The 288,358-nt window shown below is 42.8% G+C and overlaps 2 protein-coding genes across 5 annotated transcripts; both read right to left on the bottom strand.

Annotated features, from left to right (window-relative positions):
• Positions 1–58,666: 58,666 nt before the first annotated feature.
• LOC127567960 (regulator of G-protein signaling protein-like) lies at positions 58,667–104,328 on the bottom strand. The gene is made up of 13 exons (XM_052011203.1): positions 104,316–104,328; positions 98,102–98,175; positions 96,264–96,338; positions 94,090–94,219; positions 92,292–92,432; positions 88,533–88,694; positions 85,017–85,981; positions 83,930–83,992; positions 80,434–80,677; positions 69,078–69,185; positions 66,182–66,287; positions 65,264–65,457; positions 58,667–58,701 (listed from the first exon to the last, which is right to left on the bottom strand). The coding sequence occupies exons 1-13, from the start codon at positions 104,326–104,328 to the stop codon at positions 58,667–58,669; spliced, it is 2,310 nt and encodes a 769-aa protein (XP_051867163.1).
• A 9,602-nt stretch (positions 104,329–113,930) lies between these two features.
• cep350 (centrosomal protein 350) lies at positions 113,931–287,412 on the bottom strand. 4 transcript variants are annotated; one of them, XM_052011681.1, is made up of 38 exons: positions 287,233–287,412; positions 262,171–262,256; positions 260,160–260,203; positions 256,027–256,141; positions 253,909–254,080; positions 252,071–252,693; positions 250,298–250,411; positions 236,634–236,747; positions 226,625–226,765; positions 217,861–218,486; positions 214,889–215,010; positions 198,302–199,335; positions 197,433–197,583; positions 193,672–193,826; positions 193,292–193,481; positions 189,540–189,772; positions 188,755–188,918; positions 188,285–188,395; positions 185,822–185,953; positions 182,636–182,802; positions 176,515–176,640; positions 173,885–174,057; positions 172,894–173,090; positions 172,110–172,297; positions 170,001–170,088; positions 168,182–168,328; positions 164,188–164,363; positions 146,886–147,082; positions 145,310–145,518; positions 141,852–141,999; positions 132,517–132,677; positions 131,668–131,801; positions 130,732–130,811; positions 127,200–129,511; positions 124,298–124,690; positions 121,282–121,428; positions 118,735–118,857; positions 113,931–117,276 (listed from the first exon to the last, which is right to left on the bottom strand). In XM_052011681.1, the coding sequence occupies exons 2-38, from the start codon at positions 262,241–262,243 to the stop codon at positions 117,112–117,114; spliced, it is 9,645 nt and encodes a 3,214-aa protein (XP_051867641.1). In that variant the 5' UTR covers positions 262,244–262,256; positions 287,233–287,412; the 3' UTR covers positions 113,931–117,111. The 4 variants fall into 4 exon arrangements, with proteins under 4 accessions (XP_051867641.1, XP_051867640.1, XP_051867642.1 ...); XM_052011680.1 differs by having other exon boundaries at positions 193,672–193,829; positions 287,233–287,410; XM_052011682.1 differs by having other exon boundaries at positions 173,885–174,054; positions 193,672–193,829; positions 287,233–287,372.
• Positions 287,413–288,358: the final 946 nt, after the last annotated feature.

The following is a 288,358-nucleotide window of genomic DNA, read 5'->3' as shown; positions in this document are numbered from 1 at the left end:
TGGTTAATTAGTGAGAGTGAGTACTTGAGGTAATTGAAAGGGACAAATATCAGGAGGGGTAACTAAGAGGAGCGGCCAGCGTGTCAGTGGCTCAGGGTAGGAGTGGAGCCTTGAGGCTTTGGCTCAAGAGACTTCAGCGAGCAGAGGCTGAAGAAGAGCTAGCACCCTGAGAGGTAAGGCCGGTAAGTTCCTTTAAGTAAATTAAAGTCGGATTGGGTAATGAAGGCAGCAGCTCGTGCAGTTGTGTGCTCCGAATGCAGTATGTGGGAAGTCAGGGACAGTACGCTTGTCCCTGATGGCTACATCTGTAAAAGGTGCATCCAGCTGCAGCTCCTGGCAAACCGTGTTAGGGAACTGGAGCTGGAGCTTGATGAACTTCAGATCATTCGGGAGGTAGAGGCAGACATAGATAGGAGTTTCAGGGAGATCCCATAAAATACCTTGCTCAGTCGTCATCGGGGATTCTCCATCACCACGGAAGCCATAGTCAGGGTGCCTGTTATTGCGCGGATGTTGCTCATTGTTTTCCTGACCATTTCTTCCAATTCCCTTAGCTCAGTTTTTCTGTATTTTGCCTGTATTTTTGAGTTACACCTAAAAGTCAGGAGGCAGGTAGCTGGGTGACTGTTAGGAAAGGGAAGGGGATTAGACAGAAGGAGCAGTGCACCCCTGTGGCCGTTCCCATCAACAATAAGTATACCGTTCTGGATACTGCTGGTGGGGACGACCTACCAGGGACAAGTTGTAGTAGTTGAGTCTGTGGCACCGAGGCGGGACCCTCATCTCAGATAGGAGGGAGGGTAAAGAGGAGAGCAGTAGTGATAGGGGATTCAATAGTTAGGGGGACAGATAGGAGGTTCTGTGGGAGAGATCGAGAATCCCGGATGGTCTGTTGCCTCCCTAGTGCCAGGGTCCGTGATATCTCAGATCAAGTTCTTGATATTCTCAGGAGGGAGGGTGAGCAGCCAGATGTCGTGGTCCATGTTGGGACCAATGACGTGGATAGGAAGAAGGAGCAGGTCCTGTAAAGAGAGTTTAGGGAATTCGGTGCAAAGTTAAAGGACAGGACCTCCAACGTTGCAATCTCAGGATTGCTACCAGTGCCGCGTGCTAGTGAGGCTAGAAATAGGAGGATCATGCAGCTAAATATGCGGCTAAGGAGTTGGTGCAGGAGGGAGGGCTTCAGGTTTCTGGATAATTGGACTTTGTTCCAGGGAAGGTGGGATCTGTTCCGAAGGGACGGTTTACACCTGAACTGGAAGGGGACTAACATACTTGTGGGTAGGTTTGCTAGTGCTGCTCCAGTGGATTTAAACGAGATTTGCAAGGGGAGGGGAACCAGAGTGTTAGAGAAGAAAGTGAGGAGGAAAATGATCATGTGAGGTCTGCAGGTATGGACAGAAATCAAAGGTTTGTACGTGATAGTAATGTTCTCAGGTGCATCTATTTCAATGCAAGGAGTATTGTAGGTAAGGCGGATGAGTTTAGGGCGTGGATTGGCACGTGGGATTACGATGTTATTGCTATTAGTGAGACATGGTTGAAGGAGGGGCAGGACTAGCAGCTTAATGTTCCAGGCTTCCGTTGTTTCAGACATGATAGAGGGGGAGGGATGAAAGGGGGAGGAGTGGCATTACTGGTCAGGGAACAGATCACGGCTGTGCGTAGACAGGACAACCCGGAGGGCTCGTCTACAGAGGCTATATGGGTGGAGCTGAGGAACAGGAAAGGTGTGGCCACACTAATAGGGTTGTATTATAGACTGCCCAAAAGGCAGAGAGAATTGGAGGAACAAATCTGTATGGAGATAGCAGGCTGATGTAAGAAACAGAAAGTTGTAATAGTTGGGGATTTTAACTTTCCACATATTGACTGGGACTCCCACACTGCGAAAGGGTTGGATGGCTTGGAATTTGTCAAATGTGTTCAGGAAAGTTTTCTAAATCAATATATAGAGGTACCAACGAGAGAGAAGGCAATACTTGATCTCCTATTAGGGAACCAGGTAGGTCAGGTGACAGAAGTATGTGTAGGTGAGCATTTTGGGTCCAGTGACCATAATGCAATTAGTTTCAAGATAATTATGGATAAGGATAGGTCTGGTCCTCGAGTGGAGGTTCTAAATTGGAGAAAGGCCAATTTTGTGGAAATGAGAAGGGATCTAGGTAGGGTGGATTGGGATAAGTTATTTTCTGGCAAGGATGTGCTCAGTTAAATGGAAAGCCTTCAAAGACGAAATTTTGAGAATGCAGAGTTTGTATGTTCCTGTCAGGATTAAAGGCAAAGGTAACAAGCATAGGGAACCTTGGTTTTCAAGGGGTATTGGTGAGCTGGTTAAGGAAAAGAGAGAAGGTATTGGTAACTAGGAACAGATGAGGTACTTGAAGGGTATAGGACATGTAAGAAAATACTAAAAAATGAAATCAGGAAGGCAAAAAGAAGACATGAGGCTGCTTTGGCAGATAATGTGAAGGTAAACCCAAAGGGTTTCTACAGGTATATTAAGAGCAAAAGGATAGTAAGAGACAGAATTGGTCCCCTAGAAGATCAGAGTGGTCGTATATGTGTGGAGCCTCAGGAGATGGGGGAGGTCTTAAACAGTTTTTTTGCATCAGTATTTACTCAGCAAACTGGCATCGTGGATATGGAAGGAAGGGAAACAAGCACTAGTGTCATGGAACATATAGAGATTAAAAAGGAGGAGGTACTTGATGCTTTACAGCGAATAAAGGTAGATAAATCCCCAGGGCCTGACAAGATATTTCCTCGGACCTTGAGAGAGACGAGTGTAGAAATTGCAGTGGCCCTGGCAGATATATTTAAAATGTCCTTTGTGGGTGCGCTGCCAGAGGACTGGAGGATAGCTCATGTTGTTCCATTGTTTAAGAAAGGCTCGAAGAGTAAACCGGGTAATTACAGGCCAGTGAGCCTGACATTAGTAGTGGGTAAATTATTGGAAGGTGTTGTGAGAGATAGGACATATAAGTATTTGGACAGCCAAGGGTTGATTAAGGATAGTCAGCATGGCTTTGTGCGTGGTAGATCGTGTTTAACGAATCTTGTGGAGTTTTTTGAGGAGGTCACTAAGAAAGTAGATGAAGGCAAGGCTGTGGATGTTGTCTACATGGACTTTAGTAAGGCCTTTGACAAGGTCCCACATGGGAGATTAGTTCAGAAGGTTCAGTCAATGGGTATCCATGGAAAGGTTGTAAACTGGATTCGAAATTGGCTGAGTGGGAGAAGACAGAGTGGTTGTGGATGGTTGTTTCTCAGATTGGAGGCCTGTGACTAGTGGTGTGCCTCAGGGATCTGTGTTGGGGCCATTGTTGTTTGTTGTATGTATCAATGATCTAGAAGATAATGTGGTAAACTGGATTAGTAAATTTGCAGATGACACTAAGATTGGAGGTGTAGTGGACAGTGAGGAAGGCTTTCAAAGCTTGCAGAGAGGTCTGGACCAAATGGAAAAATGGTCCAGAAAATGGCAGATGGAATTTAATGCAGACAAGTGTGAGGTGTTGCATTTTGGAAGGACAAATCAAGGGAGGACATACACAGTAAATGGTAGGCCACTGAGGAACAAAGGGATCTGGGAGTTCAGATACATAATTCCCTGAAAGTAGAGTCACAGGTAGACAGGGTTGTAAAAAAGGCTTTTGGAATCCTGGCATTAATAAATCGAAGTATTGAGTATAGGAGTTGGAATGTTTTGGTGCGGTTGTATAAGTCATTGGTGAGACCAAATTCAGAATATTGTGTGCAGTTCTGGTCGCCGAACTACAGGAAGGATGTCAGTAAGATTGAAAGAGTTCAGAGGAGATTTACAAGAATGTTACCGGGTCTTCAGGAGTTGAGTTACAGGGAAAGATTGAGCATGTTAGGACTTTATTCCTTGGAGTGGAGAAGAATGAGGGGAGATATGATAGAGGTTTACAAAATGATGAGGGGCATAGACAGAGTTAATGCAAGTAGGCTCTTTCCACCTAGATTAGGAGAGATAAGCACAAGAGTACATGGCTTTAGGGTGAAAGGGGAAAGGTTTAGGGGGAACATTAGAGGGAACGTCTTCACTCAAAGAGTGGTGGGAATGCGGAATGGGTTGCCATCTGATGTGGTAAATGTGGGCTTGCTCTTAACTTTTAAGAGTAAATTGGATAGATACATGGATGAGAGAGGTCTGGAGGGGTATGGGCTGGGGGCAGGTAAATGGGACTAGCAGAATAATGTTTTGGCACAGACTAGAAGGGCCAAATGGCCTGTTTTCTGTGCTGTAGTTTTCTATGGTTCTATGGTTCTATGGGCGGTGGTGGGCCTGGAATGTACTTAGAGCCCTGTAGGGAAAAAAGAGTGGATCCATTGACCTTTTCCCCAATTAGACGGTCACACCCATTTGTCAAATGTCTCAGTGTTGGAAAGGTCAAATAAATACCAGCTGCAGTTTGGAGGGTGGCAAGGAAGACCCTACCTTGTGTGGTCCCTCTGTCCCTCCGGGAGCTGGCCCTTAAGGTCACAGTAGCTGCTGCTGGAATCCCTTCCAGTTTATCTCCCCACCCCCAAGTTCAGTAACGTGGGGCTCTGTGTACACAGGCTGGTACCTTGGCCAGAGAGGTATCAAAGGTTGCTGGAAAACTGTCAGCTCAGTGACCCTGTAGTCTGCCCGATGCCTGCTGATCTCCCAGCAGAAAGAGCAATCCATGCCTGAGCAACGTTAACCAGCCCCCTCGAAGCTCCAGCAGGACATGGTGTGACTGTGTAAAGACCCCATGGGGAAAGGATACTGAATGCTGCCACTCTCCACCACTATGCTATTGAAAACTAGCCATGAGATATTCTGTGTCAAGATTAACATTGATTACTGTGCCACTGTCACAATTCTGGTATGTATGAGTGGTACCTATGTGGAATGAGCTGCCAGAGGAAGTGGTTGAGGCAGATGCTACAACAACAACTTTTAAAAGACAGTTGAACAGGTACATGCATAGGAGAGGTTTAGAAGATTATGGGCCAAATGGGACTAGCTTGGATGGGGATCTTAGTTGGCATGGACCAGTTGGGCCAAAGGACCTCTTTCCATGAAGTATGACCCTACTACTCTAATTCTTGATGGTCCTGGGAGATTGAGGGCATGCTCCCCTTTTTATAAAGCCTACGGTAGAACAGTACAAATTGTCCAGCACCTCATGATGATTGTCACCAACTCATCACCACTCTTGTTGGCCAAATCATGGGTGGTGATGAGTAACCATACACGAGTGAGGTTGAACATCTGGTTGAGTGGTTCTGCAATAACAACCTTGTGCTCAGTGTCAACAAAACCTTGGAAATAATCATTGACTTCAGAAAGGGGAAGTCGGGAACAGCTACTTTCCTACAACCAACAAGTTCTTGAAATGACCTGCACAACCCTAATCCTACCTCAGAAATGGAACACTACAGACCACCTCTTGCACTACAATAGACTTGTCTCTAATTATGTTTCTTTTGCACTAATGTCCTGATTTGCACACTTTTTATTTCTGCTCAAGGTCTTGTATAATTTATGTTTTGTATGTTGTCTGAACCTATGTTCCTGTGATGCTGCTGCAAGCAAGTTTTTCATTGTACCTGTACCTCACCGTACTTGTGCACATGACAATGAACTCCTCTTGACTTGACGGGAATCATGGACAATTTACTCAACAGTAGCATTGACTTAAATTCAGCAAAGTCTGGTGCATGATCATTTAATGTATTCAAAGTGCAAAAACGTGTGTAGCAATGTTTTTGAAAATAATTTGGTGATGGGGTGGGGGAAGAGTAAAAATCCCAAAGGATACCTCTTAATTCTTAACCTTTTCTTTCTTTTGGAACTTACCTTTTACCTGATTCTGGGATGGAAAACTTTTAAAATAAAAAAAACAACCAAAAGAATATGAAAATGTCTTTATTGTAACAGAAGCAGCTTAATCTTTCCCCTCCTTCACAATGTTCCCAGTTCTCTCTCCCTCTCCAGCTGTTCTTCTCTCGTGCTTTTCACATAGCACCTTGGTTCATTTATGGTCAAGGCTGACTTTGTTCATTTTGAATGATTCTGTCTTTTCTTCCTTTCTTTCTGGTTTTCTGACTGCTTTCCACCCAGAGCACTTATCCCAAACACAAACATCATTAGTGAAGTATCACAAAGAACATTGCACATAACTACCCGATTGTCAGCAAGAAGTTATTGGGTAAAACAGTCCAAAAAGAAAACCCAGCCATAATCCAAATGAAGGTAAAGGGGTGTAGCCCAAGGTATAAGGAAAAATATTATTGTCCAAGAACTATGGCCAAAAGAGTCTTAATTCAATATAGGGATTTTGTCCAAGGAGAAAAGGACAAGGTCAAATGGGCATGAGTGTAGTCTAAGGAAGGATGTTGTAGACGGTAGAAGATAATGATGTGGACTGGAGGTAAAAGTTCATCATGGGAAACGTACTTGGGCCACAGGAAGGAAATTGCCCACAGGAGATCAGAGTGAGGGGAAAAGGAAGGAGCATCGGCAAAAGGAACATGGTGTCCTTCTCAGGGCACCAATGCTCAAGACGAGAGGGCATTGCTTTAAGGTTATGGGTGGGAGGTTCAGGGGAGATGTCAGGGGGAGGTTTTTCACCCAGAGAGTGGTTGGTGCATGGAATGCACTACCTGGGGTGGTGGTGGAGGCAGATACATTGGACAGGTTCAAGAGTTTGTTGGATTGGCACATGGAGGAATGTGAGATAGAGGGATATGCGGGAGGAAAGGTTTAGATAGTGTGAGGGTGGTCTGATGGACGGCACAACATGGTGGACCGAAGGGCCTGTTTTGTGCTGTATGGTTCTATGGTTCTATGGTATAAGGTAATAGGGCAAGGCCACAAGTTGCTGGAAGATTGCCTTTGGGACAGGGATGTGCCTGGCAGAAAAGAGGCCCAGGCAACAAGGTGAGGGTCTGTGGAGACAAGGATGTGGGCTCAAGGGAAAAGGGGTGAAAGCCTTGTGTGACAGGATGGAGAGTCTATGGGGAAAAGGGAGAGGGTCTGTAAGGACAGAAGGGAGGGTCTTTGGGGAAACATAGAACATAGAAACATAGAAAACCTACAGCACAATTCAGGCCCTTCAGCCCACAAAGCTTGCCGAACATGTCCCTATCTTAGAAATTACTAGGCTTACCCATAGCCCTCTATTTTTCTCAGCCCCATGTACCTATCCAAAAGTCTCTTAAAAGACCCTATTGCATCCGCTTCCACCACCGTTTCCGGCAGCCCATTCCACGCACTCACCACTCTCTGAGTAAAAAACTTACCCCTGACATCTCCTCTATACCTACTCCCCAGCACCTTAAACCTATGTCCTCTTGTGGCCACCACTTCAGCCCTGGGGAAAAGCCTCTGACTATCTACCCAATCAATGCCTCTCATCATCTTATATACCTCTATCAGGTCCCCCCGCATCCTCCGTCACTCCAAGGAGAAAAGGCCGAGTTCCCTCAACCTGCTTTCATAAGGCATGCTCCACATTCCAGGCAGCATCTTTGTAAATCTCCTCTGCACCCTTTCTATGGCTTCCACATCTTTCCTGTAGTGAGGTGACCAGAACTGAGCTCAGTACCCCAAGTGGGGTCTGACCAGGGTCCTTTATAGCTGCAACAATGAGTTGGCATGGACAAAGGGGAAGAGAACCTATGGGGAGTTTGTGGGGAGAGGGTCTGTAGGGGCAGAAGAGAGGGTCTTTGGGGAAAGGGGGAGTGGGGCTGTGGGGACAGAAGGGAGGGTTTTGGGGACAAGGTAAGGGTTTGTGAGACAGGGACATGTCAGTGGATATATTTTCCATTCTTAAAAAGCACTGCAGATGCTTGAAATTTGAAATAAGAACAGAAGGTGCTGGAAACACAGAGGTCAGGCAGCATCTGTGGAAAGAGGTTGAAGACTTTTCAGCAAAACCATTCTCATGAAAGGTCAAAGATCACAAACCTGACTTTCTGTCTCCACAGATGGTTCCTGACCTAACAACATTTTTTTGTTTGTTAATATTTAGCTTGAGCAATGAAATAACTAATCCATTGCACAGGTTTGCCCAGTGAAGTATTGAAATGCCCACTCACCCATTGACAGGGTTCTGGCTTGAGGTGACGTTTCTGTGATCTGCAGCACCATTTTCCACTGTACTTTGAAAGAGCAGAGTATTGTGGTTAGCAGAGTCTTACCATGACACCTTGGTCTGGAAATTCTTCTGATCCAAGTAGGAGCATTGCACTGTTTTTGGATAAAGAGCTGTACGGCAGACACTACAGGACTGCAGTCATTAAAAGTGACTGGCACCCTTTCCACTTCTTTATTACAAGTGATAATTATTCACATAATGGCTGAAGGAGAAGGCTAGTGGAGAAGGAGCGAGCTCCTTGCATCACCACCTGCCTGCGGATGCAGAGGTTGGACAGGTGTCTCTCTTACTTATGAACAGCCAAATGACTCCTTTCCCATTCACAGACAGTCGGACAGAGGTTTTGCCACTCACAGTCAGACGGACACCTCTCCTACTCTCAGACAGCTGAACAAGTGGCAGCAAACTAGACAAAATAAAGATCAGTCAGTGATCAGTTCTGCTGCTTTAAGCAAACCATTTAAGTCCTAATGTTTATGTGGAAGCTGGAAGGTAACAAAAAAAGATGCAAAGTATTTGAGACTTTGCTTGGACCTCTTCTCACCTGCCATCATCTGGCTGTTGCAATGCTTGCAGGGAAGTCGTCAGTTAATGGGCTGGAAACTGGTGTTCTGTATATGACCTGAGATTCAGAGATCCATTAGTCGGACCCTGACAGCACTTATTATTCTGGCACAGAAGGGGACCACTTAGCCCATCTTGTCCATGCCAGCTCCCAAAAGAGTACATACATTAAAAACAAGAGGGTAGCTAGGGAGAGGGTAGGACCACTCAAGGACAAAGGAGGGAATTTATGCATGGAGCCAGAGGAAGTGTACAAGGCACTAAATGAGTACTTTGCATTGGTATTCACCAAGGAGGAGGACAAAGAGGATAGTGAGATCAGGGAGGGGTATGCTGATACTCTAGGGCATGTTGATATCAAGGAGGAGGAGATATTGGGTCTCTTGAAGTGCATTAACACAGATAAGTCCTCAGGGCCTGATGGGGTCTATCCCAGGTTATCAAGAGAGGTGATTGTTGGGGCTTTGATGGAGATCTTTGTATCCTCTTTAGCTACAGGTGAGGTCCCAGAGGACTGAAGAAAGCCAATGTTGTTCCTTTGTTTAAGAAGGGCAATGGGGACAAACCAGGAAACAATAGACCGGTGAGCCTTACTTGAGTGGTAGGTAAATTATTGGAGAAGATTCTTGTGATAGGATTTACTCACATGTGGAAAAACATGGATTTACTGGGGACAGTCAGCATGCCTTTCTGCGGGGGAAGTCATGTCTTACAATCTTGATTGAGTGTTTTTAGGAGGTGATGAAGATGATTGATAAGGGTAGGACAGTGGATGTTGTCTACATGGATTTTAGTAAAACAATCGACAAAGTCCTTCACAGTAGGCTGATCCAGAAAATTCATGCATATTGGACCATGGAGACTTTGCCATAGAAGACAGAGGGTAGTGGTAAAGGGGTAATATTCTGACTGGAAGTCTGTGACCAGTGATGTTCTGCAGAGATCAGTGCTGGGACCTCTCTGTTGTTTGTAATATATATGTGATTTGGATGAAAATGTAGGTGGGCTGATTAGTAAGTTTGCAGACAAAACAAAAATTGGCAGAGTTGTGTATAGTGAGAAAGATTGTCAAATGATACCGCAGGATATGGATCAGTTGGAAATATAGGTGAAGAAATGGCAGATGGAGTTTAATCTGGACAAGTGTGAGGTGTTCTATACTTTGGGAGGTTAAATGTAAGGGGTGGAACCCTTGGGAGCATTGATGTACAGAGGGATCTTGGGGTGGAAGTCCATAGCTACCATAAAATAGCAACACAAATAGATAGGGTGGTAAAGAAGGCGTATGGCATACTTACCTTTATCAGTCAAGCATTGAGTATAAAGGTTGGCAAGTCATCTTACAGCTGTATAAAACTTTGGTGAGGCCACATTTGGAATATTGTGTGCAATTCTGGTTGCCACATTACAGGAAGGATGTGGAGGCTTTGGAGAGGGTGCAAAAGAGTCTCACCAGGATGTTGCCTGGATTAGAGAATATTAGCTATAAGGAGAGGTTGGACAAACTTGGATTGTATCAGAGGCCAAGGGGCGACCTGATAGAAGTATGTAAAATTATGAGAGGCATTGATAGGGTAGACAAGGAGTCTACTTTCCAGGGTAGAAATATCAAATACTAGAGGGCATAGCTTTAAGGTGAGAGGGGGAAAGTTTAAAGGTGATTTACGACGCAAGTTTTATTTACACAGAGCATGGTAGGTACCTGGAACACACTGCCAGGGAACGTGGTGGAAGCAGATATGATAGCAATGTTTAAGATGCATTTGGACAGGCACATGAATATTCAGAAGATGGAGGGAAATGGATCATGGGATTAGTTTAAATTGACATCATGGTCAGAGCAGACATCATAGGCCAAAGTGACTGTTTCTGTGCTGTACTGTTCTTTGTTCCACCCTGTATCTCTGCGACTTAATCTTTCTCAATGCCCATCAATTCCCCTTTGATTCACTTTGCAACAAACCTACACAACAGACAATGTACAACTGTAGAATTAACTGACCAGCGTGTCTTTTGAGGAAACTGGAGAACATGAAGAAGCCCACAAGGTCACAGGGAGAATGTACAAACCCCACACGGACAACACCAGAGGTCAGGATTGAACCTGAGTCACTGGAGCAGTGAGATGCCACAGTGCTGCCCAACAAAAGCATCCCTTCTGTGTTGACTGACTGTTGGTACCTGCTGTAGGGGAGAGAATATGGTGGCCGCATAGCCCTCTGTCCTCTCCTTTCTGCTCTGGCTGCCACACCGCTAACTGGAAGCCGTCAGGCATAATTGGTGCTCGTCTGTTGGCTAAGCTGTGCAAAGTAGCAAAGACATGCCTGCTGCCTATGGAATTGCTGGAGTGGGTGGAGATACCCCTAAAGTGGTGAAATTTCATTTTGAAGAGGCCAGTGATAGACTCAGCCAAGCTCCTTGGGCTGTGTGGCTTTCATAGAGTAGCACTCAGCCTCAGTGGCTGGAAACTGCGCAGATGCCCTGTTGAGTGGAGATGGCCCTTATTCCCCAACATGCTTCCATCGGGTAACATGGCCACTGCAAGATGTTCAGCAGCTAGAAACTGTCATAGAACATAGGAACCGTGTGAGCTTCTGGATACCTAGCACTGTCCACGGCAAAGATCCTCTGGTCGACCATGAGCTGAGGGAGTGGCAGCCCCTGCATTTCAGCCCGAGCTCCAGATTCTGAAGGGGACACTGAGATGTGATGTGTGCAGTCCCATGGGCCTGCTCTGTGCTGAAGAAAACGTTGAGGAAGTTGCTTGTCCGTGAATATACATCACTAGTGACCTCAGTAATGCACAAAGTACAAACAGCAGCGTTAAGCACGTACAATGGATCAATTATAATCTGCGAACCCTATGTGTGACAAAATGAAGTTAATCAAAGGGGTCCAGTTTTGCAGTGAATCTCACCTGTGCCTGCATCTGTGTCCTGCCCTTGAGGGATCAGTATCTGTATTCCTTTGGCTAGTGTGAATCTGAGAATTGGGAACTCCTCTACAAAACATGTGAGGGAACAATTACTCTACTGACTTCAATCAATAAATCTAGCAAACATATAAGAAATACATTGCATCTCTGAGAATAATAATGTTTCACTTAAAATTATGAAATATTGAATCCCTATTGTAAGATTTCATTTTAAGTGAGGATCATTAACTCAATATGACAAAACTATGGTTAGGACCAATTAGAATTAGCTGCACATGCAAAGTTAACATATATTAGTGTTAATATGACAGTTATCTACCCTGAAGTTGATATTAGACCAGATGATTGTGTTTGGTGTTGGGTAGATTGCAAGCTTGCTAGTGATCTTTATCAGGATTTAATCCTACAAATGCATTTCAACCAGGGCTTTCCAGTGAAAGTAAAGAGAGAGGGTAATCTCCGATCAGCATCAACCTCTCCCTGATTTGAAGTCAAGTCTGCAGTAACATCCCTTTCTCAGGTCCCAGAGAGATGTTTCATTTCCAATTCCAAAAAACAATGTTTTTACCAAAAAATTATGCTAAAATTTTAGCTTGAAATTAAACCATGATAAGCAAAAAACATGTTTTTCCTCTTAAATTGACCAGACCAATCTGACTATGTTTCCATGTATTTTGGCAATAATATCATTCTTATGTGCCTTGTAAGGCTACAATGCTCTCTGCAGCTGGCCTGCTGTATTGGAGACAATTCCTTATCTGTTGATTGCTAGGCAGCAAACATATTCCCACATTTACATTTTAGCTATGTCTCTTTTGGTCTTTTTCCAGCATTTCTTGCAGCTATCTCCATTTTATGGCTTCAGGATTTTACCTCACATACTAATGTGGTGCCTGGCTGCACAAAAGAAAAGAAAGGATAGATACAACAGAACCCCTCCCTCCCAATAGCCCAAACTAAGTGGATCAACCTCCACAATTTCCAGCACATCAATGCAATCCCGCCAGCAGACACACCCTCCCCACCATGTTCAGCATTTTGTGGACAACATGTCATCTGTGTCCACTCTTCAATCACCCCCATCACACCTTCTCCATAGATATAAAGGAGGTCAAGCACAGCTCTTTCGGGCAAAAGATACAAAAGCCTGAAGCTTCTATTCCACTGTTATAAGACTATTTAACAGTCCCCTAGTACAATAAGATGGCCTCATGACCTCACAATCTACTTCGTTATGGCCTTGCATCTTATTGTCTGCCTGCGCTGTACTTTCTCTGTAACTGTAACACTTTATTCTGCATTCTGTTATTACTTTCCCTTGTACTACCTCAATGCACTGATACGATGAAATGATCTGTATGAATGGCATGCAAAAGAAAGTTTTTCACTGTACCTTGGTACAAGTGACAATAATAAACCAATTTACCAATCTTCGCATCATCGAAGTCTCCAAACATACAGGTCGCCTGTATTTTTTTTGCTATTGCTGGCAGGTCAGTATTTATTGCCATCCCTAATTGCATTGAGAAGGTGTGGTTAGCACCTTCTTAAACAAACCAGTCCTTGTGGTGCTGTTGAGTAGGGAAGTCCAGATCTAGCAGCAATGAAGAAAAAGTGAAATATTTCCAATTTAAGATACTGTTGGACTTGAGGGGAACCTCTTAATCAGATAGATCTATGTTTCCATGTATTTTGGCAATAATATTTTTATGTGCCTTGTAAGAATACTTTACTCATTGTAGCTGGACTGCTGTATGTAGACAATTCTCTTTCTTTTGATTGCTAAGCAGGCAGTAGAATTTCCATGCATCTGAAACCCTTGATCTTCTTGGTGGGAGAGAATGCAGGTTTGGGAGGTGGTGGGAGAGGTGTCAGAGGAGCCTAGGTGAGCAACAATGGTACATTTTGTAGACATAGTTTTAAATTGGTGGAGGGAGGGAACACTAGCAGTGGTGGATAGGATCCTAATCCAAATGGGCTGCTTTGTCCAGTAATAACCACTATGCTACCTTACCACAATATTCCGTAGCCACATATTTATGTGACTGCACGAGTTGAGATTCTGGTCAGTATTTCCCTCCAGGATGTTGATGGCTGGGGAATTCAGTAAGTGCCACTGAATATCAAGGGAAGATGGTTTGAGTTTCTCTTGTTGAGGATGATCATTGCCTTGCACTTTTTTGGATGGAATGTTACTTGCCACTTATCATCCCATGCCTGAATGTTTCATGTAGGCATGAACTGATTCATTTGCTGAGGATTTGCAAAAGGAATTAGGTAATGTGCGATTGTCATCAGTGAACCATTTCTGACCTTATGAAGAAAAGATGGTAAATTGGTTTATTATTGTCACATGTACTGAGGTGTAGTGAAAAACTTTGTTTTGCATGCCATTTAAACAGATCACATTAATACATCGAGATAGAACATGGGTAAAGTAATAACAGAATGCAGAATACAGTGTTACAGTTACAGAGAAAGTGCAGTGCAGGCAGATAATAAGGTGCAAGGTCACGATGAGGAAGATTGTGAGGTCAAGTCTCCATCTTATCGTACAAGAGGTCCATTTAATAGTCTTATAACAGCGGAATAGAAGCTTTCCTTGAGTCTGACTGTATGTGCCTTCACACTTTTGTATCTTCTGCCCAATGGGATGGGGGAGAAGAGAGAATGTCCAAGGTGGGAGGGGTCTTTGATTATGTTGGCTGCTTTACCAAGGCAACGAGAGGCCATCGAGGGAAGGCTGGTTTTTGTAATGTGCTAAGCTGTGTCCACAACCCTCTGCAGTTTGGTAACATGTTTGCTGCCTTAAATAGGATGACTGGTAGTTTAGCCTTGGTCTACCACACTGATTAGCAACACGTTTCTCTCTTCGGCAGAGCAGTTACTGTACCAAGCCATGGTGCATCTGGATAGGATGCTTTCTATGGTGCATCTATAAAAATTGGTGAGGGTCAACGGGCACATGCGAAATTTCTTCAGCCTCCTGAGGAAGCAGAGATGCTGGTGCACCTTCTTGGCCATGGCATCAATGTGGTTGGACCAGAACAGGCTATTGGTGATGTTTACACCTAGGAACTTGAAGCTCTCAACCATCTCCACCTCAGCACCATTGATGCAGACAGGGCTGTGTGCTCCACTCCACTACCTGAAATCAATGACCAGTTCTTATGTTTTGCTGACATTGAAGGCGAGGTTGTTTTCTTGACATCATGCCACCTGGCTCTCTATCTCCTTCCTGCACCCTGACTCATTGTTATTTGAGATCTGGCCCACTATGATGGTGTCATCTGCAAATTTGTAGATGGAGTTAGAGCAGAATCTGGCCATGCAATTGTAAGTGTGTAGGAAGTAAAGAAGGGGGCTGAGGACGCAGCCTTATGGGGCACCAGTGTTGAGGATAATTGTGGTGGAGGTGTTGCTGTCTATCCTTACTAATAAAGCAGCTGAAGATGTTGGGCCAAGGACACTGTCCAGAGGGCCTCCTGCAGCAATGTCCTGGGGCTGAGATGATTGCTGTCCAACAACTACCACCACCTTCCTTTTTGCAAAGTTTGACTCCAGTCATTATAGTGTTTTCATTTTGATTCTCATTGACTTCAGTTTTACCATATTTTGTTAAATGCTGCTTGATGCCAAGGGCAGTCACTCTTACCTCCCTCTGGAATTCAGCTCTTTTTGTTTGTGTGTGGACTGAGGGAGTGTAAAGGTCTGAGGTGGAGTGGTCCTGGCAAAACCCAAACTGGGTGTGGGTGAGCAGGTGACAAGAAAATGAACTGCACATGCTGGAAATCTAAAATAAAAAAAATAAAAGCTGAAAATACTCAACTGGTCAGGGTACATCTTGTGGGGAGAGAAACAGAGTTAACATTTCAGGTCGTGGACCCTTCGTCACAACTGACTGCTCACTCAGTTGGTGAGCAGGTTATTGATGAGTGCCTGACATGCAATAGCAGTGTCGATGACATCTTCCTTCACTTGCCAAGGATTGAGAGTAGACTGATTGGGTTGTAATTAGCCAGATCGGATTTGTTTCTGCTTTTTGTGAATAGGACATACATGGGCAACTTTACACATAGTTGGGTAGATACTAGTGTTGTAACTGTACCGGAAGGCGCAGCTCATTTTGGAGTGCAGGGTTTCAGTTCTACAGCTGGGATGTCGTCCGGTCCAATGGCCAGTGCTCTCAGCTGGTTCTCAATATCACTTGGAGTGAATTGAATTGGCTGGAGACTTTCTTCTGTGATGGTGGGGATCCAGGAGGCAGCTGAGATGGATTGTTCACATGACACTTCTGACTGAACGTGGTTGTGAATGCTTCAACCTTGTCTTTAGCACTCATGTGCTGAGCACCACTGTCACTAAGAATGGGGACATTCTTGGAGCCTCCTCCTCCAGTTAGCTGTTTAATTGTCTACAACCATTCATGACAGAATGAGACAGAATGCAGAACTTTGATTTCATCTTTGTTGTGGGGTCACTTAGTTCAGTCCATGGCATGCTGCCTTTCTGTGCATGTTTCTTGTGTTGCAGCTTTAACAGGTAATTGCTCATTTTTGATACGCCAGCATCTGTTCCCAGAAAACCCTTCAGTACTCATTGAATCAGGATTAATCCCTTGGCTTGACTATAACAGTGCGTCACGTGGTGAGGTTTCAGACTGTAGCAGTGTACATTTCTGCTACTGTTCTCATGGTGTTTGCACAGTGTCTCACAGACATGCTCATTGCCACCAATGCTGTCATGGACAAATAGATCTGCTACAGGTGGATCAGTGAGGACACGATCGGATACGTTTACCTCTCACATTGGTTTACTCACTACCTACCAGAGACCCACTGAGGCAGCTGTGAGCTTCAGAGGCACTGATTCAGCAGCAGAGGGCGGGTGATAGGCAGTGATCACTTTGCACCTGTTCTCGGTCCACAGGGGTGACTCTGAGCTTACTGTTTCATGCCCCTCTAATTCTTAATCCCACTCCTATTCTGACCTGCCTGTCTGAGGCCTTCTCCACTACCATGGCGAAGCCCAACATGAGTTAATCTTATCTTCTGAATAGGCACCATGCAGCCTTCATGTACCTCAGTACATGTGACAATAATAAATCATCATCATGGTTATGTCCCTTTCTCACCTCGTTTCTAAAAAATGCCTCGCTAACAGTCAGTCCTCATGTTCCTTATCATCTGGTCTGTGTTAACCAATCTCCATTTAGTCTTCTGATTTACACCTCACTCCTTCCATAGAACCATAGAACCATACAGCACAAAACAGGCCCTTCGGCCCACCATGTTGTGCCATCCATCAGACCACCCTCACACTACCTAACCCCTTCCTCCCGCATATCCCTCTATCTCACACTCCTCCATACGCCTATCCAACAAGCTCTTGAACCTGTTCAATGTATCTGCCTCCACCACCACCCCAGGCAGTGCATTCCATGCACCAACCACTCTCTGGGTGAAAAACCTCCCCCTGACTTCTCCCCTGAACCTCCCACCCATAACCTTAAAGCCATGACCTCTCGTCTTGAGCATTGGTGCCCTGGGAAGGAGGCGCTGGCTGTCTACTCTATCTATTCCTCTCAATATTTTATATACCTCTATCATGTCTCCTCTCATCCTCCTCCTTTCCAGTGAATAAAGCCCTAGCACCTTAAGCCTCTCCTCATATTCAATAATCTCCAATCCAGGCAGCATCCCGGTAAATCTCCTCTGCACCCTCTCCAATGCCTCCACATCCTTCCTGTAATGAGGCGACCAGAACTGAACACAGTACTCTAAGTGTGGCCTGACTAGAGTTTTGTAAAGCTGCGTCATCACCTCGTGGCTCTTAAACTCAATCCTGCGATTTATGAAAGCCAACATCCCATTGGCCTTCTTAACTGTTCTTTCCACCTGTGAGGCAACTTTCAATGAACTGTGAATATGAACCCCCAGATCCCTCTGCTCCTCCACACTGCCAAGTACCTTGCCATTCACCCAGTACTCTGCCCTGGAGTTTGTCCTTCCAAAGTGTACCACCTCACACTTCTCCAGATTGAACTCCATCTGCCACTTGTCAGCCCAGCTCTGCATCCTATCAATATCCCTCTGTAAGCTCGACAGCCCTCCACATTATCCACAACACCGCCTACCTTAGTGTCATCCACAAACTTACTAACCCAGCCCTCCACCCCCTCATCTAAGTCATCTATAAATATCACAAAAAGTAGAGGTCCCAGAACCGATCCCTGCGGGACACCACTAGTCACTGCCTTCCAATCCGAGGGCACTCCTTCCACCACAACCCTCTGCTTTCTACATGCAAGCCAATTCCTAATCCACACAGCCAAGCTTCCTTGGATCCCTTGGCCTCTGACCTTCTGAAGAAGCCTACCATGAGGAACCTTATCAAATGCCTTACTAAAATCCATGTAAACCATATCCACCGCACTGCCCTCATCAATCTTCCTGGTCACCTCCTCAAAGAACTCTATCAGGCTTGTGAGGCAAGATCTTCCCTTCACAAAGCCATGCTGGCTGTCCCTAATCAGTCCATGATTCTCAAGGTGTTCATAAATCCTATCCCTTAGAATCCTTTCTAACAGCTTACCCACTACAGACGTGAGACTCACCGGTCTATAATTCCCTGGCCTATCCCTATTACCTTTTTTGAACAAGGGGACAACATTCGCAACCCTCCAATCCTCCGGCACCACCCCCGTAGACAACGAGGACTCAAAGATCCTTACCAGCGGTTCAGCAATCTCCTCCCTAGCCTCTCGAAGCAGCCTGGGGAAAATCCCGTCAGGCCCTGGAGATTTATCTGTCTTAATATTATTTAACAACTTCAACACATCCTCTCTCTTGATATCAACAACCTCGAGAACATTACCCCTACCAGCACTCCCCTTCGCATCATGCTTTCCTCAGCTCTGCTTTCAAAACTGTAAACCCTCCACTCTCCCCACTGTTCTGAGGAAAGGTCCTTGACCCAAAATGTTGACTGGTTTCTCCCTCCACAGATGCTGCTTGACTGGCTGAGTTCTTCCAGCATTTCTGTTTTTGTTTCATAGCTCTCAAAATCTGTGTTCACAATGACATTTGCATTTTTACATGCTATGCCAAGTTAATTATCTACAGTCCCGTGAATTTTGCAAATTTGCTTCAGTCACCAAATGTTAAATTTACTTTGTCTTTTAAGATTTCCCTTTGATGAAAGTAGTTCCTAATTAGTTTGGATCTGAGCTCATCTCAGTGTGGCCCTCGGCCAACACTCCAACACATGCCCAGTCCTGCAATCTTAAATTGGATTCCTGGACAATTCTCCCATTCCCCGTGTGAAAGATGATGATGCACCATTGCAGCCACCTTTCTGGGGACCTTTCCGACCTGTATGAAATGTGACTCAGCAACAGCGACTATTGGACCACAAGCTAACCTGAAGATTAAATGAATGGAAGTAACTTAGGCAGTATTTGGTGTTAAAATGAGCAGAACTGTGAGCTGGGCAGGAAAGTTACAGCTCCAGCACACTAAAAGTGGACCACACTGAAAGTGCAGAGAGGGCCAGATTCACTAACAGCTTTGACCTGCACAGTTTTTACACGTCTCTTCTCTTTATAACGGCCCTCATTATTCTATCAACCAGACTGCTCTGAAAACAGTGGAATCACATCAGCAACAGTGGCCTCACATTATTAGCAATATTTCCTTTGTCCTATCCATCCATCCCTCCCTGCAACAAAACTAACTTGCTCTTTCACTTTTCCAGTTCTGATGAAGGTTCTTCAAACTGGAATTTTAATTCTGCTTCTCCCTCCACAGATGCTGCCTGAACTGCTGAGTATTTTCAGGATTCTTTTTTTAATTTCAGATTTCCAGCAGCTCCCATTTTGTTTGATTTCTTTAACTTTTTTTTGAGGTTGAGCCAGATTAACAATACAAATTGTTTCAGAGAGCCAGTTACCCCAAAGAGTAGGCTTGTAACCTAAAGAAACAACATAGTTGCACATTGCTGTCAAACAAGAAGCAGCCAATGATGGCTTCCTTAATTAAAATTCATGGAATTTTCCTTGTCGTATGATGTGTTTGACAGCACCATCCTTTTGCAATCATTTTAAGCCTTTTTCAGGCCAGGACCCACAATAGAAGTGTGGTCCTGGATCCAGAATACCTCAAATAACAAGTGCTTTACAAATAGACTAATTATTAAAGCAATCCAAAGCTCTCACCCACTGCCTATCCTGTACTCAACATTAGAACCATAGAACCATAGAAAAACTACAGCACAGAAAACAGGCCATTCGGCCCTTCTAGTCTGTGCCGAAACATTATTCGGCTAGTCCCATTTACCTGCCCCCAGCCCATACCCCTCCAGACCTCTCTCGTTCATGTATCTATCTGATTTACTCTTAAAAGTTAAGAGCAAGCCTGCATTTACCACATCAGATGACAGCCCATTCCACACTCCCACCACTCTTTGAGTGAAGAAGTTTCCTCTAATGTTCCCCCTAAACCTTTCCCCTTTCACCCTAAAGCCACGTCCTCTCGTACTTATCTCTCCTAATCTAGGTGGAAAGAGCCTACTTGCATTAACCCTGTCTATGCCCCTCCTCATTTTATAAACCTCTATCATATCTCCCCTCATTCTTCTCCACTCCAAGGAATAAAGTCCTAACATGCTCAATCTTCCGTTATAACTCAAATCCTGAAGACCCGGCAACATTCTTGTAAATCTCCTCTGCACTCTTTCAATCTTACTGACATCCTTCCTGTAGTTTCGCGACCAGAACTGCACACAATATTCTAAATTTGGTCTCACCAATGACTTACACAACCTCACCAAAACATTCCAACTCCTACACTCAATACTTTGATTTATAAATGCCAGGATTCCAAAAGCCTTCTTTACAATCCTGTCTACCTGTGACACCACTTTCAAGGAATTATGCATCTGAACTCCCAGATCCCTTTGTTCTTCCGCACTCCTCAGTGCCCTCCCATTTACTGTGTATGTCCTCCCTTGATTTGTCCTTCCAAAATGCAACACTTCACGCTTGTCTGCATTAAATTCCATCTGCCATTTTCTGGACCATTTTTCCATTTGGTCCAGACCTCTCTGCAAGCTTTGAAAGCCTTCCTCACTGTCCACTACACCTCCAATCTTAGTGTCATCCGCAAATTTACTAATCCAATTTACCACATTATCGTCTAGATCATTGATATATACAACAAACAACAATGGCCCCAACACAGATCCCTGAGGCACACCATTAGTCACAGGCCTCCAATCTGAGAAACAACCATCCACAACCACTCTCTGTCTTCTCCCACTCAACCAATTTCGAATCCAGTTTACGACCTTTCCATGAATACCCATTGACTGAACCTTCAGAACTAATCTCCCATGTGGGACCTTGTCAAAGGCCTTACTAAAGTCCATGTAGACAACATCCACAGCCTTGCCTTCATCTACTTTCTTAGTGACCTCCTCAAAAAACTCCACAAGATTCGTTAAACACGATCTACCACGCACAAAGCCATGCTGACTATCCTTAATCAACCCTTGGCTGTCCAAATACTTATATGTCCTATCTCTCACAACACCTTCCAATAATTTACTCACTAATGATGTCAGGCTCACTGGCCTGTAATTACCCGGTTTACTCTTCGAGCCTTTCTTAAACAATGGAACAACATGAGCTATCCTCCAGTCCTCTGGCAGCGCACCCGTGGCTAAGGACATTTTAAATATATCTGCCAGGGCCACTGCAATTTCTACACTCGTCTCTCTCAAGGTCCGAGGAAATATCTTGTCAGGCCCTGGGGATTTATCTACCTTTATTCGCTGTAAAGCATCAAGTACCTCCTCCTTTTTAATCTCTATATGTTCCATGACACTAGTGCTTGTTTCCTTTCCTTCCATATCCACGATGCCAGTTTGCTGAGTAAATACTGATGCAAAAAAACTGTTTAAGACCTCCCCGATCTCCTGAGGCTCCACACATATACGACCACTCTGATCTTCTAGGGGACCAATTCTGTCTCTTACTATCCTTTTGCTCTTAATATACCTATAGAAACCCTTTGGGTTTACCTTCACATTATCTGCCAAAGCAGCCTCATGTCTTCATTTTGCCTTCCTGATTTCATTTTTTAGTATTTTCTTACATTTCCTATACTCTTCAAGTACCTCATCCGTTCCTAGTTGCCTATACCTGCTATACACTTCTCTCTTTTTCTTAACCAGCTCACCAATATCCCTTGAAAACCAAGGTTCCCTATGCTTGTTACCTTTGCCTTTAATCCTGACAGGAACATACAAACTCTGCATTCTCAAAATTTCGTCTTTGAAGGCTTTCCATTTCCTGAGCACATCCTTGCCAGAAAATAACTTATCCCAATCCACCCTACCTAGATCCTTTCTCATTTCCACAAAATTGGCCTTTCTCCAATTTAGAACCTCCACTCGAGGACCAGACCTATCCTTATCCATAATTATCTTGAAACTAATTGCATTATGGTCACTGGACCCAAAATGCTCACCTACACATACTTCTGTCACCTGACCTGCCTAGGTCCCTAATAGGAGATCAAGTATTGCCTTCTCTCTCGTTGGTACCTCTATATATTGATTTAGAAAACTTTCCTGAACACATTTGACAAATTCTAAGCCATCCAACCCTTTCGCAGTGTGGGAGTCCCAGTCAATATGTGGGAAGTTAAAATCCCCAACTATTACAACTTTCTGTTTCTTACATCGGTCTGCTATCTCCCTACAGATTTGTTCCTCCAATTCTCTCTGACTATTGGGCGGTCTATAATACAACCCTATTAGCGTGGCCACACCTTTCCTGTTCCTCAGCTCCACTTATATGGCCTCTGTAGACGAGCCCTCCGGGTTGTCCTGTCTACGCACAGCCGTGATCTGTTCCCTGACCAGTAATGCCACTCCTCCCCCTTTCATCCCTCCCCCTCTGTCACGTCTGAAACAACAGAAGCCCGGAACGTTAAGCTGCCAGTCCTGCCCCTCCTGCAACCATGTCTCACTAATAGCAATAACATCGTAATCCCACATGCCAATCCACGCCCTAAGCTCATCCGCCTTACCTACAATACTCCTTGCATTGAAATAGATGCACCTGAGAACATTACTATCATGTATAAACCTTTGATTTCTGTCCATACCTGCAGACCTCGCACAATCATTTTCCTCCTCACTTTCTTCTCTAACACTCTGGTTCCCCTCCCCCTGCAAATCTAGTTTAAATCCATCGGAGCAGCACTAGCAAACCTACCCACAAGTATGTTAGTCCCCTTCCAGTTCAGGTGCAAACCATCTCTTCGGAACAGATCCCACCTTCCCTGGAACAAAGCCCAATTATCCAATTATTACTTTTGTTTTTCTTTTGGCCACTTAACTCCAAAAAGCATCACCTTTAATTGTTTCCAGATCAAGTGACTGAAAAGTCCAAATTTTCAGAATTTTTTCCTGCTTGAACAAACCACCATCAAGCACATCAAAGGAGGTACAGTACAATTTAGACAAAATACATTTCCTCTACACAGCCCCAACAGACACTGCAAACGCATGAATGGCATGAGTTACATACAGATTTTTACATTATATTCTCATGACGCAGGAGACCATTCAGCATAACAAATCTCTGCCAGCTCCAGAGCAATCCCATTCTCCCCAATTCTCTGTAAATATTCTCTCATTGCATGTCCTTAAACAACACCCCTCCCCACCTCCTGATTCTCCCACCAGCCACCTACCCTAGAGGCAATTTACAGTGGCCAATTAACCTAGCAACCCACATGCTTTGGGATGTGGGAGGAAACCGGAGCACTCAGAGGAAACTCACAAAGTCACAAGGAAAATATGCAAACTCTACAGAGACAGCACCTGAGGTCAGAATCGAACCTGGGTTGCCGGAGCTGAAAGACGGCTGAACTACTGAGCTGCCCATACCATTAAGAACTGGCAAGATACACAGTAAAGCTCCCTCCACACTCTCCCTATAACATTCCCCAGACAGGCACAGCATCAGTTTGATAAAAAGTAAATCTCCCTTTACATTGTCCCAACAAGGTCTCGAACATAGATGCAGCAGACAAAGTATAAAATCTCCCTCTGGTGTCCCAGCAAACAGTCCAATGACAGGCTTTGCACAGGCTATGCAGAAACAAAGTACTGCAGTTTCTGGAAATCTGATATAAAAACAGACAAAATTAGAGTCTTCAGCAGGTCAGGCAGCATCTGTGGAAAGAGTTAAAGTATCAGATCAATAACTCTTCATCAAGGACTGCAAAAAGTACTTTGTGCCAAAAAACACAGCATAGGAGTTACTCTCAACACTGTATCATTAAACAGATATAGCATTCTAGATGGAGACTTAAGGCTTCTTTTCTCTATCCCAACAAATATATAGATCAGTTGCAGCTATGGGTAGAGAAGTGGCAGGTGGAAATTAATCCGGGCAAGTGTGAGCTAAATGACCTGTCCAGTGCTGTACTATTCTATATTCTGTAAACAAGCCCAGGTGAATTACAGTGCACAAGGTACACAGCAAAGCTTCTGCTGTGCTGTCCCATCAATTACTGGGCTGGTACAGGAGAGCTCAGTTGCAGGACAAATGTTCCCTCTGAATTGTCTCATCAAATTCTTCCAAGGCACTGTAGTAGCTGTTAGATGCAAAGTAAAGCTCACTCCGCAGTGTCCCTTTCAAATACTCCCAGGAAAAGTTCATACTGGTTAGTGACAGAGTAAAGCTCCCACTATACTGTCTCAGCAAATACATCAAGCACAGGTGAGATATGGAATTAAGCACCATCTACACTGTCTAACTAAACACACCCAGGACAAGGACAGCATAAATGGTATCCAGAGTAAAGCTTTCTTATACACTGTCTCAAAGTACATTCCCACAGCCATGTTAGAAACAGAAAGATATTCCGTCTGCACATTCTCAGCAAACTTCCCCAAGGCAGGTACAATGTGTGCTAAATGCCCTCACTTCATTACACTAACACACAAGTCCAGGGCTGATAAAGTCTGGGTCATCTGTAGAGCTAAGCTCCCTCTAAACCTTCCCCACTAATCATTCCCTGTTGGAAGTACAGCATGTACATGTACAAAGTACAAAGGAAAGCTCTCTACACTTTCTGAGGAAACACTATTCCAATAAATACCTTCAACATGGGTGTAAAGTTCCCACAAAACTTCCCTATCAAATATTGACAGAGCAACTGCAACACTGGTTAGGCACAAAACAAAGCTCCTTCCATACCATCCCATCCAACGTTCCCAGGCTGGATATGGCAAATATTATGACAGAGTAAAGGAGTGAATACCCTGTCCCACTAAGCATTCCCAAGGCAAAATGGCATGTGTTAATCTTGAACGTTGGAGACTCCCTCCCTGTGACAACAAACAATTATTTCAGGAGGAAATCCCTTTGTAGAATAACTGAAGCCTAACTTGGAAACATCATTTGGTTTAAATAACCTTGATCCTTTCCCACTGGCACTTCACCCATTCCTTACCTCCTGAAAACAGAGGGATCATCTCATAAAAGCGAAATTCAAGAGACGGCTTCAGGTAATTTGGTGGAATGTACTCCTTTCTCCATTGACGTATGGGTTGGCCCAATATTTTTAGGGCATTCATGAAACAGAATCTGTGGGAAAGGCAAGGAACAAGAGAGAAGTCATTGTGATTGGGATCTGATACTTTTAAAAGCAACACTCCCACTCTCATTTATAATAAAAAACAGAAAATACTGGTAACACTCAGCAGCATCTTCAGGTCATCGACCTGAAACATTAAATATGACCATGGATGCTATTTGACCTGCTGGGTATTTCCAGCATTTTCTATTTGTTTCAGATTTCCAGCATCTGCAGTTCTTTTTTATTTTCAACTTCCATTTTCATTACTGTGCTGGTCTCCCACTAAACAAGACACTGATCACTAGGGACCATGTTCTGAGTCAGGCCACAATCCCATTCCAGAGACCAGCATGTAACCCAAGCTGACCATTCCGTGCAGGAACAGTTACATGGAGGGCTAGTGCTGGCAAGACTGCTGCATTGTCAGAGGGGCAGTACTGGTGGAGTGATGCACTGTTGGACAGGCAGTACTGAGGGAATGCAGCACTGTCAGAGGGGTAGTACTGAGTGAGTGCCGCACTGTGGGGGGGGCAGGAATGAGGGGGTACCGCACTGTGGGAGGAGCAGTACTGAGGGGGTACCACGCTGTGGGATGGGCAGTACTGAGGGGGTACTGCACTGTGGGAGGGGCGGTACTGAGGGGGTACCATACTGTGGGAGGGGCAGTACTGAGGGAGAGCTGCACTGTCAGAGGGGCAGTACAGATCTATGTCTCCTTGGAAAGGAGAGAAGGTGGCCCGGGTTCAAGAGATAATCAGAATCACTTTCCAAAATGGCACTACCAGCTTGTTGTGTAAGCTCTAATTTGACTAAAAACAACAGTGACTAACCTTCAAAAGTGCTGAGTGAGTTGTGAAGGAATGTCCCCAAGTTTCATCCCAGTGCCTCACACCAATGGATCACAAACAGCTTTGCTGAGGCCTCACTTCAGAAATGTGCTCTTTCCACCCTTCCCCTCCCCATTTCATTCTCCACACTCACTATAACCATGAATGAAATACCATTCCTTTCTCAAAGAAGTATAATTTAAGTTAAAGTACTACCAAGTTTTTGGGAAGGCACCGGAGTCCTTGATGATAGAGCACATGGAGGCCTCACATAAATGGTGAAAGGAGTACACAAGATTCCCAACTACCCATCCACCTGCCTCATCAGCCACCTCCTGTCCCACCCCTGGCAATCTGTGGGTCCAACAGTGGCCTCATCAACCTCAGAACCTACAAAACCAGAGTTGAAGCAAGTCATCCTCACTCCCAAGGGACTGCCCAAGGAGAAGCAGTAGTATGAGAAGCTGATTTTAGCGCTACCAGGATTCCGGTGTGACAGCCATCTGCTCCTTGACCAAAACCTTTCACAGTGACAGGTGGACTTTTTTTTACAAAATAAACTTTATTCATAATAAAGGACAAACTATATACAATTACAAAACAGTGCAAACCTTTACATTCTTGTACAGATCATTCATTAGTGTTACCTTTTTATATAGAAAACAGCACCAATGCCACACATGTGGCTCCCTGGAAACTACTGGTCCTGTATTTGCAATATTTAGGGGCTTTCTCGCCTGTCCCCGCCCCTCCCTCTCCAGTGGCAGAAGAACCCTAAACTGTAGTCCTTCCCCACCGAGCCTTTGCGTTGGTAGCGCCCAGCTTCAGTGCGTCCCTCAGCTTGTACTCCTGCAGCCTGAAATGTGCTAGCCGGCAGCATTCCCCTACGGACATCTCACAGTGCTGGAAGACCAACAAGTTTCGGGCAGACCAAAGGGCGTCTTTCACCGAGTTGATGACCTTCCAGCAGCAGTTGATGTCCGTCTCTGTGTGTGTCCCCGGGAACAGCCCGTAGATCAGAGAATCCTCTGTTACGCTGCTGCTGGGGATGAACCGTGACAAGGACCCTTGCATCTTTCGCCACACCCTCCTCGCAAACCCCCAGCCCGCAAAGAGGTGGGCGACTGTCTCGTCCCCAGCGCAGTCCTCCTGGACTGGGGATCATGTGGGAAATGAACCTCAGGAATGGCAGAGGTCTGAACAATGGAAGCAGAACACCCAGCTTTGTCCATATCACCTTTCAGTGAGCTGGATATCATTACAAGGAAACATAGGCAACGTTCATGAATTATTGTGAAGACCAATGATTTTACTCCTATTCCTTCATTGGAAGTAAGGCGCTTCATGGTGTCAAAGAACTTAACCAGGTGCTCTGCATATCCTGCCAATGTTACCTGGTGTTTCTTCTGTTGTTACTGCATCCCCAGTTTGATACCAATACCCTACATATGCATGAATTTTCTGGATCAGCCTACTATGAAAGACCTTGTCAATTGTTTTACTAAAATCCATGTAGACAACATCTGCTGTCCTACCCTCTTCAATCATCTTCATCAGCTCCTAAAAATACTCAATCAAGATTGTAAGACATGACCTCTCCCGCACAAAGGCATACTGACTCTCCCCAATAAATCTACGTTTTTCCACATGTGAATAAATCCTATCACTTAGAATCTTCTCCAATAATTTCCCTACCACCGGTCTACTGTTTCCTGGTTTGTCCCCATTGCCCTTCTTAAACAAAGGAACAACACTGGTTTTATTTACACAGAGTGTGATAGGTACCTGGAACATGCTGCCAGGGGAAGTGGTAGAAGCAGATATGATAGCAATGTTTAAGATGCATTTGGACAGGCAGAGGATGGAGGGAAATGGATCATGGGATTAGTTTAAATTGACAACATGGTCAGAGCAGACATCATGGGCCAAAGGGACTGTTTCTGTGCTGTACTGTTTTTTGTTCCACCCTACATCTCTCCAAATTATTCTTTCTCAATGTCCATCAATTCACACATTGCCTCCAGTTACCCCTCAGTATTCTTACAAATGGATATATCCTTAATGGTGCAGGTGCCCTGTAAAGTCCTGCAGAATTTGAGAAATTTACAGCACAGAAGGAGGCCATTCACCCTGTCGAGTCCATGCCAGCCAGAGGTGGACAAGGTTAATCCTATCTTCTAGCTCTTGGTCACTAGTGCTGTAGGTCACAGCTCTTCAAGTTCATCTGGGTACCATTTACATGTGGGGAGAGTCTCCACTCCCACCACTCTATCAGGCAGAATTCCAGGCATTGTTCCACCACTCATGAGTGAAATTATACATTCTCATCTCTCCTCAGTCCTATCAATTGAGCCTATGGCTCCTGATCCCTCTGCTAAGGGAAATAGAACCAATATTATATATCTTATCTTTACCTCTCTCAATTTTGTACACCTCAATTAAATCTCTCATCTGTCAAAAGGAAACCCAACCTAGACAGTCTCTCCTCATAATGATAATTCTCTAGTGCTCCCATTCTTGTAAGTATTTTCTGCACCCACTCTAGTGCTGATGCATTCTACCTGCAGGGTGGTGCTCTGACTAGAAATGTGCAAAGCAGAGGGGGAAGAAAACAGCAGTGACCTGTAGCAGAAGGCACTAAATAGGACGATGTTGACCGGCAACAATCACCAGCTCAAGGATGACCTTCTCCACTGAACCCAGGCTTGCCAACCTGCCATTTACTTTTGGGCCCAAGGCACCCACTGACCCCACCACTGCACCCCTGGCTGTCCAGGTCAGGTGCCAAGTATCCTTGGTCATCGGTGTCATCAGTCTGGCTAGGCAAGGTGATGATGCTCTATGTGATCTGGGGGCTGACCTTCTCCAGAAGTATAAGAGAGGAAAGATCACAGCCATGCGCGCGTTGTGAAACAAGCAGGGTTCCAGCGTTCCGTACCGCATCCCCATAAGGATCCGATCTTTCTCATGCTCTGAAATATTCACCTGTCCAGGGAGAGAAGCGAGAATGAGTATGTCAGAGAATTAGATTTCTGGTGCTTTCTACTTCAAGGAGTTCAAAGTGGATTCACCCTCTAGTCCAGCAGCAAGCAGTCAGGTTTCTCAATGAGTGGCACTCTCACCCCTCAGGTAGTCAATCATGTGTTTCAGGTCCCATTCCAGAGGCTTGAGCACATGACCCATCCTGAGCTGTCTCTCAGATGAGTCATTATATTAAGGCCCTATCTGCATTATAATGACACAGAAGTAGGCCATTTGGCTCATCGGTTTCATGCCGGCTCAGGGAAAGCAATCCCATTAGCCATTCTCCCTCTCCCTATTTCCCTGTACATCTGAAACATATTCTTTCTGATGCATCTCCATTAACTCTCCTTTGTTTTTTCTTTGCCTACACTACAGGTAATTTACAATGGCCAATTAATTTACCAATTAACTTGTCTTTGGGATTTGGGAGGAAGCCAGAGCACCCTATGGAAGAACATGCAGTCATGGGAGAATGTGCAAACTCCAGACAGACAACAACCAACATCAGGACTAAACCTGGGCCCCTTGAGCTGTGAGGCAGTGGCACTAAATGCTGTGCCACCATGTTGCTATAGCATGATCTCTAAAAGGAATATGGGAGTTTTCCCCAGGATCCTGGCCCAAATATTTATCCTTCAACCAATGCCACCAAATAATCCAGCCATTTATGTTATTGGAGTTTGTAGCATCTTTCTGTATGCAACTTGGTGATGCACTTTCTGTATTGCAAATGTGACCACACTTCCAGATGCACATTTTGAAGAACTTTGGATTGTCTGGAATTCAAGATGGATGCCAGAGAAAGGTGAGACATTCTTTCCAATGATGTGTTTAGTGTGATTCTGGGAACAAACTCAGACCCATTCCCATTGTATTCTGCATTTAGCAGGAAAAACAGAAAGGCAATCTATTACTTAAATGGTGACAGATTGGGAAATGATGATGTAAAAAGGGACCTGGGTGTTCTTGTACACCAGTCACAAAGCAAACATTCAGGTGCAGCAAGCAGTTAAGAAGGCAAGTGGCATGTTGGCCTTTATTGCAAGAGGTTTTGAGTGAAAGGATGCTTTCCTACAAATTCCTACATACTTCTTGGATCATATGCATATTATGAAGAAGGAGGTATTTGCAGCCTTGAAGTGCATTAAGGTGGGCAAATCCGCAGGGCCTGACCAAGTGCACCCCTGGACTTTATGAGAGGCCAGGGAAGAAATCGCAGAGGCCCTTGTAGAGACATTTGCTTCATCGTTAGCCACTGGTGAAGTTCCAGAAGACTGGAGGGTGGTTCATGTTCCATTGTTCAAGAAGGGTAGCAAGGACAGACCAGAGAACTACAGGCCGGTGAGCCTGGCACCAGTTGTAGGGAAGTAACTGGAGGGAATTCTGAGGGACAAGATCTACCATCACTTGGATAGTCAAGGCCTGATCAGGAATAGTCAGCATGGTTTTGTGCATGGGAGGTCATGTTGGACGAATCTTGGAGTTTTTCAAAGAGGTAACTGAGGGGATAGATGAAGGTAGGGCAGTGGATATTGTCTACATAAACTTTAGCAAGGCCTTTGACAAGGTCCCTCATGGCAGGCTGATCTCGAAGGTTAGGTCACATGGGACTAAGGGGAAACTAGCAAGGTGAATTCAGAATTGTCTTGATGATAGGAAGCAAAGGGTGATGGTTGAAGGTTGATTCTCCGTCTGGAGGCCCGTGACTAGTGGGGTGCCCCAGGGGTCAGTGTTGGGACCTCTGTTATTCATTATGTACGTAAATGATTTGGATTGAATGTGCATGGCATGATTAGCAAGTTTGCTGATGATGCTAAATTAGGGGGTCTTGTTGATAGTGAAGCAGTTTACAGTGAATTACAAAGAGATCATGATCAGTTAGGGAGATGGGCTGAGGAATGGTAAATGGTTTTCAACTTAGATAAGTGTGAGGTGATGCACTTTGGACATTCAAACCAGGGTAGGACCTGTACAATGAATGGCAGGGCACTGACGAGTGTTGTGGAACAGAGGGACTGGGAGTACAAGTGCACTGTTCGTTGAAAGTGGCCGCGCAAGTAGACAGGGTGGTGAAGAAGACATTTAGCACGCTGGCCTTCTTCAGTCAGGGCATTGAGTTTAGGAGTAGGGACATTATGTTGCAGTTATATAAGTTGTTGGTGAGGCTGCACTTGGAGTATTGTGTACAGTTTTGGTCACCCAGTTATATGAAAGACATTGTCAAGCTGGAGAAGGTGCAGAAGAGATTTGCGAGAATGCTGCCTGGACTGGAAGGCCTGAGTTATAGGGAGAGGTTGGCCACGCTGGATCTTTACTCCTTGGGAGCGTAGGAGAATGAGGGGTGACCTCATAGAAGTTTATAAAATCATGAAGGGTGTGGATAAGGGGGATGGTCATAATCTTTTCCCCAGGGCTGGGGAGTCCAAAACTAAAGAGCACAAATACAAGAAGGGAGAGATTTAAAATGACCCAAGAGGTAACTTCTTTACACAGAGGGTAGTGAGTGCTGGAATGAGCTGCCAGAGGAAGTGGTCAAGGCGGGTACAATTAAAACATTTAAGGGGCATTTGGATAGATACATGGAGGGGAGGGGCTTGGAGGGTTATGGGCCAAATGCAGGCAACTGGGACTAGCAGGGAGGATGCTGTGGTTGGCATGGACTAGTTGGGCCGAAGGGCCTGTTTCCATGCTGTATTACCCTGTGACGCTATATATATATATCTCTATATATCTATATCTATCTATCTATCTATCTATCTATCTATATATATATATATATATATATATATATATATATATATATATATATATATATTTATATATATATATATATATATATATATATAGGGCCTTGGTGAGACTACACTTGGAGTATTGCATACGGTTTTCTTCCCCTGACCTATAAAAGGAGACACACTTGCTATAGTGAGTGTACAGGAAAGGTTCATCAGACTGATTCTGGGAATGGTGGGACTGTTGAATGAGGAGAGGTTAGGTTGACTTGGCACGTATTTACTAAAGTTTAGAAGAATGGGAGGAGATCTCTGAAAAATTCTGATTGAGCTCGACGGAGGTTGTTTCCCCTTGCTGGGTTGTCTAGAACCAGGAATCGCAATCTCAGGATACATTTAGGACTGAGCTGAGGTGAAATTTCTTCACTCAGGATGGTGAACCTGCCACATTCTCTGCCAGAAAAGGCTGCAGAAGCCAGGTTGCTGAATGTATTTAAGAAAGAATGTAGATTGTAGTGTAGGTGGGCAAAACAGGTCAGCATGGATGTGCTGTATGAATCTATGACTCCAATGAGGTGGATAGATTTCTATACGGAAAAAGCATCGAGACTTATGGGGAGACAGTGGTATGGTATTGAGAATCAGCCATGATTGTACTGAATGCTGGAAGAGGCTGCAAGGGCTGAATGGCTTACTTGTGTTCCTATATTTTTTATGTTTCTCTGGGGTGTGTCATATGTTGTCAACAGGGTTTCTGACTAACTGAGTGAGTTTGGAGGTCATTAATATGGTGGACAGGAGTGTCCATGCTGGCAGATTTGAATGTCAGGAAAACATTTGGTATATTCCACAAAGTAAATTACTGACAGAAAATGAAATACACAAAATGTAGTTGGAAGTAACTGTGGGGCATGCGTCAGAGATTGTTTGGGAGGGAGGAGAGGGTTTTCGTCTCTGATTGGTGGGATATGACAAGCGATGCTTTCCAGTTCCCCAGTGCTGGATTTTACTGGATGAAAAAATTGAATGATATCTGCAAGTTTATAGTCCGGACAGTAAGTTGGCCTGAGAGGAGCAGGAAGAAGGGAATGGGCAAAACTCTGACGAATAGAGTTTGTAGTGTAGGATTAGCTACTTCAAAGCAAGGAAAAACAAATCCAAGTATTTTCTAAACGACAAGAAGTAAATGAGCAGATTTAAGTCCCCACCCCCCCAGGTACACAGACCTTTAGAAGCAAGTGGACAGTTACAGAAGATCATAAAATGGAACATTGTTTCCTTATCCAGGGGGCTAAAGGTGCACAGACACCTTCTTAGACACTGAGTCTGGGCACTACATCTCAGGATGAGTACACAGGCATTGAGGGGAGTGCAGTACAGATCACCATCTCGCAAACAGGGATAAAATGGCTAATGAGTGATGACAAGCTGCACAGGTCCAGTTTGTTTCCTCAAAAAAACAATCAGAGTGATCAAATTGGACTGTTCAAAATGGTTAAAAGAGATGTTGGGTAACCTGAGGAAAAGCTAATTCTGGTGAGAAACAAGAGAGCATGACCTTAGAACTAAAACCCTTGTATTCAACGCTGATACATAAAAAGCAATGCCCTGTACCAGGAAGTTGAGAATGATCTCAAGACCACAACTGACTGATTTTTGTTAGTTTAAAGGAGCAAGGGAAATGGAGCAAAGGTCCATTCAAAATGTTCTATTTTTCACCGATTTGTATTACTGACACAGTCCCCTCACCTCCTGGTGCCAATTCTCACTAGGGCTGAGTCCCCTTGATGCCAACTGTCAGAGGGCTTCAGGTCCACAGTGAGGAATGTACTATAATTGCAGTCGACAAATGTGCAGTTTCATTAAGACCGCCCTGGGCACTCAACTTTGATGACTGGTGATTGTGCCAAACACATGTACTCAAATTTCCAGTGTCTCGCCTGGTTATGTACATAATCAAAGCTTTTATAGCTCATGAAGCAGTGCAGACTAGAGATAGAACAGCACAACTCACTGTGCCAAAGTTACAAATCTACTGAAACCTTTCTGTGGGCTGGATCCTTTCTCAGGCGTTTAAAGGTGGGTGATGCCAAGAAAAAGTAGTCAAGCGCAGAGTGACCCCTGGGAGTCCCTGAGCTGTGTAACAGGAGTGCACACTCCAAGGTGCTCCCTGACCAGGGTATTTTTGAGGAGGAAGGAAAGTTAGGACAGAGTGTACTGCTCACCCGGAGACGTGGAGGATTGTCTGCCTGCAGGAACAATTTGCAGATCATCTCCACTTTGGCCCGAAGCAATCCCTCATAAATGTCATCGTGCATCCCCATACGGGCCATGATGATCGCCGCTTCTGATCGCCTTATATAACTGGAAAGGCACAAAAATTATCGCCAGACACACCTGTGAACTGGACGCCACAATCACTCGCGGTCTCAACATGCTTTCATTCCTGGGACCGCTGAAGAGCCTTTGTAGTTGGAACTTTTTACCTAAAGTTTGGTTTACTGGCCCTTGGAGTGATTAATGGCAGTGTTTTGGGGGAGGCTTAATTTTTCTTTTACTACTGTCTTAAACTGGACTCAATCTGGACCTTTTGGATAGATTTTTCTCTTGTCCACCATTGTATACCTGTCTTGGCATGTTGTATCTTGGCATGTGAAGGATTTTACCCAACCATGCACAGTTTGTTCCCTTCCCAGTCTCTACCTGCTTACCAACTTCTGATGGGAACTTCTGACAGTATTACACTGTTCTGTCCTCTTTTTGTTTTGGTCTTTATGACCAAACCACTTTTTATGTGGTGTATATTTTGGGGGTTTGCTTTAAAATAACTTTAATAAAACAACAAAGAAACAAAGTTTGAATTAAAATCTTGTCCTCGATGTCTAGGATGCACCCTGCCCCAGTAACCCTCATCATTTGTGTGAGGCCTAAAGTGAGCCAGCAGACACCGCATGCTCCCTCTCCAGGGATACCCAGCCAGGAATGTAATCTTGACAGAGGGGCATCCCTGGATCCCAGGAGCAGACCAATTAATAAGGTCTCTCGACCAATCTGCCTCTCTCTACACTGGGTGCCTAAAGATCAGGAGTGTGGGGCTTTGGTACAGCTGGGATTTGAGAAGCAGCCTGCTTAAATATTGAAATGGGTGGCAACCTCAAACACTTCATATATAGCTGTCTATGTATTAGAGTAAATTATAGTGTTGCCTGGGAGTCCTTGAACCAGCTTATATCCCAGCCTTATTAAATCCTCCTGAAATGCATGACCTCACAGTTTTCACAAAATTCTATCTGCCATAGTTCTGCTCATCTTTCTAACTCGCAATATCTTACTGTAACCTGAGACTGCCCTCCTGACTGCCAACACCACCACCAATTTTCATGTCACTGAGTTATACAGCACGTAAACAAGCCCTTCAGCCTACTGAGTCTGCTCTGCCCATCAAGCACCCATGGACATTAATCCCTTTTTATTCTCCTCCCAGATTCTACCGTTCACCTCACCAATTAATCTACTAATCTTTGGGATATTGGAGGAAACTCACACTGAAACTGGGAGAATAGACAGCACCAGCAGTCAGCATTGAACCTGGTTTACTGGAGCTATGAGGCAGCGGCTGTACTAATTGTCCCACGTACTGCCCCAATCTTACTCATCCTACCTCCACGTTCACATCCAGATCATAAAGTAAGGATCCCAGCACTGATCTCTGAGGTACAATGTAGACACAAGAAACTGCAGATACTGGAATCTGGAGCAAAACCAAACTGCTGGAGGAACTCAACGTGTCAGGCAGCATCTATAGAGGGGAATGGACAAGCGGGTCAAGCAGATGAAGGGTCTCAACCTGAAACATCACCTGTTCACTTTCCTCTATGGATACTGCCTGACCTGCTGGGTTCCTCGAGTAGCTTGTTTTTTGCTCTGAGGTATACCATCTGTCACAGGCTTCCAATTGCAATAACAACCCTCAATTATCACCCTGTGCCTCCTATTACCTAACCAGTTTTAGATTAAATTGCCCTGGATCCCATAAGGTAGCAATAGAGAGAGTGCTGTGGAGATTCACCAGGATGTTGCCTGGAATGGAGGGCTGTAGTTATAAGGAGAGATCGGATGTCAGGGTTATTCTCGCTGAAATGTGGGAGGCTAAAGGATGACGTTATAGAGGTTTGTAAAATTATGAGGGGCATATTTAGATAGTCAGAGTCTTTTTTCCAGGGCATGGGAGTCTAGAACTGTACCACACAGGTTTAAGGTGAGAGGGGAGAAATTTTGAGGAGATCTGAGGGGTAAGTCTTTCACACAGAGGGTGGTGACTATCTGGAATGAGCTACCTGAGGAGGTACTAGAGGCAGATACAATTACAACATTTAAATGGCATTTGAACAAATACTTAGATAGGAAAGATGTAGAGAGATACAGGCCTAATGCAGGCAAATGGGGTTAGCATAAGTGGGCATCATGGTCGATGTGGACAAGGTGGGTCAAAAAGGCCCATTCCTGTATGATTCTGTGATATCTGCCATAAACTAAATGTTCTCTTTATCCAACCCTGGACATTCAGGATACTTTTGACTTGCTGGCCTTACTTTTCAACCTTTTAGCTACACATTGGCCTGAACTCTCACTATTCTGCTTTTGAAAGTCAATCCCATAGGTCACCTAAATACCTACCTGCAAGTAGCTGCTCCTGGTCTACTTTTACTAAATCATGTCTTATCATATCGAAATAGAGCTTCTCCCAGTTTAGGACCTTTATTTCCAGCCTATTCTTGTCCTTCTCCATAACTACTACCTCAAACAGTTATGGTCATTATCTCTGAAATGTTCTTTCACTGGCACTCCCACCACTTGCTTGGCTGCATTCCCAAAGCTTAGATTCAATACTTGAGGGTGTTGTTGAATTGCCCCCAACTCCCGAGGGGAGATTGAAGGCACTCAGGAGTGGACAGTTCTTTAAAGAAATGCGCTCACAACATTCTGGGCCTAAGGTCGTACACATTCACATAAGTGTAATAGCACGTCACTCAGGGAAACAGCAATGCGGCCTGTGACCCCCAAAATTTCTGGCGGAAAACTCAGGATTAATAAGGCACGCACCCCTCCAGAAATAGAGCTGAAATGACTGCTGTAGACCACCTTCTCCCACCAAACTTTGCCAACCCAGAGTCATCTTGCAAAATGTTGTGGTTTCTGTAGGAAATTCACTGCATGTTTTCCTTCCCAGGAGACAAGAGATTGTTAAACCTGGGGAGAGACCAGAGGCTACCTTTGGTATGGTTACCTTTGTCTCAAACGTCCTTTAAACCCTTAAGTCCCTGCTGCCTTCTTAAATGCATCACGGAGTTGTCCAATGAGCAATACCAGTTCTGACCGACAGTCAGCGGCCAGCTAGACTTTATTCCACCATCCCTAGTCTTAGCAAGGAAATCCCATAGTTCCCAGCGGGAATGAGGGGAGACCTGGTTAGGAGCACAAGGATCTCCACCGTCTTGCTGAAGATAGATTCTAAATCCTTCCCAGTTTTCCACACTCTCACCCTCTTCTGGGATGTCACCACTAATGGATTATACATCCACTCCACATTATGTCACGAGCATCTCAGCCACGTCGGCTGGCTCCACCTCCATTAGAATCCCACCCCAACATCAATGGCAACAGATTCCTCCCTGGGTTACTCCAGGAAACCTTGGTGGTGGGTTTGCTAGGATCTCTCCTCACTCATGCATCAGGTGAATGGGGGGGGGGGGGGGGGCGGGGTGTGGCGGCTTAGGAAAACCACTGTTCCCATCACTGGAAGTTCAGTTAGAGAGAGAGAGAGACAGAGAGAGGGAGAGAGGGAGAGAGAGAGAGAGAGAGAGAGAGAGAGAGAGAGAGAGAGTGTGTGTGTGTGTGTGTGTGTGTGTGTGTGTATGTGTGGTCGTGTTCTGACCCACTTTACCACTGCCCACAGCCCCACATGATGCAGAATTATTAATGATATTTTTAGTATTTGCGAGGAGGTCGAACAGGTACTGGGCAGTAATGGGCTTGTGTTGAGCCACCTTTGCTGGTCATGTCCTCCTCCTCCTCCTCAACCTAGATGCCAAAGGGAGACACAGCATCTGGGAGGTCCACATCCTTACCCACCATAAACACACCTGTCTATTTCACTGAGAATTTCCTGTTCCCCATTCCCATGGGATTGAGGGACTCTGTGAAGGTGGGGGATGTTGGGGACCTGTGCTATGAATCAGCTCATTACAAGATGGGTCCCACAGTTTAGGGCCCGAGGAGGAATGGCTCCTCCTCTTTTACCCTGAGGGCACAGAGAGCTCCTCATCATTGAAGAGGTCACAATCTCTGCCTCCACTCCGTCCTTCTGCCCAACCTTCTCAGGCTCTGGCTCAGCCACAGGGAACATGGGTTAACCAGACTGAGGTCCTGGGGACTTAGGCTGTCCCTCAGTTTCTAGGAGACATGCTCAAGTTGTTTAATTTTCTCTTTGTGCTTTCAGCCTGTTCCTTCCCCTCACTGCAATTCCACCCCACTACCCCCACCCAACTACCCGCCCCCCTCCCCCCACCCCCCAGTAAGGGCAGAACTGCTAAAGTAGAATTGTTAGTCTGGAAGTTGGAAAATGTGCCCCACCCACTTACAGGCATGGAGCGAAGCTCTACCTGAGGTTCAGAAGACACAATAGGTTGTTCCCTGGAACTGGGCTTATCAAACATGGTCTGATTGGTGGAAAGTAGCATTGGCGCCACAGATGTGTCAGGCAATGTCCATCTCCAACAAGAGAGAGTCTAACCACATACCCATGCTATTCAATGGGATTACCATCACCAAGTCCCCCGTTGTCTACATCCTGGGAGATACCATTAACCAGAAATTCAACTAAATTAGTAATATGAATACCCAGACTGCAAGAGCTGATCCAAGGCTGGGAAGCTTTTGTCAAGTGACTCTTCTCCTGATCCCCCATCTACAAGGCACAAATCAGAAATGTGCACTTGCTCCATAGCCAACCAGGCTTTGGTGATTCAGGTGCTTGTCGAGATGCTTGGTAAATATGAGAGTACCATTTCCTCCACCCCCTCAGACAGTGTGTTCCAGATTACAACCACCCATTGGGTGAAAAAGTTCTTCCTCAGACCCCCCTCTAAACCTCTTATGCTTTCCCCTAAACGCATGCCTTCTTGCTTTTGACAACTCTATTATGGTGCAAGGTTTCCTACTAATGACCCTTTCTGTGTTCCTCATACCTCTCTCAGTCTTCTCTGCACCAAGGATAACAAACCTGGCCAATCCAGTCTCTCCTTATTGGTGAAACACTCCATCCCAAGCAACATCCTGGTGAATTTTCTCTGCACCCTCTCTGATGCAATCATGTCTTACCTATAATCTGGAATTTCACACAGTACTCCAGCTGCTGTATGCCTTAACTAGTGTTTCACAAGGTTGTACCATAACATCCCTGTTCTTATATTCGATACCCCGACTCATGAAAGTAAGTACCCTGTATGTCTCCTTCACCACTTTATTTGCCTGTGCTGCCAACCTCAGGGATCCTTGGACTTGTACCTCAAGGTCCCTCCATTCCTCAATACTCTCTTATGTCCTACCCTTACTAATCCTTCCAAAGAGTATCACCTCACAATTATCAGGATTAAATTTCATCTGCCATTGCTCTTCCCATTTTACCAATTTACTCCTCACTATCAACAACACCAATTTTCATGTCATTAGCAAGCTTACATACCTCTCACATTCATATCTAACTTGCCCATTCTTTGTTCTGACTTCGTTGTAAAGCTAGGAAAGAAATAAAATCTTGTTTTTCACTCTCTTTTTCACTTGTTCCCATTTCCACAGCCTACAACACACGTCTGCTGGTCTGGCTGGCTTCAGATGTAAACAGAGCTCTACTTAACCAACCAACTAACTCATCCTCTGCCTGCCCTGGGAGTGTGTGATGGGACAGTGCAGAGGGAGCTTTACTATGCATCTAACCCATGCTGTCCCTGCCCCGGGACTGTGTAATGGGACAGTGTAGAGGGAGCTTTACTTTGTGCCCAATCTGTGGGAGTGCATAATGGAAGAAAGTCAAGAGAGTTTTACGATGTAACGCAATCCACTTGTTCATGGACAATTTGATATAGCCAGTCAATAAATAACTTACATTCTCATTCTCTCTCTCTCTTTCTCTCTCTCTCTCTCTCCATCCCTCCCCCCTCTCTCCCTCCCTTCCTCTCTCCCTCTCAACCACTCACAGGCATGCACACTCTCACCACAACCACTCACACACCATCACTATAACCACTCACAGAAGTGCTCTCTCTCACTCTAACCACTCACACCCGCACACTCTCACTACAATTACTCATACACACTCTGACTACAGCCACTCAAACATTCACACGACAACCACTCATGCATTCACTATAACCATTCACAGGAATGGAATCATTGCGCACACTCTCATTACACCCATAGAACCATAGAACAATACAGCACAACACAGGCCCTTCGGCCCACCATATTGTGCCACCCTTCAAACCACACCTAAGACTATCTAACCCCTTCCTCCCACATATCCCTCTAACTTAAATTCCTCCATATGCTTGTCTAACACTCTCTTGAACTTGTCCAATGTATCAGCCTCCACCACCACCCCAGGCAGCGCATTCCATGCACTAACCACTCTCTGGGTGAAAAACCTCCCTCTGACATCTCCCTTGAACTTCCCACCCAATACATTAAAGCCATGCCCTCTTGTTTTGAAAATTGGCACCCGGGGAAAGAGGCGCTGGCAGTCCTCTCTATTTATTCCTCTCAATATCTTGTATACCTCTATCAAATCTCCCCTCATCCTCCTTCTCTCCAATGAGAAGAGCCCTAGCTCCTTTAGTCTCTCCTCATAATCCATACTCTCTAATCCAGGCAGCATCCTGGTAAATCTCCTCTGCACCCTTTCCAACGCCTCCACATCCTTCCTATAATGAGGCAACCAGAACTGGACACAGTACTCTAAGTGTGGCCTAACCAGGGTTTTGTAAAGCTGCATCATCACTTCACGGCTCTTAAACTCGATATCCCGATTTATGAAAGCTAACATCCCATAAGCTTTCTTAACTACCCTATCCACCTGCGAGGCAACTTTCAGTGATCTGTGGATATGAACCCCCAGATCCCTCTGCTCCTCTACACTGCCCAGAATCCTGCCATTTACCTTGTACTCTGCCTTGGAGTTTGTCCTTCCAAAGTGTACTACCTCACACTTCTCTGGATTCTTTTACTCCACCTGCCAGTTGTCAGCCCAGCTCTGCATCCTATCAATATCCCTCTGTAAGCTTCGACAGCCCTCCACACTATCCACAACACCATCAATCTTTGTGTCATCTGCAAACTTGCTAACCCACCCTTCCACCCCCTCATCTAAGTCATTAATAAATATCACAAGAAGTAGAGGTCCCAGAACCGATCCCTGCGGGACACCACTAGTCACAGCCCTCCAATCCGAATGCACTCCCTCTACCACAACCCTCTGCTTTCTACAGGCAAGCCAATTTTGAATCCACACGGCCAAGCTTCCCCGGATCCCTTGGCCTCTGACCTTCTGAAGAAGCCTACCATGCAGAACCTTGTCAAATGCCTTACTAAAATCCATGTAGACCACATCCACTGCACTACCCTCATCAATCAATAGCGCAACGCTATTACAGCGCCTGCGATCTGGGTTTGATTCCCGTCACTGTCTGTAAGGAGTTTGTACGTTCTCCCGTGTCTGCGTGGGTTTCCTCTGGGTGCTCTGGTTTCCTCCCACATTGCAAAGACATACGGGTAGGTTAATTTGGGTTTAAAATGGGCGGCGCAGACTTGTTGGGCTGGAAGGGCCTGTTACCGTGCTGTAAGTAAAATTTTAAAAAAAATTTAATCTTCCTGGTCACCTCCTCAAAGAACCCTATCAGGCTTGTGAGGCAAGATCTTCCCTTCACAAAGCTGTGCTGGCTGTCCCTCATCAGTCCATGTTTCTCCAAATGCTCATAGATCCTATCTCTTAGAATCCTTTCTAGCAGCTTACCCACCACAGACATAAGGCTCACCGGTCTGTAATTCCCTGGACTATCCCTACTACCTTTTTTGAATAAGGGGATGTAGCGGTTGCTACCGCGGAATAAAACAAGACTCTACTCGGAGGATTGCCAAACAGAACTGGTTTATTTTCCCGCCTTGCGCGGACCCTTTAAGGGAGAATGTTCCCGCCCAAAACAACCGGCAATGACGTAAGTCCTACGTCATCAGGACTTTCCCGCGCGCGGGTTCTCCCTGTCACTCGGAAAGACGAGGCCCGCCGCCATCTTGGGCCTCGTCGCTCCGACGCCGCGCGACCCGACTGCCGAGCCGGTTCGCCCGACTAGACGGTGAGTCGCCACAGGGACAACATTAGCCACCGTCCAATCCTTTAGCCGGTACTATCCCCGTTGACAACGAAGACTCTAAGATCCTAACCAATAGTTCAGCAATCTCCTCCCTCGCCTCATGAAGCAGCCTGGGGGATATTCCATCAGGCCCCGGAGACTTATCTGTCCTAATATTTTCTAACAACTCCAACACATCCTCTCTCTTAATATCTACATACTCTAGAACATTACCCTCACCTACACTGTTCTCAGCATCATCAAGGCCCCTCTCCTTGGTGAATACTGAAGAGAAGTATTCATTGAGAACCTCACCCACTTCCACAGCTTCCAGGCACATCCTCCCACCTTTGTCTTTAATCGGACCTACCTTTACCCGAGCCATCCTTCTGCTCTTTACGTACGAGAAAAAAGTCTTGGGATTCTCCTTAATCCTACTCGCCAAAGCCTTTTCATGTCCCCTTCTCGCTCTCCTCAGCCCTTCCTTGCTACTCTATATTCCTCATGAGCCCTGTCTGATCCTTGCTGCTTACACCTTGTGTATGCTGCCCTCTTCTTCCTAACTAGTTGTTCCACCTCTCTCGTCACCCACGGTTCCTTCACCCTACCATTCCTTCTCCGCCTCACCGGGATAAATTTATCCCTAACATCCTGCAAAACATCCCTGACCATCGACCACATCTCCATAGTGCATTTCCCTTCAAAAATGTCATCCCAATTTACACTCCCAAGTCTTTGCCTTATAGCCTCATAATTCCCCAATTAAATATCTTCCCGTGCTCTTTGCTCCTATCCCTGTCCATGACAATTTTAAAGGTTATGGAGCAATGGTTACTGACCCCCAAATGCTCACCCACCGATAGATCTGTCACCTGACCTGGTTCATTACCTAAAACTAGATCTAATATGGCATTCCCTCTAGTCGGCCTGTCAACATATACTGTGTCAGGAATCCGTCCTGGACACACGTAACAAACTGCGCCCCGTCTAAACCTTTGGCACTAAGTAGGTCCCAATCAATATTTGGATAGTTGAGGTCTCCCATTATAATAACCCTGTTATTTTCACATCTCTCCAAAAACTGCCTCCCAATCTGCTCCTCAGTATCCCTACTGCTACCAGGGGGCCTATAGAATACTCCCAGGAGGGTAACTGCCCCTTTCTTGTTCCTAACTTCCACCCATATTGACTCTGGAGAGGATCCTTCTACATTATTTACCCTTTCTGCAGCTGTAACAGTGTCCCTGACCAGTATCGCCACCCTCCTCCTCTTCTCCCCCCCTCCCTATCCCTTTTAGAACACTGAAAACCAGGAATATTCAATATCCATTCCTGCCCTGATGTGAGCCATGTCTCTGTAATAGCCACAATATCATAGTCCCATGTACTTATCCAAGCTCTCAGTTCATCTCCCTTATTCCTGATGCTTCTCGCATTCAAGTAAATGCACTTTAGCCCATCCACCTTACTACTTTTGTAGCCTGTACTCTGCTTCTCCTTCCTCAAAGCCTCTCTACCTGTCAGATCTGACTTTTTCCCATCCCCTTCTTCCTCTGACCTACTCCTCCGGTTCCCTTCCCCCTCGCAATCTAGTTTAAACCCTCCTGAACCACCCTAGCAAACTTGGCTGCAAGGATATTGCCCCCCCCCCCCCCACACAAACATACACTCTCATTACAACCTTTCATAGGCATGTCCACTCTCACTACAACTACTCACACACTGTCTCTTTCACTCAACCCACATAGACACCTTTAGTACAACCACATAGAGGTATCCATGTTCTCACTATAACCACACACTGAAATTTTAATGACACACACACACACACACACACACACACACACACACACACACACTCACACACATACACTCTCACTACAACCATTCACAGGCATGCACATTCTCACTACAACCACTCACACACTATCTCTGCCACTACAACCACTCACATGCGCACACACTCACGACAACCATGCACGCTCTCTCACTGCAACCACTCAGGTACGTTTTCTCACAATGACCACTTACAGGTGCCCATGGTCTCTCTACAACCCATTCACATAAGTGCACACTCTCACTACAATTACTCACATGCATGCACTGTCACTACAACTCACACATTCATTCACCACAATCACAGATGTGTGCACACACACCTTAGAACCACAAAGATGCATTCACACATTTCAAAAAAATGCACACTCACACTAAAGCCACACAGACTCACAACAGTACTGCCATACGGATGCACTGCAACCAGTGAACACCATAGGTCCTCCCCAGGTTACAACAGGATTCCGTTCTTGTGAAGTGTTCGTAACCTGGACAGTTCGCAAGTTGGAAATGCAGCCGCAAACCAAGCTCCCACCCGGCGGACGATGCCTGCAGCTCCACAGCAGCCAGCAAATTCATCCTGCCTGTCTCCCAAATGTTTGTTTGTGTACACAGGCTGTACATAAGTCAGGCATTTGTAACCTGGGGAGCTCCTGTACATTACGCCATACAGACACATACACACTCACTATAATCACTCACACATTCTACTGATGGGATTACACTATAGGCCCCTCAACAGCCACTGAGAGGTGGAGGAACATATGTGTAGGTAGATTATGGAAAGGTGCAGAAACAACAGGGTTGTCATAATGGGGGACTTTAACTTCCCCAGTATTGATTGGAACTTCCTTAATACAAGAAACTTAGATGGGGCAGGATTTCTTCAGTGCATCCAAGAGGGGTTCTTGAAACAGTATGTGGAGAGTCCAACTACAGCAGAGAACATACTGGACCTAGTTTTGGGAAATGAGCCAGGCCAGGTGACAGACCTGACAGTGGGTGAACATTTTGGGAATAGTGACCACAACTCATTATGTTTTAAAATAGTTATAAGGATAAAATTGGACCTTGCAGGAAGGTACTAAACTGGGGGAGGGCAAATTAAGACAGGATAAGACAGGAGCTAAGGGGCGTTGATTGGGAGCAGCTGTTGTCGGACAAGTCCACATCTGACATGTGGGAGTTGTTTAAAGATCAGCTGAGTAGAGCTCAGGATCGGCATGTTTCAGTAAGGAGTAAGGACAAGGATGGGAAGGAAAGGGAACCTTGGATGACCTGAGAGGTCCTAAATTTAGTCAAGAAGGAAAAGGAAGCATATATAAGATCTAGGAAGCTAAAATCAAACTGGGTCCTTGTGGAATATAAAGATGACAGGAAAATGCTCAAGCAGGCGATTAGGAAGGCCAAAAGGGGCCATGAAATGTCCTTAGCAAGCAGGGTCAAGGAGAGTCCCAAGGCATTTTATACTTATATTAAGAAAAAGAGGATAACTTAGGAAAAGGTAGGTCCACTCAAGGATAAAGATCAGAGCAAGTGGCTGAGGTACTAAATTAGTACTCTGCGTCGGTATTTACCAAGGGGAAGGAATTGGAGGATAGTGAAAACAGAGTGGGGCATGCTAATGTGCTGGGACATCTTGAGATTTAGGAGGAGGAAGAGCTGGGTCTTCTAAGAAGCATTAAGTTGGATATGTCCCCAGGGCCTGATGGCATATATCCCAGAATATTGAAAGAAGTGTGAGGAGATTGCTGGGGCTTTGACAAAGATCTTTGTATCCTCACTAGCAAAAGGCGAGGTCCAGGAGGACTGGAGAGTAGCAGATGTTGTGCCTTTGTTCAAGAAAGGAAATAGGGATAATCCAGGTAATTATAGGCCAGTGAGCCTCACATCAGTGGTAGGGGAGCTTTGGAGAGGATACTGAGGGATAGGATTTATGCACATTTGGAAAGGCATGACCTGCTTAGGGACAGTCAGCAAGGCTTTGTGCAGGGCAGGTCGTGTCTTAAAAGCTTGATCGAGTTTTTTGAGGATGTGACAAAGCTGCCTGATGAGGGTAAGGCAGTGGACATCATCTACATGGACTTTAGTAAGGCATTTGATAAGGACCCTCATGGTAGTTTGATTAAGAAGACAAAGATGCATGGGATCCAGTAGGAATTGCAAGTTTTGTATTCGGAACTGGCTTGCCCATAGAGTAAGGATGAGAGGCTGTTATTCTGGCTGGAGGTCCATGACCAGTGACGTTCCACAAGGATCGATTCTGGGACCTCTGTTGTTTGTGATACATATCAATGACTTGGATGAAAATTTAGATGGGTGGATTCGCAAGTTTGCAGATGAGACCAAGACTGGTGGAGATGTGGACAGTGCAAGGGACTATCAAAGAATACTGCGGGATATAGATCACTTACAGATATGGGTAGAGAAGTGGCAGATGGAGTTTAATCTGGGCAAGTGTAAGGTGTTGCACTTTGGTAGGTCAAATAAAACAAAGAACAGTACAGCACAGGAACAGGGCTTTTGCCCCACAATGTTGTGCTGAACTAACTAAATTAATAATCAAATGTCCAACTAAACTGATCCTTTCTGCCTACTCAATGTCCATAGCCCTCCACTTCCATTACATTCATGTGCCTATCTAAAAGACTCTTGAACGCCTCTATTGTACTTAACTCCACTACCACCCCTGGCAGTGCATTCCAGGCACCCACCACTCTCTGTGTAAAAAACATGTCTTGCACATCTCCTCTGAAGTTACAGCCTCTCACCTTAAATGCATGCCCTCTGGTATTAGACATTTCAACCCTGGGAAAAAGATACCAGCTGTCTATCTATGCCTATCATGGTCTTATAAACCTCTATCAGATCTCCCCTCAAGTCTCTGCTGCTCAAGAGAAAACAACCCAAGTTTGTCCAACCTCTCCTTATAGCACATGCCCTCTAATCCAGGCAGCGTCCTGGTAAACCACTTTTGCATCCTCTCCAAAGCCTCCACATTCTTCCAGTTAATGGTAGGTCCCTTAATAGCATTGAGGTACAGAGGGATCTTGGGGTCCAGGTCCATAGTTCACTGAAAGTAGCTACGCAAGTGGATAAAGTTGTAAAGAAGGCATATGGAATGCTTGTGTTCATTGGTAGGGGTGTTGAGTATAAGAGAAGGGAGGCCATGCTGCAGCTATATAAAGCTTTCGTCAAACCACAGTTGGAGTATTGTGTGCAGTTCTGGTTGCCCCTTTATAGGAAGGATGTGGAGACTGTGGAAAGGGTGCAGAAGAGGTTTACCAGGATGCTGCCTGGATAAGAGGGTATGAGCTATAAGGACAGGTTGGACAAGTTTTGCTTGTTCTCCCTGGAGTGTCGGAGGCTGAGGGGAGACATGGTAGAGGTTTTTAAAATGATGAGAGGCATAGATTGGGTAGACAGTCAGAATCTGTTCCCCAGCGTTGAAGTGTCAAACACCAGTGGACGTGCTTTTAAGGTTAGAGGGGTGAAGTATAAGGGCGATGTCAAAGGCAAGATTTTTTATGCAGAAAGTGGTAGGTGCTTGGAATGGGTTACCAGGGGTAGTAGTGGAAGCAGACAGTTTGGTGGAGTTTAAGAGGCTTTTAGATAGACACATGAATATGAAGGGAATGGAGGGATATGGATGATAATTGGAGCATGACATTTAATATAAATTGGCATCAAGATTGGTACAATGTCATGGGCCAAATGGCCTGTCCAGTGCTGTACTGTTCTATGTTCATTCCCATACACTAAGCTCTAATTGACTGGCTCAAGACACACGCGTAAACTGTAAGTTTACACCAACACACACGCAGATGATAACTGCTACATTCACTGGATAAATTCACGCAGTTCAGTGTGATCATTGGCTCCCATCTCACTCATCCAGATATCACATGACATTGCTACCTCGGCAGAGACTAGGTACCCAGTCCTAGCCCAACTTACTGCTGGATTTCCATGCAGAAGTGCAGGTCATTCACTAAGTAGTTGACAATAATAGGCCGGCCGCATACAACTCGTTTTCTGATGTAGGGCACCTCAACATCCTCTCCATAATCAGACACTCGAAACATGAATGAGTTGGCCAGGGAAGGTACCGTGGACATAATGCGAGATGCGGTCATATCTGGAAACAACAGAGAAACACTTAGTTGGTGGCAGGTCATTCGGGGAGGGACATTCCCTCTGCACTTGCAGGGATCCCAAGCTGTTCCAGCTCGAGCACTCACCCTTCTATCTGACAACCCAGATTTTGCTTTACCATAGAACCATAAAAAAAACTTACACTGCAGAAGAGGATCATTTGGCTCATCATGTCCGTGACTGTGTGTACTCATATACCCAGCCTAATCCTATCTGAGCCTATAGCCCTGCAGGACACAGCTTTCCAAGGGTACAAACTCTCTTTAACCAACTAACCTTGGAATCAATCTCAAGGCCTTGGACAGGATGCAGAGCAGATTCACTGGAGTGACCCACAGAGAATGCAAACACACAAAAAACATGGAAGTTGTGTCTTTTCTCACCAGACCAGAGGCAGTGGAGGAACCAGGAGCAGTAGGGAGAGCTCAGTCCACCACTGAATATGGCCACAGCTGATCTGATTGTAACCTCAGCTCCACATTCCACCTACTCTGATATTCGTCCTTCTGCTTGCTTATCAAAAACCTATCTGCCCTTGCATTAAAAATGTTCAAAGACTCGCCATCACTGTCCTTTGAAAAATATTTGACTGAAAAATTGAAAGAGGAAAAATATTCCAAAGACACCAGAGTTGGAGAGAGAAATTTTCACCTTGACACCTTATTTTCAAACACTGTAGATTCTCCTACAAGAGAAAGTCCTCTCCACATTCACTATGTCAAGACCCCTCTGCATTTTATATGTTTCAATCGTAGTCTGCTTGCACTCTTCTAAACTCCAACAGATACAAGTGTAGCCTGTTAAGTCTTTCCTCACAGCACAAACTGTCAATTAGCCTAATAAACTTCTAGCAGGTTAATCTAGTAAACAGCTTCCAACGCGTTAACATCATTCCTTAAATAAGGAAATCAATAGAATCTTACAGCACAGAAGTTGGCCCTTCAGCCCACCATGTCCATGCTGACCATCAAGCTTCTATCCCACTGTTATCAGACTATTGAACAGACTTCTTGGTGGACTCTTGACCTTTCAATCTACCTCGTCGTGACCCTTGCACCTTATTGTCTAGCTGCACTGCATTTTCTCTGTAACTGTAAAACTATATTCTGCATTCTGTTATTGCTTTTCCCTTGTACTACCTCGATGCACTAATGTGATGAAATGATCTTTTTAGAATAGAATAGAATCAGGTTTATTATCACCGACATATGTCATGAAATTTGTTGTTTTTCGGCGGTACAGTGCAAGACAAAAATTACTATAAGTTACAAAAATAAATAAAATAGTGCAAAAGAGGAATAACGAGATAGCTTTCATGGGTCATGGACCATTCAGAAATCCAATGGTGGAGGGGAAGAAGCTGTTCCTGAAATGTTGAGTGTGGGGCTTCAGGATCCTGTACCTCCTCCCCGATGGTAGTAACGTAAATAGGGCATGTCTTGGATGGTGATGGTCCTTAATGATGGGTGCTGCCTTCTTGAGGCACTGCCTCTTGAAGATGTCCTTGATGGTGGGGAGGGTGGTGCCCGTGATGGAGCTGGCTGAGTCTACAACCCTCTGCAGCCTCTTGCGATCCTGTGCATTGGAGCCTCCTTACCAGGCGGTGATGCAACCGATCAGCATGCTCTCCACTGTACATCTGTAGAAATTTGCAAGAGTCTTTGGTGACATACCAAATCTCCTGAAACTCCTAACAAAGTCTGGGGTGCCTGCTTCATGATTTCATCAATGTATTGGGCCCAGGATAGGTCCTCTGAGATGTTGACGCCTGGGAACCAGCACTTGGTCCATAGCCCAGAATGCCTTGGCGATTCAAGTGCTCATCTAGAATACTGTACACAGTACTCCAGACGTAGACTCACCAATGCCTTATATAACTGAATCAGAGTCTACCTATTTTTGTATTCATTTTCCCCAGCAATAAACTATAACATAATGTAAGCTTTCATAAATACTTACAGTACCTGCATCCAAACCTTTTGCAAATCATAGACTAGGACTCCCAGATCTCTCTTCATATCAGAGTTCTGATTCTCTCACCATTTAGATACAGGTAACATGCTTTTTCTTTAGTTTTCATATCAAAATGAACAATTTCACATTTTCCACATTATACTTCATTCAACAGACCTTTCCCCAGTTGATGGAGGTCAGCAAGATCATGGCTGGAAGAATGTGGAGGCATTGGAGAGGGTGCAGAAGAGGTCCACCAGGAGGCTGCCTGGTTTAGAGGGTATTAGTTAAAAGGAGAGGTTGGACAAACTTGGGTTGTTTTCTCTGGAGTATCAGAGGCTGAGGGGAGACCTGATAGAAGTTTATAAAATTATAAGAGGCACAGATAGAGTAGACAGCCAGAGTCTTTTTCCCAGGGTAGAAATGTCAAATATTAGATGGCACAGCTTTAAGGTGAGAAGGGGTAAGTTTAAAGGAGGTGTGCGGGACAATTTTTATACACAGAAAGTGGTGAGTGCCTGCCACGCATTGCCAGGGGAAGTGATGGAAGCAGACACAGTTGTAACACTTAAGAGGCATTTAGATAGGCACATGAACAGGCAGGGAATGGAGGGATACAGGGTACATGCAGGCAGATGGGATTAGCTTAATTTGGCATCATGGTTGGCACAGACATTGTGGGCCATAGGGCCTGTTCCTGTGCTGTACTGTTCTATGTTCTTTGCTTTTGGGAGTTGTTTAGGAGAAACTCTTCCAGGGGGACAAAGGGTGAATGATCAGAGGCCACAGTGTGTGGCAAAAAAGCGAGTGGAAAGTGTTGTCACAAGAGGGGATTGGGAGTAATTGGATAGTTCTCTCAGAGAGCATGCAGATGGGTCCGTGCCCAATGATTCCTGAGCTGCACGATACCATCATTCATTCACACAGGCCGTGTATGCAGAACACTGGGAAGATACAGCTTTGTCACACCTCTGACCAAACTAGTGGGGATGGAAATCAGGACAGAGGGTCAAAACCCTAAACACCTCAAGACCGACAAATTGCCCCCACAGTTTGGTGAACCCATTACAAGGAAACAGAATCCTGGCAGTTTGTACTAGGAGAATGAAATGGGCAAGTTGGGCTGAAGGGCCTGTTTCTGTGTTGTACAACTCTATAACTATAACAGGAGAGGTTTACTGGAACAGGGAAGATTTTACCTGGGGCTGCTATTATTGCAGAAATTACAGCTGAATCAAAGAAGGGGAAGAAGGAACATTGCAAGGGGAAATGAGATGGCTGCAGTGGAGAGGCTAGCACAAGGTGATGGGTGAAGATCCTCACCCTCTACCATCCTCAGCATGTTGAGCCCTGCTGGTGTAGCAATCCCACTCCCTGTGAGGGTCCAGCTCCCCATGAACTTACTTTCCCTGTCATTGTAGACTTCATCATGCAGGTAGCTTTCAAAGAGTATGCGGATTTGTGGAGTCCTCAGCATATGCAGGAACAGCTTCACCATTCGGATCACCTTCTGCAGCTCCTTCCATGCTCGGTTCTAGGAACACCAGAGAGGGCAGCACAGGTCATCACCACTCTCACACACACCCACAGTCCCACCACTTCCTCACAAGCCTACAAGTCTCACCACTCTCACACGTCATAGTCTAACTCACTCCCACACACACCGCTCTCTCAATATCCACGCAGCCTCACTCTCTCACACCCTCAGTCTTTCTCTCTCACATACACTCCCCCTGTCTCACTCTGTCCCTTGCACTTTTATACACATCCTCACAGTCTGATTCACTCTCCCTCACACACACACCTAGTATCCCTCTTTCTCACACATCCCACACTCACTCTCTCACACACACTGCCCACAATTTCACACTCTCACATGTACCCAGTCTGGCTCCTTCTCTCTCTTGCTCTCTCACACACACACCAACAGACTCTCTCCTCTTTTTGCTTTTCATGTACACACCCACAGTCTCACTACTTTCTCTTGCGCTGTCGCATTCACACCAACAGTTTGACTAATGCACTCCCACAGTCTCTCTTGAACTCTTATTCTCACCTTCCCCCCACCACCCCCCCCCCCATCTGACTTTCTCTCAGATTCACAAACACACACTGTTTCACCTGTATACACTCCCACAGTCCCTCTCTCTCTCTCTGGCACTCACACACATCCATGGAGTTGTTTGTGAAGTCTTGTATGCTCCAGCTGACTTCCAGGGTGTCAGTAAGACAAACATTAAGAGGGGAAACAGGGATGAGCGGGTACTATAAAGGAAAGGCACTGAAGATTGTGAATCTATTGTTTCAATGATGTAACTCAGTGAAAGCATGGAAAACAGATGGGTAAAACCATTGAGATTGTTGCAGGATTTGGAACTCCTAATTGAAGGCATCTGGGTGGGCATCTCTTCCACAATTAAAGTTTCACAGCCTTAATCAGCTTACCCACACTTCTCAATACCAGTGTTGTCCCACCCTGGTTTTCATTATCACCCTTCTGCAGCAGCACATGGTGCATTCACTTCCCAACAACTGTGTGATAATGGCTTGTTTGTGAAGCAACACTAACATCAAGGCTCCAGCTCTGGAGGCTCCTGACCCCTGAGCACACCACTGCCAGAAGACAGCCTGAATATGGGAAGTGAGTGGGCTTGTGGAGTGTGCGCCAGGCAGACACGGGACACCGCTCCACAGATACTGCTGTCATTCAGCCTAGTGACAGTCTGTGCACCACCCAGCAGGCTGATCCAAACAGCACTGCGGACTTCACCTTGGAGATCAGGGTCTCAAGTTAAGTTCCACCAGATCTGGGAGCTATTTCCAATGAAATTCCAATTGTGTAGTCAAGGTTTATATTGTAACCCACCAACCAGCAGACGGGTACAGTTCTGAAGCACATGCACACCCACACAAAAATACACATGCACAGGAATAACATGCACACATGTGCACACACCACAAGAACATGCACAAGCACACATACACACAGTCAGAACACATGCACATATACAAAGCACATATGCTCAACAGCAACATAGGCACACTTGTGTGTTTGCAGAGCTATTTCCTGTTAACATATTTTCAGTTATTTCTCCCCTTTTCCTATTGGATAAGATGGCAGGAAATAGAAGGCAGTTTCAGTAGAATGAAGGAAGATCTTCCAGGCACGGGGACTCAGAAGGAATGCATGCTGCAGATCATAGGGTTAGGAACTGTTGAGGATGCAGAAACCAAGAATATAACAAATTGCAGGTCACACCTTTCAGACACCTTCTCCCCTCAGTGCTCCTGTCCTTGAACATGTCTGTGGAACCTTCCCTCCCATGCCTGCACCCTCTTGGCTTTATCGTTGGAAACTCATAAGATGTCCCATCAGCCCAACATCCTGGTGCCATTCCTGAGTAAGGCAGGCATTGGGAGGGGTGCACAGTGCCAATTCTACCAGAAAGGAGGGAACACTGGCACACTGTATGATACCTGCAAGCAGCAGCCCAGCTCTTGGCACCGGGTGGACATGAAGCTGAGTTGGAAGAATGTGCTACACCTTGTGAGACACCAGGCACAAATGGACTGTAGTTAGGGCAGAGAGTGGGTGCTAGAGTGACAGCTCCATGGGGGATGAGTTTGTACACACCCTCTGCTCAGGCTCAGGAGTACTTGTCTAAGGACTGCCATCAGGCAATCTGGTTGTACATGGATGTGCATTGCACATTGACATGGTCTTGGCTAAGCAAGTGTAGGTTATGTCTACAGAGCTGGGAGGTTGACATTTTCTCAAACGTATCAGATACATTACCAGACTTAGCACTGAACCCAGTCTTTCTACAACCCACCAATCAAATGCCCAGGACACATTACTGTGCAGTATATGGCTGCAGCCTCCGGCCTCAGTGATCCAGAGTATCCATGGTGACAGGCCATGGACCAGTCCCACAATTCCTTCAGACAGCCCACTGCATCATAACAGCTAAGGGCAATCCTTCACCTCACTTTCCAGCAGAAGTCTGGATTGCAACCTGACAGGGATGCTCAGCTGAGGTTTGGAGAGGGACTAGAGATTCCCAGACAAAACACTCACTGATCTCAAACATTAACCCTGTTTCTCTTTCCCCCTAGATACTTGCTGACCTGCTGAGTATTCCAGCACATACTATTTGTAATTTCTGCTATGTTCAATCAGAATTGTGCTTTAGTGTTTGGAAAGGCCTGAGTTGTGAGGAGTACTGAATAAACCATGAAATGCGGTTATGGGAACTCTCACCGCTCGACTGAGGACGTGGATCGACCGGAGGATGTGCACAGAGGAGTCCATGTAATATTCAGATTCTGCTGGGTACGTTTTCAGATAGAGCTGAAACCTGCGCCAACAGAAAGAGGAAGTCATACCCCCATCCTGGGCGTCCTCTGACAGTACAAATCCCTCTCCTCAAGGGTTGACACAGTCAGTTCAATTGGAGTTTTCACACACCCGCAGCAGCAAGGACACCAGCTGTTTTGGGTCCCCATTGGAGAGTTACATGTTAGAGGTTTCCAAGACATTGCTGACACTTCTGGTCTCTTCCCTCTACTGGATGATCTGTCATATCGTTCATTACCCGTTGAATTCTGTCTTGCAACTTGTCACCCCTGTTACCCATGCATGGTGGCTGCCTTTGGTAGCACCGAAAGAATTCCCTGCAGCAACTCATCTGTCACCCTGCCCCACTCGGCAGGACAGCAGCAGCGATGCTGTGGAGAATTCCTCACCTTCCCCTCCAGCCCAGACACCATTCCAACCAGATGCCCTTCACTTCTAGATTCTCAGTGCTGTCTCCCTACCCAACTCCTTCCTCATGGACAAGCTGATAAAACCAAATCTGAATGTGCATCTTGAATGGACCTTGTGATCTCTCTACCACTCAAAATGAGCTGTCCACTCTCTAAGGTTCCTCTGTTCTAATCTGCAAATTGCATCCTTCTCTCCTCTCTCTCCAGGAGCCCTCTCCATATTAACCATGTCCATGAGACATACTCCCTTGATTGTATCCTTGCTAAATTCCTGACAGCCCAGCATCCCTCCTGCACCTTGTTTAGCTGGGATGGGTAAATATTCCCCATCCTGGGGTTTTGGCCCACAACCAGTCAGGTCTCCCTTTCATCTCACTCCTGAAGAACCTCATACTTGACAGAGGTCTGTTCTTGCAAGCAACTTCACTATTGCCGAAAGCCTATACCTCTCCAAAGTACTCCAGCTTGATGTCACCTCCAATCTTTCGCTGCACCATTTCCACTTATACCCCAGCAGCTCTGACTAAAAGCACAAACAGCACTGTGTGATTACGACGAAGATGAAATCTCTCTCCTCAATTTTATCAACTTGCCAAAATGTTTGCTGCAGCTCCTCCAACAGCCCCCACCACCCCTTACCCACACTGCTGTCCAGGCAGCTGGGACTCCCTGGTTCCAGGTTCCATCTTCAGCTACCTAGAGTATCAGTTGTAATTGCTTTTCTTCATACCCACACCTGCATTTCCATGGAACCACACTTGAAGCACTCGTTTCCTAACAACATAATAAGTTTATTCCCAAAGTAAAAGTTAATGGGACTAAATGGACATTATGGATAGACCACCGACAAAGGAGAGAAATCCCAGAGAAATTGGACAGCTGTTCTTCAGCCAGGAACAAGTTTGGAGCAGGGAGTTCTGGGGGAAGGCGGGAGGTGAAGTTAGGGCAGTGACTGGTGGTGAGATGTTTAGCATAGTCAATACTGGGGATGATTTTGGTCATCGGCAGTGGTAGCTCTGCCCCTGCTGTTCTATAATGACTGAAACTTGGGAATACCTGGTGTGATTTCAATATTTGCAAATGACTGAAAACAGGAAGCTGTATTTTTCTCACCAAGACAGAAGTAGACTTCAAAGAATGGAAAAATGGGCAGGCACAAGCTGTTGAATCCTAATGCATGGAACTGTGAGTGAGCCATTGGGAAGGAAGAACAAGAGGCACGGTAAACTAAATGGTACGAGTTTAATATGGGTGTGGGAGCAGCGAGGCCTTTGGGTGTACCTCTTCCTCAGATCTTGTGCTGATCAGCTGGCAGAAGTATTTGTGGACATATTTAACCTCTCCCTGCTTCAATCTAAGGTTCCCACCTGTTTTAAGAAGACCACTATCATCCCAGTACCGAAGAAAAGCAAGGTAACATGCCTCAATGACCACCGACCAGTGGCTCTAACATCCACCGTCATGAAGTGCTTTGAGAAGTTGGTCATGGCACACATCAACTCCAGCCTCCCAGACAACCTGGACCCATTGCAATTCACCTATCGCCGAAACAGGTCTACAGTGGATGCCATCTCCCTGGCCCTACACTCAGCTCTGGAGCATCTGGACGGTAAAGACACCTATGTTAGACTATTGTTTATTGACTACAGCTCTGCCTTCAATACAATAATCCAAGTAAGCTTGTCACCAAACTCCGAGACCTAGGGCTCAACACCTCCCTCTGTGACTGGATCCTTGACTTTCTAACAAACAGGCCGCAGTCAGTAAGGATAGGCAGCAATACCTCTGGCACGATTATTCTCAACACTGGTGCCCCACAAGGCTGAGTCCTCAGCCCTCTACTCTACTCCCTATACACTCGTGACTGTGTGGCCAGATTCTGCTCTAACTCCATCTACAAGTTTGCAGATGATACCACTGTTGTAGCGATGAGTCGGAGTACAGGAAGGAGATAGAGAGCTTAGTGGAATGGTGTCATAACAACAACCTTTCCCTCAATGTCAACAAAACTAAAGAGCTGGTCATTGACTTCAGGAAAAGGGGCGGTGTACATGCACCTGTCTACATCAACAGTGTTGAGGTCGAGAGGGTTGAGAGCCTCAAGTTCCTGGGAGTGAACATCACCGACAGCTTGTCCTAGTCAAATCACATAGAAACCACAGCCAAGAAAGATCACCAGCGCCTCTACTTCCTCAGGAGGCTAAAGAAATTTGGTTTGTCCCCTTTGACTCTCACCAACGATGCACCATAGAAAGCATCCTACCTGGATGCATCACGGCTTGGTACAGCAACTGCTCTGCCCAGGACCACAAGAAACTGCAGAGAGTTGTGGACATAGCCCAGCGCATCACGGACACCAGCCTCCCCTCCTTGGACTCTGTCTTTACCTCTCATTGTCTTGGTGTAGCCGCCAGCATAATCAAAGACCCCACCCACCCAGGACATTCTCTCTTCTCCCATCGGGTAGAAAATACAGGAGCCTGAAGGCATGTACCACCAGACTTAAGGACAGCTTCTACCCCACTGAGATAAGACTATTGAACAGTTCCCTTATACAATGAGATGGACTATGACCTCACGATCATAGTTGTTGTGACTTCACACCTTATTGCACTGCACTTTCTCTGTAGCTGTGATACTTTACTCTGTACTGTTATTGTTTTTACCTGTACTACATCAATGCACTCTGTACTAACTCAATGTAACTGCACTGTGTAATGTATTGACCTGTACAATTGGTTTGTAAGACAAGCTTTTCACTGTACCTCAGTACAAGTGACACTAATAAACCAATACCAATACAAACCTGCAATGGCTTTAGGAAAACTTAAGGAGCTATAACTAAAGCAGATACAGTCCTATGTAGATAGAGGCTCAGTCCTGATGCAGGGTTTCAACCCAAAATATTGACAATTCCTTTCTTCCCACAGATGCTGCTCAACCCGCTGAGTTCCTCCAGCAGATTATTTGTTCCTCCAGATTATAACAGTCTCTTGTGTCTCCAATGTCTTCCTCAGATCCCTTCTTATGCCATTTACTCCTCAGCTGGTCTTAGACACCTTGACCATGGGGAGAAGTTTCTTACCATCTATCTCATTTATTATGAGATAAATTTTGTACATCTCTGCTCAGCCTCCTCTACTGCAAGGAAAAGAAGTCCAGCCTATACAGTTTCTCATCATACCTAAAAACATTCCATCATAGGCAACATCCTGATGAAAAAAATGCAGGGTCTCAGTCCAACACGACGACCATCCCTTTGCCTCCACAGATGCTGCATGATCCACTGAGTTATTCCAGCAGTTAATTTTTTGCTCCAGATTCCAGCATCTGCAGTCTCTTGTGTCTCCAACATCCCAATGAATCTCCTCTGCATTTTCTCCAGTGCAAGCAAGTCCTTCTTATAGGGTGACAATCAGAACTGCACACAGTATTCCAGCTGTGGCCCAATGTTTTATAAACTTATACCCAGACCTTCCTGCACTTATATTCTATGCCCTGGCTAATGAAGGCAAATACCAGTATGCCTTCTTCAGTCAGTGAGCACATTGGCTCTAGTGACCACAATTCTATTAGTTTTAAGGTGATGATGGAAAAGCATAGGACAGGTCCACAGGTCAGGGTCCTAAACTGGAGCAGGGCTAACTTTGGGGGAGCTAGACAGGATCTAGCGGAGGTCGCTTGGGTGAGCCTGTTGAAGGGAAAGGAACGAACAGCAAGTGGGAAACTTTTAAGAGAGTGATATCAAGAGTCCAGGGGCAGCATGTTCCTGTTAGGGTGAAGGGTAAACCTGGCAAGTTGAAGGAGGCCTGGCTGATGAGAGATATTGAGGGTCTGAGGAAGCATACATTGTGTTTAAGAGGCCGGGGATGAGTGAACTCCTTGATGACTATTCCTTGATGATTAAGAATACACTTAAGAGGGAAATCAGGAGGGCAAAGAGAGGGTATGAGGTGGATCTGGCAGGTCAGGTTAACGAAAATCCAAAGAGGTTCTATCACTATATTAAGAGTAAAAGGGTGGCCAGGGAAAGAGTAGGTCCCCTTGGAAATCAGCAGGACGCCTATGTCTCGAGCCACAGGAGATGGGTGGGATATTTAATGAATATTTCACCTACTGAGGAGAAAATCATGGTTGCTCAAGAGATAAGGGAAACAAGTGGTGATGTTTTGGAGGACATTCATATTACCAGGGGGTAGGGATTTGCAGCCTTACAGTGCATTAAAGTGGATAAGTCCCCAGGGCCTGACCAATTGCAACCTCAGAATTTGTGGGAAGCTAGAGAAGAAATTGCAGAGGCCCTTACGGAGATATTTGTTTCATCGTTAGCCACTTCGGGTGAAGTTCCCAAAGACTGGAAGGTGGCTAATGTCGTTCCATTGTTTAAGAAGGGTAGCGAGGGATCTACAGGCCGGTCAGCTTGATGTCAGTGGTGATTCTGAGGGACAGGATCTTATCTACCAGCAATTGGATAGACAGAGTCTGCTTAGGAGGAGTCAGCATGGCTTTGTGCGTGGAAAGTCATGCTTGACCAATCTTTTAGAGTTCTTTGAAGGAGTAACCAAAAGGGTAGATGAAGGTAGGGCAGTGGATATTGTCTATTTGGACTTTAGCAAGGCCTTCGACAAGGTCCCTCATGGTAGGCTGGTCTGGAAGGTTAGGTCCCATGGAATCCAGGGAGAGCTTGTTAGGTGGATTCTGGCGCAGAGGTAGGAGGCAGAGGGTGGTGGTTGAAGGTTGTTTCTCAGAATGGAGGCTGGTGACTAGTGGTGTGCTGCAGGGGTCAGTGCTGGGACTCTTGTTATTTGGTATTTATATAAATGATCTGGATGCGAATGCACAAGGTTTGATCAGTAAGTTTGCGGATGACATGAAATTAGGAGGTGTTGTTGATAGTGAAGAATGTTATTGCAGATTACAGGGGGATCTTGATCATTTAGGAAAGTGGGCCGAGGAGTGGCAAATGGATTTCAGTACCAATAAATGTCAGGTGGTGAATTTTGAAAAGTCAAACCAACTTATACTATGAATGGTAGGGCACTAGGGAGTGTAATGGAACAGAGAAACCTCGGAGTACAAGTGCATAGTTCATTGAAAGCAGCATCACAGGTAGACAGGGTGGTGAAAAAGGCATTTAGTATGCTGGCCTTCAGTCGGGGCACTTGGAGTACTGTGTGCAGCTTTGGTCACCCTGTTAAAGGAAAGATGTGGTTGAGAATGAGGAGTCACCTTATAGAAGTATTTAAAATTATGAGAGGCAGAGATAAGGTGGATGATAAAAGTCTTTTCTCCAGGGTAGGGGAGTCCAAAACTAGGGGGCGTAGGTTTAGGGTGAGAGGAAAGATTTGAAAGGGACTTGAGGGACAACTTTTTCACGCAGAAGGTGGTGAGTATATGAAACAAGCTGCCAGAGGAAGTGGTTGAGGCAGGTACAATAGTATCATTTGAGAAGCACTTGGATAGGTACATGAAGGGGTGGGGCTTAAAGGGATTTGGGCCGAATGCAGGAAATTGGGACTAGCTAGGTGAGCACTGTGGTTAGCACAGACTGGTTGGGCTGAAGGACCTGTATGCATGCCGTATTGCACTATGACTCTATGATCTTATCTACCTCTACTGTCACCTGCAGTCTTGCAGGCATCTTTGGACTTGTACACCAAGGTCCCTTTTATCTACAGAACTCCCTACCATTTATGTCCTATCCTTTCTTGACCCCCCACCAAAATGCATTACGTATCTCAATGTACCAGAAACGTTTCTTTTTACTCTGTCAGACATTCCATTAGTTCTCTCCACCCCTCCCTTTTTTCTGCAGCTTAAAACATTTTGTCTTCTACATTTCACAGTTCTGATGAAGCGTCTTCAACCTGAAATGTTGTCTCTGCTTCTCTGGTGAGCGTTCCCAGCATTCTCGGTTGAATGGTTCAGGATGAGGGCCTGTGGTGTAACTGTGAAGTGGAGTAATTCACTGCTGGGGTTAGTGGTTGAGACATAAACTGTATCAATATTCAGAATTAGATCAACACACACAAAATGTTGGAGGAACTCAGCAGGTCAGGCAGCATCTATTGGAGGGAATTTCCCTCCATTGATGCTGCCTGACCTGTTGAGTTCCTCCAGCATTTTGTGTGTGTTGCTCCAGATTTCCAGCTCGTGCAGAATCTCTTGTGTCTTCAGAATTAGATCAGCTGGTTGGGTGAAGGAAAAGAAATTTAAAGGACACAGAACTGGGCAGGTAAAAGTGATTGGAACTCTGCTTACAAAAACTAATTGAGCTAAATTACTTGTTTCAGTGCTGTAATTTGTTTCAGTTATCCCATGCCCCTCGTCACTCTACCATAAAACATTACAGATAAGCCTAAAGTGGCAAACCTGCAATACTGACCAGCTCTCCAAGGACTTTTGAACTTCTGACTGAGCATGTAACAACATGCTCATGGTGACTGGCTTGCCATTCTCAATCGCTTCCATAATCTGTTTGATGATCGGTGAGTCGCACTGCAGTAACTCCTCTAAGAGATTGTGGGGTGGGGTTTGGGTGAGGGTGGGGTGTGATTGTGTGGGGAGAGACACAGGACAGAAACGGGAATCAGTCCTTTCATTCAGCAAACATATTCCCCTGCTCTCACCACCTTCTGCAGGCACGTTGGTGGTGACTGGTTTCTTGGCAACGAAGTTTACCCCATTGGTCGGACAGCACCAAGCAGCTGAGAGAGTGAGATGGACCCTTTGCTGGCTTCTCAATAGACCAGAGAGGGCCCTTCAGCTCATGGAATCTGGTGAGTCCAACAGGACAGTGTGCGTCTCTGAAGCATCTACTGATGTTTTTTGCTCCACTGGTCCAACTATATGAACACTGATGCCCAGTGGCGAGTGCCAAGTAAGGCAGAGATGAAGTTCTCTTGAAGACCCCATCAGGAATACCATGTCCAGTGGATGACTGAACCATATACTCCAGTGCAAACCTGCGTCATCCATTCTCCACACAACAGATCTGGATGGAGAGAAAGTCAGCCCAGACCATCATGTGATACGGAAGAAGTATTCACCCCATCAGTACTCATAGTCATACAGCACAGAAACAGGCCCTTTGGCCCATCAAGTGCCTGTCTGTACTAACTCCTGCTCCTTGTGACTCCCCATCCAGGCTTGTCTGCATGGTCTGTGGTTGCCCTGCCAACCAAGGCTCAGAGAACCCAGCTGCAAAGCCCTTTGTAGTCAAGATCCAACACTACGCTTGGATCCAAATGCAGCAGCATGTCAGTACCTGTGGAACCAAACTCAACACAAGCAGGGGAACTATCCCAGCACAGGGCTGGATGTTTTGGACTGATGCCCTCAGTGAAACACGCACTGACAGCTGCTGACCTGGTGTACCCTAAACCAGAGCAGCAACCCTTCCCTCTACAGCCCAGCTACCCAACTGCAGTCCCACAGGACCTGACTCTCTGTTGGTCAAGTTTTAATTTTATACCCTTGTTCAAGAAAGGTAATAGGGATAATCCTGGGAATTATAGACCAGTGAGTCTTACATCAGTGGTAGGCAAACTATCAGAGAGGATTCGTAGGAATGTGATTTATGAGCATTTGGAGAAGCATAGTCTTATTTGGGATATTCAGCATGGCTTTGTGAGGGGCAGGTCATGCCTCACGAGCCTAACTGAGTTTTTTGAGGAGGTGACAAAACAAACTGATGAAGGTAGAGTGGTGAATGTGGTGTATATGGATGTTAGTAAGGCGTTTGACAAGGTTCCCCATGGGAGGCTCATCTAGAAAGCCATGAGGCATGGGATCCATGGAAACTTGGCTGCATGGACTCAGAATTGGCTTGCCCACAGAAGGCAGAGGGTGGTGGTAGGTGGAGCTTATTCTGCCTGGAGTACAGTGACTAGTGGTGTTCCACAGGGATCTGTTCTGGGACTCCTGCTCTTTGTGATCTTTATAAATGCTTGGATGAGGAAATGGAGGGGTAGGTTAGTAAGTTTGCTGATGACACGAAGGTTGGAGGTGTTCTGGATAGTGTAGAAGGTTGTTGTAGGTTACAATGGACATAGACAGGATGTAGAGTTGGGTAGAGAAGTAGCAGATGGAGTTCAATCCGGAAATGTGTGAAGTGATACACTTTGGAAGATCGAACTTGAAGGTAGAGTACAAAGTTAATGGCAGGATTCTTAGCAGTGTGGAGGAACAAAGGGATCTTGGGGTCCAAGTCCATAAATCCCTCAAAATGGCCACACGACTTGATAGGGTGGTTAAGCAGGTGTATGGTGTGCTGGCCTTCATTAGTCGGGGGATTGAGTTCAAGACCGCGAGGTAATGTTGCAGCTCTATAATACTCTGGTTAGACCACACCTACAATATTATGTTCAGTTCATTATAGGAAGGATATGAGAGCTTTAGAGAGGGTGCAGAGGAGATTTACCAGGATGCTTACTGAATTAGAGAACATGTCTTATGAGGAAAGGTTGAGTGAACTAGGGCTTTTCTCTTTGGAGCAACGGAAGATGAGAGGCGACTTGATAGGGGTGTATAAGATTATGAGGGGCACAGATAGAGTGGACAGCCAGCACCTTTTCCCCAGGGCAGCAATGGCCAATACCAGAGGACATCTGTTTAAGGTGAGTGGAGGAAAGTTTAGGGGAGATGTCAGAAGTAGGTTTTTCACACAGAGAGTGGTGGGTGTCTGGAACACACTGCCAGGGCTGATACAATAGGAACATTTAAAAGACTCTTAGATCTGCACATGGATGTAAGAAAAATGGGGGATTATGGGCTGTGTAGGAGGGAAGGGTTAGATTGATCAAGGAGTAGGTTTATATATGTCAGCACAACATCGTGGGCCGAAGGGCTGGTACTGTGCTGTACTGTTCTATGTTCCATGTTCTGTATCTCAATCAAAGTATCCAGTATTACTGCAGTGTCATTTAAGATTCTAGTACATAGGCCATCAGGTCCAAGGGAACTCTCCAGCTTCTGTCTCAATAGTTTGCCTGGTATCCTTTTCCCAGTGATGGTGATTGTTTTAAGTTCCTCCCTTTTGCTCCTGAATTTTCTGCTATTATCAGAATATTTTCAGAGTCTTCTACCATAGAAAATATTTCTTCAAGGTCTCTTCCCATTTAATTCCCCAATCTCAGACTTTATAGGGACCAACATTGACTTTAACTACTCTCTTCTTTTTTATGTACTTGTAAATGTTCCTCCTGTTTTTATGTTTTTTGTCAACTTATGTCATAATCTACATTTCCCTCCCATTACCTCTTTAGTCATTATTTACTGGTTTCTAAGACTTCCCAAAACTGCTGGCCCACCACAGATTCCTTCAATGTAACAATCTGCCAGAGGAACTCAGCAGGTCGAGCAGCATCTGCAGGGAGGAAAGGAGTTGTTGACTTTTCAGGTCGAGACCCTGCATCAGGACCCAAAATGTCAACAATTCCTTCCCCCCCAGCAGATTGTTTATTGCTCCAGTATCTGCAGTCTCTTGTGTCTACAGATTCTTTCAATGTTGTATGTCCTTTCTTTCAATTTGATACTGCCCTTAATTTCTTTCTACAGTCACAGAAGCATCATCCTTGTAAAGTCTCCATTTCTCAACTCTGTATATCTTTGTTAAGAATTATGAACTCTCTAACCACTTATTAAATTTTAGCTTGTGACTTAATCCCAGGTTATTGTTTCTCTATATATAAGCAGACCAAACCTTTTGATAAAGCTGCAACTAAGTATATGTAATTGCATGGATAAATTCCTCAAACACCTTTGACTAGATCTGGCCTGTCATTCTATATGTAAACTCCACTGAATCCCTCAATTAAATTCTATAAGGTGACTCAGTCTATGGAATCTGTTGTTCTGTATATTTTAAATTTTGAATTTTATTTACAGTGTGGTAACAGGCCCTTCCAGCCCAACGAGTCCACGCCGCCCATTTTAAACCCCAAATTAACCTACCCGTACATCTTTAGAATGTGGGAGGAAACCGGAGCACCCGGAGGAAACCCACACAGACACGGGAGAACGTACAAACTCCTTACAGACAGCGAAGGGAATCGAACCCCAATCACTGGCATTGTAATAGCATCGCGCTAACCGCTACGCTACCGTGCCGCCCCTATAACCCCTCTGAAACCCTCGATTAGATTCCAGTCGATAATCCACTCCCAGGTGCCTGAGAAACACAATTGTTCTTTGTGACCTGCTGGGGAGTTTAGGAAGGATTTGTCTGATTGAAGTCATTGTGGGGTACTCACCTGGGTTGACATTCTTGTTGAAGAAGTGGTTAATAATCCAGTTGGTGTAGAGTTTTTTCTCATTGGCAGTGGTGAGGTTTTGGAGGGTCTCCACTGCTTGCCAGAACTGCAGTGGAGATTCTGCATCATAGGCTTCCAGGAACCTCTGGAAGAAAAGTATTCCTGTCCCATCAGTCAGCACATCTGTCAGTTTCCTGCCAAGACACACAGCAAGTCAAAGGTTAAGGGATGGTCAAAATCCACTCCTGCTCTCCACTCCAGTTGCCAGCAGTAGAATGGCAACATCCATTAATGGTTTATCGATGGGTTGGTCAGGGGTAAAGCTCCCTCTACACTGTCCCCATTAAATACGCCTGGGGCAGGACCTCACCACCTCAGTTCAGTGTAAACAGCAATGCAATAGAACATAGAACACTACAGCACAGTAAAGGCCCTTTGGCCACAATGTTGTGCCGACATTTTATCCTGCTCTGAAATATATCTAACCCTTCCCTCCCACATAGCTCCCCATTTCTCTATCATTCATGTGTCTAATAGAACATTAGAGGTTTGTCCCATTATGCCTTGGTGAAGTTTCCTTTCTTGTGACACCCTGCCCCAGTTCACAGCCTCAACATTGGGTCATACTCACCAGAAGCCAGGCTTTCAGACAGATTCCTCAGGGATATCAGTCTGAGGAAGGAGGTTGTATCTGTGCAGCACTCAAGGCAAGAGATCAGTCCTTCATTGGCCACATGACCTGTTTGACATAGACCATGGGTTCCGGAGCTTCTTTGAGAAACAACATGACTATCCCAGCAGATAGGCCCATGAGACAGCTCCATGACTGCCCGTATGTGGATCACATATTCAGGAGCCCAGGCCCAGCCCAGTCTGTGGAAACCTGAGTGACTCACGTCTGCAGTGAGGCTAACTTACCTGGGAATTCCTTTGGGTCTGGTCAGGATCTTGTTCCCAAATTTCAGGGATTTCATGTTCAGCTTTGTCCACAGCTTCTCTCGTAAAACCTCTTTGTTTAGCAGACCTGCGAGGTAGAGGTCAACAGGTTTAAAGGTTATTGTGACCAAGGTGGGTTGGGTGAGCAAGACAAAGGTAATCTGATGAACAGGCTCACAGGCTGCATGATCTATGCTCCCAAGAGAGGTCACAACTTCTTGAGAAGATGAGGACTTTCAGGTGAAGGGATACCCGGAGGAGCATCTCCCACCCACTGGAGGACACAGGCAGCATTTGCACTCTTTGCTGGGCCTCAGCTTCCATTCTGCCTCTGACATCGCCCCTGACCTTGCCTCACCCTGTTAACTTCAAGCGCCAAATCATTCTGCATCCAAGGTATTAGTGGGCTATTTACCATGAAGGCCAGCATGTTGCCACCTCTCCTGTTGGCCAGGCTTGGGTGATTTTGGATAGTGATCAAGATCCCTCCCCACCTCTCTCCACCTCTCTCCACACCCTCCCTGACTAGAATTCATCTCAGTCCAAAGCATTTCCAGCTGCCTCAGGGTAAGTCACCCCATGGACTTGGGATGTTTCTGCCACTGGGATCTGGTGGGGCTCAGTACCAATGCAGTCACTGATGCATATGTCTTCAGAGGGAGCCTTACTCCACAGTCCCATGGCTGATCAGCTGACATATCTATCCTTATGGCTCCTGCCCCCACATGTCCAAAATTGGTTGTCTGACATTTCAATCTGTCTTTCCTCCAATAAGGAAAAAGGAGCTGATTCCTCATGAGTAAAGCTCGAATGTCAACTAAATTGTCTTTAATCCCCCATTTCACATTGGACAGAACCCCTGCTCCTAATAATTTGACATCCTACTATGGAATGGCATAGTCACTTCCAGGATATCCAGAATGGTCAAATCAGCCATTTGGATACTGCAGATGTGAACCCCATTTCCCATACCAGCCAAGACATGGAGTGTTAAAATACAGACTCTGCCCTATTCCTACAGTCGATTGTTTTAATGGACTTTCCTATCAGATCGTTCTTGAGTAAACTCTCTGGTACTACAAGATGTAAGTAGTCTGGGTTTGCTGTATTGCAGTCTTTAACTACACATTCCTGTGATGCCACGTTTAACTAGACTCTCCTGCAATGAAATAAATTGATAGTTTTTGCTGCATTTAACTGGACCTTCATGTAGTGAGTAGTTTAAGTAGATTTTCCTGTAGTTCAGTGTGTGTTAGCAGCCTGCTTTTGCTGTACTGGCTGTGTTTAAATAGATCCCATTGTAATCAAGTGTGTAAGTAGATTGTTTGCTTTATTCCTGTGTATAAATAGTCTATTGTAGTCTCTGGATAAGTATTGCTATGTTTAAATAGGCTCTGCTTAATGTTACAGACTAGGTGAATGTCCCTTTAAGATAGACCATAGTGGTGTGTGTGTGTGTGTGTGTGTGTGTGTGTGTGTGTGTGTGTGTGTGTGTGTGTGTGTGTGTGTGTGTGTGTGTGTGTGTGTGTGTGTGTGTGGCATGCTTACGTCAACAGAAGATAAAGGATGTAATGATGTTGTTGAAGAAGTCAGTCTGAGGAGAGAAAAGAGAGAGAGACACCAGCCTGCTAGTTTCTCTATTGATGGATGAGAAACAATAACTGTGTCTGTTACTACAATCCATGTATGGAAACTGGGAGTAATCTGGTGGAGTTCACTTGTTGCTGACCTGTAGAGGGAAACAGGTATCTGTGTGGACGACCACGATTTGGATATTTTTCGGGGTGAGGAAGTCACTACCGAGTAAACGCTGAGGTGTCGTTTGGGTTCCATCGTGGAACATTTGGATTTCGTAATCACTCTCTCTAAGTTCTCTCTACATCTACGTTTTATCTTCAGACAACAGTGGTTGTTGAAGAAGCCGTTGTTCATGTTTCACCTCATGGATTGCTGAACTGAACTTTAATAACCATTCCTAGACTTGGAGTTTGGGACTTTACCACACACACACGACGAGTTTAGTTTTGGGGTTAATGTTCAAGGTTTAATATTTTTACTTCTAACATTCTAACATTTTTACTTTTACTTTTCTTAATATCATAAGTAGTTTTTAATAAAGTAGTTTTTAACACTGAATTAAGACTCAATGTGTTTCTTTTGTTGCTGGTTCGAAACATTAGTTCAGTGTGTAAATAGACTAGGTTTGCTATATTGCAGATGCTGTAAAAGCTCAACAGGTCAAGTAGTATCTGTGGAAAGAGGAACAGTTGATGTTTTGGGTTCAGGACCCTTTATCACTTCTAAGAAAGAGAGAAACAACTTAGTTTAGGTAGAAGAGAAGGTGAGACAGAGAAGCTTGATCTTATCTTAACTGTGACATTATTTCACTGTCTGAGAAAATCCCCCTTGTTCTATCCATGATCCTCCCCCACCTTCTCTGCTACCCAGATTAGTTTGTTTCTCTCTCAGATCTGATGAAAGATTCCAGACCTGAAACTGTTCTCTTTCTACAAGTGCTGCCTGACCTGTTGAGGTTTTCCAGCATTTTTTGTTTCTATCTCTGTTGTAGTCCAGGGGGAAGTAGACACAATTTGCTGTCTTTAAATAGACTCTTCTGTAGTCCAGGGTGTAAGTGGACTGCTTGCAGTATCACCATGTTTAACTAGATTCTCCTGTAGTATAGTGTGTAAGAACTCTGGGGTTATTGTGTTGCTGATTCACAATAGTCCCCTATGGTGCAGTGTTTAAATATTTCATTTTCTTTAAGGTCTGCTGCTAATTCTACCTTTTCCTTGTGACATAATGGTGTCAATAGAAGTTGTACTGAAAAGTGTTGGATGGGGCTGGTGGGCAGATACCCAGTGATACCCATACATACCAAGTAGAACCAACTTCTTGTAATATCGATGAAAGTTCTTGCTCAGCTCCTCAATTGCAAGCTTTGGGTACTTCAGCGCAAGCTCCTCAAAGGTCATGCCCTTGATATCTGTGGGGCAGGGCGGAAGTGGGAGTGGGACAACAGAAAGCACAAGGTCAGTGGTGGAGCAAACATCAGTCACTGGCTGACAAATTGTTGGAATCAAACGGAAGTGAATTTGTGTCAAAGAAATGGCTCGTTTACAAATACGCAGGATGTGGGAATGGGAAGAGGTCATTCAGGCATGTGATGGATTCCACTTCTCAGTCAGATTGTATCTGAACTCCACATGATGATGGCAAGCTTCAATTAGCCAATTTTTCATTGGGTTTCTGGGTAACATCAGCAGTTGCTGCAGTGTGAGCTTAAAAATTGGCTAACATCAGGAGCAGGGACTCTGCACAACTATCAACATCAGTTGTAGAGTTGTAGCTTGTGATTGAGAGCAGTTCCCCCAGCTCAGGCCTAGGATCCATGTTGTTTCTTGCTGACCTGGAGCCTGTCAGCATGCCACATGGACAGAGCCCAGCTATTCTTTGCATCTTCGAGGATTCATTCTCCTCTCCCTGCAGCCAGGTGCATTGCTGACCCCCAGAAGTTTCCCAGAAAAGCAAATGGCATCATTACAAACCATGACCTGTCCATCCCCACACCTAAATAAGATAAGATTTCTTTATTAGTCACATGTACATCAAAACACACAGTGAAATGCATCTTTGCGTAGGACGTTCTGGGGGCAGCCCACAAGTGTCGCTGCACTTCTGGCGCCAACATAGCATGCCCGCAACTTCCTAAACTGTACGTCTTTGGAATGTGGGAGGAAACCAGAGCACCCGGAGGAAACCCACGCAGACACAGGGAGAACGTACAAACTCCTTACAGACAGTGGCCGGAATTGAACCCGTGTCTCTGGCGCTGTAATAGCGTTATGCTAACCGCTACACTACCGTGCCTGCCTTAAGTGGTTGCAAAATCACAGACAGACTGGCACAGGTTTTCCAGGAGCTCTCAATCCTGGGGAATTCACCCTTTAGTCCATTTCCCCAAGCACAACATAGAGTCACGGAGTTGTATAGCACAGAAACGTTATCCCACCACGTCCATGGCCTTTTTGCCCATCTATACCAATCTCACTTGCTTGCACTAGGTCCATATCCTTCTATGCCTTGCCTATTTAAGTGAGTGTCTGTCTAATTGTCTCTTTTACGTAATGATTGTATCTGACTCCACCACCTCCCCGGCAGTGCATTTCAGATATCAACCACTCTCTGTGTAAAAAACTTACGGTCAGATACCCTTTAAAACTTCTTCCTCTCACCTTAAACTTGTTTTTGATACCCCTACAATGGAAAAAAGATCCCGACTACCTACTTTATCTATGCCTCTCATAAGCTTATATATTTCTATCAGGTCACACCTCAGCCTCCATCGCTCCAGGGAAAACAAGCCCAGCCTATCCAAACCCAGCACCATTACATGCTTGACCAGAACTGCACACAATATTTCAAGGGTGGCCTAACCAGTAAAATTGCAACATAATGCAACTCTTATATTCAATGCCACTACTCATGAAGGCAAGCATGCCACATACCATCTTCACCCACCCTATCGATCTGTGTTGCTGCTTTCAGAGAACTATAGACCTGAATCCCTTCGTCTCTCTGTTCATCAACATTCCTTCATGTCCTTCCATTTACCATATATGTTCTACTCCTATTTAACTTCCCAGAATGCGTCACCTCTCACTTGTTGGAATTATACTCCATCTGCTAGTGCTTTCCCAACTTTCCATCTGATCTATATCTTATTGCAGCCTTGAGACAACCTTCCTCGTTATCCATGACACCACCGATTTTCATGGCATTCACAGACTTACCAATCACATATCCTACATTAAATCATATTGAAATAAATACTGCTGAAATGTTGAAAATCAAAAGAAACCTGCAGAATCTGGAAAAATAAAAACAGAAAATGCTGGAAATACTCAGTAGGTCAAGCAGTGCCTGTGGAAGAAAAGCACAAAGAAAAAGAGGGGAAAAAACAAATAAGTTGAGATAATATACTGTTGGAGTTTATGGTCATTGACACATGAAACAAAGGAAAACATTTGTTTATGGCAGCACTGAATGTGGCGGAGAATAAAGTGGAACTATGGACCATGACAGCTTTGAGTAGAGTGAATCAGTGATATTAACTCAGCTTGTTTCTTTTTAACCTCTTTTTTCCTTATTTTTCTCTGAGGGTGGAGGACGTGCCTAGCCTGAACTGCCAACCACGTCTTCCTGCTCTGCATTTTGCAACTCCTACATTCTTGTATCCATGTTCTTTTGTCGACGTTCTCACCCTCATTCACTCCCATTCTACTCCCACATACTACTCTCCTACTACTCCCATTCATCATACTACTCTCATATACCCTCTAACTACTCCCATTCACTCACTGACCAGATAACCTGTTTACATCTTATCCCCATGATCACCTTGACTTTACCCAACAGAGACATCACCCCTCCCTCACCCTCCCTGCAGCATAATGAGCTTCTTTTGTCTCCTTCCCAGTTCTGAAGAGGGATCATCAACTTGCCATGTTAACTCCGTTTCTCTTTCCATAGATGTGGCCTGACCTGCTAAATGTTTCCAGCATTTTCTATATTTATTCCTGCTGAAGAGTTGTTGCAAAAGACTGAAATGCACCAATGACCACAACTAGCTGTAGACAGTAACAAGAGTTACATCAGTCTCAGGGTGACATCCAATTATTAAACAGCTGACAATGATGTTGAAATAAACTGAGTGTCTTCCATGCTCATCTACATGACAGAAAGGGCACTGAGGGCAAACCCAGCCATGCGCAGCCAGGCTCCACACTGGCCACACTGAGGTCAACAGGTTTAAATTCTTCCCTGTCTGTGGGTGTGAATCAGTGACTCACCATGTGGTGCTTTGGGACCTTGGGTGGATGTGGGGGTGGACTATGGCTATTAGAAGGGCTGCAAGTTGGGTACATTTCCAGAATTATGTTCAAGTGAATTTCGTCGTCAAAGACCTGTGACGCAAGTACACTGCCATTGCTTTTGTGGGGGGGGTCACCACCATCATAGGAACCAGTCTTAAGCCAAATGATATCAAAAAATGCCTGAGAGCGCAAAGGCTATGAGACCGTTGACCTGCACTCCAGAACTAGCTTTGCCTCTAGCCAAATTGTTCCAGTATGGTTACAACACTGGAATTTACCCAACAATGTGTAAAATTGCCCAGATATGTCCTGTTCACAAATCCAGGACACATCCAATCTAGTTAATCTCCCAATCATCAGCAAAGTGACGGAAGCCATTGTCAATAGTGCTATTAAGTAGTACTTACTCATCGATAACCTACTCACCAATGCCCAGTTTGGATTTCACAAGGACTACTTGGCTCCAGAACTCATTACGGCCTTGGACCAAAGAGTTTAATTCTAAAGCTGAGGTAAGAGTGACTGCCCTTGACATCAAGGCAGCATTTGACTGAATGTGACATCAAAGACCTGTGGTAAAACTGAAATCAATGGGCATCAAGGGGAACACACTGCGATGGTTGGAGTCACATCTCAGCTCCTCAGCAAATGAAACAGTCCATACCTGCAGGCAGCAAGACCTAGACAACATTCAGACATGGACTATTAAGTGACAAGTAACATACATGCCACAAAAAAGCCAGGCAATGGCAATCTTCAACAAAAGAGGACCAAATCTATTCCACCTGACATTTTATATCTAAACATTGAATCCCCCACCATCAATATCCTGGTGCACACAATAGCCTGGAACCTTAACTAGACCAGCCACATAAACAGTGTGGCTATAACTAACAGTCAGTGGCTGGGTACCTTGCATGAGTATCTCACCTCCAGACACCCCAAAGCCTCTCCACCATCTGCAAAGCACAAGCCAAGACTATGCTGGACTACAGTCCATTCACTGGATGGATACTATTCCAACAAAACTCAAGAAGCTCAATGCATTTGAGGACTAAGTACCCATCTTAATCAGTGGTCATCCATAACTTTAATCCTTTAATCTATCCGAGATCAGTGCACCATCGCTGCTGTGCACACTGCTAGGTGCAATGTAGCTTCTTTGAAGTTCCCATCCCTCTGTCTCCACTACAAAAAATAACAAGGGCAGAAGATGTAAGGAATGCAATATCCTGCAGATAATTCTGCAAATCACAAGCCATCCCAAATTGGAAACATATTTCCATTCCGTCATTGTTGCTGGCTCTAATTCCTGGAGCTGGCTCCCCAACAGCATTGCAGCAAAAGAACTGCATTAGTTCAAGGTGCACCTTGTCCACATGCATTAAAGAATGGGCAATTACTGCCAGAGATACCCATGTCCTGAAGGAAGGCTGGTATCCACTGTATGGACTTTTCCAGGTAATCTGCCTGACATCAGCCAAGTATTATATTAGAGGAGTTTATTCCGGGTAACAGCTGCCAGAGATCTATGGAGTTCCTAGTTGACTTGTGAAAGAAAGCAGGACAAAACACAGAAACACAATCAAAACACAATCTGTGTTGCCTCATCACACAGTTGTAAAGTTAAATTCAGGGTCTAATTCTGTGCTTAGATCCAGGCTTAAGCTCTGTGTTGAAGCCAAGGTCAAACTTTAATACACATATAGGTGTAAGCGCAGGCCAAAGAACAAGGACAATCCTAGGGACAAGGCTCTTCCTGTAAGGTTGGGTAAATACGGTACAAAAGTCAGTGCAAGGATCAAGACAAAGTGAACACACTCAAGTTCACATCAGGAAACTTTCTTGGACAAAATGTCCAGGAAATGGCACAACAGCAGCTGTTGAATCAATGCTGTCAAACTTCCGAAGGCTTCACTCTGCCTCTGCAAGGAGCCCAGTGGAAGTTGCCCTTACTGAATCTGCTTTGATATATTGATTGAATGAATTGAATTGATGAATGAAACACTCAAGAGACTATGTGACTGGGGCACAAGACACCTTGTATTTATTGAACTGTTCCAACTGAAAACCATTCAACCGGTTTACTTTAGAATTGGGTGACCGATCAAAAGAACCAAGTTCCCAATCACGGGGATTGGATTCCTGTCTCCACCTTAGTCACCTTTTCCTCAATTGATGGTTCTGGTGAGTTTCCATCTATAAAAATAAATGATGAAAATAACTTCAATTTCTGGTGGTTGCTCCTGCTGAATTTACTAGTCACGTGCTTACAGTACTTAGCTTAACAAAAAGACAACCATGGTTGTGGTGACACTCTGGTATGAGGAAGAAGATTGTGGGCTCATCTGCTCTAGAGTCTCAAGTCCTTAATCAAGGATGATACACTCCAGTGAAGTTCTGAGGCACTTCTGCATTGTCAGAGGTGCTGACTTTCAGAGGAAGTGTTCAACATTTCTGCTCACAGATGGGTGTAAAAGATCTCACAGCACTGTTTTGAAGAATTGCAGGTAGATTAGTCCTATGTTCTGGCCTCTATTTATACTTTAACAAACATCACTAAGAGATTAACATAATGCAGTTGCTATGACCTTGCTGTTTACAACCGGTGACGTTTCCCCTATTACAACTTCAAAAGTACTCCATTGGCTGTTTGGGACTAACTAATGCATAGAAAGTAAACACAGGAGAAAAGTGCTACAAAACTTATAATAAAATGGGAGCTTCTTGCTCACTCAACACAAAGCCTGAGTATCTTTAAGAAATGCCAAATTTATTTTGTTAAGTCCATCAGTTCAAACTCCAGACCAGGAGTCAGCTCCAAGTGAAAGGTGGTCAATATTCAGACCTAATTTTAGGGCTCCATTTTTGAGAACACCTTGCTCCTAGAACATCACATGACTCAGGATAGAGGGCATGGAGACTTAGCTCGCACCATGCGAGAATGCAAGAGATCAGGGAGATCAGCAAATCTGTTCCTGCCCTTAGAACGTTCACATGTTCAGGTTCAGATTGCTGCATTGCTGGGATGGTCTAAATTAGCCTGGATGGTGCGCCTGCCCACCCTAATCTCTTGCCTTATCTTGTCTGCATCCCAAATGTGATCTTGCTGTAGAAAGAAGGCACGGTCCTCAGCTGTGAGGCCCTGAGTGGCTGCAGGCAGTGTGCTGGCAAATCTCATTTACTGCAGAGTACCAGGAGGTGCCCACAAACAGCTGGAAAAATAACCTCAACAGCCAGCTAACCAGGCCTTGGTGAAGCCAGTCGACAGTGCTGTCAAACACAACAAATGCTTCTGACAGTTGGAAACATACAATGAAAATTCCATAATGGTTGTGTACTAATTAAATTATTTAAAAATAGTAATTAAAATGAAACACTTAAAAAACACAAACTTCATCAAATTCAGTTAATTCCCACTGAAATGAGCAGGCACAGGTGGTTCAGGTAACGGCCCAGTGTAAGTGGTGCATGTTCTGCAACTTCACACTGCCTCACTGGATCCCATGGGAAGGCCAGCTTTGGAAAGCAGTCATGAAATGTCAGACTATAGCTGTCAACTAGTTTGGGAACACTACATTTAAGTGCACAGGTGTGGAAAATCCAATCTTGTAGGTTAATCCTGACAGTGCATGTGGAACACCGCCACTTCCATACAAAATCTGCCCGAATATGTTCTATGAATGCAGCTCTGGATGGTCCACACTGTGTACCGTGGTTCCAACAATTATTGGTCCATACTATGTACCTTGGTTCCAACAATGGATGGTCCACACTGTGTACCATGGTTCCAACAAAGGATGGTCCATGCTGTGTACCATGGTTCCAACAATTATTGGCCCACACTGTGTACCAGGGAATCAGAATCAGGTTTCTTATCACTGATGTATGTCATGAAATTTGTTGTTTTGTAGCAGCAGTACAGTGCAAGACATAAAGACATAAAAATTACTATAAGTTACAAAAATAAATAAATAGTGCAAAAGAGGAATAATGAGGTAGTGTTCATGGACCATTCAGAAATCTGATGGCAGAGGGGAAGAAGCTATTCCTGAAATGTTGAGTGTGGGTCTTCAGGCTCCCGTACCTGGTCCCCGATGGTAGTAATGTAAAGAGGGCATATCCTGGGTGGTGAGGGTCCTAAATGATGAATGACACCTTCTTGAGGCACCACCTCTTGAAGATGTCCTCGATGGCGGGGAGGGGAGCTGGCTGAGTCTACAACCCTCTGCAGCCTCTTTCGATCCTGTGCATTGGAGCTTCCGTACCAGATAGTGATGCAACCATCAGAATGCTCTCCACTGTACATCTGTAGATGTGCATTGTGTTTCCAACAATGGATGATCCACACTGTGTACCGTGGTTCCAACAATTATTGGCCCACACTATGTATCGTGGTTCCAAGAATGGCTAGTCCATACTGTGTTCTGTGGCTCCAAAAGTAGGTGGTCCATATTGTGAACCATGGTTCCAACAATTGATGGTCCAGTCATGTTCTGAGCTCCAACAGTGGATGGTTCACATTGTGTTCCATTGTTATTTCATTTAGATGAAATGCTGACATCATTTGCATTAAAACAAACTATATTCAATACAAAGTGGAGAAATCCATCTACATTGTACTTTGATTCTGAAGGTCAGCATTATTGCTGTTATTTCATTTCTGAATTGGGCACATCATGCGGCCACTTTTATATCACTTTTAATAGTTTCTGCCCTGCGTACTTAAGAAAATAACAACGTCACCCCTGTCAACCATGACTACGTTGAGACCACTTTGATTCCCACTTAAAAAACTTGACCACAAAATTGATGAGCCACATTGTTGTAGGCACATCCATGAGTCCTGGTTAAATAGTTTATCCCTCCCTCACTAATCCAAATATATTTTATCTGTTCCTTGCCACAATGCTATTTGTGGAATCTTGCTGTGCCCATGCTGTCTGTCTCCTTCCCTACATTATAGCTGTAATGTTCTGTAACATTATGTTGCAGAACATTCTCAAAGAAGAGGCTGAGCAGGCAGAGGTTGTTGTACACATTGGTACCAACGACATAAGCAGGAAAAGGGATGAGGTCCTACAGAGTGAAAACAGGGTGTTAGACAGAAGGTTAAAAAGTAGGACCTCAAGCGCTGTAGTCTCTGGATTACTCCAGGTGCCACACGCTTGTGAGGGTAGAAACAGGAGGGTAGGACAGATGAATATATGGTTGAGGAGCTGAAGCAGGAGGGAGGTATTCTGGTACTTAGACCATTGAGAACTTCTGGGGCAGAGTTGACCTGTACAAGAGAGATGGGTTGCACTGAACTGGAGGGGGTTTTGCTGGAGTACTCAGGAGAGCTTAAACTAGCCTGGCAGGGAAGTGGGACCCAAAGTAGCAGTGTGGCAGATGAGAAAATTGAGGCAAATGTAGAAATTAAAGCGAGCCAGTCCAGTAGGCAGGACAGGGAGCAAGGAAGTTCTGATAGGCATTTATTTAAATGCAAGGAGTCTGATAGGAAAGGCAGATGAGCTCAGGGCATAGAATTATGATATTATATTACAGAAAAATGGTTGTTTTGATTAGGGAGAATGCCATGACAGATAGGATATTCCTAGGAGAAACATCCAGTGAGGCTATAGAAGGGGGTGATCACCAGGGTGGTGAAAAAGGCATGTAGCAGGCTGGCCTTCATCAGTCAGGGCATTGAGTAGAGAAGCAGTTGCATAAGTCATTGGTGAGGCCGCACTTGGAGAACTGTGTACAGTGTACGTCACAAAAAGTGCTGGAGGAACTCAGCAGGTCAGGCAGCATCCATGGATGCTTTTTGTGTATTGCTCCAGATTCCAGCATCTGCAGAATTTCTTATGTCACAGTTTCAGTCACCTTGTTACAGGAAAGGCGTGGTTAAACTGGCAAGAGTGCAGAAAAGATTTACGAGGATGCTGCCAGGATTAGAGCGCCAGAGTTTTTGGGAGAGGTTGGCCAGGCTAGGTCTTTATTCCTTGGAACATAGAAGAATGAGGGGCAGCCTTACAGAAGAGTTTAAAATTAGGAGGTGTTGTTAATAGTGAAGAAGGTTACAGGGGATCTTGATCAGTTAGGAAAGTGGGCCGAGGAGTGGCAAATGGATTTCAGTACCAATAAATGTTAGGTGGTAAATTTTGAAAAGTCAAACCAACTTATACTATGAATGGTAGGGCACTAGGGAGTGTAATGGAACAGAGAAACCTCGGAATACAAGTGCATAGTTCATTGAAAGCAGCATCACAGGTAGACAGGGTGGTGAAAAAGGCATTTAGTACGCTGGCCTTCAGTCGGGGCACTTGGAGTACTGTGTGAAGCTTTGGTCACCCTGTTAAAGGAAAGACGTGGTTGAGAATGAGGGGTGACCTTATAGAAGTATTTAAAATTATGAGAGGTAGAGATAAGGTGGATGGTAAGAGTCTTTTCCCCAGGGTAGGGGAGTCCAAAACTAGGGGGCGTAGGTTTAGGGTGAAAGGGGAAAGACTTAAAAGGGACCTGAGGGGCAACTTTTTCACATAGAGGGTGGTGAGTATATGGAATGAGCTGCCAGAGGAAGTGGTTGAGGCAGGTACAATGGTATCACTTAAGAAGCACTTGGATAGGTACATGGAGGGATGGAGCTTGGAGAGATATGGGCCGAACGCAGGAAATTAGGACTCGCTGGGGGACAACGTGGTCAGCATGGACTGGTTGGACTGAAGGGCCTGTATCTGTGCTATATTGCTTTACAGTTCTTATGAATTTATAATGGGATTGCATTCTAGGCCCCCCAGTAGTCAGTGCGAATTAGAGAAGCAAATATATAGGGAAATTACAGATAGCTGAAGGAAAAATAGGGTGGTAATAGTAGGTGATTTTAACTTCTCTAATATTGACTGGGACCACCATAGTGCTAAGAACTTGGATGGGCGAAAATTTGTTAAGTGCATCCAGGAAAGTTTTCTCAAGCAACATGTAAATGGCCTGACAGGAGAGGGGGCAACACTTGACCTCCTGTTGGGAAATGAGGCAGGGCAAGTAGCTGAAGTGTCAGTTCAGGGCCGGCATGTGCCTATTAGAGTGAAGGGCATGGCTGGCAGGATTAGGGAACCCTGGTTGGTAAGGAATGCTAAAGCTCTGGTCAGAAAAAAGGAGGCATATGTGAGGTATAGGCAGCTGGGATTAAGAGAATCCCTTGAGGACTATAAGGGATGTAGGAGTACACTGAAGAAGGAAATCAGGAGAGTAAGAAGAGGACATAAGGTAGCTTTGGCAGATAAGGCAAAGGAGAATCCTAAACAATTCTATTAAGACATAGGAACAGAATTAAGCCATTCAGCCCATCGAGTCTGCTCCATCATTCAATCATGGCTGATTGTTTTCTGAACCCCATTCTCCCATCTTCTCCCTGTGACCCCCTTACCAATCAAGAACTGATCAATCCCTGCCTTAAATACATCCTTTTGTGGGGCTGTGCCTCTACAGCCCTCTGCGGCAATGAGTTCCACAGATTCACTACCCTCTGGATGAAGAAATTCCTTCTCATCTCAGTTTTAAAGGGACATCCCTTTAAATATGTTAAGAGCAAAGGGGTAGCTAGGGAGAGAATAGGTCTCCTCAAGGATCAGTGTGATCATCTATGTGTGGAGCCACGGGAGATGGGCAAGGTCTTAAATGAATACTTCTCATCTGCATTTACCACGGAGAAGATCATGGAAGCCAGAGAATTCAGGGAAGAGAACAGTGATATCCTGAAACATATTGATATTATGAAAGAGGAGGTGTTGGCAGTCTTGAGGCGCATAAAAGTAGATAAATTCCTGGGACCTGACCAAGTATATCCTGGAACATTGTGGGAAGCCAAGGAAGAAATTGCTGGGGCCCTAGCAGAGATATTTGCAATAACTGTAGCCACTGGTGAGGTACTGGAAGACTGGAGAGTAGCTAATATTGTGCCTTCATTTAAGAAGGTCTACAAGGACAAACCAGTGAGTGTAACATTAGTGGTGGGAAAGTTACTGGAGGGGGTTCTGAGTTACTTGATATAACTCAGGCACGAGCTTCACAACTATTGGCTAAGTGTTACTGGTCTATCTCCTGGTGGGAGAAAGAAATGTGTCATCTAATGGCTTCCTGTTGAAGATAGCTTACATGTGTGATTTTTATGTACAACAGGGGAAAGAATTGACCTGGGGCGATCAGTGCCATGAAGTTTGGCCTTTGGCAGACCAGTTGGGAAAACAACCATTGGAAGTGGACCACAGGACATCAGTAGAGCCACAGTGGTCTGTGGATCATTCCCTTCCAACAGATAGTGGAGAATAAATCTTTGCCCCAGTGCCCCCCCCAACTCCCCCACAGTTCCCTTACCCACATCTTCTGTTGGTGGCTTTAGGAGTATCAGCATGGAGCCAAGATTGGCAGTGTCCTCAGTGACTAGCAGTTTCCAGTCCTCATCAGTCAGGCTCTCGGAGTTGCCAATGGCGGTGCAGGCCTGGCTCAGCAGCAGTGACCGCGCCATCCTCCTGATGTGCAGGTCCTCAGCATCTGTCGTAGGTGGTGGCAGCTCCTTGCACACTGTCCAGCTGCCTGGATCATTCGGTTCGCTCCCAGCCTTAATTAGTGCAAGTAAGAAGAATTTAATAGTAACTGCACAATTGAGATTGCACTGGACTTAAAAATAACTAGTTTACCATTTTGAGAGTTTGGATTGTATTTCACCTTCTTCCTCACTCCAAGTCTAGGGTTTTCAACTCATCTCTAACAGCACAGTAAGAGTGAAATGCTGGGACAGAGCACAAGAATCCATTGGTGAACTGGTTAGAGAGCCAGCAAGGATCTGTAAAGGATATGTTACCTCTCAAACCTGACTACATTGTTTTTGAGGCAGTCTGCAACAAGATAGGTAGGATATGTCTACAGATATTACTGAACGAGGTTTTCCAAAAGGTAGCAGACAAGACCCCAACAGAAGCTTTAGCCCTGCAAGATGAATAAAGGATTTGATAGGTAGAGGGAGAATCTACTTCCCCTGGTTTGGAGTCCAGACACAGGGTGCAACTTTCAAAATTGGGGCTGGACTACTGACATGCTATAAACTTTCCCAGGATTATAACATTTAGAGAGCACAAGAAGGCAACGTACCCATGTGGAATAATACTAAATGGGTGGGTAGAGTCACTGACTGAGGAGAGTGGACATGAGGTGTGGGGAGGAACTATGATAAGTAGCCACCAAAAATAATATCTCAATAATAGTTGTGGACAGAGCTAACCTCCACTGTAAGACACTTGACAAGGCCCGCATGCTAGGCTGGTCCAGAACATTAAGGCACATGGGATCCAAGGTGAGTTAGTTAGTTGGATCCAAAACTGGCTTGATGATAAGGGTAGAGGGTAGTAGTGGAGGAAGGATGCTTTCCTAATTGGAAGTCAGTGGCCAGTGGTGTACCACAGGGATCAGTACTGGGACCTTTGCTGTTTGTGATACATACTAACGACATATATCTGAATGTTAAAGGAATGATTAGTAAGTTTGTGAATGACATGAAAATTGGTGTTGTGGATAGCAAGGAAGTTTGTCTGAGGCTACAGCAGGATATAGATCAGATGGAAAGCTAATCGGAGCATTGGCAGATGGAATTTAATCCCAGCAAGTGTGAGATGATACATTTTGGGAAGTCAGATTGTGGTAGGACATATACAGTAAATGGCAGGGCACTATGAAATGTTGATGAACAGAGACACCAAAGGGTACAAGTCCATAGTTCCCTGAAAATGGCAATATAGTTCCCTGAAAAGGGTAGTGAAGAAGGCATAAGGCATGCTTGCCTTCATAGGTCAGAGCACAGACTATAAAAGTTGGGTCATTATATTGCAACTTTACAAAACATTGTATACAGTTCTAGTCATCACACCATAGAACGCACATTGTTGTGCTGGAGAGAATGCAGAGGAGGTTCACCAGGATATTGCCTGAATTGGAGGCCTTTAAGTTATGAGGAGAGATTGGACAGTCTGGGCTTGTTTTCTCTGGAGCGAAGGAGGCTGAGGGGGTGACCTGATAGAAGTGTGAAAGATTATGACAGCCATAGATAAGATAGATAGCCAAAATCTTTTCCCCACAGAAAGGGTATCAAAAACAAGAGGGCAGAGGTTTAAGGTGAGAGGAAGGAGCTTTAAAGGGGATCCGAGAGAAAAGATTTTTTTAACACAGAGAGTGGTTGATATCTGGAATCTGTTGCCAGTGGAGGTGCTGGAGTCAGATACAACTGGTGAGGTTAAGAGGCATTTAGACAGACACTTAAATGGGCAAGGCATAGAAGGACCTAATGCAGGCAAATGGGATTAGCGTAGATGGGTCGGTGTGGATATGGTGGGCCGAAGGTCGGTATGGATATGGTGGGCCGAAGGGCCTGTTTCTGTGCTTTACAACATTGTATAACAGATGATCTAATTGGAAGATCTAAGATGATTAAAGGAGCTGGCAGGAAGAGAGAGGACAGAAATGGAAGGGGGAACGAGAGGGAAGAAAGGGAGAGGGGAGGAGGGGGGAGAGGGGCAAAGGAAGAAAGGGGAGAGAGAAGGGGGAATGAAAGGGGAGAGTGTTAGAGAGTAGGGGAGAGGATGGAGAGATAGAAGGAGGAAGAGAGCAAGCGAGGGACGAGAGTGAGGAAGAAGAGATAGCAAGAGGGGAAGAGACTGCAGCAGGAAGAGACAGCGCCAGGGAGAGGAGACAACGCCAGGGAGAGACAGCAAGAGGGAAGCAGGAGATGAGGTAGGGGCAACACAGAGGGTTGAGACACATGGGGAAACAGGGAGGGAAAGAGAAAGGAGGGAGACAGTGGGAAGAGATAGGGAAGAAAGAGAAAGATGGAGAAGGAAAGAGAAGAAATGCATTGAGGCAGAGAGAAGGAGAAAAATGTCCCAGGGGCAGGAGATTAGCCAGCACTCTCCGGGTGCAGAGTTGGGATCTGGACACAGCTCCTTTGACTGAACCCAGGGGTGAGTCTGATTCACTGATATGGGGGCAACACCAGGGGCAACAGGTGGCAACCAGCTCCCCCCTTCCGTCTTCAGGATCTGGATCCAAGTCAGAGCTCAACCTCGTTCCTCTCACCCTGAAATGAACTTTGAATCAGAGACCAACAGCCAGAGAGGTAACGAGTGAGCGGTGGTCAAACCCAGGGCTGTCACCCACCTGCCGCAGCCCCCCCCACCTCCCCCCCCCCCCACCTAACCCCTGACTTCCACTCCACTCTGCTTACAATATCTCATCCAAAGGATAAACAAATACGAGCGTACACTCAGTCGTCTGGCCAAGCTCTTTCAGATGGGCCACATCATCACCTGTGAGGGGACAGTGGAAATCAGGGATGTCCAAATGACCAAAATCAGAGGAACACACACCCGGGTGTGGTTGGACTGGGGTCAAAGGGCAAGGAAATGGAGAGACTTCAGCACAATAAAAATATTAATTCACAACATTAGAGACCAAAAAGGCAAAGTTTCTTCATTGAACTATTAAAGATAGTTGTAATATGTTATTCAATTGTGTAATTAAAACCACATTTACAATAAATTATTTTAATCATGCAATAAAGTTTCTTTGTATCACTCTACAGTCCTAATTTTAATTTTGAGCAGTGGTCATGTACTTCTGTGTAATATGTTCCAGACTCTCTGAAATGGAAGTTAACTTCACAAGGAACGTTTATGCTGCATTTGCAGGTGAATTGGAATGCAGCGGTGCTCAGAGAGACTCGCATCTCAGTCTTGCTGTCCCCATGGTGTCTCATGGCTGCATCATCTTGAGCAGTAAAAAACCATGGAGATGGGCACAGCAAGATGATCTGCCAATGTCTTACCACAAGATCAAGGAAGCTCTTATCCTCTTGATCCAGAAACTCGTCATATGTTTCTTGGAGTATCTGTTGGAGGAGCAGAAACCACACTGATGAGCTTGTTTCTGTTTCACACACACCAAGATCATTCCCTGCTTGTTCCGTGTGGCAATGAACCATTTAGTGGGCATCAGACCATAATGGGTTGGCCAATCTCAGGTTGTACAGCAGTACACATGACTTTGTTTCTCCATAGCTAGGGAGGGGGACATTGGTCAGGTTTCCCACATTTACAGGTTTTAGATGACTCTTTGAAAGTGAGAGTCTGAAAGAGTGTCAGGGGAGGGCCAAAGTCACTCTCAATAGTGACAAGGTGGGAGAGCTGTACTGATGTCCTGCAGTGACTGCAGCATTGGTAAAGGAGGTAGAGAAGATTACCATCCTTTCTTTGGAAGGTAATGTGCCCGAGCAGTAAATGTGAGGGCCGCTGTTCATACCCATGAGTTTAATTGGTATGTGTGGAGTGTGGTGGTCTCTGTCAGTAGAGCTGGATGGCCTTTTCATGTCTTGCTATCCTGACTGTATGTAACTATCTCCTGGCTACAGAAACCTTCATCTGACCATGGGCATCTGATTCAACCATGTATAAGTTTACAGCACAGGAATACCTTTGGCCTTTTGTGCCCGCTAGCAATCTAAAGGAGGAATCCAGTTCATTCCTCTCCCCACCCTCATAGGTGGTTCTGTAAATACTTCATGAGCAAGTAATTTTCCAAAACCCTTTGAAAAATTACCAGTGCATCTGCTTCCATTCCCAACAGATCAAAACAACATCCTGGGTTTAAAACAAATCTCACCTCTCCTCTGGTTCATTACCACTATCATTTGACCTAGGGGGAACAGTTTCTCCCAATCATATAGGGAGGTCAGCTGGCATGATTCTGGCCAGACTAATTTCTTGTTCTGCCCTGGCCATGTATTTTCACATAAAATGACGTTGTTCCTTGTGCAGGCAATTCATCCCAGGGTCAGCTTAGTGCTGCACCTGTGCCATCTCTGCACTGGCTGCATCTCCTCCACCATAGGCACACACTAAACCAAAGTCTCTCACCTCACAAATCTCCTTCTGGGCAGCGAATATCCAAGGAATGACCTGACCTGAGGGGAGAAGGATCTTGAGGTTCTCAGTAGTTGCAACCTGCAGCTTGGTATATTGGTTACTACTCTCTGTCAGGTACACTTCAACAATCTTCTCACCCAGGATCTTCCTGAGGAGATACCCAGCTCTGTCCTTCACACTGAGTACAACGTTCAAGAAGTTGCCCATTTCATGCCAGAGGCGCAGGTACTGGAGCTTGGAGAGGTCATCACTCATCCTCAGGAAAGCTGCAAGTGGTTCACCTGCCAGCAAGTCCGCGTTGAAGGCCCAGTGGAGGTACCTGAAGTGCCGGGGCATCTCAGGATACCTCTGACACCGTAGCATCGAGGGCGCTTTGATGAGCGGGATAGAGGAGTCCAGCTGCGGGAAGACGTATTCACCCTGCATGTTAGCCGCCCCTTTACCTTTAGCTAGTGAAGAGCAACAAGCCTGTCTTGGTGTTGGGCGAGGGCACCCTGACTCATCCTGCTTGGGGAAATTAGGCGGAGTGGACTTGGGGGCAGTCGTCTTTGGCTGAGCCTGACTACCGTCCCGTCGCTCCTTCGCCTTGATGTTGTGTGGATGCTCTGTCGCCGTGGTGATCTTCACACGTTTGCCCTTACAGTAAGGCAGGCTCCACAGGAGGCGCTTGTGAGCCTTGGTGAAATAGGGCTGTGTAATGCCTTCGGTGTGTTTGATGCTCATTGTTAGGACGGAAGAAGATGACTGGCCTTCTGTAGCCTTTCTTTTAGACACCTTTCCTTGATACTCTCGGATGATGGCATCATATTCCTTCACCTTTCTCAGGCTTCGCTTGCAGTGTGTCAGAAAACGAGGCAACCAGTACCCCTTCAGTTTCTCTAGCGCTTGTTTTTGCAGCTTCACCATAAAATCCCTCCTGGTGTGAAAGGGCTTCTTTGATTTTGACAATGGAATATCTTCTCAAAGAAGAGGAGAAAGAAACACGAATCAGACAAACATACAGGTCTCCGGATTCCAAACCCAAAGGACCAGAACATCTGAGATGGCTTTTTCCAAGGGCTGCCGTACTCAAACCCACACCCCCTCTACCCCTGTAGCTTTGATTCTCAATGGGCAGAGCAGAGCATGGCCCCAGGAACACCTTGCCCCTCCCTGGCAAAGTTAGACCATAGAACAGTACAGCACAGGAACAGGCCCTTCGGCCCATGATGTTGTGCCGAGCTAATTAAACTAGCAATTAAACTCCTAACCAAACTAGTCCCTTCTGCCTACACAATGACCATATCCCTCCACTCTCTGCACATTCATGTGCCTCTTAAACACCTCTATTGCATTGGCCTCAACTACCACCCCAACAGCACATTCCAGGCACCCACCAATCTCTGTGTAAAAAAAACTTGCCTGCACATCTCCTTTGGCCTTACCCCCTTTCACCTTAAATGCATGGCCTCTAGTGTAAGACATCTGGGGGCAGAACTTCCCCTCCTGTCAAAGCTGTCAAGGCCATACTACAAGTTCAAAATGTCTCTGATAGTCAGTGACATTTAAAAACCATTAAGATTTCTGTAAATAATTAGAAACATTAACTTTTAAAAACTTAAATAACACCATAGTATATATACAAATCATTACACCACAAATAAAAAGTGAAACTTAACATACCTGTGAATCTCCAGGTCGTGATTCTCAAGTTAGATGAATGGAGATTCCAACGTGACACCAGCTCTGTCTGGCATAGGATCGGAAGAGTGGATTCCCCATTGCAATCTCAGCACGACTGGCCTCCCACATTGGACACCAGGTGGAGTCACTCAGCTCATCTGGAGGCACAGTGGGCCTGCTTGGGTTAGAGGCATTTATCTGGAGTGCCTCAACACTGATGGTTCCTCTCAGGACCGCCATCCACGGCCAGCATGATGCTGCCCAGTTCTTGTGTGCCGCTTATCAGCAAACCTGGAGACGTGGCTCCCTATTCCAAGTCATCAATAATGAAGTGAAAAGCTGAGGTCCGTCACATTCTGCTTTAGCCCCATCCTCGCTCTCCCACCTAATTTTTACGACTGGATGAGTTGTGAAGGGGGTGGGGGGGGAGGTGGCAGAGATCAAAGCCGTGGAAAAGGAAGAGAGGGTGACAGAGGGAAAGAGAGCACTCTTGAATAAAGGAGGAAAGGTCAGAAGGTAGATGTGAGCCAGACCTCCAGCAACAGAGATGAGGGGAGCCTGATGAAAGGAAGAAATCATCAGAGATGCGGCATGCAACACGGAAATTGGAACCCACAGCACACAGGCTAAAGACCATCAAGAACAACTCCAAACAACGAATGTTAGGACATCATGATGGGGAAAACCTTGGAGACATTCAAGATACATTGAATGAGGTAATAGAGGATGATGGAAGGAATGAGGTTGTTGGATAGTGCTCTGTCCAGGACAATCAGTTGGATTCTGAATTGCAGAGCCTAACCCTGGCCAGTCAAGTTCTTGCACCTGACTTCCAGCCATTCTCAGTAAAGACCTTACCATTAGTTCAATGTGGGATCAGTATCACTAGGGTTCAATAAAGAAATGGAAGTGAAAGGGCTGAGGTAGATAATAGCAGGGGATCCTGCACAGAGCCAAATGGAAAGGGTGCAAAGATATAGATAGAAACGGAAATTAATTTCAAGAAGTTGAAAGGGAACCAGCCAGGAACACGAGAGGAGATGGTGGGAAATATAAAGAGTGGTAACTGCAGGGTTTGATTAGAACTAATGTTCCTCCAGGCTGCACACATGACTGGAACTGTAGCAATACCACTGATGACAAAAATCGTGATTGTAGCTGCTGTAAAGGGGGCTGTAAATAGCTGAAGTAGAGACAAGATGGGAGACTAAGGAAATATTCATCCTAAGAAAGAGACAAACAGTTGAAAAGAAGATTGTTAAGAGAGGAATGCAGGAGAGGGGAATGAGTGCACAATCTTGCACACAGCCTGCTGCTGGCAATTGTCACTCCTCTGAGGTGTATGATTACAATGAAAGCAAAAGCAATTTGTTCATAGGAAGATCCCACAAACAGCAATAACACAAGCAGTCAGTAAATCTGATTTGCCTACAGTGGTAAGGAATAATGCTGGCCTGGACACTAGGAGAACTCCCTACAACAGGCACCCAAACGGAGTTAAGGCTTGAGGTTAGCAACACAGCAAACAACAGCACTTCAGACAGTGTTGCATTCTGTCAGCACTGGACTGAAATAACAGAGTAGATTAGATCCTCTAGTGTCTGGAGTAAGACTTAAATCACAGCCTTCTGATTCAGAGGTGGAAGTGCTATTGTTGGATTTTCAGCTGATGAGCAAGGTTGTTACTGTTGGATATTGCCTTAGCATGTGGTAGTAACAGGAAGAGCGGTGAGGGACTACAACAGAAAGTGATCCATGAGTGATCTAGCTGGCATTGCAACTTTTGATGTGGCTTTGACTCCTTCCATTAGACTGGCCGCCACTCAAAGGCGACCCATCCCTTACCGGTAAAACCTCCACAAGTGGACATTACAACGGAGCCGTCATGCAGGTGTGTAGCCTGTAACGTGCGGAGCTGAGCGAAGTACTGGTCCCGCTGGTCGATGTCAGTCTCATCGAGTTGCAGCATCCTCTCCATCCTCACCCAGAACTCCACCAGCTCTGCCCCTGTCCAACACAAGCAACATCCAGTCATTGTTTGGCCATGTTTCGGCAGCATGCTAAACTCCAAGGACGTGTGACAGCAAGCAGTCCACGCGCTCATAAGGGGACAATGAGTACACAGGGAACTTGGGACTTGTTTCCACCTCCACCTCCTTTCATTATTGCATCCCATGGGATTCGCCTACCACACCTATGGGACCCTACCACCAGGCACATCTTTCCCTCACCCCCCCCTCCCCCCCCCCCCCACTTTCCGAAGGCACTGCTCTTTCCGCGACTCCCTTGTCCACTTGTCCCTCCCCACAGATAACCCCCCGGCACTTATCCCTGCTACTGCACCGAGTGCTACACCTGTCCCTACACCTCCTCCCTCACCACCATTCAGGGTCCCAGACAATCCTTCCAGGTGAGACCTGTGAGTCCGAGGGTGTCATTTATTGCACCTGGTGTGGCCTCCGGTACATTGGTTAGACCCGATGCAGATTGGGTGACCGCTTCGTCGAGCACCTTTGCTCCATCTGCTGCCACAGCCTGGACCTCCCAGCGGCCACCCACTTCAATTCCACATCCCACTCCCACACTGACACGTCTATCCACGGCCTCCTCTACTGCCACGTTGAGGCCAGACGCAGGTTGGAGGAACAACACCTCATGTTCTGCCCTGGGCGTCTCCAACCTGACGGCCTCAACATCGACTTCTCCAACTTCTGGTAACCCCTCCCCTTCTTTTTCTTTCCCCCTCATTCCTTTTTCCCTCATTCCTGTGGCTCCCTTCCCCCGCCTTAATGACCTGCCCATCTCCTCTCCTCCCCCCCCCCCATCCATTATTCCATGGTCCACTGCCCTCTCCTACCGGATTCCTTCTTCTTCAGCCTTTGCCTCTTCTATCACCTCTCAGCTTACTACATCTTCCAAACCTTCCCCACCCACCTACCTTGCCCCTCTCACCTGGACTCGCCTATCACCTGAACTCACCTATCACCTGCCTGCGTGTGCTCCTCCCCTTCCCCCCACCTTCTTATTCTGGCTTCTGCCCTCTTCCTTTCCAGTCCTGATGAAGGGTCTCAGCCCAAAACATCGACTGTTTATTTCCCTCCACGGATGCTGCCTGACCTGAGGAGTTCCTCCAACAATTTTTGCATATCACCTACCATTTGTCCCCACGAGAAACAACCGAAAGCATTTCATTCCCTGCACGCTCCCAATGCACCTTCTCAGTAGCCACTGGTCTGTCTCACCCATCTGTGCCTCTTCTATTGGAACAAAATGGGAACAGAAAGGTTTAGTGGTGGGACAAAGGGGTGGCACACAGCAAGCCTCTGCACACTTGGGATGATGACCCTGCAATACTTATGTCGCAACAAACACACACAAGCCTCCACGTTCATTTTTCGGGATCTGTGTATTGCTGGCAAGGCTAGCATTTATTGCCCATCCCTAATTACCCTTCACAAAGTCAGGGTGAGCTGCCTTCTTGTACCACTGCACTCCTTCTGGTGAAGGTACTCCCACAGTGCTGTTGAGGAGGGAGTTCTAGGACTTGGACTCAGGGCCAGTGAAGGACCAGTGATCCATTTCCAAGTCAGAATGGTGTGTGAGCTTGTGGGAAATGAACATAGTACTCCAGCAGGGATTTAACTGAGGTATAACTCCATCATGATGCCCATCTCTTGAGGCCAATATTCCATTAGAGCTAGGGTTTGCATTTCCAGCATGGCAATTACCCCTCATCTTTATATTTTTGTCTATTGAGTTTCTTTATTTCGCTGACAACTGTCACTTTTATTTGGGTCAAGCTTTCTGTCCAGTTTACACTCTATTTTCAGTCCCTGACCAGGGATAGATTCTAGAAAGTGTGATAATCCAAGGCAAATGTCTTTTTCCCAAAAGTATATGGTTTCTCAGGACCATGAGGAGGATAGGATCCAAAGGGAATTCCAGGATGAAGGTGAGTGTTTGGGGGTGTGTGGAGTTAGGGCAGGTGGTGTGCAATGTGGGTTCGGATTAGGATTAGTACCTGAGCACTATTTTAAACATCTTGAATATTCTGACTCTGAATGTACAGTTGTTAGATCTCAGCACCTCGCTGAAACAACTGTCCGCTTGAGCTTCATAACTTGCGCCCATCTTGTATTTAAAATAAAGTGGTTTCCTGCCATATTTTTAATATAAGATTAGAACATAGGAACAGGAGGAAGCTGTTCGGCCTTTTGAGTCACCTCTACCATTCAATATGACCATTTCTCTTTCACAATGCCATATTCCTGATCCCTCCCCATACTCCTGATGCTTTTGTATCTAGAAATCTATCTATCTCCTCTTTAAATATATCCAGCAAATTGGCCTCCACTGCCTTCTGGGGTACAGAATTCAATAGTATCACCATCCTCTGAGTGAAGAACTTTGTCCTCACCTCAATCCTAAGTGCCTTACCACATATCTTGCAACTATGAACTTCATTCTAGACCACCACCCGCTCTCCCCCCCCCCCCCACCGGTCAGATTAATCATCTTCCCTGCATCCAGTCTGTGGGGTCCTGTCAGAATTTTGTACTGTACATTTCAATGAGATTCCCTTTCATTCTTCTAAACTCAAGAACACAGTTCTGGTTGACTTAACTTCTCCTTGCAGCCTTGCCATCAGGAATCAGTCTGATGAACCTTTGCTCCATACCCTTCATTTCCATGAAGCAGGAGACACCAAGGAAAAGCAACAAAAAGAGGTAAAAGAAACTTACAGGATTTCTCACAACCTCAATATGACATAAGATGCTTTAATGACAATGAAGTTCTGTTTGTCTTTAAATGAGTGCATAGCAAGATCATATAAACAGCAATCTGATAATCATCAGAACTTAAATGACACTTGAGAGTTATAAGTTGGATGGGAGTTGGGAGGAGAATTCTCCTCCTCACTTGGAAACAACGCCACATGACCTCTGTACACTCCTCTCCGAGGGTTTGTTGTCTATTGATGGGACTTCCAACCTCCAGCACGTACTCAGTACCACACCAAGGGGAAGTCTGAAGTGCGATGTGAAATCACAATCTTTTGATTCAGAGGCAAGAACTCATGTAATACTTGCAAAATGATAAAAGCAAAAGCTAGTAAGAGATAACAATTTACAGGTTTATTCTAAAGCCTGAAAGGCAGCTGTGTACGCTGGTGGAACAAGCGTATATGGAGCTTTACAAAGTACCACTGCAGACAGATGACATAAGTTTTCAGTACACCTGCTGAGCCTGAATTTCACATCCAAACTATAGACTGTGCTAATATTCCCTGGGCTTAAACAACCTAACAGATGATGAGGTGAGATTTGTACTGATCCTTGATAGATAACGTTCTGGTTGGGAAATTTGATACTGCATCAACCTTCAGGTAGTCACTCAATCTCCATGTCCCATGGGCAGGATTGTGCTTTGGGCCATGTTTTAACCAGCAGCTGGAGGAGAGCTCCAGTGTGTTGACCGAGTGCCCACATCACCTGGACCACAATGACCCGAAATTTGCACAAACGCAGCTCCCAACTTTATCCCATTCAATTCCAGAACAGTTGGAGAAGACACCCAGAATCTCCCCTATTTTCTGGTACTCACCCTTGGATGGCTCGTGGGCCAGCTGGGTACTGGAGTCCTGTGTTTTACTGCTCAGGGAGTCAGAGGACAGGCTGTCCTCAGAGAACTGCAGCGTTGAAAGGGACTCTGACGATTCCTGAGGCACCACTGCAATTCTGGATACTGGGAAACAGAAATAATGTAATTGGAAAGCTGGGATCTGGAAGGAAAATCCAAGAGCAAGATACAGTCTTCAACATGCACCTTTATCCAGAAACAAAATTAATTATGGTCTTAGCCACCCAGAGAGAAAACTATTCTAGACCTGCTATTGCACAATTGGATAGTATAAATAAGGACTTCATAGAGAAGGCAACCCTAGATGGCAGCAGTCATAATGTGATTGAATTTTATATTCAGCTTAAGAAAGAGCAGAATGGAGCTAAGATGAATATTTGAAATGTAAATAAGAGCATTTATAACAGCATGGAGCAGAAGTAGTTAAAGTGAACTGGAAAATTAGGTTGAAGGTTCAGTCAGTCAAGGTGCAATGCAGATAACGCAGTTCAAAATACACGGAGTAATTACTTCCAAGAATCATTCCAAGGGGAGCAAAAGCATTTTGTCAGAAGACTGGATAGAACATAAAAGTAGCAAAGAATTACTTAAAGATTAATAGGGGAGGAAAAATTAGTGTATGAATCAAAGCTTGCCAGAAATATAAAACAGAAAGCTAGGGTTTCTATAGACATCTAACAAAGAAAAGAACATTGGTCCTGTAGAAAGTAAGTTTGGGGAATTAATAATGAAAAACATGAATACAGTGGATGAATTAAGCAGATATTTTGCATCAGTCTTCCACTATAAAGATACAAGTAACTTCCCGAAGGAGCTGTAGCCCAAGAATTGTAAGGGAGAGAGGAACTCAGGGAAATTACAATCATCAGGACAGTAGTACCGAGAAAATTGTTGGAGGTCTGGGCTGACAAATCTCATGGTTCTAATGGACTTTGATCCTAGGGGCTGCAAAGAAGTGCCCCTTGAAATAGTTGATGCTTGGGTTTTAATTTTCCAAACATCTTCAGATTTTGGAAAGGTTCCACTGGTTAGGAAAATGGCAAATGTAACTCCTTTATCCAAAAAGGGAGAGTGGCAAAAAGCAGGAAACCACAAGCCTGTAAATAAGGAAAATGTTAGAAGCTATTAATAAGAGCTCTCTGAAGAAGTAAATCGTGCTCTGGATAGAAGGGACGTAGATTACGTAGATTTCCAGAAGGCATTTGATAAGGTGCCATATCAAAGGTTATTGAGGTAGATAAAAGCTCCAAGTGTAGGAGGGGATGTATTGGTATGGGTGCAAGACCAAATAGAAGAGTTAGGCATCCACTACCTAATATCTTTCTCCATCCTATCCTCTTGTATGGTTTCTCAGTGAAGTAAAGAAATAAACTAATACTTATTTTTGATTAATTTAATGCTGTCCGTGACAGCCCAGAGCACTTCATAGCTGAGTGAAATCCTTTTGAAATGTAGCCAATGTTGTAATGCAGGAAATGCAGAAGCCAAATTATGATCACACAAACGGCACTGTGATGGCTGAAGAATAAATCCTGGCCAGGACACCTGGAAGAACCCATCTGTTGTCCAAAACAATGCCATGGAATTCAGTCCTCCTGAGAGGGCAGACAGGACTGCGGGTTGACATTTCATACAAAAGAAGGCACCTGGGATGTTGCAGGCTTCATCTGTAGCACATGGGAGTGTCAGCCCACGTTATTAGAGATGTAAGTGCACAGAGCCATTTTGACTGCAGCAGGTAAAATGTTCGGGGTGCACTCACCTGTTAGGATGGGCACAGGCATGTCCAGTAACAAATGGCACAGAACGAAGTGAAGATACAGGTCTGTCTTCAGGAAATGCAGCAAACGATGTTCTTCCAGCCACTTCACAAACCCATCTATGTTCTCAGTCTAAGGTCAAACACAACAACCAGTCTTTCCTTTTACATAGACAGCAACCAATACCAGTAACCTGGTTCAAAGAGAGCCCAGGGCAAAGAATTTGTCCTCCAAATGTTGAGCACAGTTTGCTCAGTGAATTTATACATTCACTGCTGACATATATTCATGTCTATGTATGGTGGAGAGCATTCTGACTGGTTGCATCACTGCCTGGCATGGAGGCTCCGATGTGCAGGATCAAAAGAGGCTGCAGAGGGTTGTAGACTCAGTCAGCTCCATCAAGGGCACAACCCTCCCCACCATCAAGGACATCTTCAAGAGGCGGTGCCTCAAGATGGTGGCATCTATCATCAAGCACCCTCGCCACCCGGGACATGCCCTCTTCACAATACTACCATTGGGGAGGAGGTACAAGTACCTGAAGACCCACACTCAACGTTTCAGGAACAGCTCCTTCCCCTCCACCATCAGATTCTTGAATGGTCGATGAACACTACCTCGTTATTCCTCTTTTGCACTATTTATTTATTTCTGTAACTTATGGTAATTTTTACGTCTTTATGTCTTGCACTGTACTGCTGCTGCAAAACAACAAATTTCACGACATATGTCAGTGATAATATACCTGATTCTGATGTCACCTTACATATATTCACTGCTGTTGGTTCTGAGTCTGCAGAGTAATCCTGTGGCACCACCCCAGAGCAGATCCCCACAGTTCTCCCAAGGCTTCAGTCTCTCTGACCCTTGCTCACCACCATACTTCTAATTCTGCCCACACTTTCATAGCTGTGGCAACTCCAAATGTTCTGGATTGTAATCATCGAATTTATTTCAAAGTTTGTAGGTGCAGGAGCCATGAGCAAGAAACAATTGTACCAATAAATAGCCCAACGCACACTAATTTGGCTGTGGTCACCTAGTGCAAGGCTAAGTGGTGAAGTTACGTGTCCTGCATCTCGACACCATCTGGTGCTCAAGGAATCAGAGCTTCCCATCCCTTCCCAAGGAGCTGTGCTGGAGTCCAGCTCAGGGGGCACTGCCAGTCAGAGTTCCTACACATCAGGCAGGCGGGCACACAGGACTCTGGTCGGCACCGCACATTCAGCAGAATTCTGGTGGTCCCCTGTTTACAGAAGGTGAAGAATACTCTCGCCCCCATCTCTGACAAAGCTCCTGGGCTGAGAGGTCTCTAACCCAGCTGCTCACCGGAGTCAAGTCTGCATTTGCAACTCAACACACAGAGAAACCCACACCCACTGTTCTCCATGAGACAAGCCAAGCACCAAGCTCCACACTCTCCCGCACCCCCACATTATCTTCATGGCAGCCAGGATGCTTGTCCCACTGGCCAGGCTGCAGTGGCTGAGGCTGCCTGCAGTGGTTTCTCTTCTGCTTTAACCAAAGCCTGTGCAGTTCAGCACAGACCAGGGACCTGGAACTGCTCACCACTGAACTCCCCAATTCAGCTCACCGGCTCAGCCTACAGTCAGCAGCTCCCACCCAGGTCTGTGTCCCCGGGAGGGACATCTCCAGGGTATTGGTGTTGGTATATTATTGTCACTTGTACTGAGGTACAGTGAAAAACTTGCCTTGCAAACCGATCATACAGGTCAATTCATTACACGGTACAGGTACACTGAGTTAGTACAGAGTGCATTGAGGTGGTACAGAATGCATTGAGTTGGTACAGAATGCATAGAGTTAGTACAGAGTGCATTGAGGTAGTACAGGGTAAAAACAATAACACAATACAGAGTAAATTGTCACAGCTACAGGGAAGTGCATTGCAGGTAGACAATAAGGTGCAAGGTCAAACAAGGTAGATTGTGAGGTCAAAAGTCCATCTCATCGTATAAGGGAACCGTTCAATGGTCTTATCACTGTGGGATAGAAGCTACAGGGTACAGGGCTGCCAGCACAGGGTGCAGGAACTGGCGGCAGGTATCCCCCTCTGTCAGTCTCTGCTCACACACATTGCTCAGGCTTCGCTGCAAAGGATTGTGGCTCTGGAGCTGTTTGAACACATCTGTGAACCCTGCTGCCGACTCACCAGGTTGGAAGGCAACTTTGGCTGAAGCTCCCAAGATCTGTGTTTTAAAACATAGACTGGCGTCTGTCCAAACACCTGAAAAGCAAATCACAGCATGGTTACTGTTACCCTCTGACAGGGATACACTCTCTCAATGAACATTGCCTGGCAAATGGCTCATTCGCTGAGCCAACCATTGCAAAGGCAGGCACGGTAGTGTAGCGGTTAGCGTAACGCTTTACAGCGCCAGTGACACAGGTTCAGTTCCAGCCGCTGTCTGTAAGGAGTTTGTACGTTCTTCCGTGACTGCGTGGGTTTCCTCCGGGTACTCTGGTTTCCTCCTACATTCCAAAGACGTACGGGTTAGGAAGTTGTGGGCATGCTATGTTGGTGCCAGAAGTGTGGCGACACTTGCAGGCTGCCCCCAGAACACTCTACGCAAAAGGTGCATTTCACTGTGTGTTCCGATGTATATGTGACTAATAAAGATATCTTATCTTATCTTATCATTAACAAATAGAGGCAGCACACTCAAATATCACTTGCTAGAAAATGTCACCATAGTAACTGAAACCCAAAAAAATCTTCAGCTGCTACGAATCTAAAATAAACCTTCGACCTGAAACATTGACTCTTTCTCCTCCCACAGATGTAGCCTGACCTGCTGAGTATTTCCAGCATTTTCTGTTTTTATTTTGGGTCACCACAGTAACACAAGGGCTGACTAAGGAAATGGGCAGTCAGTTCACACAAAGAGCAAAGAAATAATGACCTGTTTGAGGAGATTCAACTGGAGAATATATGTTGCTCAGGACACAACGTTCTGGAGGCTGGATCATTGAGGGTATTTAAAGGTAGATGAATTTTTGAAAGGCCAGGGAATTGAGGGCCGTGGGGACTGGCACAGGGAGGAGTTGAGGCCTGGCCTCGACCAGAGCACCTGGAGGAAACCCACGCAGACACGGGAGAACGTACAAACTCCTTACAGACAGCGGCCAGAACTGAACCCGTGTCACTGGCGCTGTAAAGCGTTACGCTAACCGCTACACTACCGTGCCTGCCTTTGCAATGGTTGGCTCAGCGAATGAGCCATTTGCCAAGTAATGTTCATTGAGAGAATGTTGAATGGTGGGGCAGGTTTGAGGGACCTGTTCATATTTTCTTGTGTTCCTGCGACACAGGAGTTAACTCCTCTGCTCGTCATTGGACAGCACCAAGGAAGTGCGTTAATACGCAGTAGAGGAGATAGACAGGGACACACCATAAGGCCATAGCCAACTGATGGCATCTCTGGCAGTGTAACATTCACTCCCTCAGTACTGCAATAGAGTGAGATACTGTTGGAGTGGTATAACATAAAACAGATTACAGGCAGTCCCCAGGTCATAACAGGGTTCTGTTCCTGAGAAACGTCCATAACCTGAACTATTCGTAAGTCGGAAATGAACAGGCACAGTGTGTGGGAGAGGATCGCAGAAACAGCTGTGACGGGAGAGCGAGCAGGCACGGGAAGAGCGGCCGCCAGATGACCTCACTGACTCAGTGAGTGAGTCTGCTCAGCGGTCCCAGCTCTGCCCGGCTCCGCCCAGCCCCTGATTGTTGCAGCTTGGTGGGGTGGGAGGGGGAGAGGGGGCATGTGGAAATGGCCTGTTCCCACCCGGCAGAAGACTGCTGCAGCTCCGCAGCAGCCGGTATCCATAAGTCGGATGTTCATAACCTGGGGAGAACCTGACGGACCCCAGTCAGAAGCTGCCCAAGCCTCTCCTCACACAGTGAGGGTACAACTTCACTCTATTACCTTCCCCTCACCTTGCGTCTGCTATTTGAGAAATGGGGCTGTACACAAGGTCGTCACTCACCGGTAGGTTGAGGAATGTGTTTAAGAAATCCACAAATATGTCGTTGTTTAACAGCTCAAGAACAGTGACATGACCTGAAACACAAGCACCATATGAAGAGTTAAACTGGGACTATCTGAGCCACAGGGGCCTCACATCATTGGGTTACAGGCAGAGGCAGAGTCACTGGCACAAACAGGATCTCAAGTCAGCCATCAAACACCCCCAGACCCAAATCAAAAAAACTATAAAGGGCGCCAGAACAGTGATATCACCTAGGAACTTACTTCTGGCAAACCTCAAAGTCAAAGTCGAGTTTATTGTCATATGCGCAAGTCCATGTATGCACAGGTGCAATGAAAAACTTACTTGCAGCAGCATCACAGGCACAGAGCATCATATAAGCAGCAGTTACAAGAAAAACATAAATTAAACATAAATTATATACCATTTTTACAAGAAAGAAGACAAGTAGAAAAACAAAACCAAACTCCATTATAGTGCAACATGGTCATAGTGTTGCTATATTGAGGTAGTGATTAGGGTTGTTGGTTCAAGAACTGAATGGTTGAAGGGAAGTTCTTGAACATGGTGGTGTGGGACTTCAGGCTTCTGTATCTCCTGCCTGATGGTAGCTGCGAGAGGATAGCATGGCCCGGATGGTGGGGATCTTTGATGATGGATGTTGCCTTCTTGAGGCAATGCCTCCTGTAGATACTACCGATGGTGGGGAGGGATGCGCCCGTGGTGTACTGGGCAGAGTCCACTACTCTCTGCGGATTCTTATGTTCCTGTGCATTCAAATTGCCGTACCAGACCTGAACTCCAAGATCAAATTCTGGGCTGTAACTTCTTCCTGGTAACTCACAGCTCCATTTACAAACCATTCAACCCTCCATTTCAGACTGTTAATTTAATTTCATTTTAATTCCCCTCCCCATTCCCACAGACATGTCTGTCCTTGGCCTCCTCCACTGCCAGGGTGAGGCCGACTGCAAACTAGGGGAACAGCACCTCACATTCCGCCTGGGCAGTCTACAACTTAAGTTGAATTCTCCAACTTCAGGTAAACTGCTCCCCCTCTGTCCCTCTTCTCTCTCCTCCTGATCTACCCAGGCCCTCTCACACATTTCCTTCTTTTCAAACCTCCACACCAGCCTCCTACCACCCAGATTTTCCCCCTCCCCCCACTGTTCCCACCACCCACACACTCCTCCCACTGGGTCCCCCCCCCCACTGTTCCCATCTGCCCTCCCCACCTCCCTCCCATGATTCCATGCTCCACCTTCCCCTCCTATCAGATTCCACCATCTGCAGCCCTCTGTCACCTCCACCTCCCACCTCCCAGCCTCTGTCGCTATTCCCACCCTCCCCTCCCCCATCCGCCCATCACCCCTCCTCACCCGGATCCACCCATCACCTGCCGGCTCTTGCCCCACCTCTTCCCCTCACCTCTTTACACTGACTATCTCACCTCTATCTTTCAGTCCAGATGAAGGGTCTCGACCCAAAACGTCGACTGTCCACAGGTGCTGCCTGACCTGCTGAGTTCCTCCAGCATTTTTTTTGCTCCAGATTCCAGCATCTGCAGTCTTTTGTGTCTCTGCTCAATGGGATCTGTCCATCAGACCTGGAACCCACCACTCCATCTCTCGGCTCCCAGTCCACCAAGCATCACCCCCGCCTGCACACATTGGTTGCACTGTTGCCAGATGTACCACAATTATCACTGTTTAAACCTCTCTACTATATATGATCAAAAAATCCTTAAAGATGTACCCGTGTGTTGCAGTCCCACCCAACCTGATCTGACTCCCCTGCTATTTGATTGACAGCCACATTGATCAATTGACAACCTCCCTGGCAGCATTGCAATGTGTATTGGTGCGTTAGTTGCATCTTTTTGCCAATCAGCATCAAGCACTTGGGGAGGGGCAAGGTCCAGATGAGGTGAGTCGGAGTTCAGATACTGAACCTGAAGCCACCAACACACAGCAGCAGTTTGCACCATCTATAGGATGCACTGCAGCAACTCACCAAGGCTCCTTAGACAGCAGCTTCCAAACCCGCGACGTCTACCAGCTAGAACAACAAGGGCAGCAAAAGCATGGAAACACCACCACCAGGAATTTGCTCTCCAACCCACATACCATCTTGATGTCATCGTTCCTTCACCATTGCTGGGTCAAAATCCTAGAACTCTCTCCCTAACGCACTGTCGATATACCCACAACTCAAGGGCTGCCCACATCTGCATTGGATCAAGAAGACAACCCAATCCCACCTTCTCAAGGGTAGCTAGGGATGGGCAATTAAATGCTGGCTCAGGCTGTAAAGCCCACATCCCTGGAAAGAATAAAAAAAGACTTCAGGAGCAGACAGTAACCCCGCAGAACTTCTAAAACTCAGCAGTAAAGAGCTTCAGTCACAAGCCCACAGTCTCATTGTCCACAATGGGAAGAGGAGGATATACCAAATGACCTCAGAGATGCAATAAAGGTGATCATCTTCCAGAAAGGAGACAGGTCCAACTGTGGTAACTACAGAGGGGTCTCCCCGCTGTCTGTCACAGTGAGAGTCATCGCCCGCATCCTGCTCAGTTGCCTCCTCCCTGTGACTGAAGAACTTCACAGTGTGGACTCTGTCCATTCAGAGGCACGGTGGGCATGATCTTCACCATGCAACAACTGCAAGAGAAACTCAGGAAGCATCACCAGACACCATGGATGGCCTTTATCACCCTCACTAAAGCCTTTGACTCTATCAGTCAGGAGGGACTGTGCAACACCCTCCTCAAATTCAGTTGCCTGCAGAAGCTCCATCTTATACTATCTCCATGACAACATGCAAGCTGTGACCCCAAACAAGAGCTCCACAACAGAACCATTCTCAGTGAAGACCAGTGACAGACAAGGCTACATCACTGCCCTAACACTTTCCTCAATCTTTCTCGCTGCAATGTTGCACCTCAGCTCCATCAAACATCCCCATTTAAGGTCATCTTCAGAACCAATGGGAAACTGTTCGACCTATGGCAACTGCACTCTAGAACCCTGGTCACCTGTACCTCAGTAGTCGAGCTGCAGTGGGCAGATGATGCCTGTATTTGCACACTCTCGGAGGTCGTGCTCCAAGACATTGTTGACTGAAACATATGAGAGAACGGACTTTACACTCAACATCCACAAGATCCTCCAACAACCTGCACCACACAGCCCTCTGACAATAAAGGTTCACAGTGAAACCCTGGATAACACAGACCACTCCCCACTTCTAGGGAGCCAATTCTCGGTGAAGGCAGACGTTGATTATGAAATTTCCCTGTTGCCTTCAATGCACCAGCACAGCCTTTGACCGATTGAGGAAAAGGGTGTCCGATGAGCAAGATCTCAGACCTGGCATTAAACTCACCATCTGTGGGACAACAGTGATCCTTGCCCTCTGAGACCTGGACTACCTACAGCGAGCATCTCAAGGCATTAAATAAATGCCACCAATACAGTCTCTGCAAATTCAACCAAATGCAGCAGAGGGACAAATCAGCATCAATGTCCACCCCTAGGCCAGTATTCAGGCCCAGATTACACCCAGTCAGTTATGTTGGGCTGGCCACATTGTTTGAATGCCTGGCACCAGACTCCTGAAACACACAGTCTATTCCAGTTGCAATGCAGTGTTTCAACCCGAAATGCCAACAGATAGTGTTGTTGACAATGAAGATGGTTTTCAGGATTTGCAAAGGGATCTGGATCAGCTGGGTAAGTGGGCTGAGGAATGGCAAATGGAGTTTAATTCAGATAAGTGTGAGGTGTTGCATTTTAGGAAGACAAATCAGGGTAGGACATTTACAGTCAACAGTAGGGCCCTGTAAAAGACAGGGACCTAGGAGTACAAGTACATGTTCTCCCTGAAAGTGGTGTCACAGGTAGACAGGGTGGAGAAGGCGGCATTGGCACGCTGGCCTTCATCAGTCAGAGCACTGAGTATCGAAGCTGGGATGTTATGTTACAGCTGTACAAGACATTGGTGAGGCTGCACCTGGAGTATTGTGTTCAGTTTTGGTCATCCTGCTATAGGAAGGATGCCATTAAGCAGGAAAGAGTGCAAAGCAGACTTACAAGGATGTTGCTGGGATTCGAGGGACTGAGCTATGGAGGGAGGTTGAGCAGGTTGGGACTGTTTTCACTGGAGCGTAGGAGAACGAGGGCTGATGTTACAGAGGTGTATAAAATCATAACGAGGGATAGCTAGGGTCAATGTGTGCAGTCTTTTTCCCAGGGGTGGGGAATCAAGAACTAGAGGGCATAGGTTGAAGGTGAAAGGGGAGAGATTTACTAGGAACCTGAGGGGCAACTTTTTCACCCAAAGGGTGAATGAGCTGCCAGAGGAAGTGGTTGAGGCAGGTACAGTAACAGTTACTTTAGAAGTTACTTGGACAGGTACATGGAGAGGAAAGTTTTAGAGGGATATGGGCCAAACGTGGGCAAATGGGACTAGCTTAGATGGGCATCTTGGTCGGCATGGACCAGTTGACTCTGTGACTCTAATTCCCTCCCCCCCTCACCTCCCCCACCCTCCCAGTTGCTGCTCAACCTGCTGTGTTCCTTCAGCAGATTGTTTCCAGATTCCAGCATCCACAATCTCTTCCAAGCTCTGCCATGGGACAAGATTTGCAGGTGAACAGAAAAACAGTTTCAAAGATGTGCTGAAAGTCTCCGTAAAGAAATGCAGCATCCCCACTGACTCCTGGGAATCTCTGACCTGTGAAGGCTCAAGTGCAGAAGAAGCATTGGGGACAATGTTGAGAACTTCAGGTCCATGTGTCAGGAGCACAGAGAGGCCCAGCATAAATGGTGGAAGGAGCGCTGCACCTCACAAACTGCCCGCCCACCCCATCACCCACCTTCTGCCCCATCAGTGGAAGAGTCTGTAGTTCCCACATTGACCTCAGCAGTCACCTCAGAACTGGAGTGGAAGTGAGTCATCCTCGATCCCAGGAGATCGCCTGAGACTGCAGGGCTGCAGTGATAGACTGCATGCCACAGCCACGGGCCAACTCGATGTCAGAAATCGCATGTACAGAGACGCTTTAATCAGCACATTCCTCCTGGTTATATTTATTGGCAACACTACTGTAGGAAAGATGTCATTAAGTTAGAGAGGGTTAGAAAAGGTTCACAAGGATGCTGGAGGGCTTGAGTTATAAGGAGAGACTGGATAGGCAGGGACTGTTTTCCCTGGAGTGTGGGAGGCCGAGGGGCTGACATCCTGGAGGTTTATAAAACCATAAGAGCCATAGATAAGATGGATGATCACAGTCTTTTCCCCAGGGTAGGGGAGTCAAAAACTAGAGGGCAGAGGTTTAAGGTGAGAGGGGAAAGATTTAATGGGGACCTGAGGGGCAAGTTATCCACACAGAGGGTGGTGCGTATATGGAACGAGCTGCCAGAGGAAGTGGTAGATACAATTACAGTGTTTAAAAGATATTCCGATAAGTATATGCATAAGACCATAAGCTATAGGAGAAGAATTAGGCCATTCAGCCCATTGGGTCTGCTCTGCCTTTCAATTATGGCTGATAGGAACGGTTTAGAAGGATATGGGCCAAATGCAGAAAAATCGGACTAGCTCGGGAAGACACCTTGGTTAGCATAGAGGAGTTGGGCCGAAGGACCTCTTTCCCTGCTGTATAACTCCAAGTGCAGAAGGTAAATCCTAAACTCCCTGGAGACACGAAGAGAATCTTTGGCTCACTCCCACCGACTTGAATCCAAGACCCTAGTTCGCCAGGGAAACGCAGGTCTGCGTGAGATTTTGTAGCTGGAATGCTTTTCCGCATTGCATTACGCTGGGTACCTGCGGATCACTTGTATTTGTTCTTCCTGCGTTACCTGTATCATCCGGAATCGAGGCGACTGAGTGGGTCTCTCTCTGCCCCAACACTCGCCCTCCCTCCGCCTCCCGGGAGCTGAGTTACAGCATCCAGGGACCCGCGAAGTGCAGGTGGCAACGACCCAGAGGCATTGACGGCGAAGGACAAACTGGGTTCCCCGGTGAGTGCGCAAACTCAAGGTTAAAAACTGAGGCATTTCTCGTACAACAAAGAGTTTTCACTTTAAGTTGAAACTCCAAATAATAATTCAACCAAGTTTGACACGGCTTTGCCGGCGGAGAAAATTACACGGCGTGGAGAAGCTGTGTGATTCGATGCAGAAGTGTTCTGTAGTGACCTTACCCGAATCATTCATTTTTGGGTGAAGGTGTTGGGACAGGTTCCACGGAGAGGCGTCTGCAGAGAGGTGGCAGCGCCTGGGAGTTAAGTTCCCTGCGTGTCAATGCCTGGGATTGTGACGCTGTTTAACTCAACGCCAGGTTTATTTGGGAAGACGAGACAAAAATTGCAAGTAACAAGTTGCCAAACTAAATGCTGGGATCTTGTTAATTATTACTTCAGAGGACTGTTACTGTTGCAACACACAAAAGAACTCAGCGGGACAGGTAGCATCTGTGGAGGGAAATGAACGTTTCGGGTCGAGACCCTTCACCAGGACTTACTGTTACCTGGTCAACGTATCTTGATAACCTTCTGCGGGGGAGGGTAATTCTATTTGAGAAGGGATGCACTTGGTTAAAACTTATAAAGCTTTCTTGAAGATTTCGAGAACATAAACTTGCATTCCATCGCTCTGATTAGCTCCCAGGGCGAACTAAGATGTTCTGTGGTCAATTGAGTTTTTTAAAAATGTGTTTTGCTTTGAATACCTGTATCTGTTGTAATGTGAGGGATTTTACACGCCGGTGCGTGCTCAAGGAGCTCGTACAAACGGCAGTGTGAAGTTTTCGTGCATTTATTTGCGGATATTTAGCAGGACCCCGGGGGTAACTCGCTGCCCCAGTTCCAACTAGTGCAGAGATTGGAGTTCAGCCCCACTCCAAGTGGTGATCGCTTCCGTCCAGGATTTGGATTCCGGGATATTGAAAGGAATCAACAGAACAGATAGCAACTTCTTCTCGAACTAATAAAGCCTGCGGACGTTGGAAATTCGAAATAAACAAAGAATGCTGGAAATATTCATCAGGTCTGCGGAGAGAGAAACAGAGTTAATGTTCCAGGTAGAAGAGCTTTCTGTGGAACCCTTCCCCATCGACCTGAAACATCAACTGTTTCTCTCTCCACAGATGCTGCCTGACCTGATGACCATTTCCAGCACCCTCTACTTTATTTACACAATTTTTTTCTGTTAGTGGAAAAGAATCGGAATATCTCCAACCAGTCTTCTGTGCTGTTTGAAGTATGGCAGAAACTTGCAGCGGTCAATTGGGTGAGATTGTTTGCAGGGTAAAGGGGCGGCTGGCAGGTGGGAGGCTTTTACAAGTCTGATATCAAGAGTTCAGGGACAATAGGTTCCTGTTGGGGTGAAGGGCAAGGCTGGCAAATTTAGGGAACCTTGATTGCTGAGAGATAGAGGCTCTGATCAGAAAAAAGGGAGCATACATCAGGCTCAGGCAGTTGGGATCAAACAAATCCTTTAAGTACGATAAGTGTAGAAGTACACTCAGAGGGAAACCAGGAGGGCAAAAGGAGGGCGTGTAGTGGCAATGACAGGCTGTGTTAAGGAAAATCCCAAGAGATTCTACAGGTATATCAGAGTAAAAGGGTGGTTAGGGAGGGAATAGGACCCCTTTAAAAGATCGTCTATCTGTCGAGCCACAGATGGATGAGATTTCTAATGAAAATTACTGCGGAGAAGATCACGGAAGGTAAGGAATTGAGGCGAATGAGATGTGATGTACCATATACAAATGACCAAAAAAGAGGCATTAGCCTTAAAGCACATTAAGGTGGTTAAATCCCCAGGGCCTGACCATGTGCATCCTTGGACCTTGTGGGAAGCTAGCGAAGAAATCCCTGCAGAGATACTTACATCGTATTTACCCACAGGTGAAGTTATGGAGAACTGGAGAATGGCTAATGTTGTACTGTTATTTTAAGAAGGGCAGCAAAGACAAGCCAGAGAACTAAAGGTTGGTGAGCCAAACGTCAGTGGTGGGCAAGTTACTGGAGGGGATTCTGAGGGACAGAATCCACTAGAATTTGGAAAGAGGAGGACTGATGAGGGATAGTCAGCATGGCCCTGTGCGTGGGAAATCGTGTCTCACAAATCTGTTGGAGCGTTTTGAAGAGGTAACTGAGAGGATTGATGAGGGCAGTGCGGTGGATGTTGTCGATATGGACTTCAGCGAGGCTTTCGACAAGGACCCGCATGGAAGGCTTTTCTGGAAGATGAGATCGCATGGGATCCAGCGAGAGCTAGCTCGGTGGATATATAATCGGCTTGATGATAGGAAGCAGAGAGTGATGGTGGAAGGTTGTTTTTCGGACTGGAGGTCTACGATTACTAGTGAGTCACAGGGATCAGTGCTGGGCCCATTGTTGTTCATCAGTAATATCAACAAATTGGATGAGAATGTACAAGGGATGGTTAAATTAAATTGGTTTATTATTGTCACATGTACTGAGGTAAAGTGAAAAACATTGTCTTGCATGCCATCCATACAGATCATTTTATCGCATCAGAACAATGAGGTTGTGCAAAGAGAAAGCAATAACAGAATGCAGAATATAATGTTAAAGCTACAGAGAAAGTGCAGTCCAGCTAGACAGTAAGGTGCAAGGCTGTAACAAGGTGGATTGTAAGGTCAAGAGTCCATCTTTTCATACAAGGGATCTGTTCAGTAGTCTTACTACAGCAGGATAGAAGCTGTCCTTGAGCCTGGTGGCATGTGCTTTCAGGCTTTCACAGTATATCTTCTACCCAATGGGAGGGTGGAGAAGAGAGAATGGCTGGGGTGGGAAGGTTCTTTGATTATGTTGGTTGCTTTACCGAGGCAGCGAGAAGTGTAGAGTTCATGGAGGGGAGGCTGGATTCCATGATGTGCTGAGTTGTGTCTTGCAGTTTCTACAAGTTTCTTGTGGTCCTGGGCAGAGCAGTTGCCATACCAAGCCATGGTGCATCCGGATAGGATGCTTTCTATGGTGCATCTGTAATAATTGGTGAGTGTCAAAGAGTCATGCCAAATTTCTTTAGCTTCCTGAGGAAGTAGAGGTGCTGGTGCACTTTCTTGCTCATGACATCCATGTGGATGAACCAGGACTATTGTCAGTGATGTTTGAAGCTCTCAGCCGTCTCTACCTCAGCACCACTGATACAGACAGGGGCATGTACTCCACCCCACTTTCTGAAGTCAATGACCAGCTCTTTTTGTTTTTGCTGACATTGAGGGTGAGACAGTTTTCGTGACACTGTGCCAGTAAGCTCTCAATCTCTTTCCTGTATTCTGTCTTGTTGTTGTTTGAGATTCTGCCCACTATGCTGGTGTCATCTACAAACTTGCAGATAGAGTTAGAGCAGAATCTGGTCACACAGTCATGAGTGTATAAGAAGTAGGGGGCTGAGGACTCAGCGTTGTGAGGCACCAGTGTCAAGGATTACCAAGGCAGAGGTGTTCCTGTCCATCCTTACTGACCGCAGTCTGTTGGTCAGGAAGTTGCAGAGGGGTGTGCAGAGTTCTAGGTCAGAGTTTGGAGATAACTGTGTTTGGAAATATAGTATTAAAGGCAGAGCTATAATCAATAAATAGGAGTCTGACATAGGTGTCTTTGTTGTCCAGATGCTCCAAAGGTGTGTGTGGGACCAGGGAGATGATGTCCGCTGTGGACCTTTTCTGGTGATAGGCGAATTGCAGTGGGTCAAGGTTGTCTGGGAGGCTGCAGTTGGTGTGTGCCATGACCAGCCTCTTGAAAGCCTTCATGATGGTGGATGTCAGAGCCATTTGGCTGTAGTCATTAACCTTATTTTTCTTTGGCACTGGAATGATTGCAGTCTTCTTAAAGCAGGTGGGAACCTTGGATTGGAGTAGAGGTTAAAGATATCTGCAGATACTCTCACCAGCTGATCCCAACCAACATCATGAGGCTTACCTGGTTCTGGACAATTAGTTTGTGAAAAGTTCAAGGAAATTCATGGAGTTGAAAATTAATGAGCTTTCATTTACAGCTGTACAGTGGCAAAAAATATAAGCTGAGCCACAGCATCTGCTACATGAGTGGATTTTCCACTGACAGAGTTGGCAGAGAAATGATTGATTTATCTGCAATACTCAATCCGGCATTGCTTTCCAAGAAATGGACATGTTGGAAGAGAACAGGCTGTGTTTAGCATGAAGGAAGCTAACACAGGTGGCATGCACATGTAAGTTGTTGGTGATAGTCAACAGTGCTCTCCCTCATGCCTGAAGAGAGCAAAGGTATTGTCTTTGCTGTACAGAATTAATAAATGGGCCTAATCAACAAGGAGCTGGTGGAGTGGTCGGAGAATCGATTCGTGGTTGAAGTTGGGAGAGATCTCTGTAGGGTGGAGCTAGTGGAGGGTTTCAGGATTGTTCTTCAAGGCAGTTGTTCTACACACCCAAAGCTGGTGTGATGTCCAGAAATTTCCAGCAAGCTGCCAGTTCTGACACAAGCAGCACAAGCTGGTAGAAGGATGAGGGGAGATCTCATTGAAACCTACTGGATACTGAAAGACCTGGATAGAGTGGATGTGGAGAGGATGTTTCCATTAGTATGAGAGTCTAAGATCTGAGGACACAGCCTCACAATAAGGGGACGTCCCTTTAGAACTGTGATGAGGAATTTCTTCAGCTAGAGGGTGGTGAATCTGTGGAACTCATTGCCACAGAGGGCGATGGAGGCCAAGTCATTGGGTGTATTTAAGTCAGAGATTGATAGGTTCTTGATTGGTAAGGGGGTTAAGTGTTACAAGAAGCCCAGAGACTGGGCTTGGGAAAAAAAATAGCCATGATTCAATGGTGGAGCTGACTCAATGGGCCGAATGGCCTAATTCTGCTCCTATACCTTACGGTCCTATGGTAGAGCCACCTGCCTCACAACTCCAGCAACCTAGGTTTGATTTTGACCTCCGATGCTGTGTGGCATTCACACGTTCTCCCTGTGACTGTGTGGGTTTCCTCCGAGTGCTCCAGTTTTCTCCCACATCCTAAATATGTGCGGGTTGGTAGGTTAGTTGACCACTGTAAATTTGATCCTAGTGTGTAGGTAAGTGGTAGATATCTTTGGGGGGGGGGGGGGGGGGGAGTTGCTGAAGAATAAAAAATGTAGTAGCGTAATGTTAAAGTTCTAAGTTGGGACAAGGCAAATTTTGATGGTATTAGACAGGAACTTGCAGAAATTGATTGGACTAGGATATTTGCAGGCAAAGGAATGTCTGGTAAGTGGGAGACTTTAAAGGTGAGATAGAGAGTTCAAGATCTGCATGTTCCTGTTAAGAGTGAAAGGCAAGGCTGGCAGGTGTAGGGAACCCTGGATGATGAGAGATTTGATTCTCTTGTCAAGTAAAGAGACATGGGTCAGGCATTGGCAGCTGGGATCAAGTGAATCCTTGGAGGCGTATAGGGGATGCAGGAGTGTACTCAAGGAGGAAATCAGAAGGGCACAAAGGGGGCATGAGATAGTTTTGGCAGAGAAGATTAAGGAGAATCCAAAGAGATTTTATATTAAGGGGAAAAGAGTAACTAGAGAGAAAATAGGGCCCCTCAAAGACCAAAGTGGACATCTTTGTGTTGAGCCACAGGAGATGGACAAGGTTGCCAATGAGTATTTACCAGGGAGAAGGATATAATGATTTCAGAACTTGAGATAGTTAATGGGGATGTTTGGGGATAGTCTGCATTACAGCAGAGGTGGTACTGAATGTCTTAAGGTGTATGAAGGTAGATAATTCTCTAGTGCCTGATCAGGTATATCCAAGAACACCGTGGGAAGCTAGAGAAGAAATTGCAGGAGCCCTGGATGAGATATATGCATCATTAGTGACAGGTGAAGTGCTGGAAGACTGGAGGGTGGCTAATGTTGTGCCTTTATTCAAGAAGGGTTGCAAAGAAAAACCTGGGAAGTATATACCAGTAAGCCTAATGTCTGTGGTAGGTAAGTTACTGGAGGGGATTCTGAGGGATAAGGTATACAAATATTTGGAAAAATAGGTTGATTAGGGATCGTCAGTGTGGGAGAGCATGTCTCACGAATTTGAGAGTTTTTTTTGAAAAAGTAACCAAGGTGGCTGATAAGGGCAGGGTGGCTGATGTGGTCTATATGGACTTCAGTAAGGCCTTTGATAAGGTTCCACATGGTAGGCTGCTATGGAAAGTTAGATCACTTGCGATCCAGGGAGAGCTGGCTAATTGGATACACAATTAGCTTGATGGTAGGAAGCAGAGGGTGATGGTGGAAGGTTGTTTTTCAGACTAGAGGCCCATGACTAGTGATGTTCCCCAGGGCTCGGTGCTGGGCCCATTGCTATTTGTCATCTACTGTTTATCAATGATTTGGAATGAGAATGTACAAGGCACTGTTAGTATGTTTGTAGATGACACTAAAATAGTTGGTATCATTGACAGTGAAGATGGTTATCAGGATTTAGAGAGGGATCTTGATTAGCTGGGTAAGTGGGCCGAGGAATGGCAAATGGGAGTTTAATTTAGGTAAGTGTGAAGTGTTGCATTTTGGGAAGACAAATCAGGGTAGGACATTTACAGTGAACAGTAGGACCCTGGAGTGTGTTATAGAACAGAGGGATCTAGGAGAGTACATGGTTCCCTGAAAGTGGCGTCGCAGGTGGAAGGAGGCATTTGGCACGCTGGCCTTCAATCAGGGCATTAAGTATAGAAGTTGGGATGTTACAGTTGTACAAGACATTGGTGAGGTTGCACTTGGAGTATTGTGTTCAGTTTTGGTCATCCTGCTATAGAAAACATGTCATTCAGCTGGAAAGAGTGTGTATGGAATGAGCTGCTAGAGGAAGTTGTTGAGGCAGGTACTTTAACAACATTTAAGTTACTTGGACAGGTACATGGATAGTAAAGATTTAGAGGGATATGGGCCAAATGCAGGCAAATGGGACTAACTTAGATGGGAATCTTGGTTGGCGTGGACCAGTTGAGCCAAAGGACCCACTTCTGTGCTGTATGACTGACCCTAATCAGTGCTTGATGGTCAGCATTGACTCACTGGGCTGAAGGGCCTGCTTCCATGCTGTATCACGACAAGATTTCGTCACTTCTACCGATGCAGTTGCATCTGCCACAGGTAGTCTGGTGAGAACGAGGTCAGATAGGTTGGTTTGTTCACCTGTCAAAGATACCTCTTGGCAGCAGTGTCCTTCAGAACTCAGCCAGCTGTGTATGTGATGATGCTCACAATCCAATCTTGCTGATGCACACTGAAGTCCCCACCCAGAGGACATCTGTGCTCTTGCTGCTTTCAATCCTTCTGCCAAGTGTTCACCATGGAGCAGCACCAATTCATCCACTGAGGGAGGACAAGTAGTAGTAATCAGGTTTCCTTGCCCATCTTTGACCTGATGTCAGCAATCCACAAGGTCTGGAGTCGACGTTGAGACACCAGGGTTGTTCCCTCCATTTTACTAGGCCCTTTGGCAGATCTGACTCAGTGGACAGGATGTACCCAGGGATTGCGAAGGAGTCATCTGGCATGTTGTCCCTTGCAGTATGATTCTGTGATTCTGTACAATGTCAGCCTGATGGATGACTTTCCCAATTTAGATACCAGATGTACGTGATGTTGGGTGCTCCATCTGGTTTTATAATTTGTCTAAGGACAGCAGAAAGACATTATTAAAACTAGATTTTAAAAAAAATCACATTATTAACAGAGTTTAAATTCCACAACTGCTATGATGGAATTTGAACTCTGGAACATTAGATCAGGCCTCTGGGTTATTGGACTTTTCCAGCAGATCCTTGCTATGAAGTGATAAGAGAGACTGGAGTTTTAAAACAGGAAAGAGCTACATGGTGTCACCTTATGAAAGAAGGCAATCCCATTGTGGAAACAACCATCTTGCCTTGGAGACAGAGAAAGGCCCTTAAACACCAAGGGACTGACCCTCCCATCAGTCTCCATCTGTTGTTTGCCACTGTCTTGAGGATCAGCCTCTTTATCCAATATTGGTATATAATCAGACTCTTCTACAGGTATATTAAGAGTAAAAGGGTGGCTAGGGAAAGAATAGGACCCCTTAAAGATTAGCGTGGAACCAAAGGAAATGAGAGATTTTTAATGAATATCTCTCTTCAGTTTTTGCAGTGGAGAAATGATGGAAATGAGTGGTGATGTTTTGGACCACATACAAATTAGTAAGGAAGAGCTATTGGAGGCTTTCAAGTGCATTAAGGTGGATAAATCCTCAGGGCCTGACCTGTGCATTCTCAGTCATTGTGGGAAGCTAGAGAAAAAATTGCAGAGGCCCTTGCAGAGATTTTTGCTTCATCTCTGGCCACAGGTGGGGTTCTGGAGCACTGGAGAGTGGCTAACGTGATACCATTGTTTGAAAAGGGTAGCAAAAACAAGCCAGGAAACTACAGGCCAGTGAATCTGACGTCAATGGTGGATAAGTTGCTGGAGGGGATTCTGAAGGCCAGGATTTACCAGCGTTTGGAGAGACAGGGTCTGATTCAGGACAGTGAGCACAGCTTTGTGTGTGGGAAGTTGTGTCTGACAAATCTTTTGGGAGTTCTTCAAGGAGGTAACCAAGAGTGTAGTTGAGGGTAGGGCAGTGGATGTTGTCTATATGGACTTTAGCAAGGCCTTTGACAAGGTCCCTCATGGCAGGCTAGTTTGGAAGGTTAGATCACATGGGATCTAGGGGGAGATAGCAGATTGGATTCATAATTGGCTTAGTGGTAAGCAGAGAGGGTGATGGTTGAGGGTTGTTTCTTGGACTGGAAGCTTGTGTCTTGTGGTGTGCTGCAGGGGTTGGTGCTGGGACCTTTTGTTTGTAATTTATATAAAAGATTTGGATGTGAATATACAAAGCACAGTTGTTAAGTTTGCAGATGATACTAAAATAGGTGTTGTAGACAGTGTAGAAGGTTATGAAAAATTACAGGGGGATCTTGATCAGCTGGGTATGTGGGCTGAGGATTGGCAAATGGCTTTCAATCCAGATAAATGCGAGGTACTGCATTTTGGGAGATCAAACCAGGGTATAACTTGTACTGTGAATAGTAGGGCCCCTGGGGAGTATTATGGAACAGAGGGACCTGTTGTGCAAGTGCATAGTTCACTGAAAGCAGCATCTCAGGTAGATTGGGGGAGGGGGGGGGGTGAAGAGGGCATTTGGCATGCTGACCTTCGTCGGGGCAATGAATATAGGAGTAGGAAGTTATGTTGCATACAAGATGTTGGTGAGGTCTCACTTGGAGTATTGTGTCATTCCTGTTCTAGGAAAGATGTTATTAAACTAGAAAGAGGGCAGAAAAGATTTATCAGGATGTTGCCTGGACTTGGGGGCCTGAGTTACAAGGAGAGGTTGCATAGACCAGGACTTTATTCCCTGATATGTAGGAGATTGAGAGGTGATCTGAGAGGTATACAAGGTCATGAGGGGTACAGTCAGGATGAAAGCATATAGTCTGTTTCCCAGGGAGGGGGTGCTAAAAACAAGAGCGCATAAGGTTTAAGATCAGAGGCGAGACATTTAAAAGGGACATCATGGGCAGCTTTTTCATCCAAAGGGTGGTGCATATTTGGAATGAGCTGCCAGAAATAGTGGTTTAGGCAGGCACATTAGCAACATTTAAAAGCCATCTAGAAAAGTACATGGGTAGGAGAGGTTGAGAAGGGTTTGTTTCCATACTGTAAGACTATGACAATGATGCACTCACCACAACACTTTACCTGATCAGGAAGAGATTGTTCTCAACCATGCCATTGATGAGAAAGGAAATGGAATACTGAATCTGCTTAGAAATCAATAATGATTTATTTACAAAATTCTTAAGTATTAATAAGTCAATTTGTTATCAAATATATATATAATAGTTATGTATACACAGAAAAACCTATTTTACATTTCCATACTGCACACATTGGCCCTTCCCATAAAATTACAAAAGGGAAGGGAATTGCCTCAGATAGGAATGCTCAACCAGTATTTACACACATTCACACAACTATACAAATACACAGTCAAGTACTCCTTTGTGTAGCTCTGCACTATATAGTACACATAGGCAAGTCCCCTTGTGTTAGTCTACCCAGTAGAGTGACAGAAACTGGGCATGTGTAATGGGGAGACAAGGAACAGCACTGAGCACAGCAGCATTTGAACTTCAAGTTCTTAATAAATAGGTTTCATTCTCTTATTGTGTCATCAAGCAGCCAAGAACTTGTGCCTTGCATACACAGTACTGGCTTTCTCAAGTATAAGTAACTAAGGCAATCATTTTAAACTCGAGCCCTATGGATAAAATGGTCAAAACTTCCCTGAACAGGCTGAGGATTAAAACACTAATTACTGAGCAAGTTGTCTTTGTCAATTGTTGGCTTGGATCCTGTGGTTTGCATTTCAACCTGTATCTGAAGGGAGAGCCAACCAGAACCAGCATTCCGTGTTACCCCATCAGTCAGTGAACATGGGGCTTTTGTTTAGTAGCAAATAGTTTGGTAAGAAGCACGTTTGCAATGCTGCTCCAGCTCCTTTGGTACACTGCTAATTATGAGAGAGGGAGAGAGAGCAAGGAATTGGGGGAGGTGGAGACAGAGGGAGAGGGAGAGATTGATTTAGCCCTATCTAGAATCACAGTGATAAAACCTTTACTGCAATTCAGACCAGTTGTTAACCTACCAATTCTTGATCAAACACTAGTATTGTTGTTGATGGGGTTAAGGCAGTAAGTCTGCAATTCACTACATTAAGTGAACAGATATCTGGCTAATATTGTGCAATGTACAGAAGAGAATTGGTGTAATTGTTGAGCTGCAGCATAACTAAACTTGTTTGTCCGTTCACTGCTTTCTAGCCCTAACCTTCACAACTATACGAATAGCTCATGGGACTTCCCCCTGCTCAGCAATCATCTCTCACCTCAGGTGTCAAGGCTTCCAGCACACCTGGAAAACCTCATTTCTAGAGAGTTGAAGCATAGCACAATCATTGCAGTGCTGAAGTTATACCTCTAAAACTTGCTCCTAACTTAAAAATGCATTGTTTTTCTTTTTTGCTCAAAAGAAAATGATCCCCTTTTAAGTTGCATTTCCCTGGACTTCCAGTAGAAACTGCACTCCAACAGACTGTTCTGGCTGATTGGTGAGCTTCAATATTCAGGAAAATTAATTTAGCTCTCCTGAAATAGATGCCCCAGTTCTGGTCATAGGAGACAAGGAAAGATACTTACTGAGCACTAAAATACTATGCAATAACCAGCTTCAAAAGCAATCTGAAAGATTGTTCACCTCCTCCAGCAAGTGGAACGGTTGCAACCCACAAACCAGAAGGCTCAGACTGCACTCCCTCACATTGAGCAGCTGAGCCGTTAATGTTTGAAGATCAGTCTCAACAATCCTCAGGCTATTTCCACATTACCATATTTCCCTACAACACAGAAAGCCATATGGCCCCTCAAGTCTATGCAATCCCACCACCCCCCCCACTAAATTTACCTGTAACCTTTTCTCCCCAGTTGCCATCCCACCTACATACAAGGGTTAATTTACATCAGCCAATTAACCTACCAATCCCCGCACTTCTGGGATGTGGGAGGAAACCCATGCAGTCACAGGGAGAACATGTAAATTCCGCACAGACAGCACCTGAGGTCAGGATTGACCCTGGGTGACTGGAGCCGTGAGGAAGCTGTTCTACCAGCTGTGCCACTGTGGGAAGGAAACGAGGTCAGCCAGCATCCCAGCTCGAGCGAGCCTTGCTGAAAAATATCACTGTCTGCTCATCAAAACCAGTGTTTCTCAGGAATTCATTAAACATCTTGCACCCAGTGTCAAAGATAGAGGCGGTAGCACCTTTGCTATAATATCACTGTAAGAATAGAGTGCAAATTGGAAAGCAACTAATTTCTCTCATTCAATGTGTGTTATGTGCAGTGAGGTCAGAGTCTTGTATTTCTCAGGGAAGGGAATCTGAGATCTTGCATCCTTGACAGGACCCTTCTTGACATACACAGTACTGTCACAGGGAGGCTCTAGAAGCCAAAAGCCAGCAGATATAGCATTGGTGCTTGATAACTTGACTGGAGATATTTGCAGAACATTAGAGCGCAAGCACTTGGATAGGAGCAGCACCCAGTGCAACTGACAGAGAAAGGTGATTCCCATCTGAGAGAATCTTACATGTCAGTTGGCTATCATCAAGCAACTTCAAACCTCAAAAGGAATAGATCACCTCACCCCCTCCGCCAAGGAATCTTTCTTCAGGTGCAGTTTTACCTTGGAGTGCAGTATACAAATGAGTGCAAGGAACAAACACCGCACTGACGTCACGAAGTCATGTTGTGACCCAAATTATAGTTCTTTAAGAAAACAGCTCCTGATTCAACAAGTGATCTAAAAGGTGCAACAATTCCCCTAAAATAAACTCAATAGAGCCCATTTAATTGAATAAAACAATGTTCTTTCTTCTAAAATAACTTAAAACCAGAAAAAAGTTAATGAAGCATTTTTCTATGTCAATAATCTTTTTGTCCTTCACTTCAATCATGCAGATACACTTCTAGCTCAGAGATCACGTTTACCCTTGATGCATGTCAGTCATTAACTCTCAGAGCTAGCAAAACACCAAACACGGAAACCATAGCACCTCAAGATATATGGTCACATTTTTAAAAAAGTAAACAGGCATAAATCAGAACAAAATTAATGTGCAAATTTCTCAATTCAAAACTATGCTACAGTTTAGATAAATAAATGGGACAATAACAGATATAAAGGGGAAGGGTAAAATTGGCACTTCTGGCTTCCACACGCTGCCTACTTCAGGATGAGGTCAGTATCATAAACCATTCATCATTCACAAACCAACATGCCAGGTGACAACCCGATGGGATGGGTTCAGAGGCTGTACGTCAGCTTGCTGACTTGCTTGAGAACGGCCATGCCCAAGTTCCTTCTGTAGTCCAGTCAGGTGATGGTGTGGCTGGAGTTAGGATGCAGTGAGCTTCGACCGTTTCTCCTGAATCTGATTTAGTACATTTACTGTGTCTTTTATCAGGGCATCAAAAATCCCATCTGCCAACTGCATCTTCACACACAACTCATCCTCATCGTAATTGACCCATTGAGCTTCTTCCTCGTGAAGTTCCTGGACCTGCAAAAGGAGATCTCGTATTTGTTGTGTGTAAAAGACAATATAGTGCAGCTAAACTATGAAGTTTGTGCAGTCTTATTCTACCCTTTATTGTAACTTCAGGGTTGCCTGTACCCCTAGCTGTTGGGTGCCTCACAGATACCCACACAGTCTAAAGAGCACCTTAGATTGAAGCTCCAGAGAGTCTGATAGAATATCAATGGATGTGTCCAACTGATCTTGTACCACATGATATTGGGGCTTACAAGGTTAAATTACGAAGACATATGCATTGACTAGGCTTGTATTACTGGAGTGTACAAGCCTTAGGAGTTGTTTCATTGAGGTGTTTAAAATGACTGAAGGATTTGTTACAGAGAAAATATTTCTGCTGGCAAAACCACCTTCAAGTTAGGATCAGGATTATTCATGGGTGATTCTGAAATGTCTAAGCAGCTCGAGGCTGGAGCTGTGAAAAATCAGTTTTGTTAGATGGGAGTATTAAGGTTTTGAAACCAAGACATGTAGATGAATTGCTACATATCGAACATGATCTAATTAATTAATGGAACAATTTTGATGACTGAATTTCCTCCTCTTTTTCATGTGTTCTTCTGAAAAGATTTCAGCAGCCTACAGTGGGTCACCTTCATAATTCACAACATTGATAGGGACAGGGTGCTGTACATTTCTCTGGAACAGGTCAATCAAATCCAACTCAAAATAGGCTCTTTAATGGATTCCTTTTTCCTCTGTTTGTGGAGTCGGGACAGAAACTCCCCAATTGATTTTGGAGGATAAAGAGCAGGAACACAAACTGCTCGGGGATAAGTAATGTCACTCACTGGCCACATAGATCCCCAGAGTAGAAAATAAGGTTAATGTAATACTATCAAGGCAGGGATGCTTTTCTGAAGCAGCAAAATGAGCATTTTGGTCTGTACCTAGAGGGTGATAGACTCAAAGTGGAAAGATAAGCAAATAATTTGCTTTTTGATGGATTTAGCAATAGCTTTTTAAAAACAAATGCAGGGGTTACAGGCATCATTGTTAAGGCTGCCACTTACTGTTTGCTCCCCAAGGTGCAGTCTTCGTGGGAACATAACTTCCACGATACTGCAAGGTTGGGAGTTCCAGGATTTTGACCAAAAAGGAACACCAATGCTAGATCTTCAGATGGTATGCAACTCAGGCATGTTGTTCTTAGTTATCAGCTGGTTTTATCCTTAAAGTGGTGCTGTCATGAGGTCACATATAATGCTAACTCTTGGGAAATTTTGAAATGTTCCTAGTTTTCAGGTCTATTTGAAACCTAAACCATTTCCTTGGAATATATAGGACAGTAGGCATAAAGCCACATCCAAAGGCGTATGCCATTTGAAATAGGCTGAGTTCGCTTGTGCAGAGATGCTGTCCTGTAATTTTAATCAAATAAGGCTAAGTAAAACTCTACCACTTTAGAATAGGATTTGGATTTACCAGAATGTGATCCACTCGGTCCCGTTTCTTCCTGCCAAATTTCATCATTTTTTGCCAGTCGGTCTTGTGGTTTTGTTCTTTACTGAACCCAAACAGCTTCAGGACTTCATTGGAAATGAAAGTCTGTGGGCAGAGCACATGAGAAATGGTAGCCACTGCACACATCACAACACTGGCACTGCAGCCCCACAGCCCTCTACCCTCTCCTAAAAGCTTTGGCCTCTACATTTTGTTACGGACTCAGTGAAAGTCCATTTAAGATAGAGAGTGTGTGTGTATGTGTGTGTGGGGCGTGCTTACGTCAATAGAAGATAAAGGACGTAATGACGTTGTTGAAGAAGTTAGAAGAAGGAGAGAGAGAGAGAGAGAAGGGAGAGAGACACCAGCCTGCTAGTGTTCTCTATCGATGGATGAGAAACAATAACTGTGTCTGCCACTGAAATCCATGTATGGAAGTTGGAAGTAATCCGGTGGAGTTCACTTTGTTGCTGACCTGTAGAAGGAAACAGGTATTTGTGTGGACGACCACGATTCGGATGCTTTTCGGGGTGAGGAAGTCACTACCGAGTAAACACTGAAGTGTCATTTGGGTTCCATCGTGGAACATTTGGATTTTGTATTTACTCTCTCTATGTTTCTCTACATCTACGTCTTATCTTCAGACAACGGTGGTTGTTGAAGAAGCCCTTGCTCATGTTTCACCTTATGGCTTGCGGAACTGAACTTTAAGAACCATTCTGGAACTTGGAGTTTGGGACTTTGTCTCACACACACACACACGAAGAGTTTAGTTTTGGGGTTAACGTTCAAGGTTTAACATTTTTGAATTCTAATATACTAACATTTTTACTTTTATTTTACGTATTATCCTAAGTAGTGATTAATAAAATAGTTTTTAACACTGAATCATGCTCAGTATGTTTCTTTTGTTGCTGGTTCGTGACAATTTTCCTATTTTGATCTAATTTATAGCTCTATTTAATATTGTTGTAAACTCAAAACACCAGTCAAATATAACATAAGTAATCAATCAACCCTCGAAAATGAAGATAAACTCAATTACTCCTAAACAAACTGGAGATCTTTCGGTGGATTCACATTCTGTAACACCACCAAGTGGTAGGAAGCCCACAGGGCACAGTAGCGTCAAACTGATGAAGCACTAGGGGAAGGTCAAAGAAATAAAAGTGAAGGAAGCACTCTGTTCGACTCTGCTCTGAGAGTAGGCAGTCCGTTTCCATGCCTATTACACATCTTGGGATGGCACAGTGGCGCAGCTGGTAGAGCCACTGCCTCAGCACCAGAGACCTGGGTTCAATCCACACCTTGGGTGCTGTCTATGTAGAATGTACACATTCTCCCTGTGACAGTGTGGGTTTCCTCTGGGTTCTCCAGGTTCCTCCCACATCCCAAAGGCATGTGGGCTGGTAGGTTAATTGGCCGCTGTAAATAGTCCCGAGTGTATATATACACAAGTGGAAGAATCTGGGGGGGGGGGGGGGAGATGATGAGAATGTGGAGAGAATAAAAAATGGGATTAATGTAGGATTAGTGTAAATGGGTGATTGACGGTTGGTGTAGACTTGGTGGGCTGAAGGACCAGTTTCCATGCTGTATCTATCTCAGTACCTCACTGCAAGCTGTAATATATTATACCATCATGGCATTCAAAGGGGAATTTAAGTTCTTAAAAGGAAAACAAAATTGCAGGACAATAACAAGGCGGCAGGGAGTGGGATTAGTTGAATTGCTCTTGCTTAGACTTGATCAGCTGAATGATCTGTTTTTGTGATTTTGAGACCAATTGAGTGACAGACAGGGAAGATAAATTTATTGCCTCATTCAAAAGGTGGTACTGTGGGTAGTGCAATGTGCACAACTGCCTACTACCGTAATCCTGCCCCCAAACCCAATTCTCAACAACCAAAGTGTCAACTTTGAATTTGTTCGTAATCATCGGAGAAGGGCGAGAGCGACACTCAATGAGTGAAGACTGACACCAATAAGAGATCATAGTTAATTAATATTAGTAATGAGTCTTGGAGTGGAAAAGATATGGTTCATTTACTGTCAACTGTACACAAATCTAGTTAGTTTGTGGATCACATTGATATCTGATGATCTGCCTTTCATATAAAATTCAAGACTTGTGCCATCCCAGCTTTAAGCGGAATGTTTTCGGTTTGGCCTCTGATTCATCAAGTGAAATTAGTCATTCCGTCTTACTTTAAAAGGTGCATCATTATGTAAAAACATGGTATATTTTATTTTTAAATAGTACTCTGGAAGGAAGCTGAGAAAAGTTACATTTCTCCCCCCACAGGTTTATACAAACACCCGACACATTGGAGACTTATTAACAAAATATAAAATGGTGAGTTAAAAAAAGTATTTTGGATGTGGAAAAGATGGGATTTCGCTGTGATCAAAGTGTGTGGACACTTTACAAAGTCCCTTGTCACTGCAGTCAACACAATTCAGCTGGAAACCATCACATTTCTTGCACTACTCCTGATAAGCAGGGCAAGATTACTTCAAAATTGTTACCTTCACTTCACCGATATCCTGCGGGTTCCTCACTCGCCTGAAATAAGCAGAGCAGTTTCTGCTGGACTTCATCCACGGGGGCTGCCTGGCATTGGGGTCTTCTGCAAAAATCTCACTGAAAATCTCTCTTGTTAAGTTAAATACAGCCTGGAAGAGGAAAGAGATTAAATTAGTTTCTAATGTCCCAGGAAAAAAAAATTGCATTTTAAAAAAAAACTCACCAATAAAGAAAAGCAGAGCAGAATGCATCAAATTGTTTGCTTTGCAATCTGAACTATGGCCCCAGAGATAAATAGAGAATTCTATTAGTGCAAGAGTTAATGCATGCCAGACATAGTCTTAGAATAGGGGCATATTAGAGCTACCAACAGCGGGTGGCACCTGTGTTAGAAAAATTTACTCTTCAAAGAGAACCAGTGCTAAAACACACTCTGAAACCCAGTTTTCTTCCTACTTAAAGATTTATAGATTATTACTACAGCTATTACATTTTCCTCCCCATTTTCTGCATGATCCAGTAATAAATTACTATAATTCTATACATGGTGAGAAGTGATGTATCTGCTGAAGAGCAAGGATCCACACATTCTATGTGGATCTGCCCTAACTGCTTCAGTAATGAACAGACGTAACAATCAAGAGACACCAACAACACCCAAATAGGGGTAGCAGGAGTTGAAATTATGATAATTGTAAAAGACCACAGGACATAGATAAGGAACATGGGAAGAGAGCAGATGCAGCTTAATTTACAGAAATCTAATGTAATGCATTTCTGAAGAATAAGGAAAGGTGTACATCTGGAGTGAAAAGATTTTAAATGGAGTCAGGCAAAGGTACAATAGCAGTCACTTGTATAGACCATTAGTAGTAATAAAAAAGGCCATAAAAGAATGTAAACAGATAGCTTTCCTATTGAGACAAAAAACATAAGTGTAAAGAGAAAATTGGTTAAAACCTTAGTTATAATACTCTGTAGCATTTCTGGAACATTGTTCAATATTTGGGGTGTAATTTCAGTAATATATAAAGAGGGGAAAGGTCTAGTGGTATAAAAGTTAGATTTGAGCAGCTTTTTTCATACCATGGACCTGATAGCAAAAGATTGAAAAGAAAAATGCTTATTTATTGTTACGCTGGTTGACAGAGACAAAAGGCACAAAAATTTAAGAGAAGAAAAGGAGTTTTCAAATAAAATATTGATTTAAAAAATGGGCTGTCAGGAAGCATCAATTACCTGAAACAGAAGGAAGATAGTGGAGTCAATGAGTGAGTAGAACTATGGAAGATGGGCCTCAGAGGGAGTGGTCACCCTCTTTGGATCAGCAAATGATAACTGGAATACTTTCTAATTGGTGAAAGAATAGAAATTGAGGAAGAGATGATGATTTGGGACATACAGGAAGGTACAAATTCATGAATTGAGTTCAGTGCATTTACACAAATTTCAATACATGTTTCATAGGTTTGAGGCGACACTGGAAATTTGCCACTACTGCAGAATTTAACTTTATTCAAGGGCAGCCAGAATAAGCCATGCAGTTATAGGCCAGTTGGTCTAATGTCATTGGTAGGGAAGTTATTGGAAAAAATTCTGAGGGCAGGATTAATCTATACTAGTAAAAGCAGGGATTGATAGTTGGCACAGATTTGTGGCTGGAGATTTTTTTTTGAATAAGTAACTAAATATATTGATAAGGTCAGTGCAATTGATGAGGTTTGCATGAACTTCAGTAAAGTTTTTGATAAAGATCTCACATGGGAGGTTATGGGATCAAGGCAAGTTAGCAAATTGGATCCAATACCACTTTGGTAATAGGAGACAGAGGGTGATGGCAGAGGGTTGCTTTCGTGATTGGAAGCCTGTGACCAGTGGTGTAGCACAGAGGTAGGTGCTTGTTATACACACTGAAGACTTAGATGTGAATGCAGAAGGAATGATTAGTAAATTTTCAGATGACACAAAAATTAGTGTTGTTGATAGTAAGGAGGGTAGTCTTAGGCTACCTTATATTGAACTAATTATATTGTTCAGCTGGTAAGCTGGGCAGGGCAATGGCAGATAGAATTTAATCCTGGTAAGTGTGAGGTGATGCATTTTGGGAGGTCTAGTGTGGGCAGGACTTGCACCATGAATAGTAGGGCCCTATGTGGTCTTGTGGAACAGAGAGACCCTGGTGTACAAGTCCAAAGATGCCTAAAGTTGGCAGCACAGGTGGATAAGGTGGAAAAGGTAGCATACGAGATGCTTGACTTCATTAGTTGAGGCATTAAGCACAAGAACAGGGAGTTCTTCGTGCAACTTCACAAAACATTGGTCAGGCCACAGCTGGAGTACTGTGCACCTTTCTGGTTGCTATACTATAGGAAGGATATGATTGCATTGGAGAGGATGTAGAGGAGACTCACCAGGATAATATCAGGAATGGTTATGAAGAGACTGGATAGGCTGTGTTTGTATGTTTTGGGGGGGTGGGGGGGGGGGTGGGAAGTGGGGTGAAGGAGGAGACACCCAAGGTATGCAAAATTATGAGAGGCATAGATAGGGCAGAGACTAAGAAACATATCCCCATGTCAGAGGTGTACAAGACAAGAGAGCAGAAGTATACAAGACAATAGGACATTGGTTTAAGCCGAAGAGAAAGAGGTTGACAAGGGATCGGAGGGAGAGTTTTTTTTCAAACTTAGTGTGTTTGGAATCTGGAACACACTGCTTGAAGGGGTGGTGTAGGCATAGACTCTCAACATTTTGTTAGTATCGGGATAAGCACTTGAACTATCAAGGCATAATAGGCCAAGGATCAAGTGCTGCTAAATGGGATTAGTACAGATGGGTATTTGATGGTCAACAGGGACATGGTGGACTGAAGATACTGTTTTTGTGCTGTATGCCTTCCCATTTAATTACAATATCTATATCAGTTATGTATATAGCCATCCTGATTCACTGCAGAGCATCATTCATTGTACATTTCTCAGCAAAATAATGAGATACAACTTGTGTCTTTGGGCTCACCTCACAATAAACTCTTCTGCTGACACTCTCTACATCTTGCCCTTTGTTATTCCCGAGATAGTCCTGGGGTAACGGAATATCCCACAGATCGTGTGCCACCTCCTGCCACTTCCAAAGCTCTTCAGCAGCTGCATGGACTAACTTTTCAACCTCCAGTGCATCATGAGGTACAGCAAAATACTGCTCTTCACGGACTTTTACAGCCACAGCTTTTGGTAACTGTGGCTCTAGCTCTGGTCCTGGCTGCTGCACTTTACGAGAGCTTAGTCCAAAGTCTTCATCAAACCAGTCCTGGTCATCTCCCAGGTCATCAAGCAGCTCACGACTCAATTCCAGCTCTGCAAGGCGCTTGGCCAATTCTTCCTGCCCACTCGTGCCAAACACTGGGCTGCCCTGTCACAAACAACAGAAGTTAAAAGTCACAAAGCAAGCAGCAAATAAATGGGCAAAGCAAGATTTAAATACAAGGTGAAATTCAAACTTTAAACCAGAAGCTGAATAGTAATGGTGTTGCTTGAGAACACATACAATGGGTTAGACAGTGGCAATGATCTTGTCTTTTCCTAATTTACCACAGATTGATATAAATGTGGGGGTTCTGAACACAAAAATCTCTAATTCAACAAGGATGATATTCACTTCCTCACCCCGTATTATATTAAGTCGATTAAAAACAATTCATAATACTCCATCAAAAAGTGAGAAAAAAAATCTTTACTGGCAACAGGTTTCAAAATATAGTAAAACCCTGATAACCTAGTACTGACTTTGGTGCCGGAATAGATTTTCCACACTACTGGTTATTATTCCTATTAATACCCCAACATATTTTAAATTCAATTTTTAAAAAAAGTATGTATATTATAATAAATTTCCCAGTGAACCTGGTAAGTACATAAGGAGCATGAGCACTGGGGCCCTGGTGAGTAGAAAGGAAGTTCAAGAAACATTACTGGTGAGCCAGATGGGGAACCATCAGGGTTTCTGAATGGTCAAATAGCAGATTATGGAGTTTTACTGTACTTTCAGTGGCCTTCCTTAGATACAAAACCACACAGTGCAAACAAGACGAACTATGCTTATCAATGTGATGCAATCAACATGTCTACTCTAATAGTTATTTCTCTAGTCAAAGGAAATTTAATATCAGTGATGAGTGGGGAGTTGAGGAAGACAGGAGAAGAGAATTTCTGCTTCTGATCTGTCTTGGTCAGTAAGGTTATGGTGAAACCAATCTATCTTCCTCAAACTACAAAGAAAACTGATTACTGCAACTAACTATATCTTCGGTCTTTGGCACTTTAGGAGAAGCTTGATATGGGGCTGCACCCCTGTCTGGACTAAGAATGGGTAGAGGAACTCAATCTGGAAGATTCTCTTATAATCCATTAATTGCAGTATACTTTGTAGCCTAACGAGAGATGACAATCTAAAAGTGGATTCTCATAATTTACTGTTAATAATCAGGTCACATTCAGTTTAACTGCTGGATACGCTTTTTCCTCCAACGTTGTCCAAATATTAGCCAAATAGTGAAAAACAGGATTCATTCATCACATTAGACAGGATGTCATTGTCTAACAGTGACCCAAATAGTTATTTCAATTTATGCCACATCATGTGTATTTATAAATATGGAAAGTAGGAGGGCTTATTAACACTTCCATGAAGAGACTGCATGTCCAATTGAACATTAGTAATTGCCACAAGACTACATATAATCATGGTCTCTCTTTTCTACTGAGAGCTGTCGGATTTTGTTTGTTGAGAGGGTGCTGAACAAGTCTTGTGTTTCATACTTCTACAAAGTTCCAGGGAGGGACAGTGATATAGAGAGAGAAGTCCTAGTACAAGTGATGATTAGTTAATGTCATAATCTCACTAAATGTACAGCACAAACCATTACCAAACAAACATTAGACACACAAGAGACTGCAGATACTGAAATCTGGAGTGAATTCCAGTATCTGCAATCTCTTGCGACACCAAACAAATATTATTAATTGGATCTGTCTGCACACATTTATGAACTAATAAGTAAGGTAGAAAGTACTCAAAAGTGATAAATGTTGAGGGGATCCACAAAAGTTTGATTTAAATACCTTCACGTAGATTTATGGAATTATCAAGATTTTCCTTGCCTACGCCAAGTTGTGGTTAGACCACACCTACAGTATTATGTGTAATTTTGCATACTGTATTTCATGGCCCTGGAAGAAGAGCAGCATAGCAAGAAACCCCGATTTGATAGTCTAGATAATCAGAATATTCAAAATAAGGTTTAGAAGGTTAAGTGGTAATTTGATTAATGTTTGAGATATTTATTGGAACTGCTGATTAAACTGAGAAAAAATTCTGCTGTTTGGAGAGAGTGTCTATGACTAGCAAGTATAATCTAATAAAATTAGAACTAGGACTTTTAGCAGTGAAGTTAGGAAGCACTCTGCATGCAAAGACTGATAGAAGTTTGGGGCTTCCTTCTGAAAATGCCAGTTAACCCCAGATTAATTATTTTAAATCTGAGATTAGATTTCAGCTAATCAGAAGTATTCAAGGATATACAGTAAAGGCGAATTTACGGAGTTAGGTCACAGATCAGTCATAACCTCACTGAATGGTAGAGGCAGCTGAAGGGGCTAAATAGCTTTTCCTCTCAACACATCCTGAAAGAATCATTTTTGAAGAACCACAGGAACAATGTTGATTTGTACAAATTATATTTTAGACCATAGGTAATGAAAATTGGCGTCTGACTTTTGTTCCATGCTAAACAATGAAAAGTAGAAGAAATGAGATAAAATAATTAAGTTATAATTCTATCATAGATATTTCATCTCCAATTCTTAAAAGTTATCCTCCCCCTCACCCCCCCCCCCAAAAAAAGTTGAAAATTAATACGTACAGGTCTAGGACAAAGATCTGGAGATAATATTTCCTCCTTATCCTCATCACTGTCATCTCTTTCAGTAGAAGTCTGTAATTGAACACCAGCTCCATTTTGTACCTCCAAATACTTGGGAGATGACCTGGGAGAGGATTCTTCAGCTGATTTGCACCATAACTTTTGGTTAGTTAGTTCAATCTTTTCATCTCGAGCCTTTTTGATTTGCTGCAATTGTTTGACTGCATCTTTCAGATAGGAAGACAGGATATCAGCAGCCAAAGAGCTAGCTTTTGTCTCTTTGTCCTTCTGTTCTTTGCTAAAGTCTTCATTGTCCTCAAGAATGGCCTTTGATTCCTCCACTTTAAAACCCTCACTGTCACATATTTCTTCAGATTCAGAACTGAGGCTTGGTATTTTCAGTTGTGCCTCAAGTTGCTCCTTCTCCTTATTCAACAGATCCAAGAGAGGGGTGGAAGGCTTTTCATGGACAGGTGATGATAACTCTTTTGTTTCACTGGAAGAATGCACAGACAACTCAGTGAAGAAATCAGTGTCCTTCTCCAGTACAGTTTTGGATGGTTTCTTGATGGATACATCAGCTACACTGAGCTCTTCATCATCTTGAACTTTGAAATTAGGTTGTTTTTCCTCCTTACCCAATTTGGGCAGATTCTCTAAATTTTGATCATTTAAAGATTTACTGACATTATGAACCAAGTCAATGGCATTAGACTCAGAAAATAGATTGTTTGTAATTTGGTTATTTAAATCGTTTTCAGATCGAGTCATCTTAAAATCAACTTGATCAATGGGGATTTTACTGCCATAAGATGCATACTCCTGCTGCTTTGATTCTTCTTTTGATCCTTCTTCCCCACTCCATGGTTTGCAATCGTGATCCAATTCAATCTCTAACAATGGGCTTTCTTCATTTTCTGCTGTATTGATGGTCTTGTCATAACACTTGGGTAGAACAGAAATCTTGTGCGGAGGTGCAAAAATGCCATACTTGTCCTCGCATCTGAAGTACACAACTCCATCATACATCCCATTACCACTACCTTCTGGCTTATCCAGCTCTACACCAGCCCAAAACCCATCAGCAAAGTTGGTTCTTCCCTTAAAGCGGAGAGTGCCTGGCTGGATGTTACTAACCAAAACTCTATCACTAATTTGGAATTCACGCAGTTCATCGGTTTCATGTGATGTAGGTGTAGGAGTGTGACAAGGAGAAGGAGAATGTGATGGAACAGGTGTCTGTTCCTCAGTGTCTACAGCACTGTGCTCTACATTTCTGCTCTGAATTGATGATTTCAAATCCAGAAGTTTTTCTGAATGCACACTACCACAACTTGAAAAGGATTTTTCACTTAGGTGCTCACTGATCTCGTCATCTGTGCTGATGACTGGTGAAGCACTTCGAGAATGCTCTGCTCCTCCATCCACTTCCCCTTGTTTGTAATGGTCAAGATCAGACAGCACCTGGAGCCCAGCAACACTCTCATTGTAAGCAATCTTGTTTCTTGATGAAAGGACCATTGCAGATTCAACATCACCTCTAGAACTTCCAATGTGAGAATTTTCATCCAAGTCTTCAGATAGCTTCTTTCTTGATGACTCAAAGTCTTCTGAGTAAGTTGCCTCTTTACCTGGGGAATGGTGGTCTAAATCTTGAGGACGGGAATCATTCTTTGATGATGTTTCATCCAAAGCCCTATGGTCAGATTTTGCATATTCATCAAAAGTGTCATATTTAATTGATTTTATAAACTTCATGGAATTGGCTGAATGATCCTCCTTTTCAGAGTCACCTTCTTTGTCCAAGTAGCATTTCTCATCCTTCAATTCCTTAAGGTTCTTCTCATCATGCTCAACTTGAAAAGGCTGCTTTGCATCCTTAGAAAACTCAGAGATGCAGAAAGGCTGTGGTTTCTTATCATCTAGTTTCAGCAAGGGTTCAGATTTATCAGTTTGTTGAGAGACCCCAAGTAAGTCATTTATTTCAGATTCTTCTGATTTTATATTTTCAAGTTCTTCCTGAACATCATCCTGCACAGATCGATGAGTGGACACATTTTCTTCACCAGACCCGCCTGCTGACCTAGCAACAGACTGGTCTGGCAAGGGGCTAAATTCAGGTATTCCCTTTTGAGGCAAGGATGCTGGTACATTATCCAGCTGAGATTTCTTTTGAGATATGGAAATTGGTGAAGCACTTCTGCAGGAATCATCAGTTTGACTGTCAAAGAGTGTGGACTTGCTTTTGTCTGATGCTTGAAGTTCATTGAGGCAACTAGATTTCTGTCCATCAGGACTTGAGGGTCTTTGTTCTGTAACAAAAAACAATCAGTGCTGCTCAATTGATTTCTTTAAAGAAAAAAAACTTGCATCTATACATTGCCTTTCAAGACATTAGGGCATCCCAAAGTCCTTGTAACAAAAATTCCTAAAGTCCAATCTCATAAGAAAGAAAGTCCAGTCTTATAAGAAAGCCAAAGAGTAATGAGATAACTGACCAGATAATGTTTTAAGTGTAGGTTGCCAGGTAAGTGTTGGCCAGTACTCCAGAAAGAACATTCCTGCTTTTCTTTGATTAGGACCATAAGATTTGTTACAGTCATAAAACCAAGCAGGCTCCTGATTACCACTGCATTGAAAATACAGCATCTCCATTGGAGGAGTAATCCCTCAGTACTATACCAGATGAACAGCCTGGATTGTGGGGCTCCAGGTAGGTCTTACGAGAGATGTACAAGGATATTGCCAAACCTGGAAGATTGTAACTATGGAGGAAAGACTGGATAAGTTTGGGTTATTTTCTAGTCTTAATTGAGGTGTATAAAACAGAGAGCTAGATGCAGTAAATGGAAAGGACTTATTTCCTGAGCAGAGGGGTTAAAAAATCTGAGGCATACAGATTTAAAGCAACTGCTAGCACCATTAAAAGGGAGAGAAGGAAAAGTATTTTCATCCAGAGGATGGTAGAGGGATCTGAAATGTTTAAAGGCAGAAAGTCACATCATATTTAAAAAGTTAATGAATGTATATTTGAAGAGTTGTGATCTGCAGGGCTACAGAGGCAGTGCTAGGAGGAGGAATTAAGCTGGGTAGTTCTCTTTCTTGACCATCACACATACAGTTAGCGAATGGCCTCTTCCTATCGTGTCTATTTTCAAGGTTCTATGAGTTTGGCTCAAGAGACAGGCAGGTAGATTTTTTAAAACTCAATTTAGTTGTTCAACTAATTTTAAAAGTATTTGTATTTTTAGTCTTTCAACTTAAAAACATTTCTGATGTTTTTTTGAAAAACATTTTATATTTAAATGGCCCTGAATAATTGAGGATGCTGCTGAATATCTTTGACATTCACAAACATTCAATAAGAGACAGCCAGTGGGCTGGAGCCTCACCGACTGTGAAAGCCATGTATGAGTGCAGGTGGCTCCACCTCAGGCCACGCTGGAAGCTTTATGTTATCTCAGGTGTTTACACATAGAGCCTTTCAACATACAAAATTAATAGTTCTGATTGTGATCATGGATACACATACCCTGTTTAACAAGGGAGCCCAGTGACACTTTGGATCTTTCACCCTCAGTAAGGGATTTCCAGCTCTTTGCAGATTCAGTCCTGAAAACAAAAAACAGAATCAAATTTTAAGCTCAAGAACTTGGCAGCTGACTATCATATTGTCTGTGGAATACATTCAGCTTAACTCTGCAGTGATGGCCAAATGTTCTGACAAAGGGTTGCATACCCAAAATGTGGATTGCTTCTCTTTTCATAGATACTGCACAACTTGCCGAGTTTTTCCAGAATTTTTTGTTCTGACTTCCAGCACCTGCAGATTTTTGACTTTCAGTTGCTGAAATGTAATGTTTCATCATCTCAGCCTAACATTCAGAATCTCCAATAAATAGGACTAGCAACTCAACAAATCTCCCAGTCAGAATCCTGAAAAAACTGTGTCATGTTACAGCAAGCTGCCCTGATACATTTCTGAGCCAAAACCCACATTCTTAAGAAGCAGAGCAAATTTTACTTAATATCATTAAACTGCAAGAAAAAAAACAAGTTACATCATTGGATGGGGCAATCAGCTATTTAAAAAAAAAACTGCTAGGAATTTAGGTAAACTTTCAAAACACAAAAGCAAAATACCGCAGATGCTGGAAACCTAAACAGAATGATGGAAATACTCAGTAGGTCAGGCCATGTCTATGAAGAGAGAAACAGAATTCATGTTTCAGTTCAATGATCTTTCAAAGGTCACCGGCATTGTTCTATGCTCTGCCTTCTAGGTAAAAGTACCACTCCTTAAAGTCTGTTAAGTAATTGAGGAACAGTCAAGTACAACCTAACTTTGACAGAAGTACTTTCAATAGGCTATGTAGGCATGCATATGCTTAACCTATTAAGCAGCAATACAACCAATATTCTGAGAATTTTTTCATATTAAGGCTGTACTGCTCCACAGTGACATTACCTTTGTAGAGAAAGTGGTTTAATCTTAGGCTTCTCAGCAGCAATGGAGGAAGGGGTTTTGATTTGTGGTTTGGTTGAACTGGACACTTCTTTGCTTAGTTCTGCTTGGGTCTTTTTAATAAATTCATCGTAGGACTGGTGATACAAGAGAAAAAAAGTAATAGAGAGTTTAAACGTTCAGATTTAAATAATCACATTTTTTTCATATACGTATTAAGTAAACAGCAAAAGCATTCTCGGATTAATAAATCTAATTTATTAGTTAGTAAATTGATCAAGGTTGACAACTGAAAACATTCATAGGATGGCAACTTAGTTAAATGCTGTTAAAAACAAGTTTCTGAGCTGAGGATCCCCCTACTCTTCCACAGCAAAACTTTCAGATTAAATTGCAAAGACTGGAACAATCCAGATTTCTCCAGTCTTTAATAAAACAATGCCTCAAGCTGCTATAACAAAGAAGTGGATACAGAGCAGAATAACAATAGCATATGGGGGGAGACAGCTTGAGGAGAGACAACCTAAAGCACCATTGAATAATGCATATTTTTGAAAGGCTTTTGAAAAGTAGGAAGGAATATGGCAATGCAGAGGGGTTTGGAAAAGGTCCTTAAGAATGATTTGAGTGTGATGTAAAGGATTTTCCATTAATGGAGCAGAAACAAAGAATAAACCTAGATCAAGTCCTTTGAATAACCAAACACTTCATTTCCTCAATAATTTTCTAAATTTAAAAAAAGCTATTGTGGATAGCAAATTGATTTGAGTAGGAAAAACATGCAACTCTCTTATTGATCTCAGTGAAGACTGGCAGGACAGTCCAGGTAAGAAGGTGCTATGATAATCCCACCTCGAGTTGTTTAATGAGACTCGCCTCCTGTGCTTTCAATCTCTCCTTCTGACGCTTCTTTTGCTCTTTCTTCAGTTTGTCTACAATGGATTTGCGCTTCCTCAGCTCATCCTTCAATGCATGAATCCTGCCCTCTATATCACTCTGGTCAGATGCTGTCTCTGTAAGGGATGTAATCAAATCGAGGTTATAGCAGGTAGTAGCTTCCATTTTAACCAATCATTTATCATTCAAAATACAACCTCAGCAGGAAGAAAACTACTAACAATTTTACTCTTACTTTATATTCAATTACTGGTAATTGAAATTTATATTTCCAGTTAACATACATGTGACTCAACACTAATAGCTGTCAGAGATAAACAAACTCCCACTTAGAGTCATACAGCACTAAAACAGGCCCTTTGGCCCAATTGGTCCATGCCAACCAAGATGCCCCATCTAAGCTAGTCCCATTTGCCAGCGTTTGGCCCATACCTCCTAAACTTTCCAATCCATGTACCTGTTCAATTGTCTTCTAGAAGTTGTTATTGTACCTGCCTCAACCACCTCCTCTGGCAGCTCATTCCACATGGACACCACCCTTTGTGTAAAAGTTGCCCTTCATGTTCCTCTTAAATCGTTCCCCTCTCACCTTAAACCTATGCCCTCTAGTTCTTAATACCCCAACTCTGGAAAAAAGACTGAGTGCATTCACCCTATCTATGCCCCTCATGATTTTGTACACCTCTATAAGATCACCTCTCAGTCTCCTACACTCTAAGGAATAAAGTCCTTGCCTGTCCAACCTCTCCCTATAACTCAGTCCCTCAAGTCCTGGCAGCATCCTTGCAAATGTTTTCTGCACTCTTTCCAGTTTAATAACATCTTTCCTATAGCAGGGCAATCAAAACTGAACACAATACTCCAAGTGCGGCCTCACCAGTGTCCTGTACAACCGCACCATGACCTCCCAACTTTTATACCAAATGCCCTGACTTATGAAGGCCAGTGTGCCAAAAGCCTTGTTCACTACCTTGTCCAACTGTGACTCCACTTTCAGCGAACCATGTATTTGTACTCCAAGGTCCCTCTGTTCTACAACACTCCCCAGGGCCTTGCCGTTCACTGTGAAAGTCCCACCTGGATTTGACTTTCTGAAATGCAACATCTCGCACTTATCCAAATTAAACTCCATTTGTCATTCCTTGGCCCACTCACTCATCTGATCAAGATCCCCCTGTAATTTTTGATAACCTTCTTCATTGTATTCTTCAAATACCACCTATTTTAGTGTCATCTGTAAACTTACTAACCATGCCTTATACATTCTTATCCAAATCATTGATATAAATGACAAATAACAATGGGTCTAGCACTGACCCGAGGCACATGACTAGTCATAGGCCTCCAGTCCAAGAAACAACCTCCCATCACCCTCTGCGTTACACCATCAAGCCAATTGTGTATCCAACTTAGCCAGCTCTCCCTGGATTCCATGCGATCTAAACTTCCAGAACAGCCTACCATGTGGAACTTTATCAAAGGCCTTAATGAAGTCCATATAAACCATGTCTACCGCTCTGCCCTCATTAAGTTTCTTAGTCACCTCATCAAAAAACTCAATCAAGTTCGTAAGACATGATCTCCCATGCGCAAAGCCATATTGACTACCCCTAATCAACCCCCATCTTTCCAGATATATGTATATCTTATCCCTCAGAGTCCTCTCCAGTAACCTACCTGCGACAGATGTTACACTTACTGGCCTATGGCTCCCAGGTATTTCTACACCCTCCTTCTTAAATAAAGGCACAACATTCCCTACCCTTCAATCTACGGGCAGCTCATCCGTGGCTAACAATGATGCAAGTATCTCAGACAGGGCTCCTGTAATTTCTTCTCTAGCCTCAGTGTACTTGGATAAACCTGGTCAGGCCCTGGAGATTTATCTACCTTCATACCTTTTAAGACATCCAGCACCTCCTCTACTGTAATGCAAACTAACTCCAAGACCTCCCATTTAGTTTTCCTAGTTCTGAAGTCTTCACGCCTTTCTCAGAGGGGAAATATTCATTAAGGACCTTGCCCATCTCCTGCACCTCCACACAAAGGTGTCCCTTTTGGCCTTTTGGGGCCCTATTCTCTCTCTAGTTACTCTTTTTTCCTTAATATAAAATCTCCTTGGAATTTCCTTAATCTTCTCTGCCAAAGTTATCTCATGCCCTCCTGGTTTCCTTCTTGAGTACATTTCTGCATCCCTCATACTCCTCCAGGGATTCACTTGATCACAGCTGCCTGTGCCTGACCCACACCCCCTCCTTTTTCTTGGCCAGGGCCTCAATATCCTTTGTCATTCCAGAATTCCCTACTCCTACCAGCCTTGCCCTTCACTCCATCAGGAACATGCAGACCTTGAATTATCATTATCTCATCTTTAAAAGCCTCCCATTTGCCTGTGATCCCTTTGTCCACAAACAACCTACTCCAATCAACCTTTGCAAGCTCCTGTCTCATACCATCAAAATTCACCTTGTCCCAATTTAGAACTTCAATCTGTGGACCAGTTCTGTCCATTTCCATAACTAGTTTAAAACTAATAGAACTATGGTCACTGGCCTCAAAGTGCTCCCCCACTGTCACCTCAGTCACTTACCCACCCTAATACCCAAGAGCAGGTCAAGCTTTGCCTTTTCCCTAGTAGGGCCCTCTATATATTGCCCAAGGAAACTTTCCTGAACACACTTAACAAATTCTACCCCATCTAAGCTCTTAACAGTATGGCAGTCCCAGTCTGTATTAGGAAAATTAAAATCCCCTATTATGACAACCCTATTATTCTTGCAACTCTGCAATCTCCCTGCATAATTCCCATTGACTATTTGGGGGCCTATAGTACAATCCCAACGTGATCATCCTCTTTGATTTTCTCAGCTCCGCCCATAAAGCCTCACTGGATGATCCTTCAGTAATTTCATCTGACTACTGCTGTGACACTCCCCTTGATCAAAAATGCAACTCCCCCTCTTCTTTCCTCCACCGCTATTGGTTTATTATTGTCACTTGTACTGAGGTACAGTGAAAAACTTGTCTTGCATACTGCTTGTACAGGTCAATTCATTACACAGCGCAGTTGCATTGGGTTAGTACAGAGTGCATTGATGTAGTACAGGTAAAAACAATCACAGTACAGAGTAAATTGTCACAGCTACAGAGGAAGTGCAGTGCAATAAGGTGCAAGGTCACAACAAGGTAGATCATGAGGTCATAGTCCATCTCATCATAAAAGGGAACCATTCAATAGTTTTATCACAGTGGGGTAGAGGCAGTCCTTAAGTCTGGTGGTACGTGCCCTCAGGCTCCTGTGTCTTCTACCCGATGGAAGAGGAGAGAAGAGAGAATGACCTGGGTGGGTGGGGTCTTTGATTATGCTGGCTGCTTCGCCAAGACAGCGAGAGGTAAAGACAGAGTCCAAGGAAGAGAGGCTGGTGTCTGTGATGCGCTGGGCTGTGTCCACAACCCTCTGCAGTTTCTTGTGGTCCTGGGCAGAGCAGTTGTCGTACCAAGCCGTGATGCATTCAGATAGGATGCTTTCTAATGGTACATTGATAAAAGTTGGTGAGAGTCAAAGGGGATAAACTGAATTTCTTTAGCCTCCTGAGGAAGTACAGGTGCTGGTGAGCTTTCTTGGCCGTGGCATCTACGTGATTTGACCAGGACAGGCTGTTGGTGATGTTCACTCCCAGGAACTTGAAGCTCTCAACCTCAGCACCGTTGATGTAGACAGATGCATATACACCACCCCCTTTCCTGAAGTCAATGACCAGCTCTTTTGTTTTGTTGAGACTGAGGGAAAGGTTGTTGTCATGACACCATTCCACTAAGCTCTCTATCTCCTTCCTGTACTCTGACTCATCGCTGTTTGAGATACGGCCTACAACGGTGGTATCATCTGCAAACTTATAGATGGAGTCAAAGCAGAATCTGGCCACTCACTCATGAGTATATAGGGAGTAGTGTAGAGGGCTGAGGATGCAGCCTTGTGGGGCACCAGTGCTGAGAATAATCATGCTGGAGGTATTGCTGCCTATCCTCACTGATTGCAGTCTGTTGGCTAGAAAGTCAAGGATCCAGTTACAGAGAGAGGGGTTGAGTCCTAGATCTGGAGTTTGGTGACAAGTTTGCTTGGGATTATTGTATTGAAGGCAGAGCTGTAGTTAATAAACAATAGTCTAACGTAGGTGTCTTTACTGTCCAGATGCTCCAGAGCTGAGTGTAGGGCCAGGGGGATGGCATCCGCTGTAGACCTGTTTCAGCGATAGGCGAATTGCAGTGGGTCAAGATTGTCTGGGAGTCTGGAGTTGGTGCGTGCCATGACCAGCCTCTCAAAGCACTTCATGATGGTGGATGTCAGAGCACCATCGGTAGCCATTGAGGCATGTTACCTTGTTTTTCTTCGGTACCAATAGTGGTCTTCTTAAAACAGGTGGGAACCTGAGATTGAAGCAGGGAGAGGTTAAATATGTCCGCAAATACTACTGCCAGCTGATCAACACAAGATCCGAGCACACAGCCCAGGACACCATCTGGGCCAGATGCTTTCCTCGTGTTCACTCTCCGGAAGACTGATCTTACGTCCTCAATGGTGACCTCAGGTTCAGTTGCATTGGAGGCTGTCAGGGTGGGTGGTGACAATCCACTTCCCCTCTGTTCAAAACATGCATAGAATGCGTTTTCATCAGGAAGGGATTCGCCGTTGTTAACTATGCAGCCCGACTTCGTCTTGTAGCTTGTTATGGCATGTAAGCCCTGCCATAACTGACGGCTGAGCTGGGACTCTACTTTGAGTCGGTATTGCCTCTTGGCATCTCTGATAGCTTTCCGAAGGTCATATCTCGATTTCTTGTACAGATCAGGATCACCAGATTTGCGTGCAACAGTCCTCAACTTCAGTAGGGAGTGGATCTCCCAGTTTCCTGTTTGGGAACACCCGTATTGTCCTCTTTGGTACACAGCCCTTAACACTTGCTGATAGTGTCTGTGATGGTGGTGGCATTATCATCAAGGCTGGCAGCCGAGTCTTTGAACATGGACCAGTCCACTGTCTTAAAGCAGTCACGTAGGAGGTCATCTGCTTCCTCAAACCAGCACTGCACGACTCCCTGTACCGGATCCTCCCGTTTCAGTTTCTGTTTGTATGCAGGGAGAAGGAGCACAGCCTGGTGGTCTGATTTCCCAAAGTGACGAGGGGTGGTTCGGAAGGCATCTTTGATGGTTGTATAGCAGTGGTCAAGGGTGTTAGTGCCTCTGGTGGAGCAGGAGATGTGCTGGTAGTATTTTGGTAACACACTCAAGGTTGGCCTGATTGAAGTCACCTGAGATAATGAAAAGGGCCTCAGGGTATCCTGTCTCAAGGTTGTTGACCACGGAGTCATTGCACTCATTGAGTGCAGGCTACATGTCCGTCTGTGGTGGGACGTAGACTGCCATCAGGATAGCTGAAGTGAATTCCCTTGGCAGATAGAATGGTCAACACTTCACCATTAGATATTCCAGGCTGGGTGAACTGAAGCTCACCAGGACCATCATGTCCGAGCACCTCAAGTTATTGAATAAGCAGCAGACCCTTCTGCCTTTAACTTTGCCTGAGGACGCCGTATGGTCCATTCGATGAATTGAGAAGCCCTCAGGTTGAATAGCAGTCAGGTGAGACAGGTGTAAGCCATGTTTCAGTGAGACAAAGTACACAGCAGTCCTTCAGTTCTCTTTGGTAGGTCAGTCTTGCCCTTAGTTCATCAACTTTGTTCTCAATGGAATGGACGTTAGCTGGGAAGGGGGGTCTTGTATCCACGTTGTTTCAGCCTCACCTGCAGCCCAGCCCTCTTGCCACATTTCCAAGATAGGTGGCAGCGACTCTTCGGTCCTGAAGTGGAGCCACCAGTTAAGTTATTGTTTAGGGTCCGACCTGTAAGACCTGGAGTAGATTCCCCTGGACTGGATGGTAAGTAACTCCTTGCTAGACCTTGAAGACCTGGAGTGGATTCACCTGGACTGGAAGGTAAGTGACTGCCAGTGAACAGACTTGGAAGACCTGGAATGGATCCATATGGACTGGGAGGTAAGCTTGGAAGACCTGGAGTGGATTTTGCTGTCTTGTGAGGTAAGTTGTTGCTTCCACACAGGTTTAAGCTGCCAGTCCTGTCCCTCCCTTAGCCATGTTTCTGTAATGGCTATGATATCCCAGTCCCATGTCGCTATCCAAGCCCCAAAATCACCCCCCTTACCTGTCAGACCTCTTGCATTGAAATAAATGCAATTTAATCTGACCAGCTTTCCTTGCTCCTGGCCATTCTCCTGTCTGTCATGCCTATTCAACTTGCTGTCACTGACTTCTGCATCAGTTCCCAGCCTCTCATTTACATCCCTGATGCTTGGGATCCCACTTCCTCTGCCAATCTAGTTTAAACCTCCCTCACAGCTCTGGCAAATCTGCCTACGAGGATATTGGCCCCCCTCCAGTTCAGTTGTAACCTGTCCCTCTTGTACGGGTCACCTCTGTCCCAGAAGTGATCCAAAAAAAAATCAGAATCCCTGCCCCCTCACCAATTTTTCAGCCATTCATTCATTTGCCATATCCTCCTATTCTTACCCTCACTAGCATGTTGCACTGGAACTAATTCAGAGATTAATGCTCTCGAGGTCCTGCTTTTTAACTTCATCCCTAGCTCCCTATATTTACTCTGCAGGCCCTCACCCCTTTCTCTACATATGTCATTTGTTCCAATGTGCACGATGACTTCTGGCTGCTCCCCCTCTCCCTTGAGTATGTTCTGCAGCTGCTCTGTGACAGCCTGCACCGTGGCACCAGGAGGCAACACACCATTCCGGAGTCCTTTTTGCAGCCACAGAATCTCCTGTCTGCCTCCCTAACTATCGAGTCCCCTATCACTATAGTCCTTTTTGCCTTCAACCTTCCCCGTTGAGCCTCAGAGCCAGTCCTGGTGCCACAGATCTGGCTACTGCTGCCTTCTCCTGAAGAGTCATTCACCCCCACGCACCACCCCCCCCTCCCAACCTACAGTATCCAAAATGGTATACTTGTTTGAGGGGAATGGCCACAGGGAAATTCTGCATTCTCTGCCTACTCGCTTTTCCTTTCCTGGTGGTCACTCAACTACTTTCTGCCTGTACTTTCAGTGTGACCACCTCGCTAAAACTCATATCTATGAAACTCTCAGCATCTTGGATAATCCTGAGTACATCCAGCTGACGTGGTCAGTCAGGAGCTGCAGCTGGGCACACTTCCCATAGGCGTAGTCCTCAGGGACAGTGGAAGTCTCCCTGATCTCCCACATCCTGCAGGAGGAGCATGCCACTGCACTAACGGCCATCTGAATGCTCTAAGATTAAAAAGGAAATCCAAGGAACCTTAATCTGCACCTCTGCTCACCAAAGTCTCTTAATTTACCACTCAAACACTGGCCCACTCTCACAATGCCCACTTTGCTGCAGCCTGCTTTCCTTTTATTGGCAGATGTGTCTCACAATTAGCCAATAAGAAGTGCTTTTCCCGAAGAGCTCTATAAGCCAATCAAGAAGGGCTTTCTTTTTTATAAACTTCCCGCTACTGCTCTGCCTCCTGCCTCTCAGCACCTCGAAAATGAAACAAGTGCTTCTCATTCGGGACAGCAATGTTTGGGCTTTTCACTTGCATAATTTTTTGTCATCACGCATGTACCAAGATCCAAGTCTTCACTACCCTGTACACGACTAACCACGTAGCCCTGGTGTGTGCACCAATTGATCCACAATCCTGCTCTACACACAGAATAATCACAGCCACAGGCGTCAATGCACTGGCTAATCAGACAATCCTGCTGCATGCACTGTCCTTTCAGCCCTACAGTCCCCCAATATGCACAGGTTGATCAAGGCGAGTCTTGTGCACATATTCCGATCAGACCCATTGTCTTCCTGGTACACACAGGCCGCTCAAGCCCATAATCCTCCTGTAAACATCGTCCAAGGCTGCCTACTGTACACACAGAGCAATCAGACCCACAAACTCACTAAATGCACTGTTAAGGCCCACAATTCGGCTAATACACATGCTGATCAAAGCCACATTTCGTGCACACACAGGCTAGTCAGATCCCAGCCCCTTCTATTTGGTGGTGGCATAGTGGTTAAATTACTAGACTAATGATCCAGTGAGCAAAATTCAAAGCTACCACAGAGCTGTGGAATATCTTGGAAAACAACGCTTCAGTAACGACAACCACAAAAACAACCAGATTGTCATAAGCACCTATGTGGTTCATCATGTGCTTCAAGAGAAGAACTCTGTCTTCTTATCTGGCCTAAACACTCCAAGTGGATGGCTTTTGATCTATTGGCTTACTCGGCCAATTCAGCAGGAGTGCTGAATTGGCCTAGTAAACCAATAGATCAAGGGCAAGTAGAGATGGGAAAGAAATGTTGACAGCTTGAATTGCCAAGATCCCCCAAAAAATCAATTAAGCACCTAGAGCCCCAGCCTCGTGGTACACCAACTGGCCAGAGCCCAATCTCATGGTACACCAACTGGCCAGAGCCCCAGCTCTGCTACAGGCTCCATGGCCAGAGCCCCAGCCTTGTTAGTTCTAGAGCACCACTCTTGAGCACAACCGATGGGATGGTGCCCATTTTCATTATTATTGCTTTGCTTGGTACCCACTCATTCCTTGATATGACTGAAGACTACCATCACAACACTGGGGACTTTGGGAGGAAGCACAGATGCATCATCCCCTCAGTGCTTCTGGCTGAATATAGTTTCACAAAGTTCGTGCTAGGTTCTGGTTTAATTGAAGGTGGGGATTTTTAGAGCATATTGTCCTCATGTTAGCTGGCTAATTATCTATCACCATTCATGACTCTGTGCACCAGGGTGGCAGAGCTTTGATCTGATCCATTGGTTGGGGGGATCATTTAGCTCATGCTATTTTTGCCATTTAACAAGCTGATGATCCTGTGTTGCACCTTCATTAGGTTGAGATCTTGTCCTCGGATACACCCATTACAACACCCACCACTTTTCTATATTCGCCACTGAACCAGCATTGGCTTCAATAGTCCCCAGCTTGATAGTACTGTTCGAAAGGAGTGATATACCAGGCCTTGAGGTTACAGATTGCAGTTCTGCTGATGCTGATGGTGCAACCCTTTGTGAATGCCTGGCTGAGCTACCAGATCTATTTTGAGACTGTCCCAATATACTGTAATTTTAGTTGTGGTTAAATGGAATTCTGTGAATTCCTCCCAAATATTTACAATAAATTACCGAAAGTCTCACATGGCTGTTAGAAACTTCTTACCTGACTGCGTCACAGAAACAGATTCATCAGACCAGCTGCAGGATGCTTGGCGTGACTTTACTTCAGGCCTGATCTGTAAACTGAGGCCGGAGTTACTTTTCTTACCATCTTGCTTTGATGTACTGACGCTCACTTTCGAGGAAGCAGACTGCAGAAGGGGAAGGGGATGGCAACAGATTAGTTCCCTAGCTGTTAGTATTTTTGATTTGATTAAAGGAAGATCAGATGGGCAGGAAAGGCATTTTAAGCCTCTTCACATGCCCAGTCTTTTGGATGAAATACTAAAACAAAACCCTGGCAGACCCCATTTTCTAGAATTCCTTCAGTCTGGTCAGGTGGATGTTAACAATCCCACAGTAGTACTTAAATGGAAGGGAGCTCTTCGTATTCCAATGCCAACATCATCAAAAACAGATCAACTGGATACTTATCTCACTGCTGTCTGTGAATTTAACAAAGACGAAATGTTTTAATAAAATTAAATGTCCCAGGTCATTTCACAGGAACAATTATCAAAGTTGTCACCAGCTACATTAGGTATTTTGGGCAACCAAAAGCTTGATTGAAGAGGTAGCTCTACTGACTGTCTTAAAGAACAGATTTTTTTTAAAGGAATGTGGTCTTAAAGGACAGGGTCTAGACAGCTGAAGGTATGGATGATAGTCATCAAATCTGATGTACAAGTGTCTGAGGTTGAGGCCTGGAGGCCTTCATTATAGAGATAGCAAGGCAAGGAGCATGGTGTGACCTGGAAAAAAAATTTAAAAACCAAGGGGTTCTAGATCAGGACTAAAAATGAGTAGTCAGTGAGTACAGGGATAATAGGTGAACAAAACTTGGTGCAAGTTAGGATATGTGGCAAAACTTTGATTAAGTTCATTAATCAAAGGTGGAGGATGCAAGGCCAATCAGGAATGCTATTGAACAGTCTGGTCCACAATTTCAGTAGCTGATGAACTAAGAGATGGAAATAAGTTACAAAAGTACACTATATTGATAATGGAGGAAATATGGGGTTTGGATGCTTAACACAATTAAATTGGAAGAATCTGAAGGCATTTTATAAGTATATTGAAAGACAGCAAACTTGGAAAGAGTGGGGCCCAGAGACCAAAGGGGCAATTTGTGCATGAGCCGGAGGATTCAAGCAAGATCTTAAATGAATACTTCTCATCTGTATTCACCAAGGAGAAAAACATGGTAGTTGTGTGTTTCAGGAAAGGGGTCAATGAGAGCAAGTTAAGAAGGAGGATGAATTAGCGGTGTTAACAGACATACATGTGAATCAATGTCCAGAACCTGATGAGATGTATCCCAGGCTGCCATGGGAGGCAAGGGGGGAGATTGTGGCACCCTGACAGAGATTTTTAAATCTTCACTGGACGTAAGTGAGGTGTCAGATGGAGGCAGCAAATGTGGTACCTTTACTAAAAAAGGGTAGCAGGGATAAGCCAGGTAATTACAGACAAGTGAGTCTAATGTCAGTGGTTGGGAAATTATTGGAAATAATTGGAAATATTCTCAGCATGGGATTTACAGTATCTACAATTGGAATGGCAAGGATTGATCAAGGATAGCCATCATGGCTTTGTTCATGGGAGATCCTGCCCGACTTACTTGAGTTATTTTTGAAGGAACAAAACATATTGTTGAGGGCAATGCAATTGATTTTATCTACCTAGATATCAGTAAGGCCTTTGACAAGGTCCTACAAGGTACATGGGACCTAAGGCAAGTTGACAAATTGGATCCAAAAGGTGGCTTTGTAATAAGAGATGGAATAATGGTGAAGAGTTGCTTTTGTGATTGGAAATCTGTGGCCAGTGGTGTACCACTGGGATGGTGTAGGACCCTTGCCATTTGTCACATACATTAATAATTTGGATATGAACACAAGAGGCATTATTAATGTGTCATTATGATACTCAATGAATAGTAAGACATGAGGAACAAAGGGAACTTGCTGTACAAGTCCAAAGATCCTTGAAGTTGGCAGCACAGTTAGATAAGATAGTGAAGAAGGTATTTGAGATGCTGACTTTCATTTGTGGGGCATTGAATATAAGAACAAGGGGACTGTTGTACAACTTTATAAACATTGGTCAGGCCACAGCTGGAATATCATGTGCAGTTCTGGTCGCCACATTATCGGAAGTATGCGAGTGTACTGGAGAAGGTGCAGAGGAGATTTACCAGGATGTTGCCTGGGATGGAGTGTTTCAGTTATGAGGAGAAAGTGGATATGCTGGGTATATTCTCCTTGGAGGAGGAGGAGGACCTGTAGAAGTATACTAAAGTAGGGGGGGAAAGATAGAGTAGATAGTAAGAAGCTTTTGCCCATAGCCGAGGTACGTAGATTTAAGGTGAGAAGAGAAGATCTGACGAAAAATGTTTTCACCAGAGGGTAGTTGGAATCTGGAGCGCTCTGCCTAGGGTGATGGAGGTGGAGGCAGGTATACTCAACATTTAAGCAGCATCTGGATGAGCACTTGAATCTCCAAGGCATCCATGGACAAGTGCTGGTAAATGGGGTTAGGATAGATAGGTACTTGGTGGTCAATATAGACGTGGAGGGCAGAAGGGCTGTGGCTCTATAACTCTAATAAGGGAATTCAATAAGATGCAGAGAATACATTTCCTCTGGCAATGCAATCCGGAGCAAGGAGAACACCATCTCAAAGTTAGAGTTATAGTTTTCAGGAAAGAAATCATGAAAAATACAGGACTGAAGTTGATAGATTTTTGATAGGCAAGGATATCAGGAGAGGTAAGACCAAAAGGCAAGTAAGATGGAGTCAATTAAATTATGGAACAAAGTGAAGGAAAAACAAAGCACAGAAAATACAGTAAATACTCAGCAGGTCAGGCATCATCAATGGGACAACAAAAAACACAAAGTTCACATTTCACGTTAGAGACTCTTCATCAGAACCAAAGGGTCTCCGGCCTAAAAAAGTAAGTTTATTTCTTTCCACAGATGCTGTCTGACCTGCTGTGCATTTCCTGTATTTTTTATTTTTATTGGTTTTCAGACAAAGTGAAGAGGCTGAACGGTTTCTCATGTTTCCATGCACCTTAAGCCTAGAATTCTAATACCCACAGGATAATCATATAGCAGGAATGGCGACAGAGTTTTTCAGCAGGCTTTTTGATCATGAAACTCTTGGATCAATAACAAAAACATACACACACCAGCACGAGGTTTGTTATCAGGATCAGACACCAGCCCAAATCAGTCCTCTAACCTCCCACACCCACCTCCTCTCTAACCCAGAGGTACAGAAGCTAACTATTCTGCTCTGTAATCAACCAAATTAGGCCAGACTTAGATTGAAGAGTGACCTTCTCCTCTGTCTGGCTTTTGTACTAAACTCAGCAAATGTTCTTTATCACAAGATATCTAGGAAACCATTATTTTTAAAGAGTTTTTAAGTAAAAAACAGAAGCATTTAGATTACCTGTTTGCTAGGTGTTGCAACATATTCAAAGTCCTGGGAATAACTATCATCTGTGAAAACACTGTGCTCAGGGCTGGTGGATGTCCGGAGGACAGCTGATGCTGATTCTACAGTCTGTGCAAGTGGGCTTCCAATTTCATATGGAATGGAGCTGTCACTGTGGAGGCGAGATTGAGGAGGTGCTGAGCATTCTTCCTCACTGGCTGTATCTAGAGAGAAGATAAACACTCATGATAATGCCAAACTACTGTTAGTAGTGGTGACTGTTGTTTTTTCTCACCCCCCCCCCCCCCCCCCCCAAGTTAGAAGGGCAATGTAGTAGAACCGCCTTTTAGTTGTGTGGTGCAAAGGGAATTGATTGGGTACTATCAGCGAGAGTTGCATATATATTGGCATATATAAATGCTCATCCAAAGAATCTAGATTAACCTCCATGTTAGTTCACTTCTATCAAGTAACAACTCCAACACAAAACAGTCCATTTGTCCACAAATCATATTCATTCCTTGTTATTTGCAAGGCATAGGAACACAGACTTCCTGAAGGTAACACAGTGCCCAACATGTGCCCCAAATAACCATTAATATATTGAATGTATCGATACCTACAAGCAGTGATTCGTTTAAAATTAAAGGTGCAGGTGTGTAAAGACGTTCCTCTATGAGAATTACAGCTAAGGTGTCCCACAACACATGCAGTTTGGAAATTGATCACAAGGAAGACATCAAGCTTATTTGGCTGTTTATTGGTAAGCATAAAAAAAAAGTTGTACACCCAGACACACTTCTGCTCATTTGTGGGCATTTCAGATCTTTTTGGTGCAGCTTAAAGCCTCTGGAAAAAAATGAAATGGGACCAGGCTGGTCTTGTAAAAGTATGCAGATAAAGTGGTCTGTGTACCTGTATTACAACTCTTGGTTGCGACTTATGTTTTGGGTAATGAGATGAAGTAACAATTCCACAGAAGAGCATAGTGGTTCAAGTACAATGTTTCCTGCACTGAAACTGCAGAGAGTTCTTAGAAACTGCATAGAACTGTGCACACAGCTCAGCACATCACAGAAACCAGCCTCCCCTCCATGGACTCTGTCTATACCTTTCGCTGCCTCAGTAAAGCAGCCAGCATAATCAAAGACCCCACCCATCCTGGACATTCTCTCTTCTCCGCTCTCCCATCAGGCAAAAGATACAAAAGCCTGAAAGCACGTACCACCAGGCTCAAGGGCAGCTTCTATCCCGCTGTTATAAGAATGGTTCCTTAGTACGATAAGATGGACTCTTGACCTCACAATTTACCTTATGAGCTTGCACCTTATTGTCGACCTGCACTGCACTTTCTCTGTAGCTGTGACACCTTATTCTGCATTCTGTATTGTTTTTACCTTGTACTACCTCAATGCACTGTGTAATGAATTGATCTGTATGAACAGTATGCAAGACAAGTTTTTCACTGTACCTTGGTATGTGACAAAAATAAACCAATTCCAATGGTATGAGCTGCACAAAAATACTGCCAATCAGTTTTCAATTTGGTAATTCCATCCAAGGGAAAACAAATAATGAGTCCTACACTGACCTTTAGACCCTGGACTTCTTTCATTTGTTTCTCTCTTTGCCACCTTTTGTTTAAGCTCCTTGTTCCATGCAGCCAAGGCCAATTTTTCCATCCGCCTAATCTCAGCTTCCTCAGCATCAAGCCGTCTTTTCCACTCAAGCAGCTCTTCTGCATGCCGTCGCCGATGCATCAATTTTTGCTCTCGCTTGGTGAGGAACCTGATGGAAACATCAGTGATACAAGCAAAAGAAAGGGAGAAAGCAAGCACAGGAGAAAGTCAGTAATTACCAGGATTTATTTGTACTATTGTCTTAATCCAGAGCTCAAAGTTTTAATTCTTACATTTTCAACTTGACACTGTGTTTGAATCATAGTTTAACTATCCATAAATTTCAGGGTACAATTCCGATATTCTATGATACGACAGCAGTGCTCTCAGTGCTGCATATAAGACATTCAGCACAATGACTTTAACATGAGTTTAAAGACTTGCTGATGCTATTGAAAACTACCATTGCATGGCACCGTTTTTAGGAAAACTTCTCCAGGCTGAATCACATTCCTTAACCTAGCCTCAGATGTAATCTCGTGGTTGTAATTGGAACGTTGAAGAACCCACCAAAGGCATCAATGCCATACTCGAGTCAGACAGACATCAGTGCTTTCTTATCATTTAGATTTCATTTCTCATTACTAGAATAATTGATCAAATAGTAGATAAAATTATGCACAGTTATTAATCTATTTTGTCACAACTGCAGTTTCACCCCTCCCCCCTGCCACCACCACGAAGCCAAATGACAATGACTTCTGTTGAGCATTGAAAATAGACTAGAAAAATATCAATACTTGGAAAATGAAAGATATATTTTGGGCTTGAGCAGAATTTCTCCACCTTGGTTACTCAAGGACACTATACTTAAAAAGGCTATTTTTCACTAAGCAGAATTTCATCCCAAAGCCAACCCATATACTTGTGAAATAGAAGTCTCTCACCCAGAACTAGACTTCAATGCAAATCTTGGCCTTTTGCATTACCAGCTTTGATCACTAATTGTGCCTACAATTATTCCAATGCCTATAAAGTGCGTATTTAAAAGCTGGAAACCCCTGACCTTACATGAAGATGGAACTTCAAGATTTGCTAAAAGCTCATTTAAGTCCAATATGTAAAGCCACTGTAGGCGAATGCCGCATTTTTCATTTACATCCACAAAGGGCTTACTTCAAACAATTTCAGAATTTAAATTCTGTGCTATTATTCAAATCACAATCTGACTGGTTGGAAGAACAAGAGAATAAACATTTACAATGTACACCACGATCGTAGACTTTGCAGATGATGTGGATACAACTGAAAGAGAAGGGGGTTGTGGGATGCATTTCCATGATCTGAGAATAGTTGGGTAGATGGAGTAGCTCAGATGTGATAAGGAAATTTGAGGCAAGGACACAAGGCTGTAATAGCTGTGACTAATTTATAGAGCAAGTGTACTGCCTTGAATTATTTCAGAACAGTGTGAACTGGTATGGTGTCTTTTACGGTAGTAAGTGTAGCTTTATGATAACAATGCTTCAGAGCAATCCAATTAATTCATTGATTATATCTACATTAGGACTATTTACTTAATCAAATTATTAAATTGATAGCTCATTTAAATTCTTTCACTCACAAAACATAAAGTGAACAAAACTTAAACCAACTTTCTAGGTTTTAGAAAAGCATTTTTGCCATTTACAGTAATAGCAACTCCATTTGATTTTCCAGCATGTATTATGAAACCAATGCTTCTTCTGAAAGTGTCTATATTAGATTCTTCAAACTGTGCCCTTTATATTACTATTTCATCATAACCTATTTTTAGTCAATACTGGACTACCAAAGTCCCAGTTCTATCCATCCCATCCTAGAGCGCTTGGACTATTTTGACTCATTTCATTATTAATGCAGTTTAAGCCATGGTTATCTGTCTAACTTTGAATGGTATTGGCATCATTCAGAGATTTTTTTTTGAAAAGGAGATGTTGTATCCATCTTACCAATGCAGAAAGTTGCAGCTTTGAAGTCATGGCCACTAATCATAGCAAATGTTAACAACAGCAATATTTCCATCAAAGTTTCTTTCTTCAGAATTGATTTGAGGATCCTTACAGCTCTTCCCTACTGTAGTCTTGAATCAGTGGAAGTACAGCACCAAATTCTTTTCACTCATCAAAAATAGGTTCCTTGATGGGAATATTTAGTCTGAAGAACTTTTTCATATTGTTTTTTTTGGTTCTTAAAGGAAAATGACTACAAAATGTTCTACATGCCTGGTGGAAAGAGATGGCATCTGTGCAAGACCAGATGGGCAATATTCAGATTGAGGCAAAGAAACCAAATGAAAATGTTAATGAATAACGCAAGCTTAAAGAACAACCTTCATCTCAATAGCATCCTTTGTGCAACCTCCCAAAGCATTCAGCTTCTTGGATTACAGCAAGAATATATCCAGTTATCAACTTATTCAGCTTCAACTGCATATGAAACATAGGCATTATGATTCTTCAGCCCTCGATGAAGAGAATTGCCCATGATTCCCCCAAGTTAGTTTTGTAATATTCCTCAGCAACCTAAAGAGTAGGAGGTAAAAGGATTACTGCTCAGAGTGAAAATTAAAAGGATATAAATGACTCAACTGTGAGACATCTTCAGTTGAGTTTGATATTGTCAACATTTTCAGGTAGCAGTCATCCTTTTGTAGGTGAGTGGGCTTTATACAAGTGCTTTGAAAGAAGCAAATGGTGCACAGGAAGGTATACGGTGAACATGCAAAAAAAAAATCCAACTAGTTCCTGCAGTTCCTTGTGTGACAGGCTCAAGTCTCAAATAAAAAGAAAATGCTGGAAATACTCAGCAATACAACTTCAGGATGTCGAGCTTCTATCGTACTTTATTTTTGGGTCATCAATTCTTTGGTGTTTGTCAATAAACTTTTATAGGTTTATTACAATTTCATACTTAGTTTTTTTGCTTCATTTGGTGAAGGTAAATATCTGAATTTCATCAACCATAATTTTGCATTTTAATCTGCAACAGTTATCCTTGAAACTGTTTTCAAAAACTTTTACACATTAGCTGACGTTAATTTGTACCAATTGATACATTGGAACTAGGGATTATTCTTAGCTCTGATTGTTTTCTTTTAAGAGTTCCAAAATGATCTACACCCCTTAGGATCTCTCCCAAGTGAAACTGCTTCTGGGGAAAAATCTTCAACTTCTTGGGAATGATACCAGTGAGGGACTAACAAAACTAGATTGAGAAATGGGAAAATTAAGTAGGCGAACAATAAAACTAATGCTGATGACATCAGTGTTCACAGTTAGAAGTTATTCAGGTGAATTCTTGAAGCAAAGACCTGACTAAATAGTTGGAAGTGAAGAGGAAAATAAGACTGGCAAAGAGTATGAGAAGAGAATGTCAGCAAACATATGGGAACAAAAATATTTTCTATTGGCATGTAAATTGTATGTAGAATATCGAGAGGTATGCCCTATTGGTGACAATGAAAGTGAAAGTACAGGAAAAGCTGGCTATACTTATACTGGCTAAGTAACCTGCTTTAGGTAGCTTGCATGCCAGGTTGCTAAAGGATAGAGACAATAGTGCCCTTGGCGTAATCTTTCAATCTTCCCTAGGTACAGGGCAAAGTGCCAGGGCACTGCAAAGTGGCAAATGATCAAGAAAGGGTAAGCAAGATTTTAGAAATAATAATCAGGCAAAAGAATTAACAATGCACGAGGTTTTAATTAATTATATTCCAAAAATGATTTGCAAAAGGAAGATAATGTTTGAATAACAAATAATTTTTTGATGAAGTAACAGAAGGATGCAAGGAATAGTTGGTTGTTTGCATGGATTTTAAAGCAGCTTTCGACAAAGGTAATACATAAATAGTTAATTAACAACATTGAAGCTCACTGAACAAGAGGGCCAATGTCAGCTTGGATAAAAATTGGCTAAAGGGCAGTAAACAACAAAAGGCTACTTTTGACTGAAGGATAGTTGACACTGATGATCGCAAGGGTCAGTGCAGGGAACACTGCTTTTGGTTGATATATGTAAGTAACTTCATATTGGATAACAATACATTTGCCTACTATACAAATCTTCAGAGATGCAGCAAACAGTGAGAGAGTAAACAAGCCACAGATGGAATTTAATGGTGAAATATGAGGTGATTTTGGCAGAAGGGATTGGGGCAGGCAATATAGACTTAATTTCATAGTTCTTCAGGAACAGAGGGACTCAGATTTAGATGCATTGCCTTTTGAAGGTGACAGGACATAGAGATAGTAGCTACCAAAGCAGATGGAACATTCAGCTTCATAAATAAAAGGTACTAAGTGAGGCTGAACCTTTATAAAACTTGGGTTAAGCCACAACTCAAATATAGCATTCTGCTGGCCACTGTATTTTAGGTAGATCTGAATGTTCTTAAAATGGTGCAAAGGAGATCTGCTGGAATGTTTGCAGGGATGAGGGATTTTAGCTATAAGATTAGAGTGGAGAAGCCAAGGTTGTTTTTTTTCTTGGAGCAAAGAAGGTTGAGAAGAGATTTCAAGAAAGTGTATGATAGCTTTAAATAAAGGAAAGAAAGAAAAGCTGCTTCCATTTGTTGGATGTACAAGGATCAGGGGACACATAGTGCAGAGATGAAGAAAAATGTTTTCATGCAGAAAATAGTATTGATTTGGAACTTGCTGCTTCCAAAGGTGGCAGAGAGATTTTAAAAAGGAGAACAGAAAGGCACCTTGAGAGAAATAAACTTAAAGGGCAGTAGGGATATAGAAAGGGGGAAATGGGACTAATTCAATTGCTTTTCAATGAACTAATGGGCTGAATGTGCTGCTTGTGCACCATAATGACTGTTTCAATGTTGGAAACAACCCAAGCCTACATTGCACTCAAACATTTTGTTTTAAGTTTTTATTCCCTCAAGTTTCCACTTATTCACTCACCACTGAACGGAAATTCTGCCATGGACCAATATTTAGGAATGCAATTTTTGTTTTGCAAATCTGTATCAAGAAATACTCTGATGTATTTAAGGCTGGTAATCAAAACCTGCAGATGCTGGAAATCTAAAATAAAAACAGAAAATGCTGGAAATACTCAGCATGTCAGGCTGCATCTGTGGGAAAAGAAAGAGTTAACATTTCATTATGAATACCCTTCATCAGAAGTGAACATTGGTTTAGCATGAAAGTCTAGCCCAAGATTTAAAAATAACGAAAAAGATACTAAAACACTTGGAGATACATTAAGACAAGCCATTTTGGGCTGACATTTGATAACAACTAAAGGTCATAATTGGGGGAAAAAAATTCAAAAACTTTTAAATCGTAGCCTAGCCTAAACTCTAGGCCCATCTGTCCAAGTGTTCGGAACTCTTTTCACAAGATTAAAAGCTCTAAATCAACAGGGCGATAGAAACCTGTGTGTGTGTCAGCTGCTGTGTGAGAATAAAATTAATTTCTTTCTGTTCATGGCCCTTTGTTTATAGTTGGCTGTTGAGAATTCTTCCCAAAACTGGCCCTCCCCATCTGCCTGAGAGGACCATTGTATAAAAGAGCAGTGTGGACGAGCTAAATTTTGTACCTTCAATTCTATCAATGAAGTACAATTTTAAATTCTAATGGAGATTTAAGAGCTATCAGCACATGTTTAAATGTTTGTCACTTGAAGAAAATATTTAATGTACACTTCAGTTATTTTTTCATGAAAGGGCACTCTCAATGCTGTGACAATGACATTCCAATACATTATCCAAAATGTAATGTTAGGAGAGACTGGTGCAGATTTTACAGTTATAATGACGACAAAACATGGACACCTTTAAGTTACCGCCAGTGATTTCCTGCTCCTTCAAAAGATTCAGTGCTTTGCAGCCTTGTCTGGTGTGGTCTGTGAACTGATGGGCTATTCTTGATGCTTTACGTTGCACGAGGTTAATTGGATTTTTAATTCTGTAAGTATTGCAAATGAATATCTTTGATGATTAAAATCTAAATTTTGTGTTAAGTGCATTCCATTCTGATAAACATTTCAAAATATGTACTGAATTCTGATTTTTTTTAAACTGCTATATATCAGATTTTACCTTACTACCATGTGTACGTGACAATATGTATTGTTTTCTGCAAAGCAAGAAGATGATAAAATCTGCTCGTTACTGCCTATTTGTTGTCTGTAAGATTTCTTCAATGTGATGAGCTGCTGATGCAACCTGATGACATCGCTGATACTTAATGGTCAGAAGCCCCTGAATCATGTTCAATAGCAACTACAGGTGGCAAAATGGAAGTTCTCATCATGGAGATTGTTAGATTGTTGTTAGATCATTGTGGGCAGCTTCCACTTCCACATTCCCACTTCAAATGTTAGTTGAGAATCCAATTGCTTTACCACTGACCACAAAACTCAAGCCAAAGAAAATGGGAACATTTGAAGTGCTCATCAAAAACCCATATGAAAGGGCACCATCACACAAATATTTAGGCTTCTAATATATATTTATGTAGGCAACTTAAAAATACATTCAATTAGCTCTGTGACAGTTTTTCTCCTATGGTCAAACAAACAATTCAACCTTAAGTGAAATTGCTCTGTTGACATTAGCAGCTTAAAATGTTAGTGCAACTTTGATGTCTCTTTAATAAGCACAGGTCAATTAATCTTTAAAGTCTGATTATTCCCAAAAAGTAGCTTGATGCATCTACTCAAAGCCACAAATTAGATATGGATGAACTCCATGTCTCAGCATAAATCTCTTCACTCCCACCACCCCAACCCCACGTGCATTAGATGGAAGGCAGCATGCTTGATCAGCGAGAAGCAGAGATTGCACAGTACCTGACCAGCTGGTTGTAGATGTACAGCTGGAATTTGGGATGTAGATTGGGGAAACAGACACTGAGAGAGGCCCAGTGATGAGACGTAAAGACAGAGAAGAAGTAGTGGACAGGAGAGCAGTGTCTAAAGTAAAGGAAGCAAAAAAAGGAAAAAGACAACAGCTGAGTATTTCCCCAAAATACTACTACTTTAGATACTATTAGATACTATTAAGATAACCTTGCATCTTAAGCAGAAACACCACTGACAGCAAAAAGCCATCTGGCATCCAAATACTTTCCAGCCTTCTCACCCCAATCAGACTCCTACATGGAGAAATTCTAGGACTTCAAATGACACTTTTCTTCTCTTTCACCCTCTCCTCCAAGCCAACATCAGTTCTAATCTCTCTTTTTCTTAGTAGTGGTGGGAGGGAGGCCGAAGAGAATCTCAACAAAACAACAGAGCTATCAACAAATAGGACATCCACGGCCTGCAAGTCAACAAGGATGAGACCCAAAGTATCAGTCATCTTTGGAATCTGAATCTACAGTTTCTCAATGCTCAGGGGTTGAACTGTTTGCACATTGATACACTCACTGTTGGAACTGGTGAAGGAAAGAGAAGAATACTATGATCAAGATTCATCTGACTGCCCCATCTCATGCGATTTGTATCTCCAATACAATTTAATCAAATGACCTACAGAAATTAAGAAAAAAAACACTCTCCCAGGACAAACCTATGCCCAGCTACCAGTCACTGATTTTTTTTTAATCAAAGGATAAATTGACTCCCTCTTTGCTGTGATTCTATCAATACTCCTTGTAAGCACTTCCCAGAAGCACTCCAGGAATTTAATTTTTGCACATCCGGCAATGGAAATTGGGCTGGACAGATATTTCTCCCTTTTGACTTTTGGAACTGTAGCATTCTGCAAAACTGAAACAAGCTATAACAAATGAAAGGTGGTCTAATGAAATGGATACCACATCATGTGTCACTAAGTTGCACTGTAAAGTCTGCATAGGTGAAATATCATTATATACTACCTCTGACCAAAGTAGACTGTGCAGAACTTAGTTATAATTGACTTCCTTACTGCGTAAATCATTAAAAGGATGAAGTATAACAACACCGTTGAACATCTATTTGAAAACAAATTCAGCCCCTCCCACAATATTCTTGCATTTGAAAGAGTAGGAATTTGGCAGAATGTTGAAGTAAACCAATACTTGATATTTTATTCATTAATGTGAGGAGTCCATGGACATTTGCCTTATCATAATCTGCTGGTCTTCTGGTGGAGAATAGCAGGTCTGAACACATCACTCTATGGCACTGTAGAGCTATGCACACCTGAGCTGCAAAACAATGACTTCAAACACCTAATGACAGCAGCAAGTAATCATTGAATCTTTACTAAAAAGGCATTTAGAAGTGCTAGCTTTTATAGAACCAATGCTGACAATACAATAGTAGTGGCTACACAGAACACAAGATATTCACCGCTCTAAACATTCACTTGCCCATCACCATGCAATACAGTTAATCTCCTTGGTTACTCTGACAGCACTTCACAAATCTTCAGCCTCTACAACTGAGGACAATGGCAGCAGGCTCATGCCACCTAAAGGTTCCCCTGCAAGTCATATATCTCTTTGATTTCAGGAAACATTATCACTGTTCCTTCATCAACTAAGTCTAAATCCTGGAACACCCTAACAGCATTGTAGATCTCAGTGGTAAGATGGCATACCACCACCTTCCCTGGGGAATTAGAAAATAAATGCTGGTTTTTCAGTGATAGCCATATCACAAAAAGTGAGTGAATGAAATAGAACAGGTTGTGAAAGATAGATAGGGCAAATCTCATTTACACACAGACCACTTCAAACAAGGGCTCAAAAACTACAAAAGCATCTCTTATGTGAAGCCACAATTTGAATGAGTGGAAGCATTTTGACTATTGCGAGCTATTTATATTGTTACTGAAAATAATGGATAATTACAAGTTTTTTTTGAGTGAAGAGCAACATTGAATTATGGACACACCAAATCATGCAAGCTTTTCATTAGCAAATTGAGATGAATTGTTTTCAAATATTAAAACAATATTGAACTAATGTGCCAACCTGTTGAAACATACATCACAAAAATGCAAAATATTCCACAATGAACTGATCATATCTCGTCCCACCACATCCGGTTGTGATCCTTGGTGGACAATTGAACAGTTAACAGCAGAAGAGACTCTAAGAACATACTGACTGCAGAACCTAGCATGTGAGAAAAGGATGAAGCATTTGCAATTATGTTCAGAAGTGTTGAGCAGACAATCCAACTCTAGATGTTTCCATCCGAGGTCAGCTCCCAAGAAGCTAGTCTTCAGACAACCGAATATTTAGAAACAGCTGAGAGCACTGGATGCAGCAGAATCTTGGGACCACACATCAAATCTATGATCCTGAGGGCTTGAGCAAAATTCCAGCCTGATAATTCCAGTACAGTTACAAAACTGACATCCACCTAATGTAAAAAATGTCCCATACACAAAAAGCTGTAACAATGAAATTATATAATTACCATCCCATCCATAATTAGTAAAATGAGCTGGATTACACCAATGGTGTTCCTCATTACCATGATACTAATCATTCAATTAGCTTTCCTATATTCCTTTGAACCCTTTTTGCAGCCTCATCATCACTCACATTCCTGCTCAGTTTTGTGATCAGCAAACTTGGAAATGTTACATTTGACCTTCTCAGCCAAATCTCAATCTAGATTGTAAATAATGGGGCTCAAGCATGACTGTGGTGATTCCAGTACCATTCTAATCACAACCAACCACCAAAGGACCTGTTTATTCCTACTCTTTGCTTTATTTGTTAACTCTCAATTTGTGATAAATACTTTATCTCCAATTCCACATGGCTCTAAATTTGTTCAACGATCTCCTGGGGAAAATTATTAAAGCATGCTGAAGATCCAAATACACCATATCCAGTGGCTCCCCCTTATCTACTGTATTAGTTTCTTTTCAATCTTTTTATTAGTTTCCAAATTAATACGGATTAATATATAACATCAATGATTGTACATGTAATATAAAGAGATCAAGAGAACAATCATGACATAGATAATCATAAAATATAATAAAATGTAAAAAAAATCTTTAGATCTCATGATCTCTTGGTAGATGAATATAATAAAAGAAAGAAAAAGATTTATTGTATAAAAGAAAGAATCCCCAAATCAATAAAAAAATTGTAAATAATATAACAAACTAAACTATAAAGAAAATTTCAAAAAAAAGACAAAAAAAAAGAAAAAAAACTGGACTGAAATTTCTCAATAAAAACAGAGCAATATTATGTCGTCAACTCCTTTCCTTTAAATTGAAAAGTTATTGAAAAGGGACCTATATCATATGAAAGTATTGAATAAATGGACTCCAAATGTCTTCAAATTTAAGCAAAGGATCAACAGTACCACTCCTAATTTTTTCCAAGTTTAGACATGATATAGTATGAGAAAACCATTGAAAAGTAGTAGGGGGTATTAGATCCTTCCATTTAAGCAAAATAGATTGTTTGGCCTATTGTATTAGTTTCATCCTCAAAGAAGTTCAATACATCAAACATAATTCCATAAATCCATGGAATTAACTCTGCTCAATCACATTATTTTCTAAGTATCTTGATATCACATGGCGACATCCGTCATCCAGGACCCTCACTATCTGGGTCATGCCCTCTTCTCAATGCTGCCATCAAGCAGAAAGTACAGGACCCTGAAGACCCATACATTAAGGTTCAACAACAGCTTCTTCCCCACTGCCATCAGGTTCTTAAACTGACCTGAAAAACCCTAACACTATCTGGACTATACATTTTTTCTCTCTCTCAACTTGTACTAGTGTCGTTATGTTTATTTTGTCATGCAAGTTATGTAATTTATGTTAATTTAAGTTTCTACTAACTTATATTTGTAATGTACTGGGTTGCTGCTGCAAAAACCTAATATTCATGCTATTTATACCCCATGTATGCCTACATGGCTATGACAATAAATGAACCATTATAGATAATTAGCATTTTCTCAATTATCAACATCAGGCTAACAGGTTGGCACTTCTGTTTTCTTTCTCCAACCTTCTTAGAAATTGTGAGATCAGATTTGTTATCTTTCAATCCACTGGAGCCTTTCGGAATCCACAAATTTTGAAATATGATAACGATAGAATCCAATATTTCCATAGCCACAACTTTCAAAACTCTGGGATCCTTGGGATATATCAGTTTGCAGGCTTGTTAACTTTTCTAGTAATACTTCTTTACTAATACTAACTTCTTTCAACTACTTCCTTATTTGCAGTCAACCCTCATTTTTCCAGTATTTCTGGAAGTTTTCTTCTGTGAAAAATTTGTTTAATTCTTCTGCCATTTCATTATTCCATATTATAAATTCTCCACTCTCTGTCAAGGACCCACATTTGCCCAAGCTAGTCCAGCTTTCACAGCTATGTAGAAAAGTAACAGTATGGTTTTGCATTTCTTGGGATTTATTCTCAAGTTCCCTTTTTCTTGATCATTCTTTGATAAATTCCAAAACACTTCCAAACCTCAGGTTACAGTGTTTTCTGGTAACTTTATAAGACTCTTCCTTAGATTTAACACTATCTTTAATTTTACTAGTCATCAATCGCTGGACTACGTTTCCCAATGTATTTTTTTTTGCAAATGTTGTTAATAAAGCACACAGGAGCCCACAACTCAAAAGAAAGGAAGTTATGCTAAATCTTTGAAAGACATTGGCTAGGCCACAGCTGGATGACTATGTTAAGTTTGCACATAAGAGATTTACTAGGATGGTACAAATGAGTAGGCTCTTCCATTATGTGGAAAAAATGGAATATTTACAGTCAAGTTACAGTCAAGGTTAAGAGATTTGATAACCATGTTCAAAAACATGAATGGATTTAATAGAGTAAATAGAAGGATCAGTAACTAGAAAAGATTTGATAGCACCCAAAGCTACTTCCAAAGGGGTAGAAATGAAGCAGTATGAGTATCTCCTGTCATCTGTTGTTGGTGTGAGAGTGTATGCCACTCAAGGAGATAGCTGGTAAAAGAGCAAGCCAGGTGTTCCCTGAATAGCAGGCACTTTGGGAGAGGAGAGTGAGAGCTTTCAGTGCAGAGTCCAGTGAGATCATCAGTATAACAACCATTCAAATCCCTTCTTGGACATAAAGAAACATGGGACATGAGATTACACTCCATATGGTGTCAATGTCCTAAAGTGATTAATTATAGCTACCTCTCAGATCAAAAGGACACTGCTTGTAGACATCCAGAAGTACAAGATCCAAAGAGGAAATATTCCTCATTATGCCTACTAGTTTCTTTAAAGTACTTGAATATACTTGGCTCCATTACCTTCCTTTGTTTTGGATAAAGACATTCTGGTTTGTGATCCTTATCAACCTTGATTGAGAATCAGCAATGCAATGCAAGGCAACCACCCCACACCTCCCCCACCCCCCACCCCATCCCCCTTGCTTAGTTTACTACAGTTCAATTATCAGGAAAGGTGAAGTAGTTACCTATGCATCCCAAGCAGTGTTAAAATGTATTCTGGTTTCTTCATTAAAAACACAGACTACAATCAAATATTTTTCCCTAGTATTTGCCCTGCCTTTCCTGGCTCTCCATGCATCAGGAAACAAACAAATTGCTATATGAGTTAAAAAAAACTTTTGAATGATTTTAACAATCAGAAACTTCTCTTCATTCTCTAATCCTTAAAACAGATTTCCTTTGACCCAGGTACAGTAGCAATTTTCTTCCAGAGATTTCTAAAAAAAGACCTACAGCCTCTAATAATGAGAAAGACAAAGCAGGCAGACAAATGGGAACAATGCCCATCTCCAAACCCTTCTCCAAGTCACAACCAATTCTGACTTGGAAATATATCACTGCTCCTACATCATTGCCAGGTCAAAAATTTAGAACTTGCCTTATTGTAGCAGTTCAAGATGGATCATACCCACGAATTCAAGGACAATTACAGGTAGGCAATAAACACTGGCCTTGCCAGAAAATGTCACAAGACATAAATGAATAAAAAAAAGCAGTTAAAACTGATGTATCTGTGCTTTGGTTGGCTACTTGCCATTTTAAAGGGTCAATAATTACTTTCACTTGCATCCAACAGCCTTCAATTGGATGACAATTGGAGAGGGATGGGAAGGAGAAGCGGCATGTATGAAAGTAGTTAAATTGTGAAGTGAAACAATCCTTTTCTAAATCTCATTCTGTACTTTGCTTCTGCTTTGAGACAACAAGCACTTAATGACAATATAGAAACTTCAATAATCCCCTAACTTTGTTCATGTTATCATATTTATCTTCCACAGATTTTGAAAGTCTGGCAACCCAACTCATTTATAACACTATTACATAAAAGAAAAATAACAAATTGACTGTACAGATTGACTATTGCAGCAGCACAAGGGAAGGATGTCTTTCTGAGCAAGGGCTGCCTGCTTTGAATCACTAAAAAATCCAGAGGTAAATTTCATGAGTAGCAGCAATTTCAAAAAATTGTTGGCAAGTTAAAACAGAAATGAAGTCCATCAAATTACTGTATTATTCCTATTGAATTATAAGTTAATAGCAAGAAAACTATGTTAATAATTCAACACCAACATTACAGTCTGTGATAACCAGGTGTTTAATCATTTTCCCCATGTGATCCAATGTATTTCCCTAATTAGGACTTTAACTCCCTAGGACCAATCACAAACAGTAGGCAGAAGTGGGAACTGAATCTTAACACTATCCGACATAGGTTGGGATGGGCTGATTGGACCTAGGATCAATCAGGGTAAGTGGAGGGGAGATTGAAACCAAGGGCCAATGGAATAAAGTAGAGACAGAACAACTGAACCCGAGGACCAACAGAAGGATTAGCACTGGACTGCTTCCCCTTCAGCTGATTCTCAGATAAAGCTGTTTAATCCTGGGGGACCCTTGGGTAGGTGTACTAGTTTGTCCAGCGTAGAATGGAGGTGATTAGCAAAAACACCCAAAGATGACATGAGGAAAAACCTATTTTCACAGTGAGTGGTTAGAATCAGGAATGCACTGCTAATGGAATGCACTGCTAATGAAAGGAAAACACTTGCAGAGCTATGGGGAGAAGGGATGGGGCTGGCACTATCTTGATTGCTCTTACTTGGATCCATATGGACATTGCCTGATCTACAATTCTGTTATTTTGAAATACCAAAAAGATTAATTATACTATCTGTATATACCCCCACATTTCCCTTACTTACAGAATGCAAAGAGAATTTTGATCAGTGCAGTTCTTTACTTCCAGAACCCAATTCCAAAGTCAGAAATTTTGATTTCTATAACCATAAAACTCAAATAATTCACTTTCCGACAATTCAGAAATCACGATGGATTGAAATTACTATGCTTCCTTCCCACTCAATGGGGTCCTGGGTCCTGCATTCTCTTCCCACTCATGGAGGCATAAGTTTCTGTGCTCTTTTCACACCCATTGGAGCACCAGCTCCTGCACTCCATTTAAACTTACTTGATTACAATGTATTATAATACCATGCAACATCTAACAAAAAGTCGATTTAAAGTGCATTGGAATATTAATAAAAATGACATCCAATGGTCTGGAAAATCTGCTAGTCCAGCAAAAAGTCCTGGATCAGATTTTCACTGTAGTATCTTTAATTAGCAAGACACTCCTAAAGTGTTTGACAGGAGCAAACAAAAATTGATGCCTAGGCATGCAAGGGAAGATGAAAAAAATTGTTCAGCAGTAAACTGCAGGAAGCATCTTTGAGGAAATAAATGTAGAGGTCAGAGAAGAGGATTCAAGAGCCTATCATTATTGCAGTTGAAGTCACAGCAGAATATGGTAGACTATCATACACAAGGAAACTCAAGAGGCTGTATTCAGAGAATATTCAGGGCTGAAGGAGTTCACAGAGAAAGAAGCGAAAGATTGAAAACAAGAATCTCAAACTTGAGATGTTGCTTAACTGTAAACCAATTAAGTACAGCATGCACAGTGCTGATGGATGAAGACGATTTAAAGAAAGTTCGATATGGACAGCAGAATTTAGAATGTCAAGTTTATAGAGTGCAGAATGAAGGAGGCCGTGCCTGGAGTACATTGTAATGGCCTGTCTACAGATGAAAACATTGCTGTAAGCTTCAACAGCAGGTAACCTGAGGTAAGCGTAGAGTTTGGTAACACTGTGGAGGTGGAAATAGGTAGTTTTATGATCTCATTTATTTGCAGTCCAAAGCTCAACTCTGGGTCAAATATGATGCTGAGATTGCCAAGGAAAAGAACACGTGACTCAGGCACAGTTAGTAATGGAGACTAAATGTGACTTATTAATTTCTTGATATTTATTTGGAGGAAATTGCTGCTCATTCAGTACAAGATATAGATACACTCTGACAGATCAGAGGTCAAGAGTGGTGACTCAGAGCTGTGTGGTGACTCAGAGCTGTGTGCTGACAATGTACATGTTGAAACTAACGTGTTCAGATAATGTGGTGACAGATAAATTGTACATGCAAAAATAGCACAGGTGGCAAAGGATACATCCATGCCACATAAAACAATGCAAGCAAGGGAAAGGGAAGCCTTTGCTAATGATCCTTTGTCTAAGGCTGAACAGGTAAGAATGGAACTAGGCAACTCTGGCCCCATTCAGCTGAACAACAGTGGAAAGAATGCAGAGGAGCAGTACAAGACCTTCAACTTCCCTCAGACTTGGATGAATGTGGTAAGGTGTAATCTACCCTTACCACATTCATCCAAGTCTGAGGGAAGTTGAACTGTGTTGCTACTGTAAAGGGGCAGTTACTCAATTAGACAGATTCAAACAAGATACAGGGAAGATGGATATGAACTGGTGGCTATAAAACGTGAGGACTTTAGACAAGAAAGGGAAGTTGGAGATGGGATATGGCTCACAGGATAGCTGGGTCAAGAATTGTTTTTATTTGAGCAGAAGAGTGACGATGGCAGATATGAAGTTGAGTGGGACAGAATGAAAAGAAGTAACAGGCTGGGAGAGGAAGGGAAACAGCAAACTGCTTGATCTTGGTCCTGATAACAAAAGTGAATGAACTCCTCTGATGTTATTGGAGGTGAAGCTGAAAAATAGCACAGATGGTGTGTAGTAAAGAAATAATGGTGGTGCTATTTTGGAATTGCAAGCAGCTTGGACTGATTTGAGGGGGGCCCAATAGCGCCCTTGAGTTTAGCCAGAATAGTAGGTTCCAAATGCTTGTTCAGACAGACAGCAAAGAGAACACATTAGGTCCAATCACCAGGATTAAAAATCAAAGACTAACAGAGTGCCAATTAAGCACTGCAGTTGTGGAACTGCATTATCTGACAGACGTTGCTTAAGAGGAAGAGTTAAATTGGACAGCAACATTTCAAACAGAATTTCAAAACAAAGAATAAACTTAAAAATACTGAGTGAAGTGTGAAACAGTTTATAATGGGAATAAGAAACTTCTAGTAGCAAGTGACCTAGCTGGCATTCAATTTTGCACTTTGGCAGGAATCTTGGGGTGCAAGTCCATAGCTTGCTGAAAGTGGCAACATAAGTACATAGGGTGATAAAGAAGGCATACAGCATGCTTGCCTTCAACAGTTGGGGCATTGTATATAAAAGTCAGAAAGTCATGACACAGCTGCTTAAAACTTTGTTTAGGCCACAGCTGAAGTACTGTGTTGTTCTAGTCGCTGCATTACAGGAAAAATGTGGAGACTCTGGAGAGGGTATAGAAGAGGTTCACCAGGATGTTGCCTGGATTAGAGATTGAGAACTCCAAGGAAAGGTTGGACAAACTTGGATTGTTTCCTCTGGAGTGGCAGAGGCTGAGGGGTGACCTGATAGAAGTTTATAAAATTATGAGAGGCATTGATAGAGTAGATAGAATCTTTATCGCAGGGTGGAAATGTCAAATACTAGAAGGCATAGGTGAAAATGGGAAAGCTTAAAGGAGACTTATGAGACAAATTTTTTTTTTAGAAGCACAGTGGTAGGTGCCTCAAACACGCACTGCCAAGGGAAGTGGTGGAAGCAGATATGATCGTAATGCTTAAGAGGCATTTAGACAGGTTCATGAACAGGCAGGGAATGGAGGGATATAGACCATGTACGGGCAGATCTGCAGTTTAAATTGGGATCATCTTTGGCACAGACTTCATAAGTGAAGGGTCGGTTCCTGTGCTGTAATGTTCCACGTTCTGCTATTCTGCCCCCATCCAACAAAACCTGCACCAGTTTTACACAAACTAGAATGTAGAGAGTTAGGGTTGACAGATTTTCACAGTTGTGGTCAGTATAGAAGCCCCAATAGAAAAATGAATATTGTTTACTTTTCATCCATGTGACTGCGCATCTTCTTCAGTTTCTGCATGATGCTGCTGGTTTCACTGCCCGAGATAGAAATGGGGGAAGGACTCCGTGTCTCTACATCTGTCTGCAAGGGACTGGAAGCATGGCTCACTTTAGAAACATTCACTTCCTCGACTTGTTCTGTGCTCCGCAGCTCCTAAAACAGAAAAAAGAACAGTTGTTGACACAAAACTGGAGTGCAAATATGTATCAAGGTGGTCTGTGGGAAAAGTTTAACCTAAACTAAATGGGATTCAGCAGTTTAGTTTGCAGCATGTTGTGAATGGCTTATTCCTGTTTAAGTATTTCTTAGGGCACAAAGTGTAATGCATGAGAAATGAATCATGTACTGATGTTTCTTGAAAGGATATATTGGCTCTGAAGGAAGTGCAGTGCTGATTCAGCATGATAAATACCCAAGGTTTAAAGAGTAAAATTACAAGGACAGGTGAAGCTAGTATTCTCATAAATTTCTAAGATTAGGAAGCAGCCTATTTAAAGTTATGAAGACAATTAAAGGATTTGATGGGCCAAATAAGGAACCTTTCCTTTTGTGGGAGAGTCCAAAACAAATTGGCATACTATTATAATTAGTAGTAGGTTACTCAGGGATGAAGGCAGGCATAATGGAAAGCTAAGAACTTGCCACAAACTCATCACCAACACTCCATCTCCCACCAAATTTCCAATGAGGCTAAGTATTCAACCAAAATTCTCCAAAGGAAATCCAAGATGCATTTAGTGTCTGTAACAAGACAGATAAATTTATGGCATACATAGAATGAAATAGGTATGATCTGATAGCCATTGGAGATATGGTCCCAAGGTGGGATCTGAATATTCTGAAGGACAGGCACAAAGGAAAAGGAAATGGACTAATGCAATAATGGGTTAGATTAGTACAGGAGTAAGTAATGATCTGGGGTCAGAAAATCCAAAACATATAAGCAGTTTGGATGGTGGAATGAAATAGGGAAGGAAAGAGATGGAATTGGTTCAAGGGTCCCCTAACATTAGATAAGCTCTACGACAGCATATAAATCAAGAAAAAAAAGGGGGTATGTAAGAAAGATACTCCTATAATTGTGGGCAACTTCAATCTTCATATAAATTGGACAAATAAAATTGACAAAGGAGGAGTTTACAAAGTGCATTCAGGATGTACATTGCAGAAATAACCAGGAACAGACTATTTTAGATTTGATTATGTGTAATAAAATAGAATTGTAATAATTTCATTGTAATAAACTTTAGTTAGGATGATAGCGAGGAACTTAATTCTGAAACAAAGGAGTTACAACAGTGTTGTCTAACAAAGACAGGGCAAAACAAAAAGAAAAACAGATAAGCTATTGCAGATATTTAAGGAAAACTTCAATTCTCAAATACATATTTCTATTGAGAAAAAGAGTACAAGGGTGATCCATACATGTATAAGTAAAAGGTTAATAACAACATGGCATACCACCTTGCAATTAGTGGTGGGACAAAAGACTGGAAAATTTATTTTATTACCATTATTTGCTGGTTTCTGTAAGGAAGAAAATAAATGAGGGTAAATGAGCAAAATAAAGCATGTAAACAGTTTCTTCTAGTATACAAAAAGAAAAGCTAAATAGTGGTTCTCTTGGACAATGAGATTGGGGAACTAATAAGGATGAGACTAATAATGGCAGAACAAATATTTTGAAGTTTGTCTTTACAGCAGGAGAAACTAAAAACATTACAACTAATAGTAGAAAATCATGGAAAAGGGAAGAAGGTTGACGCAATTATCACTGGAGAAGAGGTGCTAGGCAGAGAAAAGTTGCGAGACAAAGATGGCTTGCATCCTATAGTCTTAAGTGTAGAGGCTGCAGAGATGGCACATGCATTGGTTCCAAAATTCTCTAGATGCTGGAAAAGTCCCAATGGATTAGATGGCCACAGATGTAATACCGTTAGTTACAGGAAGAATGAAACCAAGCTATAGACCAGCTGGCCTGACATCTGTCCTTGCAAAAATGCTAGAATCCATTATTCAGCAGTAACAGAAAAAAATTTGAATATGGAAAGGAAACCGTGGTCTACAAACTTATTGAAGCTCTAAGAATTTAATAAGCAGGATGAATAAAGGAGAACCATTAGTGCATTTGGATTTCCAAATCACATTCAATAAGTTACTACATAAAAGATTACTGCACAGCATTGGGGTAATATGTTAGTATGGAAAGAGGATTATAAATGGTGATGGAATAAATGGGTAATTTCTAGGTTGGCAAGCTATAACTAATGGGTGCCAAAGAGATTAGTTCTAGAGGAATGTCTATTTATAATTTATATTGATTTGATGAAGATACCAAGTATGTTGTAGCCAAATCTGCTGACAATACAATGATAGATGGGAAAGCAAAATGTGAGTATGATACAGTGAGTATATGATCCGGAAAAGAGATACGGATAGGTTAAGAGAGTGGGCAAAAACTTGGCAGACCAAGTATAATATGGGGAAATGCAAAATCATGCATTTTGGTAGGAAGTAGTATATTGTTGAAATGGAGACTACAGGTCACAGATGTCTGGGTGTCCTTGTACATTAAACACAAAGCTAGAATGCTGGTCCAACAAGTAATTAGGAAGACAGAATGATAGCTTTGCAAAAACTTCCTACAACAGTGCTGAGACTACACCTGGAGTATTGTGCGCCGTTTTGGTTGTCTCACAAAAGAAACAATTTACTACCACTGATGTTCCGTAGGTTGATTTCTGAGATGAACAGCCTTATGGAGGTTTAGAAGATCAAGCAGTGATACTATTAAAAAAAAATAAGACTTTTAGGGGCTTAACAGAGTAGAGGCTGAGAGGATCTTTCTTTCTTGTTGGGGGGAAAATCTTGATCTTAGGGGACAAAGTCTCATAATAAGCAGCAATTCCGTTACAACAAGAAAAAAATTCCAGACGAGGGTTGTGAACTTTTGGCATTCTCCATCCCAGAGAGCTATGGAAGCCGAATAATTAAATATATTCAAGCTGAGATAGCGAGACTGTTGGTTTAGAGGAATCCAGGGTTATGAGGAACAGGCAGGAAAGTGGAACTGAGACCAAAATCAGATTAGCTGATCTTATTGGATGGCTAAGCAGACTCGTGGGGGGTGGGGGTGATGTACTCCTGCTTTTCATGTTCTTAGATGCTGTAAATTATATACAAACAAAATACTGGAACTACCTGGATGTCAGTTAGTATCTATAGAGAGGGTGCCGGTTGAAATTTCAGCAGAACTTATTACAACCTTACTGAATTTTTAAAATCTGATTTTGTTTTTTTTTAAAAAAAGGATATAAATTAAATTAAATTAAATTAAAATCAAATCAAATCAAGGTGGGTAAACTGAAATGAGGTGCAGTTCAAGAAAATAGTTGAGGACTAAATGGCATATTACATACTCCTTTACTTTTTTTTGACATTGAATACAGAATTACACTTGGTCAAATGTGAGAAGGCTCATACAGAGCATATTAAAAATTAGACAAAAGTCATTTGTCCTGTTTTTTTCTACTGTAAATTAAATGTAATTCTATGAAATATAGAGTAACACCAAATAAACCCATGGGTGTATACAGCTCATAAAAAGACAAAAACAAAGATAAAAATACTTTCTCTGACACAAACAATGGCTGCAGTTATACTCCCCTAGGCAGCTGCAAGTACTATGATGTTTACCTCTGCATTAGATTGCATGTAAGTGATACTTTCTCAGTAATATTACCAGTAGCGTGAAAATGGCATTCTTCATCATAAGTTAGTGGACACGTCCAAATTACCCCTGTACAAGGTTAAACTTTTCATCTTTATTACAATTCTGGTAGAGGATATACTTTTTCATGTTTGAAAAGTTGGCATTGTTTAAGATTGAACCCTCAAGTTCCTTATTTACCAAGTAGACTGATAGTGAATACAATGAAGAGTTTTGCACAAGTACAAAGTAGAATACCGACCAGCTTGCCCTCTCCAGCTGATTTGAGTTTTTCCTGTATCTTGATAGTGGTCTGGCGCAAACGCTGAATCTCCTCCTGCTGTTTCAGGATCAGCCGTCTTTCCTTGCGAGCAGCCCTGTTGGCTTCTTGCAGGCGCTTGATTTCAGCCTGCAGCAAAAGGGACAAACTTTCAGCACATCAGAGAAGAAACAACATAAACAAGGAGCAGAAAGGATGTTAGTGTAAACAATGGCATGCTGTGGTTTGATCAGAATTCAAAGCTGATATGCGGTGGGACAACATAACACTATAAGCCCATGGAGTTACAAGCTATGCATTCCAACAAATCGCTTCATTAAAGATCAACACAGAATTATGCATCATTTATAATTCAGCATTCTGGTCCACAGTGCAAATGTTGCCATTTATTAGATGAAAATTTTCTCTGGTGCTAATTCAAAAAGATCTGGTTTCAGAAAAGAGGATTTCCCCCCCAACTTGACGCTGCCAAATTTGCTGAATGGTCGCTAGTTTTTCCTCCTGGCTTCCGGTGAGTTAACCCATCTCATCTGGATTGTTAAAATCTTAAATGTTCTCAGCAGCCTTGTGCTTCAGGAAGGAATGGACGAAGAGGAACTGGAAGAGGATTTTCACTTTCAAGAGATGCCTTACAACTCCAATTGCAGAGTTGACAGAAGAACAGTATAGCACAGCAAAAGGCCCTATGGCCCACTGCATCTGTGTTGACCAATGTCAAATTAAGTTAATCCCATCTACCTTCACATGATCCATATCTCTCCATTCTCTGCATGTTCATATGCCTGTCTAACATGACTATTGCATCTGCTTCCACAAACCCCCTGGCAGCACATTCCAGGCACCTACCTTGTAAACCCCTGAAAATTTCCTCCTCTAGTTGTTATTTCCACACTGGGAAAAAGATTCTATTTAGCCTATCTATCATAATTTTATAAACTTCTATTGTCTCCTCTCAGCTTCTGACATTCCAGAGAAAACAACCGAATTTTTTCCAACCTCTTCTTATAGCCATACCTGTGAGTATAATATTGAGCAAGTCTCAGATCTAGACCAAATAATGTAGCATTTACAGCCAGCGACTGCCAAGATCTATACCAAATACAAAGTAGCACCATTTTCTTGGTTGAAAGGACCACAATGACAGGGCAAGGGGTCATTTTCTGACTGTGTTGGGATAAGAAGTACATAACACGCCTAATATAATAGCTTGGTTAATGGCAAGAGAGGAATTGATAAAGATAGAACAAATTTGATGTATATAAAAATATTAGTTCCAAGTAAAGCACATCGAGATACAGTCTTTGCCATTACTAATGTTACTGGTGTGCTCTTAAAAAGTTACAGGAAAGGGTCTCCAGTGGGAAAACTGTTCAAACCCAGGGAGCAAAGTGTTGTGTTGCATCACCAGATACAAGAAGCACTGCATGAAGGAAAAGCAAGTAGTCATGCACAAGCTTATGTGTGAGGAAAAATTTTGTTCTTACACAGCAAAGTCTAGACACCATATCTGGTTTCATTCAAGTTCAAATGTGAAGATCCTGAGCTAAAATGCTGTGTGCAAAGTACCAAGCCCTTCCTGATGATATACAGTACATCTTCAGCCTAGTACTGCTGACTTTAGTATGGTTTAAATAGAAACCTGAGCAAGTCACTTCTTGTCCTATGACTACTACAGCTGGAGATCAGCCCATGTAGTAAACATTCAAAGAAAAATTGGATATTTTCCAACTTGGGGTGGATTGGTGATAGATGTCCAATTACTGGGAGGAGAGGTTAGATTTTGGCTTCAAGTGCATATTACCTGCTCCTGCTGCAGCCTGAGAAGTAGCCCACGCTGTCGCTTACGAATTGGTGGCATCTTGTCATCTTCCCCTTTGTCTCTCAGGCGCCTGGTTGAAATATAACATGGTAATATCACACTGTAATGCCAATCTCTCCTACAATGCATGGATTAGACTACACACACACACACACTTTTTTGATAGTACCACCAATCTGATGTTCAGAGTAAATTGATGTGCAGTTTTCTATTGCTGAATTTTTAGTTTTCTGTTGCTGGATTTGCATTTAAAACTAAACGACCAGGTATGAGCAAAACAAATCTTAAGCAACACAACTTTTTTTCTTAAATTTGCATTCTCAATTCTGAGGTTTGTTATTCTAAACTCGGACAAAGTATTTTTGAGAGAGTGAACATACTTAAGACGATTGAAAATGTAATGAAAAACGAAGTTCAAAAGCACTATTTGATCACGGGCAGAATGTATGCACAAATTTCTATGAACAAATACCCTGAATTACCAGATAAATTGGAAATTGCAAAATGATTAATTGGCAATTTGTACCATGAAATATAATTGGGTTACCTTAATCTAAGAATTCTTCCAGCGAGTTCAAGACCCTTGGGCCAGGGTGGTAATAACTCTGTCCATGCATGTATTAAATGCCTTTCAATTTAAAGTGATCTTTAGTTTACTGAAATGTAATTAAATCAGTTTTAAAACTATTTATTCAATTCCAACCAAAGTTAGAAAGCAAAGAACTTCCCGTTTTAATAGTTTTACTGTATTTTTAAGGATAACAAAGGCTTTGGTAAGGATAGTTTCAGGTTAAGATTTAGTAAAACAAAGATAATAATGCCATGCTATTACATGGTAAAACTATCAGCATAAGGTGGTGGTTGAGACTAACTGAATAATCTGGATGCTGTGGAACTGGGACCCAGGATATTTAAAAACAATGCTAAAGATAGTACAAATGTGTGGGCTGCAGTTCTTATGTTGTAAATTTTGGATCTATTTACATAGAGTAGTCAATGAAACAAGTAGTTGAGTGATACATCTTATAGAAGAGCAGTCTTGGCAGTCCTTCCAACCAGGAGGAATAGGAATACATATTCCACTAGATAAATCTGCTGGTGGTGTACAGTGCCTCGTGTTAGCAATTAATAACAGACAAGTTGATCTACACACATTTAGAAACCAACAAAAGTTTAGAGATCTAAGGATAGGTGACATGGAAATAGTTTACTATCTGTCATCCTAGACATGCTGCCACTTCTCACACTCAGCATCTGTACATACACTTCTCCTCACTTCACCCTCAATATGAGGACAAGATTATGCAAAAATAAAAGATCTTCATTTCTTCCTACCGCTAACTCTTTCCAGCACACAGCAAGTAGTACTGCAATTTGAAATGGCAGATTAAACATTGTAGAGGTAAGAATGAATGACTCGTACAGTTGGTGTAAACAGAGGATCCTGTACTTATGATTCAGTCTATAATAATCCTGGAATACTAGTGTAATATTCAGAAGCCATTTAATCCACTTACCATTTCAGGCCAACATTACAAAGCCAACATTAAAAACTGATTGGGTGATCCAGCAAACTGGACAAATAATCCAGACAAATAAAAGTTCTCCTAACTCCATAAGGCTGAGTCTGATTTAAACCATAAAACTGCCAGATTGTTGTAATAATCCAACTGGCTCACTGATGTTCTTTAAGGAAACTTGGCTCCCTTAGCCTATCCATAACACTAATCTCATGCCAGCATAATTGATTCTTAACCATCCTCTGAAGTGGATTATCAACACATTGCTACATCAATCCACAACAAAATTCAAGAAGTCCTGACCTACAAACACTTCTGGAAGTACGTTAACCAGACCAAATGTATGGATTCAGCAAGACAGCCAAGAATGTAAATAAACAACATTATTCTTCACCCTCACTTTCATTTTATTCTTAATTCAAAACGTGATGTAATTGCATCCCACAGCATATAGAATAATGGGATCATGGCAAGTAAAGAAAAATGGCTTGGATCATCCATGAAATGTTATACCTTCACTTCATGCATGCCTACTGAAAGGGCTGAAGTCTACGTATAGTCAGCTACTCACTTCTTTTGATGTTCCAGCCAAGCCAGCTCAGCTTTTGTCTTTTCCTTCAAAGCACGTTCTCGCAACTTGAGGAGTGACACCTGGTGCTGGGCACGCATCTCCTCCTCTTTCATGTACTGTCTCACCATCTCCATTGTGAATTTAGAGAAACTGTCCTGGCCCCCCGAGAAGGGCATGCTTAAATCATGCTGAAAATGGAAAAGATATAAATATTGCATCAGCTGAAGAGAGCTGCTTTGGCTGATACAAGATAGACCCACCCCTAACAAACTTGAGTTATGAATGTAGACAACAAAACAAATTCAACACAGCTATCAGTACTATTAGACATGTATGACACATGCTATACATGTGACCTTGTCAGAATGCCATACTACTCTTCAGGTTTAGCAAGTCACAATGTTTAAAAAAAAGTTTCTATGAAGTACAAAGGCTGAAAAGGTGCATAGCATATTATTATTAGACCAGAAATGCAACTATTGACTTTGTCACATTTTTAAAAAATGATAAACTAAATTCATAATTTAGTCAGGAAGTTGTTTATTTTTGGGTGGTGTAAGATAGAAGGGAAAATGCAAAGTACAGATTTAAATGCAAGAGTGAACATGCAAATGTGAAGTGTAGCCTGACATTATTCCTGAATATCTTCGTTCTAATTTGAACTCTTCCACAAAAGGAAACAGTTTCCCTCCATTTACTATCTTAAACACCCCATTTAGTTCACCTCCATCCAAGTGAAAATAACTCAAGCCTACATAGTCCACCCTCCATTACATAAACCTACTTTGACAGCTGTCAAGGTTGACTGGTCCCTGGTAGTTTCCTCATCTGAATCATCCTGTCGGCTGCGCTTCCGCTCCATGTTAAAGCGGCGGTGGCTCTCAGATGGCAACAGGGAGCGGAAGGATTTCTCTTCAATTTCATCTTCTGTCATTGATTCATCAAACTTCAAAGAATACTCGGTGGCAATGGAGGCAGAATCTGGAGACAAACCATATGGCTTACAATTAGGCAAAAGAATATAAAGCAGAGAATACAGTTTTGGATTTCAAATTCTTGAGCTCCCAAAGTGAAGAACTGATTGTTGATGGTTGAATTGTACTTCTGATTTAGGTAAACTAACTACATATTGCTCTTGCACATTTGTATCTGCCACTTTAGAGATAAAAAATGGTTAATCAAGTCAATATACAACTGCACAACTGATGATGCCATGATTACTTTTTTTTAAAAACCATGCTTTCTTAACATGGTGATATGAGCAAGGCATCTTATTGTCAAAGTGTCCCAAGATGATTATTATGCACCAGCTTCTTGAAACCTTCAGTCTATCTCACGAAGGTCCCCCCATAGTGGTACTAAGTAGGGAATCCCTTGATTTTGACAATAGAATGTATAGCAATAAACACTGAGAGATTCCAATCTCCTGTAACCATCGGTGTTTATTTAGCATGGAATCTGGCAAATGGACAATTGTGTGCATGCTACTTTTACCATGCTTTCTTATCCCAGCACAGAACCGAAGATCTAAAGAAATATGAAAGTCAGCCTGATTTAAACAGCACATTTGTGGACAGCTAGCTCATGGAATCCAAAATAACAGCACCAGTGTAGGTGGTTAGAATTTGACTCAGCATTTCGGAGCAGAAAAGGCAAACACAGCAATAGGCCATTTATTTTGACCATCTAACTAAAGTATTCCCTCACTGCAATATTTTATATTATGTTGAGTGGAGGATGAGAAGAAGAATGCTCATTTGTGATTGTGAACTGACCTTTATCATCAGGCAAAGAAGGCATACTGCCACTTCGTATTGAGTCATCAGCTGCTGTGTGCACCGCCTCTTCAACAGAGCTAACTCCTTTCTCACCATGGGAAGCCCTGCACTCTGCTCCCTTCTCAGAGGAAGGCAAGGAAGGACTGTCTTGACGACTGCTGCCACCGCTACTGGTCAACATAGATAAAAAGTATTTAGAGCAAAGAAACAGAATTCAGGCCAACAGGTTCATGCCACCTACCAGTCATTTGCACCTAACCTCATTAACAATATTTCATGTGCTTCCTGCTCTCCTCTTTCCCACCCCCACCCCCCACTCTCCTCTCACCCCTCCCCCCCCCCCCCACTGTCCTCTCACCCCTCCCCCCCCCCCCCCACCATCCCCTTAAATCTATCTACATTATCTAGCTGAGAAAATTCACTTGGCTGCAAGTTCCATCCTATAATCTCACTTGGAATAAAGAAATTTCTCTTGAACTCTCTACTGGATTTATTAGTGACCATCATGTGCATGGCCAGTATTCTGCCACCACATGCTCGTGGAAAGGTAGCAAGCTATGATCCAATGGGATTTTAGTGCCTTTAACATAGAAATTTGCCATGGAGCTTCTCAGAATCAAACAAATTTTGAGGAAGTGACAAACAAAACTGATGAAGGTAGTACAGTGGATGTGGTATGCATGGATTTTAGCAAGGCGTTTGACAAAGATCCCCATGGTAGGCTCATCCAGAAAGTCATGAGGTATAGGATCCATGGAGAATTGGCTGTGTGAATTCAGAATTGGCTTGACCACAGAAGACAGGGTGGCTGTAGAAGGAGTGTATTCGACCTGGAGGCTGGTGACTAGTGGTGTTTCACAGGGATCTGTTCAGAGACCCCTGCTCTTTGTGATTTTTATCAATGACTTAGATGAATAAGTGGAAGGGTGGGTTGGCAAGTTTGCAGATGACACAAAGGTTGATGGCGTAGTAGATAGTGCAGAAGGTTGTCATGGGATATAGACAAGATGCAGAGCTGGGCAGAGAAGTGGTATAGAACATAGAAAAACTACAGCACAATTCAGGACCTTCAGCCCACAAAGCTGTGCCGAACATGTCCCTACCCTAGAAATTACTAGGTTTACCCATAGCCCTCTATTTTTCTCAGAATGGAGAATGCAGATGGAGTTCAATCCGGAGAAGTGTGAAGTGATACACTTTGGAAGATCGAACTTGAAGGCAGAGTACAAGGTTAATGGCAGGATTCTTAGCAGTGTGGAGGAACAGCGAGATCTTGGGGTCCAAGTACAGAGATCCCTCAAAGTTGCCGCGCAAGCTGATAGGGTGGTTAAGGCAGCGTATGGTGTGCTGGCCTTTATTAGCCAGGGGATCGAGTTCAAGAGGTAATGTTGCAGCTCCATAAGATTCTAGTTAGACCAGACTTGGAATATTGTGTTCAGTTCTGGTCACCACATTATAGGAAGGATGTAGAAGGTTTGGAGAGGGTGCAGAGGAGATTTAAAAGAATGCTGCCTGGATTGGAGAACATGTCTTATGAGGAGAGGTTGAGTGAGTTAGGGCTTTTCTCTTTGGAGCGACAAAGGATGAGAGGTGACTTGATAGAGGTATATAAGATGATGACAGGCATAGACAGAGTGGACAGCCAGCACCTCTTCCCTAGGGTGGTAATGGCCAATACCAGAGGTCATCTGTTTAAGGTGCATGGAGGAAAGTTCAGGGGAGACGTCAGAGGTAGCTTTTTAAAAAAAAATTGTGGGTGCCTGGAATGCACTGCCAGGAGAAGTGGTAGGGGTCGAAAATATAGGGTCATTCAAGAGACCCTTGGATAGGTTAGACAGGCACATGGATGAAAGAATAATAGAAGGTTATGGGAGGTGAAATAGAGAGGGGGATAGATTGAATACGGATAATGTTTATATAGGTCACCACAACATTGTGGGCCGAAGAGTCCGTACTATGCTGTAATGTTCTAAATATCTATATAGATGATAGAGGAAATATTAGGGGGATGAGAAGATGGAATTTGAGGAGAATGAGGTGGAGATGCAGAAGGGATAAATGGAATTCCAGTGCTCAGGCTCCAAACAGCCTACTATATAGTGGTGGGGAAAAGATGCACAGAGGCAAAATAACTGAAGCATACTGCTGAGGAACCTGCGATGGGGCTGATAGAAAGGCGAGAGCAACAGAAATAGTTGAGGTGCTAGAAAAGGTATCAGACAGACTAAATTGAAAAGGCCCATGTGTACTTTGGTGTTGAAAACCACAATAGATCACTGGACAAATTTGAGTAGATAATCTGATAGAAATAAAACTTGGCAGGAAGACAGACCAACTGAAGGTTTGTTTCAGTTTGTTCTGAGTTAGCCAGTTACAGTTAAGATAGAGGCTGGAATGCCACAAAGTAATAAAAGTACATCAGCCAAGTTGCTTCCATCTGAACATCTGGTGACTTTGCCTGCTGGAGGCATTTGGACCTTGAACAGAATGAAGCTGAATGGGGGTGGGGGCTTCTGCCTCCAGGCACACAGTAGGCAATCAGGAGGGACAATGGGTAAAAGCTACAGTTTATGAATATTATTTTACATACAAGGAAAAGACTTAAACAAACAAAATAAAAATGATACCTTTGATCATGATGTCTGTATCTGGATGACTCAGACAGGCTGTCTAATGAGGCTGAATAGTGAACTTTAGAATCATGCGATTTCTCCACCGGACCAACAGATGATAGGCTACTGTCATTCCTCCTGCTAAGAAATAAGAGGGGGAAATCATACAGGTCAGCTCCTCCTCACTGATTTACTGAATTTAATTTTCTCCATCTTGCCAAAAATGTTTAAAACAGTTGTTCTATCAAAAGATACTTCACTGGGGCTCCTTCCTACCTTAGGCTCTTAAGGTAAAGAGATCACATGGTATGGTATTGAGCCCCGGAGATCAGAGGATCACCGATTTGATTCCTTGGATAGACTGGGTTAGTTGGTTTCAGCTTTCACTCTTGTTTTTTTGCACAAGTGGACACACACAGTCCAAACTCAACTCATGTCCTCCCCCACCTCTTATCCTAGAGGACCAAACAAGGTTCTCACTTTAATTAAAATACCAAATAAATTTCATTAACTGTGGGACGCAGGCATTGTAGGCCAGCATTTATTGACATCCCAAACTGCCTGTTCTTGGTGAGTTTCAGTCCTTCTGGAGTTATTCCCAGCACACTGGGCAGGGAGTTCAAGGATTTAGACCCAGTGCCAATGAAGGAAAAACAACACATTTCAAATCAGGACCATGTAGGTGGGGCAACCTTCTGTACCTACTGCTCTTCATGTTCTTGACCGCAGAGGTGTTATCAGAGTGGAAGAGGCAAGTAACTGCAGTACATTTTGCAGAACATGGACTCCAGCTGCTATGTTCCACTGGTGAAGAAAGGAATGTTTAGGATAATTGATGGGTTGCTTTGTCCTGAATGGTGTCAAGCTTCTTCAGTGTCGTTCAAGCTCATCCAGGCAAGAAAGAAATATTCCATCATATTCCAAATGGTGAAAAGGCTTTGGGAATCAAAAAGTGCATTAGATCCTCCCATCTGCTCACACCACAATTAATTTTCTGACCTCCCCCCTCCCCCCAAAGACAGTCATGGTGAGGATTCTGCAAGAGTAATTCACATAATATCAAATGTAGGGGCTTAGATTCTCACATTGGAGACTATTATCTGGTGCTTGTGATGCAAGTATCATTTCCCACATCAGGCATACCTGAATGCTGTCCTAACCTTGTTCCATGCAGACACGGCCGATTCATTTTTTGATGAATTGTGAATGGAAATTAATTGTCCAATCACCAAACATCCCCAAACATTTGATGGAAGGTCAGTCAATGGTGACCATGGTTGGGTCTAGGATAGTAACATTTGAATTCCTGTTGCAATATTCTGGGCCTGTAATAACTGACGTCCAACAATCTCAACTGTTCTCCGTGCAGGATAAAACTCTAAGAGGTGCTGAGGTTTCCCCAAGATTCCCAATGACTCAGGTTTTTCCAAGCTTCTTGATGCTACACTCAGAAAAACCTTGCCTTAGACTTGAGGCAAGTCACCTCTGACTTCACCTCTGAAATTCAGCTCTATTGTCCATGTTTGGAACAGGACTGTAATGAGTTCTGGAGCTATGTTCTCCTGACACAATTCAAATAATTAGTAAGTAAATTGCACATGACAGCACTGTCAACAATACTTTCCATCACTCTGCTGATGATTGTGTTCAGACTGATTGGAAGGTGGTTGGCTAATTTGTGGAAAGAACATTGGCAGGTGGCTGTCAAAGTTATAGCTGTGTAAGAACAAATTAGCTAGATGTGCAGCAACAACCTTACGGGCAGCACGACCCAAAGTATCTACAGAGAGAAATAGACAATTGAGGGCAAGTGCTGGTAGCTGGAGTACAATGAGGGCAAATGCAAGATTATTCACTTTACTGGAAAAACTGAAAGGCAGATTATTATTTAGTTGATATCGAGCTATAAAATGTTAGCTTTAGTAGAGATTTGAGTTTTCAACACACGAGAAACAAAGTTGGCATCCAGAAACTGGAATACAGATCATTATTGCAAGATTAAGAATAAAAAAGTGTCACAGTAACTGATACAAGGCTCAGGTGAGACCACACTGTTGAAGATGCCCTCAATGGCAGAAAGAGAGTTGTGCCCGTGATGGAGGTGGTTGAGTCTACAACCCTCTGCGGCCTCTTGCAATCCTGTGCACTGGACCCTCCATACCAGGCTGTGATGAATCAGTCAGAATGCTCTCTACTGTACATCTATAGAAATGTGCAGGAGTCTTTGGTGAGATACCAAATCTCCTCAAACTCCTAATTAAGTAAAGCCGCTGGCATGCCTTCTTCATGATTGCATCAATGTGCTGGACACAGGAACTTGAAGCTGCTCACCCTTTCCACTGCTGACCCCTCAATGAGGACTGGTGTTCTCTCGACTTCCCCTTCCTGAAGTCCACAATCAATTCCTTGGTCTTGCTGACCTTGAGTGCGAGGTTGTTGTCTATCTCACTCCTATATGCTTCCTCATCGCCATCTGAGATACTACTAACAGTGGTGTCATTGGTGAATTTATAGATGGTGTTTGAGCTGTGCTTAGCCACACAGTCATAAGTGCAGAGAGAGCAGAGGGCTAAGCATGCATCCTTGAGGTGCACCCATGTTGACTGTCAGCAAGGAGCATATGTTGTTACTGATCCGCACTGACTGTGATCTCCCAATAAGGAAGTCGAGGATCCAGCTGAGGCCCAGGTTTTGAATCTTGTTGATTGAAACAGGTTTGACCTTATAGGAAGTAACGGCATGCAAACTCTGCCACAGCTGTCATGCATCTGATTGTGTCTCTAACTTCACATGGAATTGCCTTCTCGCTCTCACAATGGCCTTCTGTAGGTCATACCTGGATTTCTTGTAGGATTCTGGATCGCCGGACTTGAACGCTACAGATCTAGCCCTCAGCAGACTGCAAATCTCCTAGTTCATTCAGGGCTTCGGGTTTGGGAAGACTATGTTCTAGACGGCACACACAGGTCTTGAAGTCGGTGACGACCCTGGCACATTCATTCAGATCCGAAGATGAATCCTTGAATATGGTCCAGTCCACTGATTCAAAGCAGTCCTGTAAATGCTCTTTCTCCTCTCTTGACCATACCTTCATAGTCCTCACCATTGGTGCTGCGGTCCTCAGTCTCTGCCTATACGCTGGAGTAGAAGTACTGCCAGGTAATCAGACTTGTCCAAGTGTGGGCGTGGGATGGCACGGTAAGTGTTCTTGATGGTGGTGTAACTGTGAGAGTGCATTGGCTCCTCTGGTTCTGCAGGTGACACGTTGGTGATAGTTGGTCAGACTTCAAGCTAGCCTAGTTGAAGTCCCCCTGATATTCAGAAAAGCACTGGGATGCACTGTCTCGTGACTGTTATCACAGTGCTCAGCTCCTCCAGTGCCAGCTTGGTGTTTGCTAGGAGTGGAATGTACACCGCTACCAGGATGACTGTGGAGAACTTGCTCGGCAGGTAGAATGGACAGCACTTTATGTTCCAGGTCAGAGGAGCAGAACTGAGACAGAACTGCCATGTCTGTGCACCACAATGAGTTAATCATGAAGCATACACCGCCGCCTCTGCCTTTACCTGATGCTGCCATCTGGTCCGTGCAGCGGATGGTGAAACCTTTGGGCTGGAGCGCTGTGTCCTGAGTGCTGGGGATGAGCCATGTCTCTGTGAAGCAGAGTACACAACAGTCTCTGACGTCCCTCTGGTACTGCAGTCTTGCGCTGAGGTCTTCAATTTTATTTTCCAGAGGTTGTACATTAGCCAGGAGGATGGTAGGGAGGAGAGCCTTAGGGCCCTGCGCTTCAGTTTTACCTGGAGTCCTCCCCGACAGCCACATTTTCTGAGATAATGGAGACCTCCCCTGATCTTCCAGCTGCTGCACTTGTTCCTTTGGTGGTCTGGATTCCCGAGTCTGGTCTGAGATCTTAGTTCTTTTAAGTAGGTTGAAACAATGTTACTTAATGCAGTCTCTGTGGCTGCAGATTTCAGCTGTAATAGTTTCCAATGGGAGTACTTGATTCCCTTGGGAGCTGCACACAAAACGTCACCCCTCTCTGGCACTTTTTTTTCCCTTTTTTTTGAGGAGGGATTTATTTGCCTTGGAGTATTCCTGAAGGGTTATCTTGAGGAAAGAATGAGCAGGTTGGTTCTATAGTCTCTAGAGTTAAGAATAAAAGGTAATTAGAGGGAAACAAGACCTGGAAGGGTTTGGCAAGGTAGATACTATGAAAATGTTTATCCACAAGGAAAACGTAGAAGGGGCATGATGTCAGAATAAAATAGCAACCATTTAAGACTGAGATGGGGAGGAATTTCCTTGAGGCCAAGCATCTTTAGAATTCTCCACTGTAGGCAGCAGGACTTTAACTTCTGGACCAGTCCAATCTTCTTCCATAACCATTTTAAAACTAATAGAATTATGATCACTGGTCCCGAAGTGCTCCTCCACTGACACTTCAGTCACCTGCACTGCCTCAATTCCTACAAGGAGCTCCAGTATTTCCCTCTCTCTAGTAGGGTCAGTGGCTTAATCTTCAAGGACTGTGCTGTCATGAATAGATGCAGTGCCAAGGACGAGGTTAAGTAGTTTGTGGGACAGCTCTGCTAATTTTATACTGATCCTTACTTCCTGGGGAGTACTTCATGAGATCAAATAGGCTGATGTGATGTGGCATCCATATCTGGTGTCTAGGTCAATGCTGGTTTTATTTTGTTTAAGCACAAGTTTTTTTGATGTGCAATTTCAGGGAAAAGGATGGCAGAATTTTTTTTAAATGACAGTCCAATAATTTTGTTTTAAATTTCAGCTTATTTAATCAACTGAATTTAAATTCTCCAAATCAACTAGAATGTTCCATTCTATCTCAGGCTGATTAACATGCAAGGACATTGGCTAAGTTGCTTGACTGAATTTTTGAAGACTTCTGTACTTAGCATCTCTCCCAAGATAGATTTTGCAGAATAGTGAAATTAACTTGCTTATAAACATTATTCAGCTTATGATAAATTCTACTTTAAAAATTAAAAAGGCTTAGAGTGACAGGGTACAGCAAATGGTTGTTACTGCATTAATTTCCAGAGCTGACGCAGAGACAGCTGTTGCTGAGAGATTTAGAGTCACAGGAGTCATCGATTCGAACAGCACGGAAACAACCCTCACGACAACCATGAAGTACCCTTTTGCACTAATCCCATCTTATTGGCCCCACATTCTCATCAACACCACCCACCCCCCCCCCCCACCCCCATACTTCTACCGCCTAACTGAGGACAACTTACAGCAGTCAATTAACCTACCAAGCTGCATGTTTTTGATAAGTGGGAGGAAACATGAGCATCTGGGAGAATCCACACATTTGCAGGGAAAATGTGACAGAATTGGAATAGATCTGTGAGCCAGCAGCTCAACTGCCTGCCTCACAATGCCACCCATTTAAATTCAAGTAGGTAAAGAAATACAGAATATAAGCCCATAAAATGACTGGATTGTCAGGAAAACCCACCCGTTCATTTACATCTTTCTAAGAAATCTGCCATCCCTGATGGTTTGGCCTATAAATGACAAATATCATTGACTCTTACCAGCCATCCAAAATGGCTTAGCAATTACAGATAGCTAATTAAACACTAGCCATGCCAGCAACTACCACATCCCGCAAATAAGTGAAAGCTGTATAGCACACTCTTTCAAATAGCCCAAAGCTAAGCCAACAATATTCCTTTGGCTTATCGAGAAGAGGATGTACTACACTCATGAAATTACTCAAGGACCATTTTACTCTCTAATAAACATGTTCTATGAAAATTTTAAGAAAAATATTCCAAGTGGATCCCAGGCATTATAAGGCTGCACTGCAGTTACAATCCTTCATCACAGATTTGAACTGCATTCAAGCAGTTCCTATGTACAAATCAAACCAATGGGACAAGTCTTATTCTAATGTCAGAAACAATCACTCGCTCACTGTTGTGTTCACCACACAATCATGCACATTAATTCTGAAAAGACAAATCCATAAAGTGGGTATGTGTATGGGCCTACATATAGCATCAGCAGACATGATGTCTAAAATCCAGGCGATCAGAAGTAAGATCCTCAGATTATTAAACTCATTGATCAAGGTGAGGCAGTGTTTTGGCGCCTTACCCTTCAGATTCAGTCTTGGTGTGCAGTTGCTTCATAAGCTCCGAATGCTGCTGCCTTTGTTGGTCCAACAGTGCCATAACTGGTGCAGTGACTGCTTCACGTGATAGGTTGGTAGTCACAGCAGTCGGAGATCCTGCTGCAATCTGTACATATGCCAGCTCAGTCATCTAAATAAAAAGAACCTTCGTCAGTATGGTACAGATTAGAATGCAAATTGGTGCTCAACTGTTGCTATATGAAATCACAAAATCATACAGCAGGGAAGGTAGTCTGTGCATGCTTTTTTTTAAACAAAGAGGGTTATTCAATTAATCCCACTTTCCTGCATTTTTCCCCCCATAGGCCACTCAAATATTTTTCCCCATTTATCTCCTTGCTTTATATAACTACTATTACCCTTTCCCAAAGGACATGCTGAATCAGAATTGCAGCTAAAGAAATTATTCACCTCCCTTCTGAAATAGTGATAAATATATACAGCACTATTGAATTAGTGCTCTAGCACTGTGACAATAAACTTTTCAGATGCACTTTAAGCCCTTTTATTTAAAGATAAAGGAGTAGGCCATTTAGACACTCATGTCTGTTCCACCTATCAATAACAATGCTGATCTACCTTAGTCACACTTTCCTGCACAAACTTCATCCCTTGATTCTGTTAATACCTAAAAACTGATCACACTCTGTCGTGACTATATTTAGTGACCATGTCATCACAGTCCTTGTGGGCTGAGAATTTCAAAGATTCACTGCCCTCTAGATGAAGAAATTTCTTCTCAACCGCATTGAATAACTCACCCCTACTTTGAGGCACTGACCCGCTTTGACAACACAGCCAGGGGAAACATCACCACATCCACTTGGTTAAGCCTTGTAAGAATTTTGTACATTCCAATGGATCACCTCTGATTTTGAGAGACAATAGCATTAGTCTTTCCTCATTAAACAAACCTATCTCCCCAGGAATCTGGTGAACATTCACTGCACTTCCACTATCACAAATATATCCTTTCTTAGGTAAGGAGACCATACTTGTACACAATACTCTATTCACAATTTAACCAGCACTCTATACAATTGGAGCAAGGCGTCTCCACTCTTGTATGCAAATCCTCTGGCAATAATGGCTAAGATACTGTTGACCTTCCTGTCTGCTTGCTGTATCAGCATGTTAACATTCAACAATTTGTGGACAAGGACAGTCAGGATGCCTCTCAACACCCAATCCTTTAAAACTTAACATTTCAATAAAAGTGCACTTTTCTATTTTCTTCATTGAAGTAGGTGACCTCATATTTTTCCTCATTTTATTCCATCTATTACGTCTTTACCCACTGAACCAGTCTACATCTCCATCAAGCCTCCAGGAATACTCTTCGCAGCCCAAACTGCCACCAAGGTTTGTACCAGCTGCAAACTTGGATACATTGAACTCGACCTCCCCTCACTAAAATCATTGATACAGGATCCAGCATCCCATTCTGAAGATTATCCATTTCTACCCTGTTGCCTGTCCATTAATAACTCCATGATCAGTGCCAGACATTTCTCCTGATACTGTGTACTTTATTACTTTCAAGTGGTAGCCTATTGAAAGCCTTCTCAAAGTTAAGAGGGTTCATCCTAAGCTCTTCTGCCAGTTATAACCTCAAAAAGCTCTACTACATTTATCAAATTTTATTCCCCTTTCATAAATCCACAATTAACCTTTTCAATCCAAAGTACCCTAAGCCTGACATTAATACAGAAATTCTGGAATTTATTATTAAAATGGTAACAAAGGAAATAGTAGGACTAGGCAGAGCAAAACATGGATTGATAAAAGAGAAATTGTGTTTGACAAATATGCTGGAATAAGGTTGTAAGTCACAGAATAGATGAGGACAAACCAGTCAATGTGGTGTGTTTATACATTCAGAAAGCCCTCAATAAGGTGTCATACAAAATATTATTAAACAAACTTGCAGCACATGGCTTTGGAGATAATACACCAGTGTGGATTTAAGAATGGTTAACAGACAGAAAATTGGATTCATCCAAAGTATGCTTCATATTCAAGGCAGAGGGTGATGGTGGAGGATTGTTTAGTGATTGAAAGCCCATGACCAGTGATGTGCCACAGAGATTGGAGCTGGGACTTTTTGTATTTGTTATATACATTAACAATTTTGATACAAATGTAGGAGATATGATTACTAAGTTCACAAATGACACAAAAATAGGTGTTGTTGATGGTGAGGAGGATAGTCAGGCTATAGGATGATGTTGATCTGTTGGTAAAAATGGGCAGATTAATAGCAGATGGAATTTAATCCTGATAAGAGCAGGGTGATGCACATTGGAAGGACCGTTAAAGGTAGGACATACACAATGAATGGCAGGGTGTTAGTGAGTATTGAGGAAAAAAGGGACAATGGTACACAAGTCCAAGGATTCCTGAAAGTGGCAGCACAAGCAGAATGCAACGGAAGGCAGCATGTGGGATGAGAAAATGAGATTGTTGAGCCAGCAAAGATGTAATGGGCCAAAATGGTCTATGCCATGAGGAAGTTTCAAATATATACTTGATGTCTAATATATTGTGAATACAGTGAAAATTTTGCTGTGCACCCTCATTCATAACATCCCAGTTGTACAATGTGAAGGAAGACAATTCGCTACAAAGTAATAATCTGAAATTTCCTTCAGTAAATTAATCCACCTCTATGACATTAACCAAGCTGCTGAGTGGCTTGTCTCCATTTTTCATCCTCTGTAAATTTCAGCTCAATCAAAGCCTGTATCCTAGCTTGCACCAAATCTGGATCAAGAGTCACCCCCATGTTGACCTGCTGTGGCCTTCAGCTCAATAATATCTTTATGTTCATAATTTCAGTTAGTTTTCAAACCCTCAAAAGATGTGGCAAATATATCTTCAACTACCAAGGCCCTAATTTCTGACATTACCTTCTGAAACTTCCTCCACCTTTCTTGTCTCCACCAAGGTTTGTGCCACCTACCCTAATAAACGTGTCAAATTTAGTATGGTAACACCTTGAGGTGTTTACTTAAAGGCACACTTTAATGCATGCTCTTGTTGCTCAACCAATGCACAACTCCCAAAGAAGTAAACCCTTCAAAATATAGTTTTGATTCTCAGTTCCGTCATGGAAAGTGTGTTTTTGCTAAAAAAAAAGTGCTGTGTACCTCTTTGATCTGCCGTGCTGTGTCCGCAGTCAGCTTAGCAGCTTCCACTTGTTGAACCATCATTTTATTTGTGGATTCTTGCAGCATCTCTTGGCGAGTCTGTGCAAACTGCAGCAGGCTCTCTGCATGTGCCTGGGTGTACAATAAACAGAAAAGGCTTCACATGTTACAATCTCTCCAGTAATAAGCACTTGATATCTCAGGTAGTGCAGCAGAAAGCACGCTCAATATACCTTGGCATTTTAAAATACATTGTGAATTGACTTCAAATGCAATAAATGCAGCTTTAACCTTGCCCTTTCATCAAGCAACACAACATCACTATTATTCTTAGTTTTACAAAATGCAGACTCCCTCTCTTCCAACCAATATGTATATCTACAGCAATTTAACAAATTATGATTTTAGAGATCATTAATATAAACATGATAATCACAAACATAAAATTAGTGCCAGGCTACTTGGAAATTCTTGGTAGGGCCTGGATCTCTAGAAGGAGAGGCCATCTGCTGAGGCGTGAGTGAGTGAGTAGCTCCCAGCAATATGGGAAAGATGCAGCTTTGCTGCTGGGAAGGCAGATTATTCAGTTCAGCAAGTTTTCACAAACATTTTGAATTCTGACAAAAAGAATAGCAAACTGTGAAATCACATCAAGAAATAAAAATGGCTTCTAGGATTGTCATTTAACCAATATTGATGATCCCTCTCCAAATACACTCAACATTATTGTACACTCAATACAAGAGGGCATGGCTTTAAAGTAATGGGTGGGAAGTTCAAGGGGGATAATCAGAGAGGTTTTTTTACCCAGAGAGTGGTTGGGGCATGGAATGTGCTGCCTGGGGTGTTGGTGGAGGCAGGTACATTGGTCAGATTCCAGAGATTACTAGATAAGCATATGGAGGAATATGTGGGAGGAAGGGGTTAGAGAGTCTTAGGCGAGGTTTAAAGGTCGGCACAACATTGTGGGCCGAAGGGCCTGTATTGTGCTGTACTGTTCTATGATTCAAAAACTCAGCAACTTGCATGTGAAATAATACAAACTAGCCCACCCAACATTTATTCACCTAGATGAAACCTTTAATATGCATAATGTAGATTTGCTGTAATTATTTTCATGGATACCACTTCTATTTTATGTAAATAAAATGAGATTAAACATTTCTAAACTGCATTGTTTGACCACCATTAACAGTAAAAGTATGAATAAAAACAGAATGAAAGTCCACTAAAAATGAACTGTGATAGCACTCTATCCATACTTAATGTTCTGTGACAGTGAAGCAGGCTCACTAATAGCACTTAGTTGGTAAGTGGCAGGCAAATGTCATATTAGATGATTCAGCCCCATGCTTCAATTTGTTTTTTTTTGGGCAAGTAGATGCTCCAAAGCATCAAGCTTCTTTGGGGAATCCTTGAAAGATGTTACAAGTTATTAAAGTAATACACCATGTTTTTCTTTTAAGAAGTGCTTTTATTCAGCAGATGCCGGTATCACAGACAACGTCAGCATTTATTGTCTATCCCTTGCTGTAGCTTAAGCACTTAAGAGTTAGCCATATTCCTCAGCTGGGAATTTCTGAATCAGAAAGAGACATTAGTGACAAAAAAAAAGCCTAATTTTCAAAAGAAAGCAAAACCAGATGCAGGAAATCTGAAATAAAAACAAAAGATGTGGAAGATGTGCAAAATCTGGTCTTGGTTGATGATTGTGCATCAGAATAAGTTTGCTTCTCAGTCCACCAATGCTACCTGACCTGAATATCGCCAACATTTTTTTCTTTTTAATACATTTTTCATATCGACTTTTACACTTAACCTTAACTGCCAACAAAAATTTATCACCCAGCCACAAGGACAAGTGATGAAAAACTTGGCCAAGGTAATAAATTTTGAAGAAAAACCATGGAAGGAAAAGATATAAAGTTAGGTGAGGATTGTAGAAGAGGAGCTTTCAAAGGTAGGGAGTGATCGAGGCTTTTAACTAAGTCTTGTTTGCCCAATACCCACCATGCCCATTGGTTCAATGAAGCAATACTGACTGGTGGGACTGTAATAACATGTTTTTTTTTAAATGGCTGGGTTGCAAAGGTACAGAGGTGCCTCTGCCCTCTGTACCTTTGCAACCCAGCCATTTCTACAATCTCCCCACTCCTCTAATTCTGGCTACTAGATTATACTCCTCCCTTCCTGTCTTCAGCTGCTTAAACCACAATCTCTGGAGTTCCAGTCTCTAAACCCCATCAACTCTCCACCTCCATTTCCTTTTAAGATCCATCCATAAATATATCATCTCGACCAAGGTTGTGATTGCTCCTAATATCTCTTCTTTTGGTTTGCCAACTATTTTCAGGATTCCACTTCTGTGAAAGAATGTTTCAGGCATTATACAAATTCAACATCCAAGGACAGTGCAACTCTGAATTATTCACATTTCTGGACACATGCAAAATGCTCAGGTACCTGTGCTGCTTTCTGCCTGGTTTCCTCTAGCTGTTTCTGACTTGCCACCTTTTCCTGGTCAGCCTTTAGCTTCAGCAGGGCGAAGTCATGCTCATGTCTCTGGTGCTGAGCCTGAACACAAACAGTCAATAAACAAACACCAGTCTCTTCATATTATGTCAATTGGGCATAAAACAATCAAACAAGATTTTATCACTAGCATTTAAATTTCAATCTATTTCTTAAATAATGAATGCTTGACTGAAAACTTTGCAACTTTGGCACTCTTTAGAATCTTGGGGAAAATTCAAGGTCACTATCAACCAAGTTTAAATGGGATTTAAGATCAGAACCTTATTCTGGTGTAGCAGAATATGAAAATAAGGAAAATGAACATTTTGAATATTTTTCCCTCAACTTAGCTAAAGAACTAAGAGAAAATTTACAGCCATTGCCATTTAAAATATTTTAGAAACAGAAGGAACTGGTACCTTCAGGATCTGAGCCAAAGACACACTCTCCTGTTGAGCAAGTGTAATTCCCCGGATCTTCTCCATCTCTGAGAGCTGACGGACAGAGTCCTCTATTGCATCCAAGTAAGCAAGTTCAGCACTCATGCGATGCTGGAGGGCGAGTGGGGAACTGAACATGGAGGCTGCAAAAGGGGAGAACAGTGAGAATTCAGAATTTTATAATCAGTCAAACAATACATGGAAGAATGTTGGCTTCACAAGCATCCTTAACCTTTGCCAAAACAGGACTCATTTTGGAAACTGCTTATTAACAAACAAAATAGATGATACAATGGAAGCAAAATGAAACCTGTGAGTGAGTGTTGCAGAAGATTGAAATGTAACGTACATCTAGCTCTATCATGGAATCGATAAATAGATAAGACTTTCGTGCAGTTGATTATTCACAACACTACCTATAACTGACACTAAGACAATGCTTTACATTATGTAAGGTGGTGCTAAAGCTCAAAATCTGATCCCTCATTTAAAAGCACAGGCCCAACACATTATTATTAGCCCTATCCACTCCCAATTCTCTTACCTCCACTTTGGTTTCTCACAGCGTAATAAAATCTTTCACTTAAAGAAAACAAGACATAAATGAGTGAAGGAAAAATCAGTGGGAGGGAAAGCAGACATCTCTGAAGTCAGAATTACTTCACACTTCATGGAATAAAGGGAATAGCCACTACCTCCCCATCTTCCACTGGCGTAGCTGGAAAATAGGCCACTAATCCAGCAAAAGCTCTCATCATACACACCTGCAGCTGAAGATGAGGGAAGTCTAGCTCCTGTCACACTGACGTCAGTAAAGTGTGGCCTGTAGGTAGGAGAAGGTGAAGGTGCATAGGTTGTGGTAGCAGTTTGTCTTGTCCCATCTCCTGCTGCAGTTGTCGTGTCATTCTGTAAAGGTTTCTGGGATGAAGCACTGATGGCAGATTGAAAGGACAAAGAGCTTGTGGCTTTCTTAGGCTTTGAGGTTTCCACCTGGACACTGAAAGCACATATTTGCAAAATTACATATTCTGGCACAAGCATTGAAAGTTAGGTGTCACTTGATTAACGCTGCCAATTCCATTCCTTTACATTACACATTGAAGCTCTGCTTTTAAATAATACTTCAGGAGTCGGGGGAAAGGAATGACTGAATGAGTCAATGTCTCCTCTGCCCCTACTAATAGTAAATACACTGCAATACTGTACACCACTTTTAAACATGACACCCATCACTGCCCAAATACCACGACATTCAGGATTGTGAACCTGCCAATAAGTTGGCAGACAGTTGACCGACTCAGAGAACCACCAATTCAAACATAACACTTGGCCAGCTAGATGGAGGCAGGCACAGTAGTGTAGTGATTAGCACAATGCTATTACAGCACCAGCGACCCTGGTTCAATTCTGGCCGCTGTCTGTAATGAGTTTGTACATTTTCCCTGTGTCTATGTGGGTTTCCTCCAGGTGCTCCGGTTTCCTCCCACATTCCAAAAAGGCGTATGGGTTAGGAAGTTGTGGGCATGCTACGTTGGCGTTGGAAGCGTGGCGACACTTGCCGGCTGCCCCCCGAACACACTACGCTAAAGGTGCATTTCACTGTGTGTTTCGATGTACATGTGACTAATAAAGAAATCTTACAACGCAGAAATTCACGTAACATACACCAGCATGTAAGTTAACAAGATTCTGACTCTTTAAAGGATAATAGGAAAAACTGAATGAGCTGGCATGGTCTTAAGCCTGGGATATTCTCAGAGCCCAACAGCATTACTGTGGGATAAGGATTGCTCCACCAATGGAAAAAGTAACAAAATATTGGAACTAGGGATAACATCTGTTCTTTCTGAATGATGGATGTGTAGATTTCCTCCGGTCTCCTTACCCCAATATGCTCTGCAATGTTAAAAAAAAAGCCCATCCATGGGTTCCAGGTCTACCAAAGAATGCACATTTTGTCCAGATCTCAAGGCAACATCACCATGAGTAAAGATTTCTCCTGAACCTTAAATCGCAAACTCATTATCCTAAGGCCATGGCCCCTAGTGCTTTATACTCTGGTCATCTACACTGTCAATCTGTCTCAGAATTTTGTCTATCTCAAAAAGATTTTAAAACTCACCTGAATACAGGCCAGCCTTATTTAATTTCCACAATAGCTACCATAAAGGTGGTAGTGGCAGGTCTACAGCATGCCAAAACTGGAAGAATCACATGAAAGGAAAGAGGCGAAAATGAAGATCATCAAGGCCTACTTCACTGTGCTACATCTATAAATAGTACTCAAGTGCTGAAGACTCAAGTGGCTTTCAAATATCAAACATCAAACGAAAAAAGAAGCATAAAATGAAAGAGAACCGAGGGTCTGTTCATCGTGAGTAACTTCAGGTAATTAATACCATTAAAGTACTGGAGAAATTAAGGAGAGTAAAACCATGGATAACAGATCCATTGATGATCTTTCACAAGTCCTTGGATCCTGTCATAGGACCAAGAGTTCAGAAAGTAACAAATGTATCACCAACACTTCAGAAAGAAATGAGAAGAGAAAAATAGGCACAGCTGACCCAATACTTTTTTTGCTGGCAAAATGCAGCTTTAAGTATGTGGTATCATCATTAGACAGAGTCAACAAGAGAAGATCTTGTTAGCATCATTAAAATTCGGCAAACAAGGATAGCAAATTGATTAAAAGACAAAAAATAAACAAGAATAAATGAGTCAGTGTCTGTTTGGCAGATTGTCATTATCGAAGTACAAAAGCCATCAGTACTGGGCCCTCAGTTATTCACAATTTGTATTAATGACTGAAACAATAAGAATGCAGATGCTATAAATCTTAAGTAAAGAAAAGCACTGGAAATATTCAGGTTAGGCAGCACACGTAAAGAGTTAAAGTTTCAGGTCCATGACCTTTCTTCAGAACTAGGGTTAAGCATCAGCAAGGAGTTGATAGTTGGAGTAAAATGGTGAGAAGAGGAAATGCATAAAAAAAAATCCATGAGAAATTAGCAAATGTTGGTGTGGATGCGGTCTTGATTTACTGGTTCACAAGATACAAAAAGTAAATGAGCAGATTCAGCAAACAGTTAGAAAGACAAGTAGTATGTTGAAATCTCAAGGGGATTTGGAGGATATTAAAACTCATCAAGACTGTACAATGCCTTGGTGGGATCTCGTTTGGAATACTGCACACATTTACTGACATTTTACCTAAAATAGAATAGACCCACATCAGAGTAAGTGCAGAGTAAAGTCAATAGATTGATTCCAAGCATAAGCAGGTTGTCATTTGAGGAGAAATTAAATAAGGCTGGCCTGTATTCAGGTGAGTTTTAAAGGAGGTGATCTCCTTGAATATACAAAATTCTGAGACAGATTAACAGTGTAGATGACCAGAGTATAAAGAACTAGGGGCCATAGCCTTAGGATAATGAGTTTGCGATTTAAGGTTCAGGAGAAATCTTTACTCAGATGGCACAAGTCTTTTGAATGATCTGCTTCAGAAGGCTTTTGATACACTTGTGTTCAATATTTTTGTTAGATAATCAGAGAAGAAGGGAAATGGGAGGGAAAATTAACTATAGGATGAGTCACTTAATGTTGGAGCAGGTGAATGGGGCCTACACCTACTTTTATTTCTTTTGTTTTTAACCATGAAATGTAGCACATCATCCCTTGCTGATTACCATGTAACCCCAAAAAAAGTAAACTGCCAACAGCAGCAAGGGGAATCCACCCCCCATTATAATATACATTCCTACACAGGCAGGTTTGATTTTCAATTAGCAAATCAGAATGAAAGCAGCAATATGGAGGTAAGGATTAAACTCAGTGCCCTTTAGTTAGAAGCAACAACTTCTCCCCTTTCCCAACTGGAAACCTTCATTGAAAGGGCAGATGTGGGGATTGAAGGCGAGAATAGGATGTTGCTTTGCATTGGCCCACCAACATCCTCAGTGCAGACTGACACCAAAAGGGTTCCAAGTATCCAAAGTATCAAACTTGCCTGAATAACAATCTCACTCACATTAGAAGATTGCGAGTTCAGTTCTTATTCCAGAACAATACTTCAGTACAATGAGGGAATACTACATTGTCAAAGCTGCTATCTTTCAGGTGAGACATAGAACTGAGGCACCATGTTATTGTAAAAATACAAGGGACCTCCTTGTTATCTTGGCAAATATCTTTCCTTTGACCAAAATAAATCGAGAGAGATTATCTAGGCATTATCATATTGCTTTTTGTGAAACCAGGTTGTGCACAAATTGGCTAAACAACTTCCAACAACTGCACTTATTTCAATGGCTGAAGCACTGCAGGTCATTCTGAAAGTTATCTTTTTCTATCTGCGAGATAATAGCAGAACAGTCAGTCATACATTTATATCACCTGTATATACCATGAGTCATTAATTCATACAATCACTCATTACTCATACAGCTTAATTACTCCACCCTATAAACAGAAGGTTACTGCAGTCAACCAATCTCTAAAATTGAGTTGTCCATACCTGACAGGGGATACAACGGGGGCTTCTTCTACTGTGCCATTAGAGTTTTTCGCTTGCTCAGGATCACCGACTACACCTTGCCCCAGACTCAGTACCTTTCCTTCAGCAGAGGCTTGATCTGAAATACTTGCAGATACACATGTACTGTCATCCACAGGAGAATGTCGCACACTTCCAGCAACATCTGCACCTATCAAAATTAAAAGTTAAATATGTTAGCAGGATGATAGTGAACATCTTCCCAATCTTCTCAAACCAAATCAAAATTAGTTACATTGTTCAATATCCATAGAGTACTCCCTCCTGATTGCAAAGTTCTTTACCCAGGAGGGGGTGGGTGGGAATAAGAGGGGTGGAACAATAAAGTCAACATCATTTACCATCTATTTTCATTTTCTTTCTTGAAGAACTGGATGATCGGGAGGAGGGTGTGGAACGGTGTGCTGAAGATAGAGGGGACACCTCTCCAGGCCTTCTTTCTTGAGATCTTTTGCTGGGAAGCTCCTCACAGACACTGGAAGGACTGCTAGCACAACTGCTAAAGCAACCCAAAACAAAAAGATTAATCAGGGCTCTACTTTCAAACAGACCTTCCAAAAAAATAAATTGTAGGCACGGAGGCATCACCTGCAAAAGGCACAGAAAATAACAGGTACACACATGCTGATTCATTAACAAGGCAACAACATAAACATTAAAATGCCCCAAAACAAATTGCAGGTTTGAAAAGAGAGGGAGGGATAGGGACTAAGTAGACTTAAAAAGATTGAGAAATAAATCCAAGGCACTGTATTGCTGGTAGCCAGAATGACAGAGAGCACACTGGATGATATTGACATGTCAGCACATGGAATTCCAGCCTCTTAGAATAATTGGACTTTAAATTAACAAAGAGGAAGTCAATTAGAATCAAGTGGAGGTAATTAAGGTATACATCCTGCCCCATACTGACTTAAATGGAATGCAGGATCAGCAAACATACAAAACACCAGTTGTATGGTGGTTTCCTGATGGATGGTCAAATTAAGATTACCACCATATTGTTCTTTTACTCTTTCAATATCACCACAGTGGTTCACAGTTGACTGACAGCAACTCACAATGGGATTATAGAACTGGAAAGCTCAGCGAATCTTCTAATACTAAAATATCCCACGTTATATTCAATTCTATGGCAAGTAACAGGACAGGGGAAACGAAGTTCCGGTGGCATGCTAACCTTTTTGCTAAGATGACCAATTCAACATGATCTTTAAAACAAATCTGAAAAGTGCAATGGGGCCCTGAGCAGCACAACAGTGACAGGAGGAAACACAACAAGAGGAAAGCCACAAACTGCAGGAAGATATAGATGGCCTGGTCAGTAGGCAGAAAAATTGCAAATTAAATTCATCTGGGAGAAATTAGTGCATTTTGGGAGGTGCGTCAAGGCAAGGGAGCAGACAATAAACAGGAAAACACAGGAGTTATCAAGCAAGAAAAGATGTACATCTACAGATTGTTAAAGGCAGCAGCTGCATGAATTGGGTAAAACGGTAAAAGGAATGCTTTGCTTTATCAGCCGAAACATGGAATACAAGAGCAGGGAAATTATACCGCAATACTGTGCGACCCTAATTAGCCTACAGCTGGAGTACTGTGCATAGATCAGACCACCACATTATAGGAAAGATACGATTGTACTGGAGAACATACACCAAGAGATTTTGTGAGGACATTGCTAGGAGTGGAAAATTTTAGCCAAGGTCAGATTGGTTGGGATTGTTTTCTTTGGGACAGGGGTCTCAGGGGAGACATAACTGAGGTGTATAAAATTATGAGGGGCCTAGAATAAATAAGGAAGTATTTTGTTTAACGAAAGGGTTAATAAACAGGGGTAAAAAGAATTAGAGGAGAAAAAAAATTCATCCAAAGCATGGTAGGTGTCTGGAACTCACTGCCTGAAGGGGTGATAGAGCCAAAAACCCTCATCATATTTTAAAAAGTAGCTGGGATGTGTACTTGCAAAGTCAAATGCCAGGGGTCTCTTTTCCCATCCAGCACAAACACAATGGCTGACTAGCCTCTTATGATTCTAATGTTTCACATCAGAACTTTGAAAACACAGGCTGCAGTAACGTATTTCTGCCTTAGAGAACACCATTGCAGTATATAGGTAAATATGTGATGTTGCAATCTGATTGATTCCATGGGACACGTGGCCCCAAATGTGGAACCGGTAATATATGGAACTGGGTCATATGATTGCATGAAAAGATTCCTCTATTTCATTAAGTAAAGCTTGAGACAGTTTACAGCAACCAATATTAAAAATTACTTAAGCTGGACAAGAAAATGAGCCCCAATATTTTCTTAGTTACATTACTTTTTTAAATTAGCAAGCTTGTAGTACAAGCAAGGATAGTTAGAATACAAGGGAAATGGAGGTTTGGATGAACTTAAGTTTACAGAGGATCAAATGAGGAGTCAGTTACAAGCATGTTGGGATCATGAAGTCTAAAAGGAAAGAATAGAAAACCAAAGCAGGACAGGGTCAGATAGGTGGAAATGGACAGCACTAGTAATGGTACAGAATGTCAACAGATAATGGGATCAAATATACACCACGGTTATGAATGGCTTGGTTTGCTTTCAGACAGATGCAAAAACAGGGAAGGATTTGGTAGCTACACTATTATGGCTGAAAATAGCTTTGGGTTTGATCTTCAGCAAATTTTTGTTCTTTCAGTACTAGATATCAGACATGGTGTTTGAGAGCCAGTGGAGGGACAACACAGGGTATTGGTGGGCAGGACTAGGTGATATCAGCATAAACGTGGAAACTGTTTGTATTTGAAAGCTGTCAAGGAGTTTCGGCATTGGAGAAGATATTCAGAGCTGATTCTCTGGTTTACAGCTGTATACATATTAAAACAACTGAACACTGCCCACGCATCTGAATGACAGCGGAGAGGCACTAGAAGAGAATTGAATGGTCAACTGGGGCAAATGCTGTAGAATCATCAAGAATGGTAAGGTGGAAATAGTTTTTTTTGCAAAGTTAATGATTAAACTTTAAAAGTAAATTAAGGCAGTGAAACATATTGAGATAGCCAAGAAATAAGAAAGGGGCATCTTGGGACTAAGAATTCCTGCAAGACCACCACTCCTTTGACACTCATTTGGGAAAGTAACAATCCGAAAGAGGTGTAGATTTGTCACAAGTATTGGCACCAGTATTTTCTTCTCTAAGGGTGGCGGTGGCATAGCTAGGAGAGCTGCTACTTTGCATGCTAGAGATCCAGGTACCATTTGGTCCTCCCTGTGACAATGTCAGTTTCCTTCAGGTGATCTGGGGTTTGCTCGGACATCCCAAAGTCTTGTAGGTAGGTAGGTAGGTAGGCTGGTAGGCTAATAAGCCACTGTAAATTGCCCTGAGTGTGTAGGTGAGTGGTAGAATCTGGGGGAAGTTGATAATGGGAGAAGAATAAAATAAGAGTAATGTAGGACTAGTGTAAAATAAGTGGTTGATGGTTGGCCAGGACTGGTGGGCCAAGGGCCTGTTTCTGTGCTGTCTCTCTGTGACGCTATAACTCCCATCCTTTCAAAAATTCAAAGCATCAATCAAATTTTACAGCTACAAGCAAAACCTGCAATGTTACAATGTCTTCAAGGTTTGTGTATTCCCCCAGTATTTCTAGAAGAATGAGAGACTTTGGTTGTTAGATATGAATAATTGTAAATATTCTTGATTGTCCCTTCATTACAGTTGTAATAAAAATCAACTAAACTATAAAGTACTTTGAGATACACTGTAAAGTAAGTCAAATAGATGCAAGTCTGTCATTCTCAGATAAATTTATGGAGGGAGCTAATCAAGATGTTTAAATCTTGACTTTAAATGGAGTGAACAGGAAGGACTTGCTTCTATTGCTAGGATAGTTTGTAAGTGAATGCAAATTTACAATAAATGGCAGAAGAACCAGAAACTGTCCATTCAAACCTCTAATGTCCATAGTTCTCCATTTTTACATCAAAATAATTCGCTATTGGAAAAAATCCTTTAAAAGATTAATGTATACTCTCATGTCTGCTTTTTGATGCAGTAAAGCATTTTGATTTGGTCTGAAGAGCAGTACTCACAGGAGGCCCTGCTATTTACCTTTGGTATGAAGGGAACTTCCTGCTCACACCTGTGCTGCTGTGAGAGGAAAGGAAATCATCTTCATATCCATCCACTTCTTCAGGGCTTGCTGCAGATATCAGAGGTTGCAGAGTTGGGGAGACTCTATCAGACTGCTCCTCTAAATCTCCTGTCAACAAAACATACATGGTCAGGAAATTCACACGCAGCAACTTCCAACAGGCCTTTTGATGAAAATCTCCTTGCAATCACTCTTCACTCACCTATTTTTCATCACTGTGGCAAGATCGTAGCAGTCAAGCTAATGTTGATCAGCCTCATAGCTCCCACCTTCCCAAAACACACTCCCATTCATCCACTCCACCCTGTTATATCAGCAACACCAATCCATGACTGTCCATCAGAACTTAATCCCCTTACCCTCCACCACTGCAAACGAATGTGGGACACAGTCCCATTCCATTCCAAACCCTAGATCTAAAGAACCCCCAATGCCTACCTGCTCAACAGTCCATCGGCCTCCCTGCCCACAATCTTCCTATCAATGTCCAGCAATTTACACCTCACCCACACTACAGATGCCTTTCCCTGCTTTCCAACCTCAATGACTCCTTTTAGCAAAAATGCCAGATGAAATGGATGTACAGGATCCTATTCGGCTGTGACACCTATCACAGTATATCCTCTCTATGGAGATGTGCATAAGATCAATGTACATCTGGACTAGGTAGCAGAACACACACATTGTATAACAGTGTGAGTCAGAGAAGGCAAATGGACTGGGGAGTAAAGTGGGTGGGAAAAGGGAAATATGCATTGATTTCCAGCCAAAGGTATAATGTGCAGCCTGATCCTCACAGGTAGTGTGGCCTATATTGGGTCCTTACCTTTCCCACAGCACTGGTAGCTCTTTGTAAAGATGTTGATCACACTGTGAGGGCTCCCCTTGGCTAGCTCTTCCCAGGGAGTTATGCTCTTGTGTCCCTCCAATTGTAGCTGGAAAGGCTGGTATCTCTCTGCGTCTTTCTGGAACTCTGCCACAGGCTGGGTAGGATTTGACACGTCTGCACAGAAATCCTTATCCTTTAATCTTTGTGTTAATTTAGTCGGGTCTCTGGAACTTGGCTGACCATCCTCCTCTGAGAGACTGCCTTCACTTAGTAGTGGCCCTTCACTGATTGAGCCTCCACTGGAATTGGGGGAATCAAACTGATTCCTTTCCCGACTGAGCTTTTGTAGGTTTTGTTCCAGGACCTCAAGTGACCTCTTGTAGGTGTTTTCCCAAGTGACTTCCTGGCATTTTTCAGGCCTCTTTGCTGAAAAGTTGTCACACTGTGGCAGCTCAAGAGGCTTTTTACACTCATACAAATTGCCAACCCCAGGCAGCTGATCCTCATAGGTAGTGTGGCCCATGTTGGGTCCTTGGATTCTCCAAATTCTGGATGAGATATCGTCACTGCCACCATCACGAACAGGTGGGCTGGCAAGCTTGGCCCAGTGCCTATCATCCCAAGTGGTCTGCAGCACATCGTGTTCGGAGTCCTGCATGATGCCATAGTTGATACCAGCACCTGCCAGCTTTTTCGCTTCATTCTCAATCCGATTGGACAGGGAGGCTGCCGTTGCCTTTAGTGCCTCAATGCGGTCCAGTTTGCTCTTGTATGGAACTGTGGGCTTTTGTCCAGCTGCTGTGTGATCATACGGCGAGGAGCTGGAGGGTGGGCACTGGAGGGAAGGCATGTGTCCTTTTGGTGGAGCATCCTTCCTCTTTGCTGTTGTTTCAAAATCCCTGGGCAACAAACTTCGAGGTTCCAGGTTTAGCAGGCGAGAGAAGAGATTAACCCCAGTAGAAGGGTGAGCAGCCTGGACTGATGGGTTGACCTGATGAGGAGGTATCCAGGAGGGCTCCAAATGTTCACGCCTGGAAAAGAAATTCACCAGAAGTAAAAATTACAATGCCTGAAGAAAGGAAAGGCTTTAATTGCTAGCAATGCTAAGATTCACATCTTAGTCAGAACATTGCAAGTTCAAGCCACATGACCACAAAGAACAGTTGGAGACTTCAGTGCAGTACCAAGAGCACTAAAAAGTCAGGAGTGCAGTCCTTCAAATACAGTATCAGGTTAACATTGAAGATACAACAGCAACACTTTGGAAAAAACATTTCTCAATGATCTGATCAACATTTAGTGCTCAACATTTTATAAGAAAAGGTAACACTCATAATATCATATACATATTTGGAAAGCCTATTCTTGGCCACATTTCTGACATTACCTTAATGGCTGCACTTCAAAAGCGCAGCTGAACACCTCCAGTCCAATTCCATTGGACCGAACAGCATTCAAATTATAAACAAATTCAGCCTACAGAAACATCTGTGTTAATCTTTTAACCATGCCATTTTTGTGCATCTAATGTCATCTAAAAATGTTATTTGTAATAATATGCTTAGAATAGGAGTAAATGTAAATCTGTATAAAAAATAAAAACCATTTGTTGTATTTATTATTGGATTTGGCAAAACTCTTAGAACCACTTGCTCCATGAAGTTAAAATTTTCCTTGATTAGTTTCTCTTGAATATAGTAAACACTCAGTCTCTCGACGGGTGATGAAATTTATAGCTCCAAGAACCTTATGCACTTGTATTTCACAACTTTATCCCCCAGATTCACAATGAGCTTTTCCTTCACTATCAATCGAACTGTCATTAGAATCTTCAGTGGGGTATATAACCATGGAGACAATCTCCATCCATCATCTGGTGGACGACAAGTGGCTTCAGCATGACAATTCATCCATTCAATCATCTCAGCTTCACTCAGGTCCTTTGTTAATTCATTATTTGCCCTCTTGCATATGCATTATTCACTCCCATGCAAATGCTGAGCCTGATGATAAACTGCTTCTCAAATACAACAGTCCCATCAAATGAACAGGAATAAATTGTTGTTTTAGGTGCACATCATAAGAAACAATGATTGAGGGTAAGGGATCAGTCCCATCATTTAATAATATCACATCACCCCCTTGCTTAACAAGGATCTATTTAACTCCACCTTAAAAATATTCAAGACTCTTACATTCAAAGGGTGGTGGAAACAGGGTTCCAAAGAGTGACCTGGGTTTAGGTTCCCCAATGAGAGCAAACATCCTCTCCAGATCCACCACGTCAAGTCCCCTTAATATCTTAATTTTCCAATTGAGTCCCCCATCATTCTTTTATACGTACTCCAGTGGATGCAAGTCTAGCCTGTCTTTTCCTCAAGTCAACCCACCAATTTTGGGTATTGGTCTTGTGAACCACTTCCAATGACTGTACATCTTTCCTTGCTATAGACTGCACTATAAACATGGTTTCAATGTCCTATGTAACAAACATTAAACGCTACAAATCATCCCCAATCCATTGACTAGATCAGTGAAGCACAGCAGCTTTGCATCACATCAGCTTTGGGTGTGTAGTAAAACTGCCCTGAAGAACAATCCTGAAACCCACGGCTAGTTCCACCCTACAGAGATATCTCCCAACTTCAACCAAAAATCAATCCTCCTACCACTCCACCAGCTCCTTAGTGATCAGGCCCATTTATTAATTCTGTACAGCAAAGACACCACCTTTTCTCCCTTCAGGCATGAGGGAGAGCACCCTTGACTATCACCAACAACTTACATGTACATGCCACCTGTGCTAGCTTCCTTCACACCAAACACCTTCTCTTCCAACATGCCTTTTTCTTGGAATGCAATGTTGCATTGGTCTTTAAAGATAAATCAATTACTTGTTTGCCAACCCTGTCAGTGAGCAATTTCTCACCATTTGGGTAGCAGATGCCATAGCCCAACTTGTATTTTTGCCACTAAACAGGTATAAACTAATTTGCAACTCCATGAAATTCTTTGTCCTTTCACAATCTAATGGTCCAGAAACAGGTAAGCCTCACACAGAGTCCTACACCAAATGCAATTGCTTGCATTGTTCTTAACGCATCATCTTAACATTCTTTCATGTAGCTCCTTGAAATCATACATGGTCGTGTTACCAAAATGTTCTCGCGGGTTGTGCACCAACTCAGCCCTAGATAATTTCTGTGGAATTTCACAATTGTAAGCATAACATGTGCTCTCTGCACAGTACTATAATCAACAGCCTCACTTATACACTATAAAGCATAACATTTTGAAGTGCTTGATTTGAGACCTTTGATTCAATTCATTGAAAATCCTGAAGGGCTTTGGATTTCCAATCTATTTGGACAATGAAAATCAAACTGGAAATATTCTACTGTAGCTCAAAGGGCAGCTGAAAGATTGTGAAAGTACCATTTTTGCCTTTTTGCAACTGCTGGTCAAAATTGGATAAGACTCAAACAAATACTCCTTCAGCCCATGAAGCATCTTTGGAAAGCTTAACTAAGGGTGGAGGCAGGTACTTTCACAACACAAGTACTTAAATGAGCACCAGAATTAACATGACATAGATGGCTCAGGATTGAGTTCTAGAATATGGATTTGTATATACTTGATAGCCAAAATGGGCACAGCAGGCCAATGATTCTATGAGTAAGTTGAAATGGGCCAAGAAGGGCTGATGTCAATGGAGTAGATAAAGATGAGAGGGGTTGGAGTTCAGAAATAGGAATGTTTTGTTACAATTGTACAGGGTGTTGGTGAGGCCACATTTGGAATACTCTGCACAGTTTTGGTCCCCTTACCTACAAGTTTGTAGTAGTTTCAGAGGCCATGCATAAGAGACTCACCAGACTAATTCCTGAGATGAGAGGACTGCCCTATCAAGAGACTATTTAGTTTGTAGACACAGGAAATTGCAGATGCTGGAATCTGGAGCAACAAACAATGTGCTGGAGGAACTCAGCAGGTCATGCAGCATCTGGGGGAGGAAGGAGATTGTTTATGTTTTGGATTGAAACCCTGTATCAGGACTGACACATAGTTTGTGTCTGTATTCTTCGGAATTAAGAAGAAATTTTGGGGAAGGGGTGGGGGGGGGGGGGGGGGTGGTCTGAACCCTTGTCTCTGGCACTGTGAGGCAGTGGCTTTACCAGCTGTGCCACCCAAAACATATTATTGAAACAAAAGATCCTAAATGGGCACAACAGGTCAAGATGTTTTCAATAGTGGGACAATCTTGAACAAGGTAACAAGGTAATTTCAAGATAAGGTCGAATCATTTAAAACCAGGATACATAGACATCTCTTCTCACATGGGGTGGTGAATGTCCAGAGCTCGCTGCCCCAGAGATTTGAAGAGATTAACTCATCAAAAGTGTTAAAGTGGAAGTGAATAAATTTTTATAACATTGTTTGGGGGGGGGGGGGGGGGGGGGGAGGAGAAGGGGTCAAGGGTTATGGGGATCTGGCACAGAAGTGGCGATAAGGCCTGGGAATTGAATGGCAGGGTACGCTTCAGGGACCAGGTGGCCTTTTCATGTGTTCTTGGAGGGGACTTTGAAAAGGCAACATCTGCACTCTCTTCTAATATAAAGAAACGCTGCACTAATGAGGAAAATAATAGGATCAAGTACTTCATCATTAAATAAAATTCAAACACTGCAGATACTGGAGATATGAAATAAACAGAAAATGCTGGAAATAGTCAGGTCAGGCAGCATCCAAGGCTCCCTCACCTCATGAGTGGAGTGTTTCCAACATTTTCTGTTTTTATTTCAAGTCTTTCACTGACAGTTTAGATTCAGACACTGCAGCTAATTGGCTCTGCTTTAACACCAATGGTAACCAATTTATTTTGGATGGGTTAAAAGTGTGCAAATCCATATAGAATCAAGAAATTTTAATTCTCTCAGCATACCTATCTGTAATGGGAATCTAGCAGCTAATTACTCAAGGCCAAAACAAGGGTCAAGGCCAAAACAAGGGTCAACAAATGCTGATTTGTTTCTTAAAGATGTTTGTGTGAACTCCACAAATGAAGCACGACCAGTTCAGCTTTTGCTTCCTCCTTGCGCAAAAAAAAATTTTAAATATCTAAGGCATCCTTAAACTCCGTTGGTGTGGTTTTAAAAGCCAACATATGACAACCAGGAAGCAATTCTTCTTCTTCCTATTCACCAAATAATCTATTGTTGTGAGTGCTGCAATCCTTATGGGGCCAGGACTATGACACTGTATTTTGTTCACAGGCAAACTAATGGAACAAGACAAACCAACAGTGTCATTTAACAAGAACTGATGAAGAGACACAAATTTAAATAGATTGACAGCATTCATCAAGGACACCCATTCATTTGTCATATCAAGTCTGATACAGTGATTGCGAAATGAATTGTGTGTCTGTTTTAAAAAGATACAGCCTACCACATTGCCACACGTTGCTCAGTGCATAATGCAAATCATTGCTAAAATTCATTGGCACTGGCAATACTGTTTCCTAGAAGCTCACTAAACAAATGGCACGTGGTTTGAAATTAACAGATACTCTTTGTGAGAATGCTTTACAATAAGAACTTGTGTAGCACTCCGCAAAACAATGTTTCACTTCTCTGCATGCCAACTGCTGCCAGATAAAGAGAATCAAGCTTGTATTTTTGTTAATTTTTTTTAGTGCAGTAAAATATCTTACCCAATTCACAGATCAGTGACAATCAAAAAATCAAAATTTGATATAGAACTGCAAAAACCCATACTAGAATGGGTGACCAAAGGCTGGTTCAAATTAGGCTTCCAGGACTATAAATACAAAAGTGGCATGCAAAAGTTTGGGCACCCCTGGTCAATATTTCTGTTACTGTGAATAGCTAAGTGAGTAAAAGATGACCTGATTTCCAAAAGGCATAAAGATGACACATTTCTTTAATATTTTAAGCAAGATTACTTTTTTTATTTTGAAACTGTAAAAGATGGAAATACCATAAAAGGAAAAGGGACTGAAGCAAAAGTTTGGGCACCCTGCATGATCAGTACTTAGTAACACCCCCTTTGGCAAGTATCACAGCTTGTAAATGCTTTCTGTAGCCAGCTAAGAGTCTTTCAATTCTCGTCTGGGGGATTTTCGCCCATTCTTCCTTGCAAAAGGCTTCTAGCTCTGAGAGATTCTTCGGCTGCTTTGCATGCACTTGTGGCGGCCCACATACGTGGAACTCGAACCGCCATTGGGCGCCGCTGGCGCATGTGCAGAAGTGCGTCTTGAACTATCTCCCGGGGTCAGACCTTCCGGGAACGTTCTGACATGGTTGGGGCCCGCGCAGTGGCAGGGGCTTGTGGGTAGAGTGTTTTGGTGCGCTTTGGTGTGGTTGAAGTAAAGTTTTTGGAGATCAGCTCTCTCTGCCTCCGCGTCGTTTTTTTCCCCCGTAGCGCCATGATCGGCCACATATTGGTGACCCCGACATTCCAGATGGCATCTGGAACCGACGACACAGTGCCCAGCCTCGAGTTCGAGCAACTCACACAGCGCGGTTGCTCTGAAGCTCCCGACTTTCTGGGCCACTCAGCCCCACGTTTGGTTCGAGCAGGCTGAGGCCCAGTTCGCCATCAGAGACATCACATCCGACGCCATGAGGTACTACTACGTGGTCAGTGCGCTCGACCAGGACACATCAGGCCAGATCATCAACTTCCTACGCCAGCCACCAATGGAGGACAGGTACCCTAGGATTAAGGTGCTCCTGATCTGTACTTTCGGACTCTCCCGCTGTGAGCAAGCCGCGCGGCTCCTACACATGGACGGTCTGGGCGACCGCACGCCATCAGAGCTCATGAATGATATGCTGGCGCTCATGGATGGCCATAAACCATGCCTTTTGTTTGAGCAGTTGTTCCCCAAGCAGCTGCCAGAGGACATTCGCCTCCTCCTCACGAGGACTGCAGTGACCCAAGGGGGGTCGCGGCCAAAGCAGACGTCCTTTGGTAGAGCAAGCAACGTGGAGCAGCCTCCAGCAGCCAACCACGGCTGCGTGGCCCAAAGCCCAGGCCCCGCAATCGAAGCTGTCGAGACCCATGGGTGAGAAGGACGAAGCTTCGGAACAATGGTGTTTCTTTCACCGAAGATGCGGTTCAGGCGCACGCCGCTGCCATCCACCATGTGCCTTCCCGGGAAACACCGGGGCCAGCCGTCGCTAATGGCTACGACGGCTGGCCACTGAGACAGCCTCCTCTACCTCTGGGACCGACGCTTCAGGTGGCGCTTCCAGGTAGACACCGGGGCCGAAGTCAGCATACTTCCCCCCTCGAACATGGACACTCATAACGCGGTCCCAGGCCCCGAGCTCACCGCTGCGAACGGCGCCAGCATTCGAACATACAGCTCGCGAACCATCCCACTGCATTTCGGGTCCAGCCATTTCACTTGGACTTTCACGTTGGCAGCGGTGTCGCAGCCATTACTAGGGGCAGATTTCCTACGGGCCAACTGCCTCCTTGTCGACCTGAAAGGCCGGCGTTTGGTCCACACCAAGACATTCCAGACTTTCCAACTCCAAGCTTCTCCAAGCCAAGCTACCGGCCCTCCACCTGGATTCTGTGACCCTCTTGGGTAACGAATTCGCCAGGGTGTTGGCGGATTTCCCCTCCATAGTCACCCTGCAGTTCTCCACGGTCGACGCCAAACACGGTGTGCAGCACCACATTCCTATGCAAGGACCGCCGCTGCACACCGAGCTCACAGGCTCCCACACAACAAGCTCCACCTTGCCAAGGAGGAGTTCCGTAAGATGGGAGGAGGTGGGAATTGTCCGCCACTCAGACAGCCCGTGGGCATCCCCGCTGCACATGCTGCCCAAGTCCACAGGAGGGTGGAGGCCCCGCGGAGACTACAGGAGGCTCAACGACACCACAACTGCCGAAAGGTACCCGGTGCCCCACATCCAGGATTTCACAGAGAACCTACACTGAGCGACCATCTTCTCAAAGGTCAACCTGGTCTGCGGATACCATCAGATCCCAGTGCACCCCGACGGCGTGCCCAAAACAGTCCTCATCACCCCGTTCGGCTTGTTCGAATTCCTGAGGGTGCCTTTCGGTCTCAGGAATGCAGCCCAAACTTTCCAAAGGCTCATGGACTCGGTGGGACTCAGCCTGGATTTCGTTTTCATTTACTTGGATGATATCCTGGTGGCCAGCAGTTCATGTCAAGAACACGTGGCACATTTGTGCCAGCTCTGCCAACACCTAAGCAACCACGGACTGGCAATCAACCTGGCAAAGTGCCAGTTCGGGCTGACTGAGATCGACTTCTTGGGCCACAGGGTTAACCGACATGGCACAGTCCCCCTACCGGACAAGGTCCGGGCCATCCGCCAGGTCCCCAAGCCCCGCACGGTCAAGGGCCTGCAGGAGTTTGTAGGGATGGTCAACTTTTATCATCGGTTCGTGCCAGCGGCAGCACGCATCATGAGACCCTTGTTCAGCAAGGCCAAAGAGGTGGCATGGGACATGGAGTCCACGGAGGCGTTCAAGCAAGCCAAGGAGGCGCTGGCAAAGGCGACCCTCCTATTACACCCGAGAGTTGATGTACCCACGGCACTCACCGTCGACGCTTCTGACACGGCTGTTGGCGGACTCCTGGAGCAGCTCGTTGATGGCCAGTGGCGACCACTCGCTTTCTTCAGCTGGCACCTACGGCCACCAGAGGTGAAGTACAGCGCTTTTGACAGAGTTGCTAGCGCTCTACCTGGCTGTCCAGCATTTCCAGTATTTCCCCGAGGAAAAGGAGTTCGCCGTCTATACAGACCACAAGCCCCTCACCTTCACACTGGCCAAGATATTGGATCCATGGTCAGCTCGGCAGCAGAGGCACCTGTCCTTTATTTCAGAGTTCACCACGGACTTCCGTCACATCGCGGGGAAGAACAACGTCATCGGTGACACTGTCTCGCCCCTGCCTCCACTCAGCGGGCATAGCGTCCTCAGGCATCGACTACGCAACACTGGCGGAAGCACAACAGTCGGACACCGAGATCCCAGCTTACCACACCGCTGTTTCAGGACTCCAGCTGGAAGACGTCCCCATCGGCCCGGCAGCGATTCGACTCCTGTGCAATGTGTCTACTGGCAGACCCTGGCCCGTGGTACCAGCAGCATGGAGGCGCCAGGTGTTCAACGCGCTGCACGACCTGGCCCATTTGTCCATCCAAGCATCTATCAAGCTCATAGCAGACAGATTTGTCTGGCACGGTTTGCTCAAGCAGGTCAGACACTGGGCCAGGACCTGCGTACACTGGGCCAGGACCTGCGTACACTGCCAGACCGCCAAAGTCCAGCGGCACGTGAAGGCTCCCCTGCAGCAGTTCCAGCCTACGCACAAGAGGTTCCAACACATCCACGTGGACATCGTCGGCCCCCTGCCAGTATCCCGGGGCGTCAGGTTTACCATGGTGGACAGGTTCACCAGATGGCAGGAAGCCGTACCGCTGGCAGACACGTCCACCGAGTCCTGCGCCAGGATGCTCATTGTGAACTGGGTCGCCAGGTTTGGCATCCCTATGGACATCACCTCCGACAGGGGAGGGCAATTCACATCTGGTTTGTGGACAGCACTGGCACAGCTCCTGGGCACCCAGCTGCATCACACCACAGCATACCATCGCCAGTCCAAAGGTTTGGTCGAGCGGTTCCACCGGCATCTCAAGTCGGCCTTGATGGTGCGCCTCAAGGGCCCCAACTGGACAGATGAGCTTCCCTGGGTTTTACTGGGCATCCGCACAGCCCCCAAGGAAGACCTGGGCACCTCCTCGGCGGAGTTGGTCTACGGCGCTCCCCTGATGGTCCCGGGCGAGTTCATACCGGGGTCCCGCAGTCCGGAAGAAACTCCGGCAGAGGTGCTGACGAGGCTGCAGGACAAGGTAGGGAGCCTGGCACCGGTCCTGACCTCCAGGCATGGTCCCATGCCAGCCTTCACCCCTAAAGACCTCCAGGACTGTGAGTATGTTTTTATTCACAGGGGTCTGCGCAAGTCACCTCTACAGCGACCATACGAAGGACCCTTCAAAGTGATCCGGCACAACGGATCTACGTGTGTCGTGGAGGTGGGTGGCCAGGAAGAGACTTTTACAATGGACCTAAAACTGGCAGCCAATGAGGGTACCCACACCCCACCGGCATGGCCGGCCACCTCAGCAAGCCACACTTCCCTCATGGACATTTCTGGGGAGTGTGGCAGCCCACACACGCAGAACTTGAACTGCCATCGGGCACCGCGGGCACATGCGCGGAAGTGCATCTTGAACCATCTCCTGAGGGCAGACTTCTGGGAATGTTCTGACGTGGTCGGGGCCGGCGTGGTGGCGGGGGCTTGTGGGTAGAGTTTTTTGGCGCGCTTTGGTGTGGTTGAAGTAAAGTTTCTGGAGATCAGCTCTCTCTGCCTCCGCATCGTTTTTTTCCATAGCGCGCCGTGATCAGCTACACACTGCTCTTCTAAGGTCTATCCGCAGATTTGATGATTTTTAGGTCGGGGGACTGTGAGGGCCATGGCAAAACCTTCAGCTTGTGCCTCTTGAGGTAGTCCACTGTGGATTTTGAGGTGTGTTCAGCATTGTTATCCTGTTGTAGAAGCTATCCTCTCCATCTTCAGCTTTTTTTTTCTTTTACAGACTGTGTGATGTTTGCTTCCAGAATTTGCTGGTATTTAATTGAATTCATTCTTCCCTCTACCAGTGAAATGTTCCCCATGCCACTGGCTGCAACACAAGCCCAAAGCATAATCGATCCACCCCCGTGCTTAACAGTTGGAGAAGTGTTCTTTTCATGAAATTCTGCACCCTTTTTTCTCCAAACATACCTTTGCTCATTGCGGCCAAAAAGTTCTATGTTAACCTCATCTGTCCACAGGACTTGTTTCCAAAGTGCATCAGGCTTGTTTAGATGTTGCTTTGCAAACTTCTGACGCTGAATTGTGTGGTGAGGACGCAGGAAACTTTGGAGAAAAAAGGATGCATGCAAGACAGCCCAAGAACCTCACAGAACTAGAAGCCTTTTGCAAGGAAGAATGGGCGAAAATCCCCCCAAACAAGGATTGAAAGACTCTTAGCTGGCTACAGAAAGGGTTTACAAGCTGTGATACTTGCCAAAGGGGGTGTTACTAAGTACTGATCATGCAGGGTGCCCAAACATTTGCTTCAGGCCCTTTTCATTTTTTTGTCATTTTGAAACTGTAAAAGATGGAAATCAAAAAGTAATCTTGCTTAAAATATTAAAGAAATGTGTCATTTTTAACTTTGTGCCTTTTGGAAATCAGGTCACGTTTTACTCACTTAGCTATTCACAGTAACAGAAAATTTGACTAGGGGTGCCCAAACTTTTGCATGCCACTGTACATGCTAAAAATAGATGTTTGAGGTGACTGCATAAGTTTTTGCAAATGTTGCCAGATAGCTGGTATGCAGACTTTCTCCCAAGTCCATTAAATATTGCAACCAGTTCAGGGTGGCATCTAACATTGTAAAAGAGAACTTTCTCATTCAAACATTTGGCATCCATCCCTGTGCATTCAATGGTCTCATCTGACCATGCTGTGGTTGTTATATTAATACTTTAGCAAAGAGAACCTGTTCTTCAGACAAGAACAGTTCTTGTCTCAGCTCATCTGCTGCTAAAGCTTTGTTTCTAGCATTGCTTCTAGACTTGACTATTAAAATGCACTTCTGGCCGGACTCCTGCCTTGCACTCTATGAACCAGCTTACCCAAAACTCAGGAACCTCCCTCCTAATTCAATACCAGCTTAACCACCACTCCTTGGCTTGCTGATCAACACTAGCTCCGAGTCATGGGTTTAAGGTTCTCATTCTGGTACGCTGAAGAGGTAGTAGCAGGAAGAGAGAGATTTAGAACATAGAACATAAAACATAGAAAACATACACCACAATTCAGGCCCTTCGGCCCACAAGGCTGTGTCGAACATGTCCCTACCTTAGAAATTACTAGGCCTACCCATTGCCCTCTATTTTTCTCAGCTCTATGTTCCTATCCAACAGTCTCTTAAAAGACCCTATCGAATCTGCCTCCACCACCGTTGTCAGCAGCCCATTCCACGCACTCACTACTGAGTAAAAAAACTTACCCCTGACATCTCCTCTGTACCTACTCCCCAGCACCTTAAACCTGTGTCCTCTTGTGGCAACCATTTCAGCCCTGGGAAAAAGCCGCTGACTATCCACACGATCAATGCCTCTTATCTTATACACCTCTATCAGGTCACCTCTCATCCTCCATCACTCCAAGGAGGAAAGGACAAGTTCACTCAACTTGTTTTCATAAGGCATGCTCCCCAATCCAGGCAACATCCTTGTAAATCTCCTCTGCCCCCTTTCTATGGCTTCCACATCCTTCCTGTAGTGCGGCGACCAGAACTGAGCACAGTACTCCAAGTGGGGTCCGACCAGGGTCTTATATAGCTGCAACAATACCTCTCGGCTCCTAAATTCAATTGACACTATCGATGAAGGACAATACACCATGTGCCTTCTTAACCACTGAGTCAACCTGCGCAGCTGCTTTGAGTGTCCTATGGACTCGGACCCCAAGATCCCTCTGATCCTCCACACTGCCAAGGGTCTTACCCTTAATACTATATTCTGCCATCATATTTGACCTACCAAAATGAACCACTTCACACTTATCTGGGTTGAACTGCATCTGCCACTTCTCAGCCCAGTTTTGCATCCTATCTATGTCCCGCTGTAACCTGTGACTGCCCTCCACACTATCCACACCACCTCCAACCTTTGTGTCAACCGCAAACTTACTAACCCATCCCTCCACTTCCTCATCCAGGTTGTTTATAAAAATCACAAAGAGCAAGGGTCCCAGAACAGATCCGAGGCACACCACTTGTCATCGACCTCCATGCAGAATATCACAAGATCACAAGATAAGGGAGCAGAAGCAGGCCATTCGGCCCATCGAGTCTGCTCCAAGGAAAAGGGAAAAAGAAAGAAAAAAAAAACCACTCTTTGCCTTCTGTGGGCCAGCCAGTTCTGGATCCACAATGCAACGTCCCCTTGGATCCCATGCCTCCTTACTTTCTCAATAAGCCTCACATGGGGTACCTTATCAAACATTTAGCAATGGTATTCCAAAATTTGTGGCCTAGGCAGCTGAAAGGCTATCAATGGTGTTAAATAATGACCCACAAGAAGCTAGAATTGGAAGAATGTAGGTCCCTTTGCCCAATTACGAATTATGACAAGCATTTCACTGAATACATGGAAACCCATGTTGAATACTAGAATGAGGGAGCCCTCTGCACTTGAGTTTCAATATCTGGTGGCCAAAGAATGCTGTTGCATACCAGCTATCTGGTAATATCGCAAAACCGCTTACCTCAAAGACCTGCCATTTTTGGTGTGTGTTTATAACCTGGTTATAATTCCAAATATATACTTCCAACACTATTAGTTATGCAGTGGTTGCGCATAGACCAGATTTTAGTTTCACTTTGCCAATTTAATTAAGGATAGGAAGATGTTGAATCCTTCTGCCTGAAATCAAAGGCAAGAGTATGTTTTAAAAAAGTGAACACTTCTGCAGTTTAGTCATAAACTGAATTTACATTCGAGTAGGACAGTTTCCATTGTACTCCAGGTCTAGCCAGTAAATGTCAGATTCATAAGCTCTTGCATATCCTTCTGTGGAATCCCTTCTTTATCAATATCAATATACAAGCTATGTTTCCTACTGAAAATCCTTCAAAGATGACAACAGGCACCAGAAAATTGGATACCAAAATTTCTGAAACGTGTTTTAAAAAGTACTTTATCATCACCAGTACACAAGATAAATAAATCCAAAAATAAAACCAGGCATTTCTCTGAACTCTAGCCAGGCAATGCAGATGTAGATACATCTTAAAAGGTGTTATGTATTGTCAAACATCAACAGTTTCCAAAAACCATACTGGGAAGTTATCTAACGATGTGGGTAATACACGAAGACTGATGACCAGACATACCCCATAGCAGAATCAAGTTTGGGTAAGATAACAGTTGGGATTTAATCATTTACATTAGCAGGTGGGATAAAATCAGGATTGAGCTCTGGCCCTCCATAGGAAAAAAAAAGACTGCCAATATTTGCAGTAAAACATATACAACAGAAAGCAAGAAATCCTTCTTGGGTTGGGGTTTGGGAAAGCTAACATGTTTACTTCCCACACCTTCCTTCTATACTTTGAGTTTTCTTCATCTGCTCCTCACATTACCACCATACTCGTTTCTCACCACTGGTATTTCTGGAATTTTGGCAATTCTGGAATTTGGAACCTCAGCTGTCAGAAAATTGGTAAATTGCACAGAAACTTTAATAATCACCTGCAAAACCCTGCAATATTTCACAATGTCTCCATTGCTGACATGCTGACTCGGATATGCCAGAGTCATTTCTATTAACACTAACTAAATTTCACATAAATTCTTTCCAGATCACCTACTTTTCCCGAACACTGCTGAATTATACACTCGTCAAAATTTATCTGAATTCCCTCCCAAAACCACTTTGCCACTTCAGCACACTCCCTTTTACATTGGTCCTCAAAAACTGTGCAAAATATTGCCGGATAATGACCGTGAATGCCTCAAAACATTTTACCATTTATATACAAAATATTTAAGTTATTAATTTCAACTAATATTCTGCAGGTTAATCATGCTGGCGACCATTCTCAACACTGACGCCCCACAAGACTGCGTCCTCAGCCCCCTACTCTACTCCCTATACATGCATGGCCATATCTGCTCTAATTCCATCTACAAGTTTGCAGATGATACCACTGAGATAGAGAGCTTAGTGACATGGTGTCATGACAACAACCTTTCCCTCAATATCAACAAAACAAAGGAGTTCATTGACTTTAGAAGGGGTACAGTGCACATGCTCCTGTTAACATTAAGTGTTGAAGTTGAGAGGGTTGAGAGCTTCATGTTCCTAGGAGTGAACATCACCAATAACCTGTCTTGGTCCAACCATGTAGACGCCACAGCCAAGGCGGCTCAGCAGCGCCTCTACTTCCTCAGGAGGTTAAAGAAATTTGGCATGTCCTCTTTGACACTCACCAATTTTTATCGATGCACCAACTGAAAGCATCCTATCTGTATTCATCATGGCTTGGTATGGCAACTGCTCTGCCCAGGACCGCAAGAAACTGCAGAGAGTTGTGGACACAGCTCAGCACAGCATGGAAACCAGCCTCCCCTCCATGGACTGTCTACTCGCTGCCTCGGTAAAGCAGCCAGCATAATCAAAGACCCCACCCACTCCAAACATTCTCTCTTCTCCCCTCTCCCATCAGGCAGAAGATATAAAAGCCTGAAAGCATGTGCCACCAGGCTCAAGGATAGCTTCTATCGTGCTATTATAAGACCATTGAATGGTTCCCCAGTATAATAAGATGGACTCTTGACCTCAATCTACCTCATTACGACCTTGCACCTTATTGTCTACCTGTACTGCACTTCCTCTGTAACTGCTACACTTTATTCTGCATTCAGTTAGTTTTTAACCTTGTACTACCTCAAGGCACTGTGTAATGAATTTATCTGTATGAATAGTTTGCAAGCCAAGTTTTTCCACTGTACCTCATTACAAATGACAATAATGAACCAATTCCAAATATTTTCATTAAAAATCCGCAACAGAAAGTTTTACTCGAATTGCAAATGTAAAGCTCTATGAAGTGGAAGAATTTACATGCAACTTGGTTGTTAACCAATAAGTGGAAGAAAATTGACCTTAAGGGAGACTTGCTATTGCCAAAGATGAGAAAATTTGAGAAAGCAATTACAAATGCAGTGAACCTTTAAGGGCTCTATTGGGGATTTATGATGTTCCAACTCAAACAAAATTGCTAAAAAGAAAAAGTGTGCGAGTGTAGAGAAAAACAAGAATAACCCAGAACAGAGAAAGTAGGAAACATGCAAAGCAGGTTGGCCAGTGAGTAAGTTCTGTAAATAAATACCAAGATACAGTTTTGACCATCGTAGCCTAAGGCAGCATATAAAAAGGTGAATAACATCAGAATAAACTAACTAGAATTCTTCAGCCTTGGAGGCATTTTAGAAAGAAAGTGCCCCAAGCTCAAATCAACTGAAATACTTCGACAAATTGCCCCACTGCTCTTGTTTGGCAAGGGACCATGTACCTGGTTTCATTCAATAAGCAGGTGGCTATTGTAACAGGAAACAGATAGCTGAGACCAATGGCACGAATCACTTATATGGTGAACTCAAGACATTATGCCAGTGGCAGAGAACAGGAATGCAAATAAGTGGGGAAGAGGCATTTGTTTTGCATTGTCAATATTCAGATTAGAGGCTGAAAAAATTAAAAGACAAAAATACTTGGGAAAACAAGTGAACAATAACAGGTGGCGAGTATTGATGGAATGCACCTCATTTTGATTCTTTCCATGAATAAAGTTATGCACAATCTAACTGTGGATTAATAGATTAAATCTAGTTAAAAAGGCGCACTAGTTGAAATATCTTCAAATGCAAAATGCGTCTTACCTGCCAGGAGGCTGCCGAGACTCGGAGAGAGACATGTCACTGCTCGACGAGGCACTAAGGGGGCGATCCTGTCCTTTGTTCTCTTTGTCAGATTCTCCTGAAGGCTGGTAGACAGTCTTTGGCTGAAAAAAAAATGAACAGAAAACTATTATAGAGACCCAACAATATTAAAAAACAAAGCCATCTCTTAATAGCATGTGACTCAGAATGTTACAAAGAAAATTTTGTACTGAACCTGCTTGGCCATCCAGCACCAGATTTGGTTGGTCCACATCAAAAGAACCTTATCAAGGATCTGTGAACTTGATTTAGTAAAATTGAGATTGCCCATTCAGCTCTCTCTGGTACTAACCTTCCAGATCCACTTACCCATCTTAAATTAGAACATTATGCTAAACCCTATTCTCTAGTTTCTTTGTACCTCTAAATTAATTTGGTGAGACACACCTCCTGGTCTCTCAATGACAACCATCCAGGCTAAGCTAATGCTAAGCATTTCTTCTTCTCTACAAAGTTCTTGAATGTATAGTGGCATCCTAAATTTATCTTTCTGTAATTTCACACCTGAAACTCAAGTTGAGGTTCTGACCTGTCACAGCACCAAAATGGTTGTAATCAACATTACCAAAAGCAAACCTGACAACAGAAGCTAGAAATATTGTCTACAAAACACATTCAAGGCTTTTTCTAATTGAGTGTCACATGCTATTAAGAAATAAATGACTACTGTGTGCACTCTTTGATCTATCTGCATCCAAGCTCAGGAATTCAGTCTACTTTGTCTTCAAAAGTTCTCCCAAAAATCAGGTATATTTCAGTAATGCATCCTAATATCTCCCCTGGCTCAGTGTTAATTATTATCTGATAACACTTCTATGAATGCCTTAGAATATTTTCCTATATTAAAAGGTGCTACACAAATGCAAGTTGTTGTTACATCAGGTTCAAGATTAGCACCTACATTGCTGGTCAAATAACATCTTACACCATAATAGTGACAAATTAAGTAAAAATACAACATAACATACTGTATTTTTTTTAAAATCGGTACATTAAAATGAAAAGGCAAGTCTGAGCACCTTATAGACAGAGACAAAAGCATTTATAGTAGGGAATAAGGAAATGGTAGAGGAAATTAAACAATTACTTTACACTCATCATGGAAGACACACATAAAATAGATATATTAGAGAATCAAGGACCTAGTGAGAATGAGAAACTAAAGGAATTAAGTATCAGTCAAAAATTAGTATGAGAGAAGCTGGTGAACTTGAAACTAATAAATCTCAAAGGCCTGACTATTTACATTCCAGAATTTTGAAAGAGATGGCTTTAGACATCATGGGTGCTCTAGTTAAAACTTTCCACAGTTCTATAGATTCTAGAATTGTTCCAGTTGACTGGAGGGGAGCAAAGATGATCACATTATTTAAGGGAGGGTGGGAGAGAGAAAACTGAGAATAACTGACAGTGATATAGGGAAATGGTGGAAACTTTAATAAAGGATGTAATAACAGAATATCTTGTAAACAATAATTGGCTTGAGAAGAGCCAACATAAAAGGAAATAATCTGCTAGAGTTCTTTGCAGATATGAATAGTGGAATAGATAAGGGAACCAGGGAGGTGGTCAATGTGTTTTTTTTGGGAAGGCATAAGTTCCTGCACAGGAGTTTGGCCAACAAGGTCAGAACATATGGAATTGTAGGTAATGTAGGACATGAATTGAGAATTGGTCATCACTGAGAAAACAAACGGTAGGAATATATGGATTGTTCTCAAGTTAGCAGGCTGTGACTAGTGGGATACTGCAGGGGTCAGAGCCAGAGACCCAACTTTTAATAAATCTGCATCAACAATTTGGCCAAGGGGATCAAATGTCATGTTTCAGTTTGCTGAGGATACCAAATAAGGTGGAGTTGCAAGCATGGAGAATGGTGCAGAGGCTTCAGGTGGACTTGAATATGGTGAGTGGGCCAGAACACGGCAGACAGAATATGGAAAAATGTGGTCTTCCATTTCAGTACACATGATGGAAAAGCAGAGTATTTGTTAAATGGTGAAAGCTTGTGATGTGTTGATGTCCAAAAGGGATCGAGGTGTGCTTGTAACATAGTTGCTGAAAGCCAGTATGTGGGTGCAGCAAGCAATTAGGAGGGAAAACTGTATGTTAGATTTTACAAGAAAAATTTAAATAGAAGACTAAAAGTCTTACTGCGGCTTTACGTGACCTTGGTAAGACTGCATTTGGAGTATGCAGCTTTCATCTCCTTGCCCAAGAAAGGATAGTCTTGCTGTAGAGGGAGTGCAGCAAAGATCCGCTAGATTGGTTCCAAGGAGGGTGGGGATTGCTGCATTAGGAGGGTTTGTACTGTATTCTCTGGAGTTCTGAAGAATGTGAGAACTCGTCGAAAGGTACAAAATTCTTAAAGGGATTGACAGACTAGATACAGGGAGAGTGTGTCCCCTGGCTGAGGAATCTAGGATCGGGGCAGTTTTAGAATAAGGGATAGGCATTTAGGATGGATATGAGGAGCAATTTCTTCATTTAAGGAAGCCTTTGAAATTCTTTACCTAGAGTGCTGTGGAGGCTCAGTCATGGTGTTCATTCAAAACAGATATGGATAAATTTCCATGTATTAAGGGAATTCAAAAAATATAGCGATAGTGCTAAAAAAAATGCCACTGAAGTAAGAGATCAGTCATGATCTTAACAAAAAGGGGGAGCAGCCTCAAAGGCCTACTCCTACTTCCTTTTATTTTTACTAAATTTATATGCAACCCATTTGATAGGCTCTGGTACTGCAGGCTCAAACATTTGGATACATTGGCTTGCATGAAAAATTAGTTTAATCTTGCTAGCTCAGGTCTCCCTCCATGGTCATTTACAACCTCTTCTACTCTTCGCTATGTGAGGGAAGATTTTAAATTACATCAATCAGAAACAGCACATAGCTGCATAAAAGGGGTTACCTGTTTCTCCTCTGGTACTGGTTGGTTGGGAGGCGGCTCATTAAACTTCGCCAGCTCAGTTACACATTTTGAGAAAGTCTCCTGTAAATATTTCTGGCACACTGGTTCCGGCCTAGGCTTCGAGAAGGCTTCTTTTTGTTTCCTGTAGAGTTCTTGCAATCGTTTGTTCTTTTGTTCCATTGCTTCCTTCTGAGCTTTCTTCTCTTCTGTCTGCCTCTTCTTCCTCTCTACTTGTTGTCTGGCAATATATTGCCTTACCTCCTCTGCATCATAATGCCTCAATCGCTTCAGCTGCATTTCAGTACTCAGGTTGGACTTCTCCTGCTTTCTCTTAATTGGGCTCACACTTCTGCAGAAGGCACGGCCTCCTGTAATCTGTTTGCCACCTTCCAAATTTGCCTTTTCTTCTGAACCTTTCCGAGTTCCCTCAAGCTGAAGGTCATCAAGGATCTCTCTTACTTCGGCTGACAGCGCATGTGTATTCAGCACTTCCAGTTTGTTTTGCCCCTCTTCCTTTCTCCAGTCATCCCCCAATGGCTGCTTTGCTGTGCGAGGCTCAGAGCTTCTGGGCCTCGACTTTCTGGAAGTTTCGAGTCTAGGGTCAGGGTCTGCTCTTGTGGCATTTTCTATGGATAGGGCAAAAAAAACAAGAACCTAGCGTCAAACAAGATGGGGAGGAGATAACGAAGTTTAGGAACAGAAGATAAGAGTTTTATAAATCATGTTATTCAATCCCCAAATTATGTTTATAAATTACACAAATAGATACTACTTTATTATATCCGGCCAGACCCAAGTGCAAGAACAGAACAAAAGGGCTTTTGACATGGGATTCAATTACAGCCTTTCACATACATAGGATCTGATACATTATCATCACTGGCATACAAAAATATGTTCCTACACTGATACAATGCTGTCAAAATGGAAGGGCTCCTGCCAACAAATGAAATTTGCCATTCAAATCATAACATCATTTAGCTCCGCAATAAATCAAGTTTCCAAGAGAACATTAAGCTGCAACTACTTGGAAGAGGTGCAAGTGAAAGGAATAAAAGGAAGTTCTTTTGTAGCATGACAAGTAATAGAATATTTCATATCATAAATTAATTTTGAAATTTACTAGGAACGGCAGAGTTAGACTTGATTTTGCATACTCGCTCAACAATTTTAAGTCATCCCATCACTTCTCAATTCATCTTAACCCACTGCAAGATATTAAAATTGTCAGAGATGAGCCCCAAAACAGGCTTTGACCCACCATTCATACTGACTATTAAGTACCCATCTATATTATTCCCATCAAAATCTGACAGTAATGGGCTAGATTGTGCAGACTAAGCCAGCAGTTCCAAATAGAACCCCTGATGTTCAGTTGTTGAAATTGAACTTCTGGACACCAGCATGTGATTCAAACATATAGGTCTCACTTGCTAATGAACTCAAAAGACAAATTTGTCAGCAACTCTGATGCTTTCTGTGGTGTGACTGCAATCTTACTGAGATTCCCCAGTGTTACACTGGGGGATACTGCCATTAGAATCCTGTGCCACGATCAAAGAATCTCCTCCCAACTCCCCACCATCCCTCAATTATTTCAAGGCAAAGATTCGAGGCTAAGGTCATTACACGTCATCCACTGTAAATAGTGTCAACAGATATGTCAGGCAAGATCTCCCCTTAGTGAAATGGTGCTAACTTTGCCCTATTTTATCATGTACTTCCAAGTTCTCTGAAATTTCATCCTTGATAATGGACTCTAAAATATTACCAACCACTGAGGTCAGGCTAACCCAGCTTAAACAGTGTCTCCTCATAGCTGAAATGGTCCATCCCAGACAACATCCTGGTGAATCTTTCCTCTACACCTTCTCCAGTGCAATCATATCCTTAGTATAGTGTGGCAGCCAGAATAGCAGAGAGTACTTAAGCTGTGATCTAAGCATAGTTGTGCTATTACATCCCTACATTTTTATTCTATGGTCTGGCTACTGAAGGCAATTCAGCAATATGCCTTCATTACCATCTTATCTACCAGTGCTTCTACCTTCAGGGAGCTGGGTGTAGGAAGGCCAACAGTATTATTGTCTATTGATGGAGGAATTGAATACAAAAGCAGGGAGGTTATGTTTCAGTTATATCAGGTCATCAGGAGATAATATCTGGAGAACTGTGTTTAGTATTGGTTCCCTGATATAGGGATGTTAATACGTTGGAAGCATTACTAGATCTGGAACTGGCACGTTATCAATGAGGAAAGGGTGGACAGGCTAGACTTGCTTCTGCTTGGGACTAGAAAAGCGAGAGTAGCTTGGTTGAAACATCCTAATGGTCATTGATAAAGTGGATGTGGGAGGGATTTTCCCCATTAGATAATCTAGAACTAGGGAGTCACAAGTTAAAACTAAGGGGTCGCTCATTTAAGACAAACAATGCAAAATTCTGAAGGTCATGCGTCTCTGGAATTCCCTTAGAGTCAGGGTTGTACAGTGAAGAAGCAGGCCCTTTGGCCCATCACATCCAAGCCAACCATTTTGCCAATCTACACTAATTCCATTTGCCACCATTAGGCCTTGTCTCTTCACGTGCCTGTCTAAATCTCTCTCAAACATAGTGATTGCATCTGATTCACCTCCTCTGGTAGTGCATTCCAGATATCAACCAAGGCCGAGCTTAGTGGAATGGTGTCATAACAACAACCTTGCCCTCAATGTCAACAAAACAAAAGAGCTGGTCATTGACTTCAGGAAAGGGGGCAGTGTACATGCACCTGTCTACATCAATGGTGCTGAGGTCGAGAGGGTTGACAGCTTCAAGTTCCTGGGAGTGAACATCACCAACAGCCTGTCCCGGTCAAATCACGTAGAAGCCACGGCCAAGAAAGCTCACCAGCACCTCTACTTCCTCAGGAGGCTAAAGAAATTTGGTTTGTCCCCTTTGACTCTCACCAACTTTTACCAATGCACCATAGAAAGCATCCTATCTGGATGTATCACGGCTTGGTACAGCAACTGCTCTGCCCAGGACTGCAAAAAACTGCAGAGAGTTGTGGACACAGCCCAGAGCATTACGGACACCAGCCTCCCCCCCTTGGACTCTGTCTTTACCTCTTGTTGTCTTGGTGAAGCAGCCAGCATAATCAAAGACCCCATCCACCCAGGACATTCTCTCTTCTCTCCTCTTCCATCAGGTAGAAGATACAGGAGCTTGAAGGCACGTACCACCAGACTTAAGGACAGATTCTACCCCACTGTGATAAGGCTATTGAACAGTTCCCTTATACAATGGGATGGACTTTGACCTCACGATCCACCTTGTTGTGACCTCACACCTTATTGCACTGCACTCTCTCTGTAGTTGTGAAACTTTACTCTGTACTGTTATTGTTTTTAACCTGTACAACATCAATGCACTCTGTACTGACTCAATGTAACTGCAGTGTGTAATGAATTGATCTGTACGATTGGTTTGTAAGACAAGCTTTTCACTGTACCTCGGTACAAGTGACACTAATAAACCAATACCTATAAGCATCAGTGAGACTGGTAGCACATGTGGGATCGTCAAGTTATAAAAGAAACACCAGGCAGAGTGGCAGCAGCCATCGAGAGGTGCTGAGAAGTCGAATTGCTGCTGTCGAGGTCAAAGTGCACACATTGATGAACGTCTGGCTTCAGTGAGGAGAGGGAGTAGTGACCAGATATATCTTTTTCTTCTTTCTTAAAGTGATTGGGAATAAAGGATATGGAAGCCAGGACAGTGGTATGCTCCTCCTGCAGTATATAGATTAGGGACATTTCCAATATCCCTGGTGACTCTACCCGCCAGAAGTCCGTCCAGCTGCCACTCCTGACAGACCACAGAGCAATTGGTGTTGTGGCTGTGTTCACTATGGAGTATCCAAGATGCAAAATATGTTGAAGATAGTATGAGTTGGTCACAGCACAGCTGTGAGAGAGATGGGTGACCATGAGCAAGGGCAGGTAGGTAGTATCTCTGCTGCCTGCCCTCACTACCCTTCCTGTGGTCACTCGTGGTCATTCTCCTCTCAAACAGACATTTGTTTTGATACCATGCAGGGGGGGGGGGGGTGGCGGGCAAAAGGTTGGGAAAGAAATGGCATCTCAGAAGTGACAGCAACAGCAAAGTTTACAGCACCACAGTTGATTCTGATGCAATGCAGGGAGGGAAAGTCATGAAGAGCACTAATAGTAGGGGATTTGTTAGTGAGTGGAATAGACCCCGTGGCCAAAAGCAAGAGTCCACAATGGGCTGTTGCCTCGCTGGTGCCAGGATCATGGACGTCTTGGAACAGGTACAGAACATTGAGGTAAAAGGAGAACAACCAGAAGCTGTAGTACATGTTGGTACTAACAACCTAGGTAGAAAGGTAGACAAGCTCAATGTCAACAAAACAAAAGAGCTGGTCATTGACTTCAGGAAAGGGGGCGGTGTGCATGCACCTGTCTACAATGGTGCTGAGGTTAAGAGGGTTGAGAGCTTCAAGTTCCTGGGTGTGAACATCACCAACAGCCTGTCCTGGTCAAATCACATAGATGCCATGGCCAAGAAAGCTCACCAGCACCTCTACTTCCTCAGGAGGCTAAAGAAATTTGGCTTGTCCCCTTTGACTCTCACCAACTTTTACTGATGCACCATAGAAAGCATCCTATCTGGATACATCACGGCTTGGCACAGCAACTGCTTTGCCCAGGACCGCAAGAAGCTGCAGAGAGTTGTGGACACAGCCCAGAGCATCACAGACACCAGCCTCCCCTCCTTGGACTCTGTCTTTACCTCTCGTTGTCTTGGTGAAGCAGCCAGCATAATCAAAGACCCCACCCACCTGGGACATTCTCTCTTCTCTCCTCTTCCATCAGGTAGAAGATACAGGAGCCTGAGGGCACGTACCACCAGACTTAAGGACAGCTTCTACCCCACTGTGATAAGACTATTGAACGGTTCCCTTATACAACGAGATGGACTATGACCTCACGATCTACCTTGTTGTGACCTTGCACCTTATTGCACTGCACTTTCTCTGTAGCTGTGATACTTTACTCTGTACCGTTACTGTTTTTACCTGTACTACATCAATGCACTCTGTACTACCTCAATGTAACTGCACCGTGTAATGAATTGACCTGTACAATCGGTTTGTAAGACAAGTTTCTCATTGTACCTCGGTACAAGTGACAATAATAAACTAATACCTTCAGAGCAAACTTAGGGAGTTAAGCAGATGTTAAAATGCAGGACCTATAGGGTCGTAATATCACAATTACTCTGTGCCACATGCTAGTGAGGGTAAAAATAGTTGGACAGATTAGATGATTTCGTGGTTAAAGAACTGGTTTACGAGACAGGGCTTTAGGTACTTGGATCATTGCAACAGATTCTGGGGCAGGTGGGGCCTGTACAAGGAGGTCAGATCTGAAGTGGAAGGGACAAATATTCCAACACGGAGGCTTGCTCATGCTACTCAGGAAGATTTAAACTAATTTGGTAGGGTGTAGAAAACTCAGCAGCAATCTGAAAGGTGGGAAGACTGATGCAAATGTAGAGGATAAATCAAGTCCAGTGGGCGGAAACAGAGGCAGTATAGGGAACACGGGTGGAGGGATGGGGGGGGGGGGGTGGGCAGGGTGCTGGTAGGTTCAACTGCATTTACTTTAATGTAAGGAGCCTCAAGTCCAATGACCTTAGAACATTGAATTATGATATTAATGCAATCACAGAAATGTGGTTGAGTGAAGGGCAGCTTAATGTTCCAGTATACAAAGGGTTCAGGTATCAGAGAGGGAGATACAAAAGAGAAGGGGAAGTCACACTGTTGACTAGAGAGATCATCACAGCAATATGTAGAGAAGATATCCTGAAGGGATTGTCCAATATGGCCATATGGGAAGAACGTAAGAATAAGAGAATTATCACTTTACTGGGTTTATACTATAGGCCTCCCAACAGTCAGCAGGAATTAGAGGAACAGATAATGTAAGCAAATTGCAGAAAGGTGCAAAAGCATTAGGGTTATAGTGCTGAGTGATTTTAACCTCCCCAATATTGAATGTGACTGCATTAGTGCAAGGGGCTTACATGTGCCCAAGCTAGTTTTTGGAGACATTATGTAGTCCTACAAGACTAAGCGTTGTACTTGACCTCATCTTAGGAAATGAAACTGGGCAAGTGTGGAAGTACGAAACTTTCATAAGTTTCACATCCGAAACTTCAATACCCCAGAACATTAAACTGCCAGTCCTACCCTTTCTTCAGGAACATTTTTATCATTGCAATAATATTGTAATCCCAAGTGCTGATCCATGCTCTAAACTCATTTAATTTACCTGCGAGGCTCCTTGCATCAAAGTAAATATTGAGCCTGTCAGCCATCCCATACTCCCTAACCTGCCTGTCTGCTCTGCCCACTGTACTTGCTTCCTCAAAAGGATGATAGAAAACAAGTCTTTCACTATTTTTAAGACACAGGTAGCTATTGATAAGCAAAGGAGTGAAAGACCTGGGTGAGGCAGGAGTGTGGAGTTGAGATTATAATCCAATCAGCTATGATATCATTGAATGACAGAGCAAACACAATCATCGGAGTGGCCTACTCCTGCCCTCAATTTCTATGTTCATATGACAGCAAGTTGCTGTTTTCAAGAAATTGGCACAGAGGCATGTAATCAAAAATTAAGTTTTGGACTGAGCAAAGAAAAAAATGCAAACACCGTACATCTGAAATAGAAACAGAAAATGTTGGATATACCCAACAGGTAAGGGTGGCATCTGTGGAAGTCAGCTCAAAAGACCTTTTATCAGTTCTGGACAAATTCTGAAGCATGGTTGCAGATCTGAAATGTTCCCCCCGCCCCAGTTTTTCTTTCCATACATGCAGTGTCATCTGCTGAATGTTTCCAGCATTTTCTGATTTTATACCAAGTTTTACATATTTGAGCTTAAACAACATCTACCCCTTGCCTGAAATTGTACTATTTTAAAGATAACTCTCAAAGGGTCAAATGATTAACCAGTTTATAAAATAGAACAAATAAACTGTTGGTTCATTAGGCTGGAATAGAGTTGATACAGAGGAAGGTCTCAATCTGAGCATCTGGTGTGTGTTTACTTGTCTCAGCTGGGAATTTACTCCTTACCTTAGAATGAGGGGAGTATAGTACTTACAGCCCACATCCTTGTTAAAGCTGGCTATCATTGTTAAGTCAGGACTTCCTACGCCATACTTCTATATGACCCCATCTTCATTATTTGAAACTTTGCATGAGCCGACCAAAACAAAGCAACAATCAAGCAAATAACAAGTAATTTTTCACCCAAAATATCTTGGGAGTTTTCATCTGGCTGGGAGACCTAACCAAAATACAGCAATCGCCCATATACTACATTAATGTTTCAAATCTAATGTGTACAAATCTCTGGAGTGGACCCAAATATACTACTTTCCAACTCAGTAGCAAGGACACCACCACTATAGACACACTTGGTAATCTGTGGATTTAGCTGACCCAGCAATTGGTATGCAGAGAAACTTCAGGCTCATACATTACAACTTTAGGCATCAATCACCCCAACTATCAGAAAACTCAGGCTCCCAAACTACAGGTGGGAGTAAATGGACACTAACTTCTGTCTCATCTCCCTGTCCTGCATCCAAATCCTCCACCATTATTGCCCAGCAGAGCAGGTAGGCTGGCCTCAATTCCCAGGAGTGAAAGTAACTTAATTTCTCACTAGTACAATTACATCAGTAACACTGACTATTTGTACTGATTGCATGGGCCATTTTCTTACTGGTACACCATACCAGCCCTTACCAGTTTACTTTCAATTTCACCTTTTTCCCAGCCAAACTTTCCCAATTGTCTTTTTTCCCCTTTCCCTCTCTTCTTCTTTCCCAACCCCTCCCACACATTTCTCTTCCCTTCCTCGCCCTTGCATCTCTCTTTGCAGAGGGCATTGTTGCGTTGGATATCACAGGCAGTAAGATTTTAAAATCATTGCCAATATCTGCATTCAGTGGACATTAGCAAGTGATGCAAGTCTGCCTAGCTGGAAGTAAGGAACATAAAACAAAGAGAAATGTTTTACAAGTTAGTAATAATAGAAGCTCAGTAATATCTTCTAGTGGTACAAAATGCACTTCTAGACAGACCAAATACCAGCAAAGCAACAGAAACTGGGTTCAGTTAGAAAAGAATGTGTTTCATTGGAATTCATATCCATTTTCCATTACTAAAACACTCATTTTAGAAATATCAATGAAACCCCTTCAGTACAGCACAAGCATTTGCAATTTTTAGAACTGTCATGGTCTTAAAACTTTAACTAAGCCCTTAACTCATTGGTTACAGGCAACCTCTGATACTACTGGTTTTGTATGCAATTTTGAATGCTCTTTCAGAAATGGTGTTAAAGAGCATGAGGGGAAGGAGGGGGGTAGAATTGGATGAAAATAGTGAATGTTACAGGAATGAACACAAGAACCATTCTCAATGTTAATCACAGAATACATGGTTTCCCCCATTGTTAGTCTATGTTGCTCATTTTGCCGTAATCTTACTTTAATGGATCTCGTGACTCAAACCAAAACACAACTCAAGGTCAACTGTACCCAATGCAGATTTACACATGATTGACAAGACCAGTCATGGTATTTGCTGCATACACAGCATTAATGGATGCCGCTTCATTAATAGGTATTGGTCAACATAATCAAGAACATTGGCTAAGAATGGCAGCTACTCACTAGGTGTGGCATTCCTCTCTTTCCTGGTTTTCAAGCTAGTGTCCATCTTACTTTCAGTTATTGTCTTTGGTGCAGGTCCCAGAACCATTTTTACCAGTTTCTGGCCTTCACGCCACGAAGCTGTGCTGATAACATGGGCACCTGGAATCAAAAAATAATAATTTATCACAAACTTATTCTATACAGCCTACACAAATCTTCAAAGGACATCCTCTTGGATGAAAGCACAAATTATTAAAATCCCACTCCACAAATTCTAATGATAGCCAATAGGATCTCCCTACAATAGAACTGTAACCTAAATCTCAATGTATTTTCATCACACCCAACCATCTGTAAAGGATGATATTGGGCAGCTAAAGACATCAACTGGTTTATATTCAAGGCAAATTAATGCTTCTATCCCTCAAGCAATCTACTCAGTTCTTAAAGGTTCTGCACTCATTTATAAGCCCTATTTTCTCAGCAATCTCTTTCATTCTTGGTCATAATCATTGTACCTTTAATCTCCAACTCATACAGATATCCAGCATCAGTTCACTGACTCCAAAAGTTACCCTTCAAGACTTCTACTACATGCCTCTGGCTCTACAACTGCCCAGAGTCCGCAAAGAAAAGCACATAGCTTCAGTCTTCTGGCTAAGCCTTCTGTTGTCACTCTGACAGCATAACTACCAGGATTACATACCCTGACAAAGGATCTTCGACCTTAGTTAGTTCTCCTTCTCTTTTCACATGCAAGTGTTTCCACCATTTGCTGTTGTGCAAATGGTGTACTATTGTGCCAGAAGGTGGTGAATATCTGGAACAAATTGCCAAAGGTGATGGTACAGGCAGATACAATTACATTTAAAAGGCATTTGGAAAGGTAGTTAGATAGGAAAGACAAAGAGGGACACAGCCCAATGCAGGCAAACAGGAATAGCAGAGACATGCATCATGGTCAGTATGAATGAGATGGACCAAAAGGGCCTGTTTGTGCTGTACAATTTTGATTCTATGGCTAACAAGGTGTAACTTATGAAAGGAATCTGCAATGACTTTGAGAGAAGCTCTTTGGCTACAGGAGGAAGCAAATGAAGAGGATTTTTTGTAATGTTGCCATGTTGCGTGGCATCACATCAAACAAAGGCATGGAGATCTCTTCCTGATTACTATCTTTCATCTTCCTTCAACTGACAAATCAGAGCTAATTCACACTGAATGGCATTTGGAAGAAGCACTGCGAGTAGCAAAGACAAAATGTAGTCTGGGCTGGGGAATCCAACGCCTTTCACCAGAAATGGCTCAGCAGCACCACCAATGACCCATTGGACATAACGACCAGAGATTGCCCATGGCAGGTGATGAACAAAGAAACAGGTAATGAACCTACTTGATCTTGTCCTTACCTAGGTGCAGATGCACTTGTTCCTGGTAGGGTGACAACATTAGTGTTTTTGGAGATAACATCCAACCTATCACCAAAACATCATACACTTTAACTGACCATCTATCACCACTCTGACCTTTGTGTCTGTGGCCTCCTGCACTGTATTGAGGTTTCCACTGCAAACCTGAGGAACAGCACATCTTGTCTGGGCATATTGAAGCTTTCAATATGGAACTCACTGAGAATATGGAATTCTCACACTTTAGGCAATTGTCTCTGTTTGTATTGGAACTGGCTATTTCTGCCTTTCATTTTGGCTCAGTTTTTTCTTTTTTTAAAAAAAAATATATAGTCTGGTCTGCTGGACATGTCCCACAGTCTTACATCAGCAACACATTGCACAACCAAGCTTAACTGCTACATTAAGTTACCTGAAATCACCCTATCAGAGATATTCACTTTGCTTTCCCATCCCTGCCCCACTTTCTCTGCTACCTAAAACTAATTTGCTCATCTATTTCCCAGATCTTATGAAGGGTTCCTGACCTGAAACACTTAATTGTTGCTCTTCCCTTTTCCAAAGATGCTGACTGACATGCTGAGTGTGTCTGGCACACTATCTTTTAATGACATCAAGCATCCTCTTGGGCAGCACATTAACTCTGCAAACTGAAATAGACAAACAGATTTGGCAGCTCAAAAGTGGGCATCCATTAAACACTGTGGGCCATTAATAGCTGCAGAACTGTATTGCATCATGACCTGTAATTCAGAGTCCAACACATCCTGATCCCATCACCCTAATCCCATGAATGCAGAAGGGCAAGGAGGGAAGAGAAATACTTGAATATGCATCTGTTAACCAACAAAAGTAGAATGCAGTGGACAGAGATAAGTGACCCCATAACCGACATCAGATCACAGCTCTCCAGTCCTGACAATCTTGCTGTGAATGGAGGTAAGCAAACAAACAGTAAGCTGAGATGGGGCAAGTAATGGCTCCAAGAACATTCCTCCACCTTCAAAGACCCAGCATTTACATACCAGGGCAAAACATCTACATCCATCTTTAACAGAAGGTTCAAGTGGATGGTCAATCTCTTCTTCCTCCTAAGAATTCCATCGTTTTCACAGAAGCTGATTTTTCAGCTAATTCAATTCACTCAACATGACATCAAGAAATAGTTGAGAGCATTGGACACAATGAGGACAATGGGACCACATCCCAGCTGGAAGTATAGAAGACTTGCATTCCAGACATAGCCATGCCTTAACCAAGTTGCTTCTATACAGTTACAACATTGACATCTATCCATCAATGTGCAAAATTGTTAAGATACACATACAATAAGATGGGACAAATTCAAAACTGCCAATTACTGCCCAGTCTAATCTCATTCAAAGTAATGGAAGATATCATTGAAGTATTATCAAGTAGAATTTACTCTCCAATAAGTTCCTCGCCGAAGCCCAGTTTGGGTTTTACCAGGACCACTCAGCTTCAGACCAGATAAGTGTGAGGTGATGCATTTTGGAAGGTCAAATGCAAGAGGAAGGTATGCAGTAAATGGCAGGACCCTTATAAGGATGTACAGAAGGATCTTTGGATGCAAGTCCATATTACCATGAAGGTGACAACACAAGTGGATGGGGTGGTAAAGGAGGCCGCTGGGGTGTTGAGTATAGCAGTTGAGATGTTGCACCCGTATAAAACTTTGTTTAAGCCAGATTTGGAGTTTTGTGCGCATTTCTGGTTGTCACACCACAGGAAGGATGTTGAGGCTTTTGAGAGGTTCACCAGGATGTTACCTGGATTGGATGTATTAGCTACAAGAGGTTGGACAAACTTGGATTGTTTTCTCTGCAGTGTCAGAGGGATCACCTGATAAAAGTATATAAAATGAGAAGCACAGAATGGGTAGATAGCCAGTTTTTTTCTCCAGGGTGGAAATGTCAAATAATAGAGGGCATAGGTTTAAAGTGAGAGCAGGAGTTTAAAGGAGGTGTGTGAGGCAAGATTATTTAAAAAATACAGACAATGGTAGGTGCCTGGAATGCACTGCCAGGGGAGATTGTAGAAACAAATGTGATGGCCATGTTTAAGAGACATTCAGACAGACATGTGAACAGGCACTGGATGGAGGGATATAGACCACATGCAGGCAAATGGATTAGTTAGATTGGCATCATGGTCATCACAGACATTGTGGGCTGTACTGTACTATGTTCCATGTTCATTACAGCCTTGGCCAAAACATGGACTAAGGGGATGAATTCTAAGGTTGAATGAGAATGCCATTGATATCATGGCAACATTTAACTGAGTGTGACATTAAGTCCTGGTAAAACTAAAGTCAATGGGCATCAAGAGGAAACACTCCAGTGACTGGAGTCACCGAAAGAAAGACGCTTGTGGTGATTGTAGGTCAATCATCACAGCACAAACATTGTTGCAAGAGCTCCTCAGGGCAGAATCCAAGGGCCAACCACTGCCAGGTGCTTCCACAATAACCTTCCTTCTGTCATAAAAGCAGAACTGCAGATATTCTTTGACAAATGCGCAGTATTAAATTCCATTCAATTCGGAGAATGAATTGGTCCGTGGCTGCACGTAGCAAGACTGGACAATATTCAGACATCAGTTGCTGTGGCAAGTAACATTCAAGAATAAGTAGAGGCATGGAGACCAAAAACTCAACTGGATAAGTTACATCAAATAACGTGACAGCAAGAGCAGATCAGAGATTGTAGCTTTTATGCAAGTGACTCATTCTCCGACACCTCAAAGTCTTTCCATCATCCAGAACACAAAAATGTGATGTAATATGCCTCATTTGCCGGACTACTGTAGCTCCAACAACATCAAAGTACCTTGACACCATGCAGGGCAAAGCAGACTGCTTGATTAGTTTACTATTCACTCCAGGACTCACCTATTCCAACAGCACATCCCAAATGTGCAATCCTGGCCAAAAAGAGGAGAAAAAGGTAACACTACCACCTGTGGATCCCTCTTCAAGTTGCAAGCCTTGTTGACTTAGAAAAACACTGCTGTTTCCTCAACTTAGATAGGGACTTCCAGTATTTTTAGTCCATCAGTGACCACTGAAGGGGTATCAATCACCAGATGAATTACAGGTGGTGCAACAGGAAGCTCACCACTAACAGTAATAAATGGTGATCTTGCCATCAAGACCCACATCCCGTAAGTGCATAAAAAAATGTGAATTCAGACACTTTGATAGCAGGCCCAATTATTGCCAATGAATTGCTTGAGAGAATCATCTCCAGAGGTTGATGTAGTAGCAAGAAGCCATTAAAAGCCCACCCTGCTGCACACTCTCTTTCAGACTGGAGGCTATTTATAGCAAGTGGTAAGCCATCCATAAACAGTGGAATGTACTGCAGCAAATCTCCTCCCCCAATTTCTTTACAAAGGCATGACATGCGACAAGTTTGGCTCACTGCTGCAGGCTTTTGCTATATTTAGCTGGCAGACTTAACTCCATGGAGGCTTGCTCAAGAGTGCACCTTTAAGAAAGCCAGCGTGATAAGTAAATAATATACACAAGGATTAGGGCAGATCACAGAAAGAGCTGCACCCCACTTTTAGCCAGCCTTAGTTTGGAAAGAATTACATAATGCGTAGGCCAGCAGGTGATATACATGGTAGCCTCAATGCTTTGGAATTTTTAATGCATTCTCTGTACGGCAAGTAAATCCTTTCTGAGATAAGGAAATCAAAATTGTCCACCATACGCCAGGTGTAATCCCACCAAAACCCTATGTAATTCAAGTAAGATCCCTTTATTCCTGCATACAAATCCTCTCACAATAAAAGTCCCCAATCTCTCACTGCACCTGCACACTGGCTTTCAATAATGTGTTCAAGGGGACCCGGACGTCCTTGAACATCAATATTTCAGAATCTGTCACCATTTTTAAAAAGGTACTCTGGTCTTCTGCTTTGTGCAAAGTGGATGAATTCACATTTTTTACCTCAACACTACTTTCCCTGTACAAACTCCATATCCCTTGATTTCCTTAGCAGCAACTGAGCCTTCACAGCTCTTCAAGGTGGAGAATTTCAATGATTCACAACTCTCTGGGTTAAAATAGTTCTCATCTTCATCCTGAATGGTCAACCACTTATTTTGAGACTACATCCTCATGGATGTGAAGGAAGGTATTGTGGCTGCACAGCTTTCCTCAAACTAGAGGTTTCTCTTATGGTAACAAGTTCATTAATGGCCATTGGCCGTCACTTGCAACAGGAGGTGATGCAAGAGAATGTAGGGTCTGGATGATGGGTCAGTACATGGAACTAGAGTCTGCAGCATTGCCCACATTCAATGCCAGCCAGGGCACAGCCGCAAACACCACATTTCAGCAGTGAGCAACCGCACCACTCATCCCAACCTGCTGCAATTACCCCAATAAACTCTCACAGGCAGCCCTTGCACATTGCCTCAGGTTTAATCCGCACTGAGCCATGAAATCACCACTTTATTACTATGGAAGCTCCAGAGGGCAGGGATTCACATAGCAGGGATAAGGGTTGGGGTTTGCACCTGGCTCCTAATAGAGCAGTGTTGTTAGTAACACATATAATGGCATAAGGACCCCTCTTTGTGCTGATTTCATATGCACTCTTGGTGCCTAGAATGGAAAAAAAAATGACATGCAATTTAAAAAGATACAGTTCTCCAAGTGAAAAAATGCAGATGCTCAAAAACAGAAATAAAAATTGAAAATGCATGAAAGACTCAGCAGATCAGGCAATAACTGTGGAAAGAAAAAGAATTAATATTTCAGGTTGAAGAGCCTTTGTCAGAACTGGGAAGGAGAGAAAATAAGGTAGTACTAAATTGCAGATAGAATGGGGAAGGGATGAATAGGACAAGGGGAATATCACTGATGTTGCTTTGGAGAAAAGCTGTAAAAGGAGACTTGATCTATGGGATAGTTAGGAGACAACACACTTTGTTCATAAAAGTGATGAAATGAGGGCATTTAGAGTGAGAACTCAGACCAAGACGTGAAAGGGCTCTAGAACATGCCCAGCAAGTCAGGCTGAGCTAAAGGAGAGAGGAAAACTGAGCTACTATCAAAGATGGAAGACCTGGCCCGTTCTGATATTGACAGAGAAAGAGTTACAAGAGAATTTTACAATGCTTCCCAAGAAACCTGTTGGCTGGATAATTCAAAACTTCTCCGTGAAAGACTAAGACACAAAAAATACTGCAGATGCTGGAATCTGAAGCAATACACAAAAAGTGCTGGAGGAACTCAAGTCAGACAGCATCCATGGAGGGAAATAAACAGTCAACGTTTCGGGCCGAGGACCTTCATCAGGACTGGAAAGAAAGAGGACAGAAGCCAGAATAAGGTAGGAGGAGCAGCACATGCAGGCAGGGGATAGGCGAGTTCAGGGGAAGGTGGGTGGGGGGAGGGGGGGAGGGGGGGGAAGGAGAAGATGTAATATGCTGTGAGGTGATAGGTAGAAGAGGCAAAGGGCTGAAGGAGGAATCCAGTAGGAGAAGGCAGCGAACCGGGGAGGGGAGGGGAGGGGAGGGGAGAAAGAAAAAAGGGGTGGGGGTTACCGGAAGTTAGAGAAATCGATGTTGAGGCCATCATGTTGGAGACTCCCAAAGGCAGAATACGAGGTATTGGGTGTTGTTCCTCCAACATGAGCCCGGCCTCACCGTGGCAGTAGAGGAGGCCATGGATAGACACGTCAGTATGGAAATGGGATGTGGAATTGAAGTGGGTGGCCACTGGAACGTCCTGGCTGTTGTGGCGGACAAAGCAAAGGTGCTCAACGAAGTGGTCACCCACTCTGCGTCGGGTCTCACTGACGTATAGGAGGCCGCACCAGGAGCGCCAGATGCAATAAATGATACCGTCGGACTCACAGGCGAAGAGCTGCCTCACCTGGAAGGATTGTCTGGGACCCTGAATTGTGGCGAGGGAGGTGGTGTAGGGACAGGTGTAGCACTTGGCGTGGTTGCCAGGGGGGTTAATCAGTGGGGAAGGACGAGTGGACAAGGGAGTCGTGGAGAGAGTGATCCCTTCGGAAAGTGGAAACAGGGGGTGAGGGGAAGATGTGCCTGGTGGTAGGATCCCGTTGAAGGTGGTAGAAGTTGCAGAGAATGATGTGTAGGATACGGAGGCTCGTGGGGTGGAAGGTGAGGACAAGGGGAACCCCGTCCCTGTTATGTTGGTGGTGGGGGGGTGGGGTGTGGGTGGTGCAGATGTGTGGAAGAGATATGGGTAAAGGCAGCATTGATGGTGATGAAATGGAAAACCCAGTCACTGGATAAGAAAGGAAAGGACATCTCTGATGTCATAGAATGAAAAGTCTCATCGTGGGAACAGACACGATGGAGCCGGAGGAACTGGAACAGAAACCTTACAAGTGACAGGGTGGGAAGAGATGTAGTCAAGGTAACTGTGGGAGTCAGTGGGTTTGTAGATGTCGTCTCTGGTTAATCTGTCTCCGAAGATATAGACAGAGATCCAGAAAGGGAACAGAGGTGTCAGAGATGGACCAAGTGAATCTGAGGGCAGGGTGGAAGTTGGAAGCAAAGTTGATGAAATTGGTGAGCTCAGCTCGGGTGCAGGAAGCAGCCCCAGTGCAGTCATCAATGTAGTGGAGAAAGAGTTGGGGGGCATTACCGGTGTAGGCTTGGAACATGGACTATTCCAATGTAGCCTACAAAGAGGCAGGCATAGCGGGGGCCCATGCAAGTGCCCATGGCTACACCTTTAGTTTGGAGAAAGTGGGAGGAGCCAAAAGTTGTTACAGGTGAATACCAGTTCTGCCAGACGGAGGAGGGTGGTGGTGGAGGGGAACTGGTTGGGTCTGTTATCGAGAAAGAAACTGAGAGCCTCAAGGCCTTCCTGATGGGGATGGAGGTGTACAGAGACTCAATGTCCATGGCGAAAATGAGGTGGTCAGGGCCAGGGAACTGGAAGTTGTTGAAGTGGTGGAGAGCATTCGAAGTGTCATGGACATAGGCAGGAAGGGACTGAGCCAAAGGGGACAAAATGGAGTCAAGATACAAGGACACAAGTTCAGTGGGGCAATGATAGTGGTGTCTGCGAAAGACTACTTGCCAGGATCACTAATGCAAAAAGAATGAAACATCACAATCATCTTCATGCATATGCTAGATGTACATTGATGTGTCTGTCTATACACAAAACTTTAATTTAATTTATCTATATTACCTGTTGCATGACTGGAATATCAGTGAACCATGCAGGTAAGTGAGTTGAACTCTCATTCTAATTATAACATGCAATAAGTAAAATTAGAAACTATTGTTCCAATGCAACTCGGAACTAGAATACCAGAGTGCCAAGGTTTAGGTTTGGAAGAAATTAAGATAACAAATTGTCTCAGCTATACAAACACACTATAAAGTATTGGACTTATTGTATCTTTTTAAAAAAATCTTATCAGTGGTAATATACCCTAGAGACAAATGAATATATCCTTATGCCTGGTTTTGAGATTTTAATAGAAGGATAAGGATAACTTGGGGACATTGTTGCAACAACTGTAATTTTTAAGAGGACCTTAATTTACTATGCAAGACTAATGCAGGCTCCATTACATCTCATATTAATGTGCTTTATTATATCGTTTCATATAAATCATGAAGGTATGGAAGTCAAACTTGAATCTGCTTAGCACTTTCCAGCAGAAATTTGAGACTCACATGATATGAAAACAGTAAATAAATTCAATTCTGTCCCATGCCATTATAGTCAAATTTCAAACAGCATAGCAAATTGTAAATTATCAAAAATAATTTAAGATTAAGATATCTTTTAGTCACATGTACATCGAAACACAGTGAAATGCATCTTTTTGCATAGAGTGTTCTGGGGGCAGCCCACAAGTGTCGCCACGCTTCTGGCGCCAACATAGCATGCCCACAACTTCCTAACCCGTATGTCTTTGGAATGTGGGAGGAAACCGGAGCACCCGGAGAAAACCCACGCAGACATGGGGAAAACGTACAAACTCCTTACAGACAGCAGCCAGAATTGACTTAGATCTTAAGGAAATTCTGTTAGATAACATTTTATTATTTCAAAGAGGTGTTAGAGATCCCAAGCTTTCACAGACAGTAATAAATATTGGAAAGTAATCAAACTTCAGCTGCTTAACAATCAGAGTTTGAGAGCTATAAATGTCACGTGAGCATTTCCCAGACACCCCTACCACTATCTCTGATTATAATTGTCTTTCAGCCATCAAGATTTTCAGTTCTGTATCCTTGTGCTGCTGAAGCTGCAATAAGGCTGGGTTTTGCTTTATTTGAGTTCACTCAGTGAAATCAGAGCTGCTTTACAGTGGCCAGGCAAAATTAATTGGAGTTAAAGCAGTTTTCATGCCAACACAAGATTCAGTTAAAGAAATCTAAAAGGATTAGGAATTTGGATTTATCTGTGTTTCTGAAACGATTTGCATGTCTGTGCAGTTGAATTTTGCAGTGCTATTTAATCTACTCCATTTTGCTTCCACATTTATGGCAAAAATTACACGTTTGTACTTTAGCCTGATACATACTCTGGCAAAAGAAAAAACTGCAGTGTCTAAAAAAGAATATTTGGTTTACTCACTTGGTTTGGTGTCAGGGCTTGGTGATCGAGTTATTTTCTGTACCTTACGCACAGGTTTAGTGGCTTTCTTCTCTCTGGCTTTTTCACATGCAGCTTCTTTCACTTTACTACTCTCTGTCAACAATGGAAAGTAAAGCAAGAGTTCACTACTGTTGGTACTATATGTGGCAAATTACTTTCTATTAGCTACAAATTAGCTTGTGTAGAATCGGCAAACAAGCATTAACTACAAATCACAATTTTATTAGAATTGACTCTTTTAAAGCATCTTTTGCAATCAAGAGCAGCTGAGATTGCACCATTAAACATACTAATACAATGGACCAGAAATAATAGGAGTGTCATCTTTTTACTCATTTCCTTGGGATCCACGTCGAGAGCATTGAATGCAGTAGATGAGATTGGAGGTGAATCTTTGTCTCAATGAATTCAACTGGTACAGTGTTCTGTGTGCACACTGCGTTCTGGTAACCAGAGTGAGTTAGCTGTTCAATCAAGGGGAACATGAATTCTCTCTTCACAAAGTCCATATGCAAGAACAGCACGGTAGCATAGTGGTTAGCGTGACGCTATTACAGCGCCAGCGATCGGGGTTCGATTCCCGTAGCTGTCTGAAAGGAGTTTGTACGTTCTCCCGTGTCTGTGTGGGTTTCCTCCGGGAGCTCCAGTTTCCTCCCACATTGCAAAGACGTACAGGTAGGTTAATTTGGGTTTAAAAAATGGGCGGCGCGGACTCATTGGGCCAGAAGGGCCTGTTACCACGCTGTAAATAAAATTTTTAAAAAAAGAACGAATGACTAAACAGCAAACAGTGAGAATATAGATTGTTTTACACTTTGGTTAGTACCAGTTGGAAAATGGAAAATATTTTTAGCTAGACCCTTAAAACAGATGAAAACTGCATGAGGAAGCAGGAATACATAATGAACTAGAGTTTAAAATAACCCGGTGAAATGTATTGGCTTAGTACAGCTGCTTAAGGGATCTGGCATATAATCCATAAAAATTATAGTCTTAAAGTATTTCTCTAAATACATACATGTTTGCTGAACATCTTAGAGACTTTCATCTCCTGATTGCTTACTTAGCATGAAATTATAGACAACATCCCTCCAAGCCCTGAACAGCTCTGTTGCAAACAATAGAGAAGTAACTACTACCAGCTCAACTCCAGGAAGCCAGCTACCCATTCTGAACAGTGTTCACCCACCACTCCACATCCACAAAAATTTCTTCCTTCACTAATCATAAACAGTTGTCAAATTCACAAGTTATGGCATTTTTCATATTCCAAATTAACAATCCAATGCCTTTGTGCTAGAAGACTAGCAAAGGTGCAGGACCCAAATAATTAGTTATTTCTGTAAATCACAGTCATTATGAAATATTGCAAAACAGGGATGGTATGTTTTAAAATGACTAGCATGAATTCTGCCGACCTTAAATGAAGTACTTAACACAGCAAATGCATCAACTCTTCCCGCTTCTGGCACAATCTAGGCTAAATTTTGATAAACACAACCCAGACAGCAGGTTATACAAAAATCCAACTTGGCAAGAAAAAGCTTTTAACCTTTCTAGGATTTTATTTTACTCCAACATCCTATACAAAGAGCAACACTCGAAATGCTGGAGGAACTCAGCGGGTCATACTGCATCTATGCAGGGAAGTGGTTGCCGGAGGGGTCACTCCCCTCTGTCTCCCCATTTTTGTTTTCCCTTATCCCACCGGCCCCATCACCCCTTCTCTTTCCCCTCCCCCACCCTCTCGATCTGCCCATCACCCACACATTCCTCCCTCCAGTCCTCTTCACCTCCTTCCCTTTATCCCAGGGTCCACTGTCCTCTCCTATCAGATTCAATCTTCTTCAGCCCTTTGTCACTTCCACCAATCACCTCCCAGCTTTGTACATTATTCCCACTCTCCCCTCCCGCACTTTCCTATCTTCCCCCTCTCACCTGGATTCACCTATCACCTCCCAGCTCTTGCTCCACCCCCTCACCCCACCCTTTTATACTGGCCACTTCCCCTCTTTCTTTCTAGTCCTGATAAAAAGTCTTGACCCAAAATGTCAACTGTCCATTTCCCTCTTTCGATGCTGCCTGACCTGCTGAGATCCTCCAGCATTTTGTATGTTGCTCCAGATTTCCAGCATCTGCAGTCTTTCTTCTGTATCCTATCCACAGATCATGGATCCTATGATTTGTGGCACAGTAGGCATCTTATCTCTTCCTCATCCACAAATCCTTCTATTACTTTAAATCCACATCTCTTGGCTTTCGTCTCCTCTAAGAGAAATATACTGCATTTGTTGACACTTTTATGAATTATTTGTTTGCCAACCTAAAGCTGTCTAAACAACTGCAATGAACTTTAAGGCTATGCTACAGCCTTACTCTTACCATATTAATGAAACAGCATTTACATGCCTAGATCAAGAGCCATACATTTGAATTCCACCATGGCAGCAGGGAATTTAAATACAAATATTTAAATATAAATCTGGAATACAATGGTAGTATTTCTTATATCATCAAGAAACCAACAGATTGTGGCAAAAGCCAATTTAGTTCACTAATGGTCTTCAGGGAAGGAAATCTGTTGTCTTTACCCAGCCTGGCATAAAAGTCCAGACCTATAGCAATGCATTTGACCATTAAACATCTCTTCAGTTCAGAATGACTATGGATAGATAATAAATGCTACCTTGCCAGTGGCATCCCAATCTATGAATGAATTCAGAAAATTTAAGTGTCTGTAAATTAAAATTGCCTTCTCCTTCAAATATAGATGCAAGACAGCAAGGAAAAGTGAAAAAAAAACAGTTGAGGAGCTGGAATTAGTAAGAGTGAAATGAGAGCTAGATTGCAAAGATAGAACATCAAGGAGAATAACCAAGAAAACAATGGCAAAGTCTTCAATTTAAAACAAAAAATTACCAAAGGATTTTATGTACTTAATAGGATACAAGGCCAAATTACGATTTAAGGTCAAATACACAAGTAATTTTAAAGTTAATAGTTTAGCTTCAGCACCCAAACAGAAAAATAAAAATTGCTTTGACCAGTAGATTAGTTGTTCAATTGGGTGCTTTGGTGCTAAGGGATTAGATGGGGCATAATTTATTAAGTGTGTTCAGGAAAGTTTTCTGAAGCATTATGTAGATGGCTTGAGTTATAAAATGACTGGACAGGCTGGGTCCATTTTCCCTGGAGGGAAGGAGGCTGAGAGGAGACATGATATTGGTATACAAAATTATGGGAGACATAGACAAGAGTTGATGGTCACTGTCCATTTCCCATGGTAGGGGACAGGTTTAAGGTAAGAGGTTTAAAGGGGATCTGAGGTGTGATTTCTTCTTCCAATACACACAGTAGTTAATATCTGGAAATGAGCTGCCAGAGGTGATGGTGGAGGCATGAACAGCAACAGCATTTCAGAGGCATCTGGACAGGTACTTGAACAAGCATGGCAGAAAGGGACATGGAATTAATGTAGGTGTGGGATTAGTATAGATATCTAGAATGGTTGGCAGAGACACGGGGCTAAAGAGCATGTTTCTTTGCTGTACAACTCCATGACTCTAGAACAGAAGTCTTAAATGAATCTCTGAAGGAACCTTGATACCATGTCACAGATTACTCGTTTTCCCACTCTGCCCACATAGCACCACATTCCATCAAGGCAAGAGAACCAAGCCCCAAAAATATGGGTCTATGATCTTCAGTAAGGAATGTTAAGCTATTTTCAGTTACATAATTATAGGAGTGGGTCACAATTTGTGAGCTGATGTACAAGAGGAGCAGCATGTATGCACAAGCACTGATGCCACAAGCTAAAAGATTGTAAGCCAATTAAAAATTTTTCAAAATACCACACAAAGCCGTAACAAGAGCCCCAATTCAAAGTTTCATGATGGAAATATACCCTGTATTAGAAACAGGAATACACTATTCTGGATTAGGAAGCAATATTGTGAATGCAACTTTATAACATTTTGTTGTTTTCTTTCTCATGAAAAATCATTTAACTATCCTAACCAATTAATGAAGAACTGATGTCCAAAATGTGTGTTAAGGAACTAGTTTCAAGAAAGCAGAAAGGTGGGATAGCTCCTTTAAGAGGAAAGTCAGTATTGCAAGGATGATGTTCTGTCCTTTTGCTCATCCGATGTACAGACTTTTCTTCTGAGGCAATGCTTAATGGAAGCAGAAGCTACAGTGCTTTTCTGAGCAACTACTCTGGCACCCATTTGGTGGTGTACCCATTTGGTGGTACCCCCAAAGAGTGCTGATATAGTGCCATTGATCAGAAGTTTGAACATGCACCAAAACAAAATCTGCTCAGTCTGTGTACTGCTGTGCCAGGAACCTGATGCAAACCCCTGCCCTCCAGTAGCATTCCCACAGAAATGAAGCAGTGATCTCACTGCAATACATCTAGGTATGATGCAAACCATTGAGGCAATGCAGAGATTGCCAGCAGGGGCTGTTCAGCAAGCTTGGACAAGCAATAAGGCTACTTAACACAGACATGTGGGGCCTAAGGCAGCATGCTGGCAGCATAGAATGTTATCCACCATCAGGCAAGTCATCATAGAGATATCTCCAGGATGGGATAGCTAAGCAGTCAAAGAGAGAGGGATGCAGCTTGTCAACACAAGTAGTGCCCAACTTGTGCAAACAGCTGGGGTGCAGCCCTGAGCCCATATCTCAGCTCTAAGAGGCTGTACTGTCTCCCCAGTCCACCCAACCAGTCATTGCAAACCACCTTGGCGGCTCACTCCACACTGAGTTATTGAGCAGTGAGGTAGTTTTAACTTTCATTGTTGCAGAAGCACCAGTAAAAGGCTGAGCCCTCCATCAGGTTCCCAACACAGCAGCATATAGTAGTGGGTATGGCAGTGGTTTGCACTAGGTTCTCTGCATAGCAGCGCTGTCAACAATGATTCTGTCCACATACAATTCTATCATGACTCCCCTTAGTGTGGATTCCGCAAGTGCTCAAGTCCCTGGGCGCACATCCTAGTTATTCCTCCTTTCAAGCTGGATCAAATTATACTATGGGTAGGGAAACAAACTAGTCAGGAGCAGAATTCCAAAATCTTTTCTTCCAAATCCCAAAAGAAAAATCAGTGGAACCACAAAAATCACTTACGCAACACATACCAGCGTATCATAATTCACCACCTGTTCACCTTAAGTCCATAGCTATTCCTCATCAAGAAGCATCATCATGAACCTATGCTACAATCTTCAAAGATGTGTTATATCACAACCCCCTCCCTCAGGTTGTTCTTGCACCCCATTTAAAAAAGCACTACTTAAATTTACATTTATTCTCATTCTTTCATCCACAATCAACCATTTCATAGTTCACTGAATTCAATGACAGCTGTCCTGTGCCCATGTACATTACTAGATTTATAGAGTCCTGAAGACATCTTCTATCCTTTAAATCCCACATTTAACACTTGATCACAATTTGACTCAACAAATCCATACTTGCTGCCATTTATTAGCACATGCTTTGAGGTGATGAATAATTCCAGGTTTTAAATTTTCACCATGTCTCTGGAAGTCTTCCAGAGACCAATCTATGAGATCTCTGTGCTAAAATTCTCTACAGTGGCATGCAAAAGTTTGGGCACCCCCGGTCAACATTTCTGTTACTGTAAATAGTTAAGTGAGTAGAAGATGAACTGATCTCCAAAAGTCAAAGTTAAAGATGAAACATTCTTTTCAGCATTTTAAGATTAGTGTATTATTTTTGTTTTGTACAATTTTACAGTGAAAAAAAGGAAAGGAGCACCATGCAAAAGTTTGGGCACCCCAAGAGATTTGAGCTCTCAGATAACTTTTACCAAGGTCTCAGACCTTCATTAGCTTGTTAGGGCTATGGCTTGTTCACAGTCATCGTTAGGAAAGGCCAGGTGATGCAAATTTCAAAGCTTTATAAATACCCTGACTCCTCAAACCTTGTCCCAACAATCAGCAGCCATGGGCTCCTCTAAGCAGCTGCCTAGCACTCTGAAAATTAAGATAAATGATGCCCACAAAGCAGAAGGCTATAAGAAGATAGCAAAGCATTTTCAAGTCACCATTTCCTCAGTTCGTAATATAATTAAGAAATGGCAGTTAACAGGAACAGTGGAGGTCAAGAAAACTTTCCGAGAGAACTGCTCGTAGGATTGCAAGAAAGGCAAATCAAAACCCCCGTTTGACTGCAAAAGACCTTCAGGAGACCCCCTAGAAGATCAGAGTGGTCATCTATGTGTGGAGCCTCAGGAGATGGGGGAGATCTTAAACAGTTTTTTTGCATCAGTATTTACTCAGCAAACTAGCATAGTGGATATGGAAGAAAGGGAAACAGGCAATAGTGTCATGGAACATATAGAGATTAAAGAGGAGGTGCTTGCTGCTTTACAGCGAATAAAGGTAGATAAATCCCCCAGGCCTGATGAGATATTTCCTCAGACATTGAGAGAGACTAGTGTAGAAATTGCAGAGGCCCTGGCAGATATATTTAAAATGTCCTTAGCCACGGGTGCGGTGCCGGAGGACTGGAGGGTAGCTCATGTAGTTCCATTGTTTAAAAATGGATCTAAAAGTAAACCAGGTAATTACAGGCCAGTGAGCCTGACATCAGTAGTGGGTAAATTATTGGAAGGTGTTCTGAGATTGGATATACAAGTATTTGGATAGCCAAGGGCTGATTAAGGATAGTCAGCATGGCTTTGTGCGTGGTAGATCGTGTTTTAAACGAATCTTGTAGAGTTTTTCGAGGAAGTTACCAAGAAAGTAGATGAAGGAAAGGCTGTGGATGTTGTCTACATGGACTTTAGTAAGGCCTTTGGCAAGGTCCCACATGGGAGGTTAGTTCAGAAGGTTCAGACACTAGGTATCCATGGAAAGGTTGTAAACTGGATTCGAAATTGGCTGTATGGGAGAAGACAGAGTGGTAGTGGATGATTGTTTCTCAGACTTGAGGCCTGTGACTAGTGGTGTGCCTCAGGAATCTGTGCTGGGGCCATTGTTGTTTGTTGTCTATATCAATGATCTAGATGACAATGTGGTAAATTGGATCAGCAAGTTTGCTGATGATACTAAGATTGGAGGCGTAGTGAACAGTGAGGAAGGCTTTCAAAGCTTGCAGAGGGATCTGAACCAACTGGAGGAATGGGCCAGAAAATGGCAGATGGAATTTAATGCAGACAAGTGTGAGGTGTTACATTTTGGAAGGACAAATCAAGGTAGGACATACACAGTAAATGGGAGGGCACTGAGGAGTGCAGAGGAACAAAGGGATCTGGGAGTTCAGATACATAATACCCTGAAAGTGGTGTCATAGGTAGACAGGGTTGTAAAGAAGGCTTTTGGCATCCTGGCATTCTTAAATCAAAGTATTGAGTATAGGAGTTGGGATGTTATGGTGCGGTTGTATAAGACATTGGTGAGGCCAAATTTGGAGTATTGTGTGCAGTTCTGGTCACCTAACTATAGGAAGGATACTTGTAAGATTGAAAGAGTGCAGAGGAGATTTACTAGAGTGTTGCCGGGTCTTCAGGAGTTGAGTTACAGGGAAAGATTGAACAGGTTAGGACTTTATTCCTTGGAGTGCAGAAGAATGAGGGGACATTTGATAGAGGTTTACAAAATTATGAGGGGTGTAGTCAGAGTTAATGCGAGTAGGCTCTTTACACCTAGATTAGGAGAGATAAGTACAAGAGGACATGGCTTTAGGGTGAAAGGGGAAAAGTTTAGGAGGAACTTCTTCACTCAAAGAGTGGTGGAAGTATGGAACGGGCTGCCATCTGATGTAGTAAATGCGGGCTCACTCTTGAGTTTTAAGAATAAATTGGATAGATACATGGACAGGAGAGGTCTGGAGGGTTATGGACTGGGTGCAGGTAAATGGGACTAGCAAAATACCATTTCAGCACAGACTAGAAGGGCCGAATGGCCTGTTTTCTGTGCTGTAGGGTTCTATGGTTCTAAGATTTAGCAGACTCTGGAGTGGTGGTGCGCTGTTCTACTGTGCAGCGACAACTGCACAAATATGACCTTCATGGAAGAGTCATCAGACGAAAACCTTTCCTGCATCCTCACCACACAATTCAGCGTCAGAAGTTTGCAAAGAAACATCTAAACAAGCCTGATGCATTTTGGAAACAAGTCCTGTGGACTGATGAAGTTAACATAGAACTTTTTGGCTGCAATGAGCAAAGGTATGTTTGGAGAACACAGGGTGCAGAATTTCATGAAAAGAACACCCCTCCAACTGTTAAGCATGGAGGTGGATCAATCAGGCTTTGGGCTTGTGTTGCAGCCAGTGGCATGGGGAACATTTCACTGGTAGAGGGAAGAATGAATTCAATTAAATACCAGCAAATTCTGGAAGCAAACATCACACAGTCTGTAAAAAAGCTGAAGGTGAAAAGAGGATGGCTTCTACAACGGGATAACGATCCTAAACACACCTCAAAATCCACAATGGACTACCTCAAGAGGCACAAGCTGAAGGTTTTGCCATGGCCCTCACAGTCCCCCGACCTAAACATCATCGAAAATCTGTGGATAGACCTCAAAAGAGCAGTGCATGCAAGACAGCCCAAGAACCTCACAGAACTAGAAGCCTTTTGCAAGGAAGAATGGGCAAAAATCCCCCAAACAGGAATTGAAAGACTCTTAGCTGGCTACAGAAAGCATTTACAAGCTGTGATACTTGCCAAAGGGGGTGTTACTATGTACTGACCATGCAGGGTGCCCAAACTTTTGCTTCGGGCCCTTTTTTGTTATTTTGAAACTGTAAAAGATGGAAATAAAAAAGTAATCTTGCTTAAAATATTAAAGAAATGTTTCATTTTTAACTTTATGCCTTTTGGAAATCAGGTCATCTTTTACTTGCTTAGCTATTCACAGTAACAGAAATTTTGACCAGTGGTGCCCAAACTTTTGCATGCCACTGTATATAGGAAAAAGTTTGGAGGATCCTATTCGTACATACCTTTAAAAAAAATTAATGACACCTTTCATTCTGGTATCATTTGCAAATTTCAACACACTCCAAATTATCACAAGGCACAATGAACAGAAGGGTTCAGACTGAACATTGCCAAATATTATGGAAAATCTCTCAACTCTTGATCTCTTACTTCTATATATAAAGTTCAGTAGCAATGTCTTTCATGGATAAATAGTTTGCTGACTCTCAATTTCTTGGCTTAAGCTTCATAAATAACTATGAGACATCCTTCAATTTAGTCTCCAGGTTCAAGAAAGTGATGGTAAGCCAATATTTAGGAACTGCTGTTATGGGATGATACTGTTTTAGTCTCAACTTCTGATTTTGAACCAGCTTCCTCAGAAAGAAGGGAAAACCATGAGCCCTACTCATCTTTAAGAGCATTGCTCCCATGTCACACCTGCTGCTCTGAGCTTACAGAGGACAGCACCTTCTTACAAGTCGTAGTTAATAGACTAACCAAACATTCATACCTCTGGGAGCTTGCTCATGACCCAAATTGATAACGCAGGAAAACCACAAAGTTGGGATAAGATAAAAATGGCACTCATGGAATCAATGTCTTTGATTTTGGGAATTTTGTGTTAGGCATGTGGATGATGTGGTTCACACAACAGAGCTTCCTGTGCATAATTGTTGATAGAGTTGTGTCCTGGGGAAGTCCCTGATGTTGGATTTGGAAGATTTTACTGAGAGTGTGTTGGTGGTACCCCTCAGGTCCTTTGAGGTGCCTGGTGTTGGTTGTCCATTGAGTAACTAGTAAAGCTGCTGCCTCACAGCACCAGACCCAAAGGAATGTGGCTATGTTATTATGCAGTCTATCCATTCTCCCAAGACACTTACTGTTCTTGGAGTAGAATTACATGGGTAGAAACTAGTCTCTAATCCTTCAGGTAAAGGTGCTGACACTCTACTTATGTATCAACTGAAATTCTAAAACTTGGAGGAGGGGAATTTTTTCCAGATTTATAACCTCACTTATATGGGAAAGGTAGAGCTTGTCAGAGAACCTCAGAAATACTGCAATCTTCTCAAATGGAAACAAATCCAAAGGCAATAATTACCCTGCTGTCAGCCACATGGAAGTCATCAAAAATCTCCTCCCCAAAATTTTTCTTCCAGTGGCCAAACAGCTACTGCTTGATCATAATGATGATTCAGGCCAACATGAGGTACAACAGACATCATCTTCATTGTATGTTAACTCCAAGAAAAATGTAGGGAGGAGCATCAATCACGAAATATGACATAACTCCAAAGGGGGATTAGGGCAAATCCTCAAAAATGGCTGCCCTCAATTTTTTTCCCCCCATTCTACATGTGTCACACTACTCTAAGCCATAATTCTAACCAACAGGCCCATGGCAAACCCAATCCCAGTGGCGACTGATGTCAAGATTATGCCATCATGCCCACCCTTGCTGCAGTAATACAATTCAGAGAATTGCGAATCTTTGAAATTCTCTAACCCACCAAGCTATTGAGGTGGAATCATTGAATATATTATGAAATATACAAATGAGAGAGAAAGTATGAAGGGGTATGATGAAAGCTTGGGAACATGGCACAGAGGCCAAGATTGGATTAGCCATGACTAGCAAGAAGCAAGGCACGTGTTATTAAACATGATTTTAAAAATCAGTATTTGACTATGTATGATTAAAATAAATTGTTTCTCTTGTAACTGATCATCAGAAGTAGTTTGGATTGTAAACCTGCCCTTGCCTGCAAAACAAAGTGCATGCTACTGCACTAATAGAAGTAAAGGGACCATTGTCCACAGTAGGGAATGTGTTATCATGGGACTCCAGAATAATGTGGAAAGTGCAGTGGAGCACAACAGAATTAATCCTTACATGCTTCAGCACTGATTCTATTTAAATTTATGTAAAAATGCAATAAGTAGTTTTAAGCAATAAAGTTGTTAATGCCACTCCTTACAGAAAAGGAGGGGAACCAGGTACATTGAGGGTAGTCTTCAGTTACAAGGTAATACTGATGGGCTTGTAAAATGGACACAGCAATGGCAGATGGAATTTAATCCTTAAAACGAGATGATGTCGTTTAGGAAGACCATTATGGCTAGGATAAACACAATAAATGGTTGTCCTCTCCAAAGTACTGAGGGAGAGGGGGATTTGGTGCACCTGTCCAAGGATCCCTGAAGGCAGCAGCCTAGGTAAAGTGATTAAGAAAGCATACAGAATACTGTGCCTTCATTAGCCCGCGCACAGAATACAAGAGCAAGGAGGATATGATACAATACATTAAACATTAGTTAGATCACAGAGTGCTGTGTGTAGTTCTGGTTGCCACTCTACAGGAACAACGTCATTGCACTGGAGAGGGTGCAGAGGTTCATCAGGATGTTGCCTGGAAAAGAGCATTTCAGCTATGAAGAGACACTGAATAGGCAGAGATTGTTCTTCTTCAAAAGGCTGAGGGGGGACCTGATTGAGGTATACAAAATTATGAGGGGCATTGATAGGGTAGATAGTGAGAAACTTTTCCCTTAGCAGAAATGTCTAAGCCTTGAGCATGTTGATTTAAAATAGGGGGAATTGAAGAAAACTGCTTTTTCATCCAGGTGGTTAAAATCTGGAACACACTGACAGGGGGCTGGAGGCAGTGGTGTCACAACATTTAAGTAGCAATTAGATGAGCACTCAAAACACCACAGCATAGAGGGCTACCGACAGTGTTGGGTTAGCATAGATAACTACTTGATAGATGGTATGGATACGATGCACCAGAAAGGCCTGCTTCCATGGCATATATTTAAAATACTTTGATATGGATGCCCATGAATCTTGGATATACTTCTAAGTCAGGCTGCTTGCTATAGAACTTCCTGGCAGTCATGGTCTATAACATTATTCAAAAGTTATCTTGCTCTGCTAAAATACAATTCTTGCCTCAGAAGGCAAAAGTATGTTGGGTGTCAGTTCTCTTCACTGTCAAAAACCTTTGCGTCACTCAACCTCAGTGGAAATAAGGAGGAATACAAATATTGGAGGCTAATCCACAAATAGTATATAATGAGTTTACTTTTCCTCTCCTGTCTAAGCTTTCATGTCACTCTCCATGAACACTGCTGCTCACATACTGCCTTTTAAGTTGCATCATGTCACAATCACCTTCAGCAACATTAACTTCTAAATGCCTTTAGTCAGGTCTTCAAATCTGTGGTCTTGACTGTCCCGGTCTCTAACCTCCTTTAGTCACAAACTCAGAAGTTTGTCTTTCAATTATGGTCTTTTTGCAAGTCTGCATTATCTTGCCATTATGAACTACGCCTTCAGCTAGTTGCCCCTAAGCTCTGCAAATTACCTCCCCAAATTTATCTCCCCACTGTCCCTTCTCTCAGATACTCCTTAAAATCTTCCACAGTGACCAACCTGTTTTAATACCAATTAGAGGTATACAAAATTATAAGGGCCATAGATAGGGTAGAGAGAAGCTTTTCCCCTCAGTTGTAATTGTAATGCACCTCAGGGACTTTTAATGTTAAAGGTGCTATTTAAATACAAATTACTGTAAGCTGTCAGACATGCCTGCCTATACTGGTGAACAGATGTAACATGCAAACAATATCTCCTTGTTATGTTTCTGATCATCTAATGCTAAAACCAAAAAAAGCCAACCGATGCTAGCAGCACTGTTGAGATTTAATCAATCCACTTGAACACCCTGTACAGATCTCTGCTCTTCTTTATTAATGCTGAGCTCCAACTCTGCTTATCACCCCAGAAGCCATACTGAAACCATAGCATTCATTTCAGACTATTTTTAACATCATCCATTTAGCAAGAGAGAACAGATCAAAACCCATATATTCATTACATTAAAAGCACTTTATAAATATAATGAAATTTCCAAGGCACTATACTGAACCACATAAGTAGATAATAGAGCTAATGATTTAGAGAAAGATACTTAGATTTTGGGAGAAAATTCCAGAACTTACAGCTTCGTCCATTGAATACTTGCTCATCAATGGTGAACCAGTTAAAATCAGTCCAGAATTAAATTGTAGCTAACTGAGTTTTTGAACTGGAGATTTCAGAGAAAAGTTGGTGGAGGGGAGGGGTGGGGAAGAAGAGGAAGGAAGGGACGTAAAAAGAGAGACAAAGCCACCGAGGGACTAGAAAACTAGTCTGACCAGTCTGAGAATTTTAAAAACAAATCAGGAGCTAATATAGTTTAGACAAGCAAAGGAATGTTGGAAGACAGAGATTCAGAATTGAACAACTCTGAAATTACTTCGAAACTAATCATTTCATTCAAAAGCCACAATGGCTGAAAAATTTAACAAATTCATGTCCAGCACATCACACCAATCATTAGAACAATGTCTTCCACCACAGTTCATTTTAAAAGTAGAGCTGGTTACTTAGCATCAATGAGCAATTTTTGGCAAAGGAAGATGAAAATCTAGAACTCTTATCTACAAGGTTGTGGATGCTGGAGTTAATCAGTTTGATTTACCTTGGGTATAGATATCAAGGAATACATAGTGAATAGAAGTAAATGAGACTGAGATGCAGAACCATCAGGATCTTAAAAATGGTGAGACAGAATCAAGAGGAAGAACAGTCCCCTCATATTGCAATATTCCAAATCAGAGAAAGTTTCTTACCTGCCAACTGGAGTGTGAAGTCCCGGTACAGATCCTTGCTAATATTGTGCATTTCATCTTCACACCACACTTTGCCATCAGGAGTCCGAATTTTTGTCTCTGTGGGATTGAAACCTGTAATGAAAGTAAAGGTTAGAATACACTGAATACAAGACATTATCTTTCTACTGAAAATGCTGGAATTCAGCTTGTCAAGCAGCACCTGTAGAAAGTGAAACCAGTTCACATTTCTGATGAAGGGTCCCTGACCTAAAATGTTAACTGATTTCTCTTTCCATAGATACTGCATGAATGGCTGAGTTCTTCTCACATTTACTGTTTTTGTTTCAGATTCTAGTTTCTGCAGTTTTGTTTTCCAGAAAAAAAACAATGCTTGAACCGGGAGATCCAGAACACAGTAGTTAATGGAAATATGAAATGCCAGCAATAGTTCTGGTGATAGTTGTGGAGAGAGAAGACTGAGTTAAGGTTACAGGTTAATAACCTAATAACTAGCCAGTTCTACTAAAATAAATGAAGACTGATGAAAAGCTTTCTACTAATTATATTCCTCATTAATATCACGGAATCAGAACTCATATCTGCCGTTCATCAGTGTAGGGCTCTGGTTTACTCAGCCAGTATTAAAACTACATTATCATACTTTAAAATCAGTATAATAATTTTATCTTTTTCTTTTGCTGACAAAATATGGATATCACATTTAGACCAGAACTAAAACACTGGAACTGCCCAGGAAAGTGAACCTGTCACAGAGTTACTTTTTTTTTTTTACAGTCACCCTAAATTAACTGGCACAAAAAATGAAAATGGTACAGGTATAAAGTCACATTTGTACCCCAATTTGACAAATATTACACTATGACTGTAGAATGCAAGTTGATACACATCATTGCCAATGCATGGCAGGGATTTAATCTCTATGATTGTACTGAGAGGTTGTTATACAATTTACTGCTGACAGCTGTGGCTCAGTTGTCACCTCAGTTAGTGATGAGCAGGTTCCAGTCCCATTCCAGAGATTTCACATATTTACTTATGACACGGGTGGTGGCCATTTGGCCTATCTAGTCCATGCTGGCTTTCAAAATACACCCAGAGATCTCTCTGCAACCTATTGTCTCACAAACCCATCAATTCACCCATATTCTTCAGCTACCCACCTACACTAGGGACAAGTTACAGTGGTCAATTAACATACTAATTAGCACACCTATGGTATGTGGGAGAAAACTGAAGCACCAAGGGAAAAACTCTCAATCACAGACAGAACACGAAAAACACCATATAGACAGTAGTCAGGTCAAGACTGAACATAGGTTGCTGGAGTGTTACACACTGCACTGTGCTGCCATTATTCAGCTGATGTTCCACTGAAGTACTAAGGCAAATTACCCTGACGAAGGCACCATCTTTTAAATGAGAAGATATCTGCTGCTCTCTCAAGTGGTGCAAAATATTCCATTACTCTAAGAGCAAGCGTGTCCTCTCTTGTAACCTGGACAATATTCATCCTTCAACAAAAATCTCTACATTACTCATTCAAAATCAGGCTGCTGTTTGTGAGAAATCTGTGCACAATTTGGCTGTCACAGTCTTCACATTATAACAATGATTACTTTGCAAGTATACATCAGCAGGATCCTGGAAGCCAAAGCTGCCTCCTTCACTTGCATGCACAAGGTTTGCTTGTATCCTACTACAACCATGAACCAAAAAAAGGAAAGGGAAACCGAAAGGAATATAAAAACAGTGTAGGAATGTCCGTCATACCTTTATATGATGGAGCAGGCGGTGCCACAGCAACCTTTCTCACTTTGGTGGCTGGAACTGCAGTACTTACACCAAGTGCAATAGGTAACTCATGGAAGTTTAGCTGCCGGTCTCTCTCGACAGGCTCCTCCGAATGTTCCCGTTGCTTCCTAATCCGCTCTTTCAGTTTCTCAAGTTTGTCATCATATTGCTTCCTGCGCATAATCTCTAGTCTCTGCATTACCGACTCAGATGTGGAACTCGGGGAGGACAGCTGAGACTGCTCAGATGGCCGTTCACTCTTTGCATCCACATCATTGCTCACTACCTTAGTGTGGAAGCCTTTGATGCCATTACCCTTCTGTCCCAGTGTATCTCGGCTCAAATTTTTATAAAGTGCAGAGTTGTGCAGGGCATCAAGTGCTAATTGGTCATTGAGAAATTTCACCACAGTATCATCCACTGCAGTTGATCGCGTGCTATCATTATCCAAACCATGGTAACTCTGGTTGTCTTGCTCATATATCATGTGGCGAGTTTCACTCTCCTTCCCTTGGGCTTCATTTGAGGTCAAATTGGAAAGGAGGCGCTGAGCTTCCAGCTGGCCAGCAGTCAGACAGGGTGGGACAGTGCCATCTAATTCCCTGGTAACATGAAACAGATTAACGTTATTGATCTTTCATTGTACTTTTTACATTGTGCAGAAAATACATAAATCACTTTTGAGGACCAATGATCCTTAACAAGAAAGTACAATAGCATTTGACCACTAATTATCTTGTTGGAAAGCACTTTGGGATATTCAGAAAAGCCCTAAATAAAGTAACAAAATGAGTCATTTCCTCCATCCAACAAATATTTGATTGAAAAGGGACAAAATTTGCAGAAGCAATAATCTGCCTGTGCAAAGTAATACTTCAGTCCCAATGTTCAGACAGACTTTGCATAAATATGCAACTTCTGGCAACAGCATTACAAAATTGTAAAGGAAACATGCCAATTCAAACTCTGAAGGAAACTCCCATATGTCCATTCCCCAACTTCTCTATATACTCTCTAATAATGTCTATTTCCAAATAGTTATCCAATTCTTTTTCTAAATGCGGTTAGAGATACTGCTTCTGCCATTGTTACAGGTAGGGAAATCTGCAAAAAGAAAATCTTTTTTTCGTTCCTCACCCTTTGCTCTGAAGTTGAGTACATTTAATTCAGGCTAAATTTGCTCAAGTCAACCAGTGAAAATAATTCTCCCCAGTTGATGTTATCAAAACCCCTTATAGCTTTGAGCATCCATCAGATCCCTTGCATGCAATGCACTAATGAAGATGGCCCAAGCTTCTATAGCCCTTTCCCACAACCTTAGACTCCCTTTGTTGGTATTGTCCAAAGGATTATTTTCCACAGTCTCAAAAACCTTGCTAATCAGAGGTTCCCCAACTAACATTTGGGAATTTGAACTGCAGATTCCAAGATTTGTAATAGTTATTGTGCTTAATACCTATGCATAAAATGTTGAAGGTTTTTGATCAAAGATCCAAATACATTCAACATCAACATTACCAATTTATACTTAGCAATAGTCAATCTCCCAATGTTTGAAGAATGAGAGCCAAGGCCAGATGTAATACAAATGAAGCAGGGTTAAGTGGCCCAGGATAATTGGGGGTGCACTCAGATCTCTTTTTCATACTCAAGTAATTTTACCGTCCATTCTTAGAATGAAAAACGTTTGTGCAAACTCATCATAGTGTATTCATCACCAGTAATGATGATAACTAACATTTGACAGGTTCACACAAACTGTTCCTGTTATTGAGAGTTACTTTCCCTTTCCTATAAGTACATACCACTCAACGTACCTATATGAAGCTAAAGGGTCTCTGAATTCTACTTGACTGCTCTTCTTAATGTTGCTTTCCAGGGTAGTAGATCTCAAGGGGCTCCGGGACATTTTGTCCTTTCGTGATTTGCTGCGACTGTTGGACTTGCCAGCTGAAGCACTGCCCATAGAGTCCTCCATGTACCTTCCATCTGACGGGGATAAAACAAAAAGCAAACATTTTCCCCCCTCTCTCAAGCCATTACAGGAAAGTCAGCAGTAGAATTTTTAATTTAACTGTGACTTTTTCACATGCAAGAGGTACAAATACATAAATCACAAGTTTTGGGGCATTTTGCTACATTCAAATGGAAGCTATAGCTGCTGGCCCTTAATTGCTCCCATGAATCTCATATGTTAAAGCAAAGCCAATATATCCTATCTGGGAGTTTGTAGAAAAGCACTGGAGATGGCTAAGATGACAAAAGGGGACAAGGTCATGAAAGATTTTTAAGATCGTAGAGTTGCAGCCAACCCAGGTTACTAAGCATTATGGTGAAGGTTCAGCTGGACCCAATTCAATTTAAGTTAGTGGCAAGAGGGTTTTGAATTAAATTAAGTTACTTATGGGAGGATTGGACATACCAGACGGTGAATGTGCACAACTTACGTCACAATGCCACGGATGACAAAACAGCAACAGCAAAACAATTGACAGATATTTCACACAAGTTGTCGACAGAAACAGGTTCTATCAAAACAGCTGCCACATGAACCACAGCGTCAGACTGTAATCATGTCAAGGTAATAGCTTTTTTAATATTTCATTTCAAACCAAACATTTAGAATAATTAAATACAGAACAATATTTAAATGTTTGATTTGTATATATCACATACATTTTCAGTTTGCTGGATGGGAGAAGGGTTTAGAGATGCACTTTGCCATTTACGCTATGTAATTCAGTGAATCTCAAGTTCTTAGAGCTGGGTCAGAGATTGTAGTTGGAATTTTTGTCAGTATCTTGCCTTATACAAATTGCCCTATGACTGCATGTGGTTTCTTACAACAGACATGGATGACATCCTTTGGTCAGAAAAATGGGCGTGTGCTACTTTTACATTATGTTTACTAAAGCCTTGCAGTATTAAATAATTTGCCTGTGGCAAACATGAATAGAAAATACAAAACCAAATCAAAACCAATTACTAGCAACATTTCACCATATCTGTCTCAGATCCAGCAACAATATTATCAAAAAAGCTTCAGGCATTCAAGGCAATTTTCAAGCCTACCTCAGCCACCATAAAAGCAAGCATTTGGAAATACATCATTAAAAAAACATACAGAAACTCAAATGACAGAGCTACATATTATAGTAATGCAGTATACATTTTCCAAGTCCCCTAATTTCTTAATTTGCATATATTGTTTTTTTAAAAAGCTGATTACAACTGATGCAAACTAATTGCTTGGTGTCCATCATTACGGATTGGTCATTTAGGTGAAGGACTGGAAGGCTGACTCCAGTCCGTGCAAAGAACATTGGCACAGGGTGGATCTGAAATTCATGGGGAGCATTATGGGGAGAGTGGAGTCAGGGTAGGGCAGAGATCCACCAGTTGATTTTGGATAGCCTCAATAAGTTTTTTTAAAATTCTTCCACAATATTACAAAAATATTATTACATATGGTTCCACCAATTCAGTGAAACTCCAATAATCTGGCATGTTGGTGGTGCCGGACTAGGACATTTTCTGGACTATTGGAACATTATTCCTATTAATACCTCAACATTCATTTAATTCACTGAAAATAGAAGATGTTACACAGTATTATAGATGTTCCACGAGCCTAGCTTGAAGCAAGTGTGGGAACTGGGGGCCCTCCAAGACATCAGAAGGAAAGGCAGGAATCATCATCTGGTAAACCAGATGCCAAACCGTCAGGATTTCTGAACAGTCAGATAGAGAATTATTGGAGTTTTACTATAACTGGTTAAAGATTATATGTTTACAAGACTTTTTCTTTTACCTCAAGGTCAATTCCAGCGTTTGTTTTCACTAAAGCTATCAATAGTTGTCTACACATGATAAATGGTTACCACTGCTCTATGTTCCATTAATGATATTTTTTTCTGCACTTTCTTTCCACTTACCCTTCCTACTAACTTTCCTGGTAGCACTGCCCAGGGATTTCTTGTTGTCCATCACAGTGTCTAAGACAGCAGTACTGGTTGGAACAGCTTCCAATCTGTTCTCTATGTGTCGCAACTTCAGATAAAAAGTAAATAGTCAAAAATAATAAATCATGGTTAAACAGTGTCATCTAATAACAAAACATGCTCAAACTCTTCATAGTTCAATATCTGACCTAAGCAGATTTCTTTTTATTTAGTATTTCCATGTACTCCAAGCCAGCCAATTGTATTTTTGGTGATCAGCTACAGTTCAACAAGCTATTATCATTACAGGTTAATTAGTTTAACTTTAGTGTTGAGCAAGTAACTGGAATCCATTTAGAAGGAACATATAAAATCAAGGAGATGCAGCAGGGGTTTAGGGGAAGGTTGTGTCCGCCAAACTTGATTGATTTTTTTCTGAGGCAGAACAAAGGTTAAAGTGGGCAATGCATTTAATGTAGTCTATGCAGGTTTCAGCCAGGCTTTTAATAAGGACCTCCATAGCTGACTAGTCAAAAAGTAGAAGCCTGTGGATCCAAGGGAGAGTGACAAATTGCATCCAAAATTGGCTCAGTGACACAGAGTGATGCTCAACAGGTATATTTGTGACTGGAAAACATATCACAAGGCCTAATGGTAGGTCTCTTGCTGTTTGTGGTACATATTGTACATATTAATTATTTAAATATAAATAAAGGATGGATAAATTTGTAGTTGACAGCAAGTAGGAAATGTTAGACTGCAGTAAGTTATCAATGAACTGACATGTTAGGCAAAAAATGCCAAATGGAATCCAACTTAACTGAGTATGAAATAAAGCATTCAGAAATAACACAATAACTGGGAAGATGCCAAGAGGTGTGAAGGAATAAATGGACCTTAGGCAATGTTTGTTCACAGAGCCTTCAAGGTTGCAAGGTATGTCAATAATTTGGTTAAAAGACATCTCATATGCATTCCTTTATTAGCTGAGGCATAGAGTACAGGCAAGGAGGTTAATCCAGAACTGCATACATCAGTAGTTAGATCCCAAAATTTGAGTTCCCCCTAGAGTTCTGGACAGGAAAGATGTGATTGAGCAAGAAAGGATGCAGTGGAGAAACTATCCTCACATTTCATCCCACCAGCCTATGTACCAACATATCACTCTTCACAACTTCCGTCATCTCCAACAGGACCCCACCACCAAGCATATCTTCTCCTCCCCACCCCTTTCTGCCTTTTGCAGGGACTGCTCTCTCTACAACTCCCTCGTTCACTCCTCCCCACCCATCCTGCTCCCACCCAAGGAACTTTCCTCTGCCCCTGCCATGGGTGCAACACCTGCCCCTACATCACCCCCATCCAGGGACCCAAACAGTCCTTTCAGGTGATACAGATTCACCTGCACCTCCCTTAATATCATCTACTGCATTCGGTGCTCCAAGTGTGGCCTCCTCTACATTGGTTAGACCAAACACAGACCAGGTGACCATTTCACAGAACACCTACGCTCTGTCCGTAACCGCAACCTACATCTTCCTGCCAGTCACTTCAACTTTTCCCCCCCACCACCCCCCCCCACTATCACTGATATGATAGTCCTCAGCCTCCTTCACTGCCAAGGGAATTCCAAGTGCAAACTGGAGGAACAGCACTTCATTTTCCATCTTGGAACCTTGCAGCCTAGCAGCATGAATATTAAATTCCCCCACTTTAGGTAATCCCCGCACCCCCACCCCCCCGCCAACCATGCTTTTTCTCTTCTTCCATTTCCTAGCCTCTTTCTTCTCTCTTCTTACCTTTCAACCATCCCCCAGTGGATCTGCTCTCCCCATCTCTCCCACACCTGCCCATCACTACCTCTTACCTGCATCTACCTATCACCACCTTGTCTCCTCTCCTTTGTCCACCTATCACTGCTCTGCTTTTCCATCCTATATGTTGGGCTTCCCCTTTTCCTATCTTCAATCCTGAAGAAGGGTCCTGACCTGAAACGTTGACCGCCTGCTTTTCTCCATGGATGCTGCCTCCAGCATCATGTTTTTCATCAAGTATGCAGTGGAGATTGGAGAGACAACAGACTGCAGATGCTGGAATCTGGAGCAACGCAGAAAGCACAGGAGGAACTCAGCGGGCAAAGCAGCATCTAAGCTGCCTGACCCAGTGAGTTCCTCCAGCACTTTTTGTGTTGATGCAGTGGAGATTCATGGATATGTTGCCAGGGCTGGAAACTTGCGCCAAGAGGAAAGACTGGATACAATAGGATTGCTTTCTTAGAACAAAGGCAGCTAAAGGGAATGTTAAATGAAGTGTATAAAATTATGAGTAGCCAGCAGAGTATCAAGGAAAGTCCCATTTTCTTAACAGAAAGGTCAAAAACCATAGACCTAAGGTAATTAGAAGAAGGATTAGTGGGAAAGCAAGGTGGCCATAATGTTGTGGCTAACTGGGAGTCATGGTAATTAAGAGACTTCCTGTTTTGCAGCTCATGATTGAATTAAGTTAGACATTTAGGAGTTTGATATGTGCTGAATGACTCTACACCGTCATAGGGAGCTCTGCTATGGAACACAAGATGGCAAGGTCATAACATCCGTCATATCTGCTGTGCAAAAAAAATGGCCTGCCACTTTGCTGAGGAAGTTGTTATATGTCTTAACCTCCACCACCATATTGCTCAGATAATTTTTAATGCCATTTCTTCTGCCAACACTTGGTGCAGGAAGACCTTGATGTCAACAAATACTCAGTTGTAAATTCAGAACTGCCACTGGAAAGGTAAAGTTGGGCATTGCCATTAAACACTAGTAAACTTCCTTATGCTCCTATGAGCAAAGGAAGGGAAAAAGGTGGGAAGCTCAAAGTAGAAGAATAGGATCACTAGACCCGGGAGCATGGGAGGAGCCAATGTAGGAGATAATTAGACAATGCAAAAAAAAAACAGGTGAAGTGATGCATCACAAAGAATTGGTAAAGGAGGATATCGTGGGACTGGGGTGAGGCGTCATCTGTGGTAATTAATATCAGAATAGCAGTGGATTTTGGGTGCAGTCAAATGCCCTTACATGCCAGAATGACTGCAGTGTATCTGTACAGGATGAAACAATGGCTGATATTAATCAAAATCAACATGCACATTTCTTTTATTAAGCACACATGATCTCTGTGCACAAAAAAAACTTGCTGAATGATAGTGCATGATGGGGAAAAAATATCAAGGATCAAATTATATCACATACAATGACAATCTTCAGATTCTTGAAGTTGCAGTCTAATGTGAGGTCTGGCTTCCAATCTCCAAAAGTGATAAACTTCAATAGCAAGAGTTTTAATTGAGTTTGTTTAAAAGCATTACTTATGTAAAAAGGGTACTGAAATCTGTTAATGCAAGTGGAAGTGAGACAGAGAAAATGTACTGAGAATAAAAGATGAGGCAAAATAGAACAGTGACAAATGCAAGAGATAATGATACAATATTGTTATCCCTGGCACCACAAAAACATTATTAGTGAAACCTAACTTTCTTTCAATATCACTAAACACACACAAAAATAAAAACTGCTGACACCCCAAAACCTAATTGCTATATCTGAGCATTAACTATCAGTTGTAACAGTTTCAGCAAGCCAAACACTTCAAGGTGTTTTGACAACTTTTGCCAAAGGCAAAAAAAACTTTCAACAGCCAACACTTAGGTGAAGAAACACATTCTGATACAGTAAAATTCTGATAATCCATGACACTTAGAATTTTGGTGATGCAGATTTCCCAAATTATTTGATGTTATTTCTATTAATTACCCAACACACTTTTTGTTCAATATAAAAAATGCCACACAGTATTATAATAAAGTTTCCAGTGAATCAGGGCCCTAACAGGCCAGAAGGGAGCACAGTAAACACTATTTGAGCCACATGCCAAACTATTGGGATTTCCGAATAGTCAGCTAGCAGATCAGAATCTTATTGTACAAAGATTGTTGCATAAAGAGCATTTATAAAGGAATCTTTGAGTAGAATGCATAACAAGAGGAAATTTATATTGATGTTGAGCACCACCACCCTGCAGAACATCTGCCCCATTCAAGAACACTAATTATCACAAGTAAAATTTTTTGAGATACTTACAGCAGCTTTAGTTTGGTTGACTGTATCCCATGCTGAGGCCACATCTAAAACACAACCAAATTACATTTATTACCTCTTCAGAACATTTCCCAAGTTTTAGTTTAACATTATGCACATTAACTCTAAACCCCCACTCTTGCCCATATTAATTCAAAAGGGGCTGTATTTACACATTGTTAAATTACCATTATTAAAAGGGGATTCTACCTGAAGTTTCATTCATCATAGTTTAATAGAATTCTGTTGAGTAGGCTGAATCAGTGATAACAGAATTTGCCTCAAGTAGATAGTGTTTCATAGCATGCCAGGGTACCTACACAATTTTCTTTCTCACAGCTATCAAGATGACAGCACTGCATTTTATCCAGAGTTGAAGCCAAAGTAGGGGGGAAGAAAAAAAAATCTGTAGATGCTAGAACTCAGACAACAAAAAAAAAGAAAATGCTCGAAATACTCAGCAGCTTAGACAGCATCTGCAGAAAGAGAGAGAATTAACATTTCAAGAAAATCCCTTCATCAGATCCCGGATAAAGAAAACAAAGTTAAGTTGCAGAGAGGGTGGAAAAGGAAAAGGAATGGATAAGACAAAGGTAATAATGTTGATAGGGCAAGGCTAAGGTTACCATGGTGATAAGCTATTGAGTAACTGCCCTGATTCTGCCATTTGCTAGATAAGTTAAACAAAGAGAATGCAGTCAAAGAAACATAGAAAATCTGTGAAACACAGACCAGTGTAAAATCCAAGGAGGCAGTTCTCGTGGACAGAGAAAAACTGAATATTACAAAAGGAAGGCCAACACCAGAAGTGGAAAATTTTAAAAACTTGCCCCCACAGCAACCCTAGCCTCACCCCCAGATATATTCCCTTGGCCTATCCATACTTTCCCCATCCCCTCTCCTATTAAAAACTATCTTTTTCTCTCTTTCCCAGTTTAGAGGTCTTCAACCTGAAGAATCATTTTTTTTTCTTTTCACACATGCTGCCTAACCTGCAAAGTGTTTTCAGCATTTTGTTTTTACTTCAAATCTAAGTGTCAGTGACACTTTAAGGATTATCGATTGCTGTTTACAAGGCACCCGTTTAATAGTTAGTCAATGGATTGCTTAGATTTTTTTTGCATGAATGTTGTCCAGTAAAGTGAGTGATGTAATATGCAAAAGGATGCCTTCTATTTTGAATATATTAACCATTCCAAGGTCAGATACATGAGAGAGCCCCTTCGACAATACACCAACACAGAACCTTAGCCACAAACTCAGATAATACTTTGTCAATGTCCAAAATCAATCATTCAATAACATGCAAGAACAGATCTCTCTTTTCTCAAAAAGATGTTAGCAATGAATCTCTCTGAACCTTGCTTTATTTACTCTACCAAGCAAAATGACAGCATTGAGGCACTCCAAAAAAAAATGCCTTTCAGTTCTCATGGAATAGCACAGACCAGACACTAAACTTGCAACTTTCTGGCCCATTGGAGGGTTCTCTTGACTTTGAAATTCAAGCTAGGCTTTTCTTAAACTAATGCCGTTGAGTTTTCCCCACCATGATACAACCTCACCTGTTACTTAGTATGCTTTTGAAACAACTTTGAAATGATTATCACCTGATTCAATACTTCCATGAATGTGCCATTAAAACAAGGCTCAGGCACAATGGTCACTACTGTTAAATGGCCTCTTGACGTACACTGCGTAGGCTCACACATGAAGAATAATCACCTCAGGATGAAACGACACCCAAGCAAACCATACATTAAGTGGAAGCACCACTTGAAACGGGGTCGAAGAGAACATGTTGCCATCTGTTAAGTTCTCAGTCTTTAATCACAATGTTCCTTTAACTAAGCCATTTGAAAGGAAATTTTAGAGTTCACTGCTATAAACAATCCATCAGACACATGATTGATAGGATCTTTATTCTGTTATTATGCATTAATGATCTGGCTTCTGAATAGGTGAATTTTTTGCACTGCATCCAACCAATTATATCTGTAAATCACCACTATACCTCGCCTCGTATCCCGGCTCTGCATTTGTTCTTGGTGTAGTGGAGATGCCTCACTAGATTTGCTGTCCCACATTATGTTAGCTTACCTAAAACAAAAGGATAAATAAATTAGTGATATTGATTTATAGGTCCTGATTCAGTTGCACTGCAAAACTTCAAAACCCATCTGTTATGAGTTTTGGTCAAAATAATAATGTAGAAGGTTGAAATCTGGTCAGCCTACTGGGGGGGGGGGGGGGGGGGGGGGGGGGGGGTGGAACTGTTCAGCACATTGACCCAGTCCATACTTATGTAATGCATCGCTCCAATCAGATATTGATAGATATGTGCAGTGACTAAACTGATGTACATCATGAAACAGCAGTGGCAACGTAGAGCAATCATTAATCTATGAACATCGCAAGTGGCTGGTGTCAACAAATTTGTGTTCTAACCTTAGATTTTTCCACCAATAAGGCGATAATGCCAAAGCCAGCCCTTTCCAAATCTCCAAGCCCTTGAAATGCTATGTGGAGAAACTAAATAATACAAGAGCAAAGTGTGTTTGGTTTTTGAAGACAAATTGACAGGCCTCAGGGAATCATGGTTTCTGAGGGCAACAGTTAGACCATAATCTTGAACTTGGGTTCAAATTCATTTGACGACAATATCTTTTTTTCTAGTTACAAAAATACACACCCCAAGGCATCATATCACAAATTTTAAAAGTTCTGCAATGCAAGTGTTCGAGACGAGAGGCACTTCACTAGAGCAATACACTTAACCAGGTTTCTGAAATACAGTTGTGGCATCCAGACATCAGCATCACTATGAGTAGCTCAAGATTTCAAAAGATGCCCAAAGTGCTTAGATATTGTAGGGGCGTTAATAAGCAATTAATGCATCCTCAGTACATATCCATGAAAAGTGGCCACTCATTGACCAATACCTGGTAGTTGAAGCCAGTGAGTTTAATTTTCACCCCACAGGACAGAATTGGCAAAATATATTACATTTCACATTTTTTGATTGGCATGGCGACATTGTATTTCCCTCTCCCCCATACAGAAATCATAGGGACAAAAGTAGTAATGCAAGTATAAACCAGTGCTTAATCAAATCTTCTGGAGAGTTGACTAAATATTTTCCTCTCAATTTCAAAACAACAAATCTTAAAAAGATACTTTTATAAAGCTATCAATGCAACATTCAAGTAATTTCCAATCCATCCCACTATATCTCATTTTGCTTAAGAGGTAACCCCAGCATCTTTTTTATTCCTCTCCCTACCCATCATTTAGCTTTTACCTACATAGTAATACATGGACTTTAAGATAATTCTTTGCAAGTGGCCTATTGGTAATATGCCCTATATAAATTCTCAACTTAAGGTTCACATGACTGTGTTAATGTAAAGCTGTTAATGTATCATGTTTGACACAATAATTTACAACATCAAGCTATGATTAAGATCAAAACAAAACATTAACTGCATATCCAGATCCTGACAGAATTGAATGTTTCCAATATTATGTTTTTTTATTTCAGATTTACAGCATCAGAAATACTTTGCTTTTCTAATGCCAAAAAGTGCAGGTGTGATAGTGTAGTGGTTAGCATAAAGCTATTACAGTGTCAGCGACCTGGGTTCAATTTCAGCCACTGTCTGTAAGGAGTTTGTACATTCTCCCCAGGTCTGCGTGGGTTTCCTCCAGGTGCTCTGGTTTCCTCCCACATTCCAAAGACATATGGGTTAGGAAGTTGTGGGCATGCTATGTTGGCACCGGAAGAATGGCGACACTTGTGGGCTGCCCCCAGAACACTCTACACAAAAGATGCATTTCACTGTGTACATGTGACTAATAAAGATATCTTAACTTAAAAAAATACACAAAAAAAGGTATGATCTTGACTTTTACAACTGCAACAGTGTTTCCCAGTGAGTACTTGCTTACTCCTGCTGCATTTATAAATATATAACTTAGACATGTTTCTGTTTGTTTTATTAAAAATAAAGTCTCATATTTTCTTAAAAAGTGCTTTAAAGTGATGTCACTCCCAAGAGTTTCAGTAGAAGAGGAGACACAACCCATCCACCTTGCAACTGAGACTTTAGTTGTTAGGTTAATACATTACCACACTTTGTGGAAACATGATTTTTATGTTCCAGATTGGACTTCTATAGATATGGCTGTGGCAAAATGGTATCCCTACACCAAAACCCTTTATAAGGCAGAAGAAACAGAACTATTAGATGTATATGCCAGTATCGATTTCTTCTATCTAAACTATATTTGGTGACTACACTTCCAAGTAGATTAGTTGGAGTGTGCTGAGATCTTGAGATTGTAAAAGACAACATGAAATCCAATTTATGAAAAGCATAAAACTGCAGATGCTGAAAATTTGAAATGAAAACAGAAAATTAGGAGGGTCAGTAACCTAACTGTCTCTCCGCGGGCACTACTTGACCTGCTGAGTCTTTCCAGCATTTTCTCTTTTTAAATGAAATTTATCCCCTTTACAAAAGCACTAAAAAATTGTAAAATATAGCCATATTATACATTCAGTTAATTTTCAACAAATGCTTGTTTAGTCAACACAGGTGAGATACTGGTCTTCGCCATAGTGAATTGTTAACATACCTTGGATCCCTTTTCAAAGTGTAAATATTAATCAAAACCGGGCTTTTGAGTCAATTGATAATGCGTTAGTAACATACAGGTAGTGAGCAGATACCGTGGGAACCTGTGAAAATTTGAAACGGGTGCATCTACAAGATGAAATAAAATGGCGTGCAAATTTAGTGGCGTGGGTTACTTTACTAAGATCTTGACATTCATTAGATAACTTTCAACGTGCCAACAGTTGACCCAGATCCCATTTTAGCTCCTTTTCTTCACAATTCTGATGGCTGTTCCGTTTGCAATCCAAGTCTCAATTATATAAATTAAAATACGAAAGGCAGCCTGCTGATGGTTCTGTGATGTCAATGCAATTTTAACTTCTGGAGTAATTACCTGAAGTATACCAGTTCTCTTGGTGCCATGCACACAGCCACATTCATTTGCAGAGTAATGTTCATTCATATGCATCTAACCAAAGCCTCTAATAAATTGATGCCAACAGGTGGTACAGAATCACAGTGATTTCTGTGCAGGTTGTAATTATGTGCAGCTCGTGTATTCTTTAGCACTGAAATCAATGAGTTTATGAAAAAAAAATTAAACTGCCCTGGATGCATACCATTGGGCCAAAACCCTGTGGTGCACATCAACAGGCCGCATACACATTAACTGATCAGAACAATGGTTCTACCTTGCACAACAACTGTGCTCAGAAACAAGAGAATGGAAGGGATTAAACAGTGGAAGCTGTACAGGAAGCAATTAAACATTGGAGACACAAGAGACTGCAGATGCTGAAATCTGGAGCAAAAAAAGAAAACTGCTTGAGGAACTCTGTGGGTCAGGCTGGAGGGAAATGGACAGTTGATGTTTTGGATTGAGACCCTTCATCTGGACTTGCAACACTGGTAACACAACAATTAAAACTGAAAGCTCCAGACTCAAATGTGTTTTGCAAGCTTAATTTAGCACACGGCTGTGCGGGAGGGGCGGTGGCAGGGAAGTGAAGGGAAAGTGACTGCCACAAAGTAGTGGTAACCAGACAAGAAGAGGCACTGAATGTGTATCACAGGAGCATGCAGAAACTTCAACAGTTGTGGGGAAGATTGGATGCATGCCAAAACAAAAGACGGCCACTACCTGAAGCTCCTATTGCTATAGAAAGTCACAGCAGAGAGGCAAATTGGTAGGAGCTCAACATGTTGCAGCTACACTCAACTTGATAACACTGTTGTGATGATCATCTGGGCTCCAGACCCCACTCATCCTCAATATCTAACTAAATGGGGGTTGGCAGTGGGAAGAATACTGGGAATGCTTTTGTGTAGCCATACTGCAGTCATTGGACTACCTCTCCCCGGCCACAAGTTGCGGTTCAGGCTCTGCTCAAACTAGAATCAAGCCACCATCACTGCCATGCGCTTCACAGTAGCCTTATACCACACCAGGAAAGGTTAAAGTTCAGTGCATAAAAGAAATATAACCCAAAGTCACTTTTCCAGCCTGATCGTTACAAATGTGATCAGAAATAAATACTGGTAATGCTCAACTGGTCAAACAGCCTCCTCAGGGGAAAGCAGCAATGAACAATTCAAGTGGATGATCTTTCAAGGCAATGTTACAGATAAAGTAAGTTTTATGACAAAGAAAGGGAGAAGGAAAAACCAAAAGGGAAGTTCTGTGATAGGGTGAAAAGGAGAAATTAAATAATTAAAATGCAAAAGCATTGTGAAAGGAACAGAAAGTTCAGTCTGGATGAGATGCAAATATGGAATAGTTACCCAAAATTACCAGAGTAGAAGTGAATGCAGGAAATCTGAAGACAGTCAAAGCTCTGCTTCAGAAGTAACTATGAAGTTAGCAAGTTCTGGGTTCAAGTTCTATTGCAGAAACTTGAGGGTGTAATTTTGGCTGACACACAGTACTGTACTGAAAGATGCTATTAAACTAATTTCCTGTTTGCATTCTCACCTTGATGCAAAAGATCCCTTGAGACTATATCAAAGAGGAGCAGAGGGGTGCTTTTCAGCATTCTAGCCAATACCTTATAATGATCAGATTATTTGGATTATGTCTGTCTAACATCCATTTTCTTCTTATTTCTCAATTTAGTCACCATCTGGTACTTTTAAACACTAACAATGCCACATCATTTGATGTGCTGGCAAATCTGCAGATACTTGTTCCACTATTGCACAAATGCCATCATACTTTGCTTTCACCCCTTTCATGCATTGCCCTGATATGTCCTTTTCCACAGCCAGTTCAAGATAGTCAATTTCTCATACTAACAACATCACTGTAGTAATCACCACAGTTCAAGATGGCAATTCATTACCACCTCATCAGCATTTCCAGGAATAAGAATAAACTGTGTGGCTAAGCATAGCTCAAACTCCATCTATAAATTTACCAATGATACCAGTATCGTTGGTAAAATCTAAGATGGCAATGAGGTGGTGTACAGGAATGATATATAATCGGCTAGTTGAGTGATGTCACAACAACAACCTCGCACTCAACATCAGCAAGACCAAGGAATTGACTGCGGACTTCAGGAAGGGGAAGTCGGGAGAACACACACCAGTCCTCATTGAGGGGTCAGGGGTAAGCAGCTTCAAGTTCCTGGGTGTCAACATCTCCAAGCATCTGTCCTGGGCCCAACAAGTTGATGCAATCATGAAGGCGGCTCTACTTCATTAGGAGTTTGAGGAAATTTGCTATGTCAAAGACTCTTACAAATTTATATAGATGTACAATGGAGAGCATTCTGACTGGCTGCATCACTGTCTGGTATGGAGGTGCCAATGCACAGGATCGCAAGAGGCTGCAGAGGGTTGTAGACTCAGCCAGCTCCATCACGGGCACAACCTCCCCGTCATCGAGGACATCTTCAAGAGGCAGTGCCTCAAGGTGGCATCCATCACTAAGGAACCTCACCATCTGGGACATGCCCTCTTCTCATTACTACCATCAGGGAGGTGGCACAAGACCCTGAAGACCTACACTCAACTATTCAGAAACAGCTTCTTCCCCTCTGCCATCAGATTTCTGAATGGTCCATGAACCCGTAAACACTACCTCACTCACCCATAAACACTCACCTTTTTTGCACTATTTTGCAATCTATAGTAATTTTATGTCTTTGCACTGTACTGCTACCGCAAAACAACAAATTTCACGTCATGAGACAGTGATGATAAATCTGATTCTGAAACAAACATTGGATTGTCACAAGCACATCTATAAAACAAAATGGAACAAGCAAAACCAATAGTTTAATTTAAAAAAAGTTGACATCATCTGGAAATAAAATTGAATATGATAAAATACAAAAGACACACTAGTTGGTGGTTAGAGGCTTAGTGCTCAGTCATTCTTATATTTAATCCCCAAACACAATTTATCGCACCCACGTATTCAATAAATTTAATAGATGGTGGTGTGTGTGGAAGGGAAGGAAAAGCGATACAATCAGAGAGACTATCAACAACAAAAACCTTAAGCTGACTGTTAGACACTTCTCCCTGTTGCTTATTCAACTTAACACATCCAGACATCTGCTATGCTATTTACATCACCAAACCGAACTTTACTCAAGGCAGCTACAAATGAAATACATGAAATCACTACTGCCAAAAAAACCGTGCCAATCAACTGCTTTAAAGCTAATGTACCACACAACTATCAACACATTATTCCTCACCTAAGCATATCCACCAACTATAGAAAATACTAGTTCAACAGTGAAATGGCATTATTAACAAAGTAATTTATCACAAAGACCTTCAAAGTAAATCAGACATATGGGCATTAAGCCAAGAAAATGTGAAAAAAGACTGTTATCAGATGCACTTTATGAAGGGAGAAGAGCTGAGGCAGAAGGTGAAGAGAAGATTCCAAAGCTTTGAGTAGAAACAACTGAAGGTACAACTACCAAAGACACCTTTATTAGTCACATGTACATCAAAACACAGTGAAATGCATCTTTGTGGATAGTGTTCTGGGGGCAGCCCACAAGTGTCACCACACTTCTGGCACCAACAAGAAACAGTAGAGTAATAGTGCTGGACGGATACAGAATTTGCCAACAATTGTAAAGGTGGAGGTGATTTCATAAATTGGGGGGGTGGTGGAGGGACATGTCCAGCATGGGCAAGTGAAGGAATATTTGAACACGTGAAAAAATACAAAAATTGAGACACTGCTGAACAATCATCAGTCCATGTGGGTTACAAGGTGAAAGGTACTTGGTTTGAGTATACTAGGTGAGTCTAGGTTAATGGAGAACGGCCAAGCAGGAGAGCATTAGCATAGTGGAATCAGGTGGCAGCAAAAGTTATGGAGAAAGTTTTGAGCAGCTGACATGCAACATTACAAAGCTGAATACAGACATTACCTGTGACAGCAAGAGCCTGACTGAAGCAGAATCCCTGGATACATTAAGCTAGCCATAAAAAAGGAAGCAGTTGGGAAGAAAGGTAAAATAAATGGGAAAATGTGATTAATTGGATAGTTTATAGAAATAAGCATCTTAGGGTCTGATTCAAGTCATTTTCCCCTGTACTATACTATTCTCTGGTTCAAAGTACTTTTTGAGACTAAGTTTTTGGAACTTTCTACAATGTGTGCCAATTTACCAACTGGGCAAATAAATAACTGATGCTCACTCAAGTGGGAAGGTGGTTGGGTGCAAGGTGTCATAACTGACCCACCATTTTGATACTATGAACTGTGTGAAATACAAGACAAATTTCAGCTACAAGGTATTTAGATGGTTTTAGCTGCAACTTTCACAAGAGTCATTACAAACCGTTTCTCACTTTATGACAAAAGTGTGCAGAAAAAGGCAAATTCATACTGCTTGGGTTGGATACAACAGATCTATACCACCAGGATACTCAGAGGTGCTCCATTACTCTGGATATTTTCAATCTATTGGGAACCAATTTAAATGTTTATCGTGACCTTGTAAATAATTTTTAGAAGAGTGCAAGCTGAGCTCTGAAGGAGACATCCAGTTCCTAACAATCTAATTGCCTTGAATGGCTGGAATGGATTTAAAGGGAATTGGGAGAATGTACAGTCACTCTCAAATTCTGCAACTACTTGTCTCAACAGCTGCAGAATAAATCTATCAACAAGCACTGCAGCAGAGGTCAATTTTAGGAACAGATGAGTTTCGTCAACTGTAACATTTGTCCTTGCTCTGCACTTCAATGTTTCCCATGGTCACACAGACACCAGCTGGAGATTGGAGCAAGGATCTGCAAAACAATTACTCAAACAGATTTCTTAAATTTGGTTCCATAGTACAGCATTAATGCCTTTTTTAACCCAAAGCTGATAGAGCTAAAATTTTTTAATTCATTCGATATCCATTTCCTTCCCCATCTACTCTGGAGTATGCCACCATGGGAACCATCTAGTAATTTGACCAAACATTCCTCCAAATATCAGCTTCTCAAATTGACAGCAACTTAGCAAAGTTCAAACCCCACTTCAAAGATGGGGCACATAATCTAGTCAATGCTTCACTGCTAGAAGTTGAGATAACACTGTTCAAATGAGATATTAAATCAAGATTCAATCTACTTGTAGTAGTGGTGCTGGCAGATGTTAAAGATCATCTGGAACCATTTGAACATTAGGGTGTCCTTGTGTGTTGGCTGACAATTTCTACCTCAACCTACACAACCAATCTGCAGATCCCACTATAGTGGTGGGATTTTCCATTGCATGTAAAATAGGACATTTACAACAGATAAAGCATTCAAAAATCCCTCCATCTTGTGTTAACTCAACTAGCAGCAAATATTGTCAAAGCAATTACTCAAACTGATGGTTCCGGAGTATAGCTTGAATACCCATCTAACCCAAAGTGAAGCTAGAATGTGTTTCATTGCTATCATATCTGATACATTCTGCAGCACAAGTCTTCTGAATTAGTTCCACAAACTTTATTTTCAAGCCACAAAGTAGCTTGACATTTGTAACACAACTGCTGTTAACATGATTGCAGTTCACTGCTTTTACTATCTATTTATACTTTTAAAATACTGCTAATCTTGAAAATAAAATTTAATTAGAACATACAGGTTATCTGTCAGCATCCAAAATAACAACTTTTATCTTCAGATTTGAGAGCTATACTGTGTAATTTCAAAGCTACAAGTTTGGACTTTGCCTTAAATTCTCCCCCCTCTGAACAGCACTGCCACCTCTGGGATTCAGCAACATGTCCAAAAATTTTAATGACAAATTTGTCACTTTCAGACAACTTGGCAATTTGAACTGGAGATTTCTCATAACCTTTAATTTTTCTGAGAAAGGAATAATAAATTTGGTGCAACTCTGCCAAATGTTATCTCTTTAATTTAAGAAAAGGTGGGGGGTGGGGATTAGTCAAATAATGGGGCAAGCCTCTGTGGAAGCAAAAAACAATGGTTCGAATGGAAGTTATATTAGCAAAGAATATTTTAATACTGATATACAATTAAGATTCACGTGTTGGGGAAGGACAGAATTGGGACGTAGCACCAAAAGCACTCCATCACTGGCAACTCTCTACCTCAATTCTAGGTTTGTTATAGATTCATTAACAGAAAACACAAAATACCAGAAACCTCAACAGGTCAGGCAGCATCTGTGGAAAGAACCTGAAATCTGAAAAAGATTCTTTGAACTGAAATGTTAACTATGTCGCCTGATCTGCTGAGTGTTTCAAGAATTTTGTTTTATTTCAGTTTTCCAGCATCTGCAGGTTTGTATTTTTCATTAATTAATTGAAAGATTAGTTCCCATGATCAGCCACTTTTGTTTTTAATTTCATTGTATCAAATGATCAACAGAAAGTAAAAAGTGAAATAAATGAATTTTGGCAAATTTCTATGCTACTGCTTTATAGACAGCTGTGTGAACTGTCAGAGCAACAAATATGACCAAATGATCATTGATACAACTAATTAGTGCTACTTGAGAACAATTACTAAAAATATCATGCTGTTCTCAGTTACATGCTTAACTTTCCTGCTGAGCTTTCAGAATTGACTGGTCTGAGCAAGAGATTGGACAGCTTTCTCTTACAAGGCCACTTTCTTGGAATCACTTTTACCTATCCCCATTCAGTAATTTATTAGCAGAACCGTTAATGAACAATTTTTGGGTCTTGATCCAAGAAAACTTCTCCCATCCTCAAAATGTATGCAGACTACCCTGGGTTAATAAGTGATAAACCTCACAACCTTTTCATCTCTTCAAAAGCTGCTGCCTGTCCTTTTGAGTCTTCCATTACTTTTTGTTCTAATTGTACAGGACAGCTGTTCCTCACAGTTTGTCTGAAGTGAACAGAGCTGATATTTTTCACATGCTAGCTTGTTTAGATTTATTGCACACTTCAATAGGCTTGTAACCCATGGCTCTTCAAACAAAAAATCATTTGTAAATGTTGTTTAATTTTAATTTTATTTTACTTACAGCATGGTAACAGGCCCTTCCGGCCCAATGAGTCCGTGCCGCCCATTTTAAACCCAAATTAACCTACCCATATGTCTTTGGAATGTGGGAGGAAACCGGAGCACCCAGAGGAAACCCACGCAGACACGGGAGAACGTACAAACTCCTTACAGACAGCGACAGGAATCGAACCCCGATCGCTGGCGCTGTAATAGTGTTGCGCTAACCGCTACGCTACCGTGCCGCCCTAATTTTATTTACAGTGTGGTAACAGGCCTTCCAGCCCATCGTTATTAAACACAAATGAATAAAAAATCCTAAATCATTTCTGGAAAAATAAATGATAAATCCTGAAAACTGACAGCAGGTATTACCTTTCTTCAATAAGTTTACTGGATTCGTCACACAAGCAGCATCTATGAATTTAGTTCTATTTATTTAGAGAATAGAGAATGAATTTAGTTCTATTCAGTACTCTCCTGTCTGAAGCAGAAAGTGCAAAAATAAAGCTGATTAAGTTGGATGTAGAAAAGGTGAAACAAACCTGTATGGATTCAAATTTGACAATCTATTGGCCATTTTAAATGCTTTTGCATTTATTTTTTAAATGGGCACATTTAAGTCATTTCTGCAATTCACATTCAAAACATTATTCAAGACTTTATACTTGAGGATAAGAGCTACATCCCATTATACTGAGCATATGAGAAGTTTAATACTTTCAACTCAAAGAATACTTCAATAGTTTGGTATACTCAAACTTGAAATGGCAAAGGGTGGCAAAAGGTACAAGATCAGCAATGATCTTCAAGGTCTGAGCAAACTCAAGAGGCTGTAAGAGGCTACTCCTGCTTCTACTACTGATGTTCTTACATCTCTCAGATTTCATCAAGTGTAACAATGGATGTACAAATTTGTTAGATCTGTGGGAACTAAAAGTATCAAAATGCACAAGTATAGATTGTTCTTTTTTCTGAATTTGGCTTATACCTCAATAGTTGTATAAAACTAATGCAGCTTGTGGGACCATTTTGCAGATCTGGATGCAAATGTGTGAAATATGATAGACAATGAAGTTGCAATATTCTGATGAATCTCTCGACAATGGTGCCTGACCTGCATAACATCCCCAACATTTTTAAGTAAATACATATCCCCATTGACCATCATACATCTCTAGTTGCTGGAATTGATATTTCAGTGTTTTGAATACAAAATTTAGTCAGCAACGAGCAGACAAAAACAACTGCTCTTTCCAAACTTCCAGGACACAAAATGCAAAAGAACAGAAAAGATAAATAGGACTAATCTATCTGCGTATTAAGAGTAATCATTATCTTAAAGCAGCTCAAAATCAACCTGGTAAAAATGTAAGAATTAATTTAAATCATTTAATTCAGCTATAGTCAATAGAACAGAGGTTTTCAGTAGCACCCAAAAATTCAGTATCAATTCTCACAAATATCCACACAGACTTGTTTTCCAGTTATTTTTCTTTTATCATTTACAAGACACATGTCAACATTTACTGCTGATTCCTAATTACCCTTGAAAAGGTAGTGGTGAGTTACCTTCAACCACTGAAGGAAGGTGCTCTCACTATGCTGTTATGTAGGAATACACATTTCCAAGTTATGAGAGTCTGTGACTCAATGGAACATGACATTCGTTGTGCCTCATCCATCTTATGTCAATAGGTAGGTATGGGTGGGGGGTTGGGAGTGCAAGGGCTACAGCAGTGCATTCTGTAGATAGTACACAGTATAGCCACATTGGCACCGGTGGTAAAGGAAGTTAACGTTCAGGGTGGAGAGTTGAATATCAGTTAAGGGAGCCCCATTGCCTTTGATAGTGTTGTGCTTATACAGTTTTGTTGGAACTCCATCAAATGGAGATTATTCCACATGAATTTCAAGATGAGGCAACTAAACTCTTAGTTGAATGCACCTTGCACTTATCAGTCTATGCCTTGGTCTTGCTAAAAAGAGGCTCAAACTGCTTTATTATCTGAATCCAAGTGAAATTGAACAGTCACTGGTGATGGCTAAGAGTAGGAACCATTGCCTACTGCCACCCTGCACCCCCAACCTCACGCTCCAGCATAGGGAACTGAAATATTATTGTTCTTCCACTGACCCACTTGTGTGGGGCTAATTCATTACATATGGTCAGGTATCAAGGCCAGGACATCTGCATCTTATATGGTTCAGAGTGCTCATAAACCAACTCATGGGAAATGAGGTTCCTAATTATGAGGGAATAAAGCAGCCGATGGAATAGACAGACTATAACTTGAGTGGTTCAATGGGAGGCCACTTGACTTTTTAAAATTACTGAAGACAGGCACAATTTACAACAAACCATAATTTAGCTGTATAGCCACAGCAGATATGCAGCATTGCTAGTGCATCTTTTCATAGCAGTCTTAGTTGGATTACACTGATTAAAAATAAACAGCTCTGGAAAACCAAACTTACTCAAATATACTTGAAAGGAAATTATCGAGCTTTTTTCCTTCACTACCCTTTAACTTGGTGCTGAGGGGAACCCAGGTTATAACAACATTCAACACCTGTGATGCACAACATTTTTTGAGGGGTGTGGTAGATTTAAAATTATGAGTTGGAGTGATCTGGATTAGGATTTAGAATTAGGAGTAGGCCCTTCAGGCCTGCTCTGCAATTCATCAAGATTATAGCTGATCTACCTAAACTGCATTTTCCGGCACTATTCCCATTTCTCTTTATTTCTTTAACCCATATATCTCTCATTCTGTTTTGAATGAACTGAATGACTGAAATTCTGCATCCCTCTAGGGTTCAGAATTCCAAAGATTCATTACCCTGAGTGAAGAAATGCCTTGTTTTGACCCTAACAAACCTACTCCAACTGAGACTGTGACCCTTAGTTCTAGACTCCTCAAACATCTTTTGAAGTACTTGAACACAATAATCCAGACACTGTTTGACTAATAATGAATAAAAACAGAAAATGCTGGAAAGAGTGGGTTGGCATGCCCAGATGGAAAATGAGTTTATTGCAATCTTCTGGGCTCAATATCAAAGTATCCAACTTCGGGTAACTCTTTCTGCTTGTATCAGATCTGACCATTTCTGCCCTTCATCGATCATTGATTTTGGCTCCGTTTTTTGCTCTCTCTACTAGCATTGTCTGGTCAGCTGAGTGCATCCCACACCACTGCTATTAGCAACAATTAACTCTGACGAAAAAAAAACAAACTGCCTCCAATTGCTAGGTTTACTAATTTGGTCTCACTCTGTCAGAGGTACTCCCTTTGTTCTACTGATCCCACCCGTCCTTCTATTCAATTGAAACAAACTTATTCTCTTTCCCAATCAAGGACACTCAGATTATTAATCATTTCCCTTTCAACAGATACTGCCTGACCTACTGAGTTTTCTAGCACTTTCAGTTTTTAGTTCAGATTTCTAGCATTTGTAGGTTTGTTTTGATTTTCACTTATTGTTATTATTAGTGCTCTATATAACAAACATTTTCTGACTTTTGAATTCCAACCTCCTTGACATTAGGCTGTAAAACTGTGGTCTATACTTGTACAAGCAATATGAATAGATTAGTAATTAATAGATTTCATGTATTGTTACAAATGTCATAAAAATGACCCTCCTCCTCCTTCAATCTGCATTCAGTACCCCAAAAGATGACCCCAGGGTAAACTGGTATGCCCTGTGGTCCTGATAATAATGAGTGTCTGTGCCAAAGTTAACTTTTACTTGCCCAAACTCAATTATTTCACAAGGTGTGGGCAGTGAAATTTACCCTTCCAAAATCATCCCTGAACCAGTGCATGTTAAAATATTTTAGAGAACTAAAGTGGGAGTCATATGTGGGTCAGGCCAAGCAAAGACAGCAGATTTTTTTTCCCCCTGGAGGCCATAAATGAACCAGTTGAGATTTTACAACAATTCAGTAGCTTGGTGTTCACAATTAATCACGAAGTTGTTATTCCAGATTCAATTATTTGAAATTCCCCAACTGGCTTGCTGGGATTCAAATCTGTATATCCAGGCGAAGTTAATGACCCCTCCCTTTAGTCCAGAGTATTAACTTTTCTAGTACCATACTCTCAAGAACATTATGTTAATCAAAACAAGGGAAGATATGCAAACATTAACAAAAGAGACAAAGAAACTGGGTTTGGTTTGTTTTCTTTGGAGTGGAGAGGTTGAAGGGGGAACCTAACTGAAGTGTATAAAATGAGGGGCAAAGATAGGGGAGATATTAGGAAACTTTTCCTATCAGCAGAGGTGTCTATAATCAGAGAGCACTGCATTAAGGAAAGGGGTTTGAAGTTCAGAAGGGATGCGAGGAAGGATTTTCTCACACCAAGGGTGGTTAAAATCTGAAATGCGCTGCCTGAGAATATGCTGGAGGTAGTGACTACCATGACATTTAAGCATTTAGATGAGCATTTCAATGCCACGGTATTGAAAGCAAAGGGTATAGTGCTGAAAAATGGGGCGAGTACAAATAGGTACTTGATGGCCAGCATGCACACTGTGGGTCAAAGTGCCTGTTTCTGTGCTGCGTGACACTATGACATGATCTTCTGATGCCCTCAGTACTCTTCCATCCGATAAATGTAACTACAGACAGCTCCCTTATTATGGTCATTCAGCATGGAAATTCACCTTTTGGAATTCACAAATCATTATCCAAAAATTTGAGATATGGAATTTATGTAGGAGGGAAAATAAATAAATAAACAAAATGCAAAATCAACAACTAATGTTGTCAATTTTAATTTTTAGTCACTCAATACCGTGGGCAATAAGATCTGAATATGACGTCACCGTGTTGATTTGGTCAGCAGTCACAGCCAAGTTTCTCCTTTGCCACACCCTCTCCAGTCTGCAGACATGTGAACAGATGTCTCAGAGCTCAGCACTGACATGCTCTTCATCTGCGAGGCATTTTCTCTAACTCACTACATTGTGGGGAACTGCAGTAGTGATGGCCAGCACTTTAAAGTAATCCTTCGGCTGTTACTCCACTTCCACTAAGTCACAGTGCTTTAACACATTAACCCCTTCCCCCCCCACCCCCAAACTCTTTCTACCCCACTTATCTCCCATGAACCACGATCCTCCAATCCCATCCCCTTCCCTGATATCCCTACTTCCTAAACCTTTCCCTAATCCAGGAGCCTATGCAGAGAAAACACATCACAGACGAAGAGCATGGCAGCGCTGATTTCTGAGACATCTGTTTACATGTCCTCAGCCTGGAGAGGGCACGTTAGAGGAAGGACTCAGCTGTGACTACCAACCCACTCAATGCAGTGATGTGATATCCAAATAGCAGAGATGTGCTTTTATGGCATTCTTGTTGCCCCATGGTATTAAGTGACTAAATATAAAAATTGACAGAATTTGTCATTTCTTTCACATGCGCTTTCTTCCCCCCCCCCCCCCCCAATGTAATTTTGACCTCAGCTGTTAAATAATGGTGGTGGGTCACTTGTCACTGATAAAATAGCTTCATGAGAGAACAAAATGCCATAAGAATGCATCACTGCTTATAACATGGGATTCAATGGGAAAAGGGGCCTCATGTTGTAGAAAACTACAACATGAACAGTTTTCTATGAACGCAACCCCTCCAAAATGCAGGGGTCACCTATACTGGATAGGTCAGTTAAATATCATGCCCAGCTTTGGCACTCCTACATTTATTTTTAATAAGAGGGACCAAAGCCAAAGGGAGTATAAAATAAATTTATCATACCAAGGAAATGCAGCTTTAAAAGGAGGTTCCTTTCACTATACCACAGGGGAACTTAAGATCTGATTAAGGCATCAAAAGTGAGCAGTGTGTATCAAGTTAAAAAAAGCAAAACTACTTCTGTTGAGTAGTGCGATACTTAACTGAGGAGAGATGGTCATGGCCATCAGTAACACAGGCAGTGCCGTTATGAAATACCTGTGAGAAAAGTAGGGCTCAAAGGAACTTGAAAAATTTGATCAATAATTGTCAAAAATTGTTATGGGAAATAGCAGAGAACCTGGGACTAATGAATTGTCAAGCGACCTCTTTCTGCAATGTAAAATCTACAACTGGAATGCATTCATGGTTTGAAGAGAAATTTCCCTCAAGACTTTGCCTAAATTATAATACTACTCAATAACTCAGTGGGATAAAAATACCTTATCCCTTATTTATTAAGTGTTGTGTCAAACAACTTGCTTCAGAAACAAACAAAATCTAGTTTGCTATGTGACACGAAAACCACATAAACACAGACGTGTTGGAAAAACCCAGTTGGCTATGTAACACAAAAACCACATGAACAAAGACGTGTTGGAACATGCAAAACCCATTTGAAATCCCAATGATTTACTTCATTAGCTTTAGATTCAACTCTTACATCTGTTTATCAGGAACAATGTTTTTCAATGATATACAATAAACTTTCAGAAGCAGAGGCACACCTAGGTACACAGATAAAAGTGACAAGGCTCTCAGAGAAGCCTGTTAATACGCAGCACACATTGGGCCTGATGAGTTGCCAGATAACTTGTGATTCAAAAAGGAATTGCTGGCTAATTGCAACACATGGGTCAGTGCATTCAACCTTCTGCCCTGTATACTGCACTGCAGAAATGTGGAACATGCTAAAGATCAGATTGAGTCTAGGAGCATTTTGCAATGTCCTGAATTTTGCACTTTGTACAGACCTCTCAGCTTTAGGCCAGCTTCGAATGGCGTATCTGATACAGCCTCATTTACTTGAAAGAGTCAGAATCAAAGTCAGACTTGAATATTCGGCCAACTTTTTTTGCCATCTGAACTAGTTCGATTTGCCTGCATTAGGTTCGTATCCTATGTCTAGCCCATTCAAGTGCCTGTCTAATTGTCTCCTAAACACAGTGATTGTATCCAAATCCTCATCTGACAGATGATTCCAGATATCTGTGTAAATAACTTTCCCTTCAAATTCCCTTTAAGCACCTTCCTCTCATCCTAAACCTCTGTCCTCTTTTTTTTAAAAAAATGTACCCCTAATTTTGATTATCAACCTCTCAGGTCACCACTCAGTTTCCTTTGCTGTAGGGAAAACAAGCCTAGCCTATCCAGTCTCTCCCCATAACTAAAGTCCTTGAATCCAGACAACATCCTGGTGAACCTCCTCTGTACTCTTTCCAGTATAATCACATCCTTCCCACATATATCGTGGCAATCAAAAATGCACACAATACTCACAACACAAGTATGGTCTAACCAATGTCTTGTAAAATTGCAACATAACATCCCAATTTGTATATTCTATACTCTGAATTATGAAGGCAAGCATGTCATATGTCACTATCCTATCTACCCACATCGCCACTTTCAGGGAACTATGGACTTGAACCCCAAGTTCCCTCAACTCATCAACATTCCTACCATTTACTACATATGTCCTACCTTTATGTGACTACCCCAAATGCATCATCTCATACCTGTTGGAATTAAGTTCCATTTGCCAACATTCTGCACCACTTTTGTTCTGATTTATATCCTTCTGTAGCCTTAGACAACCTAGCCCGCTACCCACAATACCGCCAAATTTTGCGTCATCCACTTACTAATCATTCCTCCTACATCCAAGTCATTAATATATAATCAGAAACAAGGACCCAAGCACGAACTCCAATGGGATAACACTGGTCACAGACTTCCAATCAGAAAAGCATCCTTCCACCACCATCCTCTCCCACTTATCACCAAGCCAATTTTGGACCCAATTGGCCAGCTCGCCTTGGATCCCATGTGCCATAACCTTCAAGACAAACCTACCATGCATTCTCCTTCTTTGAACTTGGTCAAGTGATTAAACAGATCACTTGCTTGTATTTGTAATATTTTCTTCAGGTGCTGGAACTACAAACAATTCAGAAAATATCCATTCCAAATTGTGCTGAGGGTATTCAGAGTACAGAACCAGGGCTACAAAGGCCCAAAATGGGTAATTTCACATTCCCTTTATTGAAGAAGAATGAAAAGGTTGTTTTTAAACAACATTATCACATGCTGCAAATTCACAACAGGAAGTGAATTTTCAGCCTCTGCATTGCTGTCCAGAACAGTAACAGAAGTCTATTGAGGAGTGGACAAAACAGAAATTACAGCAAATTTCCCCATAAAAACTTTACCAGAAGAGTGCAGCAAGTAGAGGACAGTTGCATATAAATTATACATTAATCACTTGCAACAATCACCAAAATCACAGGGTCAACAAGATAAAGGAAAATTATCAAAATACCTCCATTCCACTCAGCCACTTTGTTCTCGATTAAACTACCAAAGAAAGCCAGCTTTACTTCATCTACTCTATCAAATCCTGTAATACTTTAAATGCTTTGATTCTTCAAGGATATTCTTCAAGGAAGCACAAGTCAATTAATGTAATTCTCCAACTTGTTTCACTTTGGCAGTCATGAAAAAAAAATCAGGCAAGGCTATGACAACTACTCTTGGAAAATGCACGAGTTTAAATACTATTACGAATAGAATTGGTTTTGGTTGTGATGCTCTCAAAGATTGAATTAGTCACTAACATTCCATTCTTTGAGAAAAGTGGCCTTTGGACTAAGGTGTATCACTGGAAGTGCCAGCATTTACTGTAGGTCCTCAGATAATTCAATACTTACAGTACACCTTCTTGAATGTGCTAACACTTACAGGAAGCTCCAGGACTGTGATTGTATTTACTGGATGTGGCAGTGAGTGTTATCATAACATCCACATACATTTTGACCAGCTGTCAGCTGGTTTAATAGCTCTCTTTCTGACATAACCTCCTCAATTCAACCAAAGTACTGTCCCATCATACTCATGTATTTCATTCCTCCCCCCACCAAAACCTTGCTGGCCTCTCTAACACCACACCAGTTATAAAATCATTATCTTTGCCTTCAAATCTCATCTAAGCTTCACTTGCTTAAAACTGCAACCAGTCCCATGTCCTCCTCTTCCACATACTACAGTCTTCCAAATGTACTACAGCAGTACACATTATTGCTATTGCCCACATTACATCCCCTCAAAAGCCATGAACACTCATCCTTCAAAGTGTGCTCAAAATCTTTTTTTTAAAAAAGTGCTTTCATCCCACCTCAAGCCCTCCCCTTCAAGGTTCAATACATGGGTTTTATGAATGTAAATTGTTGACTTGCTCATTAGCACGTAACTGTGTAAACTGAACTTCTTGCATCTAAATTAACATACTGACATATTTAATCAGGTTTTTGATCAGAAATTTGAGACAACGGACAATTAAAAATATTCCCTTTGGAACAGGGCACAAAATATACTTGACAAAGGAGATGTGTGCAACAATTTTATAGTGATGAAAATGTTAAGTGATAATGTCAGTTGTATGCAACTGTTACCATGGAAAGTTACTAATCAGAGTCCTTGCATTAAACATATAGAGTTTAGGCTTGATAAGATTTGAAGTCACGGATAATGATTTTGTAACTGATGTGTAGTAAGAAGCCAGCAAGGTTTTTGGGGGGGGGGGGGGGGGGGGGGGGGTGGGTGGGCGGGGATGGTGAAATTGGAAAGTTGGCATTCCCTTCCATCAATGAGTGTGAATGATGGTAAATTGATAGATGCTTGTTGGGTTGTGGGTCATAAACAACAGATGAATAGAATTAAAACAGAATTTTTTTTTAAATACTCTACACACCAGGCAGCATATAGCAAGAGAAACAGAGTTAACACTTCCATCCCACCAGAAAGAGCAGAACTTCCTTAAGGTGAGAAATCTTGGAAAAGTAGCAGCGAATTAAACATATGGAATGGGTGACCATTAGGCAGAGGAAAGGAGGCAAGCAGGTAGTCAAGGACTCAGAATGCATTTCACTCCAAAATTGTTTTTGTGTTGGAAAATGATGGGAGTGAATGAGGAATCTATCCAGAGCCATGATCACGACATTGTGTGTGGCTCAGTTGCACAAGGGGAGAGGAGCAAGAATCCAAGATATACAGTATATAGTGGCAAGAAACATGATAATGAAAAGAACAGACAGGTATTTTTCTATCAAGGATGGTGCGTTGCCACACTGGTGCCGGGGTCCAGGATGTTGCAAAATGGTTGCAGGGTAATCCAAAGGTGGAGGTACTAACACCATAGGTAAAAAGAGAGATTAAGTCCTGCAAAATGTCTTTAGGGAACAGATTAAAGAGCAGGGTCTCTAAAATTATAATCTCTGGATGACTTCCAATGCTACATCAAACAAGAATATAGGAAATGGAGCAAAAAACAAGCTGCTAGAGGAACTCAGCAGGTCAGGCAGCATCTGTAGAGGGAAATGAAAAGTGAACATTTCAGGTGGACCTTTCATCTGGACTGAAAGCGTACAGGGGAGATAAACAATATAAAGAGGTGAGGGGAAGGAGTGGGGCAAGAGCAGGCAAGCAATAGGTGGATCCAGCTGAAGAGGACAAGTCAGAAAAATGTTGCTAAGGAGATGGCAGGAGGACAGGCTTTAGATTTCTAGATCACTGGGGCAGACTCTGGGAAAACTGGACTGATTGCACCTTAACAAGAAAGTGTCCACAATCCTTGCAAGAAAGTTTGCTAGTTCAGTTAGAGAGGGCTTAAAAAAGTTGGTAGGGGAATGGGTCACAGAATAAATGTACAGTTTGGGGGTTGCAGGAGGAGAAAAAGTGATTCAGTAGAATCAGGAGGACTTAGGAGGAATGCAAGGCTAAATTGCATGTGTTTAATGCAAAGTCTGATTAATAAACACTGGACTGTAACACTTACATGGTTGAAAGGTAGGACAGGCAACTTAAAATTCCAGGATGCAGAATATTCAGGAATGATAGGGAATGATGTACGGCCAATTAATCTACCAAACCACACGTCTTTGAAACACTTATGGCAGATGACTAAGTTTCTCTTTAAAATGTGTAGGAGACTAAAGCTGGATGCAAAGTATTTGGGACTTTCACAATTTACAGAACAGTACTCTGCTGCAAAATCACCATAAAACTCCAAACTCCAAGACCTAGGATTCAACACCTCCCTCTGTAACTGGATCCTTGACTTTCTAACAAACAGACCGCAATCAGTGAGGATAGGCAGCAATACCTCCGGCCCAATTATTCTCAACACTGGTGCCCCTCAAGGCTGCGTCCTCAGCCCTCTACACTACTCCCTATACACTCGTGACTGTGTGGCCAGATTCTGCTCTAACTCCATCTACAAGTTTGCAGATGATACTACCGTTGTAAGCAGTATCTCAAACAGCAATGAGGCGGAAGGAGATAGAGAGCTTAGTGACATGGTGTCATGACAACAACCTTTCCCTCAATGTCAACAAAACAAAAGAGCTGGTCATTTACTTCAGGAAAGGGGGCAGTGTACATGCACCTGTCTACATCAATGGTCTCTACTTCCTCAGGAGGCTAAAGAAATTTGATTTGTCCCCTTTGACTCTCACCAACTTTTACCAATGCACCATAGAAAGCATCCTATCTGGATGTATCACGGCTTGGTACAGCAACTGCTCTGCCCAGGACCACAAGAAACTGCAGAGAGTTGTGGACACAGCCCAGCGCATCATGGACACCAGCCTCCCCTCCTTGGACTCTGTCTTTACCTCTCGCTGTCTTGGTGAAGCAGCCAGCGTAATCAAAGACCCCACCCACCCGGGACATTCTCTCTTCTTTCCTCTCCTCTTCCATCGGGTAGAAGATACAGAAGCCTGAGGGCACGTACCACCAGACTTAAGGACAGCTTCTACCCCACTGTGATAAGACTATTGAACAGTTCCCTTATACAATGAGATGGACTATGACCTCACGATCTACCTCGTTGTGACCTTGCACCTTATTGCACTGCACTTTCTCTGTAGCTGTGACACTTTACTCTGTACTGTTATTGTTTTTACCTGTACTACATCAATGCACTCTGTACTAACTCAATGTAACTGCACTGTGTAATGAATTGACCTATACGATTGGTATGCAAGACAAGTTTTTCACTGTACCTTGGTACAAGTGACAATAATAAACCAATACCAAAACACACTCACAACAGGAACAAGCTAATATGGTATAGTCAATATTTGGAACATTCCTTCTGCACATCAAAATCAGATCTTTTCCCTTAATTCTTTCATAACCAGCAGCAACAAGTTGTCATTTCCTGCTACAGAGCCTCAAAATGAAAAGTATGCAAGATGGAACATGACATAGTACAGGGTAAAAATTTGGGAGAAACAAGTAGAGAAATTCAGAGCACCACTGCTAATGAGTGACAGTGACAAACTTCAGCTCAGACAATGACAGAGCCTGCCAGGAATGCAAAGGAGACGAACAAGAGGAGCCAAATATGACAGCAGTACAATTGTAATTTTCTAGAAAATATAGACGTTGATTGGATAAACAGTGATAAACCAAACTTCCAGGAAGTGATGCCGAGAGTTTTGTTTGAAAGTGAAGGAGGTAGCAAAGTCAAGAATAGCAACAAATGAAGAACAACCAGGGATGAAGGCAAGATATGAACCCAACAAATTACAGTCACAAGAGAAATGAAACAAATGTATCTTCCAAAATCTGAACATAACATCATTTCATTGCCTAAAGTCAAAAAAATTCAGATGCAGGGATTGAACCACTGCGTACAAGAGACAGTACGCAATGTAAAATATGATTGATGAAAGACAAATAAAGTTGCTGATTTAAAGAGTATGTCATTCATCTAGTGAAGATACAGCACAAGAAATACATCAATGCCTCTAGGAAGTGGCAACTGATGACACAACCATAGGAACCATTAACTGCAGTAAGCTACGCTGATGCTCAGTACAGTAAATACAAGACTCTGGGCCAACTATATGATAGTCATATCTTCTAAAATGCAAAAAAGGCTCAATAGCCCTGAAGATGTTTAAGCTAGTAACAAACAAGTCTGATAAAAACACAGGAAACCATACAGGAAGATAAGAACAACACATTGTAATGAAAAGGAGAAGGAATGGGCCATTTGGCTCCTCCATCTGCTCCACTATTTAACAAAATCATGACTAATCTTCTACCTCAACACCTCTTCTTGTCCTAAAGCTATATCTACCATTGAATATCAAATATCCAAAAATCTGATCACTCAGGTTTGAATGCAATGATTGAGCCTCCACAGCCTTTCAAAGTTAAAAATTTCAAAGTTTCTCCACCTTTTGAGTAAGAAATGTCTCTTCTCTGCATATTTGTGACTGTGACCCCTAGTTCCTGTTTCCTCAGCCACGATAAACATCCTCCCCATATCTACCCTGTCAAGCCCCCTAAGAACTTTATGTTGCAATGATGCAAAAATCAAGGGATCATGGATTCAAGTCAAACCTTCAGGATGAAGGATAATCAACCAGAATGATGCTTCTAGTTCCATCACACACTGGATATCACATGCTCCACCAAGGGTTTTTGTTGCTATCATGACAATACATACACATACATAAAATCTCTGCTGCTCCACCATTGCTTGTGCTGGCAGATGGTTTTTATTCAGCAATAATAATTATTTCACCCAGGTGGGAAAGATCACTCACATCCACTAATATTCTTACTTCAGCTGCTCCATTTCTGAAACCTTCATCATACTGTTGCCATTATTAAACAATTATATCACTGTCAGTCTCCAATCCTCTAACCTCAACATAAACTGATAAAATTAAATTTTGTCACACTTGTTCCATATCACCATGATAACCAGTCACCCAATATATCAAATTTAAAATCTGATCTTTATTCCTCATTATTTCTGCATTTCTTTCCAGCCAAACATTGCTCATCCTGAGCACACTGCTGGTTCATACAGACCCGCATCACAGCAGATGCCTTTTCAGACACCCAAACTCCCATTAACCCCTTTACTCAATCTATTCCTTCTACTCCTACAAGGCATTTGTGAAAAACAATCTTTTTGACAAAGTTTTCCATTACCCTGCAAAATCTCTGGATTTATTTCTTTTCTTCATTTACAGGAACAGTAGCTTATATAACTACAGAAGAAACAGAACACATGATAGACAGGGAGGGGGAAGAAAAGAACCATGTTACAGGGTGAAACTGAAACTAAAAATAGAAATAATGAACTCATATTGTGAGATTGAGAACGTTGTAAAATTACAGAATAATTTACAACACCAGTGGACTAGCACTCCACACAGCAACAATCTTGCTTTCACTCTGCCCGTTCTTAGGATGTAAGAAAAAGATCAACTTTCAGATGGATCCGAACTAAAAAAGTCAGAGTTCCCCAACAATAATCGCTCAAGCAACACAAAAACACATGAATTGCCTATTGAAAAGGGTAAAGTTCATCCAGCTTTCCTATCATCACAGTAACAAAATTGACTGATTACATAATCAATTCTTGCTAATTCATCAAAATTAAAAACCAAGACAAAGCGACGAACCTCCAGCGCAGGAAAGCGTTGGGAAGCTTGGATCCAAAAATCACTTTTTTCCCCCTGCTCCTAAACTAACGTGCCTACTCGGGTTGTCACTGAGATTATCACAGGCACAGAGACCCAGATATCAGCCAATGACCGCAATACTGTTGTAGGAGCTTCAACTGACTGTCATGTTTCCCCACATTAAACCAGTAACTGCTACAAAACGGCCCCGCCGCCCGCTATGCAAGGGAATGTGAAGGGAGCTCCAGAAATGCAGCTCCCTTCCCCGCTTGGTTTAAACGGCCGGCACGGCCTGTCACACAAGGCTCGGCGTCCGGTGTAAATACAAAACACGAGGGCTTTGGCGCTGGACAGCTGCCTGTGCCTCTCCATTACGGGCCTCCCCAGGACAGGAACGGGGCCGGGCCACTCCCCTACCCAACACCGAGTCCTGACTGCGGCGCAACTCGGCTTCCCGGGCCCACCCGGCAGCTGTCCTGTTCAGCGCTCGGCCTCCCAGGGCCACGTCGAAGGCCGGAGGTCAGGCTGCCGCTGGGCGATCCACTCACCGGTCGGCTGTGGCCGCACATGCCGCTGGCCCGGCGCCTGTGCCCGGAGCTGGGCGCCGTGCGCCTCCCCCCGATCGACCGTTAGCAGCGCTCGCCCTCGGCGCTCTGTGACGCCGCCATTAGCCGCTCCTGCGCGCCCGCGGTCGTCAAACTCTCGCGAGAATAACCCCCCCCCCCCCCTTCCCGCTGCAGCGACCGGGTTTATTCCAGTGACGTCATGATCACGGGTTGGTGCGGGAGTCGGGAGTTGAAAGATGTCAACAGGCTGCAAACACTGGCGGAATCGGAAATGGAGCTGTCTGTTTGCTTACAGAAAATGTTCATACGAATGCTAATCTAGTAATGATCAAATAATCTGCTTCTTTGCACTTATGCTGTTTGAGGAATAAATGCTTGCCAGGACATCGGGAAGAATCCCCTGCTCTTCTTTAAAAAGAGTCACGGGCTGTTACACTCACCCCAGAGAGCAGACGGACCACAATTTAATCTGCCGGGAGTTTCTAACATTTTCTTTTGTTTCAGATTTCCAGCAACTGCTATGTTCTGCATCTCACAATTCCATTATATTCTTTTGTTTCTTTATCACTCTCTTAACTGCCCTCTTTGATCCATTAACTAGACCGCTCTAAAGCATTGTGTCACCAAACAACCATGGTCTATCAGGCATTCCCTTTGTTTTCTCCATTCCTCCCCAATCTAAAGCACAGTTGTTTCCTTACTCTTCCAGTTCTGATGAGGATTCATTGACCCGAAACGTTAACTGTTTCTCTCCCCACAAATATTGCCTGACTCACTGAGTATTTCCAGCATCTTCTCTTAGTATTCCCATATTTTAATGTTTCATTTTTCACACTGTGCTGCACCAACATCTACTTGACAGTGCCCAGGGATGTCCTGTCTACAAAAAAGTCAAGTCCAATCTGCCCAATTACCACTCTGCCAGTCTACTCTCACTCAGAAGCAAACTGGAATGGAAAATGTTGTCAACAGTGATATTAAACATTATTTGGTGATACTTAGGCAGTTTCCCATTTTGTCAGATTGATAAATTGGTTTATTATTGTCACATGTACTGAGGTACAGTGAAAAACTTCTCTTGCATACCATTCATATAGATCAATTCATT

This window comes from Pristis pectinata, chromosome 3 (genome assembly GCF_009764475.1).
Source record: "Pristis pectinata isolate sPriPec2 chromosome 3, sPriPec2.1.pri, whole genome shotgun sequence".
Lineage (NCBI taxonomy): Eukaryota > Metazoa > Chordata > Chondrichthyes > Rhinopristiformes > Pristidae > Pristis > Pristis pectinata.
The sequence above is the reverse complement of the archived record's forward strand: the minus strand, read 5'-3'. Positions and strand labels throughout refer to the sequence as shown.

What these genes read in the sequence shown, in the direction of transcription:
- LOC127567960 (XM_052011203.1), bottom strand. An exon ending in CAAAGTTGCCTTCCAACCTG is followed by an intron (nt 94,220 to 96,263) that starts GTGAGTCGGCAG and finishes GTTTGACCTTAG; the next exon opens with ACTGAGAACATAGATGGGTT. An exon ending in CACTTGTGGAGGTTTTACCG is followed by an intron (nt 85,982 to 88,532) that starts GTAAGGGATGGG and finishes TTCTTTGAGAAG; the next exon opens with ATATTCCATTGTCAAAATCA.
- cep350 (XM_052011680.1), bottom strand. Translation starts at nt 262,243, where the DNA reads ATGTGGGACAGCAAATCTAGTGAGGCATCTCCACTACACCAAGAACAA. An exon ending in ACCAAGACTGAATCTGAAGG is followed by an intron (nt 176,641 to 182,635) that starts GTAAGGCGCCAA and finishes CTTATTTCTTAG; the next exon opens with CAGGAGGAATGACAGTAGCC. An exon ending in ACCGAGTGGATCACATTCTG is followed by an intron (nt 117,277 to 118,734) that starts GTAAATCCAAAT and finishes CTCCTTTTGCAG; the next exon opens with GTCCAGGAACTTCACGAGGA.